Here is a 237,909-nt window from a genome sequence, read left to right as displayed (position 1 = left end):
AAAAAGAATAATATATGGTTCAGGTTAAAAAAAATATGATGCTTTGATATCAGAGAAATATTTTACTTATTAAAAGAAAAACTCATTTTTTCATATTTTGTCATAATATAATTATTTTTTAACTGTAAAAGGCTTCTTTTCATGACAAAACCGGTCATGTACTGTCCTGTTACATTCTGCCTTATATTTTATCCATCTCTTCTGAATTACTCAACAGACAAAAGCTTAGTTCAGTCTCTGTCTGTTTTTCACATGCACTTTCCTAATCTGTGAGATTGAGCCTCATCATGTTCAAACAGGGTCGACTGGATGTCAGACTCACGCCAGCTGTCCAGCACTGAACCACTGCACTCTCATGTGCTTCATTCTGCTCTTATTGACATATCACTCTCACTAAACATTCATCACGATTCCTGATACTTGCGTGAAATACTGATTGTCAAATCTGGCGGTTAATTAAAATGTACATATTTCACAAATGGCGAGGCAGTGGCGCAGTAGGTAGTGCTGTCGCCTTACAGCAAGAAGGTCGCTGGTTCGAACCTCGGCTCAGTTGGCGTTTCTGTGTGGAGTTTGCATGTTCTCCCTGCCTTCGCGTGGGTTTCCTCCGGGTGCTCTGGTTTCCCCCACAGTTCAAAGACATGCAGTACAGGTGAATTGGGTAGGCTAAATTGTCCGTAGTGTATGAGTGTGTGTGTGTGTGGATGTTTCCCAGAGATGGGTTGGGCTGGAAGGGCATCAGCTGCGTAAAAACTTGCTGGATAAGTTGGCGGTTCATTCTGCTGTGGCAATCCTGGATTAATAAAGGGACTAAGCCGACAAGAAAATGAATGAATGAATATTTCACAAATGCCTTAAAAAGAGAGGATCGTTAAACAATCCAAATAAAATATTAATAACTTGGTTTTGTTTTAAATACCTGCATGTTTCTCATACAAAGCACTTGCATTAAATGTATGTCAACATTAAAATGTAAACATTATAATAAAATGAAATAAAAAAAATCATATATATATATATATATATATATATATATATATATATATATATATATATATATATATATATAGTTGAAGTCAGAATTATTAGCCCCCCTGAATTATTAGACCCCTTGTTTATATATATAATCAATAAACACGGTGGCTCAGTGGTTAGCACTGTTGCCTCACAGCAAGAAGGTCACTGGTTTGAGGCTCGGCAGGGTCCGTTGTCATCTCTGTTTTAAATTTGAATGTTCTCCTTGTGTTGGTGTGTCACAGTCCAAAGACATGCTGTAGAGTTGAATTGAATAAATTGGCCATTGTGAATAAGTGTCTATGGGTGTTTCCCAGTACTGGGTGCAGCTGGAAGGGCATCCGCTGTGTAAAACATATTCTGGATAAGTTGCCGGTTCATTCTGCTGTGGTGACCCCTGATGAATAAAGAAACTATAAGCTGAAGGAAAATGAATGAATGGATGAATAAACTAAATCCGAATGACTTAAGATCATGAACCCTGGCCGTGCTTTTCAGTGGCAAATAATTAGTGGGCTTATATTTTTTCTTGATAAGTTATATTGGAAAAACATACATTTTGTCATTTTGATGCTAAATAACATTTTTCTGAAACCCCAAAAAAAGTTTATTTACGGGTCTAGAAAATATATTTCTTACAACTGAAATTGCATGAAAGTGTTGTATTTATTTAAAATACTATTTAAAATTCATTCATTCATTTTCCTTCGGCTTAGTCCCTTTATTAATCAGGGGTCACCACAATAAAATGAACCACCAACTTATTCATTCATGTTTTACACATCCATACACATAGAATAGGGCCAATTCAGTTGATTCAATTCACCTAGGCTATGGCACATGTCTTTGGACTGTACCCAGAGACTACCTACGCCAACAAAGGGAAAACATGCAAAATTCCACACAGAAATGCCAATGGACCTAGCCGGGACTCGAACCAGCCACCTTCTCAATAGTATCTGCATAGATAGATGCAGCCTTTATGATGTAAGCTGAGATTGCATCACTCAGCGATGCAATGTCAGACACAATGCACTCGAGTGACGAGTGACGTCACTGTGAGGGCTAGGGTAATATGTTTGTATTGTTAAAACACACAAAAAAAATAAAAATAAATAAATAAAAAAGGGTTAGGTGGGCCCATTAAAGCATTGGATGCAGCCCAGATTGCACTGCATCCAGACCACTCTACACCTTCTTGCTGTGAGGCAAGCTATGCTAACCCCTGAGCCACTGTGTCACCTTTAAAATGATTGCATTTTAAAATAGTGTCTGTGCAAAGTATAGTTTTTTTTTACATTGGATATTTCAGACATATTTCAGCGAATAGTTTTCACCACTTTTCGAAACACATTTAAAAAAAAAAAAAAAAAAAAAACATATCTCTTTTTTTTCAATACGCTTTTGTGGCCTTTATTTCCAGATCTGAGATTTCCATCAACCACATCCATAAACCCTCCAGCAAAGTTACTGTTTTCGCAACCGAGGGCTGAATTTGCGCTCGTGGTTTCATGGTTGGTTGGATTGGTGAGGGAATGAAGCAAAGGAGATGGAAAAAAATCCTCCTCCGTCCCCCTCGATGTGTTTTTGGTGTTACGTAATTCTGCCATCTGGAACGAGAGCTGACTGTGTTATGCTTTAAACATAAATCCTCAAGTGTTTGAACTTGAGAATGAGAATGCATATATGGCTCAGGTGACCTATTAGATTTATCCGCCTAGCTCTGCAATTGAACGTCAACAGGAGATTACGAACAGCTTTTATATTTAACGTTGTCAGATAGTCATGAGTCAGTAAAGCCATCTTAAAAACATTATTGAGTTTAAAACCACATCTTGAAGTAATATGATAAACCGAGCTGCAAGTAGCTATTTGTACATCCATATACTGTTACTAATAGGTTATTACCAGTCATATGAACTTAGATATGAGCTGACATTGAAGTTGAGCACTGTTTAATCCGTAACAGTATGACTGAATGATGTTGCAGTCTGTCAGGTCGAAAGATGATCTTAGCGGTAACATGAGGACATCTGCTGGTGCAGAGCTGAAACTTAATTCTCAAATTATATATAAACGTGTTTTTTAAACGTTTATATATTAAAGTACATACATGGTTGACGATGAATATAGGTTTTATGCATTTATTATTTTTTAATAATGTTAAATAACACCCACTAGTTTGTTTTTAGTTAATAAATTTAATCTAATTTTGTTTTATTTTGAGGGGATAGTGGGGAAAAAAATAGGACACTCTGTAGATGTTCCTATATTACTTTGTATGGTCTTGTTAAATATCAATAAAGATAAATAAATAAAAAATAGGGGCGACATGGTGGCGCACTTTTGCCTTACAGCAAGAAGCTGGTTTGAGTCCCGGGCCAGTAGGCATTTCTGTGTTGAATTTGCATGTTCTCCCAGTGTTTGCGTCAGTTTCCCCCTGGTGCTCTGGTTTCCCCTACATCGGTACAGGAGAACTGAATAAATGAAACTGCCATAGTGTATGAGTGTGTGTGGGTCTTTCCCAAAAGGGACTAAGTTGAAGCAAAATGAATGAATAAAATAAAATAAAATAAAATAAAATAAAATAAAATAAAATAAAATAAAATAAAATAAAATTAAATTAAACTAAATTAAATTAAATTAAATTAAATTAAATACATGCACTAAAATGGAAAAACAAAACATAGCAAAAAATTTGTCAGAATTATTTTGAACAGTAATCATTTAAATGACATATTAAAAGTTTTAAATTATTCTAAACATGCACAAGGAAATTTTTTGGGGGCTATATAACCTAATCTTGTTATAACCTACCGAATGACATTGTTGTCTGTAAAAAATGATTTAAAATGAAAAAAATTATAGTTATTGTTTTTTCTTCAGTTTAAAATGACATTAAACAGGACACATTGAAATGTACAATAATAGCAACTTACATTGTATTAATTATAAAATCTATAAAAAAATAAAATATTATTAAATGTTACAAAAAATCTATTAAATGTTGAAAATTACTATTAACCATTTATATATATATATATATATATATATATATATATATATATATATATATATATATATATATTTATCCAGCAAGTTTTTACGCAGCTGATGCCCTTCCAGCCGCAACCCATCTCTGGGAAACATCCACACACACATTCACACACACACTCATACGCTATGGACAATTTAGCCTACCCAATTCACCTGTACCGCACGTCTTTGGCCTGTGGGGGAAACCGCAGCACCCGGAGGAAACCCACGCGAAGGCAGGGAGAACATGCAAACTCCACACAGAAACGCCAACTGAGCCGAGGTTCGACCCAGCGACCTTCTTGCTGTGAGGCGACAGCACTACCTACAGCGTCACTGCCTCGCCTATAAAAACCTCATATTTCCCTCACAAGTCCAAAGGTATGTGGTACAGGTAAATTGGGTAAAAAAATTCTGTAGTGTATGTGTGTGAATATGTGTATACATGAGTGTATGGGTGTTTCCCAGTGATGGGTTGCAGCTGGAAGGGCATCCGCTGCAAAAACGTATGCTGGATAAGCTGGCGGTTCATTCCACTGTGGCGATTCCTGATTAATAAAGGGACTAAGCCGGAAAGAAAATGAATGAATGCATGAATGAATGTATTCAGGTTATAATTATAAACAATCGATATTCTAAATAGTTTTATAAAAGCTCTTTTCCCACACAACAGCAGCAACATTCATAATAATAATAATAATAAAAATTTAAAAATTTAAAATAATAATACTAATAATAGTTTTTAATTATTTATTCATTTTATGTTAGGCTTAGTTCCTTTAATAATCAGGGGTCGCCCCAGCGGAATAAATCACCTTTTATGATTATTACAATTATAACAATAATTGTTATTATTATTCATTCATTCATTTTCTTTTTGGCGTAGTCCCTTTGTTAATCAGGGGTTGCCAGACCAGAATGAACCGCTTATTATAATTTTTATAATAATAAATAAATAAATAAATAAATAAATAAATAAATAAATAAATAAATAAATAAATAAATAATAATAATAATAATAATAATAATAATAATAATAATAATAATTATTATTATTATTATTATTATTATCGTTATTATTATTATTATTATTATTATTATTATTATTATTATTATTATCATTATTATTATTATACACCTGGATTTTTCTTAATTATTCAAATAAAGGCATGCCATTTTATGTTTATGGTTTCCCAGTGTTGTGTTGCAGCTGGAAGGCCATCCGCTGCGTTAACTATGTGCTGCATAAGTTGGTGGTTCATTCCACTGTGGCGAGCTCTGATTACCAAGCCAAAAAGAAAATGAATGAATGAATGGATTTTCTATATCACTTTATATTAGGCAACTTGAACGAACATTTATGTTTTGCCTTTGGGCAAAATTTGTTAGACTGTCTGACCCCCAAAAAGGCCTTCTTTCACAAACTTTTACCTCAAAATGTCTTAGTTTGATCCTCAAGTTCAGTTTAGTCTGTTAGGCATCACTTAAAGTCACGAGCAACAAAAGACCAGTAGCCTATAAACCAGCAGAAAACATCTTTTAGTTCCGTTCCTGTAGGCTATTTCACATGTACAATGACTCATGATACATAGCGATTGGACTTTGCCCAGTTTTGGATGTTAATCATAAATAAATGATCATGTTTTGACAGTGTCGCTTTTTAACTCTAGAGGGTGCAAGAACACTGCTAATATGAGTCCACTTAAACGGCTTTAAGATTCAAGAAGATTATCAATGGATCTTTATATTACTTAAGCAACAATAAATCATATACTTACATAATACACACACTCAGCTCCACTTATCAACATACGACATAGTTCAATGCCAATCTCATATCAGTCCTATATTGAGATGTAGGAAACTACCCATCCCTGATTACTCCACAAAAGTGTAACAACATAGCCCCGCCTACCGTCGACGCTAATTGGTTATTCCATCCTTCTTGAGTTTCGGAAAAGCTTGTGATTGGCGTAATATGTTGTCAATCATTTCAGCTGGGAGTGTTTCGGATCCTGAGAGGAAGTGAATGATTCGCGTTTGCACTTGACGAGGGGAAATCATATTGTTGGGGGAAATTAAGCGTGTATCCACCTAAATTCCGCCGTTAAATGAGATTAAACTGGCGGACGTACATCTTTAGGCACGATATGGTTTAAAAGGATAACCGTTTTTGGAGTCAGACTTCGTTGCTTTGGATTAACTTGGAGGTGGAGGAGGACACACTTTGCTATTGTTCCAGCTTTCACACTAGTGTGTGTGTGTTTTTGTGTATGTGTGTGTTAAATTGCCTTTTGGCTTTATGGCTACGAATTTTGAACCCATTTATGGACTTTCAGAGGATGAAGTAAGTACTGTTTTTTCAAACCACACCACCTTTAAGACACAGACATGTCTTCCACCATATTAATACTGTATGTTTATCATTTTTTCATAACCCATGTTGTGTGTTCCAGTATGACAGATGAGAGGGATACATTTTATAAAGCCTAATGTAATTTCATTGTTATAAATATTACAAATAAGAGGTTAGTAATTGTATCAAGCTCATCAGTTTTGTTATTCCCACATTTCCCTAAATTCCAGTGTTAGGTAATCAAGAACTGTCAGTTTCATTAAGCATAATATAATAATTGAATTATTCAAGTATACATATCAAAGTTAGCAAGTTTTCGAAGTCAACACAGACTTTTGCTTCACACATTTACATAACATTCAATGTAAAATCAAGTGTTCTATCCAGTTAAACTGTTATCAAATCCCTTTTAATACAAGTTACAGTCTGGTAATGTGCTGATTTTTATGATGGCACACTAAACTTTGTGCTGTATTGTAATTGAAATGTTTTGTTTGTTATGTTATTTTCTTTAATTATTGACCATGACACTCCAATTGACGGATTTTTAGATGTGTTTGTTTCTCCCTTAGGAAAGGTAATGTATTTAAAGCACATTTATAGTTTTATAATTACCTCGAATAAGCCAAATAAGAATGCATTATCATGATTTATGTCTAGTGACCAGGTGAAACCAGCGTTGCAGTGTTTCTTGTGATATTACAGCAGATTACGTACTGAAGAAACCACAAAACCCATGTTGTTTATCATAACATTAAGAGCCCTGGTGTAACCCCTGAAAATTCAGGTCAGCTGTCTTGAGAGTGGCCTTAGGAAGCAGGTGTTTGTGAATCATTTGGATCTATGTTGGTGCCTTTTAAAAATATTAAGGAATTGCTGTTTATTTTAGCTGGCACACTGGATCTATCTTGTAGTTTTCAATGCTAATGGTGATATGGTTCAAGGCTGCAAATTGTTAGGTGTAAATATCAGTGCAGTTATGTTGGCTTTGACATTTGAGTCCAAAGGAGAGAGTTCTGAGTCATGTACAAGTGTACACATAAGTTGCCAGCCTCCTATTTAACTCTGCATCGCATTAAACATTGTTCATAGATGTAAACACGAGTGCAATTATGTTGGCTTTGATATTTGAGTCCAATGGAGAGGGAACTGAGTTATGTACAACTGTTCCTACAAGTTGACAGCCTCATATTTAACTCCGTATCGCATTAAACATTGTTCATTGATGAAGTCACGAGTACAGTTATGTTGATTTTGATATTTAAGTCCAAAGGAGAAACCTGAGTCATGTACTTAAAAATACAAGTCGTGAGTCTGTACGTACAAGTTGCAAGTCTACTATTTAAATCCTATCATTTTAAACGTTGACGTAAAATAGGCATGGGATGATAACCGTTTTTTAAGGTATATTGTGGTTTGGAAAAGTCAAGGTTTTAAAACAGTCAACATTTTCTGCTATACCGTTTCTAAGGTATGTGTAAGATTTTTTATTTACATTTTTTTTTTCAGCTTTTTAGGAAAGCAGTATCGCCAGCAGAAAAATACCCAAAGATGCTATTTTAAACTGTAAAGAAAATATTTTTTTAACTAATGAAGAAAGCAGTCTGACATGTTTGCTGCTCCAAAATATTTTAATGTTTCTCAAAAGAAAATATATTGTGTTCAAAGGGTAAAAAAGTTTTAGTTTTCTCAGCATGTCTGCGGGGTCTTAAAATGTCTTAAATTTCAAAAACTAAATGTAAGGCCTTAAAAAATTCACTGCAATATGTTGTTGTGGGTCTTAAATACATTTAATCATGTCAGAATTTTTACTAATTGTCCATGTAAAGCTATAGCCAATCAGTAAAACCAACAAATCTATCTAAAAAAAAAGAAAGTTTAACATTTATTGGCTATTTAGCAATATGGTTTAATTGTCTTCCTTACATCCTTAAATATTTGTTTAGAAGTTTTTCATGTTTTTATGCATACATTTATGTTGTGCATAAATGTTGTTCATTACAGCTTTTAAAACTTTAAGGCATTCTGATTGTCTTTAATTTAATATTGTTTATGCTACATTGCATTTGTGAAAAATATTCTGTTTTGATTTGATTTTCAGAAGACTTTTAGATTAGGCTCTCATTGTGAGTGTCGATTAAATAAATGACACTGTTTTTTTTTTTATATATAGCATTTTAAAATAATCTAGAAGTTAAAGGTGTAGTTTCCCTCAAAATAAATATCAACCTTGATTTAGACCTCAGAATTCTGAAAATATTTTATTGAACATGAGGAAACAAAATTACATTTTAAAAATTGTAATTTGTTTTGCATAAATTTTGTTAATTATAGCTTTTAAAACTATCTTTTAGAGCAGTAATCACAATACCGTGAAACAATGACATTTTTATCCAAGCTTATCATACTGTCACAATCTTATACCGGCCCATGCCTAATGTAAAAACGAGTACAGTTATGTTGGCTTTGATATTTAAGTCCAAAGGAAAGAGACCTGAGTCATGTACAAGTTGCAATCTGCATATTTAATTCTATATCGCATTCAAACCGCCAGTCAGCAATTTCTTGAAAGATGTGTGGCCTGGTGTGTACTGTAAATCGTACCAGGTTCTTAAAGTATGTGGAAAAGTACTAAAGTGCTTTTAGTCTAACCCCTGAAACTGTAATGTATGAATAGGCAAAGTTAATTAATAATTTTTTGTTGCACAGTGTTTTACTAGAGTCTTAATATGTTTAATGTAAACGAAGAAAGGAATGCTACTGGCTAAATGTTCATCGGCAGGTTAAACGGTGGATGATCAAAGTTATGCATTTGTTTAATGTTTGTTTTTAGATGTTAAACAGGAGGAGAAGGATTCAGCATCATTTGAGTTCACATTTGAGGAAGTTACTTAAAAGAAATTATTTACCCCAAACATGATTTAATTAAATTGATCATGAACTGAAAATTCACTGAGTTTCAGTTCATGTTGAATTCAGTATCTGTTTGTGTTACTGAAAGGCTACGCAGTCCACCTTTGGTATCTATATTTAAATGTAATATTATTAATTTTTATCTTCCATGAATATGGTTTATTTTAGTTTTCCTAAACAGCCTTTCTCACAATTGACTGCCAGTTTGTATTTAGATCTGGCTGACTACACTACCTGACAAAAGTCTTGTCGCCTATCCGAGTTTTAGGAACAACAAATAATAACTTGACTTCTAGTTGATCATTTGGTATCAGAAGTGGCTTGTATGAGAGGCAAAGGCCTCTAGATTATGCGTCTTTTACCAAAATAAAATATGATCATGCCTTGACTTTTAATTATTTAATTATGACAGTAAGGTCTGACTTTGCTTAGACAAAAGTCTTGTCACTTAACAGAAATAATGTACAGTATAAAGTAATCTGGAATGGCAAAGAAAGCGTTCCTGCAGGACTCCCAGAGTTCATCAAGTTTCTTTGGATTCATCTTCAATGCCTCCTGTATTTTACCCCAGACATGCTCAATAATGTTCATGTCTGGTGACTGGGCTGGCCAATGCTGGAACACCTTGATCTTTGCTTTCAGGAACTTTGTGGAGGCTGACGTATGAGAAAGAGCTAAGCATTTGCCCTCTCCTGTGCCCTAACTGTGGAATAATAGTATTTTTTTCAATTTATCCCAATGCTGATGAAAGCAATGCTGCATAAAAAAAACATACAAAGGAAACATTGAGATGAATATATAAAATATATAGGGTGCGCATACTTTGTCAAATAGGTTTATGGAGCATAAAAAAAGACATTGAGATTAAAAGTAATGTCTGATTTATTACTATAAATAATGATCAAAGTTTTTAATTTCCCTGTTTATTTGCTTTACTATTCACATTCTCTTATGTCACTCCATGGTTCTGCCATGGCAAAACAGTACGTGTTCATGTGTGCTCTCTTCAAAATCTTCACTTTAAATCTCCTAACAAGCTAAAAGATGTGCAGTGAAATGGAATTTGTGAAAGATGTAGATTTTATTCCATGATAGCATTTTGTCCCTCCTCTCGCACAGTCTAAGTACATAATATTCTTAATATTTTTGTCATATTAAGAATGAACTAGGCTTTTAAGCACTGGTAAACAGCGGTCTCAAGTCTACAACCTAGTTTTTAGATCTGTATATCTGAAGAATACTGCATTTCTGAAGTATTTTAATAAGTATTTAGCCATTGTTGGCTAAGACAAAAACCGCAGATAACTATAAAAGTGCTCGTGAGTGCTCGTATTTTGACCAGTCATTATGAAATTGACATGCTTAATTTGTTCCTGTTGATCAGAGTGTTTTAGGTCTAATATTTAATTTAGATTGGTTGAGCAGTGTTTTATAAAGGCTTTTCTGAATGAGCTATCGATCTGATTGTAAATTAATTATTTGAAACATGTTTAGTGTCATTGGCTCTTAAAGTTCATGTGAACTGGATGCTGCTGAGACTTTTATCTCACTATGTTGATGTACTTCCAACTGAAAATGGAGTATTAGTCTGAAATCGCATACTTCCTTACTATATGTACGTTAAAAACAGTATGTGTGCTGAATAGTAGCACTGCACGATATTGGAAAGATCTAATATTGCGATATTTTATTTTTCTTTGATAAATGTTGTGAAATAAATATTGAATCGCTAAATATTGCAAACAAGTTTCACAAGATGGTCTATTTGACAGTTTATCTTGAGTCTAACAGTATTTAAGTACGGAAATTAAATGATCACAATGCAAAAAAATGCTTTTCTTACTTTGCTTTTTCTTGTTTCTAGTCCAAATATCAAATATCAAAAAAAAATTTAAAAAATAAAAATATAGTTTTGTTTTCCCCTTCAAAAGAAATAAATCAAAATAAGGTGATTTTTTTTTTTCTTAAAACAAGCAACATTATCTGCCAATAGGATAAGTAAAGTAATCTTATATTTGTTTTGAAAAGTAGTTATTTGGATTAGAAACAAGGCTAAACTTGGGTGATCACGTATAAATTGTCAAACGCTATTAATCTTTGTTATACCTCCAAACATCATCATTTCTTGTGCCCAAATGTTTTAAACCCTCATGAAATGCTCAGTCACAGGGCTTAAAAACACATGCAACTGATAAACTGTCACTCTATCATGGTTAAAGTTTCTGACTAAACATTGCATATCTTGCGATGTGACTTGCGAATGCACACCATGCCATATCGATGCTGTGTAATGAAATATAGTGTAGCCCTACGAGTAGTATGTTGGAATTCATAGTATTCGAAACACAGTAGATAGAAATACCCAGATGACCCACTACTTTCGACAAGATTTTGTAGTGTGCATCTAGTCACACTACCCATCTAGGCTGGTATAAGATTCTGACTCTATGATAGCCTTGGATCAAAATTTCACGGTATGACGGTGTTGTTTACTGCTCTAAAATATGTTTTATTTTTAAATGTCTGGGTAAAAAACAATGACCATTTTCTCCCACATTAAATATGATACATTTTATTTTAAGTAACATTTATAATATTTTGGAACATAAACATGTCAGTACATGAACAGGAATCTGAGATAAGTTACGTGATAATGACAAATGGCGGATGTAGACCGTCTGAATTCCATTCATACCACTTGAATTCATACTATATAGAACATACTTTTCTATTGGCCGTGTTGTAAATTGATATGCAGAACCTACTCGAGTAGTAGAAAGTGATTTTGGATGTAGCCATTGAGTTGGTTCCATGGCTTTTTCATGTGCATTAGTCCCTAATAGCAAACTAACGGTAAGAAGGACAATTTTAATTACATTGATATACTGTAGAGTTGCTATGGAAGCCCCCAAGTAGAAGTCAACAGAAGAATCACTACTCCAAATGCGGAAGCAAATGTTTCGATTTAGATTAAAGATTACACAAAAATATATATATGTATAACATCCCGAATTTCACTTGGACCCCAACATGTCAGTGTTTATATATTTTCATTGTCTAGTAGTTATATTACTATAGTACACAGAATTAAAAATGGTCTTGTCTATTAGTAGATTATACAAGTGTTTTCCTCGCATTGAACCATCGTGTTGGAATGGAATCCCAAACTATTGCACAATACACACAGACGAATTGCAATGCTTCATTAGTATGCAACAAGCATCCTTCAAGTTGGCTGGGAGTCAGGCCTGTCAGCGGGTCTGTTTACCGCACAACTTTTTCTCAGTCCTGTGGGATCCCGTCACTCGCTCCCTGAGTTCCTGTCTTTGCAGGGCTTGAACGTGCCTTTCTACTCCTATAGACCTCAGTTCCCAGGGCAATGCATGTACACAGGAATGACAGGCTTTCCCTTAGGAACAGTCTGGCAATTCAGATAGACCTTTTATTGACAAAACACTTGTGGAATTTTAGAAGCCCATTTGTTTTGCTTCTGTTGAAATTTTATAATTGAATTTAATTGAATGATATTGAAGTGTGCCACCATCTATAAGGATTGCATAATGAACTGCTGGCAAATATTGTTGTTATATTAAACAGCTTTTTAAATGGTTGTAGTCAGTCCGTTTAAGAAAAAAAAAAAAGAAATGGTTTAAGTCTTTTGCACTCAAGATAAATTAAGTTAGTAGAATTAATTACTTGATTAATTAATTTATTTGTATTTGTTTAAATGGCTCTCGTTATGAATGTGCAGTTGAATTATTGGTTTACCTGATTCATTTGAAATTTTAAAATGCAGATTCATACAGAAATATTGCAAGTTATGTGTTGATTAGAGATGCACAGTTCTGCTGTGACTTTAGAAGTCATTTTTGTTAGCAAAATTGTTACTAGCGTGTCTAAAACATGAAACAAATATTAAATTAATATCTTTTTTGCTATTCAGGACAATAACAGCACTCATTTGATGTTTTCCTGCCGTTTTAATTGCGATATAAATACAATTTCACCAGATAGCTTAAATAGCTCTATTAGGATAGGCTTTGTTTATTCAGACTGATTTAGGATTATTCTGGGTTGATTTTAATTAAATTCAGGATTATTTCTGTAGCGCTTTTACAATGTAGATTGTGTCAAAGAAGCTTAACATAAAAGTTCTAGTAAAATGAAACCGCTCTAGTCCAGTTTTTAGAGTTGAAGTTCAGTTCAGTACGGTTTAATTTACACTTCTGATAGTCCAAACACTGAAGATTAAATCCATCGATGTACAGCTCTACAAGTCCCAAACCAAGCAAGCCAGTGGCGAGGAACAAACTTCACCAATTGACGTAAGTGAAGGAAAAACAAACCTCAAATCATGTTTAAAATATAATAAACAATTTAAAAATAGAGATAAATATGACAGAGCAAAGAAAAAAGTTGAAGCTGTGCTTAATGTTTTATTGGGAAGTCAAACAGTATTCAGGTACACAAATTTAATTATATGTACGATAACTGTATAGTCTTCATTGTATAAGTAGGTAAAATAAATCTTTATTAAAGTTACAATTGGGACAATTTCTTGTGCTCAAATGCACAGTCACGGGCGTTATAAACGCATACAAATGATAAACTTTCACTCTATGGTTAAATTCCACAAATCTCATGTTTCTGGAATCATGGCTCTTGCTCAAATATAAAAGCAACATATAAACTCTCAACATTACACATCCTGCAACATAACTATTGCAGATGTGCACATTGCAATGTTGATGCTGAAACGATATATTGTGCAGCCCTAGTTTATAATAAATACAATATATATTTAGGGGAAAAGTTCTGCCTTCAGAGAGCTTTTGAGTGGTCCTGCATCATGTTTGTGCCCAAAACTTTTTAAAAATAATCAAACTCAAACTCTAAAAGAAAAAAAAAGTCATTTATTCATTGTAATTTGTGGTGCAGGTGCATTAAAATTGTTTTTTGTTACTAATTAACACATTAAATTTGACAGCTTTAATATATTTAAGCAAAAATATGCATTAAATATATTATAAATAAAAATAATATTCTTATATGAAATGACTGGGATTCTACTGGGAATGTCTATATTAGGGGTGTCCAAATTTTTCCAGATGAAGGGCCAAAAACCAAATATCACTAAGAGCCGTGGGCTGAAACTTTACAAATGAATTGAAAGCATTACATTAAATTGTATTATTTAATGCCATATAAATTTAAATGATAACCTAAATATTGAATACAATAAAAACACAGTGGAGATCATTGCTGAATACACTAGTCAAGCAGAGTCTGCCTTTGCCTTCATTTGCTTTCTGATGTCTCTGCATTGTTTTCTATCTGTCAGGTGACAGTATGTACATTTAAAAAAAAAAAATCTAATTTATTTGCAACATTTCATTAGAACATTTAAAATATATATTTTTAGCTTGGCAATAAAACAAACAAACAAACAAACAAAAAAGGGGACATTAAATTAGAAATTACAGTCTCTAAATCATCCTTATAATTCTCCCTTACTTTTCAGATGGGATGGTGGGCCAAATCAAAGGTTACTGTGGGCCAACTTTGGCCCACGGACCCTAGTTTGGGCATCTCTGGTCTCGATAAAAAGAAAAGCTTACCTTTTAGATTAGCAGATTATTCTTGATGAATATCTTAGATAACATACTGAAATTATTACTCATGCATTCACCGCAAGAATGCGGAAGATTAGACTGTCAAAGAGTTCTTTCTAGGAATCACTAAATCACAGTGAAAATCTAATATAGGCTGTGGATGTGTTAAAATAAGTCTTCTTCACACTCAGAGAGGACACGCAAATGTACACTCCATTACGCACTTGCACTCACAGCATCATAAGCGTGGAATGTGATACAACGACATGCTGTCACATCATCTTCATTAAAAATCCATGAGCTATGCTTGCTGCTGAATCATGTTTTCTTGATCCGTGTGACACGCCGCTATGTTGAGATCCCAAAATGGAATTAGAAAACCTGAGGAACGTCACAGCACAGCCAAACGCAACAAAATCTACCGTTATTTTGTCAGATATAAAGTTTTTTTTAAATGTGTACATATTACTTTTATTTTTCACAAAGATCAATTAATAAAACAGTATACTTTAACTGTAATTTCTTTTTAGAATGCTACCAGATTATCAGAAACTGCATTTAAGGTTATTTAAAATTGAACGATGCTTCAGAATATCTGGTTTGTCATCCTTATTTGAAATTTTGTTTAATTTTGCTGTCAGTATTGAATGAATGTGCATGGTACTGTCTTTTTCTTACTGTCGCCAGGGTCAGTATTTTACTTTTTTATTTTTGTATTTATTTATTTTATTTTTTACTTTAAAGTAGGGTTGTAATGATAGTAGTATGCGGTACCAATCGATAATGAGATTTTAAAAACATCCATTTCCCGCTAACATTTAAGCACTGTTGGGCACGTTCTTAAACAGCGCTGATTTGCCATTGAGGTTACGTGCTCAACAGAAATGACTGTGATTGGCTGTGAAAGTTATCAGTTCACCAAACTCACAACTGTTTACTGGGTGTAAACTAGGGCTGGTCGATAAAATCGAGATCGATATTTATTGACCGAACACAGTTGTCAATAAAGATTATAAAAAGTTGGTATGAAGCGCTTTAGTTTTATTAAAATGTGGCTGCTGAGCGCGCGCCTTGGAAAGAATGCTAGTAAGCTTGGGGTGTGAGTGAAAATAAATGCCGTAAAGCAGGAGTGAGGAGATTGTAAACAAAAAAGGATGTAAGGATGTTGCCAGAGTGGCTTTTTGGCTTCTTTTCTTGTTCATCCCAGCCACTAGCTCCCCATCTGAATTTTTTTTTAGCATAACTTTACAATTTGTAATGTTCAGTATGTATTTGAATAATGATGGTTATTTCCTTTAGTTCCTTGGATCCTTTACTCAAAAGCTCAGATTTGATCATCATAGTTTGTTTTGTTTACAAAGTTTGAGGTTTACTGTATTATTATTATTGACACCTTACAGATGTTAATCTACCTTTACTATTGCACAGACTTTGTAACATTTTATTGATCAAGTTTAAAATTCTCTTTAGTCATTCATTTTCTTTTCAACTTAGTCCCTTTATTAATCTGGGGTCGCCACAGCGGAATGAACCCCCAACTTATCCAGCAGGTTTTTATTTTATTTATTTCCAAAAAAGAGCTATTTAAACCATCAGATGAAACTATTCATATCGGAGAAAAACAAATTATCGCAATGTCAGATTGTTCCAGCTCTAGTTTGCAGCAAACGCATTGTGTATTAAATGTCGTTCTGAACATGGGACGGTAATCCACCTCTATTCTTACGTTTGCATTGACTTGTATGCAATTTACCCATAAAAATACTAAATTCCCCATTTGGTTTGAACCCAGCTTAAAAGTCATTATCGCCCCCTGTTTGTTTGGCGTGCCCTTAACATGCATCAAAGTGTGTATTTGCATTTACATGTGGACTGAAATCCACAAAGACGAAAGCAGGGAAATCTGTTTAGAAAGATACCTGTGCATGTGTGGACAAACTCAGATGATAACCTCAGTTACAGAGTAGAACAAAACAATAGGCAGTAATTAAACTTTCTGAGCATAACAGCCACATGCTTACAGAAAGTCAGAGGCGCTGATGGTCAGATATGGGTTGTTTATCCCTTGTGATCATCACTTCATATCCCATGAAGTAATGGGATAAAGTATGTTGGCAAGGACTTTAGAGAGAGAGGTTTGGTTGAACTTGCAACCTTGTTATCAAACCATATCTTTAAACATTGGACCACTGCCACTGCTTTCAAATTTAGCTCTGAAGGAAGCATTTTGTTGCGCTCAAACTTCAAAAACACAACTAATCAAAAGTAGATTTTGCATGGATGCAATAAATTAATTTAAAAATGTCAAAAAAGTATGATTCAAATAATAATGCTATTCCCTTGAACTTACTGTTAGTTGCACCACGGTTGCCTATATTAAGCAGTACATTGGTTTTTAGCATTGTCCATAAAAAGGAATAATCATATTAGAATGATATCTTAAGAGACTCTGAAAACTGGTCTAATGTATGATGAAAGTGCTGCAAGTCAGGGTTGCATTCAAAATAATGAATTTATTTTTCAAATATATAAAGAATTAATCTATAAAAAAAAAAAAAAAAAAAAAAAATATATATATATATATATATATATATATATATATATATATATATATATATATATATATATATATATATATATATATGTATATATATATATATATGTATATATATATATATATATATATATATATATATATATATATATATATATATATATATATATGTATATATATATATGTATATGTATGTATATGTGTGTGTTTTACTTAAATATATACTTAATACTGCTAAGTCAGCTCACCGATTAGTCCTTTTGAAAGTAGTTTTGCACAACACTTCTAAAAAAATTTGACCCTTTAATTCTCCTCAACTTCCTCCGTTAACTTAAATCTAAGAAAGCAATTCCATGCAAATGTCAACGATGCCATTAAACTAATAAGATTTTCACTGAAACACAAAACACTTTCCAAGTTGTTTGTGTAGGATTGTATTTCACAGTTTTGTAAAAAAAAGAGTTTTTAAATATTTTATTTGACTTACCAACATCACACGAATGCCAATATCTCATCTGTAACATCCGCACCAGAGAGATTTTTCCTCATAAATGCTACAATGCATGTAAAATAAAATAAAAGGTGTTATTGTTCTGTAGAGAGCCAACTCTTATCGTTTTGATTAGCATTATTACTTTTGGTTGTGCGATTTAATTCATAGATTTTCTGCAAAGTATGTTGTGGTATACTGTAAACTCGCATACATTTCATTGTCACACCAATAACGCAGGTATATGTCCTGCTCATTTAAAATAAAATAAACTCATTTACAGATTAACAGTGTTAACAGTAGGGCTGGGTGATTAAAAATGGTATCGATCATATACAGAATTACTGACCAAACACCATTGTAAATAACAATTAGAAAAATAGTTTGGGTTTGAAGTTTCGGTATGAAGCACAATGTTTTATTAAATTGTGGCTGTTGAGCGCACCCCTTGGAAGGAATGCCAATAATTTTAGGATTATTTCCAATCGAAAAGAGCAGTTTGTTTGTGACGTGCTTGCATTATCCACGTACACCGAGTTGAAAAACAACATCTGAACGTTTCCTAATGCCATGAGCACCATGATTCATGTAACTAGAACTAACCAATCTGCTTCACACTTTGTATGGAATATACTGTACACATTGCGGTAATAATTGCAGACTAATTACCCCAGACACACACAAAGCACCCAATCACTGCAGTGCTTTTTTATTTTCTCCATAAGTAAAACGGGTATCAGAGCTGCAGCAATAGTTTGTTCAATTGTCATCCTGTGAGAAAATGGTTGATGGTCACCTAGTTTCAAGAGACACTAGGGGTGCAAGAGCACAAAGCGCGTTGAAAATGGTGAGGCAAACCACACGCTAGTACGTTTCACATGCTGTTAGATGCGATATGTGAACAGACTCGGATTAGTTTTTTTCCTTCACCACCTCGGGTCAGAATAACATGATTGACTAGCAAGGAGATTGTAAATAAAAAAGCATGTGTGAGGTGGTCAGAGTGGCTTTTTGGTTTCTTTTCTTGTGCATTTCAGCTCCCCATCTGAAAGATGTTTTAGCATAGGGTTAATGTAGTCGTTCAACTTCACTATTTGTAATGGTCAGTATGTATTTGAATAATGATGGTTGGTCCCTTTAATTTAAAGCTCATATTTGATTATCATAGTATGTTTTGTTTGCTGAGTTTGAGGTTAACTGTATCATTATTATTGACACCTTCCCGATGTTGATCTACTTTGTTTGCTTTGATTGTTCAGCATTTGCACTTTTCCATTGCACACACTTTGTAACGTTTTATCAAGTTTAAGAGTCTCTAACACACGTTTATTTTATTATAAGACAATAAGAGATGAGGTATTTTTGTTTGTTTTTTGTTTATGACTATATTAAAACTATTTGCTTTAGTAATGTTGGTCAATTAATATAAAGTGATTAAATAAAAAAAAAAATCCTAAATTAATTGTGAAAAAAAAAAATAGCAATAATTATCGATATCCAGGCCTGGATTAGCTAATCGGGAGGACCGGGAGAATTCCCGGTGGGCCGGTCCGTTTTTTTGGCCGCGAGGGCCGGTGTCCCTAGCTGCTTGCACTCTCAGCAGTCGCACTTTTTTCATTTTTTTGTTTATTTGACCATAGTCTCACTCTTTTATTCATTATTTTGCTGCAGTTCCGCGCTTTTTATTTATTTTCTCGCAGCCCCATGAGCAAAATGGAGCCTGCAGGTTAATGATGACGTAACTATTATTCAACCCCAAACAGCGGCACCTCAGTGAATATAAGAATTCGAATAATTAATATTAATGAATATTACATCTGCTCAATGAAAATCAGATGATTCACTACATTAATAAATCTGACATAAATTGATCAGAAATCTTGAAAGGGGAGAAAAAGATTAAGTAGTCAATAGACATGTTTTTAACAATAGCTCCATTGTGGTCCAGTGGTCAGCACGTTGCGTTGCCACACTGCAGGACCCGAGTTCGATCCTTACCTATCTAATTGAATTTTTTTTCTTTTTTTTCTTCATTTTTATTGTTGAGACATATAATACTGTTTGGGTTGTTGAACATTTCAACTTATAAAGCAGCTGTTTTCTTGAAAAATACATGATCGTGTCATTAGAAACTGAATTCGAAATGACGTTTTTTTAATATAGTCAGTCGTGGGCTGGTCTAAGGCTTGAAACTCAGGGCTGAAAAGGAGTCCCACTCCGGCCTTGCCGATATCAAATGATATGAAAGATTGTATTGTGAATTTTTTATTATTTTTTATTTTTTTGCTGTATCGCTCAGCCATAGTGTACAGTATACTGTTAACACATTTTCTCAGCGAATTCATGTTTCAGGTATTTGCTTCAAATGTCACATCCATAAAGCTGTAATTACTTTAAGAGATTTCTATGCTTGTTTGACTATCTGCCTAAATGTTAGATTATTTGACTAAAATTGTAATTCTGGTTGCTTATAGACCATTTAGAGGGATCTAAACAAAAACAATGGCCCCAACGCATTTCTTGTTTTACATGTTTAATTTCTATAGCTTCCGAGAATCCAAAAAGAGCCACATATTAATAAATAATGTTATGATAGTTGTTTTAACATTAAGTTAGGATTGAATTGCTTCTTATTACAGTTATGAAATAGTTTGACAACATGCAGGAAATGCTCATGGGCCAATGACATGACCACATTGAAATGGTCTATAAACATGATAGCACATGTTGATGTTTACGTAAGTCAATTAAATGTATCTCAAGTGATAAAATAGTTTTGGCCTGCTGGGCAGAATTCTGAGTTCACACTCACTGACGTTTCAGTGCTGTCACATGCAGGCTTCTCATATCCTCTTTGTTGTTGTGTAATTTGTCATACCTTTAGGGCCCCTGAAAACTGTATTACAAAATGAGCTCACAACCATTTACATGAAGCCCTTTCATTAAGTCACACTTAGCTGTGATGAAACCAGGTGCTTTTGATATGGAAATGCTTCCGCTAAGCTCAGCAGTCTTGATTATGCAACTGCTGATAGAAGCATCACACCAAAAGGTTTCGGAAATCTGTGCGTTTAACCTGGTCAGAAATGGTCCGTGTGTGTAATGTGAGAAATAAGAGGATGTTTTGAGAGCATGGTGGATCGATGAATATGTATTTGATGAGTACTTGGGAATCGCATTCATAGAATATCTCAGAATAGGAGAATGTGTAGATACTAGATATAAAAGTATATAATAAATAAATGCGCTACATAAATACACATTAAAAAATTACAGTATAGAATGGTATCCAATTCCAGTATCGTGCAACCCTAGCTCGTGGTAGGTATTGGGAAATTTAAAAACAGCTTGAGATAATCTGATTTAATTTTATTTTTGTGAAAGATTCTGTAATGAAATAAATGGATCAAAAAAATTTAGACATTTATAATGTAGGATTTCTGTTTCACTTGGATGCAGTTGCGGTTGTTTTACAATGTTAAAGAGGAGGTCGTATAATATTTTTAAAGTATCCTAATATTTTGCAGGAGTTCGATATAAGCAGTTTAAATACATCAATATATACAACAATGCAGTTTTCTCTAAATATGCATTTTATATTAGAATTATTTTGCAATTGTATGGATATTGTTTACTTGAATCATACTCTGAATTGAATCTCTATTTTGATTGGTCAGTTGGCTAAGGCCCAATCCCAATTCTACCCCTTAGCACTTCCCCTTACCCCTACTCCTCATTTTGCACATTCATGTGAAGGGGTAGGGGTGTCCCAATTCTCTTTAGCTTGAAGCTTAAGGGAAGGGGTAGATATCCCTTCGAATGGAGATTTTTCAGGACCTTACTCGAAACCAAGGGGTAAGAAAATTTCCCAGAATTCACCAGCCACAATGGCAGCATAGCTTCATCTGGAGGAAAGGAGATCCACAAATTTGTATTCGTTTAGTCATTATTACAAAATTTTACTACAAACAAGCACATATTTAACTACATTCATAACCACGTTTGTGGTTTACTGTCATGCTTTAAAAAATAAAATAAATAAAATGCTTAAATAAAAACTAAATTAAATTTGGCTATCTATAATACATAATAAATAACTCCTGTAGTAGAGCTGCACAATTCTGGCTAAAATGAGAATCGGGTTTTTTATTTTTATTTTTTTGCCTAAAATAAAGATCACAATTTTCTCACAATTCTGTAGATGTAAAACAAAGGTTAATATGAGGGGGCTATTATTATTGTTTTTTTCAAACATGTGGTAAATCATCAAAAGGCTTTGTGTAGCTGTACGGTTAAAATGCTAAATTTTGTATAGACAATGGAATGGTGGACTTGAACAGAATTTAGATTTGTCCTGGTCATTAATGCTGATGATTCTGATGTTAAATTATTGTGTTTGAGACATATGCTTACAATCTGTTATTTTCTGTCACTGACGTGATTTTTGTGAATACAGAAGACCGGGTGTGTATTTTTGCATTTCGGCGGGTTTTGGATACTTTTTGGGCTGGAATCAGTCAGCTGCATCTGGCAGCGGTTCACTTCCCGCGTGACTACCAAACGATCACTTTGTGCCACAAACTAAATGTTATTTACAACTGTATCACCTGTTATTCACAGCCCATGCAGTTTCTGTTTACTAAAGTAATTCATTCAGAGGCGCTTGCGCGCCCGTCCTCTCTGTGGTAACAGCTGATGGTCAGCTCACGTCACGTGTGATTTTGCAGTCGCAAATGCATCATTACATAAAGACAAATGACATTTTTGTGGTCAATTATATCGTATAAATACAGCATGTGACTTTCAACACCATTTGGAGGTGTTCACGTTGCTGAACAATGTATGTAAAACGATAGACTTGTGCGGCCACCTTTGCTTCTCTCCTGAACTTGAAAATAGGATTGACAGAATCGTAGAAATGCTGGATTAAGATCGTCTAGGGCACAGGTGTCAAACTCAGTTCCAAAAGGGCTGCAGCCCTGCACAGTTTAGTTCCAACCCTAATTAAACACCTGATCAAACTAATTGAGTCCTTCAGGCTTGTTTGAAACCTGTAAGTGTGTTGGAGCAGGGTTGGAACTAAACTGTGCAGGGCTTCGGCCCTCCAGGAATTGAATTTGACACCCCTGGTCTAGGGGGTCGAATCAAGATCGTGATCTTTTTACGATTAATTGTGCAGCTCTACTGTATAGCACTCCCACAACATTCTGACACTTGATTACACTTAAATCCCCTGTCAGGAAAGTCTAGTGGCTAGAAATGAGCTTTTTATATTGTCTGCTATAATGTTATGTTGTTTTTTTGTGTGTTTACATGGATGAATATGGCCATGGTATAAATGCACTGTACAGTTACAAGCTTATTGCCACATTATTATTGCCAAATACCAAAAAATAACACATCTGCAAAAACTACAGCAGTCGTGATCGTCTGGTCTCCTATGAAGCAAGAGCTCACGATGACATATGATTACGTGTGCTGGTGTTGTAGTGCTGTCCTATTTCTTAGGAGTAAATTTTCAAGGGGAAGGGGTATGGGGTACAAAAATAGAATTGGGATTGGGCCTAAGTCTGTATTGATTGGTCTGAACTGAAATGCTCATTACAAAGTTTTCATATTGTGTGTGTAAACGGTAATTATGCAGATGACTTACTTTTGGTTGTGTTGATGCAGATCGCCAGCAGACAAAAGATTAGAAAATGTAAGGTCTTGTTAAGGTGATTCAGAACCGACTCTTTTCTGTTGAGAGACACTTTTTTGCAGATGTAAAAACTGATATAAAATGTGATTATCTTTAAGACAGATGAAAATTTCAGAGGCATTACGCAGATGTGATCGCCACAACGTGAGGTCATATATTTATTTTTTAATATGCAATAATATCACACTCCGTGTGCAACAAACTTAACATCCCACTTTCACTAACTGTGTTGTCAAATACACTATGACATAATTAACTATCTTTGACTAGGCTATTTTTAGATGATAAAAGACAGGCCCTCAGCAATAAAGACCATTTAGGAAAGGTAAAATATGGGACATTTTTTTCATATTAAGTCGGGGAACCAAAAATAGAGCTGAAATATGAGACTGTCCTGGGAAAACCAGGACGTCTGGTCACCCTAAGCCTTGGTGAGCATGAGAGATTTCTTTCAGAAATGTTGCACATTAGCTTGTGAACTAGAAGATTCCTTAAAGCTAGATTGGGTTTAATTTGTTTTTCTTCAGAAATCCAAGCATTTACAATATTGGTGTACAAAGTCTGATGGTTTTACTCCAACTTTGTCCTGTGACTTGGCCTGTGCTTAAAATGATGGATTAAATAAAGGCAGTGATTAACTCTGAATCGTCAACATTTTATAACTAGCTCCTGGGAATTGCTGATGTTACGTGCTGTTGTTTTCAGACATTAGGGTCAATACTGGATTGCCTTCCCATTTGAAATACTCGAGCAGACCAAGGATTCCCAGTTGAGACCTGGTGATACTGTATATGGCTTGGAAATACCAAACCTGTCATTGAACTAATCGCTGGGTGTGCACAGGAAGCCAGTCAGAGCTTTAGCTTTCTAAGAGACTCAGAGTTTTAATCCTAATTATCCAGTTTGACAGCCACAGCCTGAGTAACACTTTCCTGCCATCTTACGTCGACATGAAATAAAATCAACTGCAGCCCTGAGACTTTATTATTATATAAGCCATGTATGATGTTTAAAAGGGTCATAGCGAAGCCATCCGTTCTTATTTATAGAATTGATGAATCGAGCCAGTAAAGGCTTGTTGACATAGTAAACAAAGCACTTTATTATGATTGCACGGGGTCTTTGCTAATGTTTACAGTCAACATGGAGTTTGTTGTGGCTGATGTAATAGTGGCGAAACATGTGAGCTGCTCGTACAATGATTGTAGGCTCTGAGCATGATCCATCAACCGCTGTGTTCTTGAGCAAGACATTTAAGGTCACGTTACTCCAGGCGGACCCATGCTGCTCTGGAGGAACATGCCATCTTAATGAGTAAGCAGTAATTAAGTGCTGACTAACTGGTATGTATAATAAGTTGAAGCAAATTTATTATCAATTTTTAAATGTTTTGAAAGAAGATTTTCATGCTCATCAAGACTCTGTTTAATTAATGTGCATTCAGTAAAAAAAAAGTAATGACGTGACCAAATATTGCACTATTAATTTACTATTTTATATTGTCATGCATTTTGTCTTTCGGATTAGACGTTAAACCAAGCGGCAACCTCCCGCTCTCCCTCAGGAAGCCAATACGGAAGTAACTAAAACTGCAATTCATCCGAAATTCCGCTAGTCCTGGCCTCTCCTGGCTCCAAAACAGAGCAAATTTCAATTGAGCCCACTGTTAGAATGGCCAACTTTACAGCAGAAAAAAAGGTGTTTACAGCCTGGTACAAAAAAAGATTTTGGTTAATACAGCTAATATTACCCTTCATGACAACTGTGAGGGGGGTGAATTTTTTTATAACTCATCTGTTTCCTTTATATTAAGTTATATTTAGTTTGCATAATTAAGGGCGTGGCCACTTGAGTGACAGCTAGGTCTCGTTGGTAGCCGTCACGTCACCTCAGCTGAATCCTGCAGATTAGCCACTGAACTCGGCTTATTTATCGTATTTCTGTGTTGTTTTATGTGGCTTTACACAGTCAACTGCCTTTTGGACTTGTTTCCTACAATTATTAGATGGCATGGCATGCTGAGTGAACTTAATTGTGCTCACAAACCATTCACGTGGCCTCCGTTTCCCATGTGAGTAAAGTTATATACTTATATACCATCTCTATACATGTATTTGTTTTATTTAAGATCATTTATCATTTTTATTTATATTTAGAGCTGTAATGCACTCCAGAATCTGACGGATTGATTAGCTGTAGGCTCTAGAAGATTCATCTGAAGTGTTGTCATACAGTGTTATGCTGTATTTCATCAATATTACATCAACATTAACTAACACAGACTATATCTGAAGTGTTTGTAAGTAATTCGCGTTTTCCTCCTGTTGAAAAACGTCATAAGAACAATGTTTAGTGGCTCAGTGTATTACTACAGTGTTTTTAAAAGTCTAAACACTTTATTGATATAGTGTACAACCAAGCACAAGTGGTCAGAATACTAACGAGTAACAGGTGATAAAGTATTAAGCGTTCTCCCAAAGTAAAGTGTGTCTGAATCAGGTCCAAGCAAACTGTCTGCAGGTGTCTGTAGCTCCGCTCACTCTCCGCCTCTTTGCCCTTGTTTGGTATCCCGCCGTGGGTGTGATGACGCGAAAACAAAATGGCGACGGTTGGCCGCGCCTACTTGTGGCTTCTTTTGCGCTCTTTAGAAACCTATGGGTGACGTCACGGATACTACGTCCATATATTTTACAGTCTATGCGTTAAACCGAGGTCCTGACTCTGTGGTCTTTAAAAATCCCAGGATGTCCTTCAAAAAAAGAGTAGGGGTTTCACCCTGGCATCATGGCCAATTTTGCCCACTGGCATCTGTCCATCATGGCCTCCTAACCCTCCCCATATCATAATTGGCTTCATCACTCTCTCCTCTCCACCAATCAGCTAGTGTGTGGTGTGTGGTCTGGTGCAAAATGGCTGCCGTCGCGTCATCCGGGTGGATGCTGCACACTGGTGGTGGATGAGGAGATTCCCCCCAATGTGTAAAGCACTTTGAGTGTCCAGAAAAGCGCTATATCGATGTAAGGAATTATTTTTAAATTGAATTTATCCCTGTGATAGCAAGATTGAATTTTCAGCAACCATTGTTCCAGGCTTAAAGCCCGTTCACTACTGGTATAACTGATCTCAAATCTCACGGTTCAGATCTCACTATGGTTTTGAGTTACGGATCAGACCATTTTTCGGATCAGCAAAAAATGACAAGTGTCAATTGCTATCCATTTATACAAAAATATTACTGCAAAAAACACTGTTTTTTTAAAAACAGAACTTAGAACCTGTAATTTTAATAAAAATAAAAATCAACCAGATGAATGAAAAGGAAAATATTTAATATGAAAAATGATCTTTGCTACTTTTGCTGATAATGCTAAATATAGAAATTTAATGTCTTGTACAACAGATCATATTTATTTTCAATGAATGATTCATCAATTCACACATAAAACTTTGTTTCATTATAGGTGGATCATTTTTGAAAACCTATTCAGTGACATAATTTTGACAGTTGTTTGTCGGCACCAATTGGTTAAACAATGTAATTGCTTCAACATTTACCAGCGTCAAGTTCCATTAAAGAGAGATTTTAATCTTCACCATAAACATCAGTGTTTATATCTGAACTATAAACTATTCTCCCAGTACTTCTGTGTTATTCTTTGTAACTAACTAAAAAAGTGTAAAAACTGAATCTCTCTCAGTCAAACGCAGATTTGAATGCAGCGCTTCGAAGGATTAATAAACATATGCAAATCATTGTCATTTATCATTCATGTTGCGCAGGTTTGAATTGAGATCACAGTCTTTTAATGTTTAATTGTGCAGCTTTACACTGAATGTATTAATGCAGGCTAAACAAACAGTGACAAAAATGCCTTTAATTAATAAACTAAGAAAGCATTTAGGTCTCACCACAACTTTTCCCGTGTGTTCCGAACTGTGGGTTGTGATCTGTGGGTTGTAATCTGCATGGATCACGGATCAACCGTGATTCATTCTACCGCTACCGTTCACACATATACTGTAAAGACACTATAAAGAATACAAAAGAATTCTAAAAATTGTCCTTTAAGTATAACAACAGCAGAGTTGACTTCACAACTGTAAATTTGTTGAGACGCTAACTTTTACGATTATTTTTTTTGCATGTGGATGCAGATACATTTTGTTTTCCTGCTTGGTGTCAATGGTTACTTCAACATCAGTTTGTTAATAATATTTCATTAAAAAAAACTAGTTTTGCAACTATGGAATTTATATTTAAATATAGTTGTTGGTAATTGAAGCCCTCTCACTTGGCTGTGTTAATAAAATACTAAATGACTAACTATTTTAAACTAGTATAAAGAAGATGCATGCATAAAATAAAATATCCCCCATTAGGGGATTTTTAATCACCAAATGATACAAATATTATAAATGTTAACATTAGCTGAACAGCTTACAGTGTAAGACTTGATCACCAGGCACATTCGCTCACACTGTTGTCATCAATCTGGCAACATGCGTGTATCAAATCATCGTTGCTTGTTGAAAAAAAATTCTCAACAATTTTTATTATAATTTGTACTGCAATACTTAGTTCAAGCACTAGATTTACTCCAACATACTGCTTACCTAATATTTCTAATGAGCATTGATTTATTCATCGAAAGTGATCCATAATGCTTTGTTAATATTATAAAAATATTACAAATTTTTTTATATAGATATTGCAAGTTTTTAGCACTTTCTTGTAGTTGTTAGCACTTTCTTGTAGGTCTTTCTTGTAGGCCCTTGTAGAAATTAATCATTTCTAAACCGAAATTGCAATTTAAAAGGATTTGATTTTCAAATCGCGAAAGCTGCAATTTATTTTGATGTGCTATCAAATATTACAAGCATATTGTTTTTGAAATTTCAGACAGTTTGTAAGCAGATTATCCTGAACAATGTAAAAAATGTAACAATGTAAATGGAAGGGTTTTAAATACTTTTGTTTTTATATAAGTTTTTATCTATAATTCGTTTAATTGAACTTAAAATACTGTAGTTATTTTCTTAATTTGTAATGACAACTGACAACTTTATTGGAAAAAAATGGCAACATTGTTCAAGAGGTTTTAAATAAACAGTAGCGTAGTATAGCATACTTTGGGATTATTCTTGGTCTTTCTATGATGCTGGTAAAAATATCATATCAAACCTGTAGCTCTTTAATGAAATGGTAGCGAACCACATTTTAAATCGTAATTTTGATAAGAGAATTAGCAATTAGATTTTTTTAGAATTGTGCAGCCATACTTTCTTGTGTCCTCTTATAGTCCCCAAACAGCAGCCTGGCTTTAATCAGCTGTACAGGTGAGTTATCATTTCTGCTAATGGGTCAAACCCGCCAATCACAACTGCCTGACCAAGTAATCACCTCAAGTGTTTTGAGTGTGCATAATTATGGAACGTGGAGGGCATAATTGTAACTCCGGGTCTCGCTTTGTGTGCTCTAGTATTTATTTGAAACACCATTATTAGAGGATAAAAGGGGTAGGCAGGGAAATAATCGTAATTACAAGCGGGGAACAAGTGCTCCGTCTCTGACCTGCTGTGCTGAATGTTATCTGACAGCTGAAGTTTGAGTCCAGTCTCAGTGGGGAAAGGTTTTATTGTTGAATTGTCTGAGTTCTTTTGGTCAATTATGATTTATTAAAGAAGTCTGACTGTGAAATGTGGAAAATATAAGCATTTGCGGTTCTTTCATGCCAGATGCTGTCTTCCTGAAGCCACTCGCAAGAAAGGAATATAAGTGATTTGTTATTGTTTTTTGTTTTTTTCAGTATTTAATTGTGAAATGAAAGCACTTGGCAGGTCTGCACTTCCAGATGAAATCTGTTGCGGTTTGAAATATGATTCCAGCATGAACCAAAGACAAACCAAAAAGTGGATATGATGTCATAAGATGGAAACGTACTGTAAAATGGAAAGAATGCTCATGCGTAACCCATATAATATCTTCTTTAATATATATGGTAGCATACTACAGTATGTTAGGTGTGCAATCCAACACAATGAAACAACACAATTGATAACACAAAACAGATCTAAAACATTAGGGATTAAGCCAAAAAAAGGTTGTATAACTTATCCACGATTTTACTTTCTCTTTCTCAGATTTCACTCCTCGGAGCATCTGGCATCATTTATCTCACTCAGGACATGTGTTAGGGCTTTTCTTACCGTAATGCACCTAAAACACGGATTGCTGTAAAACTCGTCAAATTCAGGGAAGCGGTTTCTCTCGTCAAACTACGGGGAAAGAGTTCAGCGAAATCATTTATCGAGTTGACCATTAGGACTGCATGATTAATCGAAAAAAGATCACGATCTCGATTCGACTCTACACTCGATCTATCTTATTCAGCTTTTCTACGATTCAGCCAATTATATTTTTAAGGTCAGGAGAGAAGCAAGGCAGTCGCACAAGTCTTCACAGCAACATTGACACCTTCAAATGGCGTTACAAGTGTCAAATGCTGTATTTATAAGATATAATTCACCCAGAAATGTCATTTCTGTCTTCATGTAATGATGTATTCGTGGCCGCGAAATCACACGTGCACGTGCATGCATGATGCCTACTTTAGTAAACACAACCTGCATAGGCTGTGAATAACAGGTAATAAAGTTGTAAATAGCGTTCAGTTTGTTGCACAGAGCGATCGTTTTGAGGGCTGTGCGGTAGGTTTGATTTGCATGTGTGTGTTTTTTCTCACAGTGACAGCAGCCATAAGCCGCACTCAGAAGTGAAAGTGAAACCTGTGCGCTCATCATTTAAATGATCACATCGCATTATAGAGTTATGGTTACGACAAACATTTGATATGTTTTTTCTTTCATGACGAACACAAAGTGTGCATGAACATAAATGTTTACTGTGTGTAACAACTCTAGTCTATGTATAATGTTGAAAATAATGCAAGAAGGAATCTGATAATGACAAAATTTGACCAGTGAAAGTGGTTTAATAATGTTATCAATAACAGATGACAAGCACATGTGTTAAACATATTGAATCTACTTTGTAATTATGAATAGTTGTATTCTGATGTCATCATTTTACTGTGAATTAGCAAACAGGAAATATTGAAGGTCTGTTCAAGTCCACCTTAATGACTATACAAAATTTAGCTTTTTAAGCAACAGTAGACCTACACACAGGCCTAATATTATTAGTGTTGCTTTACTATATGTTTGAGAATTAACAATAGAAAAGGCTTATCATATTACCCTTTATTTTACATTTACAGAATCATGAGAAAATCATGATCTTGATTTTAAACAAAAAAATAATCGTGATTCACATTTTTGCCAGAATCGTGCAGCCCTACCAGCCATACATGTAAAGAACAAATAATGTCCTTCAATTTGGTCACGTCTAGCAGCCGTTATCTTGAACCAATCCTCATCATTGTAAGCTGTTTGCTTTTTGTCTGTTTTATTACTCCGTTTGTTAGACATTTGATCCCATTTTTTATTTTTTTTTGCAGTCTAAAGCATGTCAAATGCACAAAGCGGCCAAGTCTTTGTTGTAATGTAACAAGTTTGGTGGTGAGATTAAGGGTAAGGATTTGATACTGTACGTGTTGTGTAGGATGAGGGAAGAGCTTATTATGTTCTAGTCGTCACTAGTTTCTCTTTATTTTCTTTTATTTTGCCTTTATAAGGCAAACGTCAAGTTTGACATCTAAGACTTTCAAAAGTATGTGAGATGCCCCAGGGGTTTATGTTGAAAACCGATTGGTATATTTATAATGCAAACAAACAACGTTTAATTTACTTTGAGATTTAATGGTTCAGTGCACTTTTTTCCAAAGGTAATAAAATGATGTTTTATGAAATGAAAAACTAATGTGTCTGAACTACCTTTCCTTAAATTGTTTAAAGTTTGAGTTTAGTCAGGTAAAAAAATAAAATAATACACTTACCGGCCACTTTATTAGGTACACCTTACTAGTACCGGGTTGGATCACCTTTTGCCTTCAGAACTGCCTCAATCCTTCGTGGTATAGATTCAGCAAGGTACTGGAAATATTCCTCAGAGATGATGGTCCATATTGACATGACAGCATTATGTAGTTGCTGCAGATTTGTCGTCTGCACATCCATGATGCGAATCTTCAGTTCCAGTTCCTTTTTTGGATCATTCTCTGTAAACACTAGAGATGGTTGTGCGTGAAAATCACAGTAGATCAGCAGTTTCTGAAATACTTAGACCTGCTTGTCTTGCACCAACAATCATGCAACGTTCAAAGTCACTTAAATCACCTTTCTTCCCCATTCTGATGCTCTGTTTGAACTGCAGTAGATCGTCTTGGCCATGTCTACATGCCTAAATGCATTGAGATGCTGCCATGTGATTGGCTGATTATAAATTTGCGTTAAAATTGCGTTTTTAAATATTTTATATATGTTATTGTTTTAAGGTTTTTTTTTCAGTCATAAATTAACCAATAATGGACACAAAATATTCATTGGATTTACTAAAAAAAATTAAGTGGTTGCAAACCATTTATATGGGTTACATTTAAACAAACAAAATAACCTTTGTAATTTAGCAAATATAAAGTGTTTGCAACCACTTTGTTTCTTTTTTTTAGTGTAGGGTTGAACAAGAAATTGACACGAAAATGACATTTGCGATTTAACAAAAGCTGTAATTGTGTTGCACATCATGTGACAAAAGTACGGTGACATAATTAGCAGTAAATCTCGTCCAAAGGCTAGAGGGCGCACTCTCTTGCTAGTTGCACAGAACAACCAAACATGCACATGAAGAAACCCAGGAAATTGCACTATATTGGAAATCCTTATAGTGTTTGTAAAATAAACAGAAGATTCAACTGCTTTCATTGATTCAGCAAGATTAATAAACACTACACCACGACACTATGGTCTTTCTAAGCTCTTATTTTAATTGTCCCAATAAGAAAGTGTATTAATGCAATGCCTTTGTCACAGCATAGAATGCTAATATGAAATACATCAGCAACATTTACTACAAAGAGCCGCAGTTCTCTGACAAGCTATGGAAATCACTGTCAAGATCGCAGAATGATATTTTGCAATTTGTTGATAGCATGATAATATTGCATGCAATATTTTGCGTAGTGAATTGTATGGCTCTTTGACTGTATGGTAGTAAACGCTGCTCCAACTGAATATTTACAGTTAAATACAGAGCTAACTTCACAGACAAATGCGGTTTATCTCCTTGAGCCATACTATTATGCTGAAATGCTTTAAAAATATATAATTACTATTACTAACCCATATAAAAGTTCTGAAATGGTTGAAAAATTCCCTTGATGGCAAATAGCAGTTTTCCTTAGAGAAGTCTAGTATTAGCATTTGATATTAAAAGCACAGATTGATCAGTTTGGGCCAACCGGTAGGATAATGTAAACACTCATAAATATTTTACTTTTATTTATTAGACAAGTTCTAAATCCAAGCTGCATTGGATGTAAAGTGGTATGTCCTACATTCAAGTCAGCAATCAATTGCAGTGCTACTTATTTCTCTGCTACTTTGGCAACTGTAGGCAATATACTAATCGGCCTATAGTTTTCTGAATTTGGTTGCTCACCAACTTTAAAAATTGGTGTCACTATGGCTAATTTCCAAGCATCTGGGTATATACCTTGTGTAATTGAAAGATTTATTAGATGGGTGATAGGGACAGCTATATCCCTGTATGTTTTTAAAAACACAGAATCTAATTCATAAGCATTTTTTTTTTGCCTTTGAAGTTCTAAGTGAGTCTATAGTGTTTAAAACCTCAGATTCTATTAAAACCTCATATCTTATCCAAACTGTATTTGGTTCCACCCAGCACCATTGTAAACCCTCCGGTTCTACTTGCCCCGCTCTGAGCAAAATTGAAACTGGCATCTCTGGTATGGGAGCTGGGTGCGTTAACAGGGATGCTAAAAACCACAGCTTGTCGTTTCAGTTCGTAGGGCACTTAAGGCAAGGGGAGTGAGATTTATTCACAGTTTCTAGATAAACACCCTAGTTCCTGTAGTTCCAGATAGGGCTGTGCAACATGACAAGCTGTACTGTATATTGTAAGGACAAAAAAAAGTTTCATATCATGCTCTATTTAATTTGTGATCTCTTAAAAATGTACATTGTTTATAGGAATACTTTTTCTTAATTTAAATGAGTGTTTTTTTTTAATGCCATTATGAGAATGCAGACAAAAACCTGAATAACAGCATTGTGAGAGTTGTAAGTACAGCATTTTATTTAGCACTATTTTTGTATATATATTTTGTTTATGTTGGAAGTTTTTGAAAAGTGTTTTATATTTTAATAATGTTTATTTTATATTTCTACTTTTGTAATCTAAAATTTGCTCTGTAGTTTTAAATAAAGTGAGAAATATGTTTAAATGCTGGATATGTTACATGTGGTCAATATATTGATTGATGTTATAGAAATAGTACTTTTATCATGAAATATACAGTACTTTGTAAAAGACACCACCAGGTTAGGGAGGCTAAGGCTTTAGCGCAAATCTATCTGTCTAAAACAGGGGTGCCCAAACCTTTTCTAAGTATAAATATACCAAACTGTATTACATTGTATGGTAACTTCCTAATTTTATAATATTAAAAAAAATACATAGAACAAGTACTTTAAATCTATCATATATAATGTGTGTGTGTGTGTGTGTGTGTGTGTATATATATATATATATATATATATATATATATAATATATTATAATGCACTATATATTATAATGTACTTTATAACTTTATACAATCAAACCATAAAGAGTCTCATTTATAACAAAATGAAATTGGATGTTCTTTTTTTTTTTTTTTTTTTTTTTACAAAACCAAAAGAATTCACTCAATGGTGTTTTTAGCAACATGCCACACTTATGTATCGGTCAACATCTTAAAAAAAGTGTTTTAGGGTTTCATGACCCTTTAAAAAGCTGATTAATGCACATTTAGTTGAAATATTTCATTTCAGATTTGCATTTTAATTTTTTTTGTAGCTCAGTAATAAAACAAACAAAGAAAGGGTTATGTCAAATTAGAAATGAACATCTCTGTTTGAGGGATTCGCCCCAACCTTCCCCATCATTTGTCCATCTCTTTTCTGATTGGTTGGCAGGCAAAATCAAAGGTTACCATGGGCCAACTTTGGCCTGCGGGCCCTAGTTTGGGCATCTCTGGTCTTAAAGGTATGGAGCAAGTGCAGTGTTATTGCATTTTGGTAAACTATACCTTTAAAATACAAACAGAAAATATGGGAAATATGTACACATTGTTCAGAATTAGAACATAATTACTTTTAGAATTAAAAGATTAGAATTAAAAGTGTGTTGATTGCTCTGGCAGCAATGAAGATCAATCCAACACAGAAACTCAGTATAATTCTCTAGCTTCTTTCATATGTCTTAAACAGTTAGACCCGAATAATCTTGCTAGAAGCTGTATTTTCTGGTTTTATTTTAATAAAGAGAACGAGAATATATCATGCCATTATCTCCTTACTAAAACAACAAACTTAACTGGGTGCCAAAGACTTTTGCACAGTTATCAGGATATGAGATTTTTGTCATATTGCCCAGTCGAGTACCAAAAATAAAACATCTTCTCCCATCTCATCCAAACTGTATGTGTTTTGTAATAATTAGGTCATAAATGCCAGGCATAATAAATACAAACTGTCACAGTGGTTGTTGTTGTTTGCCTCGACCTCACTAATGATGCATGTCTTGTGGTAATGCAGGCCGTCTGACATAAATAGAAAGGGAATTTCAATCAAATAGAGAGCAGAAAGTGGGTAAAGCGGGAGAAGAGGGCCTTTCTTACTCTCTATAGTGCGTCATTTCTGGGCTGGTGAGCTTCAAAAGCCGAGAGGGCGAATAAGATGCTCATTGTGTAATCGTGAGCTGCATGAATAGCTATTCAATGCCGGCCGAGGTGATGCTGGGGGCGGGATGCACTTATGCAAAGTGGGAGTCGTGAAATGGTGGTCGTATCAACTGCTGGAGAGCTTTTGAAGGCCAAACTAAGAAGTTTAGCTCACCTTTTATCATTCATAAGACAATAAACTGTGCAAAACAGCAGTGCGGTGGATCTAAAGGCCTTCGTTTAGAGCTCCCAGAAGGATTCATTTCTCACGGACACTTTAGCATTAAAACTGTTTCGTCTCAGCATCCATCAATAAGCACAAAAGCTTTCTTGGCTGGCACTACTTCCTAATTTCTATAAGATGCTACTTTTTCATTCTCTCGTGGACGAGAAGTGAGGTGAAATAAGGTTGATTTTTCTGTTTAAACCCATACTAATGTGCCCCTCTTATAACATTTTAAATATTTTTAATTTTGTTCCTGCTGTACATTTCGGTATGATTTTATGTCCAATTCCACTGTCAAAAGGTATCTAAAAGCGAACCTTGCCGTTCCACTTTTTGGGCACCCTTTGCAAAGGGTACCTAGCACAACAACATAGTAGCAAATGGCGGAGCAAGACGTGCAGCTGAACGCTATTGGTTTACAGAGAAACGTCACTCGTGCATACACAAGCAGAGAATGAAAACAAAGAAACCGACATTTTAAAATACACAGCCGAGACAATACATCGTGATGCTATATGCACATAATAACAAGCCATGGTTGACCTGTGCTCAGACAAACCTTGTTGTTGTCTTGAACAGCCACAAAGCAAAGAAGAACAAAATCTGTCATGTCCTGTTGTTGTTTTATGAGGCTGTCTAAAGTTGTGAGCAGTTTCACTTTCTCCAGGGAGCTTGCGATGGCTTGTGTGTGCGTGTCTATATTTAAAAGAACAAACTTCTTGAGCTGATTTTAATTATATGCGTAGGTCTTTTGAAGTGCTGCTGACATCCGAACCTTTCATAAACAGACAAACGCCAGAGTGAAGCGCGACAAAACAAAAGAGAAGCCGATAAACGAAGGAGTGAATGATTCTTTCACCAACCTAAAACATGAACAACCTGCCATGTTTATCTACTATCATCAACTTTTGGACTATTATGAACTCAGAATGATGGAATTACTCTCCAAACCACCACTAGTTTTATAATATCAATCTGAAGTTCACAACCTTTGGAAAGTATGTAAAACGATCAAAAAGTCTCAATTTTTTGCGATCCTGCAAATTTCTTTATTTAAATGCTGAATAATCGCAAAATATATACTGTAAATCTCATAAAACATCAGATTCCAAACCATATAATTAAATAATATTTATTTCAGTTTGCAATTAACCATTTGTAGACATTGTATATGCAGCACATGTGATGTATTTGAGTGTCTCTTGAAAAATAATGTCTCACCTGCCCTAGTGCCCCCTACAATCCTGACATTACATGAAAGTGGGTGAAAATTGTTTTGCAGCCTGTGCAGTAAGCAAATGCTGATGAAGTGCCAAGAGAGATTTATATGTGAAGTCAATGCAAAGATACGACTAGACATCCTGTGGTGCAAATCGAGTGAATGACACAGCATGAATTGGGCCTTTTTTACATTTGACATGCTTTAGACTACAAAAGAAAGTGGGAGCAAACTTATAACAAACGGAGTGATGGAACATACAGAAAAGCAAGCAGCTTACAATGATGGAGATTGGTTCAAGGATAACAGCCTCTGCACATCACCGAATTGAAGGACGTTATTTTTGCTGTACATGTATGACTGGTAGCCTTGTATGATGTGCATCAAATCAATAAATTATTCCGCTTAACTCTTTTCTCTGCCACTGATAAGAGAAAATGCTTCTCTGCCATTGACGAGTTTTACAACTCTTCCATTGACGAGTTTTCAATTCTCTTCCATTGACGAGTTTTACAACTCATCCTTGTTCTCATCCTTGTTCATTCCAACATCCTTGTTTTAAGTGTATTATGATAGGGGAAGCTCTAACACATAGCTGTCAAAGTCAATTCCTGGAGGGTTACAGCTCTTCACAGTTTTGCTCCAACCCTAATTAAACACAGCTGATCCAACTAATCAAGGTTTTCAAGATTCTTTTGGATCTTTAGGGTTGAAGCAAAACTGTGCAGAGCTTTGGCCCTCCAGGAATTGACTTTGACACCCCTGATTCAACGCATGTCCTGAGTGAGGTACATGATTTATTTATTTATTTATTTATTTTTTGATGACAATTTCATTTCTATGTGCACTTTTTCACGTAAAAGAATCTGTTACATTGCACACTACATGATAGATCTGAAAACAGATCTTTAAAAGTAGACTTTGAGATGAAAAGTATTGATTTATTCATGATGGTCTTGTTCTGTGTGTGTTGTTTTGCAGAACGAATCTCGTATTCTTCGCGTCAAGGTCATTGCTGGCATTGATCTTGCGAAGAAGGACATCATTGGTGCCAGGTAAGGAAGAACTGAATGAGGCTTTTCCGGAGACACTGCGCAGCACCACACCTGTTCAGTCTGTTCAGTCATTCATTAGCAAATGCAAATGTTGGAACCACTTGGATATTTGTGTGTGTGTGTGTGTGTGTGTGTGTGTGTGTGTGTGTTTCCTCTTTTAGTTAAATGCCACACCAACCGAGCTGCACTCTGTGAGGCTTTCTCTCAATTTAGACAATAGACTTATCCAAACAAATGATCTGTTTGCCTGGAAAGGAGCACAAAGGAAAAATGCTTGGCTGATCTGATTTGTGCAATGCTGCAAGTTCTATTTGTTTAACTTTGAAGTTGTCAGATCCTAAAGTCAGAGGTCAGAGAGTGCATACATTACTAACAACATCATTTAAGATGCAGAGAAGGTGTTTGATCGTATTGATGGTCCTGTCTTTTTTTTTTTTTTTTGGAGAAATTTGACATGGGTGAAAATTTTCTGCAGTGGATCAAAGTGCTGTATTCCAACCCATGCTCTGCTGTATTGACGAAATATTTTCCCATGCATAGGGTTACCAGGCAGGGTTCCCGGCTGTCTCTGCTTTTGTTTGCGATGGCTATAGAGGCTCTAGCTGAAGCAATCAGATCAGAAACATCCATTTCAGGTTTACAGAAAGGACGTAAACATCGTAAGATTGTGTTATATGCAGATTATGTATTCAAGGCTTGACAATAACACCCGCCTAACCCGCCAAATGCAGTTAGATTTCAGCTGTGGCAGGTTAGAGAGCCACTCTCACTAGAAACTTTGGCTGGTTGAAAATAATTTTTAAATTGCCAGTGCTGGCTCGTCACTAAAGTAGAATTTTAGTTTATCACTGTTGTCAATATGCAGGATACTGTGATCTTAGAATCAAGAAGCAGCATGACTGATAAGCATTTGCGTGAGCAAAAGAAAGCAGGTGAATACTAAATGGGAGGATGATCATGCGCACAGTAAGACACCGGCGATCCTCACTCACTGACTAGGGCTTTAGTGTTACGCGCACAACTGATGTGATGCTCGGGAATGCTTGAAAGCTCCCGTTTCACATTTCCTTGAATAACCTTGCCTGAAAACGCAAGTGGTTTGATCTGTTCTCTTTGAAACAGACTGGAAAAAAGTGATGCTCGTGCACCCACAATCCTGCTGCTTTCAAGAGCTTGAGACTTTTTGTAAGCAGCAGCGGTTGCCGCTTTCGCTTTAATCATTCTTTGAACAGATTATTAATATGTCTAAAGTTAACCGTGCGCTTAATCATCCTTTCATTTTCACACATGGAATGTTTTTCACGTGTTTTCTTTTGCTCACATTTATTTTTTAAATTATGGTTTAATTATAGTCCTTTACAATAACATTGCTTTAATAGGATACTAACTCTCTAATTTATATATAGTTAACAGGTGATTCGGGACCATTAGCCTGGATAGACTACTGTGTATAGTTTTAGATGCATGAGAATAATTTTTGTTAAATGTTTTTTTTTTTTTTTTTTAAACATTTTTGTTGAGTAAAAAGTGAATCTATACAGCTATATTTTGCTTGTTTTTACATATTATTTAAAATTTGTGGCAAGGAAATGATTGGTTTAGTGTGGCTAGAGAGAAAATTGGTAAATCCTTAGTGTTGAGTCTGAAAAAGTCATGTGAAATAAATTTAATTGCAATGCTAGTAGCGTTGGAAAACCACTAGCCACAGTGGCTGGTGATCAAAAAGGTTAATGTCAAGCCCTGGATGTATTGCAGTTTTTTAAAATCTAAACCTTTTAAATCTCTTCCTTTTAATTGATTTAATTAACCGCTTTTAACCTTTTCTGGTTATAAAATAAATTAACAAAATCTGAATCTATGCCGTTAGGTACTCTTATTTCCAAACCTAATACGGTGCCCTGTTTTTCTTTAAAGTGGTCACCTTTAGATTTTATTAATCTAGGAGTTTTTATATCTTTTAAGGAGATGTACAAATCTTATTTTGTTCCTTTATTTGATAAATCAATACAGTAAGATTTTGAACTACGTCGTTTTATGAATGCATCTGTTAAAGGAATAATTTAAAATTAATTAAAAATAAATGGTGTTAATCCAACTTACTCATTAGTTCAGTGGTTCTCAAACTTTTTTCACCAAGTACCACCTTAGAAAAAATTCGTCTCTCCAAGTACCACCTTACGACGCTATTTTTTAACCAGTATTAAAAATGGCGTCATAGGCCTAATTAAGCAGCTACAGGTGTGCACAGTTTAAAAACGATGCAGATTAATTCCTATTATTAAGAATATGTATTATTATCAGTCACTTTAAACATTTGAAATAGTCTGAATATTAACTGTGCTTGCAGATTAAAAAAAAAAAAGTTTTTGTTAAAATGTGCTTTTAAAAGTTCATTTAAAAATGGCGTTGTTCTTAAAAAGTAAAAAAAAAACTGCTGTACTTAAATCTAAAGTATTCATTGTAGCCTATTCATCAAAATGTTGCTTTTACCTTATAAATATAGGCTATATGTCACATTCCTACACTTTCAGACAAATCTTGAAATATATGTTAAATGTACATATGACAGGGTTCATACAGGCACAGCCTAATGAAAATCAATTCCAGCACCTATTTTTTTTTTTCAAGACTGACATGTATTGAAGACCTGAAAAGTATTCTCAGCAACCCATAAAACATTGCATAGGAACAGATACAAATGAAAAACATAAAAATAATATTTATTAATCATATATTAATAATATAATAAACCTGCACTAAATGCTTGTGAAATCTTTTTTTGTACTCAAGTAAAAATACTATTACACTGCTAAAATAACACAAATTTTAGTAAATAATACTAATATTAGGTAAAAGTACAAAGTACTCTTTTAAAAAGTACTAGTTGGTTACTTTTGAAAAAAAAAAAAAATCTGATTTTCATTATGAAATAACTTTTTTTTACGTGGAAACCTGATTGAATGGTTTAATTGCTTAAATCCCAAAGCTACATGTACAGAAAATTGCACTAACAAAGAAAGTATGGTCGATTTTTCCTTTCATGACAATTAATCTTTTTCAATAGCACTGGTAAAACTACCAAATAATCTTTAAGGCCAAAGAGACACTTTTTGCCCATTTTTTTAAACGATATTTACAAGCTTTGAAAGGTTTAATGGAAGTATATGGTAAAAAGATTTAATTTAGCCCTTTATTTACATATTTTACACTATTTTTCTTTACAATATGGCAAATTTGTTTCTTAAAAAGCTGTACATCACATGTAGATTTTATTTTACATTTAACCTAATCTAAAATAGAAACTTTAAAAAAAATACAAGTACACTGTCAGTAAAAAAAAAATTAATAAAACAAATGACTTTATTTTACTTGAGGTATTTGAAATGAAAACACTACATTAATCAAAGCAGTGCTTTAAGAGCCTTATTGTTAATTTTGATAAATAAACAGTAAGTAACAACGGATTGCTTTGACCTGTAATGCTTTAAGACAGATCAGAATACAGCTTAATGTATAAATCACACAAATACCTCATCCAAAAACATTTCCAGCATAATTATTTTGTCGTAAAGAAAAAAAATAAAAAATACACCTTTGCTAAAAGTAAGTTTCACTTCACAACACAGCCAAATAAGAAGACCATTAGCATTGTCATCGATCATGTATCAATCTATTTCTAAATACTTAATAACGTGAATACTTTTGACTAAATTTAGTCAAGGAGCAAAGATAAATAATGTCTACTTTAATAGTGGGGAGATCGCGATTGTATTCAATCTGAGCACACACGAGAGCACTTGCAGTTCATTTGAAAAAAAGCATATTTAAGAGCTCGCATATCTGTTTTAGCGATTTGCGTACATGAATGCGCTCTCGTGTTAAAATAAAGCACTCGCCACATTTGCAGAAATGAGTTATTGCGCAATACCTCCATTCCCGCGCCGCCATTCAGAATGTATTTAGAGGAGTGACAGGTCAGAGGCGAGTCGACTGGCTGTCGGAGAGCGAAACGTGTATGTAGATCATCAAAAAGGCAGGAAATATGTCCGCCGTTTAATTACTCTGCTAGACATCTCTATAGTGAAAACATCCGAGAAGCATTAATCCAACAAAACATTTGTTTTTAAGTTGTTTTTTCTGTCTCTGCAACACAGAAAGTATTTGTCCCGCCCTTACGTTTCACGCAACTAGACAAGGTCGACTGTGATTGGCCACTTTTCATGTCGGTCAAATCACGCTTCAGAATCAATTCTTAAACTTCGGGAAATGATTTATAACAGCTTATGACACATTGCACTAAAATAAACATTCTAAGCACAGCGTTGTGATCGTACGCTTCACAAAACAGCCAATGCTGATCACATCAATGTTATATTACGCATTAAAGGATTAAAAGTGTTAATTGTTTCTTTCATTATTCAGCGGTTCCTCCGCGTACCACTAGGAGGAAGCCCGCGTACCACTAGTGGTACGCGTACCACAGTTTGAGAACCACTGCATTAGTTGATTTTAGGAATCATGAAATTTCGTTAATATTGGTGTTGGCTTATGTAATTTCAGTAGTATGTTTTAAATGATTTGTATATTTAAATGGTTAATTATTCATATATATTTACCAATTAAAACAAATTTTAGGATAAGATGGTACAACAAAAATGCTACTTGATGTATGCTGAAAATAATTGAAGGTTTCCTTTTTGAAAAGTTGAACTGAGATATTATTGAATTTTTCAAATATTAAACTTGCTATTTTGAAGTAGGAAGACTGAAATGAGTAATTTCTTGTTCAATAGTATGTTTCAATTAAAAAAATACAACTTTAATTTCTTGCAATATTCCACAGGTATTTAAAAGCAGATTTTAAAAAAGGGGAATAAAATTAAAAAACAAAATGATACAATAAATACTATACATTTTATAATACAGCGTGGAAATTAGTATTGAACACGTTACTATTTTTCTCAGAAAACTTCTTTCTAAAGGAGAAATTTTCCCCAGATGTCGATAGGAACCAGAGAAATCTATATACGCAAAGAGAACAAATTAGTTTACTAATAGTTGTTTAATGAAATAAATGACACAATGATCTAAAACGCAGCCAAGTAAACTCTCAAATTCATTCAGAGAAAGAAAATCAAGCTGTAGAATGGCCCAACCAATCACCTGACTTGAATCCAATAGAACCTACAAAATAAAATTCAAATTTGAGACCCACAGAACCATCAAGATTTTTACACTGTTAAAGTCTGTGAAAAACTCGCACGTGAGCAACACATGTGACTTCATTCTCCATATGAGAGGCGTCTTTAAAGGTGCAGTAGGTGATTGTCTTCAGAAACATGTTTTGTTGTGCTGGTTGAAAGTCTCTTCACAGTTCAATAGTAATGATTACAATAAATTATCTAAATGTGTTTATGTAATTTTTATATTCTGGGTAAGGCATAAAAATAAAAATGTTCATCCAATTAAATATTGTCAGGCCGACATCTCCCATTATTCCAAAAAAATAGCTCAAACTGTCTGTCAGCAAATGTAGATTTGGATTCTGCGCATCTGTTCACGCAGATCCGCCATTCGCGCATGCCCGTCTGCGTGAGCGCCGCACGTTCACGAGACAATCACAGATGCTGTGAAATCAAATGCTGAATTGAAACTTTTGAAAATCCTGAATCAATATTGGAATTACTTTTGCAAGCTGGAGGAAGAATGACAACACCACAGCTGAAATATTACTGTTAGACTGATAATGTTCTGTTTTAAAACTATGTTAGTCATGCTAAGCTTATGTTAGATTGTGTTGTGTTATGAATGGCTAATATGCACAGATGCATTGTTCAGCTACTGTAGTCTGGGACCTTTGACAGCATCAATAATGAAGATTTTCAGTTTAACAACAAAACATCAGTAAAAAGCGCTATTCCGCCTAACCTACTTTACTGAGCTGAAGTTACTTTTATATTCACATTGCTTCATTTTTGAACAATTTCAGCCTTCCTATACTGTTTACCATAATACTCTGAAATAGCATGTACTGTAAGTGTGGCTTAGTAATAAATGTAATTCCTGCAAGCCGCCGGCCAAACACTAAGTAACTGGCGAGTGACATGAACTAGTAGGTTTTCTGTTGTGACGCGGTGCGCACGTTCGCGATTTCAGTAGGCCAGGCTTTGAATCACAGTCCATCCCTGCCGTCCAAAGATAATATGCTAAGCGGTTAGCATTTTGGCAGATCACCTACTGCACCTTTAAGCTGTCATCACAAAAAAGTCTTTTATATAAAGTATTAAATATATAACATATAATAAATATTGTTTCAAAGCAACTTTACAAAAGGTGCACATTATTGCATTACAATCAAAATCAGAAAAGTTAAAGTTATCAGTTACCATAACTTATTAGTTACTGCAAACTTTATTAGTTACTGTATATACTGCAAATGTTTTACAGCAAGCATGGTAAACTGCATTTTCATTCATGCATTTATTAGGCGATCATCACCAATATCAGTTTACATTTATTGCCCCTGATATGCTGAGCAGTGTAATTTGTCCATGGCTGTTGATTAGCTAGCTAATAAATAATGTGAAGGGTGAAGTCGAAAGCGATAGCTTGCATTTACAGCTTGTAAATTAGCAGACAAGGCTTGCCATTAAACTCTATGAAAAATCTGAAAGAATTATTTTTTGTTTTTATTTTACTAATTCCACTACTTTTATGTTTTTCAAATTTTCCAATCTAAAATTAAGGTAACTTTGACTTTCTCTTTGACGTTTCTATGACTTTCTAATTTTAAGCTAGTATTTTATTTAGTATCTGTTGTCCTTTTCAGAGTTGTGACTTGTTAGAGACCCAGCAGGGGCAGGTAACCTTTGATACCAAACCACTTTAATTCTTAGAAAGCTTAACAATTGACACCTAGTCACAAATTTCCAAGAGTTGAACTTCAACTTTAAAGTGAAGGTGCTTGGCCAGAACGTGTATACACCACTTAGATAAATAAGGCCTTATCTGCTCTGCCCCACTCTATTGCGTAATGGACTTATATTTGTTTTTACAGCTTAACAGGCTAGTTTATTTCCTTCCCTTTTTTCTGAGTTAGAATCACTTAATTTAGTTCAAGATAAAGAGGCAAAATCACTCATTAAGTTTTGATTTGTGATTTGCAGTTTTGTATATCTTCGAAATTTTCTGTGGACATTTAGTAGTATTATTTGTAGCTTACATGATTGGTCAAAAGTTTAAAGGAAAGTATGATTTGTAAAAAGGTTTTTTAAAGAATTTTAGGATAATGAAGACCACTTTTGTTTTATTAAGTTGCAGAACATTTGTAATATGAAATGTAAATGGATTTTAAAATATAATTATTCTAAAGAAGAACAAGTCTTGGGAAATTGCTGCAATATGTCCAATTTGATTTTGTGGAAACTGTTATAATCGATTTATTTATTATTAAATACGTTTTTATTTCATTTTTTTAATTGATTACATTTTAATATTTAATATTGTATTTAAATACATTTTTGTATTTTATTTTAATTCTATTTTGATTATTTATTTATTTTGATTTTAATTATTAGAAAGTTTAATTTTAAAAAAGTTCAAATTAAAGAAGTAATACATTTTTTATTAAATAATTTAATATTCAATATTTTAATTTAATCAAATGTTTGCATTTTATTTTTATTCTATTTTGTTTATTTATTTATTTTATTCTAATTATTAAAAGTTTAATGTTATATTTTATAAAGAAAAAAAATGTTTTTATTAAATTTGTAAGTTCTATACTTTTGTTTTTATTCTATTTGTTTATTTATTGATTTGTTTATATTTATTCATTTATTTTTGTTTTTTTTAATATTGGAAAGTGAAAAAAAAAAACTTTTTGACCCAAACCAAATGAGATTCAAATGTATGCAAATTCCATTTAAATCTCTTTCTCATGTCAGTGTTGCAGGAAAAATAAATGTTTAAATTATAATAATTCACTGTCTCAGGGGATATGAAAGAAAATTTTACCTAAGTTAACCTTAGCTAATAGTTTTCCAAACTACAAATGGGCTCGAAGCACAGTGTCTTTCAGAGAATCTATTAATTCAACTGCCATCTTCACAACACAACCAGGCAGCCTTTTCCCCACTATTTTCAATTAACCGTTTGCCATTGAAAATCTTGTGAGTGCACAATTGGGGGTTGATTTTGGAAACTAAGTCCAGTGTGAAAAAAAGACTTCTTCAAAAAGTCATCTTTGTCCCTTTAACTGATAAGAGCCACTTCCTTTTCATCAAATTGAGCAACATCATTTTCCGTTCACTTTCTATGTTTGTTTCCTCCTTAGCTTTCTACTGTCAACAACTTAAAAAGCCCTTAAAAATGTCAAAAAGATATTGAAAAAGCAAAGTACAAAAGCATTGACTGTGATGGAGTCTTTTGGAAAGAGCACAAAATATCATTGTGTGACCCTGATTACAAATGTGGAATTGATTTAATGCAACATTAATGAAGAAGTGAGTGATTTAGACACTATTACTGTTTTTATTTATATACTGTTTTTGTTTTTGCTGTTTCGCCAATGAAAATAGTTCTAGACTAAGCTGGAGCAGAACATTTGCAACACTAATGTTTTGTTCAGTCACGAATTTGTAATATAAAAAAATGTTTTTTTATTGATATTTACTCTCCCAAAGGATGCATTTGTTGATTAAAACTTTATATAAAACTGTTCAAAATGAAAATGAGTATTTACAATCTGTGGTTTCAATATTGCTGCTTTTAATGCCATATTTATTTATCCATGCCAAACCTAATCCAGCACAAAAGCACTCACTAAATGTCAATGATTCTCTTAGAAAAAAAAGATATATTTGTCAATATTGTACACTCGTATCAAACAATACGATTTCTACTGCTATTTTCTATGACTGGTTGCCTCATATTGCTTGGTCACTTTATTTTTTCTGATCTGGTTTGTAAAAACAATTCCACAAAAATAACTTTTGATAAATTTTGTAATAAATATAAATAAACATTGGACCACAGCAAAGTCTCCTCTCTCCTAAACGTATATGATTCCAAATCCCTCACTAAATGCAAATTTAACAGTGTTGCGTCTACAAAAGCGTCAAATACACCACATTAACAGTAAAAATGTTACGTTTGACCTCTTCCCAACAGAAAAAAACAGCAATACTGAAAAAGATCAGTATAAAATCTTCTGGTTTTTGTATCGAATCAAGGAAGAAATGAGGTTGGAATGGCTTGTGTTTGTGTTTTCTCTGTGATTTCTCTCTCTCTCCTGTGGTGTAGACGTCACTGCTCCTTCTGTTGTCACTGTGTTGATCTTTTGTAGACTTCAGCAAACCTGTCTACTCCAATCCAATCCCCTCTCTCTCTCTCTCTCTCTCTCTCTCTCTCTCTCTCTCTCTCTCTCTCTCTCTCTCTCTCTCTCTCTCTCTCTCTCTATATATATATATATATATATATATATATATATATATATATATATATATATATATATATATATATATATATATATATATATATATATATATATATATATATATATATATATCTGTATGTATGTATGTATCTATGTATGTATGTATGTATGTATGTATGTATGTATGTATGTATGTATCTATCTATCTATCTATCTATCTATCTATCTATCTATCTATCTATCTATCTATCTATCTATCTATCTATCTATCTATCTATCTATCTATCTATCTATCTATCTATCTATCTATCTATCTATCTATCTATCTATCTGTCTATCTATCTGTCTATCTATCTGTCTATCTATCTGTCTATCTATCTATCTATCTATCTATCTATCTATCTGTCTATCTGTCTATCTGTCTGTCTATCTGTCTGTCTGTCTATATATATATATCTATATTTACATCTATATATAACTATATATTCACATATTTACATATATTTATATATATATATATATATATATATATATATATATATATATATATATATATATATATATATATATATATATATATATATATATATACACACCCCTATTGACCAATATGATTTCTTCTGTTTGGTCACTTTTTTGTGCTTTTTTCTGATATGTTTGTTCCACAAAAATAACTTTTGAGATGTTATAATAAGTAATTAAGAGTTTAAATGTTAAAAAATAACATCTGACCACATAAATGTCTTCTCTTTGCTGAACGTATATGAACGTATTCTTGATGTTTTATAGTCTAAATGTTTGACCCTTGACATATTTAATAAGTTCTATTACCTATTTATTTTAGTATGATTTTACACTGTAAAAAAAAAAAATTGTTTTAGTTGAATCATATGAACTTTTCTAATCGTCTCAACTTGAATCAATCAAACTGATTAAAAATATTAAGTTGAACTTTTTACAATTTAAAATTACATTACCCCTCTTCCAATCACAACCATGGCATTAAAAGAGAAGGGAAAAAAAAACTCCACATATCTACGCATATACAGTACACACATTAAAAGTATATCACAAAAGTAATAAAAGACAAAACAAAAGTAAACTAATAATAATAAAATGTATATCATTCCAGACTTTCTGAGCTGACAGTGAGGGAAAAAAGTCTCCCATATTTGTTCAGTCCATACTCCATATGTTATCATTTAACATGAGAGGCTTGGCAACATCCAAAAAAACAAAAGAAATATGCAAAAGTGGTACATCTTAATAATAAAAGCTAACTACCTAACTAACTAACTAGCTGGTCATATAATCCTGAATCACAAAACCTTCCAGACGTGCAGCCCTACTCAATGAGGTCTTTTACATTCAAATATGCCTATATGGAGAGTCCTCAAAAACCACCATTATGAATGTTTGTGTGTGTGAGAGAGACTTTCGCCCGTTAGTATAGGAAGTTTGTGCATACCAATATCTTACCATTCTAATAGCCATTATGGGGATCTGATGTAATACGGACAGATTTGTTGATGGCATGAGTGTGTCTGGGTCTGGTGTGTTTGCTTGATGAGGATGAAGCTGCATCTGTGCTAATTAAAGCAGAAGACACGCAGCTGAGCAAATGGACGCCACAAGGCACCATCACAGATGTCTGAACGTGGAGGGAGGAGGCTCTGATAGGACAAAATCTGTAGACTCTCACATCTTCCTCACTTCTACTGTACTTTCTTTAACCTTGATGACCTCCTAGCTTACAGATTATTTTTTTATCCTATTTATTCATTAATAATCCTTAGCACAACAGCGGTTGTAGTTTGGTGGAGTACAGCTATGGGAAATGTTAAAAGACAGATTGAAAATATTCAAGATGTATTGTTTATTTGTTGCCACAACTTTCCCCGTTGTAGCAGTCAGAATGATTTTTGCTAAAAATAATATATATATATATATATATATATATATATATATATATATATATATATATATATATATATATATATATATATATATATAAATAATAAATCTTATTTTGACATATTTTGGAAAAATGCTTAGAAAATATCTAAAAATTCAACTGTACACTCTGTGACAATTTACCTGGCTACACTTTCTATATGTCCGAGGCTGTTTTTGCTCCATTGACTTCTACTATAAGGATATTATTTTGTTATATGTTCATATTTGTTTAAATTGTACATATCTAAATATAGACATATCTTATACATTTCAAATTTCAGGAAGCAGAAAATTACAATTGGTCAGAATATCATGTTTTCATGGCATATTTATGCAAAATAATTAATCTATAAAAACTTTTAAAATAAGAAAGAAATGCCATTTAATAATGTATGTAATGGCACGACATTCATTTTCTTTGTGATTTAAACCTGATATTAAACATGTTGCTTTAATTTGTTAGATTTGTTGTAATTTGTGGCAGTAATTTTGTTATTATTTATATAGTTATTTTTAGACTTAACAAGTGCTTGTTTGCCTATACTTGATCTAAGGCACTTAAAATAAGTGGTTCACAATGAATACAGTTGATAGGGAAAGTAAGAATCAAATTACTTTAGATTTCTAGTTTTTATTAAGTTGTTTTTTAAATGTATTTTGTTTAATATATTTATTTTTATTGTTTCAATGAATTTATTTTGTTTATTTAGATTAAAAATAAAGAACGAGCCTCCTCCATTCGGCCACTTTACTTTTTCTTTACTTTTACCCTTAACTTATTATTTATTACTCTTAACCAGTTATTTCCAAACACACGTCCTATACTTATGCCCCATATGGTGATGCATATGTATCCAAAACAAGTGGACAAATCTAAACCTAAATCTTGTTTTTTATTAAAACAAATATAAATATGCATATAATAAATAATACTGCTAATAATAATAACATTATACTAATGCATTGTCATTAATAAATTGAAAAAGGCCCCTGAGATGAGGCATGAAGGCAACTGTTTCATATTTATGTAGAGAACAATAATTTTTGTAATATTTTAATGCTTGCCAGTGACTTGCGACCCCCAATAACCTCTGTGGTGGTTATAAATGCAGAAACCTCACATGCAATGGCGCACACACATACACCAATAGACCGAAGTCTATTCACTTCATTTTTTTTATGAATGCGAGTGCTGTAAATGGGTCAGAAAGTTTAACCTGGTGTTATAATATCAATCTGCTGCATCTGACGCTATTGCTGTGTCTTTAATATAATGTAATTACCCCAGGGATCGCAACCCAATAGAACTATAAGCTACTATAGTAACTATATACTATTTTTGGTCTTCAGTAGGTTATGGATAAAATATAGTAATTCTTATGGTTTAATAAAAATAAATAGATTTTTTGAAATAATCAGGCGACCCCTCTTCATTGTCCCGCGACCCCTTGGGGGGTCCCTACCCCCTCTTTATGAACCACTGCTTTAGTTGAGTGAAATGAACTTTTCTAGTCACCTCAACTTACATTAATCAAACTGACTAAAACTATTAAGTTGAACGTTTTATAACTTAAAGCTTTTAGTTGAAAACTGACATATTAAAATATGTTGAAGTAACTTAAAAACAGCTCCAGTTTCCCCCACAGTTCAAAGACATTCTCTTTCAGTGAATTGAATAAACTAAATTGGCCTTAGTGTGTGAGTGTGAATGTGAGAGTGTATGGGTGTTTCCTAGTACTGGGTTGCGGCTAGAAGGCCACCCGATGTGTAAAACATATGCTGGAATAGTTGACGGTTCATTCTGCTGTGGTGACCCCTGATTAATAAGAGAAGGAACATAAATGACTGAAGTAACTTAAAATTTGTAAATAAATGTGAAAAAAATTGAATTTACAGATATTTTATTTTATAACTTTTATAACCAAGTAATGCACATTAAGACTATTTTATAATGTAGTATAGCAACTAAAAGAGGTTCCTCGACTTATTTGTTTCATTAATTTTAGTTGAATCCTCAAGCTTTCACTCTTTTTTGTGTGCTATCTAACTGCTAGCGACACACTTCACTTCAAACTGCAGGGTTCTTAACCTCATGTTATCTTTGACAGCAGATCGCTATCAGCCTTAAAAGTCCTTGAAAATGTCAATGAGGCTGCTGTTTTTTTTTGTTTTTTTTTTCCACAGTTGATAATCCTGTTGGCCTTTATTTCCCTGACTTCCATCAGTAGAGATCATTAAGTCGAGAGAGTTCTTTTTCTCAGAATCCCCCCTTTTGTTTCGGATTTCCCCTGAATCCCCTCTAATTTCAGCTTTTTGCACACAATCAAGTAGCCTACCGAACCAAGTCCACTGTGACAAAGTGGCCCTTCTCTATGGTAACTGTGCGCACTGTTAGTGTCCCCGTGACACCTGAGCGGCTCCGTGGCCTTTACCGCTGGAAAATGGGACAGTGATTTGGGAGTCTGGGGTTTCTCTAATGCAGGCCAACAGAATCAAGGATCCAAGAAATTCCAAAGCAGACATATTTTTCTGACTCTTGCCTTTAACTTCAGGCTATTTTCAGGATGATTTAGTCATTTTTGTCAGTTGTTTTACACATCTTTATATTTATGCATTTGACATTTACATCCTCACACATAAATGTGTCACTCATCGCCTGACATGAAAATGAAATTCCACCTTTTTTAGCCAGAGAATATCCGTCTATGTAGTGTTTATGAAGGCGAGACAGTCCAATCTCAGAAATGGCAAAGTGTTTTAGGCTAATCAAGAAAAGCTGAATCTTTGCATAAACATTCAATTAGAGACGATGGGAAATCCAGACACTGCAATTAAAAGCCAGAGAAGACCTGCACAACAGTCTAAAGGAAAGACCGGAAGGAAAATAAATGCCCCAGAAGCTGGTGAATGTAAAATGCTGAGTTTGTAGCAGCGACTTTTAGGCTAAAACCTAATTTACATACTTCAGCTAATTGCAGAAAGTGTGTGACGGTGTGAATGTATGCGCTGTCAGGAATAAATTAAGCTACAATGTCTGTTTACAGATACTGAAATGTCATGAATTTTTTTTTAAATGACATTTATATAATCGGTAGTGGAGGTGTACCTGGGCAGGATCATCTACCAGCTGGGTGGATCAGATACAGACGTTGAGGAAAAGCAAGAACCACTTTCACCCAGCTCAAGAACATCTGGGCTTCGAGAGAACTTACTTTGGCCACTAAGACCTTTCTGTTCAACTCCATTGTGAAGTCAGTATTGTTGTAGAGGGTCGAACCTGGAAGATAGAGGTGTGAACCTACACTAGTCTCACGGTTCGGTTCGGTTACGATTATCATGCCATCGATTCGGTTCAATTCGATATTTCGGTGCATCACGGTGCATTGACGATGCTTTTCATACACAGTTTTATATTTTCTTTACAGCAGCAGATCTTGTATTAAAATGTATGAATATATTTATATTTATATATTATTTGTAATACAATTTTGTCATTTAATACAAACAGCCAGATATATAAACTGTAACTTTAAACAAAACGAGCATTAAGCAAATAATATAAACAAATATAAATATCCAGCTCAATTTCTGATACTTGTCTAGTTCTCTTACACCTCTTTGATTGGTCACACCCTCAACAAAAACGGTTGCGATTGGCTCTTGCGCGCTGCGCTCTTCACAGATGAGTGACACTGAGTGGCAGGCAGCAGCGGCGATCTCACAGCTGATGTATGATAGACACGGTGGAGAAAACTCAGCAGACACGCGCTCGTTTCTTTATCCAGAAGTAACGCTGTAAAACAGCCGAGAGGAGAAGAAAAGCCACGCCAGCAGGTCGAATGGGCCACTGTGTGTGTATGTGTATGTGTGTGTGTGTGTGTGTGTGTGTGTGTGTGAGAGAGCGAGAGTGAGAGAAAGAGAGAGAGAGCGAAAGAGAGAGAGCGAAAGAGAGAAATGGAATACTTTCATTCTCTCGATCTCAGTGATCTCTTTTATTGTATATGTCAGTGAAAGACTGATCCAGCAAACACACACAGTGAAATTGTGCACAGTTTATAAGTTTTAAGTAGTTAGAGCGTTGTAAATACTAGCGATCGCCTCCCTCGTGACAGAGCGCATATAAGGTAAATGACATCAGTAATAACCGGTTATGATTATTACTGAACCGATATCGAATTGTCCGCGTCTGCATCGCGGTGCACCAAAGAAACGTTTAATTTTGACACCCCTACTGGAAGATAACTCAAACTACCACCTGGAGAATCCAGACATTCATCAACGCCTGGTAACAATTGACCTATGGTCAACCCCCAATAGAAGCAGAAAACGGTACACGTTTCACCATATGCCCAGCCTAATATTTTCACTTGCTGAAACCCTTGAATTCAACATTTGTTGTTGGCCTGAGTAACCAAAGGTTTAGCTATAGCAGCACGGCAATGTATATTGAGCCTGTGGAGCTCCCGACAAACAGTTTTGGTGGTAACAGGAGAGTTGAGGTGCGCATTTTATTCTGCAGTGAGTTGGGCAGCTGTGGTTTTATGTTTTTTGGATACAATCTGGGTTAGCACTTGGTCATCCCTTCCAGACAGCTTCCTCTTGATTCCAGAGTTACTCCCTTTGGATGTGGTTCATCCTTTTTTGATGGTATCCTGATATTTATATAATCAGTAGTGGTTGTGTACCTGGGCAGGATCATCGACCAGCAGGGTGGAACAGATACAGACGTTAGGGCAAAGTAAGAACAGCTTTCACCCAGCTCAAGTACATCTGCTTCGAGAGAACTTACTTTGACCACCATGACCTGTCTGGTCAACTCCATTATAATGGCACTCCATTATCCAAGCTGGAAATATGATCTTTTAAAGTAACCAGTCTGACGCGACGAACTCATCCAAGTCGTTATATTCTTTTCTTGTGTTTATTTGTTCTTCAAAGCAGGAACAATCCTTTTCTTTATATAACGATACAATATGGAACGACGGTCAAAAACTGTATCACTCCGTCTCTTCCTCTCTTTACAACTAGGATATGACGTGATCAGTCATCAATAAGCAAAGGCATAATTAAAGCATGCAGTAATAATTTAAACATTGTTTTGATTGTAGACAGTATAAATGCAATAAACAAATAACAATAACTATACATAATATTTTACAACTTGCATAATAGATATGGCTCTAACATTCCGGCCCCAAATTGTATAGGAGCGAGACTATATCAATTACCACTTATTCTTTACAGAGCCATAAGTACTGAGTTCCCTTTTTTTTGTCCTTTGCTTGTGGTTGCATTTATCATTCAAATAGTCTCTTCTAACAGACAAAGCTTAGTAATAGGTCTTTCTAATGTATTGGTTCTTGTTTGCACCACAACACGTCTGACTATCCCCTTTGAGTCTGGCTTAGTCTTTATGATCCTGCCCATCAACCATGAGTTTCTTGGTGCAGAGTGATCCACTATCAGGACCACATCTCCTATTTGCAAGTTCCTGTGGGCCTTAGACCATTTTTGACGTTCTTGCAATTGAGGCAAATATTCGGCAGTCCATCTGGTCCAAAACAGATCTGAGAGATACTGCACTTGCTTCCAGCGCCTGCGCGCATAAAGATCCTCTTTTCTGAATATGCCTGGTGGCAGCATTGCTTGCGTTTTTAACAACAATAAGTGGTTTGGTGTCAGCGCATCCAGATCATTTGGATCATCTGATGACTTTGTGATCGGTCTGTCATTTACAATGGCCTCCACTTCGCATAAGACTGTTTGAAGACCTTCATCGTCTAAGTTTTGCTGCTTTAACACAGAGTTAAGCACTTTCCGTACTGTACGAATTTGCCTTTCCCACACACCTCCGTGGTGGGATGCTGCAGGTGGGTTAAAGATCCAGTCAATGCCCTTTTTGCTCATTGCATCTTGTATTTTGTTCTGATTTAGAGCTGCCATTGCTTCTCGCAGTTCTTTATCTGCACTTATAAAGTTAGTTCCCTGATCTGAACGTATAACAGCAACCTGTCCTCTCCGACAGATAAAACGACGTAAGGCATTTATGCAAGAATCTGTGTCTAAAGAATGAGCTACTTCTATATGAATTGCTCGGACTGCAAGACATGTAAAAATAACGCCATATCTCTTAACCAGACTGCGGCCTCTTCTGATTTCCTAGGGTCCAAAAAAATCAATACCGACGTTGGTGAAGGGAGGCTTGTCCCCTACAACTCGATCCTCAGGCAAATCTGCCATCTTTTGTATTAGAGGCTTAGCATGCATCCGTCTGCATTTCGAGCATTGTGCTATGACTTTTCTAATTGCAGAATTTGATTTTGGAATCCAGTACTTTTGTCTCAATTTTGCCAACATATGGTTCCTACCACTATGTCCAAGCTCTTGATGTATGTGTTGAAGAATCAGAGTAGCAATGCGTAAGTCTTTAGACAAAATAACTGGATGCTTATTCTCTTCTGGCATTGCAGATTTATTTAATCTGCCTCCCACTCTCAAAACTCCATCCTGAAGCACTGGATCCAGCTTGTAAATAGGACTGTTCCTTTTAACTGGATGTTTATTCCTTAGCAAAGTTGTAATCTCCTCTGCAAACTTCTCTCTTTGAGCGAAACAAATTAATTCAGTCTCTGCTCTTTCTAACTCGTCCACAGTAAGAGCATCGCTCCACCAGTTTTCTTTGTAGTTTTGCATTTTTTGGATAAGCAAGATGTTGCGTTTACCCGGATTACTTTCCTTCTGATGAATTACATCTTTCAATTCCTTTCTTTTCTTTTGCTTGCACAGCAACACCTTTTTCAACCGCATAAACCAGGCTACTGCTCTTTTTAATTGATGCCACTTAGAGTAGTAGTCGATGAGTTGGTTAACAGCGTCCTTGCTCGTTTCCACGACTGCAGCATTGACTGAAGCACATTTTTTAACTTCAGTATCATCTTTATTGATTTTACCAATGTCAATTGGTCTTTCGGGCCATTCCTTTTCGTCTTTTAACAAGTAACTTGGTCCTTGTATCCAATTTTTACATCTGATGAATGCTTCTGCTTTCATGCCTCTGGAAGCATTGTCTGCAGGATTCAACTTTGAGTTTACGTACTTCCACTGATCTGCTGTTGTGCATTCTTGAATGACTGCTAAACGGTTAGCAACAAAAGTCTTAAATCGGGTGTTCTGATTCTCAATGTATTTCAACACAGTCATGCTATCTGTCCAAAACACTGATTTTTCCAAATTCAAGCACAGTTCTTGCTGCATCATTTTGTCGATTTTGACTGCCACAACCGCAGCCGTCAACTCCATTCTTGGAATTGTAATCTGTTTTAAAGGTGCCACCCTTGATTTAGCCATTAGAAAGGAACAGTGTCTTTCACCATTTTCATTCTTTATCATGATGTAAGTCACAGTACCATAACCTGCTTCACTCGCATCAGCAAAGTGATGCAGTTGAGCCATTTTTGTAGATCCAAAATTTACTGGTTTGATACATCTGGGCACTGCAAACTCAGAAAGCTGCTGTAAGTCCATAAGCCAATTGCTCCATTTTTGATTTTGATCATCATCTATTTCTTCATCCCAGCCTTTTTTATCTTTACATAGGTTCCTCAGTAGTTGTTTAGCTGGCAAGACGACAGGCGCTAAAAATCCAAGAGGGTCGTATATTGAGCTAACTACTGAGAGTATTCCTCGTCTAGTCGGTTGTTTTGATTGTATCTGTACTTTGAATGTGAACATGTCAGTTTTTCCGTGGACCACTGAACCCCTAGAGCTCTTTCCATTGGCAATATATTGTGATCCAAATCCAGGTCTTTGACTGCTTTAGCTCTGTCTTCAATGGGAATGCAAGACAAGACTGCTCTGCTGTTACTAATCCACTTTGTTAAGCGGAATCCACCACTAGAGCACAAGTTCCTGAGCTGCTCTGTTAAGACAATAGCATGATCCTCGGTAGGCACAGAGTTTAAGTAATCATCAACATAAAAGTTGTGCAATACTGTGTCTACTAGTTCTTGGGGAACGTTATGTCTGGCATCTTCCGCTGTTCTCTTGAGTGCATAGGATGCACAGCTCGGTGAAGATGTAGCTCCAAACAAATGTACAACCATCCTATACTCTACGAGGGGTTGTTCCAAATCACCCTCTGGCCACCATAAGAAGCGTAGAAGATCAGCATCCTTATCTGGAACTTTTACTCTGTAAAACATAGACTCTATGTCTGCCATAAGAGCCACTGGTTCTTGTCTGAACCTAATCAAAACTCCTAGCAGAGAGTTAGTAAGATCAGGTCCCTGTAGCAGTTGCTTGTTTAAGGAGGTTCCCTTATAAGCTGCATTGCAATCAAAGACTACACGAAACTTGTGTTTTTTAGGATGGTATATCCCATGATGGGGAATATACCATACTCTGCCATCATTTCGGTTCAGTTGCTCCTTTGGAACTTGGACTGCATAACCTCTTGTTATGATATCCTTCATGAACCCTTTATAATCCTCATGCAATTCTGGGTTCAAACTCAGCTTTCTTTTCAAACTACTAGCACGCTGCTCTGCAACACTGTGGTTGTTTGACATTTTTACTTGTTCGTCTTTCAATGGCAATCCAATGCAGTAGCATCCATCCACTAATTGTGTTGACTTTTCAACAAGCTTCATAAACTGCTTGTCTTCCTTTGACATCTCCGGTTTGTCTTCACTGCAGCGTTCAGAAAATTCTGTATTATACTGTTGCACCAACAGTTGCTCGATACTCTCAACTGAAATTCGATTGACCGCCATGGCCGATGGTCCTTCCTTACTACTACAACAGTGATCTGTTTCTTGGCTGAGTCCATTTACTATCCAACCCACTGCTGTTTTTAATGCATATGGACCATTTCCTTTACTATTAATGACTTCCCAAGGTTCCAGTGCCTTAGGAATGTTGGTTCCTATCAACAAACCAATGTCTGCATTAATAGTAGGAAGGCTCACTTTACTCAGATAAGGCCATTTCTCTATGAGCTCTTGCGATGGAATGTTTTCTTTCTTCACTGGAATACTTTTCTGTGTATAAACTCTAGGAAGATCTATAAACTTCTTTTCTTCTAATCCACAGACTTCCAAATCAGAAACAATGTAGCTATCAACAAGCTTCTCTTGTCCCATCGTTCGGAGCAGTATTTTTGTTTTTCTTCCTCTAACATTTAACTGCTTCATCAACGTGTCAGTGCAAAATGTAGCTGAGCTACCTGGATCCATAAAAGCATAAGTTTCTAGAATTTTCTCACTTTTTTTGGATTTGACTTTTACTGCTACGATTGCAAGAATAGACTCACCCTCTCCGGCCCCAGTACAACCACATGATTCCTTTTCGAGTGAGAACAGAGGAGCGGAAATGCACTTTTCCTCCGTGCTACCTTCTTTTCTTTGCTTGTGTACTTCGTCATTCTTTTTATCAATGTGGAGTATACTTGGGTGTCTCTGTGAACATTGTTGGCATATCATCCTTTTTCTACAGTCTTTGCTAAGATGACCCAAAGTCAGACAGCCAAAGCATAAGCCTTTTGCCTTTAAAAAGTCAATTCTTTCTTTGGAAGAGCATTCTACAAACTTCGCACAGGATTCAAGTGGGTGGTTCTTCTGACAAAACAAACATGGTTTCTCAAATGCACTGGCAGTTGCAACTGGGGTTCTTTTTACAGGAGAGTTGGTTGTTTCCTTTCCAAGAGGATTAATGGCTGTTGCAAAGCTGCTACCCTTTGGTGGAATTCTATTCTTAATTTTGATATCGAAAGATGTGCTCTTTCCCTTTCCTTCAACAGATGAGCTTTGAATTTCTCCATACAATGGGTCCGTAACTACCTTAGCTTCTCTGTCTATAAAGTCCACAAGGTCTGCAAATCTTGCTCTCCTTCCACGTATTTCTTGAATTTCAAAAGCTTTACCTCTCCATTTCTCTTTCATTTTGAAGGGAAGCTTTGAAATAATAACCCTGATATTTGTGGGATTATCCATTTCGTCCATGTATTCAAGATCTTCCATGACATTTCGACATCCAATAAGAAAAAGTGCAAATGTTTTCAGTGCCCTTCCATCCTCTGTTTTTATGTGAGACCAATTCAGCACCTTATCTATATAGGCACTAGCTATTTTCAGCTCGTCACCAAACTCCTTGTGCAACAGATCCCATGCTTTCTTGTAGCCTTTATTAGGCTCCATATGAACACAGCTACGTACAAGATCTTTGGCCTCTCCACCAGTGTACTGCTCCAAATAATACAATTTGTCTCTGGCATTCTCTGTTTTGACATCAATAGCATGTTCAAATGCCCTGACAAAAATTCTGTATTCCATCAAGTTTCCTGTGAATATTGGAATGTCTCTTTGGGGCAGATGTGACAAATTTTGCTGTTTAACAAACATTTCTGTAATGTCATTCTGTCGTTGCATCACTCTGTATAAATTACCTTCCAATTCCCCAGAACTTCTGTCTTTGTCAGGTTCTTTTTTGTTTTTAGTACTGTGGGTTCGCTGAGAAGGCTGTGATGTAATGTCTCTCTTACTCTGGCGTTCCTCCACAAGGGAAGAATCTTTTTGTTCATTTTTATGATGAATCTCTGTACTTTTCGATTGACATTCACTTTTATTTTCAATATCAAAGTCTTGTAATACTTTGAGCTTAGCAAAAGAAGCAGCGATTTCAGTATCCATCTCCAGCTGCTCTTGTTCTGCTTTCAATTTTGCCACTTCTTGTTCAATGAATTGTTTCTTTTTTAAAGCTGCAGCACGTGCTAATAATGCTGCATGTTCAGCTTCCTGTTTAAGGTGAGCGACAGAACTTGAACTGTGGCTGGATGCATTTGACTTTCGTCCAACAAGGGATCCATAATTCTTCTTGTGTCTTTTTGATGAAACAATTGAAACGCTGTCTTCAGGTCCAATGTTAAAAGCTTCTATCCCATCTTTGGTTGAAAGGATCCATTTTTGTGTCTGTTGCACAAACTCTTTAATGTATTCAGATTTCTGACAAAACCAATTATCATGATCAATTTTCCTTTCCTCCTCAGACAGGAGCTCTCCCAATTCTGTATTGAGGCAATTAAATTCTTTATTTAACTCTGAAAAGTTTTTCTGAAGTTTTTCCTCAACCTCATTCAAATTCTTGTCATCATCTTTCAAACTGTCTATTTCATTCATTAACTTGGTAATTTGGCCAAGTTTGGATCTTCTTTCCTTTATGAGATTTTGCAGCTTCAGATCAACCGCCTTCTGTGTTAGCTGAATTATTCTTTTTGGCCTGGCATCGGGGTTTTCCTCCGATTGTAAAGCGGTTGGCGCCACCCTGTGGCGAGAATCGGCACTGCAATGTGACGCATCATCATCTTCCATTTCGCTGATTCATCGAGCATTAACTTAAGCCCATAACAATAGAAAACAGACATAAAGTCTTTCCCACGACATGTAACATGTATCCAGAGAATTTTCAATCAGTAGGCCTACCTGGATAATATGTTCCAACTGACAGAATCACATGCCAGAACTTTTCAATGTCTCATATGCTCCGTGTGCGTCGTGCAATAATTAACGTGCATCCATGCGATCATTTGATCCTTTGAAGTTCACGATCCTCAATCAGACATCGTTAGCAAAAAAAAATAATACTTTCCGTAAGATCTCTTAAGCATTCGTTTCTTAGGAGCAAAGTTTTTGACTAGTTATAATGGCACTCCATTATCCAAGCTGGAAATATGATCTTTTAAAGTAACCAGTCTGACGCGACGAACTCATCCAAGTCGTTATATTCTTTTCTTGTGTTTATTTGTTCTTCAAAGCAGGAACAATCCTTTTCTTTATATAACGATACAATATGGAACGACGGTCAAAAACTGTATCACTCCGTCTCTTCCTCTCTTTACAACTAGGATATGACGTGATCAGTCATCAATAAGCAAAGGCATAATTAAAGCATGCAGTAATAATTTAAACATTGTTTTGATTGTAGACAGTATAAATGCAATAAACAAATAACAATAACTATACATAATATTTTACAACTTGCATAATAGATATGGCTCTAACATCCATCGTGAAGTCAGTATTGTTGTACAGGGTCGTAACCTTGAGGATAACCCAAACTACCACCTGAAGAATCCAGACAATTATCAACACTTAACACAGAAACGTCATTATGCCTTTAACAAGAAAACATAGATTTGGTTATCTGTAAATGTGACCTTATGTGGTGTTGCCCATATTGGCAAAAGTGTCTGCTATTGTCATATTCCTGAGTGAAAACAGCCACAGACACTTATGGAGAGTATAAGACACCTGGGATTCAGTCAAATCAGCAGTTCCTAGTCACAAGGCCTGTTGTTTTTGTACAACGCATTTGTTATTGGTTTTGAGCAAAGTGTTTGTTTTGAGTAAATTCAGTGAAATTCCGTTGAGTTCTTAAAAACGAGGACTAATGACATCATTTTTTCCTTGAACTACGTGTTTGTTGTCATGTGAAGTCATTGCGTTTTCTTGTTGTTCGTCAAGTCAGTGTAATCGCTTTCAGGTATAAAAAAAAGCACCAGTAAGCAAAAACAATATGACAAACAGACTTATAAGTTAAGACTATACAGTACACTGAAAAATAAAGTAATAGCTGCATACAGTTGGGGGAAATAAGTGTAGAACACGTCATGTTCTTTTCCTAGAAAGAATATTTCTAAAGGAGCTGTTGGCATGGAATTTAACCACAATTTGGTAAATGATTCTGTGGTGTGAAGTTCTGTGGGTCTCGTCTATCAAATCTGATCTTTAATTTATATTTTCTATTGGATTCAAGTCAGGTGATTGGCTGGGCCATTCTACAGCTTGATTTTCTTTCTCTGAAAGCATTTGCAAGTTTCCTTGGCTGTGTTTTGGATCATTGTCTTGCTGAAATGTTTACTCTGATTTCTTCTTTATCATCCTGCTAATGCAGATGTTGGACTGAAGCAGCTAATATTAATTTCCAATGAGGAAGGGCAGAGGGTTCCTGAAGAACTACTGAGAGATTTCAGCTGTTGTCTGGACTTTCACTGCCTTTCTACACCTCACTTTCTTCATGTGTTCAAATTTTTGGCCTGACATTTTATTTTATTATGCATAACTTAATTTGTAAAGGAAATAGTTTTGTTTTCTTTGGATATATGAATTTATTTGGTTGTTACCAACATCTAGGGAAAATCTAGGGAAAATTCAAGTCAGCAGCACCTTTAGAAGTATGTTTTCTGAGAAAATGATGTACTGTAGTGTTCAATACTTATTTTAAGGGATGTCCTGATTAGGATTTATGCAGCCAATACCAAGTACCTATTCTTTGTCTTGGTAATTGGCTGATACAGAGAACTGATTTTAATGCTTCGAGCTTTATAATGCGTCTAGCACATTTTCAATTAAGTCCGATACTTAAGTGGAGATCTTGCCTTACCTAAGAGAATAAATAAAGGATGCTGCTTATAATACCTTCAACACACCTCTTTTAACCATTGAGTGTGGACATGTCATGGCCAGAAGCTAATTGACACAAAATAATATAGCACAGATATAAAAATTGTAACATGGTAAATGCATATAATTTTTTACATTTACATGTATGTTTTTAACTGCAAAATTGTCCACAAATTTCTGGGAATTCTCGCCACAAAATCCGTCATTTTTATCGTGAGAAATCACAAAATAAACTATTAACGACTGTTTATTGCAATTAGTATATTACAGGAGGTTAAATAATTACCATTCAAACCCCTGCGATCGATTCATGAGATCAGCCGAATTGGCGAGTACCGTTCGAGTAACTAAATGTGATTATCGGCCGATAGCAATCTTTGGCCGATCAATTGGAGCATACAGTCGCTATAGTTTAATTCTTTGAGCCTTTTTAGTATAAATATATAACCAAGAGTTATATTATAAAACAGAGTCCACAACACATCAAAATGAGTCATTGAAAATGTTTATTAAGGCTCCATATCGAGAAATATATTGCAAAGGTTTCTCAAAGATCATGTGACACCTAAGATAAGAGTAATGATATTAAAAATTCAGCTTTGAATCGCAGGAATAAATTACACTTTATAATGTATTAGAATTTTAAAATTGTCTTCAGTTGTAAATTTTTCACAATGTTTTTTCATCTGGTAGTATATAAATACCTGGATAACTTAATAACTGAACAAAATAAAGTATATTCAGACATATATTCGATAAACTTAACCTTTAAACAAACATTAGAACAACACAGTTGTCCTTGTGGTGTCCTAATGATAGCTTAATGTTATTTGTACAGTCCTATGTTTATCTGAAGCTTCATGCTATAAAATGACTTTTACTGTCAGTCACAGCTTGTAAAAATATGATACAACTGAGATAGAGATTGTACGTACTTCTGACCAATTGTTTGCTTTTGTCACTCATTGTGTGTTTAATTGTTCCTGTTTGGTAAACTAACAAGTCTTTCTGTGCTAATCCTAATTTTTTTAATGACTTCCCTTCTTTGTCTCCCTCCCATTTCCTGGTCATTTTTTCCACCTTCGCCTCACTTAGTTTTTGCACTTAGTGAAATGCAGATGCTACTAAAAATAAAACCTTTTACTTGCATAAGTATTAGCATTACAGCATTGATGCTCATTGCCTTTGAATCAATTTTTGACAATTAAGCAAGGAGCCCTTCACACCATGCATTTTTGCAGTATTTTTCTGTTGTATTTCAATGTGAACATGTGTTTGATGGAAGAGTGACTGTTACACTTATGTCTCGTGTTTTTTAAAGTGTGAGTGCTGCATATTTTAGACAGCATGGAACGTTAAAAGATCTTCAGCCTTTACACGCAGTGCAGCTCATCACTGTCAGTTCCATAGCAGTAGACCAATCAGAAGAGCTCAGAGGCGGGGCAACCATTGCAAGGGCATGTTTACGTGTACTTTGTGGCTGTGTCCAGATACCCTCATGCTTTAGACTGTTTTTTTTTAATCATTCCAAACTGTTGCATCTCACGTTTTTAAAAGCAAAGACGTGAGACGCAACAATTCAAAAAAACAAAACACAGCATAAAGCACGAGGGTAAATTGTATCTAGAAGTAGTGCTGGACACAGTATCCTAAAGTAACTACCACAAAAATGTCTGTGACTTTTTTTTTCTTTCTTTTTTTTTTCTTTTTTTTAAATCTGACTTTTTGTGTACATTATATTTAGCCTTTGTTTTAGTTTTTTAATAAGCCGCTATTATGCGTTAAAAAAACGTAATATTTTGTTTTTGGAGGTCTCCAACAACAGGCTAATATGTATGCAAGGTCAAAAAACACTTTCAGTCTTATAATTTGCATTTATTTTTACTTAATTATCACAACGACTCTCATATGATTTGTTCAGCGATTAATTTGTTCCCAAACCCCTCCTTAGCACGATGCAAATCTGTGCTGATTAGACCGATGACCCAGTCTGTTGCGATTGGTCGACTGCGTTTAGTGCGAGACAGAGAGAAACTCCCACAGGTTTTGAATATTTTGAACTGCCCCTTTAAAGAGCCCATATTATACATGAAATAGGGTCATATCTTGGTTGTAAGGGTCTCCAACAACAGTTTAATATGCATGCAAGGTCAAAAAACACTTTCATGGTCTTATAATCTGCATTTATTTTAACCCAATTATTCCAGCGACTCCCGTATGAATCGTCCAGTGATTCATTTGTTCCCAAACCCCTCCTTAGCGCGAAGCTAATCTGCGCTGATTGGACCAATGACAGTCTGTCGCGATTGGTCGACTGCCCTCAGTCAGAGAGTAAAATGCACAACAGCTAATCAGCAATATAAAAGTAATCACAGTTCATACACGCTCGATAGTGTAGGCGTGGAGTTTAGCAGCCAGTGGGTCAATGTAAATACAGACTATGGACTTGAAAATACAGACGACTGACTATTTTATTGAGCAAAAACTCCAAAAGCAGTTGAGGAGATCTCCTAGCTTCTCACTCTGCTCTTTTCACAGACACACACACACACACACATATTGCACAAACACACACACGCACTTAACCCTGCTCCGAACGACAACGCGCGCACACACACACACACACACACACACACAAACACACACACACACACACACACACACACACACCTCCGGACGACAGCGCGCGCACACACAGACACACACACTACTCCTCGTCCACGGAGCTCCGTTAACGCAGCACGCGTCGCGTTTTTAACGTGACTTTGCACACGATAAGAGAATATAGCCAGTTAACCTGTACACGCGGTTACAAGTAACAAATCACAACTAAATACATTTGCAAGCTAGAGTCAACGAGGCAACTTTAATCGCACGTACTTACACTTGAGAAATGGAGGAAGAAAAATCCTGACGTCCATCAATAAGTTGCTCTTTACTGATCCTTCCTTTAACAAACTCTGATGAAGTATTCTTTGTAGCATGTAGCTTCCAGAAGTTTCCAGTAGTTTCCAACTGCTTGGTTATAATGCTGAGGTTTCATCTTTGGGTAGAGACTCAATATATCCATCTGCAGTGTGACTTCAATCGACCGCATGTTTGTGTGTGTGTGTGTTTGTGGGTGTGTGTTTGTGTGTGTGTCTGGGTTTCTGCGTCAGAGGGCGGGGCCTCAGGTTTGAAATCTCCCGGGTTTGCGCGTGCACGTGAATAACTTGGTTTCGTTCGTACGTCATGGCGAAACACCTAATGAATCGGTATCAAGGCGACTCGTTTGAAGCACTATGAGTCGACTCTTTTATAGATGAATCAACCGTTTTAAACACTGTATTCTTACAGATTTAAGCCTTAGCTGGATACTTCACTTCACTTAGAGCTGTGTTACACACTACATGGAGGGGAATTTTCAAAAACCCATAATATGGGCTCTTTAAATGTGGGTCTGGCTTTTATTATGGCCCGTTTCCATTGAGTGGGACGGTACTGTACGGTTCGGTTTAGTACGCTTTTATGGCCGTTTCCACTGTCAAGAGGGTTACCCAACCAAACCGTACTGTACCACTTTTTCAGCACTCTTTCAAAAGGGTACCAAACACAAGAAAGTGTACCAAAAGGTAGAGCTAGACGCCCAGCTGAACGCTATTGGTTTACAGAGATGCATCATTCACTTACGCAACAAGCCAGAATGAAAACATAAAACCCCGCCATGTTTAAAATACACACACAGCCGAGACATTACAGCGGAATTATATATACATATAATAACGAGCCATGGTCGATCCGGGCTCAAACAAACCTTGTTGTCGTCTTGATGAACAGCCACAAAGCCATGGAGTAAAGCAGAATCTACCCTGTGCCTCGTAGTTTTTTATGAGCCACTCTGAAGCGCAAGCGTTTTTTCGATTTCTTTTGTAGTTTTTTACGAGTCAGTCTGAAGCGTGAGCGTTTTCGATTTCTTGGTTGTGCTCGCCGCACGTCAATATCTGAAATAACAAACTTCTAGAGCTGATGATAATACTGTGCGCTTGATTATTGACGTGATTTAAAAAAAATTATTTCTTCAGCAAACGTGAACAAACTGCCTTGTTTTAATTTTTATCATCACCTTTTGGACTAATATGAACTGGGAATGATGGAATTACTCTCTAACAGAGGCTAAATGTGCTGCTGAAAACTACAGACACAGATGAAAGGTTTTCTCTGACTATGGGCTATATTTTGTGTTGTTTTGAACCTAATTAAGGCTGAAATGTCTGCTGTGTGTAGTTTTTCAGCAATTGGTAAAATATCTGAGACTGTAAGGGGCTTTATGTGTTAATATATTTATTTATTTATTTAATAATATTACAGATGTTACAGTAGGCTATTTTACACTGTGATTGATCTACAGTTATAATCAAATCCTGTTCATAGAAAAGTTAGTAATAACATTTATTAGTAACAGCAAACATTTATACACACAAGTATTTATGTGAGTAAAGCATCTGTTTTGTGAGAGGTGCTTTTAATATGATATGTGAGCGACCCGTAAAGCTTTATTGGAGACATTTCCTCGAGCAAGAATGATGCGACTGAAACATTGTCATACACCACGCCCACCAAAAGGGTACCCTTTATAGTGGAAACGCAAGCCTGATAAAGGTGACCCGTACCGACCCAAACCGTACCATACTGTACCAGTCAGTTTAAACAAGCTATTAATGTGGCACAACAGATCACTTTCTTTTGTGGTGAAGGGATTAAAAGGTTTAAGAGTACAAAAACATGCATCACACAATATCAGATGTTACATAACAAATTACGTGTGTGTTTGTGAATGGACTGGTGACCTACTAGCTTATCTACCTCAGTCAGAATTGTTCTTTGAGTGTTTGTGATGTGACAATTTTTATTACTTCAATATTTCATTGCCTTGCCATTCTAAGGTCTGTTTTATAGTATAGTATAATATTAATAATATATAATAATATATTATGTGTTTTTCATTTTTATAATGCATTTTTTTTCCTTCTAGTGATCCATACGTCAAACTCTCCCTGTATGTCGCTGATGAAAACCGCGAGCTTGCCTTAGTACAAACGAAAACCATCAAAAAGGTGAGTTTTACCTCTCAGCATTGTTATTTTTTTATTTTTTATTTTTTGGGAACAATGAGGTGTTATTTTAGGATGTCTGGATCTACTGAAGGCACATAAAGGGATGAGTTGAACAGGTGGTTTTTCGAGATACTAAAGCCTCTACCACTAGGAGGAGTGCTTTCATAGACCTGTGGATATTTCAGGCCTTGAATAATACGACAGAACACTTCATCATAAGTCTTGAGAATATAGAGCTTCGTCTATGCAAACTACTTAGTGTTTTATTTTCAGTACAGAAATGTTATTTGTTCATGAAATATTAATAATTATATACCATACATCGTTGTTAATGACATAAATAAAGAACTAAAAGAAAAAGAAAAGTAGAGTTTTTAAAATTAATGTTAGGTAAACTGATTTACAGCTCTGTAAAAAATTAAGGATCATTTTCTCTGGAGTTCTTGGGTTTATTAGGTGTGTTTTTTTTTAAAATTGTATATAACATATATTGTTTAGGGAATTACCATTGAACAGGACAAATGCTTTGTTTTTGATAATTTTTTCTTATTCACCAAATATTTACTTCAATCAAATGTCCAGTACTCTTCTGAAAATATATAAAATAATATATTGTGATGTTTAAAATGAACATAGACCATAAACATATCTGATATCATGGCACCTTTTTTTAGTTATTTTATGGGACAAAGAATTGTTTATTTATTTATTTATTTATTTATTTATTTATTTATTTATTTATTTATTTATTTATTTATTTATTTATTTTTATTATTATTATTATTATTATTATTATTATTATTATTTATTTATTTATTCCTATATTTATTTATTTTATTCATTACTAGATTTATGTATTAATTACTCCTCCTAGATTTTAATTATTTATTCCTAGATTTATTTGTTTATTTATTCATATATTTATTTATTTATTTATTAATTTATTTATTTATACATAGATTTATTTATTTATTCTTAGATTTATTTATTTATTCAAAGATTTATTTATAGATAAATTTTTTATTTATTCCTAGATTCATTTATTTATTTTTAAAAGATTTATTTATTTATTCCTAGATTTATTTATTTATTTAATTCTATATTTATTTATTTATTTATTTGTTCCTAGATTTATTTATTCATATATTTATTTATTTATTTATTTATTTATCTATCTATCTATTTATTCCTCGATTTATTTATTTATTCCTAAATTTATTTATTTATTCCTTTATTTATTTATTCATAGATTTATTTATTTATTCATATATTTATTTATTCATAGACCTATTTATTTATTTATTCATAGATTTATTTATTTAATTATTCATGGAATTATTTATTTATTTATTTATTTATTTATTTATTTATTCATAGATTTATACATTTTTTATTCCTTCATAGATTTATTTTGTTTGTTTATTTATTATTCCTTGAATTTTTGTATTTATTTACACATAGATTTTATTTACTCCTAGATTGTTCTATATTTATTTACTCCTGGATTTATTTGTTTAGATTATTTGAGTAAAATGTGCTTAACTAATTCAATAACGGTTTAATTTTAATTAAGTGTCTTTAAATTTTTCTAAACAAAACCTATATATATATATATATATATATATATATATATATATATATATATATATATATATATATATATATATATATAGGTATCATCAAGAGAAACTTTTTCAATTTTCAAATGGTCTCTTAATTTATATACTGTTATATAAATACACTTTATAATACTGTTAATAAATACTTTCAAGTTAAACATAAAAAAATTACATTTCAAAATTACACAAAATAGACAAAGCAATTGTAAAAATCTCAAACTAGTTCAAATAATAACAATTTTAAATAATATTGATTTTATATAAATAGCATCAATGAGGATCAAATAATACTGCCAGCATTTCATGGATTTAAAACATGGTTTTGTAAAACATAATTAGCATATATGTTTCTTTTGATTGTGAGGTAAATTATTATCCAGGCAGTTATTGGCGGGTTCATGACACTGACTCTTATAAAGTGCTTTTTCAAGAGGATCAGAGACCACAGAAAATGTGCACAGTGTATGTACAGTGACATTAATGGAGAGTTAAATTATACCTCTCTATTTATCTGCTTGTCCTTGGGATCCACGGAGGAGACAGTTCAGATAATGTCACCAGAAATTAGCAATTCAAATGAGCTGAGGTGTAACATTCACAGACCTCTTTAAAAGCAAAGTGCTACAGTAGCTTTGTTTTGATGCGGATGTCTTATAAACTTGGTGTAGCTAAATAAAAGTATACTTTTTACAAGTATAATGCTGGTATTTAGAAAATGAGTGTGCTATAATATTTGTTTATTTATTCATTTATTCATTTACTTTTGCATGTATAATGCTGGTGTTTATAATAATAATAATAGTAGTAGTAATAATAAAAATAACAACAACAACTATTATTATTGTTATTATTATTATTATTATTATTATTACTATTATTATTTATTTATTTATTTTTTATTGCATGTTTTCTGCTGGTATTTAAAAATGGATGTGCTATAATATAATAACATAATATTTTCTATTTAATTATTTAGTTATTTTATTTTTTGCTATAATGTTGGTATTTAGAAAACAGATGTGCTTTAATTGTGTATTTGCTATTATACAATACTGGTATTTAGAAAATGGATGTGTTGTAGTAATAATAATAATAATAATAATAATTATTATTATTATTATCATTATTATTATTATTATTATTGTTATTGTTATTATTATTATTGTTAATAATTAATTAATTTATTTTATTTATTTTTTTATAAATTTTTATTTTTGCTGAAAGACACTTTACTACAGTATATCATTTACTTTATAAAATAATCAATGACACAAAAAATTAAATGATTACATTTAGTGATACCTAGTGGTTTGAAGGATAGTGGCAAAGTAAAAATATTTTAAAATACAAATAATTAGCATCTTCAAAAATAGCCTTTTAATATAACTTTATCAAATGATAATTGTTTTAAATGTATTTAAGCAGATTGCTAAATGAACTGTTCTTACGCTAAATACAGTTTAATTTGTTGTTAATAATACAAAAAAGAGCTAAATAATTTTTAACAACTAATCTGTTTGCCATGATGACAGTAATACTTTTGTAGTTATTAACTAAGTTATTAACAAAGTTGATTTGGCAAGTTATTGCACAACAGTGGTTTGTTTTGTAGCCAATCAAGTAAAAAAAAAAAAGGATTTCTTAAGTGGACTAATAATATTGAGCATAAAAAATAGTTTTTAAGCATTTTTAAAACTGCTTTAATTGCAGCCAAACTAAAGGAAATAAGACTTTCTTTAAAAAAAGGAAATACTCTCTATTAGTAATTAATAATAATAATTTCAATAATAGTTCAAATGATTTTCTTTTCAAATATATTTCTTACTGTATAATGTATTTACTAATGTAATATAACTTTGTGTCATCAGTGTATAATATATCTTTTAATAAGTAATAATTGTAATTTAAACTACTTTCCTGTTTTCAGTATAATGCTAATGTATTTCTGATTTTTGATTTATTTACATTTTAACTGATTTCTTTAAGACCACAGAAATAAAAGCCTGAATGTAGTTCTATCTCAGGCAGATAAATTGAGCTACCAAGACGGTCAGCATTTGGGTCCATTGAGTGTCATTAAGTGAGTAATCAGTAAAGCCCTTACTCTGGAATCTCCTGTGCTGTGACTGCAGACTCTTCAGGTTATTAATAGCTGACAATGCACTGCTGTGTGGAACATAAGCCTCCTCATTCCCCAGGTCTCAGTGTTGACGGATGCTTTAGACGTACAGCTTTGATAGACAAGTCTGGAAACTCAATGGCCTGTGGCATGAAACAGCAGAACGGATGCCCTCATCCAGCAATGATATGCTTCCACCGGGCTTTCATTTAAAAGTGTAAATATGACTACCCTTAACACATTTCCGAATTTCTCAGTAGTGGATGTTGTCACAGTTGAGTAAACTTGTAGCGTAGTGAATGGAAGAGCACTATCATTTTTTTACAATTCTATTTGCTCAAATAATAAAAGAAAAACTCTACCATGGTGTTATCAAGACCATCAAAAAAAGGAAAGAATATGTGTGAGACTGATAACGCCAGTCAGAAGAGAGAAAAACGTCAAATTTACTGTCTGTCCCATATACACTGTATTACAAATGCCTCACACAAGCAGTAATTAGTTTTTTGTAATTTAATGCTGAGATGATTTAATACATACATAAATGCATGCAGCACAAATGTACTTGTGTTTTTTCTTTAAATCTAAAAATTCTAAACTTTAAAGGATTTAAGATGCTTATGATGACCGTTTATTACGCCAAAAAATAAATCCTTGAAATGGGTCCATTATGAGGTGTTTTCCATAAAGTTTCCATGAAGGTTCTTTCAAATTTAAAATCCAAATATTGTCATGGTTGCTCCACTAAATATTGATTCCTAATTTAAAGTTTAAGTGGCAGAATTTTGTTGTCTATAAATGATAAACTTGTCTGTCAGTATGTTTCCTCTTAAAAATGTGAATTAAATGTATGCGCAAAACTAGAATTTCGCATAAAAGACTGGCAAATAAAGCAGCGTTTCCATCCGGCTGCTTTGTCCGTTCGCACACATTTTTTTATCATCACATGATCTCTTGTAACAAAATCACATGACTTTTTTTTTTAATGTGCATTTTGGAATTTGTTCGGTTAAAGTGTTTCCAGCGTAGTTTATCTTATCCAATAAAAAGTTTATCCTACTCAGTTATGCAGATACGTTTTTCATGCGCATTTTCAACGTCTCAACTAGGATGCATGTCAATTCTAGAGAAGACGACAAAAAATTCTGAATGGACTTGGTTAAAAACTAAAATAAAAATCCCTTATATTATTCAATTAAAATTTTAAAGTAATTTCGTAAGACTTTTTACATTTAACTCAGTAACTTAAATTATACTGATAAAAAAATGGTAACATTTTATTGACCGTGAATGAGTTGAAAGTTCAGTTTATTATTGTTATTAAATTTGGTGCTTCCTTGTATTTTTATATTAGAATGGAGTATTATAAATTATATTATTATTAAATGAATATTGTTCATTTACATTAGGAAAAAATGGCATCAGCAGTTTATTGTATAAAACAAGAGTTACATGTTACTCAAGCACTTTTCTGAGTCAGTTTTTTTGTACAGTAGCTATATATGTTTTTCACTTATTGTTGTCATGAAGGTTATTGCTGTAAAGTTTAGGGGAAAAAAATGTAAACCCCCAATTTTTTTTTCGGGTGATGTTTATTTAATTTAAAAAAGTATTATATAATTGATTTATTATTTATTGTATTTGTTATTATTGTTATTATTATTAACATTATTATTATTATTAAATTTTATGTTTTATTTATTTTATTGATTTAAAAATATTATGAAATTTTTTTTATTTAATTTTGTATTTGTTAAAGTTCCCTCTTAAGTAGCCTTTTAATATGCTTTTTGAGTACACAAAATCATTTTTGCAAAAAATAAATAAATAAATAATATATATATATTATTATATTAACTATATATATATATATATATATATATATATATATATATATATATATATATATATATATATATATATATATATATATATATATATAGTTTTTTTTTTTTTTTTTGCAGACCGGAGAAATGAATGTGTTACCAGAAAATGCGCAAAATGTTTGAAAACCACAGCTCATAGCAAATGTGTCAACATCTATAAAACATATTATTCTCCATTATAATCCATTCTCGTTTTTTAAAGGTATTTTTATCCCTATGTGTGCTTAGCGTTTACATAAGCAGAGCTGGTGAGATTCCACTTTAAGCTTGCTTTACAATATGCAATTACCTATTATAAAACTCTGTGTAGACAATGACAAATTAGAGCTACGACAGGATTTTCTATTGGACAACTGTATGACCAGCATACATGGGGATGGCTTGTTTGGTGGCTGTTTGGCCGTGAATAAGAGGAAGTACGTCTTGTCTAGGTTAAGCTAAAGGTGTTGATTAGTTATCTTGGCTGGAACGTCAGAGATGCAGACTATGGAGAAAGTGGAAATGGAGGGAGATTATAGGATTGAGATATGAGTGTCATCGGCATAACAAGGCTAAGAGAAACCATGTGCTTTGATAACAGAGCCACAGATAATGTCCTGTGGGACTAGTTGTGGGAACGATAGTTGAAAATGCGATGTGTAATGAGCTTCCAGTCGACTCGGTTTGGTTGTAGGATGATAACCAGATGGGCATTTGACTGCCAGGCGCTGTGGGAATGTCAGGAAGGATCAAATCGGAGGAGAGCAAATGCCCTGGCCGCCATGACAGATTCCGTCTCTGTGAGGGGGGGAAAAGGGTTTCAGTTCACTGTGACTTGCTGACTTTGTATAATAGATGAGCAGAGACATACTATAGTGAATCAGAGTGGACAGGCTGGTTTTGCTGTTGGTGATATTCTGTGAATCAGTTCAGTCTGTCAGTTGATTCAAATGAGTTGCATATTTTATGTATATCTTGTTGTTCATCCCAGTTGTAAGAACAACAAATAATAACTTGACGTCTAGTTGATCATTTGGAAAAGTGGCAGAAGGTAGATTTTTCTGATGAATCATCTGTTGAGCTGTATCTCAATCAACACAAATACTGCAGAAGACCTATTGGAGCGCACTTGAACCCAAGATTCTCACAGATATCAGTCAAGTTTGGTGAAAGGAAAATCATGGTTTGGGGTTACATCATATACCACGCTTTTCCTGTTGTACACATTTGTTGCTCTGTAAAGTTCAGTTTCACATGAAAACTACTAATAGCATGTATTGTAATATAACTTTTGCAGCATGGGATGCGCCTCATTTTTTGATGTACATTCAAATCATTCATGTTTTAAAAGCGCGAAAGAGATCGCATGCTCCTGTGTGAATGCGCTCAGCCTCAGAGACGAGAGAAGCACACACATCTAAAGTCATCTTAAAGGTTCACGAAACCCTGGAGCACTTTTTTTGGAGATTTTAACAGATTTGTGTGTTGAGCATCAGTTAAGACAATGTTCGCACCCGTTAGCTGTAATTGTGAGGAAAACTGGATAATTTTGAGCTTTTGTCAGCTAATTTCAGCTTCCAGGTTTAAAATGATTTTTGGGGCAGGATAAAAATTTGCGATGTAGCGCAAAACTGCAAGTGCAAAGATGATGCGTCGGTTTCTCATTAGTATTCATAGCGGAGTTTTCTTATCCTATGAGAAGAGCCGGCTTCTTAATTATTAATGACTGCACGTGCTTTCTGAAGGCAAGGTAGGCCTGCCTGTGCCATGCTGTGAGATCTTACATTGATGATTGGGTGAGACCGCGTCCACGGACCCACGACACACAGTATTTAGCTGTTCATGTAGGGTCGTATGTGTTTGTATCCATGATCCACGGAGTTTGTTGCATGTTTTCCCTAATTAGGTTAATTATGCAAGTTAGGGTAATTAGGGTATAATTATTGTACAACAGGAGTTTATTCTGCAGACAATCAAAAAAATATATTTCTTAAGGGGGCTAATAATATTTTTCTTAAAATAGTTTTGAAAATATTTAAACCTGCTTTTATTCTGGCTAAAATAAAACAATAAGAGTTTCTCCAGAAGAAAAAATAATGTAGGAAATACTGTAAAAAATTCCTTGTACTGTTAAACATCATTTGTGAATAATAATAACAGGAGGCATAATCATTTTGACTTCAACTGTATATCATTTTGAATAATCGTGATTACAATTATGACCAAAATAATCGGGATTATGATTTTTCCCATAATCGAGCAGCCCTAATTTGTGCTGCCCGTTACATCACAAACCACAGGAGAGGGCAAATTTTTTTTGCAGGATAGCACTCCTTCTCATACTTCAGCCTGCTCATCAAGAATTGGCAAGTTCAGTCACCAGATACGGACATTATTGAGCATGTCTGAAGATTCCAAAGAATCTTGACAGACTCTGGAAGTCCTGCAAGAAAGCTTTCTTTGCCACTAAAGATGACTTTATTAATAAGTTATTTAAGTCATTGAAGAGATGTATGGATGTAGTCATCCAAGCACATGGGAGACATACTAGTCCTGTAATGAAAGTCCATGAAAAACTGTGTCACATTTTAAAATCCCTTCTGAAACAGTTTTTTTTTTTTCAGATACGTTTCAAAACTGTGCGTTTCACTTGTGAACCTTGACTTGTGTGTGATGCTAGTGCATTTTGTTATAATTGATGGCCTTAAGCTGTTTATATTGATGCAAGTGTGGTAATAAAAGATTTGGCCAACATGTAAGAGCAAATATATAATACTAAAAGGCGGACAAATCTTAAGATTCTGAAGTAGTTTCACTGTGCTTTCCTGTATAATTTACACCTGGGTGTGTTTTTACGCTTTAATAACCTGAAGTATTTTCACAAGCTTTGACACACTGTTCATAGACCAATAAATCAGACACATTTATTACACCCTGCATGTTTTTGTGTGCAAATCATATCAGCGTACACGTAAATGTATGTTTATGACCTGTCAATACATTCTTTTGTGTGAATATCATTTCATTTGAGATTCGGAATCAGTCATAGAACTGGAAAGCATTAGTAGTGTTACAATTTAGTTCAATGTTTTGCTCTCAATTTGCTGATAATGTAATGTTTATTAAAGTAAAAATCATCTCAGGTTGTTTGTACATTGTTAAATCAATTAGGCGTTCCTCTGGGGACATTTAAATGAACCTGTCAGTCAATCTGTCATGTTGACTTAAAGATTAACTTCTTTCTTCCACTTAAAAAGGATCAATAGCAGTCAAGGGCTGGTGCACTTTCTCTCTTTTGCTCTCGTTCTCTTTCTGTCTCTCAAACTTGCTTCATTGGCATGACTATATAAATACAATATTGCCAAAGCTTGAAATATAACAACAACGGACAGATACAGTTGATAAAAGAATAGAAGCAAAATATCATAACAATATAAACAGTGTTACAACTAAGAACATATGTGAACATTTCATATCACAGCGTTAACAAATAAACACGCCTGCTAATGTCACTGTGGTATAGACAGTAGCGAGACATACTGAGGTCATACACACAGTAATACATTATATACAGTGGGGGAAATATTTCCATCATCCTGCTAATGTAGATGTTGGACTGAAGCAGCTGATATTAATTTACAATGACAAAGGGCAAAGGGTTGCTAAAGAATACTGAGAGATTTCAGCTGCTGTCTGGGCTTTCTATAGCTCCCTTTCTTTATTTCAGTTCAATACTTTTTCCCCTGCATCATTTCATTTTATATCACATAACTTTATTTGTAATCTAATTAAATTTGTTTTCTTTTGATATATGATTTTCTGTGGTTGTTATCAACATCTGTTGAACGTTTTAAGTCAACAGCACCTTTAGAAATATGTTTTCTGAGAAAAATGGTGACGTCTTCAATACTTATTTCCCTCACTTTATACAGTATATATGTATTATGCACAGGTTTATCTGCTGTCTTTCAGGCTGTGGCATATCCACACATATCTCACAGCCACTGCTGCTGTTGTTCTCTAAGTTTATTTGTTCTTCTTCAGTCATGCTTATTAGATTTTATTTTATAATATTTGTAAGATTTTAGATGGATATGTTTGTTATTCATTTAAAATGATGTCTCTGAAGGAGAAAGTGCACTTCAGTCTCTCTCTCTCTCTCTCTCTCTCTCTCTCTCTCTCTCTCTCTTTCTCTCTGTCTTTCTCTCTCTCTCTAAATTCAATTCAATTCAATTCAATAATTGCTTTATTGGCATGACAAATGTTACAAATGTATTGCCGAAGCAGTTATAAACTTTACATAAAAAGTAACACATATAATAAAAAAAAAACATTACACACAGTAAATAGTAGTAAAAAGTAAAATAATAATAGTAAAAATAATAATAAAAGATGATATTTATATATAATAATTAAATAAAACTTTAACAATACATCATATTATTCAATATATCACATTAATATTCAATATATTATATTATTATTTAACTATATCATATTATCCATACAAATTAATACAAAAATAGATCAGAATAAACTACATTTAACAATCAACATTTTTAGATAAAACAGTAATAAACGATAATAATCAGTATATTTACAATGATTCATTTATAATCATCTACGTGTGTGTGTGTGTGTGTGTCTCTCTCTCTCTCTCTCTCTCTCTCTCTCCCCCCTCTCCATCTATTTATCTTTCTCTGTGTGCCACCATAAAATATTTTATTCATCCATAGTAAATATTAGCCAAAGTCACTGCTTCTAAATTCCCTTTGTGTTGTAAATCTCATCAAGATAACACCATGTTTGCTAAGATAGATGAAGGAAATAATCCACTCTTCACCGTCCAACAAAATCTGGATGCTTTTATATACTAACTTTCTTTCGTTTATTTTATTGAATTAATTGAGTAGGGGGGTTTCTTCATTCATAATTGAGTTGAGAAATGACATTCAAATGAATAGTAAAGAGCATGCATGTTTATACATTGGTAAAGAAGGTTGAAATGGAAAATCATAAAGAAAATTCTGAAAATAAAAGACTAGCATGGATCCAAGATATAAACATGGATATTCCAGTAGAGGACTGGAACACTGTTTGAATGCACCAACAAAAACTTTGAATTCCCGACTGAGATTTTGACAATATAATTGGGTAATGAGAACTTCTATTAGTCCTGTAAGATTAAATAAATCCAACCCTAATATGATCTTTGTTTTAAATATAATAAGGTAAATTTTTCCATTGTGTGTGGGAGTGTGAGGAGGTGCCAAAATTCTGGATGTGACTAGATAAATTTCTCAATTTTCTTCCAATCCAATATGTCCTTTTTTATGTATATTGAATAAGTACTGTATGAATACAGTAGGCATGGACCAGTACAAGATTCTTACGGTATTATAATCTTGGATAAATATAGCACAGTTTTACAGTGTTGTGATTACTGTTATAAAATCTGTTCTTTTTAAATGTCTGGATAAAAAACAACAACTTTTTTTCCAATTTGAACTTAATATATTTATTTTGAGAAACATTCAAAATATTTTGGAGCAGTAAACATGTCAGGCTAAATAATTCAAATGAATCATTGACTTCTGCTGTCTTCATTTGATTCGAAAACACGGATTTCCATACTATTTAAAATGGCATCATTGAATATCCTTTCTGCTGGAGATACTGTTGTCCTTAAAAACAGCAAAAATAAAAATAAAAAGCTTACATATACTGTAGAAGTGGTATAGCAAAAAATTCTGTGGTTTTAAAACCTTGACTTTTCCAAACCACGTCCCATGCCTAAAAGACAGTTGTGCTTTGTCTGCTAAAGAAAGAAAAAAAACTTGTTATATGTTTAATACAAGCAAGGCGTTGTATTGCTTTATGTTGGAAAAATCTCTTCATTGGACTTTGGTTGAAAAATAATAACATGTTTGGCTCTAGAAAAGTTCACATGTGTAAGATGAAAATAATCCTCTGAGTTTTGTAATATCTGGGAGGTGTTTTCGAAGTTGTGGGATGTGAATTGATGTTTGATTAGATTTTCTTTTATTTTTTACATTTTATTTATTTATTTATTTTTTTATGATTTTTTCCCCTAAACATGTCTGTGGTAAGTTTTGGGTATTGGGGTTTTGTTTATTATTGTAAAAACATAGACATTTTATACAAAAAAGGTAGATATATTAATTTGATGTAATTGGAATTTTTTGTTTTTATAAAATGTATTTGTATCATTAGTATACATTGCTTTTTAACATTGGCCTTTCAAAAAACATTCATGTGATTATGCAATTATATAATTACGTCATGATTTAATTCACTTCACTGTAATTTGTATTTTTTATTTTTACAAGCATTTAATGATTGTGTGTTTTGCTCTTTTTCAGACTCTTAATCCCAAATGGAACGAGGAATTCTATTTCAGAGTAAGTAGCTTTTTCCTTGGTTATTATTTACTTATTAATTAATTAATTTATTTATTATTATTTTTTATAATTATTATTATTGTGTCTCCCTAGATAAGCAAAGCCTGACTCATGAATTTAATAATGTCATGAAAACTAGATAAATTTTGTACATCAGTGATCCCCAACCTTTTTATCACTGTGGACCAGTCAACGCTTGACAGTTTTACTGTGACCCAGGAAGGGAGGGTGTATATGTAGATTGCTAGGCTACCATGAGCTGTTTTTTTTTTTCAGAGGATGACCAACTGACAAAACATTGCTGCAACTCTGATACAAGCTTTATTTATGGAGAAAATTGAAAAGCACTGCAGTGTTTGGGTGTTTTGTGTTCGTCTGAGTTCATTAGTCTTCCTGAAATGTGCATATTCTATACAAAGTATGAGGCCGATCGGTTAGTTCTTGTCACGTGACTCGCCGTGCGCTCACAGCATTCAGAAAACTCGAGATGTTTTCAAATGGGTGCCACGTGCGTGTCACTCCCAATATGGGTGCCTACATTGGAAATTGAAACAAACTTGCGCATGGAAAAGACGTGATATGTGAATGACCGCCGTCATTTGAGATCTACAGCAGTTGATCCTATTCTTGCACAGACATGCTGCGTTCACCTAATTTGTTGACAAATTGGTTGCGGATCTATTCCTTGGCAGTTTGTGGGTCCTTCACTGAGCCTTTTCCCCTTCACAAAGAAACTTTCCAAATACGTTTGTTTCTTACTCATTTTGCTGCTTGTGAGTTAAATTTTGGCACTCAAATGACTGAGATGTAACTGAGAGAATACAGTCATTTTTAAAAATAAGAAATTTTTCAAAATAATAGATATTTCAGAATTCGATAATGAATAAAAATGGAAATAATTAAGGATTTCTTGAACGGCCTGGTACCTATTGATTCGCGGTGTTGGGGACCACTGTTCTATATGAAGGATGTTTATGAGAGTTTTTCTTGACTCTGTCAAGAAATAATTTTTTTTTTCTGGAGTATGGTATCTCAGAAAGCTCATCTCTTATTATACCTCATCTTGGGCCACCGCTACAGTTGTAATAATCTATTATTAGAGGCTGCATGTAACTTGGTGTGACGTCGATGGCTCTTAATGTTGCTCCTATGTAAAGCGATCTAGTGAAAAATTGTGTTCTGGCACCACAAAGCTGCTTTAATTAGAAGTCCATTCAACATGGATGTGATTTATAGATGCTATTCTAAGTCCACAATAAAGAGCCCTCTATTCATTAGAGCACTGTTCTTGTTTTTGCACCAAAACCAGTTTTGGCACCTGATTCTGTAAACAGCCCTAACTATTAAAACAACTTTATATTGCACAAAGCAAATAGCTTTTGGTAGCTTGCATGTCACTGTGAATGTGTGTGTGTTCTTGTTTCAGCTTATTTACTGAATTTCTTTAACTTTGTCTTCTCGTTTATGTCCTGTCTACAGGTCTGCCCACAAAACCACAGGCTTCTTTTCGAGGTGTTTGACGAAAACCGCTTGGTAAGATTCATCTTTGTTTGACTGTTCCCGTTGGTTCGAGTTGTAGCAGGCATATTACTTGTACTATTTATGTTATTTGTCTTAAAGGGGCTATATGTAGGAATCCATAATCTTTCTTGTTAGCGAAACTTGTGGCCGTTTTTGAACTACAGACAGCAACTTAAAGCTTAGGTTTGCTTTTGTGCAATTTTATTTGCAAGAATCTAAAGGCCGGTGCACACTAGGGCGATTTTCGCTCACACTTATTGGCAATATTTAATGCCTGTGATTATACAAAGGGCACCAATGTAATCACACACCACAAAGCTATCATAAAAAAGTCTCTGACTTGTTTATTTGGTTTACTGTTTACTCATTGTTTACTTGGTTTACTTACTGATTTTCACATACTGTATAGTAAGGTTGTCACGATACTAGAAGTCGGTACCAATCAATGCTGAAATTTTGAAAACGCCCATTTCCCGCTAACATTTGAGCGATGTTGATTGTGTTTTTAAAGGGCACTGATTTGCCATTGTGTTCACATGCTCCACAGAAATGACTGTGATTGGTTGTGAACGTCATCAGTTCACCAAACTTACCACTGTTTACTGCGTGTAATCACATATACAGGGACACTGGAGCGTTTTAAAGCCGTGATTCATCAGCGGATCACTCAAATATCAGCTTATTTACAGACCAGCTGATCGACATGACTTTGAAACGCTTCAGTGTGCCTGTATCTGTGTTTACACTCAGTAAACAGCGGTGAGTTCGGTGAACTGATGACCTTCTCAGTCATTTCTGTTGAACAAGTGTAAGTCAATGGCAAATCAGGGCTGTTTAAGAACGCGCTCAACAGCGCTCTAATGTTAGCGGGAAATTGACGTTTTTAAAATCTCAGTATCGATTGGTACTGAATTCCAGTATCGTAACCCTACTGTATGGTATGTATGCGATTATGGATGCAGCCCATGTGAATGGTTTTAAAAACACTGTCTTTCTTCCTGTTTCTGTGTAACAAGGTAATGTCAGAAGGGCAAAGTTGCATAGTGCCATCTTTAGCACTTTTAAACATGACATCAAGACTTTAGTTTTTTTTTTTAAAAACACTTTCCAGCTCTACTTCAAAATCAAGTGAATTGCATTTTACAGTTCCTTACTACATACTCTGGCTACTCTAGCAATGTAATTTTAAGATTAAATTAAATTTTTCAGCAGTGTTGGCAGATTTTGAAATGCATGTGACAGATGTCATTTCCTTCGCTTCACTGTGATAGCCGTCAAATTGAACATTTCTTCAAATTTTCGACACTCAGCGCTTGCTTCTCTGCACGAAAAGGTCCCACAATCCTCATGCATATGTCAGCATGCATATAATACTGTCATAGAGAAGTTGAAGAGAGAAATGTTTAGATGCATTTGTAAATATGTGCTTCATGTTTTTCTCTTGCTAAAATAAATGCCAAAAACATGACAGCGGTGAGAAAACAGCAGTTAATAAAGCATCTAATCATAATAATGTGTATATGTTTGCATAAGCTATGCAACTCAAATGCATTTAGAAAGAAAAGTCCATTGTGAAATGACACTGTTTTGATAGTTTTTTTTTTAGGTTGAGTCAATATACTGAAGATCTGGCTAAGCGAGACTATGAAATAATCATGTTTCTTTGCATGACACATTGATGTTACAGTACAGAACAACCTTTTCAGCATGATCTTGAACAGTTAGTTAGTTATAAAGCACATTTAAAGCAGCAGTTGTTGACAGAAGTGCTGTACAGGTATCTGACATTCTAAAGTTTTAAATAGTTTACATTTTCTGTCTATAACTTTTTTTTCTACATTTTTAACGATTTTTGTAAATCACACAGTATTTAACTGTAATATTAACTGTATTTTAATGTAGGACAGCTATGCAGTATGTTAGTGTATTTTAAAGTTGCATTTTGAAAATGACTGTATTTTATACAATAGTTATACAATAGTGTAAATGCATATAGAGCAAGATAAACAATGCTGTAAATGTAAATACAGTACTCTTGCTGATTTTACCGTAAGTTACTGTCGAACTACTGCCGGTAATTTACTGTAGATTCAAATTAACAGTGTACTTCTAAAATGTTCTGTTTTTTTTTACTACTTATTACATTCTACTTACTACTTTTTACTACTTATTGTATTCTGTATTTTAGATTCTTATTATCTATATTTTAGGTTTTTTTAAGGTGACTAGTGGTTGTATAATCATTTCAATTTATATAATACTGTGTATGAAAAATAAAACGTCAATTTAAACAAAAAGAAGCTAAATAAAAATAACTGTGTGCCTAAAAGCATTGTCATAAACATTAACATAAACATACATTCAGTGCAAAAAAAAAAAAAAGTGCCTTAAAAAGTAATCTAATTATGCATCTCACAAAGTTTTGGAATAGAGCTTGTGTGTTCCACTTTTTTTTTTTTGTCTGAAAATAGCTTGCACCTCTCTAACGATCCCCAGAAAGAACCATTAGAACATTCTGAAAAATGACTTTTAAGCTCTAGTCATTGACATGCCACGGGAAGATACAACATTAAGTAGTGTATTAATTGTGTAACAATGTCAGAAAATTCTACTGTTATGCAACTAATGTCAGCTCTTAACCATTCATTAGTGTCCCCATGGCAACGATGCTCAGTTGCTTTGCTTGCTATGCTGTTACCTGCAGTACATTCTGCTGTGGTACAAAATCATTTGCTTTTTTAACGAAGAGATGATTTGAAAAGAAGCAGCTTAAAGCTCATTTAAGAAATCAGATTGATTACAGCATTGTTGGACCCAATTTACACAGTTTATCTTGCAGAGAGTTACAAACTGTGAACAAATTGGCTGATTTAGGCATAATGTTTCAAAAGATGGTCTATAGTTATTGCTATTGTGTGTTGCTCATAATGCAGCTGCATCTTATAAACCAGGAATTCTCAACTGGAGGCTTTAGATCTATTTGTATACACTACCTGACAAAAGTCTTGTCGCTTATCCAAGTTTTAGCAACACCAAATAATAACTTCTAGTTGATCATTTGGTGTCAGAAGTGGGTTATATGAAAGGCAAAGGCCTTTAGATTACGCTTATTTTTCCAAAATAAAATTTGATCATGCCTTGATTTTTAATTATTTAATTAGGACAGTAAGGTCTGACTTTGCTTAGAAAAAAAGTCTTGTCACTCAACAGAAATAATGTACAGTGTAGAATATAAAGTCATGGTACAGTGGAAAATAATTAATATAGTGTATGACTCCCATGAGCTTGGAGAACTGCATCCACACATCTCTGCAATGACTCAAATAACTTATTAATAAAGTCCATCTGGAATGGCAAATAAAGCGTTCTTGCAGGACTCCCAGAGTTCATCAAGGTTCTTTTGATTCACTCAGACATGCTTAATAATGTTAATGTATGGTGACTGGGCTGGCCAATCCTGGAGCTGCTTGACCTTCTTTGCTTTCAGAAACTTTGATGTAGAGGCTGAAGTATGAGAAGGAAAATCTACCTTCTGCCACTTTTCCAAATGATAAACTAGAAGTCGAGTTATTATTTGTTGCACTTACAACAAGGATTGACAACAAGACTTTTGTCAGGTAGTCTATACATAGACACCACTTTACTGCTGTTTCTTTTGGCTATTATACTTAAGCCGCTCTCCAAACTGGAAGTGAACTTTTAGATTGAGTCTGCAGTTTTACACATTTATGAAAATGTAGCATCTTGGAAAACTCCTTGATTGTTATTGAGAGTATAAGCTTTTGCTGGTATCGAATTTTCCTGTTGCAATCATTTGCTGAAGCTTTCATCATTTAACATATGGTATGATCCCGATATTGACCTACACAACAAAAGAAAGTTCACTTCAACAGCTATAATAAACCAAACATTCTGTAAGTTAAAAAATGTGTTTTGCACTTTATTGTATATACATTTTCAGAGTAAATAAACATTTTTTTTTATAAATTGCAAAAGAATGCAGCTGTACAATAAGTGACACTAAATTCTTCTTAGTAAACAGTAGTTAATGCATTGAAAACAACTGAAAAATAGCATGATTATGGTTGTACAAATTAAGCTAATTGATTTTATTAGTTATTAGTATGGCCAGACAGAATCTGTGGACATTTTTTCACTATTTCTGCAGAGAATTTTGTAAAAAAAAAAAAAAAAAATCTGCTGATTTATGCAGAATAGTTTCAGGAGTATCACAACTAAAAACATAATATATGAAATAAAAAAAGAATACATTTTTAACTTTTATTTAATGTTTACAATGCAAATACATCTAGATCGACTAAATTGATAAACAAAGTAAGTCTCTCATATAATATATCTACTAAATGTTTATTCAAGTAAAAGAATATAACTTTACAAACTGTATTGTAAATAAATCATATGAACGATTTAATACTACTATTATTATATCACAATAATGTTAGTGAAATTAATTTAAAAACTGAATTGCGCACATTTACACAAGTAAATAAATAGACTCAATGACTGGCTGTAAATCTGTGGGAGTCTGCAGATTTCTGCACTCGCAGATTCCCTGTTGGGCCTAGTTATTAGCTCCATTTAATATAATGAGTTATGAATTTTAACTTTAATGCACTATTAGGTGTTAACTAATAACTAGTAACTGCGCATCAGCGGTGAGGGCTACACGACTGCCCGAAGGCTGCACCGGAGCTTATGTGTGTGCTTGATTCAAGAATAAATCAGCCTTTAGAAATTAACGTCACCTAACGCACCATTCACACGGGGCTTCAGCATCAACGCTTGACTGAAGGTGTGTCTGAAGTTGGGGCTGACGCGATCGTCATAGCAGCGTCAGCCAATAAAATTCAGTCAGCAAAAGGCCACTGTCTGAGCTGGTGTATTTGCATACAGCAATCTGATTGGCTGACGCTTCAGTCGGCACTTGAAAAGTTGAGCTAGTCCCAATTTCTGCAAATTTTCCTCTGAAGCGGCGCCGACGGATCCACAATGCAGTTCGGCAACGACTGACGTCAACAATTCAAAGTGAATGGGAAGCTTTGACGCTGACGCCCCGTTTGAATGGGGCTTAAGGTTTTCATGCTTTTAGTTTCATTACAGTGACTTTAGTTAAATGAGCCAATGTTAAGAAATGGAACGTTATTGTATAAAGTTAAAGATCAAAAATCCTATAAAGTCTTTGAATTTAAAATGTTGTAACTTTGAATAATGTTAAAATGTTTGTTTGTCTTTTTAGTCTTCAGACATTTCGTTCAAGAAACCACTGCTAATATACAGCAATATAGCGAATAATCTTAAAAGCACTCTAAAAGCTAAAATAATTATTTACTGTGTTTGTGAGTGCTCACTATATTGATGTTTCATGTGTTCATTATCATGATATATTGGATTATTGAATATTGACATATCTAATTGATAGACATGCCGACTATTCCAAGATGGAAAGCATGTTGACATTTTTGGAGCACTCAAATGTGACAGCTGTTCATGTATGTCTTTGACTTGAACCTAAAAGGAAGGTGATATTCCTTGCCCAAGCTTTATTATATACTCATATATTCTTATGTAGACAGTTTTGCAGAAACACTGACTGCATTTTGTCGTTGATTATCTCAAGTACAGATGATGATTGTCAGTCATTGTAAGTAAGTATAGCTTTCGGTTTGGAGGCAGTGAACAGGAATGCTCTTATTGTGTTTGTGCACGAGTTGTTACAGTCCACAGGGAAAGGGTTGTTGTCTCTCGTGTGAGAAGGTTTTGGCTGAGATCCAATGCAGAGCTGAGCAGAATCTGAGGGTTTTCCTTATATGTCTGAGAGGGAGTGCACGTATGGTGTCCCGCTGGTTAGATACAGATATAATGAAGGATTTTCACGCTTTCTCGCGTACATGCTCTCTTGGTCTATTTTTGTCCTGTAGTTATCTCTTTAGTTTCTTCTCATTAGTACTCTACTCATTCCTATTGGCTGATTTCTTAGTTTCTCCGTTTCTTACAATCTTGCTTTTTCAGCAAGAGTGCCCATTTAAAAAAATACTATAGGATAAACACTGCTGTGTTTTTAAATCCTATTATAGTGAATTAATCTGTGGTAATTCTCTAATGCAACATATATTGTAATACAGTATAAACAAATTACCTATGTACAGTTGAAGTCAAAACTAGTCTAATATTTTCCAAATCATACCTGCCAACACTCCCGTTTTTCCCGGGAGTCTCTCGTATTTCAGACCCATCTCCCGCTCATCTCCCGTATTTTGCTATCTCCCGGAAAACTCCCGGAACTCTCTAATAATCTGTTATTAGAACTAAGTTATTAAAATTATTATGTTTAGAAATGTGTTGAAAAAAAAATATTTTTGTTAAACAGAAATTAGAAAAAAAATGTAGAGGGGGCTAATAATTCACGAAGGCTAATAATTCTGACCTCAACTGTATGTCATCGCACAATAGTGTTGTCATGAGTACTGCTTTCAGCTTTGAACTACTGTGAACTGACGGTTAATATTGCTGTTTCAGATTTTCATTATCATTAAAATCATGGTTTTAACTGTAAATCCCGTAACATTACCTAATTGCAATCGCAAAAGGCTGCTAAGTAAATGCATGTTTAGACATTATATAGTTAAAGTAAGTTGTATTCATTTCATTAAAGTGTGTCCTGCACACTATTGAGTATACGGAGTTAAAGATTCTAATCATAATATCAGTCAGACAAATCTCACAACCCATTTTTGGCTTTTAAAGCAGCTTTATGCAATATTATGAAAGATAAGGTAAACATGGATCCCTGTGAAGGAGTTTTCGAAGTGAAGGTTTAACAATAAACGCCTTGAATTATCTGTAGAAACACATTTTAGTTGATGTTTTTTCATTTTAAGATACAAATCTTAGTGCAATAAGTGTGTGAGACGTGTTTTTGAACATTTTAGGTAGTTTTAACAAAAATGTAATCATTTTTGTCACTTTAATCATACTACTCTCATACTCTATACTACAATACTATAGTTTACTGTAGTAAAAAAAATCTAGAGTATTATATTGTTAATACTACAGTATGAAGGAGCCTTCATTACCAAAGTATATACTGTATGCAGTATAATACATTTTACTGTATTATGGTTTAGTAGACTGAAGGATTTACTACAAATTACTATAGTATTTTTGCATGTGAGCGGCCTTGTCATTCCACATTCTTCTGTGCAATTTTTTTTTTGTATCTTTAAACCGCTTAACAGCTAGTTGTAATGAATTCACAGCATGGTGGTTCCCAAATTCCAGTGCTGATGAGTTCATATTTATTAGGTTCTGAACAAGAAGGAGATGTCACGGTGGCGCAGTGGGTAGCACAATCGCCTCACAGCAGGAAGGTCGCTGGTTTGAGCCCCGGCTGGGTTAGTTGGCATTTCTGTTTGGAGTGTGCATGTTCTTTCAGTGTTCGTGTTGGGTTTTCTCCAGGTGCTCCAGTTTCCCCAAGACGTGGCATAGGTGTATTGAATAAGCTAAATTGGCCGTAGTGTATGAGTGTCCAAGAGTGTTTCCCAGTGATGGGTTGCGGCTAGAAGGGCATCCGGTGAGTAAAACATATGCTGGATAAGTTTGTGGTTCATTCCGCTGTGGTGACCCCTGATTTTTAAAAGGGCTAAGCCGAAAAGAAAATGAATAAATGAATGAAGAAAATGGATTAAAAAAATGAACCAGGAAAAGATTTGACTTTTTATCATATCATATAACGTTAAAATCTTAAATTGTTTATTTGTTTTGGGGTTTTTATTGTATATTTATCAATGTAATGTTTTTTTGCAATGGAAATGGATATTGTTGCCAACATGGCATTAAATAAAACAAATATAATTTGCACAATTCTTCAAAGCAGTTTTTGTAGATTGCATTTATCTGAAAATTGCCGCCATGGAGAAACTCAACCACTCCAGAGACGTGTGGGTGAGCGAATGTGCTTTTTGAAAACCCAGCCAGGTCAAATCACCAGTTTGCCTTTATTCAATCCAATGTTTATACTATTTAGGTTATTAATGGTTTGGTTTTTAAGAAATGCATGCAAAATAAATGCTTTGGAAAGTCGTTGTTTTTGTAGGTTGCGCTGTGGAAGCCCTCTGTCGTAATTCCCAGAATGCTTGGCACTGTGAAACTAATGCTTACGGCATGATGTCTCCGTTCTTTGTCCGCAGCTCACCCACTGCAGGGCTTGTGTGCCCTCCAAAACAATGCCCCCTTTAGAAAGCGCCCACACTCTCACAATCAAGGCCTTTCTTTCAGTCGCAGTCTGTCTCGCTCACTCCATCCAATAAGATGCTGCACTGACTTCATGGTTTAGGGTAGGCTGGTGTTGCTGAAAAGACACAGTTCTAATGGTGTTGATGTGTACAAGAAGACTTATTTTATCATCTAATAGCTGAAAATCATATAAAAAGTCAGAATATCCACCTAAAATGTTCATTAAATTGTTTAACACTCATTGTCTAATTTAAATTGCATGGATGTTGTTGTTGGCTTTTATACATGCAGTATTTCATACTCCTTTGAATTAAGTTGCCTTTGCCCTCTATTTCTCCTTTGACAAATCAGGGTGTATGAAGTGTCTCATCGAATTTGAATACAGACAGTGTTGTATGCTCTCTCTGGATTTTAACATTGGCTTTAGCAAGTTGCTCAGGCTGTCAGCAGTCTGTGTCAAATGTGGTATTCTCATACCTGTGAGCAAAGGGTTTTAGATACTGATAAAAAGATTCTGATTTGGCAGATTGTGTTTGTGATAAAAAAAAATAAACACATGGGTTTTATTCAGCCCACACAGACTTTGTGAACAATGTATTATTTGCAGTAATAGCTGTATGTTATTAGTCTGATTTCCTGTCACTTTAAGGATTTCCCCCAATGAATAATTCGAGGTGGTTTTTAACCTGCACAAAGTTAAATTGCTTTGTTGACTTAGTTTAGGAGTGGTCTTGATTGTAGATTTTTTTTTCTTCAACTGCTCTCAAGACTTTGCCCCGGGCTGCATCCTGAATCATTGTTATTGTGTTGAAAGAGAGTGACTGTCTTGTGGTCTAAAACTTCCCTTAAGTGTTTTTCTTTAATGCAGACGGAACATTTCAGCCATGCCAACCCTTAAGAAGCTTGAGAAATATTGCATGTCTGTACAGAGGCCCCAACATAAAAAGCTGCAATGTTTTTCCAGCTTTTCCTGGATATTTCCTGCTAGAGAATGTCTGTAACGATAGTGGTAGACCTCTAATACCTCTTCTGTTTACCCATATATGTCTGATTGATGAAGTTCTTCGTGCTTTGATTTGTGTTTTATATGTATATAAGTATATAGGAATAAGTAAGACTAAATTCTTACTTTACCAGTTTGAGATGTGCACAGCACCTTGTCCCAACTTGGCTTGGCCCAGTGTGCCCTGTGTGTGGGATGAGCACGAAGAATTATGAGCTTGTGGAGAGTGTTTTCTGAGTCAGCTGTGATCCCTCTCTTTCTCATCCCACCCCAGGCGGTCTAGGTCCTTCTGACAGATCAGTAGCAGCTGAGAGAGTGCTGTTTGGGTCTATCCGAGAAGTGGGGGTGGGTGCCTACTGGATCACATGACTTCGGCCACCCTACCCTCACCTTTGCTTTCAAGAGCACCAGGCGTCCTTATCCAATCATGCCTGGAATGTAGCTTGCCACTTGGGCTATTTCTGCTGTTTGTCGCTATCAGACTGCAGCTTGAACAGTTTGACACATGGGGTAGTTTCTTTTTTTTTTTTTGATTTTCCTATCCCTGGTTCTTTCTAGCTTTTTCTTGCGCTCTCTCTCCTCTCTCTCTAAAGCTTGTGGGTTGAACTTTTAAGCTCCCTGGCAGAGCTTCACTGGTAGCTGTGAAACGAAACGCAGCCTCTGTCTGTGAGTAAGGGAAAGAGAGAGAAAGAGGGTGGATGAGCAAGACAGAGAGAGCAAGAGCAAAAGGGGAACAGACACACTAAACAGTGGGTGAGACAGATCCAGCAAAGGCTGGACAGAGACAGATCAGGGCGGACAGGAGAATGTCTCACCGGCTTCGGTTGTATTTTGGATCTGGTCGCAGTAACACTGCTCCAGAGTTGGAAGAGCTGAATGGGACAGTGGAGGAGGAAGGTGACATAAGCTACAACAGTACAGGAGCCATGGTGGTCCATGCACAACCACGTAACGGAGGACATGCAGAAAGTCCAGAACCAGGCACAGTTGTTGGTTCGGATGCCTCTCTAAAGCGAAGCTCTTCCATGTTCATCCCACAGCTCCAGGGTCAAGCTGAGTCACGGACAACCAAGAGCACCTCTGTTCAAATATCTCTTCAACGCACAACTGCCCCTCATGAAGATGCATTACCCTTTGATCCACCTCCAGCGTACCCCCAGGATCCAGCTCCACCATACACTGAACCTGGTGAAAGTTTGCCCTTACCTCCACCTCCAACCTACTACAAATCCTGCCAAAATGTGGAACAAACTCAAAAAGATACTGAACCTAAGAGGCAAGTCTTTTGTGTCCGGCCATGTGATGGTCAAAATGGTTATACCCATGGAAATCCTCAAGGGATCACTATTGGAGGTGTCTGTATTAGAAGAAGATCTGCAGATGGCTCGGATGTCCAGCAGTTCAGGATTATGCCATATAGCGAGGATGGGCACAATGGGCACAATTGGTCTGTCCAGCAATGCTCAGACAGAGGTCCTGGTGCACAAAGACTAATTTTTCAGCTCCAAAAGGACCAAGGACGGCAACCAAGCTCTACCTCTCAGCCTGACGTGAGTGATTTAGGCATCACAGGTTCTAAAGGTTCCCGCTTGGTGCGGTACCCCAGGATTCGACTTGAGCGGAGCACGTCACAGCCATTGCAGCCTAGAGGAGCTCCTTCACGCCTTGGATCAATGCCAAACCTTCATGCTCCTATCTCAGAAATGGAAACGGAGAGTGATTTTATTGAGAATGGTGCTCAAGGTTGCACTTTCAAAATTAGGAAGGAACAGAATTCCCAACAACCGAAGTTTAAGATTTATTTCAGCCAGGGCGGCGAGCACAGTCCCATCCTCGAAAGGAATATTAGCATTGGAAAGGCGCCTACCTGCAGCAATCCACAGGTACTGCTGAGTGTCTAAAGTTAAGTAATATTTAATCTGACCGTGAAGTGCATAGTTTTATTAACAAGCAGTTATTTAGTTGCTCAAACTATGCTGTAGGGTGTAGAAAGCTTTAAGTGTGTTTTAATAATTTGTAAGTGGCTGGAGAATAGGAAAAGCATATGAAAAAAATAGGTAGCTGGATTTTCAGTAGAAAGAGGAGGTGGGTTCAGAAATGACTTATTCACAACCCACATTCTGGGAAGTGAAAATTCCATGAAAATAGGGGCCAGGAGCAAGACGTAACCGCACTGTCTATGGTTTCCTAACAAGCATACAAACCCTTAAACTCAAGAAGTGGAAATGTATGGGGACTGGAAGCATTTTCAGACTGAACTTCATTCATAGTGGCCACTTGTCTTTTTCCCCCTCTCTTGAAGAGGAGCCTGTTCTATCTTTAGTCCCGTGTCAAGTGTTGTTGTTGGTTTTGAAAGCAGCCTTTCTCCTTTGGACTGGGTTACCGTTCATCTCTTGTGACAGCTGTTCTGTGGTGATTAAGGTCTAATATATGGTTACACATGCTGCTGTTCTTGGTATCTCAAAGCTTTTAATTTCCCAACCCTTAAGTGGTTCCAAACTTTTATGAATTTCTTTCATCAGAACTTTCTGATTTCTATTTCTTTCTAAACTATTCCTTTAAGCACTTATTTTTTCCTCATATATTTGCCACTTTTTGTCACTCCCTAGAAGTTGAGTTTTTTTACAGGCTTTGAAACTCCTTTCAGTGACTCAGAGTAGTGCTGAAAATCTGTAAGTGTGTGGGATTTGTCAATTTGTCACCAGTTGTTACTAGTACTAGAACTAGTATCTATCCTTTACAGAAGTTTAGGTTTGCGTTCGAAAGTTCTGGAATCTCTAAGACGTCCACATTTTAGAATATTCCAATGTCGAAATCAGCACTGTCACACGCATACCTTCAGCTTCTGTGGCAGCATATGTATTTCCAGTACCTGCTGAAAAGGCTTTACTGGAAATGAGTCAGTCAAGAAGCTAAATGTTCCAGCAGCAGAGTTCATCAACTGAAGTGAACCGCTCTCGCGCAGATCTGTTTACTTCATGCTGTCATGACTGCTCTTATGAACGCCTCAAGCAAGTCTTTGTTGATGCTGGATTATCTCTGAGGATAAGTCTTGTAATACATCATAACCTGTGGAGTTCTTGTTTACAAACAATACAGAATACAATACACTTCTGTTAATATTTGATTTTAACAAGATGATTAGCAGAAAACAATAGCTTTCACATAACCATATCACATTTCGGAGATCGTCCATTGCATCCATCCCCTTGTGGGAAGCATGGATTTCCAGTAGACTTGCCAGTGCTCTCAGATTAAAGGGGCACATTTTTTTTTTTGGAAATAGGCTCATTTTACAAGTCTCTTTGACATAAACAGTTGAGCTTTACCATGTTTGAGTTATTCGGCAATCTCCAGGTCTGGCAGGAGCGCTTTTAGCTTTGCTTAAAGATGTTGTTTCTAGGTTGATATAGCTGGGAAATACACTACCTGAAAATTGTTCTCAATCCCAGTTGTAAGAGTAAAGAATAATAACTTGTCTTCTAGTTGATCATTTGGAAAATTGGTAACAGTTATATTTTTTCAACACATAAACTGCAGAACACTTATTGGAACCTGGAAGGGCCCAAGATTCTTATAGAAATCCATCAAGTTTGGTGTAGGAAAAATCATGGTTTGGGGTTACATTCAGTATGGGGGCGTGCAAGAGCTGCAGAGTGGATGGCAACATTAAATGGCTGTGGTATCAAGACATTTGTGGCAAATTCTTTAGCAGGATAGCACTCCGTCTCATGCTTCAGCCTCCACATCGAAGTTCCTGAAAGCAAAGAAGGTCAAGGGGCTCCAGGATTGGCCAGCCAAGTCATCAGACATGAACATTGAGCATGTGTAGGGTAACATGGAGATGAATCCATAGAATCTTGGTAAACTCTGGGAGTCCTGCAGGAACACTTTCCTAGCCATTCCAGATGACTTTATTAGTAAGTTATTTGAGCCATTGCAAAGATGCATGGATGCAGTTGTCCCAGCTCATGGGAGCCATACACTATATTAATTCTTTTTCCACTGCACCATAACTTTATATTCTATACTGTACATTATTTCTGTTCAGTGAAAAGACTTTTGTCTAAGCAAAGTCAGACCTTACTGTCCTAATTAAATAATTAAACATCAAAGCATGATTTAATTTTGGTAAAATAAGCATAATCTAGCGGACTTTGCCTTTCATATAAGCCACTTATAAAATTAATGATCAACTCGAAGTAAAGTTATTATTTGTTGTTCCTAAAACTTATAATTCAATTGCAATGTAATAATCAAGGAACTTTGGTGCAGTATATCATAGCTGCTTGCAAAATTTGCCTTTATCCCCTAGCACACATGTAACTAAAGAAGAGAAACTCTACGAATTTTTAGGCACAATGCAAACAATCTTTTAGATTCAAAGATATATGCTAAGCTAAGCTTAAAGTGCTCCTGCCAGAACTGGAGATCAGCTGAATAGAATTAAAAATTGAACTGTTCCAAACAGTCTCACGGGTTTTAGTAAGCATGATGAGGGGATGTGGGGGCAAATCTTGCTCAAGTCTGCTGTGGCAGCTTTCTTCCAGAACTCAGGATTTAGTGGTTTAAAAAAAAACCTGTGCTAACAAGTAAGAAAAGAACAGTGAGAGAGTTTGAAATTGAGGATACATGAAAGAGTCAAGCTATGTCAGCATTTCCAATTGCTGTGGTACCTTGTTATTGTTGTCGGACTGGAGCACTGCACCTAAATATAAGGGGGCTCCAGACTTATTTTAGCTTACTTCCAGGTTTATTTTAGCATCTCTTCATGTTGCGGCTCAGTTGTCGGAAGTTTTTCCCCTCAAGTCCTATTTTCATAACCCCTGACCCTGACCTTTGCAGTCCAACTATGTGACCTCTGAAGCTTACAAAGTAATACGCTTCTTTTTTCTGTTTTCCTTCCTTTTGATCTGTTGTTTGGTTCAATTTGTTTGTGTCTCTTTTTAAACATGGCCTCTTGGTTCTAACTTCCCTGCTGTCTTGATTTCTGCTTGTTTTGAGTTTCTGTGCTTTTCGGCCTATTTAACGGCTTGAGTCGTCTGCTAACTCAGCTCCGTTCTGGACGATGACTAAGCAAATGCTTATTTTTAACACTCAGACCAATGTGTGGGAAAAAGTGCTTTCAAGGTCATATAAAGACATGATATCTTAATGCTCTCGAAGTCGCTGTGAAGTTTAAAGTGATCAGTTAAATCATTTTTACTTCTTCAGAGTATCACGTTTATTGCAGTAGGATAGGAAAATAGTTTCCTTAGCGACTAGAGCTTTTGCCAAGACACAAGGGATGCAAATCTTCAACAGCGTGACCTTTAAGACTCAAATCCCTGGTGGAGCTTTCTAGGTCATTCCTTCGTACCTTTTGGGTTAATGAATTTAGCTTCTGTTTGTGATTCACAATTGCTCTTGGTGGCTGTAACCCCATTTGACTCAACTCCTTAACATTTAATCAGAGTAATGTCTTAGACATGGTGTGTTTTCCATGATGAGGAGGGGATTGAAAATGTATTTGTGGTCCTGTTGTTCACTCACCATCAAAAATAGTGACTCGTACTTAACCTTTCCACAATAAAACGTTATTGACCATAAACTGTACCAATTCTTTTGTTTTGAGGCTAACTTTTACTTTTACGTCACTTTACTTCACTTTACCTTACTTTTATTTTACTTTAAATTTATTTTAGTATTTATTTTATTTTTATTTTGTTTGACTTTTTTCTTCATTTTAGTTTTTTTTTTTACTTTTGTTGTTTATTTTTTACTTTTTGTTTTACTTTAATTAATCTAAATTTGATTATGCTTTATTATGTTGTCATCTTTTTTTTAAATATTTTGACTTTAATTTTTATTTAGTTTTTCTTCATTTTATATCCATTTGTTAGTTTATTTTACTTATTTTTTTTACATTTATTTTACTTTTGTTTATTTTATTTCTTAAACTTTTATTTTACTTTATATTATTAATCTCAATTTTATTATACTTTATTATGATTTATAATTTTAAATTTACTTAAATGTGTACAGAAATTTATTTAGTTTTTTCTCAATTTTATTTATTTAACTTTTTATTTTTATTATTTTATTTTACTTTTATTTTGTATTTTTATTTTTACATTTATTTTTATTTTTACTTAGTTTTATTTATTGTACTTTTATGTTTATTTAGATTTTTTTTTTACTTTTATTGTACTTTATATTACAAATCTCAATTTTATTATATTTTATTACTTTTTATTTAAATATGTTTTACCTTTTGGTTTAGTTGTTAAACCAAAGTAAACCAATTTTTTATTTAATATTTAAAAAATCATTTTTACTTAATATTTAAAATAGTTTTAATGTTATTTTATTTATTTTTATTTGGTTGATTAATTTTTTGTTTTATTAATTATTATACTATATATTTTTTCTCTGTTCATTAATAGTTTTATATGTCAAATGATTTTCTGTTTGCTTGTTTAAGCTTACCAAAGAACTCAGATTAAACTCTTACTTTTGGAGTGTGTTCATTTCTAACGGCTCCGTTTGTATCGAACAATGTTATTCCAAATATAGTTCTTGTACTAACTTAATTCACAGTGTTGCATTAATGTCATCTTCAATATGAAGCATATTCATAACTACCGCATTCACTTATTCCGAGGCCTAAACCTTGTGCACCCCAGATTGGCTGTATGTACTCGTCCTTGTTGTCTTAATAAGTTTATTCCACACACAGGCTCACATTGGTCTTGATCGGCCCAAGAACGGTCATTTCAACAATGGTCAGGTAATCCACTGGTCAACCATGACCCAACTACCTGACAATCACAGCTGACAATCTCACAGTTTGGCTTTTTTTTTCGGAATTGGTGGATGGATTGAAGGCTTGTGATTGGCAGTAATACATTAATACACTCCTTCTGACTTTGACCCTCACTCATAGCCCATCTGCTGCTCCTCACTGGGTTGGTTGTCAGGTTTTTATTTTTCCCTATTTAAAGTGAAATTAACACTCCCCTTATTACTGTATTTCCAGCTTTTTCGCTCTCTTCCTTTATTTATACAGACACGTTCATTCATACTTCTTGGGTTATACAGGTGTGTGTGTGTGTGTTTATTATCCTCATCTTTGTGGTTTTTCCTTGCCAAGTCCTGCTGCTGATTTACATCCACATCTTCTCTCATTTATATGATTATTATTATCATAACTACCTCTTGCTCTCTCTCTTGTTTTTTTCTCTTTCATATCCAGACCAGAGATGACTTCCTGGGGCAGGTGGACGTGCCTCTTACACACTTACCGGTAAGCTTGTGTCAAGTACAGATAAAAGCTAAATTATTACTGCAGCTCTTTGTATTATTTTCAAGTATTTCTCATTTAACAGATCAAGGATATTTTCACAGTGTTTCCAATACATTTTCCCCCTAGAAAAAGTCTTATTTCTTTTTATTTGGCTGAAATAAAAGTAGTTTTTTAAATATATTTAAAGTTATTCCAAAGGTCAATATTAATATTATTTTAATATTGGGTATAGAACAAACGTCTGGTATACAATAACTTGCCTAGTTAACTTAATAACCTAGTTAAGTCTATAAATAGCACTTTAAAGGGGTGGTTCAGAGTGTATTTTTAAGGCTTGGTAGTGTTTATAAGATGCAAAGCAATGTTTGCTCATGCTTCATTTGTAAAAAATCACATTATTTTCCCGTATTTCTTACTTTGATTATATGCAGCTACTCAGCTAACATGAACACGACTGTCATATTTCCTAGTTCCATATTTCCTATATTTTGCCCATTTAAAGGGGGCCTATTATGCAAAAATCACATTTATAAGGGATTTTAACACAGTTCCGTTTCAACAAGGTGTGAATATAGTAGCTTCTAATGGTTAAAATTAATTAATTCTATTTTTTATAATCACACTTTATAACACTTTGATTGACATTCTCACTTTGTACTTGTCATCAGAGCAGGAAAGCCCCACCCATAAGTGACAATCTCTTCTTCATTAGAATAGACAGCGCTGAGCCAGAAGCAACCGTTTGCCATTAGTTTTTTCACACTGTATCTTTGATAGATATCTAAACCCTAATTTTTGGAACCCCTTTACTTAATGATTGTAAAGATAGATAGACAGATAGAAAAGAAAGATGGATGGATGGACAGATAGAAAGGAGGAATGGAAGCATATATTGATGGAAGGAGAGATAGATGGTTGGTTTGATGGATGGAAGGTTGGATGTAAGAAAGGAAGAGGAGACAGACAGATAGATGGTTGGATGGAAGGAAGGAAAGATGGATTGATGGATAAATGGATGAACGGAAAGAAGGAGAGATGGATGATGAAAAGAAAGAAACAGATTGATAGAAGGAAGGACATCTGACAGATGGATTGATGGATGAAAAGAAGGAAGGAAGGAGAGACGCTTGGATGAAAGGAAGGAAAGACAGACAGATAGATGGATTGATTGGTGGAAAGAAGGAAGGAAGGGAAGACAGATTGATGGCTGGATGGAAAGATAAATGATAGAAGAATGGATGGATGGATGGACTGAAGGACAGACAGATAGCTTTATTGATAAGTGGGTGGAAGATGGATGGATGGAAGGATCGTCGGAAAGATGGATGGATGGATAGAAGGGATTGATAGATTGGATGGATAGAAGGAAGGAGAGGACAAATGAATGGTTGGTTGGAAGAAAGGAAGGAAGGAGAGATAGATGGATGAAAGGAAGGAAAGACAGATGGATTGATGGGTGGAAGGAAGGAAGGAGAGACAGATGGATGAAAGGAAGGAAAGACAGATAGATGGATTGATGGGTGTAAAGAAGGAAGGAAGGAGAGACAGATGGATGGCTGGATGGGAAGGTAAATGATAAAAGAATGAAGAGATGGATGGATTGAAGGACAGACAGATCACTTTATTGATGAGTGGGTGGAAGATAGATGGCTGGAAGGATGGTTGGATGTATAGACAGACAGATAGCTTTACTGATGGATGGATGGATGGATGGATGGATGGATGGATTGATGTGTGGATAGATACAGTAGATGAAAGATAGATAGACAGACAGACAGAAAGAAAGATGTTTGTAGCTCCGCCTTCTTTTCAAAAGAGGGCTGGGGTTACAATCTCATTTGAATTTAATGCGACAGTCACCAAAACGGCACAATTTAAATTTAAACCCAAAGTGCCTATTTCAAAGAGTTATAAAATATTATTTGTGCTTTATTTTGAGCTGAAACTTCACATATACGCTCTAGGGACATCAGAGACTTATTTTACTTATTTTATCTTGTAAAAAGGGGCATAGTGAGTCCCCTTTAAACATAACACTGGTTGGGCTAATACTTTTGCCTTCAACTGTAGTAATATAGTTTGCTATTTTGGTTTCATTAGCAAACATAGCAGTGGGCTGAAAGAATAGAAGATGGAAGTTATTGAGAGTCACATGATGGTAATTAAGCCCAATGTTGGACTTCATATCCCTGTACGGAGTGGAAAGGGAATTGCTTGGAATGTAAACACACAGGCTGTTTCTGACAGGGGTATCCCAACTATAAAAAACACCCTGCCAAAAATGGGACACTCTTTCAGGGTGGCCCAGTTTAGCCTGTACCACTATGCTATACTGCGTAATAATGTTTGGTAAGTCCAGCGTTCTATTTATGTCCAAATATTTGATATGATGTCAAATAAGATTACAGTTGGTTCTATTTAGATTGTGTATTTTCTTCCACTACATAATTGTGGAATTTGTTTAGATCTATAGTTCCATTATTAGGATTATCCTTATTCATTTTAATGTTATATAGTAGAATGCAAAATTTACAATATTGATATTGTAATTCCTTTAAATGTTTCCCAATTGTTGGGTTACGAAAACATTTTTCAATGCATTTTATAATACTCTTATATAAGGTAAAATTCTTAATATATATTTTGATTGATGATATGATGACAGTACAAAATATTTACTAGTTAATTTGCCAGATTAAATTACTTAAAATGCTTAAAGTGCACTTTAAAAACTTAACTAGGTTAATAATGTTTACTAATAATGTTACTTTAAGTAAGCTTAACTTGGCAGTTTATTGGACAACAGTGGTTCTCTAGTAAATCCTAAAAAATAATCTTAAAGTGGCTAATAATATTGATCTTTATTTCTTTATTTTATTTTTTTGCTTAATTTTTAATAACTGCTTTTTTCCAGCTAAACTAAAAAAATATAGTCCTTTCTCGAGAAGAAAAAATATGGTAGGAAATACTGTAAAAATTTTCCTTCATCTGTTAAACAGCACTTGGGAAATATTTAAAAAAGAATTACAATTTCACAGGAGGGCAAATAGTTTTGCCTTTAACTAAATACGAGCATTTGATTTATTTATTTTATTTTTTTTATGTACATATTTTTAATTGAATATGTGAAGTATTGGTAAAAAATTGCATTCACCCCAAAAATCTGTAATCATATGTTAGTTTGTGATTAATTAAACAAAAGTCAATGACTACAGGCACTTTGAGGGTCTTAAACATATCAGCTATAAAAATAAAACAGTTGTGGACAAGTTCAGGAATGTTTGCTGAGGCTGTGGATTAATGATAATATTATGGAAAATAATGTTCAGTTTCTTTCACAGGCCTTTTATTTTGCATCGTAAGACCTTAGTGTGTCATCAGGAGCCAGAGGTATTAGTTTTGTTTTGCCTGTATGTGTTTTTTGACTCATTATGAGTCAAAAAAACACACACAGGCAAAACGAAGTTAATACCCGTGGCTTCTGACGACACACTGAGGTCTTACAATGCAAAACAAAAGGTCTGTTAATGTTTATTGTCATTTTATGAATCACCAAGTATTATCATTATTATTATCCCACTTAAGAATTAGTTTTGATTGGCTTCAGGACACACCACTGTTGTCCAATAACTTGCCTATTAACATTATTAACCAGGATAAGCCTTTACATTGCATGTTAAAGCTGAATACTACAAAATAACTAGTAAAATATTATGTATATAAAATATTATGTCTGTTTTAAGTTTAAAAATATATATTGTATGTTAATGTTTAATAAAATAATCTGTTACCCAGCACTTTTATATTCAAATAATTGCAATTTCACAGGATGGCTAATCGTTTTAGCTTGTCTTTGTTTTAAATGGCCTATATATTCTAAAATCTGTTTCTTAAACATTAAATGTTAGTAAAATGTTTAAAGATTACTAAACGAGTAACTTACTACATTCATGATTCTGCACAGCTTCTTATACCGTACCATATTGCTTCAAAATGATCCAAATGGCACTCTGTCTTAAAGAAGATAATGGTTGGCAAGCTTTGTGCTCTATAAAATAATGGCTTTTCAGTATGATATTTTGTTCCAATAAACGTTTGAGCAAGAGATAGTTTCCCCACAGCAGACTTTTAGGAAAAACATTTGGAATGGAAGAACTGTTGTTTTTGCTTAAACCGTTTCCAGTGGCTAAGTGCAGTTTCTTTGCTGGATTGCATATTTAGAGACACACACACACACACACACACACACACACACACACACACGCACACACAAAGTCTGGTCTGTTTTCCTTGTGGCCGCCTACATATCTACTCTTCACTGCTGCGTGGTTGCAGTCCAGACCACGCTCTCCTTTTCTGCCGTCTTGTATTGCTGATTATTTAAAAGTGGTTTCATATACTTGGGTCAGATGCGTTTAGTTTAGATGGATACAGTCAAAATGATTAGCCCTCCTTTGAATCCAAAAAAAAAAAAATTCTAAAAGATCACTTTCATATATTCATTCATGAAATAATAAAATGTTCAGTGCGGTGCAGTTTTTTTTTTACGCTACCTAAGCATCTATAACTTTTTTCATTTTAAGCATTATAAACTCTACACGAACTGTGAATGCAGACCAAAATATTCAACAACTGTTAGTGTTTTAGTTTGGGATGGTCATATTTGAGAAAATGCCTCTGACGTCGAGGGAGAGATGGACACCAGGGGGATATACACAGAGGCTAATAATTCAGGAGGGCAAGTAACTATTTGTTTCCTCTGACTCGTTTTCAGAACATAGACACAGTAGGGTGCTGTTTGCTGTTTTTGCACATTTCAATGTTTACGAATAGATTACATCAAAAAGAACACGTAATCATGACAAACCACATCAGTCTAAAGCTACAACCCTCAAGCAACCACTGTAGCTAGTTGTTTTTCAATGGGAAGCTTATAAAGAATGTATTTGCTAAATTTGTGCAAGTTGTACAGGAAATGCTTATTAGATATGGAGTAAATATCATTGTAATAACAAGACACACATGCATTCATTGCTGTACATCAGGGATTATTTTGAAAGAGTCCTCAGAAAAACATGCCATCAAACACATTTAGTCCCCCGACACAATAGTGTTGAATTATGGATGGTTATTTATTTGTTTATGTCACCATTTCATCCGCAGACATATTTTTTACATTGTTTACTATGTTACTTATGGTCGAAAAAGACGTCTTTGTAGTAAAAAGCAAGGCGATATCATAGTTTGTTACAAATAAAATCAGACCACGAACTGAATAAAAAGTCAAAGTTATAGTTACTAAAATCTAAACAAAGCAGTGGAGTGTTTTGACGTTCGATAAAGCCACCTTGCAGATTTGAGTCTGTCTGAATGTATTTTCACCTTCAGTTTAATCCAAGCTTGCCAAAAAGGAAAATGCCTCTAGTTTTCCTTCTGGGCCTCCAATCTTTCCTCACATAGTTTTGGTTTCGGGCACAAGCAGAGGTGCCAATTCCATCAATTTCCATCAGATCTCAGCCACTAATGACCGGCCGTGAATATCCAACCTGTGGGCAGTTTAAATGTAACGGGAGATCGGTGTTATGTAAGAAAGCTGGACGTCACCCAAGGGTTTACATCTCCCGTTCTCCACCTTCCAAAACCAAGCTGGAGCTGTTATATTTGAATGCGCTGAGATTAGCCCTTATTTAATGCATGTTTCTGCTGTTTTTGTTGATGTCTAGACTGAAGACCCTGCCATGGAGCGTCCATACACGTTTAAAGACTTTCTCCTGCGTCCAAGAAGGTCAGTGGTTGCAGACTTCACAACTGCTGTTCAGGAACATCGGAGGATATATTTGGTTGCAGTTTGATGTGCTGGTTTTGCTCTTTGACCTTTTTTGATAATTTGATACAATACAGCACATAAAAAATTTGACAGTCTATGCTTTCAGAACTAAATGTGCAACTCTCACACTAACACCAGTGAATCATTTTAATGTGGCGATTGTTACAAAGATTTTGAATGAACACTGACCGTATTTTGTTTACATTTATTTTTTACAATTTTTACAATAAATGTTTAAAGCAGTACATTACCCCTTCTCTACCACAACCATGGCATTGAAAGAAAGAAAAAAAAAAATAAAAGGGGTATATATATTCATATATGTCTACATATCTCACTGGTCACTTTATTAGGTGCACCTGTCCAACTGCTTGATGCAAATGTCTAATCTGCCAATCACATGGCAGCAACTCAATGCATTTAGGCATATAGACATGGTCAAGATGATCTGCTGCAGTTTAAACCGAGCATCAGATGGGTGAGAAAGGTGATTTAAATTACTTTGAACTTGGCATGGTTGTTGGTATTTAGTATTTCAGAAACTGCTGATCTACTGGGATTTTCACACACCACCATATCTAGGATTTACTGAGAATGGCCTGAAAAAGAGAAAATATCCAGTGAGCAGCAGTTCTGTGAGTGCAACCCCTGTTGATGCCAGAGGTCAAAGGAGAACGGCCAGACTGGTTTGAGCTGATAGAAAGACAACAGTAACTCAAACAACCGCTCGCAACAACTGAGGTATGCAGTAGAGCATCTCTAAATGCACAACACGTCCAACCTTGAGTCGGATGGGCTATAGCAGCAGAAGATCACAGCCTACCTAAGTGTTGTTGCTGGCCATGTCCATTACTTTATGACCACAGTGTACCCATCTCCTAATGGCTACTTCATACAGGAAAACGTATTGTAAGGCGCTAATCATCTCAGACTGATCTCTTGAACATGACAATGAGTTCACTGTACTCTAATGGCGTCCACAATCACCAAATCTCAATACAATAGAGCACCTTTGGGATGTGGTGGAACGAGACTAGAGATCATCATGGATGTGCAGCCGACAAATCTGCAACAACTGCGGGATGCTGTCATGTCCACATGGACTAAAATCTCTGAAGAATATTTCTAGAACCTTGTTGAATTTATGCTACGAAGAATTAAGTATTCTGAAGGCAAAAGTGGGTCCAAGTCGGTACTGGTGAGGTGTACCTAATAAAGTGGCCGGTGAATGTATTCACAAAAAGTAAATAAAGCAAATAAAAAAAGACAATATAAAAGTATTACAGACTGTATTTTAATATACTCATTGATGATGCCACTTTACTATATACTTAACTATAATAGAGTGATTCTAAATTTTTGTTTTCTTTTTTTTTGTTTTGTGTTTGTAAGTTAGATATTATGGCTCTCAAAAGATACAAATTTTTTCAAACCATTGTTTATTGTGCAATTCTGTTTAATATAAGTGGATAACTGTAGAATTCAGAAACGTGATATTGTAATTAGTGACACTATGGTGGTCATTAAGTGGAATTTTTCAACATTTTAATCATACAAAGAAGATACCTTTGTAATGACATACTGATAAGAGGCCATCAACACTGTTGACAGACTGACTTAAGCCACATTTATATGACAATGACCTTTCCTTTCTGTTTAAAAAAAAAAAACACGTCTGCATGACAGCATTTTCAGAATAATCCAAGTTTTTACAAATCTTTAAAAGGCCAAAAATGATGCATTACATATGCCAGGCCAGTATTTGGCGATGTGACCTTCTGTTTCTGCTTTTGATTGTAATTAGGGCTGCACAAAATATCGTTTAAGCATCAATATTGCAATGTGTGCATATGCAATAGTCAAACCGCTGTACAAGTCAAGATATAGTTGACCAGGTACAACACATGGGAATTTTGGAGTCCTTTCAGGTGAACCATAATAAAGTGAAAGTGAATTAATTGCATGTGTTTTTAGGCCTGTGTAATCATTTTAAGCGAGTTATGTGAAGCTGCTTTGACACAATCTACATTGTAAAAGCGCTATACAAATAAAGCTGAATTGAATTGAATTGAGTTTAAAGCATGTCGGCTGTACATTTGTGGACAAAGATTCATTCTATTTAATTGTTTGCACAATGAAGACTATACAGCTTTATCGTACATTTGAGTATTTTATTTCTGTTACTTTATACTGTTATGGGCTGCACAGTGGGTAGCACGTTCACCTCACAGCTAGAATTTTGCTGGTTCAAGCCTTGGCTGGGTCAGTTGGGATTTCTGTGTGGAGTTTGCATGTTCTCCCTGTCTTCATGTGGGTTTCCTCTGGGTGCTCCGTTTTCCCCCACAAATCCAAAGTCATGTGGTATAGGTGAATTTGGCATCCGCTGCATTAAACATATGCTGGATAAGTTGGCAGTTCATTCCGCTGTAGCGACCCCAGATTAATAAAGGGACTAAGCTGAAAATTTATAAATGAATGAATGAACACAACAATGGCTGTGTTGTTAAAACACATTTTTATGCTTTGTCCTTTAGTCATAAATCTCGGGTGAAAGGTTACCTGAGGCTCAAGATGGCCTACCTGCCAAAGAATGGAGGACATGAGGAGGAAAGCGGTGAAATGAGAGAGGAGGCTGAGGTGAAGTATATCCATCCACACACTCATTTTTTTTATTAATACCGTAGTTCATATTGTAAAATGTCTAATTTTGTAAATCAGATCTTAATATTGCTCTAAGAATGTTTTTAGAAGTAATATGTGTACATTCATTCAGGTTTACACACTAAATCATCAGCAAACTTAGAATAAATACTACACAACACTATAGTAATACACTACAAATAATCATTGGTTTGCCAAAAGCGTAATATTTAAAAATGTGTCCTTTCTTTCTACACTTTTTAAAAGCTTACTTTTAATTAAACTTTTTAATGTTGATTTTAAAAAATGATGTGTATAACAGAATAATACTTTTTTTTTTATAACAGAGATGCTTTAATTGTATGTTCGAATATTCATACTACAACATTTTCTGGGGTCATGAAATTTTGCTCCATAAATTTAGTCCAATAAATTATTAGATAAATAAAATTAATTTGAGACATGCTTAAACATCTTTTTTCTCTTGCCTTCAGTGATTTTAGTGTCTCTTTATCCCCTCAGACTACTGTACTTGGGTTTTTTTCCTTCAAAGTATGCCACTTTGGCTTGAACCGTTTTGACGGTCTGGCATTTCCTTCCTTTAACTTTCTAGCTTCCTGTTCTCTGACTTCATTTCCACTGTTCAGTTTTCAGCTGGATGTTTATTATTTTTCTTTCTGCTAGAGGAGAGTTTTCTGTCGTCGCAGCTGTGATACTAATCATAACACTTTAAAATTGATAAGAGGACAGCATTTTAGCAGTTGCATTTAAAATGCACATTTAAAGGGACAGTTCAAACTAAAAGTAAAATTCACTTCTTATTTGCACACCCTCAACTTGTTCCAAACCCATCTGAATAAGGATATTGTAAAGAATATTGGAAAATGTTAGCCATTGACATCTGTAATATATATTTTTTGTCAATGGCTACCCTTTTTCAGCATTACTCAAAATGTATTCATATTTTTCTGTTGTTTCCACAGCAAAAGAAAACTCACAAAGCTTTGGATCAACTTTTTCTTTAAAAGTTGTTCAGCAAATTTTCTTTTTTGCTACTATAAACCGTTTTGGAAATAAAATTTGAACTTTTGTTTTTGCCAGGTAGTATTGGGAAGGATTAGGGATGTGGAATAGGATCATGTATATGAATATGTTCTAAAGTCTCTAACTTTTTGTTGACCAGCCCTTACTTTCTTACTCCTATTCCTTTCAACTTGTATATCTCTTATTTTTTTCATGAATATGTAGGTTTTAAGTATTAATAAACAGCTAATATTTTAATTATAGACAAATAATAATACGCTATAAGTTAACAGTGAGTACTGGTTTTTACTCCTGTCCTAAAGTCTTTACTTTTTGACGATCTGCTCCCCCTTTTCTTTGTCTTATTCCTTTTAACTTGTATTTCTTACATTTTTTTATAAATATGTATATGAATACATACTTTTTAAGTATTATTAAACGACCAATAACCTAATAATAAGCCTATAATAACTTACTATATACTTACTTATAGTTAATAGTGATTAATGGTCCCTACTCCTAAAGTCTCAAACTTTTTGTCGACCAGCCCTTAGTTTTTTTACTCTTATTCCTTTCAACTTGTATTTCTCTCATTTTTTATTCAAGATATATTACAAATTTTTTAGGTATAGTTAGGGCTGTGCAATTAATCGAAAATTCGATTTCGATTATGACTTCTAACGATTATGAAAAACTATTAATCGAGATAAACGATTATTCCATTATTTACCGCCCCCTGTCCAGTTGTCCTCACTTGTTGCTCTTAAAAACACGAAAGACTGCATGCTTTTGTGTGTGCGGTGCGCAAACAGTCAGAAGCATGCGATCTACACTTGGTCTCATTCGCACATTGTGACGAGCAGAGAGCACACACATCTAAAGTAATTAATGTGAGCGCTTTAATGGTCAAATAGGTGTCAAAACGCAGTGTTTAGTGATTATTCATATTAACCCTCATTTAGTAATAAACAAACGAGTTGAGGAGGATCAAAAGACACGTGAAAGCGAAACCATTAAAGTGACAGAGCACAGCTGCCGCCTGTTTTATCATGATTAATAAAACAATGAGAAAATCCCTCTCTGCTCTTGACTGAAGACTTTTGTAGCTAAAGTTTTTTTCTTTTGGTGAAGATGCTAAAAGCACAGTTTGTTTCATATTTTTATTCTATTGTATTTATTTCACTTTCCTTTGCAGGGAGGAAAATAGTATATGCAGTTGAAGTGCGAATTATTAGCCCTCCTGAATATTAGCAACCTTTTCCCCCCAATTTCTGTTTAATGGAAAGAAGATATCTGAACCTAATAGTTTTAATCATTCATTTCTAATAACCAATTAATTTTATCTTTGCTATGATGACAGCTCATAATATTTTAGTAGATTTTTTTTTAAATACAAACATTCAAATTCAAAGTGTAATTCAAAAGCTTAATTACGGTAATTAGGCAAGTCATTATATAACAGTAGTTTCTTCTGCAGACAATCAAAAATATATATTGCCTAAAGGGGCTAATAATATTGACCTTAAAAGAGGTTTCAAAATATTTAAATTTGCTTTTATTCTAGCCAAAACAAATAAGGCTTTCTCCAGAAGAAAAAATATTAGAGGAAAAACTGTTATTCCTTGCTCTGTTAAACATCATTTGGGAAATATTTATTTTTTAAAAATTCTCAGGAGTACTAATAATTTTGACTTCAACTAATAACTCCCAACTCGTTTGGAATAATCGTGATTACAATTATGACCAAAACAATCGTGATTATGATTTTTCCCAAAATCAAGCAGCCCTAGGTATAGTTATAAATCCCTAAAATACAGTTAACAAGTTATTTATAACAGCTTGCAATTTATCTATTGGATATCTATAAGGCACAGTTATAAATAATTAACAAACTATTAACTTTTAATTAACAGGTCATTTGTAACTAATTAACTAACAGTTTATTAATGATCTATTAGCTAGTTATAAAGGATAGTTATTCTGAAGTGTTACCATTACTTTTTTATGATTATGTATCTGAATATGTCCTTTTTAAGTATTAATAAACAGCTAATGTCTTAATAATAGTCAAACAATAAGCCACTAGTTAACAATGAGTACAGTTCTTTACTCCTATACTAAAGTCTCTAGCGTTTTGATAACCAGCCCTTACTTTCTTACTCTTATTCCTTTTAACTTGTATTTCTCTATTTTTATGAATATGTATATGAATATGTATCTTTTAAATATTAATAAACAGCTAATATCTTAATAATAGGCAAGTAATAGGCCATTAGTTAATAGTGATTACTAGTCCCTACTCAATACTAAAGTCTCTAACTTTTTGAAGATCAGCTCCCCCATTTCTCACTCTTATTCCTTTCAACTTCTATTTCTTTTTATGAATATGGACTTTTTAAGTATTAATAAACAGCTAATATCTTAATAATAGGCAAATAATAAGCCACTAGTTATTAGTGAGTATTTGTCCCTACTCCTATACTAACGTCTCTAACTTTCCTTCGACCAGCCCTAACTTTCCTACTCTTTTTCCATTCCTTTCAACTAGTATTTTTCAAATTGTAATTTTTTTATGAATATGTATATTTTGAGAATAAATAAACAATATGGAAATTATTTTGACGACATGCTTCCCCAATTCTTACTCTTATTATGTCAACTTGTATTTCTCTCTTTTTTTTTTTAGGGTTGGGAAGTGACAGACTCCACAGATCCAGGATCTCAGAGACCTCAGCAGCTCCTGCCTCCTCTTCCTCCGGGCTGGGAAGAGAAAGTGGATAACCTGGGACGGACGTACTATGTGAACCACAACAACCGCACCACACAGTGGAAGAGGCCCAGCAGTGTGTATGTGACCCCATTCTCCATTCATCAAAAAGCATGACACATGAGCTAAATCTCCTATTTGTGATGTATAAAGCGGTTTCTCGTGGATTCATTCACCACAGGACATGTTAATGTTGAATTTATTATGATTTTTGGTCAACATTACCAGACTGATATGTGCCGAACTATGTATTTTGTTCTCCCCGTCTGTGCTTTAGGGATGTGGTTTCAGAAACGGAAAATGATAATCAATTGCGGCAGATTAACCAGGAAGCCCACAGAGTTTTCCGCTCTCGACGGCACATTAGCGAAGACCTGGAAAATGAGCAGCTGGACATCAGGGACATAGACGACGTTAGTATTTCAACTCTGAAGCCAGATAACATCATCATAATTAAATAAAGCAGAATATATATATATATATATATATATATATATATATATATATATATATATATATATATATATATATATATATATATATATTTATATATATTTATATATATATATATATTTATATATATATATATATATATATATATATATATATATATATATATATATATATTTGGTCACACTTTACAGTAATGTTTCACTAGTTAATGTAATAATTTACAACTAATAATGAACAATATGTGTACAGTATTTATTGATCATAATTCAACATTTACTAATGCATTTTTAAAATCCAAATTCATGCTGTGAAATTAGTGGAGTGTGAGTAAATATAAACAACTTTTTTCATTAACTTCCATTAAATTTATTAAAATTTTCATTAATATTTGTTTGTGTTCAGTGTTTGTTTATGTTATTAAGTACAGTGAATCTAGAAAGTATTTATAGGGCTTCACTTTTTCCACATTTTTTTATGTTACAGCCTTATTCCAAAATGGATCAATTTATATCCTCATAATTCTACACAAAATACCCCATAATGACAACATGAAATGTAAATGTCAATTAAAAAAAATATATATATAAAAAAAAAAAAAACTGAAAAATCACATGTACAGAAGTATTCACAGCCTTTGTGCAATACTTTGATGATGCACCTTTGGCAGCAATTACAGCCTCAAGTCTTTTTGAATATGATCCCACAACCTTGGCACATCTGTCTTTGGGATTTTTTACCCATTCCTCTTTGCAGTACCTCTCAAGCTCTATCAGGTTGGATGAGAACCGACGGTGTACAGTCATTTTCAGATCTCTCCAGAGATGTTCAATGAGATTTAGGTCTGGGCTCTGGCTGGGCCACTTAAGGACATTTACTGAGTTGTTGTGAAGGCACTCCAATGATATTTTGGCGGTGTGCTTTGGGTCATTGTCCTGCTGGAGGATGAACCGTTGCTCCAGTCTGAAGTCAAGAGCACTCTGGAGCAGGTTTTCATTCAGGGGTGTGTCTGTACACTGCTGCATTCATCTTTCCCTCTATCCTGACTAGTTTCCCAGTTCCTGCTGCTGAATAATATTCCCACAACATAATGCTGCCACCACAATGCTTCACTGTAGGTATGGTATTAGCCTGGTGATTAGCAGTGCCTGGTTTTCTCCAAACGTCTGGCATTCACTCCAAAGAGTTCAATTTTATTCTCCTCAGACAACAGAATGTTGTTTCTTATGGTCTGAGAGTCTTTCAGATGCCTTTTGGCAAATTCTAGGCAGGGAGTGGTTTCCGTCTGGCCACTCTACCATACAGGCCTGTTTGGTGGATTGCTGCACAGATGGTCGTCCCTCTTTTAAGATTCTCCTCTTCACAGAAGACCGCTGGAGCTCAGATTGAGTGACCATCGGATTTTTAATCCCCTCCCTGACCTCCCCCAGCTTAGATGGCTGGTCAGCTCTAGGAAGAGTCGTGTGGGTTCCAAACATCTTCCACTTATGGATGATGGAGGCCACTGTGCTCATTGGAAGTTTCAAAGCAGCAGACAATTTTTTCTATAACCTTCCCCAGCCAAGTGCCTCGAGACAATCTTGTCTCGGAGGTCTACAGACAATTCCTTTGTCTTCATGCTTGGTTTGTGCTTTGACATGCACCATCAACCCTGGGACCTTATATAGACAGATGCCTTTTCAAATCATGTCCAATCAACTGAATTTACCACAGAAGAACTCCAACAAAGGTGCTGAAACATCTCAAGAATGATCAGTAGAAACAGAATGTAGCTGAGCTCAATTTAAAGCTTCACGGCAAAAACTGTGAATACTTATGTTCATGTGATTTTTTCATGTTTTTTTATTTTTAATAAATTTTCACATTGTCATTATGGGCTTTTGTGTGTAGAATTTTGAAGCAATAAATTATTTTAATCCATTTTGGAATAAGGCTGTAACATAAAAAAATGTGGAAAAAGTGAAGCACTATGTATACCTTCTGAATGCACTGTATATTATCTAACTAACAAATACAAACTAAATACAACAATTTCTTATGATACAAGCAACATTCCCTCTTTTTCAGTCATGGGAGCCCATATCAGAGGAAGATCCGACTTTATTAACAGATGGTCTGAACCATTCTCTGTCGGGACCCTCCTCTCTGGCAATGCCCCTCTCCAGCACTCCAGACTTCTCAGATGAGATCAGCCTTAGATTGTCTCTCGCTCCAGACACCAACGGAGAAATCCCGGGACCCAGCTCTGCTGTGGTAAGACAAAACCGCTTGGTTATAGGAAACATTTCAATCTGTTAAATCCTCCATTATAACGTAACATTGCTGCATATGGGTCAAACAAGGCAGGTTATAAATGTACAAACCTTCACACACCAAGAGCCCCAAATCTATTCTTCGTTTAATTTTGGAGAACGAGACCATCCTCCATGTTCAGTTGTTGCCTGTATTTATTTTAATCTACATGAGGGCTTTAAAGGTGTCTGAAAGTTTAACCTGGTGCCATGAAATCAATTTGCTGCATCTCATCCTATTGCTGTGTCTTTAATCTAATGTAATGACCCCAGGGATTGCAATCCAATGGAAAATAGTTACCCTGTTTATTTATGTAACTATTAGCTATTTTTCTTTTTTGTAGGTTATGGATAAAATATGATAACTCTAATAGTTTAATCAAATGCATTCCATTTTAGGAGTCACCAAATGACATACATTTCAATAAAACTGAAGAGATACATTTTACAACAGCAGTTAGACGTATATTTTACAGCAAATTCCCTAAATGTAATTCTTAAAACTAATTACACGATTTCTTATGATAAAACTAGGCCACTAGAAAAAAATCTTAATCTTGTATAAGTCTAAAATTTTATTCTTTATGGTCTTAAAAGGGTCTTTAAAAGTCTTAAATTTGTGGACCCAATACAAACCACAGGAGAGGGCCATTTTTTCAGCAAGATAGCACTCCGTCTCAGCCTTCACATCAAAGCTCCTGAAAGCAAAGGCAAAGCAGGTCCAGGGGCCTCATGTATGAAGACTTGCATTGAATGCATACTAAAACATTGCGTACACACAAAGCTGTATATGTGCGTACGCAGTAAAAAATCAGATTCATGAAACACTGCGTAACTGGAATCCCACACATATTCTCTTTGTACATCCGAATTAATGTGAAACTGAGCGCACGTGCACGAGTGCAAAACCCCTCCCTGCCTCCTCCCCTAATTAATATGGTAATGACTCTACTTTGGCAAAACCAAACGAAAAAGCAATGGCAAAAGCAAGCAAAAAGAGAAACTTTGAACAGAATGTGAATCGGAGGTGCTCCTTTTGGAGGTAGACCAGAGAAAAACGGTGTTATTTGCAAGTTTGTCCTCCGGAATTACGTTAATAGCAAATGAAAAAAATAGAGGTGGAGAGTTTAGCTGACGCGGTTAACACATTGGGGTCTAAGCATCGCACTGTGAGTGAATTAAAAAAGAAATGGTTGGCTGTAAAGATGTAAAAATTTGTAGTGTCTATTTAGGCTAAGTGCAATTAGCACACCTCGTTGGAATGAGCTAGTTGAGTGATTCCCGCCCATCACCGTTTGATTGACAGAGACAACAGAACTAAAGAGCGCTGCAATCAGTAGCGTGAGTAGCGTAGCTCGTAAAGGGCATGGCAACATGTTTTGACACGTTCGATCATGAACTCGGTTCGAATCCAGCGTCTGATGAACTCATTCTTCTTTTTTCCCCCATCAAATATCAGATTTTGCCTACTCTTCATCTCGAGGAAGACAAGTAGGAATCATTAATAAGTGTGAATTATGTTAAGCACATTTGAGCATCACATATTATTTGCAAATTTATTGAATGGAAATGTTTCCGATTCACGTATGCAAATTCGTCTTCAGATGGCGCCTTCATAGCAACGTGCGTGCAGTCGATCACTCTGATTAGATAGGGAAAACCGGCGATTGCTGCATGGTATGGAAACCTTATATACCTGCTAGAAATGCAGATGACACACAAGAAACGCATGTACGCCAGACATGAAGTTGGCGTGGACCAACGCACATTCTCACGTCCATTTCATCGTAAGTTAATCCAAACGTGAGCGTGAAATCGGGCGTACGAAAAGTTTTTGTGCACGCGTTGATACGTGAGGCCCCAGGTCCTTCACAATTGGCCAGCCCAGTTACCAGACGAAGGTGGAGGCATTGAAGATTAATCCAAAGAATCTTGATGAACTCTGGGAGTCCTGCAAGAACGCTTTCTTCGCCATTCCAGATGACTTTATTAATAAGTGATTTGAGTCATTACAGAGATGTGTGGATGCAGTCCTCCAAGCTCATGGGAGTCAGACACAATATTCATTCCTTTTCCAATCCAGCATGACTTTATATTCTATACTGTATATTATTTCTTTAAAGTGACAAGACTTTTGTATAAACAAACTCAGACCTTACTGTCCTAATTAAATAATTAAAAATCAAGGCATGATCATCAGCGTAATCTAAAGGCCTTTGCCTTTCATATAAGCCATGTCTGATTCCAAATGATCAACTAGAAGTCAAGTTATTATTTGTTGTTCCTAAAACTTAGATAAGTGACAAAACTTTTGCCAGGTAGTGTATCTTGATTTGGGTTAAGCAGAAACAAATTGAGCACAAATAAACACTGTCATTTTTCGTGCTTGCGTAAAGTATGCCCTTAGTTTGACACAGACATCTAATCTTGAAATATTTGTATTATTATTTTTTAACAAAGACAATCTTAAAATGTAGTAGTTATGTAGTTTTTAATCCCAAGTAAGTCCATCATAACTGCTTTTAATCAACTTGCAGCTCATAAAATCTATCGTAGCTTTATGGTCGCAGAGTTCTTTCTGTCATTTGGCTGAAAGCTTGTGTTATAAAAGCTGAAGTTATACACTCAGGCTTTTTAAGACAGCACTGGCCTTGACTCAACAACAGATGCTGACTAAGACTTTTTCTGCCCCTCAAAAGAACAATACATTAGCTGGACGTTTCTAGACTAATGAAAATGTTAGACTTATTCAGAAGATTGAGGTGGGAAATTGGCATGTTTTTATTCCTCTTCAGCGTATTGAAATGGTGGTGAGTACATTTTGTCAAATCTAAAAGCTGACTCTGAAGTGCGCGCATACACGTGCAGCTCTGAATCAGTCAGTGAGTCACTGTGGAGGCAGCGCAGGGGTTCCACACACTCAGCTGGGAAACATTTCTCACTTTATGCCTTCTTTTACAATGTTTTTAAAATTCACTGCACTGTATGAATTGTGGATTTCACATCGATTATTAGTTAACGTTCTAATTTTTATTATATGCCTAATTATTATGCTAATTATTATGTGTCCTAGCCGGGTCTAAGCTAAAATTTTGCAGTCATGACAGCTGCCACATTAAGCAAATTAAACCGTGTGCAGTATATAGATATTCACGTGTATACTGTATGATGGTTGATTTAAATGACTTGCTGGTTTACCTGTATACCATTCAAAAGCTTAGCTAAGTCAAATCAGACCGCTTTGGACACAGCTGAACTTTGCATATGAATCTTTATAAACCGCTATGAAAAAATGTCTTTTTCTGGGTTTTTTTTAGGTGTGGGTTTGAGTAAATTGTTAATATTAGTTCTACTCTGAAAAGGTCTGACAAGGTCTGAAAAGGTCTGCCCCCCCCCCTCCCCCCCCAAATAAAGTTGGCATTTTATTCCTTAGAAAATGATGATTGATCAGAATAACAAATGTTTTAAAATCTAAGTAGTGATTTATAAACTCTTCTGAAATTAAATATTTAATATTCTATTGTCAAGAAAATTAATTTAAACATCTGAATGCATTGCACATTTTTTTAAATAATTTATTCCCCCTATTTTCTTTAAAAATATCTAAAACCGTTTAGAATCAGATTTTTAAAATCTGATAAAATGAATGGATTTATGGCTTTGTATCCAGTGCATTTTAATTTCAAATTTAAAAAAGAAATAAGGAATAAACATTTCTTAAAATAAATTATAATTTAGTTTTTTATTGCAGTTTCCAAATTTACAACCGCCAAACATAGGAATCCAGAAATTGAAGAAATAAAAAACAAATTAACACGAAAATTACAAGGACATCATAAGAACAATCAAATCGATAGATTTATAATTGTTTTGTATACGATCAAAATGCAATCAGATAATACTCTATACCAGTCTATACCTTTTCCCCCTAAACTACATACATATTTATGTATTATATGTTAACATATAGGACCTTAAATGTATTTTTATTAAATATTAAATAGGTACTGTTCTTCACACTATTTCCTTGTGTTTTTTTTCTCATAAAAAATACATAAGATAAACTAAATACAATTCACATCTTTCTTGATATTGTTCTTTCTATATTAAGTCCTAATGAATATGTTCTACCCATTTTCTCCATGTCTTATTAAACTCCTCAGTCTGTAAATGAAGATTCAGTGTTAACCTCTCCTCTTATAGATTTCATAGGTTTTTTCAAACCAGTCACTAATTTGAGAGTAAATATAACTTTAAATAAATATCATCTTAGGCTCCTCTCAAACCACCCCCCTCCCACCTTTCCTCTTAAAATCTTTGGGATTCATAATTTGCTTGAATTCAGGGCATGTTGTTTTTAAGAGCACCACTTAGAAAATGGCCACTCAGAAAGATGATCGACATGAACGCCTTTATTTATTTATAACTGCATCTAATGCCTTTTTATCTCTTTCTCTCCCTTCAGCAGAGTCATCTTTCCTCTCGGCTACGCTCCTCTAGTATGACTGATGGAGTCAGTGATCAAGCTCAACCTCCCACACCAACGGTACACCTGCTTTCCTCCTCCTCACCTCTCATTTACTCTGCATGTGGTGATTTTTTTTCTCCCCACTCAGTCCCAGTACATGCCATCGTTTCCCTCCTTTGACACCAAATCAGAAGCTTAACATCTTCCTCACACTTTTTCTGAAAGTCACCTGATTTTAGATTGTTTCTGTTCTGATTTGGGATCACAAAAAATACAAAAAGCCTGTTATTTCACTCATCCTCGGGTCATCCAAGATTTCACTTATCCTCAAGACATCCAAGTTTTTCTCTTTAGTATAGCATTAAAAGGGGTAGTTCACCCAAAAATGAAAATTTGCTCCATATTCACTCAACCTCAAGTTGTTTTAAAGCTTTATGAGTTTCATTTTTTTGTTGAAAACAAAAAAAGATATTTTGGGAAATGTTAAAAACCAGTAACCATTGACTTCCATAGTAGGAAAAAAAAAGCAAGGCAAGGCAAGTTTATTTATCTACCCTAGTTTTTCACGATTCTGCGATTGCTGAATTAAACGCAAAATCAATAAAAAGTTGCAAATTTTTGCGACCCTGCAAAATTCTTAATTAAATGCAAAATTATCGTAAAAAATTTAAATAATCTCATAAAACAACTAATTTCAAACCATATAATCAAATTATATTTATTTCAAGTTGCAATGAATTGTTTTACATGACTTGTAGACGTTGTATTTGAATGTCTCTTGAGTCACCTGCTCCCTCACAATAATAACATTACATGGAAAAGGGGGCGGGAGTCTTCAGCCTGTGCCGTAAGCAGACGCAGATGAAGCATAAGTAATTTACATGTGAAGTCATAGCAAAGATGGGATATAGACATATTGTGGCGCATATTGGGCGTTTTGTGCGTTTGACGAGCTTCAGACTGTAAAAGAAAGTTGGAGCAAACAGAGCATTGGAACAGACCGGTAGAGATGAGATTGGTGCAAGGATGATGGCCGCTGGACGTGATCGAATTAAAGGACATTATTTGTGTTTTACATGTATGGCTGGTATTATGATGTCAAATCAATAAATTATTTAGTTTACCTCTTTTCGTGCAATTAACGAGCGAAAACGCTTCCCTGCCATTGACTAGTTTTACGGCAATCTGTGTTTTAGGTGTATTTGCAATAGGGGAAGCCCTAACACATGTCCTATGTGTGACATGATGTCAGAGACTCCGGGGAGTGAAATCTGAAAGAAAGTACTGTAAGATCGTGGATAAAATTAAGAGTTATACAAACTTCCTTTGGCTTAATCCCTACCGTTTTAGATCTCGTCTTGACAAGAGACCAAAATAAGGAAGCTTTATTTTTATGATTCTTTATCATTGTTTCAGATTGCACACCTAACATAGTAGACTACCTAGTATAATAAATAATTAAATATATATATTACTTTTATTTTATTTTTATTTTTTATCGCAAAATTGTCCCCAAATTTCTGGGAATTACCACCACAAAGTCAGTCATTTTTAGTGAAAAAAAATTACCAGAAAAAACATGAAAAACTAGGGGGTCTGATTTATATAGCACATTTCATACACAATGGCAATTCAAAGTGCTTTACATAAACCAGAATAAAAGAAACAAATACTATGGAAGTAAATAGTTACAGGGCTTTCAACATTTTTCAACGAACTTCTTTCGTTTTCAGTGGATAAAAGGAAAGTCAAACAGGTTTGTAACAATTAAAAGATGAGTAAATGATGGCAGAATTTTCAGTTTTTGGTGAACTTTCCCTTTAATTTTGTAAATCCTGGTCCAGTAGGAATAGTTGGTAACACTTTAATGCTTATTAATTTCAATTTGGTCATTTCAAAAGTATTCAAATATGGAAAAGTAAATTTTATAGAGGAAAATTGTTTTATTTTTGTCATAAAACTGTATTTACATTGTAACTGACCATTTCTGATGACATCATCAATCCCTTTTGTTTTCCCTTTCAAATGAAGCTTTTAACATATCCCAACGTACAGTTTTTTTTAAATGGGGGTTTTGATAAACTTTCATGTTGACTTTATATCATGGACATGAGAAAATAATGGACACAATTATAAAATGACACATAATGTTTGGTCAGAAACGTATCACCTGTCTGTGTGCTCGTGTAGTTTTTGTCTGCGTGTGTCAAGCGATAACTCAGAGTGACTAATAGCGTATCATTAAGCCCCTAGAGTTGATTTATTGAAGCTGTAGTGGTGATTATGATGTCACTGGATGTGTAGATGTGTTTCCATGGTGACTGTGGGAGTTTTCTTAATGGATATTTTGACAGCGGCTCTTGTTCAGTAATGTTTGGGAAAATTGTGGTGCGCTCTATAATAGAGCTGCCTTGTAATCGATTACGTCGCTGCACAGGGGCTTTTCCATTTCTTAAAGAGACAGCCTGCCAAAATCATTTCGCACTTTTACAAGCAGCCATATTTGACTTTGTTTTATGCTTTAAGATGCATGGCTTTACAGTACATAGTGCGCTGTCTCTTTAAATGATCCGCCGAGAGCTGTTTTACTGCAGATAAGCCACATATGGTAAAATTAAATTAGCCATGTGGATGAGGTAACCGAGTGAACGGCTCCTGTTTGCATGAGGCAGACAGACACTGGATGTTCCACTGGAAGTTCAGCGCATCTTCGAAGCATTTGTGCTTCATTTAAACTGTAGAAGTGAGAATGTTGTGTTTTATTTTCAGAAAAATTTATGCTGAATTGTTTACGTGGTGCAGTCTGTCGACCCAGCAAAGAAAAAAGAGTAGAGAAGCATTTACAGGGTGTCTGCAGGGTCAATGATAAAATTTTAGGCCTTAAAAAGGTCTTAAATCCACTGAAATATATTGTTGTAGGTCTTTCAAACCAGTCTTCTTTTTCCAAAGTCTATGTACACTACCTGACAAAAGTCTTGTCGTCGATCCCAGTTGTAAGAGCAACAAGTAACTTCTAGTACAAAACCATTTGGAAAAGTGGCAGAAGGTAGATTTTTCTGATGAACTGCATTGCAGGATTGGCCAGCCCTGTCACCAGAGATGAACATTAAACACCTTAATCGAGCTATTACCGTCATGTAGGATTTTTCACCGCGTTTTGCGACAGGATAGTCCACACCAACACACAAGGCTGTTTGACACTTTTTGTAACTACCGAGTCAGTGCAGACTACAGACACCTGCATCCTGAAATACAGAGTTTTTTTCTTCCATTAAGCATGCGGTATGAGCTTCCATTACAACAACAGTCTTCCAGCAGTTTATAGTTGCATCCAGTATCTCGTTTGTCACGGGGGCATGCATGAAATGTTCCAGAATGAAAGTGAAAGTGCCAAACCGCCATAAAAGTCGACAAATTAAAATTGAAACTCCCAAAATGACATGAAACTCCGGAGAAAATGCAGATAACGTGGTGACGCGATGACATTAATCAAATTATGCGCTGTATCATGTAACATTCAAAAAGCAACTCATGTAAACACCTTAATCTTATTATTGTCTTAATTAGATTGATGCAAATCATTTGATTACTGATGTCCATGTAAACGTAACGAGTGATGATATATTATTATATTGAAGCATTGATATTGTAGAGGGCAGCACGGTGGTGCAGTGGGTAGCATAACCGCCTCACAGCACGAAGTTTGCTGGTTCGAGCTCTGGCTTGTTCAGTTGGCATTTCTGTGTGGAGTTTGCATGTTCTCCCACGTGTTTGCTTGGGTTTCCTCCAGGTGCTCTGGTTTCCCCCACAAGCCCAAAAAAATGTGCTAAAGGTAAATTGGGTAAGCTAAAATTGTCCATAGTGTATGTGTGTGAATGAGTGTGTATGGATGTTTTCAAGTGATGGGTTGCAGCTGGAAGGGTATCCGCTGTGTGAAACATATGGTGGACAAGTTGACGGTTCATTCCACTGTGGTGACCCCTGATTAATGAATGAATGAATGATATTATAGACTGTGGCTGTCATAAATCAAAGTCGCTTAAGCTCAACATCTCTGACTTGCAGAGCTGTGATATTAACTAAATGTTGTTGGCTATTTTTAAAAAGGGGGAGGGGCTACCGATACATCCAGACGTACGTTCATGCTTCAGTTGAAATGACATAACATTTTAAACAAAGCTGCGCATTTCAAGGCTCTTCTGTATTTTATTTTTGAAATGCATTTCAGACCTTAATTTCTTCAGGAAAAAGTGCCCTCACAATGACCGCTTTATATGCAGGTGCTGGTAGTGAGGTTTGTGGAAGGGTTAAGAGGTTGGGTTAGTCCCTGAGAGTGTTTTGGTGTCCATTTCATTATTGTATCATGGCATTTAGAGCAGCGCATACTGGGAATTTCCCAGATAAGATCTGGCAGCTTACACAGGAGAGCTCCGGTAACTCTGTGCTATGGATTAGGATCCGTTATTAAACCTTATAAAGGCATAAAGCAAAGGTGATGCGCGCTTGCAGTGGATTTACTTCTTGTTGGTCTAGTATGATTCATTTGTTTGTAGTGCTTTGTTTATACGAGCGCTAGATGCGCTGACAAGATTTTCAGGACAAATGAATCTGGAATAGGTCACCCATAAATGATGACTGTCATCATTTAATCAGCCTCGTTCATTCCAAACCAAGTTTCTGTCATGCAGGAGGAGATGCTTTAATGAATGCTCATGCTGCTCTTTTTCATGCTGAATGTAGTGACTAAAAAGGCTGTCAGGCTCAAAAAAGGGCAGACGTTTGCCATGATTTATATGCATCTTTTGTATATATGTTTATAAAAGGCAGAATTGGTTGAAGAGTTGTTGTTTTTTTGTTGTTGTTGGTTTTTGAAGGAACTTTTTTATGCTTACCAAGATTATTTTACTGTAGTTGAACCAGTCAACGTTCAAAAGAGTTAACTAAGGCTGTGATTATTTGGGCAAAATATATATCAAAGGTCTTAAACTATTATTTTTATTTTTTATTTGTTTGTTTATTTAACAAGGACAATACACTTGACATTGTTATACAAAGATAACCGATGTAGCGTGCATATAGCATAAAGCTAATTTGCAGCCCTCGTCCTTGATTAGGCTTTACATAAAAAAATAAAAAAACTATCAAGAATTAAACACAATACAACAAACGTACAATATATACAGAGCCACAAACATAAAATGCAAGTCAATCTGAATAAAGAGAAATGTAAACGTGACCAACCTAAAAGAAATATACATAATGTTAACAATGGTGTAAAAATTTCAACCATTCTTTCAGCTTTATAGAAAAAAAACTGGGAGTTCTGATTGTAAGTTCGTCAGGCATGGCATTCCATAGATGTGAACCTTTTACTGAAAAGGATGACTGACCCACTGCGGTTCTGCATCTGTGGATTCTAAAATCCCCACTTACTGCCCCTCTAGCCTTCGCCCCATCACTGCTGAATTTATCTACCAACTCACGGACTACTTTAGGGGAAAGACCATGTATACACTTAAACATGGTTTTTAAAAACGAAAACTTTAAAAAAGCATCAAAACCTAACAAGTTATATTTTTTAAGAATTTGAGAGTTGTGCCATTCTATTGGTTTCTGATCCATTACTTTGAAAGTTTGTTTGTAAAGAGACATTACAGGCCTGACAACTGACTGAGTTGCTATATTATTTTACTATAAAGTAATTTTTTCATGTTTTAAATGTTATTTATTGTTGTGTTTAAAGCTTTTATCATTACGCTACGTTGGTGTCTCAACAAGATTCAGAAATTATTTTAAATGCTGGATTAATGCACAATAAAGTTTTTATTACAACAGTTTTGGAAATAGTTTTATACCATTTTAAATATATCTTTTTTTTGCGCATGATGTATGTTATAAGTGCACATACATTGTTTACCTATAGTGTTTACATGGTCATAATACAGCAAGTAATACAACAAGCATTTAGATTGTGCTAGCTTTTGCAGCTGGACATTGCTTTACAATACCCTTGATGGGTGAACATTAGCCAGTGGGGGAGTGTCTTTTGTCTCTCCAGGTGTGAATTATTCATGACCGTTGTCACTATCACTCAGTATTCTGACCCAAAACAGACTTTACAAAATGTAAAGCATTGTAATGTTTTCTTTGAATGAGAGAACTAAATAATTTTTACGTAATTGTGAAGTAAATATTCTAGCCTACAAGACTGCTTACTCAAAAGTCTTATTCAGGCTCATTCAGTGTGTTTTTCGGACCTTATTTCAGCTGCAATTTTTTTCTCTAAAACCTACTAACCGCAAATAATATGTTTTTTTCAAGGCAAGAACATACATCTGTATTTCTCACATATTATCGTAGCACAGTTTGTGCTGAATCCAAAAAAACAAAAAAAAAACATGTTGGCCATCACTATGTAGCTGAAATAAGCACAAATGTCATGGCATGTCAACACATTTTAGGCACCCCACAATCACCTCAGACCCCAGAGGGTTAATCTTTTTTGAGATATTTTCCGCCAAGACCAAACACATAAACATTGTCCTATGCATCTCTATTGAGAGTTGTCATGACAGAACATTATTCTAAAATCCGGCAACCAAAGTCCATCAAAGTGGTTCAGTATTATTACCTTCAGAACTGCTCCCAAAAAGCATCTCACGTCTTCAAATGCCACTGCGCGTCCAATGCATTACGTCTTCTGAGGCAAAAGTCATTTATTATATAAGAAAAAAGGCCCAAAGTGGCTTCTCCTAAGCAGAAAATGATAATTTTTTACATATTTAGTGCTAGTTTATTAGGAAGTGATGATTTTAAACTTAAAGCTTTAACTCTAAGGTGCTTTATTTACATGCTGTTTGTGATATTCCAAATCTACTGTAGTAAAGCCTCTGGTTTCCAGCCTCTGTTTTAGTTCAAGCTTTTCCAATGCATTTTCAGAGCACTTGAAAACCTGAATATTAATCCTTCCACCGCAAAGATTTAAAGTGGAAGAATGTTTCTGAAGTGATACATCCTTTACATTTTTTGTAAAGAAAGAATCAGCTTAAATAGTGTCCTGTTGGGTGCCGTTTCTTCATCATGTCTGCTTTGTTCAGAAGAGGCCGATCGGCTGGTGGCCTGGATCTCTCTGGCTGTCAAGAGCTTCTGCAGATGAGGGATTTTGCAAATCTGCCTGATTTTTATTTTTTTTTTATGTGTGGGCGAGAGGTGGCATTTTCCCCACACTTCCTGTCCCTGTGTGCGAAGAGGCTGACATTTCGCACGAGTGGAAATGTTCAGTCATTGCTTGAGAGGACGGTTAATAGGATTTGAGACAAGAGTGTCTTTCATTACATCCGTAAGGAAAGCATTTAGGGAGAGAATTGACTGTTTTGGCGTTTGAAATGTGAAGCGTGTGCCAGTCAGATGTTAAGTCCAGGTGTTGTTTCCTCAGTGTTTTTGTAGGCTGTGAGTCAAGTGTGAGTCAGTTTGCTGAAGAAAGCGACTTATTTTGATGATTCTTGACAATTTTTTTTAGATCAGTCATCGTGAATGAAATGTATTCCAAGGACTGCCTTATGTACTTACGGAACAAAGTAGATGTTTATTTGATCAAAAATGCAGTAATTATGTTGTGATATTTTATTATAGTTTCAAATTGCTGTCTTTTTGGATATACAGTTGAAGTAAAAATTGTTTGCCCTCGTGTGATTTATTTATTTATTTATTTTTATTTTTCAAATATTTTCTAAATGATTTTTAACAGCAAGAAATTTTTCACAGCATTTTCTATAAAATTATGTTATTCTGGTGAAAGTCTTATTTGCTTTATTTTGGCTAGAATGAAACCTGTTTTTAATTTTTTAACCGTTTTAAGGTCAATATTTTTAACTCCCCAATTTGTCAATTGTCTTCTGAACAAACCATCGTTATGGCTTGCCTAATTAACCTAGCTAAGCCTTTAAATGTCACTTTAAGCTGTATAGAAGTGTCTTGGAAAACATCTAGTTAAATAGCATTTTCTGTCATCATGGCAAAGATAAAAGAAATCAGTTATTAGAAATGAGTTATTAAACCTGTTATGTTTAGAAATCTGTTAAGTCTACAGGGGGCTAATAATTGAGGAGGGATAATAATTCTGACTTCAACTGTACATTACTAACTGTACATTTATTTCTGTGAATTTTAACTTCCAATGCTCAAGTTTTCGGTCTCATATGGTGTTTCATAAATCATCTGATTTGCTGATTTAGTGCTTAATTAATATCAGTTATTATTGGTGCTTTTAATTATTGATATTAATTAGCATTTTTGAATGGTCACTGGAATAATAGGCTGTAGGAAATTCAGTTTTGCAATCACAGGAATGAATTATATTTCAAAAGGTATTAAAAAATGTAAATTTGTTTTTATTAAATAAAGCTGAAGTCAGAATTATAAGTCCTTTTTGTTCCCCAAATACTTCCCAAATGATGTTTAACAGGGCAAGAAATTTTTCACAGTATTTCCTATAATATTTTTTTTTCTTCTGGAGAAATTCTTATTTGTTTTATTTTGGCTAGAATAAAAGCAGTTTTTAATAAAAAAAAATAATAATAATTTAAGGTCAACATTATTAGCCTCTTTAAGCTATATATTTTTTTCGATTGTCTTCTGAACAAACCTGTTTGCCAGATTGCCACTACAGTAATTTGCATAATTAACTTAAATTAACCTAGTTAAGCCTTTAAATGTCACTTTAAGCTCAATACTAGTATTTTGAAAATATCTAATAAAATATTAAAATTATGTGCTGTCATTATGGCAAAAAAAAAGTCACTTATTAGAAATGAGATATTTTTAGAAATGTGTTGGAAAAAAATCTTCTTGCTGTTAAACAGAAATTGGAGAATAAAATATGCAGGGAGGCTAATAATTCAGGGGGGCTATTAATTATGACCTTTAATACTTCATAACATTACTGTATTTTTTCCATGAACTAAAGGAATTGTTCACACAAATTGGAAATTCTGTGCTGTTTTGTAATTATTTCAATACATTGTAATCATCCATTGATTATAAACTATCAATTTTTCTTTCTTTTTACACAAATAAGCACTTGGGCTTTTCTTGCACTCTCATATCTTTCTCTGATCAAATCTCAATTCTCAAATCAGTGATTTTATATTAAATGCACTTCCTGGACGTCATCCAATCACCCATTTGTTTCACCAATGTTTCCTTAAGGGGGTTGCTGTGTTTTTTCAGTGCACCACTCACAAAATCACCCCCTCCAGCTGTCAAAATCCACCTAAAATAATCAAATAAACCACCCTAAAATCACTTCCCCACCTACTGCCTGTTACACTTTCTGGCTGACCCTGTCCTTCCATTTGCCCTCATTTCCTTCTCCCACTGGCCCAAATCTGGGCAACTGCCCGTCCCATCTAAAAGCAGCTGTTATTGTCCAGCAGAGCTCCCAGACCCGACGAACAAGAGCACAAACCGTCACAGGCGTTGAGGACACCATGGTAAAGTCCACATGTTGTATTTCGTGCTCTCCTGTCTTATTGTTTCTTTTCCTTTTTTTCCCATCAAGTGGTTAATGATGTTATTTATTGTTATATAATATCAAATAATAATTTATTCTTATATACATTTATCTACTTTGAACATTCATAATTTGTTTGAATTAAGTCCATTAGGAGGTTAGCCAATAGGAGGAACTCTATTTTGAGGAAGGCATAGTATATTAATTCTAAAGCTATAAAAATAAATTATGTAATGTTATATTAATAACAAGTATATTAATTAATAAAAATAAAATGTATATTATTAACTTAATTTATTTAATACATTTATTTCTTTGTATGTGTTAATTGCTTATTTACTATGAGGTGGTTTATTATATTAACATTAGACATAATATAATTAGTTTTTAATATTAATTAATGTAAATAATTGTAATTTAAATATTTGCTATTTATTTTTTATTTATTTAAATAACACATTAAATCAAGAGCACTCCTATTATGAGGTGTTTTAATTTATTAATTATATTATTCATTACAATGTATATAATTAATTAATGTCAATATTTCTATTGCAAGTATTTACAATGATACTTATATAAATAATGTTTAATAAAGACCACTTTTTAAGTAATATATATGTTATAATGAGGTCATTGATAGATAAATTATATACATTTTCAATTAATAATAATTAATATTTTTACTATAATGATATTTAATTGTTGTTTTAATTATTATAAGCAGTTTCATTACACAATTTCTATTAGTAGCACTAGGAGGGTGGTACATTTAAATTCAGAAGATTATTTTGCTTTTCAATTCCTGCCTTTTTTTTTTTTTCTTTGTGCTTAAAATGACTATAAAATAAGACTGAGGATTTAGTTTACATCGCATCTTGTCCATCTCCACCGTACAAATCCCACTTACACATTAATCGGATGCATTTCAAATGTATTTGTAACATTATAGCACGTTATCTTGTGCGGAGTGTGATTTCTCTGTGTTGTGATTTTCACTGTCCTATTTTTGTGCTTGTGGAAAATGTGTCAGTATTCTAGTTTTGAGTGTACAGTTTTTCCCACACCCATCATATCGAATATTATATCAGATAACAATGCTTCACATAAAAATATGACCCCGGTATCACAGTCAGTTCTGCTACAATGAAAAGAAGAAAGACATATTTTAATATGACCCAGTTTTTCCTGCTCCTTTGCCCTCTGACTATACAAACTCATGTGTTGTTTTACTCTGTTTAGTCTCCTTCGGCCTCTTACGCCTTGACCACGCCAGGCCTTCCACCAGGCTGGGAGGAACGCAAAGACCCCAAGGGACGAACGTACTACGTTAATCATAACAACCGTAGCACCACATGGACAAGGCCCATTCTGCAGGTACAATGTAAAAAATGCTTCTTTTCATTCAATCGATTTGTGTTGCGACAGCATGGAGGAATTAAGGGTGCTTCACACTAGCACTTTCGGTCCTCACCTGGGTTAATTTGAGGTCAGAGTATGGTACGTTTAGCTAGTGTGAACGTTGCCTTCTGAACTCGGGCGTGCACCCTCGAACCGTGCTTGAGTCCACCTGAAAGTGGTTGTCTGGAGTAGGGTTCGTGCGAATTCTGGTACGGTTCACTTCTGATATGAATGCAATCGTACCAAATAACGGAAGTGAACTGCCAACTGTACAACAAACTTTAGTTTTCATAACATTCATTCATGTGTGTGTGTTATTTCCATTTGATTTTAGGAATATCTTGAAGGTAGGGTTTGGTTCGAGTTAAGCTTTTTTAGAGAAATATTGTCCCAGGTTACACTAAATATGTAGACTCAGAAATGTATCTTAAGAACAAGCTAATCCAGTGGTTTGTACATTTTTTTACAGTGTTTTCAAAGGTGCTCATGTTTCTTTTCTGCTGCATCTGTCTTGTTTTTGCCTTTGTCTGTTTTCATCAATGTTCTTAAGTACTCGTCTTGTCAGAGTGTCTGGATGTTATTTTGTTGTGCCAGAGATTGTGTTCTCCTTGTGTTTTTATTGCTACTCTGGGGTCCGTTCTTCGTACCTCGCTTAAATGATTTAAGATGATTTGGCAGATCCTAGATCCTCGATAACTGATTTCTCGCTAATTTGGTTCTTCAAACAAGTTCGTGAATCAGATTAGAATGTCCGGATAAACTGATCTGAGATCGCTGCGTGTGTTGTGAAGGACAGATCTATCGATCCTCGAAATCATGATCAGCAATGCAAGGATTGGCTGACGGCACAGCTGCGTTATGACATCATCTGATTAATATTCAATTATCCATGTGAGCAAAATTACGTCAAGTTAGCAGTAAACGTTTTTTTAAATATGACACGCAATAACCTTCCACATTTGTTGTGAGCTGCAGGCTTTACACTTTCATGTGTTAAGAGTATTGATCATGTATTTCAATGCATATCAATGTATTTAGTTCCACATTTAGAAAAGATTTTCTTTATTATAATAGCCGTTTTTTTTAATCGGTGTAAAGAATAACTGGTTGTTTACAAAAGCATTTTGATATTGGTAAAGGCGTCTGCAACTTTTCTGAAGCATCAAATCACCGCCATATTAACTATTAAAACATGTTCATGACTGCATAAATGTATTATTGCTTTTAAAAAAAGTCACATATTGTGCATTTCTATTATACACAATTTGTATGTACTAAGCGATCTAAAAAGTTCATATCAATAAGTTTTCTCTTTGCACCACCAGGTGACAGTCTTTGTTCTTTCATTTCGAGAGTGCAGATTGCATAAGTTTTATTAATATGTATAACTTTATTTATTTTATTAATAACTATAACTTTAAAATATTTACTCTTTTCCCAAGTGTATATAACTACTACTGTAAGAAAATATCAGAATTCGGTACATACTTTCTGTATTATATTTGCTTGAACTGAGACGATCTAATCCTGTTTATATAAATTGAACCTGCTCCCGATCAGGTTTGAGCTAGCAGAACTGTTGCTATGACAACAACTCTTGGATCAGCTTTGAAGAACGAAACAATCCTGGATCGTGTCAAATCGTCAATATCCAAATCCAGCTAACTGAGTAATCTGTAACCTGGTCCCTGTTGATCTGTATCTTATTTTCATCTTCTTAGTGCTGGTAAACCGTCTACTACTCAGAAGATTCCCTCTACATCTTTTTTTTTTTAATAACAGAACTTTGAACTGACCTCTAGTTTTTACCTTCTACTAGAGCCACTGTTATGCTGCAGTCACACTGGAGTTTGAGCAAGTGAAATTCTGTTTTTGGCGCGAAATGCAACTGAATAAAACAAGATGATGTGACATATTAGTATATTTAAAATTCTTGTACAGAGAGGTCACATTTTGATCTTCCATTTGTCTCAAGCAATCATTTGTGGCTAATTTGCAAGTTAGAGTTCGCATAGCTTGGACTTGTCTTGATCAAAACTTGTCGTATGAGCTTATGAATAGAAGTCAATGGGATGACAAGTGCAGTGTGACCGCAGCTTTATGCTATTTTAAATGCTGGTATAATGCTATTTTAAAGACGGATGAAGTGATCAGGTCTCTCTAAACTCCTCATACTCTGCTCTGATTGGCCAGATAATTCAGTCTTATTTGACTGGTCAAAAAACGCAAACATCTTTTTAAAACATCCAGTCCTCAGCTACAAATACAGGGTTAAATTAGAGGTTGTTTGCAAGAGCCAATGAAAACCAAAGACTGGCAAATTTTACATGGTTTTGTGCAGGGAGTAAGCCTTGAATTATCTATGACTTGTTTTAGGCAATTCAAAAACTATTTGAAAGGCAATGAAACAAGTACTTCTGTAGAGACAGAACAAATTGTAGTCATGTATATATCCAGACAGATGTCACCACAATCTAACTATGATAAGTTTAGTTACTGATCATTTTAATCAGTTTAATTGTTCACTTCCTACTATATTTTTAGTAATTCATATAGACAGTGACCGCATTTTTAACATATTGTTTATATTTTGAACATAATGACCTGTATCAGCAAAAAGTTTGAGTGATTTGATCATAAGTCAGCTGGAATGCATTTCCATCTCATTTTAACTATTGGTCAGAAACTTTATCATGACTTTTCACCTTTCCCCATGCTCTACATCACATTTGCGAGAACACTCTGTTTAGTGTAAGAGTATTATTAAAGGATGGATCGTCCAAAAGTGACAATTATCTCACCATTTACTAACCCTCAAGTGGTTTTAAACTTTTAATTTCTGTTAAACACAAAATAAGATTTTATGAAGAATGTTGAAAAGTTGATATTGACATATATAAGAGGAACATAACATTTTATGGAAGTCACTGGTTGCTGCTTTTCATCATTCTTGTGTTCAGCAGAAGAAAGAAACTCAAACAGGTTCATGACAAAGGTTTTGAGTGAACTATACCATGTCATGCAGCTTTATGAGCAAACCAAGTCTTGACTTTGAATTACTTGTTTTGATTTCTCTTACAGCAATGTTAATCAGCTGTCACTGAGTAGGTGTCCAATCGAAAACATTTTAGACTCCATTTACACTTGTACACAGCTTATTTCACCTTCTTATGTCAAATTGATACAAATGCATCAAAATGCCATCAGTGCCTCTGACACACTCCCTTCTGCACCCTTTCAACCCTTGAATGCAATCCATCTAGAGCCTGTGTATCCATGGACTGTTTTTTGTGATGTAGCTAGCTAACCCTTTTCTCTACCCAGCAGCACACTGAGGATGGAGCCAGCACCTCGGTTGCAGCAGTAGGGGGCGCTACAGCAGCTACACCCCCTGCTTCAACCCCTTCCACCTCCAGCGGCCATCTAAGCGAACCACAAGTGCGCAGACCCCGTAGCCTCAGTTCCCCTACCGTCACTCTCTCTTCCCCACTAGAGGTGAGAACATCCCCTTATTTCCACTACCCTCTGTACTTTTTGTTTGTCCGCCCACTAGAGTCCAGTCCATGTATCAACTGCCTGATTCACCTCAAAAGAGTATTGAGGGGTTAAAAACGCATTGAGAAAGTTTCTGGTATGAAAATTCATTCCTCCAGTCTTTAGTGATTCATCAGAAGTCAGTCTAAAGACAAAACATATGTGACTTTGATGCTGTGCCAAAATCGGAGGCTATAAGTCTGCAGAGCTTTTTGTTGATATATCATTTTGGGATTGGCACCACCTCTTTTTCAAAAGTAAACCATTAAATCATATTCTTAGTGATTGTATTTATGGCCTGTTGACTAAATTACTTAAAATACATTTACTTGTTGCAGTTGGTCCGATTTTCCTTGGAATGTTTAGCTCATCATGTTGTGATGTTGGGTTTGGACCCTTAATTGCTGCTTGCAGTTATATATACTTATATGTACCTTTGTAAATTAGTGCAAGTAGTTTTGTAAAATGCTTCATGGATGTTGTAGTTTTGTTTTTCATACCTTCACTTTGGGGGTTTATTTTGAGTAACATTTGTTATGTATTGAAACTCTGAGGAAAAAAGATCCCCTAGATAAACTTCTAAGGTAACAGTTGTTTTGGCAGCTCGAGTCTCAACTGAAGTGTCTTTGATGTCAATTGTCTGTTGCAGGACTGAGTTTCAGATTGTCATTCATGCAGTTGACATAGCCAGTTTTTTCAGTGTAATATAATCACCATATCCACACACAGAACGTGGTAATATGATATTAGAATTTCCTTCTTTTCACACCGCCGCTGGCTGCTTTTTAAGTATGAACACCTGAGGCAAATTATTATTCTAGGGCTTTGTATGATGCATGGATCAGTTTTAATTCAAGAGTCCAATGTCTCAAAAGCCAATTCAGTTGAGAGACTATTTCCTGACGCATCTGCTTCAGGCCTCCTTTAATACAAGCTAATTCAATTTACTTCGATTCACAGTAAAAGATTAAATAGTGCTGGTATTTCTGCTTAGTGCAGTTATCAATCAACTTGCTTTCTTAGGGCTGCCAGCAAGCTTATTTTTGTCACTGATGCATTTCTGCTTCAATATATAATTTATTTATATTACTTTAGATTTTTTTAGGATAGGTAGATAGATAGATAGATAGATAGATAGATAGATAGATAGATAGATAGATAGATAGATAGATAGATAGATAGGTTGATGGGTAGATAGATAGATAGGTTGATAGGTTGATGGGTTGATGGGTAGATAGGTAGTAGGTACGTACATACGTACTGTATATACACTAACCGGCCACTTTATTAGATACATCTGTCCAACTGCTTGTTAACGCAAATTTCTAATCAGCCAATCACATGACAGCAACTCATTGCATTTTGGCATGAAGACATGGTCAAGAAGATCTGCTGCAGTTCAAACAGAGCATCAGAATGGTGAAGAAATGTGATTTAAGTGACTTTGAATGTTGGTGCCAGACGGGCTGGTCTGAGTTTTTCAGAAAAATTATCTACTGAGATTTTCATGCACAACTATTTCTAGGGTTTACAGAGAATGGTCAGAAAAAGAGAAAATAAGCAGTGAGCGGCAGTTCTGTGGGCACAAATGTCTTGTTGATGGCAGAGAGAATGACCAGACTGGTTCCAGCTCATAGAAGGGCAACAGTAACTCAAATAACAACAGGAAACTGAGGCTACAATTTACACACGCTCACTAAAATTGCACCCATTAGTAACAATTGAGCGACGTGTCAACGTCACAGCCTACCCGAGTATTGTTGCTGACCATGTCCATCCCTTTGACCATGACCACAGTGTAACCATCTTCTGATGGCTACTTCCAGCAGAATAATGCCCCATGTCATAAAGTGTGAATTTCTTGAACATGGCAATGAGTTTACTGTGCTCAAATGGCCTCCACAGTCACCAGCTCTCAATCCAATAGAGCACCTTTGGGTTGTGGTGGTACAGGAGTTTGCAGCCGACAAAAGGAACTGCGTGATGCTTATTATGTCAATATGGACCGAAATCTTTGAGGAATATTTCCAGTTCCCTGTTGAATCCATGCCACAGGATTGAGGCAGCTCTGAAAGAAAAAGAGGGTCCAACCTGGTACTAGAAAGGTGTACCTGATAAAGTAGCCAGTGAGTGTATGTTGATACGTTTGTGGCAAACATTTTATAGGGAAAAAAAAACATTAAAATCACAAAAAATATTTAGTGAGTATGTTAAATTCAAGGCCAAAATAAATCTATATAATCCTCATTTAATAGCTTTTTTTCTATGGGGTTTGTTGACATTTTTAAAAATATATTGGTTCCCCCCAGTAAGGGATTTTGACAGCAAAAAAAGACTTTGCTTAAAGAGTAAAACCCTTTCAGGAGTTCTTCACTCTCTGTTTGTGATGTTGAAATCTTGCATCACAGTGTTGAATTGAGCAGCTGTTGTGTGTATCAAGTTTTAATTTACTCGTCAGCATTTGCGTGTTGATGAAGCGAGCAGGGCTGTTTTCTGCCCCCTCTTTGTGAATTCGTATCAGTTAACGCTACGTAAAACTCCGGTAAGGGCAGCTGTCCGTTTGCTTATCGTGACGCTCGCCAAAGTGTCATCATTGCCAAAAAGAAGTTTAACCTCTCAAACAGCCATGACTTCATAGTTTCCTTCTGTTCTATTGCTCTAAATCTGTGTCTTAAAGCTACCTCTTCCTTTGTTTTTATAGTGCATTGTTCTGGTTCTGTGTGCACCTTGCAGAACCCTTAAAAAACGGAAAAGTTTTATGCAACACTATCGATTACTTCATGAAAATGATATGGATGTATTCTGTCATGTTTTGTTTGTAAATCTAGCTGTGAAATATTATTAATGTTAGTGGGTATTACTTTGCACAAACAACTCTGGATTCTAGATTCTAGTATTGCATGCGTGTGTGCAGGTAGGTAGGTAGATGGATGGATAGATAGATGGCTAGGTGATGGATGGATGGACGGACGGATCGAGAGACAGATATTTTTAATTGCATAATAAAATTAGCACTGGGCAAAAATTAATCATAATTATTCACATTCAAAATATAAATGTTTGTTTTGACATAATATGACGTATATTTATTATATATAATACCTAGAAGCATGTTTTTGAAAAAATGTTTATTTGTATTTAGATCTAAAGTGTATATGTATTTGATACAAATTATTTATGCATTTAAATATCTGTGACAATTGTTTTGTATAGTTTTCATGTGTGTGTGTGTGTGTGTGTGTGTGTGTGTGTGTGTGTGTGTGTGTGTGTGTGTGTGCGTGTGCGTGTGCGTGTGCGTGTGCGTGTGTGTGTGTGTCTGTCTCTCTCTCTCTCTCTCACATTGACATATGTGTATATGGGATGTGATTAATCTTTGCCCAGCTCTAATTTAAATCTATTCATTAAGTGTATTTTTATTTGCACATTTATAAAGGTGTGTGTGTCTACTATATAAGAAATTATACATCATATGTCTTTATTCATATCTTTACATATGTATGTAAATATATTCTTATACATTTCTGTATCATATAATTTGTTGTTATATTGTATTTATATAATTTGATGAAAATATAGTTTGTATAATATATATAGAAATTTGTATAATTTTTTTGTGTTTATGTAACTATCATTGCCGATTTGTATATATTTAGAAAATTTAATATTTTGAAGTATTATTTTTAAATATGCATTATACAGATGAAGTCAGAATTATTCGCCCAGCTTTGAATAGTTTTTTTCTTTTTTAAATATTTCTTAAATGATGTTTAACAGAGCAAGGAAATTTTTAGAATATGTCAGGTAATATATTTTCTTCTGGAGAAAGTCTTATTTGTTTTATTTCGGCTAGAATAAAAGAAGTTTTTAATTTTAACACCATTTTATTAGCCCCTTTAAGCTATATTTTTTTCGATTAGTCTACAGAACAAACCATCATTATACGGTAACTTGCCTAATTACCCTAACCTGCCTAGTTAACCTAATTAACCTAGTTAAGCCTTTAAATGTCACTTTAAGCTGTATAGAAGTGTCTTGAAAAATATAGTCAAATATTATTTACTGTCATCATGGCAAAAATAAAATAAATCAGTTATTAAAAATGAGTTATTAAACCTGTTATGTTTAGAAATGTGTTGAAGAAATCTTCTCTCTGTTAAACAGAAATTGGGTAAAAAATAAACAGGGGGCTAATAATTTAGGAGGGCTAATAGTTCTGACTTCAACTGTATGTGTACATAATAATATAGAACATATAATCAGTGATGAATATATATATTTGTAATATTATGGAAATATTTTTCCATAATATTTTTTACTCATTTGTTTTTCTAAATTATATCATTTGTTTTATTTTATTTTAATATATATTATTTGTGAGGCTGTAAACTTGTGTAATTAAAATTTTAGCAGTTTAATTATTTTTATAGTTTTTTAGTGAATCGGAAATATTTTCAGTGGTAATCAACAACAGGCTCCTTATGCCACATAAAAGAAGTCATATATGTGATAATGGGCCTCAGAGAGAGCTGATGGCTTTGAAGAAACACTTTGCTAATGGAATAAACAATGGCTTTTGTGGCTAATCTGCAGATGTTGGGGAAGAAGTGTCTTCTGTTTGCTCTCTTAGCAATTATTGCTAATTACAGCATCACACTTCTGTATAAAAGAAAAACAAACCGTGTTGCTAAAAGAAAAGAAATAGATGGTACTTTCTGATGTGGTTCTGATTGTGGTTCTGCCATAGCAAAAGCTGAACATTTAAATGAAAATATATCAGCTCTTAAGCTTTGCAGACTGTCACAGAAGGTGATTTTCTTACTATATACTTACTATGTAAAGAAAAAAAGTAGTGAAATGAAAGTGGTGTCTTGTGTTTGATTTATACTGATTTATATACATTATATTAATTTATAGATTTTTTTATTATGTGTTCAAAGTGTTTATTGTATGTATACTATACATTACTGTAATTTAAATCAATTAATCTTTATTTCTATAGTGATTTTACAATGTAGATTGCCAAAGCAGCTTAATATGGAAGTTTTAGGAAATTGAAACTGTGTCAGTCCAGTTTTCAGAGTTGAATTTCAGAATTAATCATTTAATAATATAATATAATATAATATAATATAATATAATATAATATAACATAACATAATATAATATAATATAATATAATATAATATAATAATATAATAATATAATAAATTATACAATACAATAAAATAATATAATATGATATAAAATAATATAATATAAAATAATATAATTAATATAATAAAATAAAATAATATAATATAATATGATATAAAATAATATAATATAAAATAATATAATTAATATAATAAAATAAAATATAAAATAATATAATATAAAATAATATAATTACTATAATATAATGTTGCATAGTACAATCCAATTTTAATACTATTAAGACAATACGCTACTTAAGAGTCGACCATGTAAACAGAGATTTTTGATTATTTAATCAGATTAAGGTCATAATCCAACTAAAGAGAAATCGAATTAAGACGTGTACTATACCAATTTAATTATTGAAGTGCAGTACAGACACGCCTTAATCAAACTTTTACAATCACTTTGCTGCGTTGGTCCACACACACATACACGGCTGTTTGAGACTATTCTTTGCACCTACCGAGTTAGTTAAGACCACACACTGAGAAATGCTGAGGGGTTTTTCTCCATTCAGCATTCAAAAAGCAACTCATGTAAACACCTTAATCATATTATTGTCTTAATTAGATTAAGGCAAATGATTCGATTACTGGTGTCCATGTAAACGTAGTTATTGTTACACACGTTCCATGTGCTTAATGCAGTAATTACAGTTAATTATGCGTAATTACATGCAACCAACTCTAGACCTAACCCATACCCTAACACCAGTAAACAATCAAACTACTTGCTCTGCAAACAATTGTCTTTATGACAATGCATACAAATAATATAAAAATAAACAAGTTTGTCTGGAAACATACTGTAACAAGCTGTTTTTATAGCTGACAAATCAATGGAAGTAAATGAGACCGGAAGTCTTGAGCCATAAACGTTTGTCAAAAGAATGTCAACAGTAATACATGCAGTTAATTAATATTACTCAGTCATCAGACTAATAGTTACACTCTGAAACCACAGGCCATATGCTCATGCTCATTGAGCAAGGTCATACACAACACACAAAAAAAAAAGTCAAATGAATGAGGAGGCATGTGGACATAACACAATCTAAATTAATAATTTTAGCATGCCAAAGTCAAATTCATGCATATAAAATCTATTTTCCCAACTACAAAATTGTGACTAGTTAAAATGGCGAGTGGCTATTAATGTTGAAAAACTACTAGCCACAGTGACCGGTGTTTATGTAAACGTTTATGTCGAGGCCTGGTGAAGTTTATTAAACCCAAATATAGGCTGAAATGATCATGTTCATGTAAGCTGAGAAGTACAGTTGAAGTCAAAATTATTAGCCCCCATGTTTATTTTTCCCCAATTTTTGTTTAGCAGAGAGATTTTTTTCAACACATTTCTAAACATAATAATTTTAATAACTCATTTCTAATAACTGATTTATTTTATATTTGCCATGATGACAGTACATAATATTTGACAGGGCTCGAAATTAACTTTTTTACTTTAAATATTTAGGAGCACTAGGAAAAATTAAGGAGCACCAGAAAAAAATTAGGAGCACCCACCAAAAATGAATGAAAAAATGCAAACTGTATATTAAGGGATTTATTGTATTTGAAAACAACATCCATTAGGACTAACAAAAACCAGAAACAACTATCTAACTAATGCTGTGATGACTTAATATTTGTGCAATAATTTCTAAATGAATGTCTAATAAATATAAAATATTAAAGATGACGATGATGACAATAATACTAACAATGAATTACATTTCTCATGATCATGCTGCCCTGAATGTGTTTGAGTGTGAGTTATCGGCTTTATAAAGTCATACTGTTACTTTATGAAGAAAAAAAATATGGTTTGCATCAAACACAAATAAAAAATATTTATTTTGTACTATTGTTTTTATAAGCATGTCAATTTAATAAATACTATTTCTGCTACAAAACAACCGAAAGATTAAAATAAACCATTTAATTTAAGGCTGAAAGCTGCAAAGCAGTCATCAGTGATTAAATAGAAACAAAATATACATCTCAAGAAAGAATGTACAAAAGAAAAGACGAAAAGTCTCACTTTTAAAATGTTTAGGTTTTGGTTTGTGTCATTTTAATTCTCAGTCTTGTTATGAGCTGATCTTCATTTTTCTGTGTTTGTGGAAAAAAGCAGGCGAGTCAGCCGACCCGATATATGAGGGGGGCAGAGCAGGATTTTCCCGATGACCACTGGCGCAATACTGTTCTTTATTATAAGCCGCATCAGTTTAAACTCAGTAAAGGCGAGCTTCTTTAACGATGATGTGTACAGTATTAGATTTTACATTTAGTGGACATTTGGGCTGAACACAGTGAATGCAACGCATCAAAATTCTGTGTACTTTTTACAGGTCGCACTACAACCATTATATGCAGTCGCACAAATGCTCCCAAATATATTATGAGGTCGTATAGCTTAAATTTTGGGCGCATATGCGAGCAAAATGATCGCAATTTCAAGCCCTGTTTGACTAGATATTTTTAAGACACTTTTATACAGCTTAAAGTGACATTTAAAGGCTTAACTTGGTTAATTAGGTTAACTAGACAGGTTAGGGTAGTAAGGCAAGTTATTGTATAACGATGGTTTGTTCTGTTGACTATCAAAATGTATATATATATATATCTTAAAGGGGCTAATAATTTTGACCTTAAAATAATTTAAAAAAATTTGAAACTGCTTTTATTCTAGCTGAAATAAAACAAATAAGACTTTCTCTAGAAGAAAAAATATTATCAGACATACTGTGAAAATGTCCTTGCTCTGTGAAACATCATTTGGGAAATATTTAAAAAAAGAAAACAATATTCAAAGGGGGGCTAATAATTCTGACTTAAACTGTATATATAGAAGAATGAGGGATTTTGGTGGAGCACCCGCTTTAAAGTAATCTAAAAATAACCTTCTTAAAGTTATACGTCTTTGAATTTTGATTTTGTCATGAGGTTGAGAGCTGAGTCTTTGTAGTTTGTGTTCAGTGTTATTAACGCTCTGGGAGCACAGTCACACACTCCTTGTTCTCGTCACATTGTTTCTGCTAGTTTAGCTTTTAAGAAGAGAAGAATAAGCAGAATTCATACAGCAGACAACAGCTTATGTCTAATCACATGACAGCCGCTCCATTTTCCACATTTAAGTCTTGTTGAGGATCAGGTAAACATTTCACAAAGTTTTCAAAGTTTACAGAGGTTGCATTTATAAATGATCCGGGTCTCAAAGGGCCGTGTGCGTTTTAATTAAAGTGTGGAAAGAGAAACATTTGTTTTGAGAGAAAAGAAAACGAGTGAGCGGGAGAGAGGTGAAATGGAGGTGAAATCCTTTGAGTTGTGCGCTAATTAAAATTTTAGCAGGATTAAATAACAGCGTGGCGTCTCATTACAACTCTCTGCTCCTTCCAAATCTTTTACTTTATTTGACATTTCCAATTCGTAAGAGACTGTTTTACACAGAATTATAAGTAACAAGTCTTACTGTATGTGGCACAAGTATATTTTGGACAATAGCCAAAAAATGCCATTGATATTTTTTCCCCAATTTCTGTTTAACGAAGAGATTATTTTTTAACACATTTCTAAACATAATAATAATAGTTTTAATAACTTATTTCTAATAACTGATTTATTTTATCTTTGCTCTGATGACAGCACATAATATTGGACTAGATATTTTTCAAGACACTTCTATACAGCTTAAAGTGACATTTAAAGGCTTAACTAGGTTATCTATGTCCAGTGGTGGAAAGAGCACTGAAAAATCATACTTAAGTAAAAGTAAAATTACTTGCTTAAAAATGTAGTGCAAGTAGAGTAAAAGAATTTGCTGTAAATATTACTCAAAGTAAGAATAAAAAAGTAGACCTTTCAAAAGTACTCAAGAGTAGTGAGTATTACGCTGTAAAAACCTGATGCACTTACATTTAATTAGTGGATGTGTTTAAACGTAACATTCTGTAGTGCATTTAGTTATTGCCCAGCACACAACGTCATAAGATGTTAATATTAGGTTAGATTTAGGTCATGATGTTGGATGACCAAAATTCTAGCCAGCGTCTAAGGACAACGTTATTTTGATCTTGGTCTTGATCTTGAACGTTGATATTTGGTTGATTTTAGGTTGTGTTGGAAAGTGACCAAAATCCAACGTCGAGCCAACATATTAAATCATATTGATGTCAAAAACTGACATTTATTTGTCAGGTATGGCAACCAAAATCTAATGTCTGATAGACGTCATAGTGTTAACGTCCACACAACGTCAAGCTGTAACATTATTAGACGTTGATATTTGGTCGATTTTAAGTTGGATGTTGGACATTGATGTCGGCCTGATGTTGAGCTCTGACATCAAACCAATTTTCATTTCCAAGCAAAACACAACGTCCCCACATGGTTAAGGTACAACGTCATCCTTCACCTTCTTATCAGTGAAATGCATCTAAACAGTCTCTTTGTCAGGAGTGTCCAAACTCGGTTCTGGAGGGCCGTTGTTCTGGAGAGTTTATCTCCAACTCGCTTCAACACACCTGCCAGGAGGTTTCTAGTATATCTAGTAAGAGCTTTAATAGCCGGTTCAGGTGTGTTTGATTAGGGTTGGAGCTAAACTCTCAAGGACACCGGCCCTCCAGGACCGGGTTTGGACCCCCTGCTCTAAGTCAATGTGTGTAAAGAATTTGGACATCTTGGACACTTTTAATGCTTCCAAACAGTTTACTGCAATTATAAATCAGTCATTCATTATAATGCGATTTATCTTCTATGTGCAATTATAAAGTAGTCACTGCAGTTTGAAGGAAAGTAGTAGAGTAAAAGTATTAATACTGCACAAAAATGAAAAGAGAGAAATCATGCCATGAAGTCAAATTATGACTTAGAAAACAGAAACTACTTTGTAAAACATTGACATTAAGACGCACCAAGTCAAAATTATAACTTTGTTTATATTGTACTGATGATTTTCTAAGTCAAAATCATCATTTGTAAAGTGGAAATCACAACATAAAGTCAAAATTATGAACTAGCAGGTCAAAATTATGCGAAAGGCGAATTTTTATTAAGAAAAATTATTACTAGAAAAATAAGTCATTATTATGAGAAAGTCTAATCTTAATTTTGACTATCTCAGAGTTTTTGCTTGCTTAGTCTTAATTTTATTTTTACATTTTATATTGTAATTTCACCTTTTAAGGCTTAATTTTGTATTTCTTCTTACTTTTGTAGAAATCAATAGGTACAGATCCTGCTCCATGAAGGTCCAAATACATACAAACTTTATTAGTAGTGTGCATTACGAAGTACTTCATTTAGATATTTTAAAGGCAATTTTCACAGTATTTACATTTTTTTCAATGCTTTGATTCCTTATTTTCAAATAATTGTCCCTGCAGGGTTTAGTTCCAACTTGCCTCAACACACCTGCCTGGATGTTTTAAGCATACCAAGTAAGAGCTTGATTAGCTTGTTCAGGTGTGTTTGCTTAGGGTTGGAGGTAAAATCTGCAAGACACCGGCCCTCCAGGAACAAGTTTGGTGACCACTGTCCTATTGTAATGAACTATTAGAGCAGGGGTGCCCAAACTCGGTCCTAGAGGGCCAGTGACCTACAGAGTTTAGCTCCAACTTCAACACACCTGACAAAATGTTTCTAGTATACATATGAAGAGCTTGATTAGCTTCTTCAGGTGTGGTTGATTAAGGTTGGCGCTAAACTCTCCAGGATACCGGCCCTCTAGGACCGAGTTTGGTCACCCCTGATATAGTGTCCATAAATAAAAAAAAATGGACACTTATGACTGGTTTTGTGGTTCAGGGTCACAATTAATGACACAAAAAGTCATAATAATAGTGTAAGTCAATAATGGAGTCTAATAAACAGGAATTATTAACGTTGACCCTCGTTTCTGGTTGCAGGGAGCCAATAACGTCCCTATACGGCGAGCCGTAAAGGACACATTCTCCAACCCTCAGTCTCCACAGCCTTCGCCCTACAGCTCACCTAAAACCCAGCATAAAGCCAACCAGAGCTTCCTGCCACCGGGATGGGAAATGAGGATCGCACCCAACGGACGGCCGTTCTTCATCGACCACAACAGCAGAACCACCACATGGGTAAGAAACACTGCTCTACTGATGCACACGAATGATGTCATGTAATATATACACCTGTTTTAAAGGTACGGTTCCATATGTTTGCAGAACTTAAAGATCCAGTAAAGTTAAAATAAAGTTTTTTAAATGTTAGTTTCAGTATTTTAGTCTTCCATGATGTCTATTAGCTAGTGTCATTTAAAACAGTGGCAAAATTCTCATTTAGAAAATATAAAACTGATATAAATTTGTAAGGCTTGCAGTGTCACTTCCGTGTAATTTGATTAACGATTTGTTTCACGTCACCTCATACTTAAGTTTCTCATCAAATCTTGACCAATCAAATGCTCTCTAGTATCTGACATGCCCCGCCCCCTTCAAGAAGCTTCTCATTTGCTTTTCATTTGATGCGTTTGAGCTGAACCATTCACTGGCAGAGCTGTGATAAAACAATACGCTATTGGCTGTTTTTTTTTTATAAAGGGGAGGAGCTACTCTATATCCCACCCTCTCTTTGTTTGTTTTATTTGAGACTGTGAAACACTAAATAAAAATGCACATTTTAAAGCACTTCATGGCACCTTTATGAATAAAAAATCTATCTCAGCTTATGCTTTAAACTACATGTGGAATTCTACTGAAAGGGATTGTTTACCCAAAAAAGAACATTTGGCCTTTTTTTTCTTTTACTGATCCTCCACAAAAGAAGACATTTTAAAGAATGTTGTATACCAGCAGCCACTGACTTCCATAGGAAAAAAATACAATGGAAGACAATGACTATCAGTGTTTCTTTAAAAGAAATTATAAAGTAAAGTTCTTTTGTACTCCAAACGAATAAATAAACTTGTTTGTAAGGTAAGAATGGGGGAAAAAAGTTCATTTTTTGGGGTAAACCATCTCTATAATATGTTACTTTAATGTTATTAAAGGCAAACCATAAACTGATGTTACAAAATGTTCATAAAGATATCAAAACAATAATTGTGTAGGATAATCGTGTTTTACTTTGAATTTTCTTTATAGAAATTTGGTCATGGAGTCTAACACATAAAATAAGAAACAGCTTCTGTTCATGCAAAGAATTTACATTTTTGGTCTCTTTATGAACATTTTGATGAATCAATGCTTGGGTGAAGAAACCTTTAGTTGTTGGACTGGCATCTCTCAGATTGATTTCTAAGATGTATATATTAAACATTATTTGTGTTCAGAAGAAGTCTCGAAAGTGCTCTATATTTTGTGTGGCTGGAGCAAAGCAGCTCTTTATGTTTTGGAACTGAGCTACGGTGTTTCATTTGCTGACATAACTATGGTTTATGCGCAGCTGTGAACTCTGCTATCATCTATTTATATCCCATTAAGCATTTGTTTACTATGATACAAATACCATCCACAGTGTGACCTGTAGTTTGACTGCTCTGCTTTTTTCTCAAAACAGTCAGACAGCATCAACCTGCTGCTGCAGTGTTTAATTGTATTGTACTATATTATTCGAACTAAAAGAACAAACTCATATTATATTATATTAAATTAATTCATATTATATTGTTTTATGTTATATTATATAAATAGATTATATTAAATGTATTTTTATTATTTTATATTATATTAAATTAATTCATATTCTATTCTATATTTTATACTATATTATTTTTTATTATATTAATTATTTTATTTTATATATATATATATATATATATATATATATATATATATATATATATATATATATATATATATATATAAACATATATAACATATATTATTTTAGATCATAGTAAATGTTATATTATTTTTTATTATGGTATTTCTAATTATTTTATATATTTTATTTTTATATATTATATATCATATTATATTGTATTATTTTTATTATATTATAGTATATTTTTTATCATTTTATTTTATTTTACTTTGCATCAGCTACTTGGCCACGACAGCATTTGTCCTGTTGATTTCAATTTACCTGCATTAAGATTCATGCACGGTATTTGAGAAGCCCAGTCTTTCACAGATTCACACACAGACACGGTCTTGCTCACAATTGCACACTTCAGTGGTCCGTAACTGGAGGGAGGCCCTGACTGCTGTGTGTGCTTGTGCTTGTGTGTGTGAGAAACACTCAGAGTCAGTGCACCACCTGCTGTCTAACAGAGGTATTGCAGCTTCCCTCCAATGGCCTCATTTCTACAGCACAGACGCACCTTTGTCCATTTCTCATATCTGTTGCGTTCTCCTTAGAGCTTCTTTAATTCAGCAAGATTATGTTTTTCACTTCTTTGCTTGATTGAAAATAGTACAATTCGATTTTACAAATGACACCTTGATTAAATCAGCCTTTACTAACTGATGAGTGAACATGTTGACAACTTTGAAGTTAGCTTGACAGACGCAAGAATGGGCATGCTGTTAGCATGTTTCTGGTATGTTAGCATTATCTTAGTCTCAATTATCATGTTGCTAACATGTTTTTAACATGAATTAGCATGCTGTTAGCTAAATTTAACATTTGTATGTTACTAGCATGTTTAAAAATGAATTTGTTAAAAATGTTAGGAAAAGTTATCATTTTGCTAACATGTTTAATATGAATTAGCACATTGCTAAAAGTGTAAATCTTTCTAACATGAATTTACATGTGGCCAGTAGCCTATGTTTCTAGTATGAATAAGAATGTTTCCAAATTAAAATTTAAATGTTATGTTTCTAGAATCAATTAGCATGTTGCTAACATGTTTAAAGCATGATACGTGTATTTTTAGGAAAAGTTATCATATTTCTAACAAGTTTTTAACATGAATGAGCACAATGCTAGTATGTTTTCAACATGCATTATTTTTGACTCCTTAACAAAAGTCAGTGATAATTTTTCCAAGTCATTTTTTAAAGAAAACTGTAAGTTGAATAAAAGATAAAACTAGTTTAATGTTTCCTAACTGATGGGTATACATGTTGACAACTTTGATGTTAGCTTGACAGTACACATGCTGTTGTACTGTTCAGAGGACATCCTGGGCTTTCTAGTGATATGTCATTTGATTGGCTGGCATGCTATTAACCACTTCTTACACTACATCCAAAATGGCTGACATACAAAAAAGCACATTTAATGGGAAGGAGAGAGGCATGTAAAATTTAGCTTTTTAAATGTTTTTTTTTACTATTATTATTACATATATGTTTGTTTATTAAAGTGTCAGGAACAATATATTTAGCTTTCAAAGCTGCTAAATTGTTTATGTTTCAAAATATCATTTTTTAAATGTCCACAATAGTGAACACATGGACCATCTTAATGTTATTAATGACTGCATGTTGTAGGAGACAGAACTGAAGCAGAGAGGATTCTTTATAAGATAGTTGAGGGAGACTCTGATTTACAGTCTGACAATTAGAGAATTAGAGACAATTAGAGAATGACGATCAGTTTTAAATCACTTTTATGTTAAATTTGTTTTGGATTAACATCAGTTTTTTCTTTTTTCTTCTTTTTTTGAGGCTCTCTTTCAGACTAAACTGTTTCAGGAATCTTAATACAAAAGGAAAAAATGGCTTTTGTTTTGTTGTTGTTACATTAATATTGGATTATTATCCCTTTACAGCCATATCCTGTACAGTTTTGTTGGCGGCCGTTTCGAACTAAAATGGTCCTGTGGTCCACTGCATTGGACATGGTGTAAAATTAAAAATAAAAACAAAAAGTAAAAACTCTAAATTGTAGATTTTTTTTAATCAAAGGATGTTGGAAATCACAGAAAAAAAAAATTGGTTCTCAGGAGGATATTGTTAGGAAAAGTTATCATATGCTAACATGTTTTTAACATGAATTATCACAATGCTAATATGTAACATGTAGTAGCATGTGACCAGTATGTGTTGTGAATAAGCATGCTTCTAAAAAATAACGTAATGATCTTAGCATGTTGTTAGCATCCAATAGCCCTTTTTTAGAAAACTAGGTAGATGAAGGTTGGTTTAGGTTGAATGCTGTGTAAAATGTAATGTTTGAAAGTGTTCACCCCTTAATGCAAGTCAAATACACTTCAACACTTATTTTGTATGTTTATTTTAGTAAACTGTAGGTTGAATAAAAGATTGAACTAGAACTTCAGATTAGTTTGAAGGCTTGATGTGTGTTTGGTGGTTGTAGTTTTGTCAAGCCAAATTAATTGTTGCATAATCTCCTCACAGAAACATGAAAGAAGCACAATTATTCCATCAATAATTCCTTTTTGTCTGAACTGCATTTTGGCAGTGGACATTAGATGCAATTTACAGCTAAATGAGGGAAAAAAAACTTCTGGGAAAAGAACCTGAGTGTGTATCTCTTTCTTCCTCTGTCTTTTCAGGAGGATCCCCGCTTGAAGTATCCCGTTCACATGAGGACAAAAGCGTCTCTAGACCCGGGCGACCTCGGCCCACTTCCTGTGAGTATGAAAAGAGCAATATTACCCACAATCCCCAGCGCTTTCAACAGCCTCGCCTGACATGTGTCCTTGTTTGTGGCACGATCATGAAAGCCGCAGTCATATCACACGAGGATCACCAAACTAATTCAATCTGCAAAGCAAAAAAAAAAAAACAGGATTAAGTCTGACAATTGGAGTGGAAAACAGCCGTGACTAATGACACAACATTTGTTGGTTTCAAGGATGTCTTTGTTGATAATACAGCGTCTTCAAGCTGATAGTGATGTATCATTGATGCACAGAACAATGCTGCAATAATCTGATAGTCGATTAACTCATCTGTTTACCAATAATGCTGTGTAATCGAGAATTACACTAAGATTTGCTCTGATAAGCAGTGGATACGAGCCAAAAATCCACTTTGGAAAGTGTATACTTTGCCAGTTGGCTGGTAACATTGAGAAACTCCAACATAACATTCACAATAACAGTGACGAGCAAAATTTGAATCAGGCATGCAAAACATAAATAAAACAACATATTTATTTGTAATTTATCTTTATTTTTAAAATACATTATTATTTTCATGTTTTACAAACTTATGTTTTTATGTTTATTTTATTATAATTTTTGGATAGTTTTTATGATTTTATTGATTAAAAAATAAATTAAATTAATGTAGTGGCAAGATATTTTTAATGAAATTTAAAAGTACATTTGTAATATAGTTTATTTTTATAAATTAATATCAATATGTTTTACGAGTAAATATATATTTTAATGATACTGAAATCTCACATTGGTGAGGCTATTGATGTTTGTAAAATATATTTTTACACATTAAAATCAAAAGTAATGTTATAATGTATTATGATCCTGCATAATATATGACTTACAAAAAACAAAAAGCAAAAAAATATATATATTGTGTATAATTTGCTTAAAGTTATTAGTCTCTAATCAGAATTATTATCTTTAAAACAAAAATTATTCTTTTAAAATCATTACTTAACATACACTACCTGACAAAAGTCTTGTCGATCATAGTTGTAAGAGCAACAAATAATAACTTGACTTCTAGTCGATCATTTGGAAAAGTGGAAGAAACACTGCAGAAGACCTATTGGAACCTGCATAGACCCAAGATTCTCAGAGAAATCAGTCAAGTTTGGTGAAGGAAAAGTCATGGTTTGGGGTTACATTCAGTATGAGGGCGTACAAGAGGTCTACAGAGTGAATGGCAACATCAAGAGCCTGATGTATTAAGACATTTGTGCTGCCCATTACAATACAAACCACAGGAGAGGGACAATTCTTCTGCAGGATTACATTCCTTCTCATACTTCAGCTCCACATCAAAGTTCCTGAAAGCAAAAATGGTCAAGATGTTCCAGGATAGTCACCAGACATGAACATTATTCAGAATGTCTTGTGTAAGATGAAGTAGGAGGCATTGAAGATGAGTCCAAAGAATCTTGATGAACTCTGAGAGTCTTGCAAGAATGCTTTCTTTGCCATTTTAGATGATCATATTTTATTTTGGTAAAATAAGCGTAATCTAGAGGCCTTTGTCTTTTATACAGTATAAGTCACTTCTAATATCAAATGATCTGATTGTCAAGCTAATTATTGCACTTATATAGGGATATTTGAAATTGAACTATTTGTTTTAATAGTGGCACTAAAATAACACTGCTAAACATTCAAAGATAAAACTGTCCAAATGTTGATTTAATTATTTAAAAAGTTGGCTAGTGAGCACTTTATTTATTATTATTATTTTTAGGTGTGTCTGAAATAAGTTTGTTTCTTGACTCATCTTTCTGTAAGCAAGAGTTGATGCAACGTGCATCTTGCGTGATGAGATTGTGAAGCAATATTTAATTTTTTTCACCTAGGAGACTCTTGCAGTCGATGCCGGTGTTTGATAATCACACCTTCTCTTCTCAGATTTTCAAAAGGAAATGTGTGCCAGCAACTAACCAGCAAACAGGCTCTATATTTGTGCATATTGTCATGCTACATTAAAATAACATGGCACACAAATAAAATTAAAGTACATTAATATATGCAAAGTCGTGTTTAAAACATTGATCAAATTCTTATCCAGTATCTAAGGATATGGGGTTTTCACTTCAGGACTGCTGCTTTTTACATTTTTATATTTGTTGTGTATTTTCTGTTTAGCTTAAATGGAATTTAACAAAAAATACAATAAATGTTGTTGGTGTTGCTAAATGAAATAGACATGTTTGTTTAATTTATGTAATTTTATTATAATTAGTATATTTATTTTGCTGTATGTAAGATTTAGAATTAGTTATACTCTAATATTTTATGTCAGTGATACCCACCTAAAAAATGCAAACATTTCTATTTATTCTTGCTTCATTTAAATGATTAAACAATTATAAACAAACATATTTTTATTTAATTTTAATATATATATATATATAAACATTTACACATTTCTTTATTTAAATCTCAAATAAGTGAATGCGTCTAGTTCTGTCTCACGAGCTGCTGGTGTGTGTGTGTGTGTGATTTCTCTCTGGTCTTTCGGTGGCGTGGGGGACGTGGTGCGCTCTGCACTGATGCTGTATGTGGCAGAATCTTCCAGAGGAGGTCGGTCCTCTCTCTGCCTGCGTGTTCACCTGCCTGCCCACCAGCCTGACCCTCTCCACCTTCATCATCCTCATGGCTGGCATGAATGACTGTCTCTCTGTTTCCTTCTGTTTTACTCACGCTTTTACTCTTTATAGTCATCTTTGGCAGTCTGTTGTTCTGCTTTTCTTTTTTGCTCTGTTCTTGTTACCCCTTTCATCATTGAGTTCAACTGCCCACTTTTCTGGTGGACTTGGCTCCAGACATGATTTCCGCTTTATTTTCTCCAGAGGGATCTCTGCAAATTCTTTAGTAAAGGTTTTAAGCTGTTAACCAACCCACTGAAGCAATGCTTGCATTTTATTTTTTTGTTATTTCTCAGCTGATTTGCTGAATTTAAATAGTAATAAGAATTATAAAATAGGGGATTTCATATTAAACAAAACTGCACAAATGATCAATTATGGAACATTTGACATAAATATTTAATGAAACTCAGTGAAGAAAATATGGCAAACTCAAAAGTTTGTTGGATATATATATATATATATATATATATATATATATATATATATATATATATATATATATATATATATATATATATATATATAAATGCTACTAATATAAATGGCATGAGTTAAATTGTATTAGAATCATTTTTTTAACATTGAGTATATTGCTGAGAAATTTGCAATGAAATGGTATTTGGTTATGACCCACCAGATGAAATATAATCCAAGAATTCTTGACAGATTTTACTGTCATTGCTCAAGTTCCTAAGCATACACAGCAAGCATGTTTTTTCTGTAAACATAGACACTGAGCTTTCAATGAAAATCTAATAGACATATAAAAATAGTCCAAGAATAGACTAGTCATCAAATATACAGAAATGAATAACTTCACATGTGAAGTCTGTCTAAATCACCCATTAGTCTCTTTTTGCGCTATTTTTAGATGTCTTAGATTTTAACTGACAGCCCAAATTTAGCCTTGTTTTATCTTATGTTTAGATGTCTGTGAGACAACTTTTAGACTTTTTCAATGTTTTTTATATGTATATTAAGACGTTTTTTTAAATGTCTATAAGACGTCCTTTTTAGATGTCTATAAGACGTCCCTTTTAGATGTCTATAAGACGTCCCTTTTAGATGTCTATAAGACGTCCCTTTTAGATGTCTATAAGACGTCACTTTTAGATGTCTATGAGACTTCCCTTTAGATGCCTATGAGACCTCCTTTTTAGATGTCTATGAGACTTTCTTTTTAGATGCCTATGAGACTTTCTTTTTAGATGCCTATGAGACCTCCTTTTTAGATGTCTATGAGACTTCCTTTTAGATGTCAATGAAATGTCCCTTTTAGATGTCTATGAGACTTTCTTTTTAGATGCCTATGAGACGTCCCTTTTAGATGTCAATCAGATGTCTTTTTTAGATGTCTATGAGACCTTCTTTTAGATGTCTATGAGACATCCCTTTTAGATGTCAATCAGATGTCTATGCAAGATTTCTAGCTGGGTAACCTGAACTTTTGGTATTTTAATATGGTATTTTAACATCCAGAACCCTCTTATTGACCTGTATTTGTCCATTTTACTTTTTTAATTGGTTTATTCCTCCTCCATCTTCCCCTCTTTATGTTTCTCTCTGCACGTTTGTGTGGCTCATCATTTCCTCTGCATTCTCCACCCTTGTGCTTCATTCGATGCCAATTTTGGCTGATGCCCATTCAGCACGAGAGCCATGGTGTCTTCAGTGCTGGCTCACAGTCTCTGTCATGAACGAAGTCTAAGTCATGAACGAAGGTCTTGTCCCCTCTCCGGATCCCGTGTGTGGGTGGTAAAACAGCTTCCCTTGGTGTCGTGGGTTATGAGTTGATGTGTATCCCTGGCTGTGATTCATGTCAGGCCTGGCAGCTGCCTGTGATGTTGGTATTGACGTGGGTTTGCAGGGCTCCGAAGCAGAGCGAGTTTGTGTTTGTCAGAGCGAGAGTGAATTGACAAGATCTTTTCTGCATGTCAGTGGATCCCTGTTGTGGAAGCTCTCCCACACTGAACCGAGGACTCTTCATATCTCTCTGTTCCTTCCTCCCGTCATTTTATCCGTTGACAGTTGTGTTGATGTTGCAGTGGTGTGTCAGGTCCGGTGGACTGGTGTTAATGTCTCTCTTTCTCTTTTAATCTCCACAGCCTGGGTGGGAGGAACGAGTGCATGCTGATGGAAGAACCTTTTACATCGATCACAGTAAGGATGGACATATTTTGAAAGGAAAAGCAAAATGCATTTGTTTCTGAGTTAATAGCTCAATTTTCCTGATTTTTCATTCATTCATTTTCTTTTCGGGTTAGTCCATTTATTAATCTGGGGTCACCACAGCGGAATAAACCACAAACTTTTCCAGCATATGTTTTACGCAGCGGATGCCCTTCTAGCTGCAACCCATCTCTAGGAAACATCCATACACACTCATTCACACACATACTCGACGGACGATTTAGCTTACGCAATTCACCTGTATTGCATGTCTTTGGACTATGTGGGAAACCGGAGCACCCGGAGGAAACCCACGCGAATGTGGGGAGAACATGCAAATTCCACACAGAAATGCCAACTAACCCAGCCGTGACTCGAATCAGAGACCTTCTTGCTGTGAGGCGATAGTGCTAACCATTGAGCCACTGTATCGCCTCCTGTAATACATATTAGCTCTTAAATATTCTATTAAATCTTCCTGGCTTATGTTGTATGCAAACATTAAAGTAATTTGCATACATATGAGCTCTCAAGTTCCTATTTAGTGTCTGTACTGTAACTGTATGCTGTTCAGTGTGATCAATAGGTATTTAGATGTTTAAGGTAACAAGAGTTGTTAGATCGTTTTACTTCTGCCCTCAGTGTTCGTCTCTGTCACAGGTGTGTTCACACACTGCTGAATCTGCTGCTGCGATCAATACACACCTGTTCTGTTTGTCAGCGCCACACAGTCACAATTGACCTCTAGTGCTTGTCAGATTCAATAGCGTACACAGAGCTTTCCGTTGAAGCATCACTCTGTACTTTTGTTCAGATTGCTTTAAAATAAGCACATACTTTATACAGTATGCAGTTGCAGTCAGAAGTATTAGCCCTCCTGAATTATTAGCCCCCCTGTTTATGTTTCTCCCCACTTTCTGTTTAACAGATGGAATATGTTATCAACACATTTCTAAACATAATAGCTTTAATAACTGATTTTTTTTATCCTTGCCATGATGACAGTAAAAAAATATTTGACTAGATATTTTTAAGATACTGTTTTTCTGTTCAAAGTGACATTTAAAGGCGTAACTAGATTAAATAGGCCAGTTAGGGTAATTAGTTTGTTCAGTAGACAATCTGAAAAATACATATATAGCTTAAGGGGCTTATAATATTGATCTTAAATGGTTATTAAAACATTAAAACCAGCTTTATTCTAACTGAAAATAAAACAAATAAGAGATAGATAAATAAAAAATAATGTGATGAATTCCTTGCTTGGTTAAACATAATTTGGGAAGTAATTGAAAAAGAAAAAAACAATTCACAGGAGGGCTAATCATTTTGACTTCATCTGTATATGTATATGAGCTAATAAAGTTCCTCTTCTCCTTCTCAGACAACAAAAAAACACAGTGGGAAGACCCTCGTCTCCAGAGTCCTGCCATAACTGGACCCGTAAGTGTTTTTCTCTTATTTTGCAGTCACAATCTGTCTCTTTCTGTATATGTGAAAAATATGTCGACAAAAATAAATGGATAGATTTTTGCTTGCTATTAAATTAAGCTGAGAAAAAAACTACTTGAATTAAAATTAGCTTGTGAAATGTGTATTTTAATATAATAATATAGTACATTTGTAGTTTTTGCATCATTTGTTAAAAACCATTTTAACCCAACGTTTTATTTTTTAAAACCATTTTTCCTGAATTACAGTTACAGAAGTAATTTAATATTTTTTTAAAATCATAAATTAAATTAAAAGAACAATTAAATTAACTTAAATTAACATGAGCTTGTGAAATGTGTATTGTATTATAAAAATATAGTAAATTTGTAGTTTTTGCATTATTTTTAAATCATTTTTTTCTGAATTACAGTTGCAAAAGTTGTAGAGATGATTTTTATTTGAAATGTTTTTTTATTTGGACAAACATATATAAAAAATAAATAGCTAAGTTTTGCTTGCTAATTAATTTAGTTGAGAAAAAAATAAAACCACTTAATTTAAAATTAGTTTATGAAATGTGTATTTTATAATAATAATAATAATGTAAATTTGTAGTTTTTGCATTATTTAAAAAAAAAAAATTCTGAATTACGGTTGTAAAAGTAATGCCATGTTTTTTAATTACATTTTTTTAAGACAAATTAAATGACAAATCACCTCATTTTTAGTTGGTTTTGTTATTGTTTTGATCAGGGATGTGATTTTTCTATATAAATAAAGATTTCTGTATTATCCAAGCTTAATAGAGTGACTCCTGTAATTTGAAGTGGGCAGAGTGATAGCGACTTAAAATGGCAGCGGGGGGGCACAGTTGGTGCATAATCTCAAAGTTGCGGGGGTAAATGGGGTGAATGAGGGGCACTTTCAGATTGAAAGGGCCCTTTTTCGCTAAAGAAATAGTTTTTTTATCGCATTGGATTTGAGAGTCTACTAAATTACAGAAACAATTACAATCTGTGGAAACAAGAAGTGGTGCCATCTAGCGGTGGTGTGTGGCTCTGTCCTGAAACCCAGAAAATGTACAAAGTATAAACCTATTAAAGATTACTTTCATTGTGATCTTTTCAAAACTCCAGTGTGATTTTTGTTTATTTTGCTGATCCACTGATATGTTTAAAGTATTGATTATCTTTTTGTCTTCCGCTAGGCGGTGCCGTATTCAAGAGAATTCAAGCAGAAATACGACTACTTCAGGAAGAAGTTAAAGAAACCGGTAAGAAACGGTGACACAGTGAGCTCTTTCTGTCACATGCTGTATTCCTGGGCACACTAATTTATTCTGCGTCAGATCCTTGTCGAGGAGTGAAGAGCATTTTTGTTTTTTTCAGTGGGGTGTTAAGTTGTTCTTCACACCACAGAAATGCAGCCGTTTACTGCGCTGTGATTGATTCAGACATTCACTTTAAGCCGTTAGAGAGCTTCAGGTTATTATTTAGTCATTTTGAATATTTGATGATGTTCTCTTTGTGTCCCGCCTGCAGGCAGATATCCCCAACCGCTTTGAGATGAAGCTGCACAGGAATAACATCTTTGAGGAGTCCTACAGACGAATCATGTCCCTCAAGAGACCTGACAGCCTGAAGGCCCGTCTGTGGATTGAGTTTGAGTCAGAGAAGGGTCTGGATTATGGCGGTGTGGCCCGAGAATGGTTCTTCCTGCTCTCTAAGGAGATGTTCAACCCTTATTATGGGCTGTTCGAGTACTCGGCCACGTAAGTGTCTGCATGTTTGTGTTGTCCAGTTTCAACTTATTTAGCAAATGACTATCCGCCTCCACTAGTATACCGTAAAGGTGCTGTTTGTAAGTTTGTGACTCATCTAAATCATAGAAATACCATAAAATATGTTTGGAGAAATTTAAGAAACATGCTAAGTGAACATGCCTTCACTTTTCAAAACGATGCTGAAGTCAGGTATTCTACTTTAAAAATGTGTGTTACGTGCAGGAAAGTCTGTCTTTGTTTTGGTCTCTATATTCAGCCCACTGTAAGTTTACCAAATTATATTTCAGCACCCGGGTTGCCTTGGTGGAAAACCTCCGTATTTAATTTCAGTCTTGAACGCTGCTTCAATGTAGATGAATGCGACTTCTGCAGGACACTAACAGCATCCGAAATGAGACGCAGATTCAGAGTTCCACATTATGTTGTTTTTAATTAGCAAGTAATATAAATATTTAAAATGTAAACATTAGATGAGTAGTATCAATTGTAACACCATGTCCTAACAACCCGCAATGTAACAAGATACCAGTTTGACTGTCTGCACCAGATGCAACATGACAGAAACATTTAAATACTGCCATTCAGAAGCACAGAATAGTGCATTCACTGCACTCCAACCAAATAGTATTTTTAAAAATCTTATTAATTCATATTAAATCTCTTTAATCATTAGAAGTACATGCATGCTGAAGGAATATTTGTTGGTTTACACTGTCGCATTAAATTTCAAATATGTTTATTTTACTTTTAAGATCTGAAGTGAACTATCTGCTTCTGTTTTCAGTATGGAAATAAATGTTAAAAGGAACATTTTGCATAAAAAATACCCAGTCACATTGGGACTATTTGGCACTAAAAAAAGCATATAATTAATACCCGAGGTGATCATTGTCATAGTAGTTTATGCTGCTGTTCAGCCGCAAAATATATAAATCATTTCTTGAACATGGTAAAGATTCTATTTTTCACCTCACTCGCTTGTCGTTGTGTGCTGTTGCATGTAGTGTAAGCTCGCTAGTCAGGCACACTTGGTCATGTTACTGTCTTTAATCTGGCAACCTGTGTTTGCGTGGTTTCCTTGAAGAAGGGTTCGGGTGATGAAGTATTGAATTATGAGTGCAAAACCAAGTTCAACCACAAGGTCTTACCTTTAACTGCACCTTTAAGCTTTCATTCCAGAGGCTTTACTATCTATCTATGTCTGTCTGTCCGTCCGTCCGTCCATTTTTCTGCACCTTTATTCATGTCTTCATCCATGAGTTTATTTTGTACTCTTTCATTCATCTCTTCATCTATCCATTTATTTTTGTACCCTTTTATCCGTCCACCCATCTTATGTTTTTTTGTTCTGTGGAATGTTTGTTTGTTCTGTCATTCATTCTTTTGTTTGTTCTATTCTTTTTTTCTGTTATTCACTCATTAGTTTTCTCAGTCTGCCTCATTTTATGCGTTTAGCGTTCTACAAATCTGTCATTCTTTCATTTATTTGTCATCTATTTATCTATCCGTCCATCCATCAAGTATTTGTTCTATCAGTTTTTTGTTCTGCCGATCATTCTCATTTGTTCTATCGTATGTTTGTTCTGTTGTTTGTTCATTCATTCTATTTTTTATTTAAATCTGTGTCTGTCTCATTCTTCCATTTATCAGTCTGTCTGTCTTGTGGCTGTGGGTTTGGTCTAATTTCTATCTGTCTGTTAGTCCGTCCGTCTCTATATCTTTCCCTTTGTCTGCCATCCTCTTCATCCACCTTCCTCTGCCTGTCATTTTCCCCGGTGTGCTTTTAATTTTTCCTCAGTGTTGTTCTGCAAGCGTGAGAGCACTGACAGTGTTTGAGATCTGCTCTGTTATCTTGTTAAATCTCCCCCGCTGACACTCATTATTGGCCAGAGCAGCGCCAGCAGCAGCAGCAGCATCATCATCATTCATTCATTTACCGTCTCTCTTCTGTCTGTGCGCAGAGATAACTACACCCTTCAGATCAATCCCAACTCTGGCCTGTGTAATGAGGATCACCTCTCATACTTCAAGTTCATTGGTCGAGTGGCCGGCATGGCTGTTTATCATGGCAAACTCTTGGACGGTATGTTTTCATTTATATCTGTTGTCTATTTTTGAGTAGTATTCTGTTATTAGCTTCTGTTTTACATTTTTTGAGTTGTAATGTTTATGTTTTGTGTGTGTTTGCTGTTCAGGTTTCTTCATTCGACCGTTTTATAAGATGATGCTGGGCAAACAGATCACACTGAATGACATGGAGTCAGTGGTGCGTTAACACACACACACACACACACACACACACTAATTTAGGAACACTTATTGGTAAAGCAATGTCAAAGGTTTAAATTTTGCAAGTCACATAAAGTCTAACAGTTGAGTTTTACCATTTTTATCAACATGTTTTAGTCGATCTCTAGATCAGACGAAAACACTTTTAGCTTAGCTTAGCATAGATCATTGAATCTGATTAGACTGTTAACATCTTACTTGACAATTTCAAAAATAAAATCTTTCTATTTAAAGCTTGACTCTTCTGTAGTTACATCATGTACTAAGACCGATGGTAAAGCTGCTATTCTTTTGGTCAATATGGATAGGAACTATACTCTCATTCTGCTGTAACAATCAAATAACTAACCATGGCTGCAGCTGGCACAATGACTTTACATAGTGACTGAAAATAGCTAGGTAACGGTGCTGATGTTTGGACCGTAAAAGTGCTGAATCATTGCTACAGAATAGTCAAGCTTCAAATAGTAAAATTTGAGATCATGAATGAAATGCTAATGGTCTAATCCAATTTAATGATCTATGCCAGAGGTCACCAAACTTGTTCCTGAAGGGCCGGTGCCCTGCACATTTTAGCTCCAACCCCTAATCAAACACACCTGAACAGGCTAATCAAGGTCTTACTAGGTATACTTGAAACATCCAAGCAGGTTTGTTGAGGCAAGATGGAGCTAAACCCTGCAGGGACACCGGCCCTCCAGGACCAGGATTGGTGACCCCTGATCTATGCTAAGCTAAGCTAAAATTGCTCCTGCCATACCCGACGATAGACTTAATGGATTCAAAATTAGAAGTATTGACTGTTTAACTTTGGGGAAGTTGTAAAATGAGTCTATTTACAAATTATTTCTTCAAGAGAGACTTAACACTATTAACGCAATGAAAAAAAAACTTTTATGAAATGTTTAAATGTGTCTATTAGGATGAATTAATGCTTGTTATTTTCTGATTTGTGTTCACCATGTAGGACAGCGAATACTACAACTCCCTGAAGTGGATTCTGGAAAACGATCCCACAGAATTAGACTTACGGTTTTGTATTGATGAGGACAACTTTGGACAGGTAATATTAATCTAATGTTGTTAAATAGACAGTATTGGCCAAATGTGATGTGTGGACTACCTAAGAGTACTACATTCATATGTATCGCAGTTGTGCTTAAGGAGTGTGAAACATTTATATGTTCTCCCAATTCATTTGGATAATTTGTAATATTGCAAGAAAACATTATTACCATATGCTACCAATAAAATATTTGATTGTGCTCTGATTTCTCAGTGGGAATATTGGATGGACAGGACAAACACCAAAACAAAAATATAAAACAGTTTTTTTTCTTGCTAACAAGTAAAAAGACAGTAAAACATACAGTAGGTTAACAGAGGCCAAAATGTGTCAGCATTGTTTCATTCATTCATTTTCTTTTTGGCTTAGTCCCTTTGTTAATCTGGGGTTGCCACATCGGAATGAACCGCTAGCTTATCGAGCATATGTTTTACGCAGCGGATGCCCTTCCAGCTGCATCCCATCACTGAGAAACACCCATACACTTTCATACTCTACGGACAATTTAGCTTACCCAATTCACCTATCGCACATGTCTTTGGACTGTGGGAGAAACCGGAGCACCTGGAGGAAACTAACACGGGTAGAACATGCAAACTCCACACGGAAATGCCAACTGACCCAGCAAAGGCTCGAACAAGCGACCTTCTTGCTGAGAGGCTAATGTGCTACCCACTGCGCCACCGTGATGCCTTAAGTTAACTTATTAGTTTTTACAAATTTAAATGAATTGAACATTAAACAATTAAGTTGTCTCAAAAAACCCTCAAGGATTGTTTGGGATTGACACCCAGCATTGTTTTAATTAAGCATATTTAATTGGTAGCATATTTAATTTGTTTGCACTTTCACAGAACTATATTTACAACCAAAATTGGCTCATCTTTTATTTAACCCTTTAAATCACCATTTATTTACTTAAAGCTGCATTATATTCCACATACCGAAGGTAGATTATTAGTGTTGCATGACACATTATCATTTTTTAACAGTCTAAATATAATTACCTTATTTTAATATATTTTTCATTTTCTTTGGAATGTTTATGTGCAGAACTGTCTTAATGTATTTTACACAAAAATATTATTTTATTACTGTTATTATTTATTTATTTTTGCATGTGTTTGTTTTTGTATGGCTCTGTCGGGATAGGGTGGGTGTTCTTTGGTTGGTATTTGGTTACTAATGCATTATATATGCATCACATTTTTTTCTTAACGTTTTGAAACAATAAAAGTATTATTTTAAATAATTACCTCGAATAAAATGTAGCTTTTACACACATACTCAGTATACACATACAAAACAAACTGATAGCCATACCAACACACCCATGTAAATATAATGAAATTATCGGAGTTCTTTCTGTGCTCAAAAGCAGAACCTGTGAAAATGTGACACAAAATTACAAATTTTGCTTTGCCTATTAACAAAGAATGCCTGTTTTTTTTTTACTGAAATGGCTCTGAGAATAAATATAGTTTGTCCTGAAGGGCCTGCAATACTTTTTTTTATCTGGTATTAAATACTGTAGGTTACTGAAGTCTATCCCAGATCAGTCGAGATTATACTGTGATCAATTTGTACTTTGTGTATGTTTTTTTTTAAATATTGCCCAGTCCCATATTTTATGAACTGCACTGTAATCTAACTGTAGATTGCCTTTATTTGCTTGCTTATTGTCTGTTAATTTAACCAAGTTTAGCTTTATATTTAATATATTAGTTTATTTATTTTATATTCATAATTTTTTTACATTTAGAACAAAAATAAATATGTATATATAATGATTTAATCAAATGTATGTGTCATATAAACATACTGTGCAAAATTCCTCTTCAAACATCACTTTTAACCATTACTGTGTTTCTTTTTATTAGTTTTAAGCCATTTTAAATATTTCAGAATCTGCTATTGAGTACATGCATTTATTTTGACCATGCATTTTTATATTAATAGACATATCAGGTAGATTTGAAGCCAAGCGGATCAGACATGGTTGTAACCAACGACAACAAGAAGGAATACATCGAGTGAGTGTTTGTTTCTCTTGCTCCATATGCAAAACCCTACAAATGGTATACATTATGTTTTATTAACAATATCCTTTTGTGACTCTGTACAGTCTGGTGATTCAGTGGAGGTTTGTGAACAGGGTCCAGAAACAGATGAACGCCTTTTTGGAAGTACGTGATCAGTTAAACAGTTTCCTGTAGTTCTAGCTGTTGCCACTAGGTGGAGGCAGAAGTTTGATTAACAGTAATAACAGCATTCCAGTGTGATATAATGATCATGTCTTATATCTGCTCAACAGGGCTTCACTGAACTCATTCCCATCGACTTAATAAAGATTTTTGATGAAAACGAACTGGAGGTATTGGCTTCCCACATTATACTCTGCTGTTTTTATTTTTAAAAAATAATCCTTTATAGCTAACACACTTATCAAAGTGTCTCTGTTTTGTTGAATGAATCATTTCTTCACTCATGCATTTCTCTCTGAGCTGGTGTTTGCACAGGGAGTGAACATCACACTTAATTTCATCGTTGCAGCAGATAATAAATAGATAAAAGATAAAACCATATACTGTGGGCTCAGTCTGACAGCCAGTAGAGAGTCTGCTGTATTATTTATAATGCAGTGTATTTGCTGCATGATTTCAGCAGAGTGAAACTGTTTTTGGAATACCTGATTTATATACAACATTTTAAGTGTTTGACACGTGTGTTTGTTTGGTTATTGGGGGAAGGGCTGCCTTTTTGTTTGCGTGTTTGTTTTTTTGGGATTTTTTTGTTTGTTTTTTGTATTTGGTTTAGCTGTTTTGGGGGTTATTTTGTGGTGGGGTGGGGGTGTATTTTTGTGTGATTTGTTTGTGTTTTTACTTTTTAGGGAGTAGTTGTTTTTTATGGGAAAGATGTTTTGTTTTTTGTTTTTGCATTTTGTTTTTATGGAGTTGTTTTTTTGGGTGGGCTGTTTTGTTTAGTTTTTTCAGGAGGTTTTTTCTGTTGTTTATGTGTGTCTGTGTTTTTTAATGATTTTTTTTTTTTTTTTTTTTTATTGGGGCTTTGTGTTTTGGGCTTTATTTTCATTTTTTTAATGGTCAGACTGCCAGCATGTGTAAGCTCTTTAGTTATGTAGTAGTTTTAAAACCAAATTCACAAGAAGGGCATAACATTTGTACAGCACATTATTATTATTATTCATATTATTATTAGATTTGCTTGCCATCAATAGTTGAATGTTACAACTTCTGCGAATGGGGTGAATGTGCTAGCTCAAATTTAGGTATAGAAACACAAATTCATAAAGACTATTTAGTTTCTGTTCATTACTTTCCTAATGCATGACAATATAATATTTACTTTTAAGTTATTGACCGATTATTAAAATTTCTAAAAAAATAATTATAATATACAGTGCTCAGCTTTTATAAGTACACCCCCCACAAATCTCTCATTTAAAATAATATTATCTATAAGATGATTTACAATATTATATTTGTGCATATATATTATTCAGTCTAATACCAAATCTGGAGCTAATCTAACAAAATAACCTACGTTAAGGGTTAAAAAAGTAGCTCAAATTTGTATGTGAGGGAAAAATATTAAATAACATTTTAAAAAATAGCAAAAACCAAAAGAAACTAAAAATATATATAAACCTTTGTCGGAATGTGGGTTGTAATTTTGTTTTGTAATATTTTGCATGAATGTTCGGTGACTAAAATTATATTTTAATAAATATATCTGTTTAATAAATCTGTTTTGTTTAAATGCACCAAAATATATTACCCATATTCCCAAAAAATGGATACAAATATTAATTTTCAAAATGGGGTGTACTCATTTATGCTGAGCACTGTACATTCAGCATGGATGTAGGGAATATAGGGTGATCTAGAGGATGATGAGTGTAAAGTTAATATTAATGTGTGTAATATTGTCTGTTTCTCCAGCTGTTGATGTGTGGTCTGGGAGATGTGGATGTCAATGACTGGAGGCAACACACTGTCTATAAGAACGGCTACTGTCCAAATCACCCCGTCATCCAGTGGTTCTGGAAGGCAAGTACAAGCGTTAAAAATCTGTGTGTTTTGTATGCATCATAAGTTTAGACGCAATCATTCTGTATTAGTATGGTATTACGCATTTATAAAGAGACAGTTCACCCCAAAATAAATAATGTCACTGTTGACACCCTATAAATCGTTATAAACCTGTTTGAATTTCTTCTGAAAGACCCAAAAGAAGATATTTTTGGAAACTGGTAACCATTTACTTACATAGAAGGACTAAATATATTATCAGTCAATGGTTACAGGTTTCCAGCTTTCTTCAGAATATCTTTGGTTGTGTTTGACAGTAGAAAGAAACTGAATGGTTAAAAGGCAATGGTGAGGAAAATATAACAGAATTTTCATTTTTAGTAAACTCGCAAATTTTAGTTTTGTTCCTTCATTTTCTGATTTTTATGATTTATTTTATGCATCACAAACTGAAATGCATTGAGGATTACAAAAAATGTTTTTTTTCCTTAAGATTTGTATATAGCCAAATTCTCTACTTTTAATTTGAGGCATTGGAACATAATCCATTAGGTTTAAAAATGTTACATTTCAATTTTTCTATATTACATAATACATTTATAAACAACCACCAGTTGTTCATAAACAGCCAAAGTGCTTCATAAAGTCTAGATGAACTAAATAAATCATAAAAAAACAGTGTATCGTATTGAAAAACTCAACTCGTGAGACGTGATCTCAATCAAATGTATTCCAACTTATGCATGCGTGCGTGCGTGTGTGTGACCTCCAGCCCAGTGCACTGATCAAAGTCTGTTTGATGTGAGGCTCATCCAGTGTTTGCTGTGATGAAAGAGGCATTAGCAACTCCTTATCAGCGTCTGAAGCCTGAGCTGCTCTTTCCACATATATATATATATATATATATATATATATATATATATATATATATATATATATGCACATTTATATATGCAAAACATAAAACAGGATCTTTAAATCACACTCAATGTAGATCTTTTCTTAACATAAGATAGGTGTTGATCCAAAATTCCAACAAAATCTAACTTTTTCCAATCTTATCTTCATGAATTCAAGTCCTCTCTAATTAAAAATAGGGCATAAAAGTAGCAAAAATGATTCAGCGTTTTTTTTTTTTTTTTTTTCCTGAATTTTAGTTCACACTACTTGTTTGCGCTCCTGAATTGCTAGAATGTTCCACAATTTGAAATATTTAGGATTTGACACTTTTCTCCATATACACTACCTAACAAAAGTTAATCCCAGTTGTAAGAGCAACAAATACCTTCTAGTTGATCCCTTGGAAAAGTAGCAGAAGGTCGATTTTTCTGATGAATCACAAATACTGCAGAAGACCTATTGGAGCCTGCATGGACCTAAGATTCTCACAGTTTGGTGAAAGTTTGGTGAAGGAAAATTCATGGTTTGGGATTACATTCAGTGTTGGGGCATGTGAGATATCTGCAGAGTGGATGGCAACATTAACAGCCTGAGGTATCAAGACATTTGTGCTGCCATTACATTACAAACCACAGGAGAGGGCAAATTCTTCAGCAGGATAGCGCTGCTCCTCATATTTCAGCCTCCACATCAAAGTTCCTGAAAGAAAAAAGGTTAAGATGCTCCAGGATTGGCCAGCCCAGTCACCAGACATGAACATTACTGAGCATGTCTGGGGTAAGATGGAGGCATTGAAGATGATTCCAAAGAATCTTTATGAACTCTGGGAGTCCTGCAAGAACACTTTTGTCATTCCAGATGACTTTATTAATAAGTGATTTGAGTCATTGCAGAGATGTATGGATGCAGCCGTCCAAGCTCATGGGAGTCATACACAATATTAACACTAATACTAGAGGCCTATGTCTTTAATAGAAGCCACTTCTAATACCAAATGATCAACTACAAGTCAAGTTATTGTTTTTTGTTCCAAAAACTTGGGTAGGCGACAAGACATTTGTCAAGTAATATATATGTTAAGCTGCAATCTACATGGTAAAAGTGCTATAGAAGTAATAAATACATTTTACAATAGAATATGAAGGTTTTTATATTGACACTCGAGAATGTTTATCTAAATGCAGTGCATGTGTATTGTGGCTGTTTTGAGTACATTAAGTAGAAAGCTTTATGTCAATGATTTTTTTTATTGATGGTTATTTAAACGTGAATCTACTGTATGTATTTCTTCAAAAGTTCCAACACTGTTTTGTCTATGTAATAATTTTAAGCTCATTGACTGCTAGTTAGTGGTATAACTGTATTTCTCTTATGGTCTCCATTAGGCTGTGTTGTTAATGGATGCAGAAAAGCGCATCAGGCTTCTACAGTTTGTCACTGGAACATCCAGAGTGCCAATGAACGGCTTTGCTGAACTCTACGGTAAAACTCTACATACACTGCCACATATATGTATAGTAGATATGCCCTGGCTAATATGTCATATATTCCAGTTATTTTCAAACATCAAAAATGTTTTCAGATATTGTCAAAATCTCAATTCATTAATGATGTATGGTTTGTTAAGATACATCTGCTTGAAAATCCGGAATCTGAGGCTTAAAATAAAAGAGAAAATCCCCTTTAAAATTGTCTAAATGAAGTTGATAGCAAAGCATATTACTAACTAAAAATTAAGTTTCAGTATATTTACAATAGGAAATGAACAAAATATCTTCATTTATGGTCCAGGGTCACACCTGTGCTATATTGTTCATTTAAAACCCCCGAAATGTCAATATTGCGACAGAAAGCAAATTGTTAAACATATACTTTGTGGAGTGCCCTATTTTTAATGTTATCAGACAACAGTTTTTATCTGGAAAGACTTTAAATGAAATATTTTAACAGTGATTCCTTTTAAAATTGCACAACTTTTTTATCAAAAGCAAACCTTAAACTGTTTTACATTTTTATCTTTTATATTATTGTTCTTATTATTTGTGTATTTTACCTAATGTATTATTTATTGCTGTTGATGTCTTTTTATTGCAATCATTTTGTATTATTATTTGATAAAAGGTTGTAAATTTGATCTGGTTTTGCCATGAAATAGGCAGAGAAGCTGATATGGCAATAATTCAAATCTCTCTCTCTCTCTCTCTCTCAAATTGTTAATTTATAATATAATAACAGAAAAAAGCTCTATGTATACAAAAAACATGACTAATAAGTATATATCATTTATAACATGCATAAATATGTTCTAGTATATTGTGGAAAACTAAAATGATCATTCAGAAAACATCACTATTAGTACTGCAACTAGAGTCATTTCCCTTGGCAATATCATGAAGACGGTCTGTTTGTAGCATCTTGGTGTTCCCATTTGAGACCTATAGAACAAGTTTGCCCCTTTTCTAATTGGTTCTTGACAAGTCATGTGGTCTATTGCAGGTTCCAATGGGCCGCAGTTGTTTACTATTGAGCAGTGGGGAACTCCTGACAAACTCCCTCGGGCTCACACCTGGTAAGACCTGTAGGGTTTCAACACTTTATTCATGTAAACACATCATTATAGGTTATCTTAAACTCTCTGGGAGATTTTAATGTATTATATAGTATTAAAATAATTGTTTTTATTTGGCGCATTTACAAAGAGAATATTCTACTGTATTTAACAAAAACCTGTTGTGAGTTATCTTTCACTTTGTATTTTTAAAATAAGGTAAAAACTCAAGTTATTAAAAGAGCATTTGTAGTTGAAACAATAGATACTCTATCTTGTCGATATGATTTTAATTTGATCAGAAAAAAGTCAGAAAAAAGTTCAAATTTTTAGAAGTCAGAAAAAGTTCACATTTTTACAAGGTTGCCAGGCTTCTTGAAAGTACTTAAAAGTACTTAAATTTCAGACATATGGATTTAAGGCCTGGGACGTACTTAAAAATAGAGGTCCTTGACAGTGCTTGAATTAAATTTGAAATTAAATTTATTTATGATTTATTCAAGAACTGGACTCAATTGTCAAAAGCAGAATGTAAAAATGACATAAAATGCACATCTTAATGTTTCTGTAACTGCAGATGAATATAACCAGTATTGAATTCAACAAATTTTATTAAAGTTCTTTCAAAATTACTTTTTAAAACGGTTAAAAAATTATTTGCATGTGAATTAAGTGCAGTGAGGACTTTTATGGTGCTACATATGCTCGGATGTGAATTACAAAGGTTCTTGATTTAAAAATAAATGGTGCTTTAAAAGTAATTGAATCTGGTGAAAAAAGTTACATTTTTAGAAGTCAGAAATAAAGTTCACATTTTTAGAAGTCAGAAATAAAGTTCACATTTTTAGAAGTCAGAAATAAAGTTCACATTTTAGAAGTCAGAAATAAAGTTCCCATTTTTAGAAGTCAGAAATAAAGTTCACATTTTTAGAAGTCAGAAATAAAGTTCACATTTTAGAAGTCAGAAATAAAGTTCACATTTTAGAAGTCAGAAATAAAGTTCACATTTTAGAAGTCAGAAATAAAGTTCACATTTTAGAAGTCAGAAATAAAGTTCACATTTTTAGAAGTCAGAAATAAAGTTCACATTTTTAGAAGTCAGGAAAAAAAAATATTTTAGAAGTCAGGAAATAGCCAAAAGTTTTTGAAAAAGTGAACATTTTTAAAAGTCAGAAAAAAATTCACATTAAGAGGTCAGAAAAAGTCAAAAGATAAGTTAAAATTTTTAAGTCAGAAAAAAACATTCGGTAACACTTTATTTTGTGTTACTGCTCCTTCAACAGATATTAACTGACTATAAGAAACTTTGCATGTACATGTCAACCTAGGCTAACCCTAACCCCAACTTAACAGTCTACTTATAATTTAATGAGAATTAGTTGGCATGTATGCAATGTAACTTAATTCATTAAATGAACCATCAAAATAAAGTGTAATGCCTAGTTCAGACTGCGTGATTTTAGCCCCGATTTTGGCTCGCCGACAGGTTTTGAGAAATCGCCGACAAATGCCTGAAATCACAGGCAAATCGCTGCTCGTGCACGTGAGTGACAATCACACAGTATGAACTTTCAAAGACGCGATCTGAGAGAATCGCAGATGAGTCGCCGATGCCTGTGAGATATTTGGCATGCTAAATATCTGGAGCTGTCGGCGATTCAAATCATGCCGTGTGAATTGAGTTTTGACTGAAAATAACATCAGCCATCGCCTACAGCCAATGAGAGAGCAGCATTCACTTGTGTGTGTGTGTGTGTATACCTGCTGAAGGCTAGCGGGAGGCTGGGGGAGAAGTTAAAAGCGCTCTTTTTCGGTTTATTTGGACCCATGAAATGGAGGAAAAACTAGTGGAGGTTTAACAGGACTCAGGAGCAACTGTGTCTGTTTGACGTTTCATACAGAAAGAAATTAGTTTATTGTCAATGTTGAGGAGAAATGGCTAATTCCCTTTAAACCCAGGTGAGCAAACATGTACATGTTCAACCCCATTAAAGGCTTCTTTCTCATTATGTAGTTAATAACAAAAGATATACTACGTGTTTTTGGCTGTGAGACATAGTTTGGATGAAGTTGTCAGCGATTCTTCCTATAGTAAAGTCATACAATGTGAATGTCCCTGTCGCTGATCCATCTTGCAGTGTAAACAAAGCAGCGACGAAAAGCTAGCCCAGATAGTCATGCAGTGTGAAAACATCTGTGACACGACTACTTCGAAAATCATGCAGTCTGAAATTGGCAAAACCAACAGTTCACATTTTTAGAAGTCAGAAAAAATACTTACAAGAAGTCGGAAAGAAAAGTTAAAATTTTAGAAGTCATGAAATAGCCAAGTTTAAAAAAAAAAAAAAAAGTCACATTTTTAGAAGTCAGAATTTTTTTTTTTTTTCATTTTTAGAATCAGAAAGAGTTAAGTCAGAAAAGAAATTCACATTTTTAGATATCAGAAAAAAAAAACATTAGCGTTTTTAGAAGTCAGAAAAAAATATTTGCGTTTTTAGAAGTCAGAAAAAGAGTTAAGTTAGAAAAAAAAGTTTAAAAATTTTACTTTAATACGTTTAATACAAATTTTATAAATCAGAATTGTAAAATATTATATTTTAATTGTTAGATAAAAACCTTTTTTTTCTCACAATATTTCATTACAAATTGTACATACATAATACATTTCGTATTTGTTATTCCATGCTGGCTTTCACAGATTTACTACTGCTAATGCGCTGAATGCGTTTTTGAACAATTCCATTTTCTCCCCATTCAGCTTTAATCGCTTGGACCTCCCAATGTATGAAACGTTTGAAGACCTGCGAGAGAAGCTTCTGATGGCGGTGGAAAACGCTCAAGGCTTTGAGGGCGTCGACTAAAGAACCCCCCTCCCCTGTTTTATACACCTGATCTCCTAATGCAACCGACGAGCAAAGACATGTACAACACACACATATCTAAACTCACATACACACTCTCTCTTTCTCGAGTTGCCATTGTACAGCCAGATTGCAGCAGCCGCAGGTGTGTGTGATGTCAGCAGTATATGCATGTATCTGTCTAGCTGGAACGGCATTAGCTGTCAACCCTGTCAAACAAACAGTCCTGCAGTACGTCAAGATCTTTCCTGACAAAATCACAATCTTTCCTGACATGTTTTATTTTTAAATTCAGCTATGGATTCTAAACTCCAGTATTTGAAGCCCCCAGTGGGTGTGGCCTCAGAATGGGTGTGGCCTTGATCCAGCATTAAAAACCACCCTTTTTTGCATTACGTTCAGCAAAGTGGCAACAACGAACTCTTTTATCAGGTTTAACTAACACCAGATTACCTTAGGAATGACAGCCAGGATGAAGGTCCCAATCCTCATCCTCCCTTATCCCACAAAATACGCCAAGTTTCCTTCCTTCCTTGGTCGAGGATTATTTTTTTATCGTCTTTCGCAATGCCAAGAAGCAAGCAGTTGTTTTTAATAGTTTATTATTCTCGCTGTTATTATAATTATCTTACAGAGTAAACGGATATTTGTACCAACAATGTGGTTTACTATTTTAAACGACAACATTATCAGAAATGCATCAGTGGCCTGGCTATATTCAAAATTCATATCATCGTGGGTAAAAAAACAAAAAAGACAAAAAAAAAAAAAACATGATCGACATGATTATTGTATTGCTATGAAAACTGGCATGCACATGTATCTTGTGTTTCAATATGATTGCGTAGTAATTCTAAAGCTATTCTTCTCAGTTCAGAGCAAAGATCGGCAAAGTGGTTTTGACGGAGAGGGTTTTCTTCAATTGTAAAAGTATTGTTCTTATCTTTATTATGATTATACCTGTTCATAATGCTGTAAATGAGTTTTGTTTCTGGGAAAGAAGCGGTTGGACTCTTTTACTGTACGTGTTTGAAGTATTAAAGAACGACACAGAGTGAAGCTATCTTAAAAAAAGCGCTGTGATTCAACACTGCAAGTCTTGTAGACTTTCAGGTCGTAAACTTTCCTTCTTTCTGTCTTTCTTTCTTTCTTTGTTTCTTTTAACACCACTGTACCTAAAAGGGCACTTTATTGATCACACACTAGGGTCATAACACGTCTATTTGTGAACTTGAATGTGATTATCTTTTTTTTTTTCTTTTATAAGCACTCATTCACCTGGTGCAATATCTATTGTTTATAATCGGCCTGCTGCTAACATATCAGATTACAGCTCGTCCCTACAGCAAATCTGGAGTCACTCTGCTTCAGTATGAACCTGAAGTCATTTTGGTTCTTCAGTGTGAATTTGCAGTCACAATGAATCTAGAATCACTTATTGTTCATCAATGTGAAACTGGAGTCTCTCTGGTTCTTTAGTGTGAATCTAGAATCACTTTTTGTTCATCATTGTGAATCTAGAGCCTCTCTGGTTCTGCAGTGTACATCTCCAGTGACTTTAGTTCATCAGTGTGAATCTGGAGTCTCTTTGAGTCTTCAGTGTGAATCAATCTAGAATCACTTTGGTTCATCAATGTGAATCTGGAGTCTCTCTGGTTCTTTAACCAGGATCTAGAATCACTTTGTTTCATCAACTCAAATCCAGAGTCTTTGTTTTGTGTGTGTGTGTGTGCGTGCGTGCGTGCGTGTGTGTGCGCGTGTGTGTGTGTAAATTTACAATCACTTTGATTTATCATTGTAAATCTGGAGTCTCTGTTCATTTAGTGTGAATCTAGAATCACTTTTTTTTCATCAATGTGAACCTGGAGTCTCTGGTTTTTTAATCAGGATCTAGAATCACTTTGTTTCATCAACTTGAATCCGGAGTCTTTGGTTTTTTTAGTGTGAATCTAGAATCACTTTGGTTCATCATTGTGAATCTGGAGTCTCCAGTTCTTTAGTGTGAATCTAGAATCACATTGGTTCATCGTTGTGAATCTGGAGTCTCCAGTTCTTTAGTGTAAATCTAGAATCACTTTGGGTCATCATTGTGAATCTGGAGTCTTCATTTCTTTAGTGTGAATCTAGAGTCATTCTTTGTTCATCAATGTGAATCGGGAGTCTCTCTGGTTCTTTAATGGGGATCTAGAATCACTTTGGTTCATCAACTCGAATCTAGAGTCTCTAGTTCTTTAGTGTAAATCTATAATCACTTTGGTTCATCAATGTGAATCTGGAGTCTCACAGGTTCTTTATTGTGAATCTGGAGTCTCACAGGTTCTTTATTGTGAATCTAGAATCACTTTGGCTTATCGATGTGAATCCATAGTTGCTCTAGATTCAGAGGGACTTCAGATTCACACTAAAGAACCAGAGTGACTGGTTTTTCAATGCGAATCTAGAGTCACTCTGATTCTACTTTGTGAATCCAGAGTCGCTTTGATTCATCAATGTGAATCAAGATTTGCTCTGGTTTTTCAGTGTGAATTTGGAATCTGTAGGAACAATCTGTAGGACTTAAATCTTTTTTTCGTTTTTCTTTTCCTGACTTTTATCTGTACACCTCCCCACTCACACTTTTCGGGCCGCTGTGGCTCTGTAGGTTTGTGATAATATTATGATTATTGTTATTGTTATAAATTACCCTTCCTCTTTTGTAGAGACAGTTCTTTTTTATTGATGAGGAACATTTACTGTCTGGTTCCTGCTCAACACAAGATCTTGCGATTCGTATAACTTGGTTCAAAATAAACTGATAAATGGTATTTCAGTGTGGTGGTGTTTTACTCAATAGCCTCAATGTCATAAAATGGATGGAATGCAATTAGTGGCTCATTGTATTTTGAATTCTGTAAATTTAACCAAGATTATACATTTCCCCAAAGAACTATTCAAGGTTTGAAGTCTAAAATGACGATTGACATAAACAGTTCTGTCATTTACTGGACTGCCTAAAGCCAACAAAAAAAGCAAACACTTTTTTTTTTGTGTTATATCGTGTGGGTTTTCTTTTTCTTACAAATATACACCGCTACACCATATATTGATTCGACCTGTGTCAAAGTCAGCAGAGCTAACAGAGTGGAATCTGGCAACCATTCAGTCTTTTCAAATCTAGTTCAAGGATTTCAGTTCACTGAATTTTTTATACTTCCTATGCCTAAACATTGCAAGCCAAAAAATACAACAACATATAACTGTACGTTATAAAGACAAAAAAAAAAAACTGTCAGATTGGTAATTTATAAGTAATGTTTCTGATTTGTGGTCATACTATGAGGCTGTTAAATTCTTGTTTCTAATTGGCTGATGAACATTCTACAGTAATTTTCAGATAAATGCACAGCTAATGTAGTTTCAGGTAAGGATTGACTAAATAACAGCTTTGTGCTGTGGCCACTTCGGTGTGCATTATTTTATTATATTGACCATTATTTTATTATTGACCTGTGGTCAATTATTCCTTATAATTGTACAAAAAATGTTTCTTAATTATTTCTGATTTGATACCATAGACGTTGTTTTATAAAGGTATCATTTTAAATTATAATTTGTACAAGTTATAATTAAAATGATAAGTCAATTGAAAAGTAATCATTTATTTCTAAAAGCCAATTATGCTCAAAAGACTGTTATTATTCTTTATTTAAGAAACAATATTTTGAAAAATCATTACAATTGTAAATATTAATATATTTTATATGAAATGATTCTATAAATGATTACATTACTATTATGTGTAGGAACGGGAAGTCTTTGTGTGTGTTGCGTGCATGTGTTATGAAGATGCCAAAATAATGTAAATAAAGTTCTTGTGTATTTCATATAACAAATATTTTACACTAGTAACTTCATGTTATTTACGCTTAATTTTAGTTCTATTGTAAATATTTGTATATGCTGCTATATGTTATGCTGCAGGTTTGAAAATGTTTTTTTTTTTTCGACATTAAAAATTCAATAGAACTTTTTATAAAATTATTCTATAAATGATTATATTACAGTATGTGTAGGAACAGGAAGTCGTGTTTGTTTCTGTGAGAGAGAGATGGAGATGACAAAATAATGTAAATAATTTTTTCGTTTATGTCATGGTAAAATCTAGTAACTGCATGTTAATTACCCATTTTTTTATTAATATGCATTATACATACTCTCAGGTAACACCATACAGTTGTTTCTTAGCATCTTGTTTTTTATGAAGTGGGTTGTTAGCCCAATGCTCAACCCCCAACCTAGAATAATTTTAATTCTATTAAATTGTAAATAATGATTGTTTATGCTGCTATACATTTGTTTTAAAATATATACAATATTATTTCTGATGAATGCAGTAGTTCAGGTTACTTTATTGTTTCTGATTAGACATCATGTTGCGTGCGTGCATGTGTTATGGAAATGCCAATATAATGTAAACAATTAGCTTGTGTATTTCATATAACAAATATTTTATGCTAGTGACTACATGTTAATTATACATTTTTAAAACGAATATGCATTGTCATTTAGTTCTATTGTGAATAATATTTATATGCCACTATGTTGACTTGAGAGTGTTTTTCTTAGAACATTTTTATAAAATTGAACTTTTTATAAAATGATTATAAACATGATTATATTATTTTTATGTGCAGGAACAGTCTTTTTTTTTGTGTTATGGAGATGCCAAAAAAATGGAAACAGTTTTCTTGAGTATTTCATATTACAAATGTGTTACACTATTCACAGCATTTTAACTACACTTTTTAAATGAATATGCATTATATGTCATTTGATTTCTACACTGTAAAAAAAAAAAATGCTGGGTTCCACACAATTCCTTCACGTTGTACCAACACGAACTGATTAGGTAAATTGTTTTTACAAATAAGTTGATTGAACATAAAACAATTAAGTTGTCACCAAACAACCTTAGGAATTTTGTTGGTTCAACTTATTTTAAATAGGTCATTTGAACAAGCAGGAAAAAGTCATTATTTTACTGATATATTATAAATAATATTTGTATATGATGCTATACGTTGGTTTCAAAAACGTTTTTTAATTCTGACGAATGCAGTAGGACAGGTCCTGCGGTGAAGGAAACTCAGTTCATTCACACGTGCAATCGGACGGCTATCAGATCCAAGGACAAGCAAATAGAAGCGGCCGGCTGTCCTGGACACTTTATCAAGTGCTCTCTTTCTGCAATCACAAACAAGTCCAACTCCAAACTCACCCACATCAAACAGCTCTGGATTCAGAGAATGAGCCCAAACACTGCCGCAATCTAATCCAGGCCATAACTTCAACACAAACCGGTAACATATTTGTCAACACTTCTCAGAAAAAAAGGTTAACTTACTCTTTTGAGGATTTGAATGGAATCACTGCTGATTTTTTTGTCTTTTTTTTTTTGCACCCTTCTGAAATTTCAAGGCATAGAAACTTAATGAGTTGTGTTTAATCACTAATGCCATGTCTAAATGAAATTGTGTTTGATCTCAGGTGATCCGACCTTTATTTATATCTATAACTTTGGTCAATCAAATCTGACTTTTAGAGGAATTGTGCTTTTCAAATGTATTTTTTTTCTGAAGTTTTGAGTTCGTGACCTCGTCCTCTCTTCACTGCCGATCAATATTTCTGTAAGCTTATCGCAAAACTGTTTGACTAAACCCCCTCTTGGTACATATATGGAGGTTAAAGGAGAGCAGGTTGACCAGTCATGGCAAACTCTCCTCTGGACTAGACTTGTTTCTTGTTTTCTAGCAGACGGACGAGGTTATGAGAGCGTGTGAGTGTGCTGTGGAGAACAGAGTTTGTAGTTGGTGGATGGTCTGTTTTATGTTTCTTTTTTCAGTGATGAAAAAACATGAAGATCTGGCATATTTACTGAACTTGGTCTGTGGTAAGTCACCCGTTCACAAATAAACATGAGAATTTATGTTATTTTTAATTGTCAAAATATCTATCACATATTTGGGGAAAAAAGTCTATTAAATTTAATAAACAAAATTATTCTGAAATCTTTTTTTTATAGCTTTTTATGAGTTATACTTAAAATAAAATCCAGTATTTGTACAAGATTACATTGAGTTTATTAACCTCTATGATGGATTAAAAAACACCAAAAAAGTGATAGATATTAATGCTTTCATTTATTAGCATTGCATTAACAGAATTAAATTCATTTTTTTAAATGTCTATTTAGTTTTTAAAAATGATTTCAGTTTTACTTTTTATGCATTAATCTAAACAAAAAAACATGTTGTCTTGAGATAAAATACATAAAATATATTTTTAAATATATAATAATAATAATAATAAATACTAATAACTGCATGAAAGAAGTTTAAAAATTATTTTTAATAGTAACAATTAATACTAGTTAACAAATACTAGTTAATAAATACTTAAGTATTTATTAGGTTAATAAATTATTAAGAAAAATAAAAGCTTGTTTTACCTTTTAATTAAGAATTAAAGTTAAAGTTTATTATTATTATTATTATTAGTGTAGTTTGTTTTAGTACTAAAAACTGCATGAAAGCACTTTAAAATGATTTTTTGTTAATATTAACTTAGTTTTGAATTCATTTTTCATTAACTTATCATTAATTCATTAACTTAGTTAAATGAGAAAAGAATAAAAAAAAACTAAAAAAAACAAACTTTAATTCATTCATTTATTTTATTTTCGGCTTAGTCGAAGTATTAATCTGGGGTCGCCACAGCAGATTGAACCGCCAACTTATCCAGTAAATGTTTTACGCCGCGGATGCCCTTCCAGGTGCAACCCAGTACTGGGAAACACTCATACATCCTTGCATTCATACACATACACTACGGTCAATTTAGTTTATTCAATTCACCTATAGCACATGTCTTTGGACTGTGGGGGAAACCAGAGCACCCGGAAGAAACCCACGCGAACACGGGGAGAACATGCAAACTCCACACAGAAATGCCAACTAACCCAGCCGAGGCTTGAACCAGCGACCTTCAATCTGTGAGCTTGCAAGCTTTAATTTTATTTATTTTTCTTAATTCTTATTTAACTAAGTTAATGAGTTGTTATTTACTAACTAGTATTTATTAACTAAGTTACTATTAACTTCATACTATTTAACTTTCATCCAGTTATTAGCTTAGTCCCTTTATAAATCAGGGATCGCCACAGCAGAATGAACCGCCAACTTATCCAGCATATGTTTTATGCAGCGGATACCCTTCCAACTGCAACCCAACACTGGGAGGCATGCATACACTAAGGCCAATTTAGCTTACCCAATCCACCTGTACTGCATGTCTTTGAACTGTGGGGGAAACCGGAGCACCTGGAGGAAACCCACGAGAACACGCAAACTCCACACAGAAATGCCAACTGACCCAGCCAGGGCTCAACCAGTGACCTTCTTGCTGTGAGGCGATTGTGCTACCCACTGTGCCATTGTGATGCCCTTTTTTAGTACCTTTTAAGTTTTATTTTTTAAATATTAAAACTTTTGAGATATTAAAAAAAGATAATATTAAGATATTTTTTTAGTTAAAAAATGCAGAAAAGTAAACCATTATAGAATAAATTATATTTTTCTTATTTAAATGTCATTATTTTCACATAAATAGTGATCAGCATAACTGTTTTCAACAATGATAATAATAAATAAGTGATTTCTAGAGAATTATGTGACATTAAACAATACTATATTTTAAATTAGCAGTGTTTTTTTCTTATTATTAAACTCCATAATTTAGATTCCTATTGATAATATTTTTTGGAGGGTGTGGGGGGGTAAGATCATGGGTGATTGTATAAGCATTTCACTGCATATTTTACTGTGGATGTGACGTAGAATTTAAATTAGAAACTTATAAATTGGGACTAATCATTTTTTAATGCACCAAAAGAAACTTTGGTTATTTTAAACTATACAAATATTTAGCAATATTGATGTTTTAACTTCATTATTGATCAAACAAATGCAGATGTCTTTTTTTTTGTAGAAGTAGTAATAGTAAATCTGACCTAATTAAATATTTATGTAACATCAGTTTACACATTCCAGAGTCATACTGTATACATGTGGCTGACATTAAATATTCAATGTTAAAATCTGTGAGTGATCATGAAAGCATGTAAGCGACCTTGTTTAGCTCATTTTTCTGACCTATTTTGCAGTTTGATGTGAAGTTGAAAACGCCACAAACGTCAGCTTGAAGAGGCCATCTGCACGGTTCCCGTCATCTTGCACTCCTCTGAGCGACACGTAAACAGAAGACCAGAATCGATAACACTTGCACATGACAGCTGTGTGAACCTGCGGCTGGAACAGACAAGAGCGGAAAAATCAAGTCACAGTTTATAGGTTCATTCTGAGTTCAGTGAAAAAACGACATGTAATATATAAAATGTACAGCATCTATTTTCATTCTAATAGTACCAACTTTTTCAGATAATAGTATTCTTCCATTAAGTATTAGTAGTTGAATTAGTACATCGAATCCTAGATCTCATTCTTAAGATATTAGTATATATATTTTTTAAATGCAAGCATTTATTTACTAGATATTAGCCTAGTTTTTCTTATAAGAGGGGCCAGACAGAATCTGCTGACTTTTTTTTTTTTTGCTCTTTCTGCGGAAGATTTTGTAAAAAATCTGCGGATTTATGCGAAATTATTATCTATGAAATAAAATAGCTTTAAAATTTTATTTAATGTTTACAATGCAAATCCATCTAGCTCCACTTATTCAGTACACAAAGCAAGTCTATCATTTAATAAATATATACTAAAATACAAAAAATATTACTTTACAAACTGTATTGTAAATAAATCAAATTAACACTTTTATTCATTCATTCATTCATTTTCTTTTCGGCTTAGTCCCTTTATTAATCTGGGGTCGCCATAGCGGAATGAACCACTGAACGCTTTTATATTAGCCAATAATATTACTGAAATTAATTCAAAAACTTAAAATTTACACACATTTACACTAGTACATAAATAGACTCAATGATGAGCTAAAAATCTGTGGATTTCTGCATGTGCAGATTCTGTGTGGACCTACTTATAAGATATTAGTAATTGAGAAATGAACAATTCAGTTTTGTATGTATTCCAGATGTGGATTATTTTAAACATAGTAGTATTTAATCCTTACATACTAACACTTATTAGTTAGTCCTACCAGTTCTTATTACATACTAGTACTTATTTATTAGTTGTTCGCACTCATTTGTTTCATTCTAGACGGTCGCTGGTTCGAGCCCCGACTAGTCCAGTTGGCATTTCTGTGGGAAGTTTGCATGTTTCTTACAGGTGCTCTGGTTTCCCCCACAGTCCAAAAGCATGTGCTAATTGAATAAGCTAAATTGGCCGTAGTGTATGTGTGTGAATGTGAGAGTATGGGTGTTTCCCAGTACTGGGTTGCACCTGGAAGGGCATCCGCAAAACATATGCTGGATAAGTTGGTGGTTCATTCAGTGTGCGAACCCTGATAAAAAACAGGGACTAAGCAAAGGAAAATTAATGAATGAATACTAGATACTAATTTAAAAAATGTTAAAGGATTTTTTTATATATAGTTTTATATTTTTTAATTGAACTCTATTGTGGTCATTCAGACTAGTCAAATTGTTATACAAGTAAAATATTAGCAAGACAAAAAAAAATTTAATAGTAATGGTCACAAAAGGTACTGTCTAATAAATGAGTACTTGTAGCCTAGCAAATAAATGACTATTAGTATCTATAAAATAGATACTACTATTTAATTAATGCTTAATATTTTACACCTGGTCTGTAATATTTACTAGTCAGGAATTAATTTAACTAACAGAATTACTAAAATATACATTACAGTCAAAACTGAACAGTTAATCCCGAGAAACAGATTCCCACAGAAGTCAGTAAGATTTTGTTTTTACTAATAGATAGATAAAATAATTACTACTGTAAAAAGTACTGTAAAAAATCATGGTTGCTTTAAATTTTTAAGCCTAATTAAATTAACCTTATGAGTCCATTGAACTTAAATTGTGTTAAATAACTTCAGCTTGCGTAACTTATTAAATTAATTTAATCATGTTGAAACTTAATTTTATAAGTTGCAATGAATTAAAAATATATGCTGTCATGACTAATCATTTATTTTTTGTGTAGTCATCACTCAAATGCGGGTGTCAGTTATTATATAACAGTTATCAGTTATAATAGTTAATATTACAAAAAAGTTATTATATATTATAATAATTATAAGTAAAGTCATTTGCAGCTTAAAATAGATGTACTTTAGTTGATGAAGTAGCTGCAGGTTTTGGCGAAAACAGGGTCAAAAACGTAAATAAGCAAATGTTTAAAAGGCCTTATTTCGAGACAAAAATGTTGACAAAACTCACTTCTCTCGTGTGTTTCCAACCAGTGTGTTTGTCCTCCAGAGCTGTGGAGTGTGACAATGGTGTTTGTATCATCTGTCGTCAAACGCCATTATCACACTAAATAGCCACGGTGTGACCGCTCAACCTCCTCAGCCAATCAGCGCCAGAGAAACAGATGACGTCGCAACGGGCGGGATTTTACGGCGGGAATGTCAAACGCGCGTGGACTTCGTGACTTTTTAAACTTGAGTGTTTGATGAATTGGAGTCTGCTCAAAATACACAAGAAGTCCTCGCCTAGTGACCCAGTTGCTAGTATTAGAGTTGATAATGAGTTAAACAATTTCTTTGGATTGTAAGACATCAGAGAAGAATGACGCAGCTGTGTGAGGTAAACTACTTAATTCAAAATGGAGGCAAGGTTTAAGCTTTTTGAGCATATATAGTGGCATAAGATCGCTGATGTTGAGGATTTCAGTCACAAAGCTTTTTATGTAGTTTTTTTTTTTTAAATATTTTTTAAAATAGAAAGTGTGACTATTGCACCCATTTATGAACACATGAATATTATATATATAATTATATATATAATTATCGAAATATGGAAGAATAACAGAATAAATTTGATTGTTTTTTACTTTTCTCTCTCTCTCTCTCTCTCTCTCTCTCTCTCTCTCTCTCTCTCTCTCTCTCTCTCTATATATATATATATATATATATATATATATATATATATATATATATATATGTTGATCAGTATTATCAGTATGGCATCATAATGAAATAAAAAAAACTGCTCTAAGATTTATGTAAGAAAATATGACCAAATGTTCATGTTTGATTGTGTTGTTTGCTGTTTCTTTGTAATTAATTGTGCAATTTCTGAATGAAAATAATCTACATTTATTTTTTTCATCTTTAGCAAAGCTAGATTTCTAAAGCATTTTACGTTATTAACTACTTGTGAACAAAACAGCCAATACTCCATAATGAAAAACAATATTTATTATTATACAATATACCATTCAGACAAGCTCATTCAAAGTGGATTGTGGTTCAGTAAAGCCAAGAATCTAAAAACTTGAATCTTCAATCCAAACAACTAAGACTACAAATACTTAAAGATAAGACTATCTAGATAAGCAAAAAGTGGCTAACATCACAGTTTATTTGTGCGGTTCATTAGTATCAACAGGACAAATACATCGCTTTAAACGTGTGGGTTTATATATAGCAATGAGGCAGTAAGTCATTTGATCTTTGAAAGGATGCTGGAAACGTGAAGGTGGAAGGTTTGTCATTCTTACTGAGGCAAATAAACAGCTGTTTACTAGGGCAAGTGTACAAAATTTTCCATTGGATCATATTTACTACCTTATCATACACTGAAATAAAAGATTCATTGAATTTACTACATTTTTAAGGTAAATATTTAAATCCAGCCCAAATAAATTTTCCAACCAAACAAATTAAGATGAACTACTAAATTTAATTTGTTTGTTTACATTCAGCCCATTTAAATAGTTTTTTTCCAGTTCACCCTTTCCAAAGATTAACAGATAAACAATGAAAAGAAAAAAATAATAATAATTATGAATCTCTAAATACATTTGTCTAAAAAAATAATGATAATAAAGATTTGGCTCTGCATGTAAATTTTAGCAGCTGCTAACAATACATTTTTACATTTACAATAATGTTTTACTTTAATACCACTCATCAAGTAAATATCTATTTAAGCTGTAGTGGTTATTTTAAGTATTGTAGAAATGCGAACATACACAGCAGGGGGAATAAGTATTGAACTCGTCATGTTTTATTTCCTGGAAATAATATTTCTAAAGGAGCTGTTGACATGAAATTGAACCAGATTTTGGTAAAAATCCAAACAATACAAACATAAATTAAACAAAACAACAAAACAAATCTGAACAATGAGTTATGTTTAATAACAATGTTATAACACAAGGAGAAAATGCTGAACTACCTAAACGTATTTAATGCTGTCTATAAAAGACTTTTCTGGTGATGGAAGGTTAAAGATGCATCTCATATGAAGAATAAAGTCACATTAAGCGCTCAGGTGTGTTTTTCACAGACTTCAACAGTGTACATATCTTGATGGTTTTGTGGGTCTCGTCGATCAAGTCTGATCTTTAATTTGTATTTTCTATTGGATTCAGATCAGGTGATTGGCTGGGCCATTCTACAGCTTGATTTTCTTTCTCTGAAAAGTTTTCTTGGCTGTGTTTTGGGTTATTGTCTTGCTAAAATGTTCACCATGGTTTCATCTTCATCCTTCTGCTAATGTACTGTAGATGTTGGACTGAAGCAGCTAATATTAATTTAATGAGGAATGAGAAAGGGCAGAGGGTTGCTGAAGAACTACTGAGAGATTTCAGCTGCTGTCTAGGCTTTCACTGTCTTTCTACACCTTCCTTTCTTCATGTGTTCAATACTTTTTCCTTTGCATTTCATTTTATTATGCATAGCTTAATTTGTAAACTAATTCATTTTGATTTCTTTGCATATATGGATTTCTTCGGTTGTTACCAACATCTGGGCAAGTCACCAGCACCTTTAGAAATATGTTTTCTGAGAAAACTGGTGACGTGTTCAATACTTATTTTCACCAATGTAGCGCAAGAAAAAACATGAAACATTTCCAACCTTTTTTGTTGTTGTTGTTGCTTTGGCTTGTCTATAAAACAAAAATGCCTGTGGGCTAATAATAAAGAAGCAGATGGCAGCAACACTGGCAAAATTCAGAACTTTTCAAACAAACCAGAAAAAACACTGACTTTTACCCTCCATTATTCTCTCAATTTGAACAACCAACAAAACAAAAGATAGTCATTAACATTTAATATAAATTCTGTGAGCATCTACTCTTAAAAAACATTAAAAAAAACAAATACGCTCTTTTAAAATAGCACAAAAAAAAAAACTCTCAAGAAAGAAGTAAACTCCCTACTGTCCTTACAGATGAATGTCATCTTACATTTTAAGAAACAGCTCAGAAACATGTTTGTCCCTGAGCAAGACGTCATTATTACGGTCTTCAAACACCTATTAAGCTTACAAGAAAATGTTCAGGGTTTCTGTGCGATCAGGATTTGGCATTCAGAACGGGCCCAAAGGTTTTCTTCTTTGGCACAGGTTGTGTTTTTGGCTTTGGCGGGGCGACGGTCCGCTTGGGTTTGGGCTGGAGGGACACAAGGCCTAGTAACTCACAGTACCTGTTACATTGGTGAAGAGCTTTAAACTGATCGATGAAGGATGTCGCACAGTTTCCTCTGAATCCTTTATAGCTGCAACAATAAACAAAAAATCTATATCACTGCTTTCATAATAATCTCATCCTTTTTTGCAATGCACTCAAAACATATTTAACTATATTAACTATATAATTACATCTCACTACTTATTTAAAATGAGCTGCAAGACCATAATTCTTGGATCATAGAATCCAGCATTTTTACAGTGTACATAATATCACTTAAATACAACAAGGAATTAAATTAATGAAATAATTTTTAAATATTATAACTATTATTATTATTATTATATCTTTATTTAATTTTATTACACTTTTTTTTACATCATTTAAATGTAAGAACTTTTATTACCTATACTGTTAATGTATAACACATTACAATTTTTTATATATATATTTCACATACAAATATATGAAATGTACATAAAATTAATTTATAGATAGATAATAATGGTATTCAACTCATTACAGTAAAGTTCTTATATACTATAATAATAATAATAATAATATTCATTCATTCATTCATTCATTTTCTTGTTGCCTTAGTCCCTTTATTAATTCGGGGTCGCCACAGCGGAATGAACCGCCAAATTATCCAGTAAGTTTTTACGCAGCGGATGCCCTTCCAGCTGCAACCCATCTCTGGGAAATATCCACTCACACATTCACACACACTCATAGCCTACCCAATTCACCTGTACCGCATGTCTTTGGACTGTGGAGGAAACCCACACGAACGCAGGGAGAACATGCAAACTCCACACAGAAACGCCAACTGAGCCGAGGCTCGAACCTTGCGACCTTCTCGCTTTATATTTTTATTATTAGTTGTAGTAGTATTTTTAGGTTATATTTATATTCTTTTTAGCTACAACAATCCTGATCAATATTTCTGCTTTCATCACAACTTTACAATGTTTTATACATAATTGAATATCATGTAAATGAAAAAAGATATTTAAATAACAAAAAATGACTTTTACATTTTAAATATTTTATTAATAATTATATTAATTGCATGTAATGTGTGTCATAATTGGGTATTTAATTAACAAACATAGTAATAAATGAATAACAATATATATATATATATATATATATATATATATATATATATATATATATATATATATATATATATATATATATATATATATTATTTAAGTTATTGCATCATTGTGATATACATTGCTCAGCATATATGAGTACACCCCTCACAAATTTCTTGTTTAAATTATTATTTCCTGTAGGACGCTTTACAATTTTATATTTGTGCGTATACATTAGTTTAGTCCAGGGGTCACCAATCTCGGTCCTGGAGGGCCAGGGTCCCTGCAGGGTTTAGCTCCAGCTTGCCTCAACACACCTGCCTGGATGTTTCAAGTATACTTAGCAATACCTTGATTAGCTTGTTCAGGTGTGTTTGATTAGGGTTGGAGCTAAAATCTCCAGGACACCAGCCCTCCAGGAACAAGTTTGGTGACCACTGGTTTAGTCAGTAATGAAGCCAAATCTGGAGTTAATCTAACAAAACAACTTAATTTAGTGGTCCAAAAATTTGTAGCTTAAATTTATTAGTTAGGGGAAAATATTGAATAAAAAAAAAAATGTATCAAACAGAGTTAAAATTTTGTTGTTTGTAAATTGTTTGTTGCTTTTAAAATATTTCACTTGAGTTTAAATGTATTATCTTTTCATTTCTAAAGATGTTTGCTGACCAGACTACTATTTAATGCATATAACTCAGTGTTTCCTCTATGATTTTTTCCAGCTATATAAATACACAATACACTAATATGAGCATTTCTTGTGCGCTCTCTAATAATCGCTGCTAAAGTGCAATTTAGTGAGTTTATGTAACGAGAATGTCTCCAACTTTTATAAGACTTGCTAGGAATATTTCTGAATGTCTCCAATAGACCTACAGAGCGGCATTAATGCGTCCTGAAGTAAAACCGCTATAAACTCCAGCAAGAAAATGTCATAATATGAAGAGCTATAGACCTTTATCTATAAAGTATAATTATGGAAACTGTTCATCATAACTGAAAGCCACGTCGTGTTTGCTGGCCCCACGCATCACGCACCTGTCTGTCAGTCAGTCAGTCAGCATGTAACCTTTAAGGGTTAAACAAATAGCGAACAGCACCACTACGGTTACAGAAATGTTTGCGCTGTTATAATTGACTTACCTTTTAATACGTTTTGGTGCGATTATAACCCGCTATTTTAAAAAAACGACTGAATGTTTTAAATGAATTTTGGTGTGGCGCCCTGCCACAGAGGGATGAATGTAGCGGAAACCATGTAACGGTTTAATTAATCTGTTTTGTCCAAATACACAACACATATATTGCCTATATTCACTGAAAAATAAATAAAAATATGTTGTTTTTTTAAATGGGTTGTACTGAGCACTGTGATAATTCAATATACTAACTTGAACTTACCCTTTCTTACAGGTAGCAATTCCAACATCTGTCAGTTTCATGCCCACACCTGAAAAAAAGAGAAAGGATTATACACCACTCCTTGGTTTTAAATCTACACCTTTCTATATAACCCAGTTCATTGTTATTGTCACAATGTGCGAGTAATGTTAATGTTAAAGTCGTGATGTTTATAGTAATCTGGAGTTTTTACCCTGCATGTCTGTGACCAGCAGGTTGCCCTCAGTCTGTGTATAAACCCAGTGCTGAAAGGCACAGCATTTCTGCCCGGCCTCTGAGTCTCTACGCATCAGGTTGATCTCCTTCCCGTCCTTCACTGAGTACTTCACAAAATCTCCCAGCAGCTCCTCCTCCAGCGTGGCGTAAGGGATGTCGTTCGATGGCCGGTGAACCAGGTAAATAGGGATGATCCTGGATATTCAAGTACACATTTTTAATACATATTGGTTTCATTCATTTATTGTGTCTTTATACACGTCACGTATTGAAGTTTGTGAATGCTGAGGAATTCACTTTTTCATCTTTCAAAATGGTCAGTACAATTTGTGTGCTGGTTTTGGTGGTTTTTAAGGACAGACATTTGTATAATGACATGGATATGAGGTATTACAACATTGTTGTGGTTTATTAGGACAACCCCTTATGTCCTTGTAATTCAAAATGCTTACAAAACAGTTAATGGCATCTTTTCACATTCAAAGTTTGCCTAGAGTAAAGACATAAAGTACATTATGCCTATGGAGAGTCGTCATACACCTCCAAAGCAACCAACAAGTGTGTATGTATGTGTATGACTTATGTATTGTTTAAAATAATATTTCAACATGGAAACCTTGTTCAATTATATTGATAGTACTGATCTAGAAGCAGACGACAAATAACCCCTTTTATTTATTTATCTTTTTACATTTACTACATTATTTTTTATTAACTACACACATGTATTTTTGTGGTCATTTGTACTTGGTTGTAAAAAAAAAACAGAACTGTGTGTTACTCATTTTTGTATGTATTTGATGATTTATCTGCACAATATGTTAATAACTATATTTGCTAAAAAAAAAATCTTTCAAATATTTTTAGTATAGTAATATTCATGTATGCTAACAATGTGCTAACAATAATTAATACATGTTTAAAGGAGACATACTGGTGTATATCATTCTTGAAATTTAATAAAAGTCAATTCTCAACATTTAATTTCATTCATTTTCTTGAAGTTTAACATGTTCTCACATTATAATGACTCAAATCTATTATTGTTTGTATTATTATTGCTTGACCCTTAGCCTCTTCCATATCAACTATCCTTTTAAAGGGATAGTTCATACAAAAAAAACTATTTACACTCCCTCAAGTGGTCCCATAACCTTTTTGAACACTAAAGAAGAAATTTTGATGAAAGCTGAATATCTGTAACCATCGACTTCCATGGTAGAAAAAACAAATACTACAGAAGTCAATTGTTACAGGTTTAAAAAAACATTTTTCAAAATATTTTCTTTAACGTTTAACAGAAGAAAGAAACTCGTAGAGTGAGTAAATGATGTCAGAGTTTTAATTTTGTTTGAACTATCCCTTTAAGACTTGAACAGTGTTTTTGTACTCACTCTGGCAGGTCTCCAAACGATTCTGCAGATTTGGCCACACTATTGTACGCTTTAATATATTCCCTGGCCGTATTCTGCACATGACATTCCTGGATAATAAAGAAAAAAATCAATCATAATCAGTCACAAATTTCCCCAAGTTAATCTTTTAATTAAACATCTCCCTAATGTAGAGGTCAGTTCTCACCTCCACAGCCAGACTATAGTTCTTTTGAACAAGCTCCTCGTTATTTTTGGTCCCGTAGCTGATGGAGTTGTGGACTTTCAGGACACATGGGTGGCCGGGTCTGAATCGTGGCAGGTTGCCTTCTGTAAGAGTGGTCCTGAAAGCCTTTCTGTGCATGCCTTCACCAAAGTGGACCTTTTCTGTCAGGATGCTCGCAGGCTGATTCTTTCCAAAATACTGATCTGACAAAAAATCCTCCTTAAAGAGCAACGGACTGCACTGGATGTTCTCTTCATCCCCCTCCATAACTCTGGGCTCAGCTGAGAGATTGAAAAACATGATATCATAACCAATCATATACTGAAGTCATTAAAACATTTCAGATTTTCATTGTACTGTTTAGCCACTTGGCAAAACATCAAATTCTTAAGAGAGCATGCAATTTAAGGTCTGTTTACCTGGTTGATCGTGACTTGGAATGACTAGTTCCATCAGAACTGAAATGAGACATGTTTGACAGTTATATTAAAAATAATCAGCCATTATTTGATTGTCTTCTCATGCTTATAGATTTGTTGCCCCAAACACAATGGAGACCTAATACACAAATTTGACATAATACTGATTTATACTTTATTTTTATGGACCAAAGGTGCATTTAATTGTGAAAAAGTGACTTTACATACATATCTGTTTGAAATAAATGTTGTTCTTTTAATCATTCATCAAAGAATCTTGAAAAAGAAATAATGCCACAGCATGCCGTAATTTTTTTCTAGAAATCATTTTCAGAATTGATTGCAATACTGTTTCTTGAGTAACAAATGCACTCAGCAGGCACACAACGTCATAAGATGTAATGCCAGGTGACTAAAATTCAATCTCTAGGCAGCGTTAACATAATTTTGATGCCAATAATGACATCAAATGACGTTAATATTTGGTAAATTTTAGGTTGTGTTGGAAAGGGACCAAAATCCCAACGTCGAGCCAACATCTTAAACCAACTGATTTTCATTTCCAAACAAAATACACAAGTGGGGTACAACATTAATCTGATGTCATGTTGACATCCTGTGCCTGCTGGACAATTTCTGAAAGACTTTGTTTTAGCATTCACTTAATAAATAAATGTTTTGACAACAGTTTGTTTTAAATTTGTTTAAAGAATCAGTTAATTTCTTGCAATTTTAGATTTTTAGCCATTCCCCCAATTAAAACTTTTTTTAGAATTGTGAGTTAAAAAGTCACAATTGTGATAAAAATGTTAACCTGCAGTCACAAGAAAGCACAGAACTGTGAAATTAAAAAGTTTCTTTTACATTTGTTTGACTAATTCTGGCAGAAGTAAGCTTTTAGTGTAACATTAATAGTTCACAAAATAATGCATTTTGTTTTATATTGTATTTTTGATGCAATTTTCAATCAAGCAAATGTAAACTAAAACTTTAAAATAAATAAATATAGTTTAAATATAGATAAAAATATAAATAAATATAGCTTTTATTTATTTTATATAGGTTATTTTTTAGTATTGTTTGATAAATATAAACATTAAAAGAACAATTGAATTGATAGAAGTAGATACATTTATATAATGTTAACCTAACTGTGAAATTAAAAGTTTCATGTATTTACATTTGTTTTTCTAATTTTGGTAGAAATAAGCTTTCAGTGTAACATTAATATTTCACAAAATAAATACCTGTATTTTTACTGCAATTTGCAATTAAATAAATAAAGCGATTAAAAATAAATATAGTTGTGCTTATTGCTTTAAGATTCTTTCATGAATATAAACATTAAAAGAACAATTTATTTGAAAAAAATAATCATTTAAATATTTATTATAGTGACACGATGGATCAGAGGTTAGCACTGTCATCTCACAGCAAGTAGGTTGCTGGTTCGAGTCTCAGCTGGGTCAGTTGGCATTTCTGTGTGGAGTTTGCATGTTCTCCCCATGTCCGTGTGAGTTTCCTCCGGGTGCTCCGGTTTCCTGCACAGTCCAAAGACATGTGCTATAGGTGAATTGAATAGACTAAATTAGCCTTAGTAAACGAGTGTGTGTGGATGTTTCCCAGGACTGGGTTGCAGCTGGAAGGGCATCTGCTGTGTAAAACATATGCTGGACAAGTTGGTGGTTCATTCCACTTTGGCGACCCCTGATTAAAAAGGGACTAAGTCGAAGGACAATGAATGAATGATTATTTTTTATAAATAAGAATACTGACAATTTAAAAGTAAATAAACAAATGTAAAAAGTTAAATTCTTGTTTTTATTAAGTCTTTTAAAATAGTTTCTTTGCTGAAGCTTCAGAAATTGAGTGAAACTTCCTGCTGTAACTTTCTGCTTAGTCATGGAGTGCATTAGCAAATTAAAAGTTTCATTACAGCCTCTTTAATCAACTTAAACTCGGAAAGCAGCCCTCTGTGTCTTACCCTCAGATGTGAGATGGTACTCAGAGGTCGAAACAGAAATATTGGCAACGATCAGACTGCATTTGTAAAAGCCTAGATCTTTACTGCAAGCTTTTATAATGGTCAGTGTGAAGCGCCCATCTTCCTTTTCTCTGCGGGAAAAAAACAACAACTTTACAGAACATTGTATTGTACAGTAAATCAATATTTCTTCACATAACTGGGCATATACTTTCAGTTACTTAATCAAATGCCATGGCCTTAGAGACAACTTTTATACACTATAAATTCAGCTAAAGCTTTCAAAACAACTGAAAAGGGCCATTCTGGAAAGCAGAGACCTTTCTGAGAGCGTCTGAGGCATAGTCAGCATTTAGTAAAAATGAATCACACTGTTATGTAAAAGGTACATTTTGCTCCCACTCCAAGCCATGGCTGAATCACCAGAGCGCTGATGTTCAGTCAAGACTCTGCCAAAATATACAGCAGATTAGGACAAGGATAGAGTGCCACCAAGTGGAAAAAAAAGTCCTGTAGAATTTTGTTCCTTTAGCTAAACTCAATTTTAAACCAAGAGCCAGACGATAAAGTAAATAGATAAAGTAATGCAGGGGCTAATGGGGAAAATAGGTTTTTCTTACACTTTGTTTATCTCTGACAGAACTGCTGCCTCTTTAGTCCACTTAATGGTGGCTTCAGGTGGAATGGGGCTGAACTGGCACCAAAGCGAGATGTTTTGGGGGTCAGCAGGAACTGGATCAGCCTGGATCTCGGAGACTACACGTGGAACCACAACTACAAAAAAAAAAACATGAAACAGGTCATTTATAGACCCTTTATTACGATTAAATATTACTCTGCAACAAAATATTTTCTTACTTAAAGGTTTTTTGTTTTTTGTCCAAATATCAAAAAATTCCATCACAATCCCACCGCAATTCATAACTTTTTGATTTAGTGGCTAATTTTTATTAATTCTAACAATCTAATTCATACAATTTAGTATGATTTGCTTATTATCCAGTGACGGTTGGGTTTAGGGGTAGCGTTTAGTGCCACGCCTCCTTTTTTAAATCTTACATTTTCATATGACTTAACTCTCACGAATTTGTATGAATTAGCCACTAAACTGACAAAACGTAAAATACTTATGTTTTCTCGTGAGATCAGGCTGAGAAATTCCTAAATCAAGAAGCGTTTTCTAGCCCAGTAAAAATATTGTCGTTTTTCAGAAAAAGTTTCTCTTTCTCATTATTATTATAAGACTATTTGATGTAACCTTTTTTGTTTGTTTGTTTGCTGAGCTACAAAAAAAGCAAACTGAAGTTAAATGTTTCAATGAAATGTAAATAAATCTGAGTTTTTAAAACGTAAATACTGTCACTTGACAATAAATATATATTTTTTAGTTTGGAATTTACCCATGGCAACTATATTTACTTTTGGCCCACTAGCCTTAATAAAGTTTTGATTTTGGTCCTTTACAAGATAAAGTTTGGGCACCCCTGGTGTAGAATATTTTGAGTAGAAAGTATACCAGTTGGCAAGCCAGTTAAATCCACCTAAACTACAGTAAGATAGGAGGCCAGCTAAACAAGGTCACCAATTTTGTTAGCTCCATCTCTAATCAAACACAACTGAAACCAACAAACCAAGCAATCCCGAATGGTGAACATAACCATCATTTAAATTATTACCTAACAAAAGTATGAACAAAGAGGAATACTATAGGGCAGAGAAACTCTGGTCCTTGAGATCCACTTAACAAAAGACTTAAGATGCAAGCCTAATCAAACAAACAAGAATAAGTGTGTTTGATCAAAGTTGGAGCTTGAGGATCTTAAGTTGAGAATCTCTTCTTTAAAAAAATTGGAGAGATCTTTGTGCCCATGAAGGACCAATTAGAGGTTGCTATAAGAAGGGATATGATGTCATTCGGGATTGGGCCTTGGTCTTCAGGATTATAAGAAAACCTCCAAAGAAGTTTATTTTGAGTTGGACATTGGTACCAAGCCGGATACTAACTGAATTGCTTTTAAAGTTGAGCAGAAATTATTTTGAACAACCTTCTTTGGGAGTTGAATTCTTCTGCTTGACAACCTCACTATAAGCTCTCCGGGTCACATCTTCCCCATCTTTCCTTGCTTGGCGGAAAATGGCAGGCAGCTGTGGCCTTGTCCTTATCGGAACTGCTCTAGACAGGTCGTCTGCGATTCGCCTCCGTTTAATGTCATCATTCAGCATGCTGGGTAAACATGTGCTCAAAGAATCTGTGGTGCACGTCTTATTTTCCATCTTGGCTGTGTTAAAGGTGTCTGCTTTGAGTTTAATAGGGCTGGATTTCTGAGTGGCATTTACACCGGCTGGATCCATCTTGGCCATGCTGGGTTCTACTTTGGGTCTCACTGACATGACTTTCTGAGCGCTGTCTTTTTTAGTAATGTCCGTTTTGCCTGAAGGCTGGGCCACTGGTTTATTCAGACTGTTTGATGCCACTTTTAGTTCAAGGTTCTCAGCCTTGCCATTTACGTTCTTCTGTCTGCTTTCACTCCTTACATCAGTCGGTGCATCATTCTCGGGTTTTGGTGTCCCATGTTGCACATGCTTCTTTTTCTTCTTCCCTTGAGTTTTAGGAATGATCTTCTCTGTGATGACGATAGTTTCAATAACAGCAACTGGGCAATCTTCACAACCTGCTCCTTCATTTTTCACCTGAGATTGAGGCTGCGGATCTTGCTTTTTTGATGCTTGAATCCCATGTTGCTGCTTGTCATCTGGTTTCTCCTTATGTTTAGAGCGCATTTTACCATCTGAGGAAGTCTTAGAGGTCTTATGGGGCATATTGTCTGGTTTAGATTGTTTTTCACAGTTTGGCAAGGAAAAACGTCCAAAATGTTGGGATTCGTCCAAGTCTAGAGTCACATATGCAATGCGTTTGTCCTCAGACACCATAAAATGCTCTCCAGTGAGTAAAAGTAACTTAGAAAGTTCTTTGCCGATGTCACATGTATCACTGTACGCTGGTTTCCTACCAGAATCTGTGATGGAAGGATCATCCGAATCTCCAGAGGATGAAGATAAAGACTGGTCAGGACATGTATGAAAATTATCTTCAGAAGAATCGTCACTGCTGCTTGATTTTTTATTACTCTTAAGGTTTATCTTGTTAATAATCTTTTTATCAGGAAGATCTAGATCAGCCTGTGATCTGTCCTCTTTCAGAAAACTACGATGCAGGAAAGTATTTCCAGTACAAATTGGAGCAAACGGCATTATAAACTGTGGAATATTTTCTTCCACATATGGCTTTACTGTACAGTTTCCAATGTTAGAATGTAGAAATGATCCATTTCCTTCAGCATGTCCCGCCTTAGAAGACACGTGACTGTCCGATTGAGAGGGACATATGCAGAGATGCACATCAGAGCTGTGACACCTTTCTTCGTTGCTCACACAGCCAGTTAAATTCTTGTCTCTGGTGTAAGCTGAGCTACTCGGGGAAGTAAAAATGCTTTGACGTTCCTCCTCGAAGACCAACCCGAGTTGGGAAACTTTGCCTCCAGTAACTTCCACCAGCACATTTCCCTCCCGCTACACACAAAACAGAGAAAAAACTTTATATATAATAGAGAAGACCCAAATGGAATCAAATAATTTGAGTGAGACAACATATGAATTGAAAAATTAGCATCATTTAATAAGCAGCAATTTAGGAATATCCTCATCCAAACTGCATGGCTTTGTTTGTTTACATACCTCACTGACGCGATGGTCTGCCTAATGCAAAATCATTCTGCCTTCACGGTGCAGTCTAAACCCACATGCGGTTGGCAATGGGGAACCATCTCTATTATAGTGATCACAGTGACTGTGGAACGTAAGTGAACCAATCACAGCTCTCCCGCTGCCTCAGGGGTCGGTGGGATTGGAGAAGGTATCGTACAGTATGACTCTGAGTTTGTAAGCAAGGGTCATATTTCTGCCCTCAGCTGTGCTCGTGCCCCTCACCCTCTGCCTCTCCAGTTCCTCCTTTGCTCTCTGGTCTATTATCATCCACCACCCTCTATAATTAGTCTGCATTTCTGTTTATCAGTATTTTACTCTGCACCTCACATTTCCTCAGCAGCCACACCTGTCTGTCATCTACAAATGAGTGCGTCTGAGCCTTGCTTTATAGATGAATTTGTTAGGAATGGATAGCTAAATAACAACAAAACCTCCTTTTAGGAAGAAAATGTGTTAATTAAATTAAATTACAGGAAATTGTTTTAGTTGTTGAGATACAATTAGATTAAGGCAGTAAGGTAAATGTGTGTGCATATGGCAGAGAGACAGAAAGATCAAGAGAGAGAGAGCAAGAGAGGGAGTTGCGTGTACATTATGAAGTGATATTCCTGTATGGAATGATGAGGCTCTTCCAGCACACAGAGTGTCATAATAAATAATACTGAAAGTCACGATGAAAGTGTTCCACATATGTATGAGCTATTAAAGGAAATGTCAAAGGTGAACGTCTATTTAGGATGAGCTATTTTGTAACAATTACATGAGGGAGATCTTGCATTGTGTATTAGTCTTTGCATGTTTTACTCGAAGTAGTATTGCAGTAATTCCACGTTTTTGGACAATGATTTGAAATACATATAAATAATGATACCATTACTGAACGAGGTACCTTTTTGTAAAAGAGGGCAATACTCTGTAGTTATATTCTGATGTTAAAGTACAAAGCACAATATGAATTATTTCACTGCAGTTACAACCTTTAAAAGTAACCTTTAGTTTACCCCATAAATACCAGAGTCTGTCTGTTCTGATTGTATTTGAAACATGCTAGTCATCTCACCTTTGCACTCAAAAGCTTTCCAGAGATATCCAGACTTCCGTGTAGTTTGGCATTGAACTCATGAGTCAAAGATGCATTAAAAGTTTCCATCACTGCATTATTATCTGCTTTATGGGATTCGGGAGTCGACGTCTCCAACAAACTCATTTGGCTCTCCATTGTTGTGGTATCTTTGTCCATGTCTAAACAAGAAGCAAGTCTCTCTTTATCTCCTTGTTTAAAAACAGTTCCATTAGTGTTATCTGACTTGACTAGTCCTCTTTCCAAGGCTTGACCTGGTTCATCTGGTTGCATAAGGTTCAGGGACAGGCATGTCTGTTCATCGTTGTTTGCATTATCGGAACTTGTCCTTTGCTCCAAAATGTTGTCCTGGATTGCCATACCGAGCTTAGAACCAGTGCTAGCACTCTTGAAAGAGTCTTCTGGATAGGTGTTAACCGCTTGAAACCAATCTGAAAGTGCACTAGCCCAGCTGTCTGAGGATGACCACCTCTCAACAGGTGGAAATGTTAGCTCCCAGTCCTCAGCGTTGTGGTCAATTGAAATGTTCTCCCTCCAAGTGTAATCCGAAGCTTTTGTGTTGTCTGGATGGGTTGTGGGGGGGCTGGAAGAACACGAACGACCCCACTTGTCAAAAATAGCACCCTCATCTTCTTCACCTGCCAAGAACTGGCTTGGTTCCAGCCACAACTCGCTATCACCCTCAACATCACGTTCTGTTCCTGTGAACTTTAAGCAAGCATCATCGATCTCCTCAGAACAGTTCCCTAAATCTTCATTTGTGACAGGTGTTGGTGGAGAGATCACTTGCAAGAGATCGTTCTTATATTTTTCACCAATCTGGGGAGTATCTGGTATGGACTGGGAGAAAAGTGACTCAGAATGAATCACTGTTCCACTCAGATCATTGCTACAAACTGGTTGCAACTTACTGACGTCTAATGAGAACTTTGTATCAATCATTCCATCGATGGAATCATCAATTCTGTTGGATTCTGTTTCCTTTTCATCAAGGTCTGAATCTTGTACCTCTTTCGGATCTGTCTGGGTTAAAACGACAGTGCAAATCTCAACACTTGAAGAATCCAAGTCTTTATTTACAGGATGAATGATCTCACGGTCACTGACTGGCATGTCAGCTGCTTCCAAGAAATTGTTGTTCATCCCCAAAGACTCTAATAATGCAGAGGCATGCGGTAAGATGTTTGGAGTGTTTGCTTCATTCAAATCATCCAAAGAAAGAGAATGGCTAGTCTCTGGCTCTTCTATCTTTGGCGTTTCAGAGGTTGTGAAGTCACAACATGTCAAGTCCTCTGCAATGTCATGCATCACTGGGAAAGTTTCATAGGTAGTCACAGTTTCGAATGTTACAGTCTGAATCACCTCACAGTCACTGACTGGCACATCAGCTGTTTCCAAGAAATTTTTGTTCATCCCCAAAGAATCTAATAATGCAGAAGCATGCGGTGGGATGTTTGGAGTATTTGATTCATGCAAATCATCCAAAGAAAGAGGATGGCTAGTCTCCGGCTCTTCAATTGCAGAGGTTGTGAAGTCACAACATGTCAAGTCCTCTCCAACATCATGCATCATTAAAAGGGTTTCATAGGTAGTCACAGTTTTCAATGTTACAGTCTGAATCAGCTCACAGTCACTGACTGACACATCAGCTGTTTCAAAGATACTGTCATCCGTCTCCAAAGTATCTGATAAAGTGGAGGCTGTTGTTATTACGTTTGGAGTATCTGCTTTGTGCAGATCAGGCAAATATGACGGTTCATCAATCATTGGGTCTTTCATAATTGGTGTCTGAGAGGTTGTGACATCTGCAATGTCATGCATTTCTGGGAGAGTATTATGGCCATTCATCGCTTCCTCTGCTATAATAACACCTTCATGTATATCCTGGCAGGTCTGGGTGTGAAATTCAGAGGAGGTTTCCTCAATCTCACTGTTTGCTGTAGACAGTTGTTGGTCATGGCTTTGCACACTGCTGTTCAGGTCTTCATCATGACTTGATGCTTGACTTACCTCTTGTCCAATATTCTCAGAGAACACATATTGGTCAACAACAGTGTCCGCTCTGTTGGATTCTAATACCTTTACATTGTGGTCCGTAACATGCAGAAGATTCTGATCCATTTGAGTGAAAACAGTCTTAGAAATATCTGCATTTGGAGAAGCCAAGTCTTTATTTATAGACTGCACCATCTCGCTGTCATTTATGGGCACATCAGCTGTTTTCAAGACATTGTTGTTCTTCCCCAAAATACCCAATAATGTGGAGGCAGGTGTTAAGATGTTTAGACTGTCTGTTTCAGGCAAATCTGCCAAACACACTGAAATGTCAGTGCTTAGATAGTCTATGTTTAGTGTCTGAGAGGTTGTAAAGCTCTCACACATCACATCTTTCACATCATCATGCAATTCTGGTTGGGTTTTAGAAGTAGCTGCAGATTCCACTGTATCCCAGCAGGTCTGAACGGAGCACTCTGAGGTGGTTTTATCAGTGTCATTACTTGCAATTGAGAATGGTTGGTCAGGGCTTTGCTCACTATTCATTGCATCAGAGATAGCATCATTGGCCGTTTGGCTATACTCTATTCCAGTGCTCTCGGAGGAAGAACATTGGTGTAAATTGGTGTCTTGGCTCATTTCTTGTTGTCTGTTTTCTTTTAATAACAAAACTTCTGAACTCATTAAAGACCCAAAAGTCTCATCTTTATGGTTTAAATCAGTTTGTTTGTCATTTAGATTTCTCTCCATCACACTGTCCGTGCCTGCATGGTGAATTAGGTCAGGGTTCAGGTTTGTGCTGTTGTCGTTCTCCTTTACACCACTAATATCAAAGTCCCAATTATTACTTTTCTCATCATTTATAGTCATTTCAGTCAGTCTGGTGTGATCCATGTGCTGCGTTGAGACTAAACTACTCTCATTTTCTCCTTCATTGTGTTGACTATGCGTCTCCAATGTCTCGTCTTGGCATGGGACAGGCATTAATCCTGTGCTTTCTAAGGCTGTATTAGTGTGTGGATCAGGCATCGACCTTAAACTGTCGTCTGTCTGGTTGTCCAAGACATGAGTGGGCTCATTTTGCTCTATGGGCACTGAAGCGGGGGAAGAGTTGACAGCATCCGAGTCCAAGAACAGCAGATTGTCTGGGGCAGCCATGTCAACCCTCTTTGCTGTCATCTCCTCTCTCTGGAACACTGCATATACGTCACTGCAAGAGAGGAAATGGAAGTAAACAAGGAAAAATTAGACATGAAAATGAGAGATCTTTGTCATTTAAAAGCAAGATACTGACACTTCTATGGACTAGGCTGAGATAATGTAATACCATGCTGCAATCATTTGTCTTATACTATTAATACACCAATTTGACAGTGTATTTTTGGAATAGTATATAAAACAATCAATAAATTATATACATGAACAAAAGAAAATAATATTTTTAATAATTTAAGAATACAAACAATGAAAATGATATTTCAGAAAATTGTAATTAATATTTATTAACACTAAACATGCTATTTCACCAATTTAATATCAATAACATAACTTATTATTAATTAAGGGTTTCTGCAGGTTTCAAATTTAAGACTTTTTAAGACCCTTTTAAGATCAGTATGAATGACATTTTAGACATACAGGGTTTTAACACTAATGTTTATTTCTAATGGCCTGGTTGTGTCTATATATATATATATATATATATATATATATATATATATTTTTTTTTTTTTTTTTTTTTTTTTTTTGTATTTTTTTTTTTTTTGCTTGCCACAAAAAAAAACTAATTTAATTAAATTTCTTGGAGACATACACTATATTTAGCATTGAAAATTATATTGAACATTATTTTCAACTTAATATTACTTTCCTTTTTTTAATATGACAAGTTTAACATTGGTAAAATATATTTATCATGGAGGCACTTACATAAATAATAAAAAATAATATATATTTGTTGGTTTTTGATCACAATTGTGTATAACTTCTATTCAGCCTGAAGCATTTCTGTTGTAAATCCTTAAGTTTTGTGTCTATTTATAAATATTATGTCTAGTCCCCCTTACTTCTGTAAATAGTTTTTGTATGAATGGAAGATAACGTAAATTGATATATTGCTCTGTTATTATCATGAGGAACTGTGTAATTTTTGTTTCCTTTCCTTGATTTTATTAAGATGGATTGTTGGTGACTGTATGGATGTCAACCTGATTGGGTACTTGGACAGAGGAAAAGTAAGACCTGTTTAAAGATATTTAAGACCTACAACACAATAATCAGTGAATTTAAGACTTTTAAAGACCCCTTTAAGACTTTTTAACTTACAATTAGAATAATATTATTAATAATTTTTAAAAATTAACATATTTAAATATAATAAAAATAAATGCAATTATTCATTAGGTTTTTTCCATTACAAAAATCTACTGACTGACTGGTCAAATGATTTTCCATTTAGATTTGTATCAAGCCATGTGTGCGTAATTGCCGTACACGATTCTTCTTACGTCAAGCTGTCAGATGAATGTGACTCAGCCCTGTTTTTCCAACCCTCACCATTTCTTAAGCTACTCTTAAACTGTCATCATGCACTTTGGTCAGTAGCGAGACGTCATAAATTATTTTAGAGAGACATAAGGTGGAATAAGGACAATTATTACTTGCTTACGCCACCTGCGCCTATGACTCATTTCAAAGCAAAACATGCAAATAGAGAGCACCTAAGGGCAAACTTTAAAATGACATGTCTTATTAGTATATATTAAAAGCTCAACAGTGAGAATACAACATAATAGGTGCAATTAATAAAAATATAGATAGTACCTAAAATGGTTCAAATTAAATTAAGAGAACCTTACGAGACCCCATTACCTTCCAAAAATCACACTCTTCTTAAATTCTTACCATCAGTTCATGCATTCAGAACACAAACTGTCTGTCCTGACCAAGAAATTCCTATTAAAAAAAATAAAGCCCCAAACACAGAACACATACCTTTTTTTTTTACATCCAAAAGGGCATAAATACACAACGGTGATGTAGGTCTGGAGAATATGAGGTTCACATAAAGCTGACAGGTCTTGGGGGTTTGAGGGGAGGGTTTATTTTTAGTCAACATCCCCCTTAGTTCAAAGTGGGTTACCTGATAGCAGAGACATGTGCCATGCCGGACAATTTATCACTTCACGGCTATATTTGCCTGCCTTGCGATCGTCAGAGTTGACAAACATCGTGAAGAAGATCTCCGACGTGTTTTCTCATCGGCAAAGCCAGAATGAGATTATTGCCGTCAGGAACAGTGCAGGGGAATTTGACATTGAAAGGTATTTTAAGGCCAGTGTTTATCCAGCATTAGTGATGCTGAACGAGGAGAGGGGCTTTATAAATGAGAAATGTCTGAAGGTCCATTGGGAGGAAATGAGCTGCGAGTCTTGACGCAGAGGAAGAAGATTGCGTGGTTTGCACAAGTGAAAAGTTCTTTTCTTAGATATAGGCTGATGTACATGTCCTTATGCTCCTATTTATTTTAATGCTGTCTGTCTCACATTCTCTATTACATGTCTGTAATATGAGGTGGATTGCCTGACAGAGGCATTTGATTCGAGGAAACTTTTTGTCTTTACAATTGTGTCTTTAAATTATAACTGGGTTGTAATTTATTTATTTATTTTTTCAAATAAAGTAAATGTTAACCAAGTGTTAACTAAATATTAAATAAGATAAATGCCATTAAAACACAGACAGAAAGCATAAAAGCACATTTAATAAAGCTGTATTAATGTATTTACTAACTATCCGTGTATATGATAACATGATGCACTACATTAAATGACTAAAAACTATATAGATATTTATTAAATAACTAAAAGTTAACCTGATGTATTTAAATGATTAAAATTTGAGTCTGCACAATAAAATTTGTTTTCCCAAAAGGAAACAAGATCCAAGCTATTAAATGACTTATAAAACTAAAGTTGAGTTCGTCAAAGGTTTCAATGCTGTGTTTAATATCATCCCAGTTTACAGCCATGTCTCTGGATGCAACAAATTTACTAGACATGCTGGAACTTAAGGTTGGCACAGGTGGAGAAACCTTGCAGCTTTGCAGGCTGTTAAAATCACACTGAGGTTTCAGTCTGCAGAATGTGATTGAGCCCTGTGGGAACACAGTGTCTCCAATGCTTCAGACACAAACCACAGACAGCCTGAGTGTCCCGAGACTGGGTCAACAACAACGCGCACACACGCACACATGTTTGTTTTTGTGAAAAGTGGGTACATTAAATAGGTTTGCATTCATTTTATACTGTTCAAACCATATATTGTATTGCCCTCACCCTTTCCTACCCCTGAAACCATCACAGGAGACTTTACTCTGATTAAACTTATTCTGTATGATTTACAGTATAAGCTTTTTGAGAAATGAGGACGTCACCAATGTCCTCATATTTCCTCTCCTTTTTGTAATACCTGTGTCATACCCATGTCATTATACAGATTTGTGTCCTGATATGTCACAAAACTTTCTCTATTACATGTCTTACATATATATAATGAGTGAAAATCTTGTGAGCATCATGTTTATTTAATGTTTAACAGAATATTAATTAAATTTAAGGGAAAATGTTAATTAAACAAACAATTAATAGGTTGCATGTTATATTTGGATATTATTTACCATAACATAAGCCATGAAATTATAATTAACTGTAAATAAAACTTGAGAGATTATATTTTGATGGATTTTTATTACTATATAATATCAAGAACATCTGAGAAATGACAAATACTTTCCTTATATTCAGCGGGGAAAATAAGTATTAAAAACGTCTCTTTTTTTTTTCCTCAGAAAACATATTTCTAAAGGTGCCGTTGACTTGAAATTTTAGCCAGATGTTGGTGACAACCAAAGAAATCCACATATGCAAAGAAAACAAACCTAATTAGTTTACAAATTAATAAATGGAATGACACAGGGAAAAAGTATTGAACAAATTAAGAAAGGAAGGTGTAGAAAGGCAGTGAAAGCCCAGACAGCAGCTGATATCTCTCGGTAGTTCTTCAGCAACCCTCAGCCCTTCCTTATTTTAAATTAATATTAGCTGCTTCAGTCCAACATCTTCATTATTAGGATGATGAGGCAGAAACCAGAGTGGCCATTTCAGCAAGACAATGATCCAAAACACAGCCAAGGAAACTTTCAAATGCTTTCAGAGAAAGAAAATCAAGCTGTAGAATGGCCCAGCCATTCACCTGACTTGAATCCAATAGAAAATACAAATTAAAGTTCAGACTTGATGGATGAGACCCACAGTCTGTGTCTGTGAAAAACTCACACCTGAGCAATTGATGTGACTTATTATCCATATGAGAGGCGTCTTTAGGCTACCATCACCAGAAAAGCTTTGCTCCTTACGTCATGTCATTGTTATTACACACAATTCATTTTTACATTGTTCAGATATGTTTTGTTTTGTCTTATTTTTATATTTGTATTGTTTGGGTTTTTACCAAAATTTGGTTCAATTTCATCTCAACATCTCCTTTGAAAACATTATTCCCAGGAAAAAACACGACCTGTTCAATGCTTATTTCCTCCCGCTGTATATGTGTGCGTGTGGTAGTGTGTATATGTTTATTAATTCATTTCTATATCTAATCATTGTCTTAGCACAGATACTCCCATCTACAGGTGAAGTGGTTTGATCTTATTTTCCCATTGGACTTCTTTCAAATGTGATATTTGATCGCACACAGTCAAGCTGAAGAGTGTCTAATATAAACATTTGCATTAGTGAAGACTTTAATGAGCTTCATCATTTAATACTGTTTTTACTGATAGTGTGATAGGTAAAAGCACTGACACACATTTTGCACATGGACAGGATTGTAGCTCACCTTCAGTCCAGAGGAAAAACAGCTCACACTTACAGCTCATCTACAGATGACGACAGTGAATGATCTGAGCTTTTGGCACTGTAACAAAAACAGACAGACAATGTTACATCATTCAGTATGCGTGTGTGGTGTATTATTCTGCTAACGGCTCATGACAGCATTGTGTTGGAAAGAGGAACAGGTGCAGACAGGCTGAGGGTCTCAAACTCGGCATGATCATTCCTGTGTGTTTAACAAGCCATGTTAAAGTTTTGTGTGTCTGAGCAGTTGCTGGGCAGATATAATCTAGGCAAACTTTAAAAAGGTTTCTTAAAGCAATACATATTATAAAAACCTGATTTTTTAAATGCTTTAATCGCAACCCTTCATTGGAAATAGTGTATGTGCCCAGGGCTACATTTTTGCAAACTGAGAAATGTTTACCCTGGGCCCAATTATTTTCACTATAGGTGGCGATTTACAGTGCGATGATATTACTGCGCCATGTTTTCTCATATGTGCCATTTTTCATAAATCCACCAGAGGCAATCTCAGCATTCTTGTTGTCGTGCAAAATGGATCAGATTGTTATCGACAGATTTAAGTGACCCTAGGGACGCTGGAAGAAAATGTTATTATTCATTCTTTCCTATTCCTTAAGCTTTGTCCCTTATTTATCAGGGTTTGCCAAAGCAGAATGAACTGCCAACTATTCCAGCTTGTGTTTTAACTTCCAGCAACAACCTAGTACTGGGAAACACCCATACACTTTCACATTCACACACACGCTTATATAATAAGGCCAATTTTGTTTTACCCAATTCACCTAGTGCATGTCTTTGGACTGTGGGGGAAACCAAAGCACCCGGAGAAAACCCAAGCAAACACAGGGAGAACATGCAAACTCCACACAGAAATGCCTACTGACCCAGCCGGGACTTGAACCAGCAACCTTCTTGGTGTGAGGCAATAGTGCCAACCGCTGAGCCACTATGCCGCCCAAGAATGTAAATTATACATTCTAAAATCTGCATGTTTCCACCCACGGTGCCGCTACAGCAGTTCTGTTTACTCGCTATCCTGCTTTTTCCCTTTAAGAAATGCCATTTGAAAATTGACACTGCAAAATTTTATTTCTTACTATCCTGCCAGATTATTAGAACTTACTGTATAATTCTAAACACATTGATGCAAACCGAATATGGAACCTTAAAATTCTTCTAACTATTTTCCTGTTTTGGCTAATACATCAGAATCTCACACGTTTACAGAAATCTGTTGACTTCATGCTGGAAGATAAGATGGATGGCAGATTATGACATACGATCTGTTATTTGATGGACCGACAAAAGGTTCCAAAAGGCTCCACTCAGTGTTAGCTGGGTCAATACTATTCTCTCAAGCTCTTAAATTTATATCCAAAACAATATCACTTCATAATTTATGAAATTTTTTAAATTTTTCATTTTGAAAATGCTTGTTTATATGCTGTATGGCTAATTTGGCTAATGTTTCCAGTTTCCACTATAGAATAGTTTCCATCCACCTATTTTTATGCACATTTTGGAACATTGCATAAAAAAAAATGCTTAACAGAAACACCAAGATGCGTTTAAAAAAATAAGATAGAGTAGGATTAAAAATGTTTTTATCCAATAAGAAAATTATTTTCTTTAAGCATATTTATTGAATAAATTCCAGCATGCGCTTAACATTAATGGACAAACTAGCAGACTGACCACATTGTAAAACATATGAAATGTTGTTTTGGTCATTCTAAAATCCCACACCCAAAGTCTGTCGTCAAAGTGGTTCAGTTTTATTACCTTCAGGACTGTTTTGAACATCTTCTGAGATGCAAGTAATTTATTATAAAAGAAAAAAAGGCCCAGAGTGGATTCTCCCACTGCAGCAAATCTAAATTTTCTTTTGGATACTTGGCTATGGAAATAGTCTCATTACTTTAAACACATCGAAGAAAGGAGGACTGTCTCAATGGACAGTGTTTTTATGTAATTAATATGACAAAAAGTACACAAGTAGCAAACACATTGCCTTATTATTATAATTGTCATACATAAATGCAAATAATTGTTTTACACTTTCTGTAAAGATAAGAGAAATATATTATTTTATCCACTTACAGTTCAGAGGTTGTACTATCTTCCGTCTTTTCAACCTGTAAGTAATTAATTAACTTATTTCTGACGTTTTGTCTGTTTGAGATTCATTTGTTTTGTTGTTTCTGGAGTGTCAGAATAGCGTCAAAAGACTCCACCCTCTTTTGCAGCTCATTTGCATTTAAAGAGAAAAAAAACATGTTTTTGCTCAAACCCGGTGAAATAGTAGCAAGTTTGACAAACTACAATAAATAATGTGGATTATTTTGAGCTGAAACTTCACAGACAAATTCTGGACACACATTTATTTTACATCTAAAAAAAAGACGTATCATTTCCCCCTTTAATGTAAAAAAACAAACCCATTTATCATACATTGATAAAATACCAAATGTCATTTTTATCACAAAACAGTTATGCAACAACACAACACAACACAACACACACACACACACACACACACACACACACACACACACACACACACACACACACACACACACACACACACACACACACACACACACACACACACACACACACACACGTCTTCATAAACACTGATATGAGGACTTGGACGTCTTGTACTAAAGTGTTTTCTTGGAGCCTCAGCTTTAATGTCTTCGCAGTGACTTTAAAATAGCTTATAGTTTTATATGTGATGCTGTTTTGGAAACTCTGCTTTGTGATGGCAGCCTTAGATGGAAATAACGTACCATGGTACATTCGATATTTACTGTTGGTACACAATTACATTTTTAATGATGCATGGTGCATAGCCTGAAAACACAGCACTTATTCAGATGTTCTGTTCTAATTAAAGAATAATGTTGTTTTGTAAGTATCAGCACTGATGTTGGCTCTAGTGTTCTTATCAAAGTACAGAGTAGCTCTACATACTCAAAGCTCTTCAGACACACACGTGTTCGACAGTGTTAAGAACAGATTGTGCAGAGATTGAGTGCTTGCTTGTTATGTGAATAGCCTTTAAATTTGGATTGATTGAATTCAGGGTAATACATCTAAAAGCTTATAAATCTTTGGTTATTAAATGATTGAATAAATAAACATTAAATGTTAAAGCGGACTTATAATGTTCAAATAGACCATTTTAAAAAATTTTATTAATAAAAATTTTCAGTAAATAAAAAAAAACAGCTTAAATAATATATTTGTACACTCAGCAGTAAAGGTGCGAGAGCTGTCACTGGGGTGGTACCTTTTCAAAAGGTACAAATTTGTACCTTAAAGGTTTATATTAATACCTCAAGGGTACATATTAGTACCTAAAAAGTACACTGTAAAGTGTTCCTCTTAAAATTTTTAGGTACTAAAATTGTACTTTTGAGCTACCAATATGGACTCTTTGAGTACAATTGTGTACCTTTTAAAAAGGTACCTTTATTTCTGTGTCTCATAGTCATAATTTCAGCACCTATTTAGTAATAACCAAACAAAGAAACAGATGGTCTTCAGTCTATTTTATTTTTTGTTTGTTCATTTTTAAATGCGGAACTAAAATATGGATGACAAAGAATGATTATCCTGTTGTTAAGTTTGAAGTCACGCAAAGTGGTTTCTGGGTCCAATCGCTATATCAAACTGTATGGGGAGACTCATCAAATGGTAATAATAAACGTTTACAAAGTGATGTAATGCTTTTGAAAATCACGATTTGAAGTCAAAATTATTAGCCTCCCTGAATTTTTAGACCCCATGTTTATTTTCATTCATTCATTTTCTTTTCGGCTTAGTCCCTTTATAAATCCGGGGTCGCCACAGCGGGATGAACTGCCAACATTTCCAGCACGTTTTTATGTAGCGGATGCCCTTTCAGCCGCAAACCATCTCTGGGAAACATCCACTCACACTCATTCACACTTATACACTATGGATAATTTAGCCTACCCAATTCACCTGTACCACATTTCTTTGGACTGTGGGGGAAACCAGAGCATCTGGAGGAAACCCACACGAACGCAGGGAGAACATGCAAACTCCACACAGAAATGGCAACTGACCCAGCCGAGGCTCAAACCAGCAATCTTCTTGCTGTGAGGCGACAGCACTACCTACTGCCCCACTGCGTCACCCCAGTTTATTTTTTTCCCCAATTTCTGTTTAACAGAGAGAAGAATTTTTCAACACATTTCTAATCATAATAGTTTTAATAACTCTTTGACATTATGACAGTAAATAATATTTTACTAGATATTTTCAAGACACTTCTATACAGCTTAAATTGACATTTAAAGGCTTGACTAGGTTAATTAGGTTAACTAGGCAGGTTAGGGTAATTAGGCAAGTCATTTTATAATGATGGTTTGTTCTGTGGACAAAAAAAAATAGCTTAAAGGGGCTAATAATTTTGACCTTAAAATGGCTTTAAACTTTTTTTTAACTGCTTTTAAAAAATTTCAATTTTAAACTTGCTGAAATAAAACAATTAAGACTTTCTCCAGAAGAAAAAATAATTATCAGACATGCTATGAAAGTTCCCTTGCTCTGTTAAACATCACTTCAACTGTATATCCATGCCTAATACAATGGCCAAAAAGTGATATATTTTTTATAAATTGCTACAATTTTGGTATTTGTGAAGCAGCAAGTCCAGAGACTACTGTGTAAACTGATTTTATATAAAGTTCACTTTAATGTTTGATAAGACTAAAAAGTGGTCATAAACGTATATTTTCTCAATTCAAATGAGTAGCGGCTCAGACCCAGAATTAGTATTTCATGTGTCACCGATGTGTCACGACTTAACAAGCAGATTGGTAAACTAACTTATGATTATCAGTTAAATGATACTGTTTTTGATACTCCATAACAATAATAATAATATAAATTACTCAATATTTCCAGTGCTGGGTTGCGGCTGGAAAGGCATCCGCTGTGTAAAACATGCATGAAATGAATGAATGAATAAATGAATGAATGAATGAATGAATGAATGAATGAATGAATGAATGAATGAATGAATGAATGAAAATTGCTCAATGATAATTGGAAAAAAAATTGTTTCTCAAATACAATACTAAACAAAGTGAAAAAGTTATTTAATAATAACAAATTCATTTGCATTATTTAATATATATTTAACTATTTTCAGGCAGTTTTCACCTTTAAAGGACAAGACAGTGGAGATTACAGACAGTAAAATGTGAGGAGCAGAGAGAAGGGAAGGATCAGCAAAGGACCTTGAGCCAGGAATCTAACTTGGGTTGCCATGAGCACCTTAGTGCTACGTGTTGACGCTCTAATCACTAATGCACTATTAATCTTTGTACAGGCATTTACAATATTGCAAAAAAAATTATCGTTCTTAAAACGTTTTAATCCTATACAATAATACAATAATAAAATATATTAGAATATATTAAAATATATTCTAACATGGATAATAAACAATATTTTCTGAGGCCAAAGTCAGCCTACCATTTCTAAATTACCATATGATACTGAAGATTGAGATTCTGAAAATTCAGCTTTCCTTCACTGGAATAAATTACATTTCAGATATATTAAATTAAATTGATTAGTATTATTCAAAATAATGTTTTAATGTGATTTTTTCCAAATAAGCCCATTTTTTCATAAAACACTCACACACTGAAATCCTAAATCCCAAATCTCCGCAATCAGTCATCAAAATGAGCTTGTATGAGGGTTTAATTGTGTTGTTATTTCCAATCCAGACACATGCTCACAGATCTAGTCTTGTTCTGGCACTGTGAAGCATTCGTGAGCTGAGGTGAGTGGAGATATGGAAAACTTCCAGAGTGTCAGCTTTCCAAAGTCAGTTAAATATAACCTCACTAGTATGTGTTGTTGCATGGGGCGTCTGTTGCTACACCCTCGAAATCACTTTATACACAATATACGTGCAAGATAGGGGTTAAAGGAGGACGAGGAGGCCTTCAGCAGACTGACTTCATACCCACACCCCAAAAAAAGATACGCTTTAATGGAAACTCAAATGTTAAATTACTTACACAACATAATTTGAATTTAACATTGCATGCATACTTCACTCAGAACACACTTTTAATGAATATAATGCTAATGCACTTTTTAAAAACTAAAATCTAATTTTAAATATAGGATAAATACTTTGAGACTGAATGAAATGTTGTTTTTCATTCTTCATATAACAAATTACATTTCTAAATATTTTTCAAGGAAAACAAAATGCATTTCCAACCATACAATAGCATCTGCATGTAGATCTAAGTGTCAAAGTTAAATATATTATTAAATTATTTATTATTTTATGTTGTACAACTTTTTTTAAGTTATACAAATTTAACCTTAATGTTTTAAGTCAGTTTAATTGTTATGAGTTGTAAATAAATATATAATATAACCATATGGGAACATCAGCTAACATACTTTTGAGGGAAATATGTCAGTTTCACTATTAAAAGCCTTTCAGAGCTAAACTGTTACATGTAAAACATACTATAGTAAAAATGTATGCTAAAAAAAAGCCATTACGTGTGTGCACCAGCAGTGGGTAAGTGGACGTTGAGTTGAATATATCATATCTGTGAATGTACAGTAACAGCAAGAATGATCTCAAAAGCATGTATAAACACATTGGACAAAATGTTGACTAATAAAGTCAGCATGCAGTTATTAATTTTCTGTGGATAAGACCAGCTGCTAAGTGACAACAGCTCTGTTGTATTTCTGGTATTATGTTTGCTTAAGGCTAATGTCAAAAGTAGAGTGCCAGTAAAGCATACTTCAGTGTAGGAGTCATGTTAAGGTCATGTCCAAAAGTGGCAAGACACTTTGATGATTCACTCAAATGTTTATGAATCCTAATCATATTCCGAAGTCAGGTCGTTCTTTACTGTGCCCACAAGGTGGCGCTAACTTGCTACTTATCACGCATTTCAGGTAGAGATACGTCCTATACAACACATATGAAGTTATTGATATAAACACAATTAACAATACAATAACTTTACATCGTAATCGTGCTACGGGCGCTTCAAATCATAGTTCTTTGTATTACAATGCAGTGGTGTTCATCACTTGCTATTTATTTATCCAACATATCCATTTTCACATGGTAATCTGGCCTGAAACATGCCCAAGATATTGATTAAAAATGCTTTGATATTATAAAGAGGTTCTATATGCTAACAATAATAGGCTATATTATATATGCTAACAACAATAGGCTAATTAAACTAAACTGGCGATAATAAAACTTATTTGTAAAGCAATTTTACAACTGTAGTAAAATAAACAAACGGGGTCTAATTTGACTTTACTTTAAGGCTATATGTAGATATAAACAACCCGATTTACAAGGAAAAAAAGTTTCTTTTGAAAACTTACAGTGTCTGTGGACTAGAACCGCCTTATTCAGACCACACTGACTGGATATTTTTTCCCGCCTTTCTGTTGGCCGCGATCATGGCATTGGTATATACCATTATTGGGGCCTGGTGGGTTAAATTTACATTTATAACTTATTTTTATAATTTCCGGTACATATTGGTGAAATTTATTTTCCAGACCCCACACTAGGGCTGCACAATTCTGGCAAAAATGTGAATCACGATTTTTTTGCTTAAAATCAAGATCACGATTTTCTCAAGATTCTGTAAATGTAAAATAAAGGTTAATATGATTAGCCTATTAGTATTGCAAATTTTCAAACATATGGTAAAACAACAATATGTGTATTATATATATATATATATATATATATATATATATATATATATATATATATATATATATATATATATATATATATATATATTGGCCTATATGTGTAGGTTTACTGTTGCTTAAAATGCTAAATTTTGTATTTTCGTTATGATGGACTTGAACAGACTTTCAATGTCCTGTTTGTTAATTCACAGTAAAATTATGGCATTCAAATATAAATATTCATAATTATAAAGTTCATTTGTTTAAGACATGTGCTTGTCAACTGTAATTGACAACATTATTAGACCATTTGTTTTCACTGGTAAAATTAGAATTTTGTCATTATCAGCAGAGCCGGCCCAAGGCATAAGCGAACTAAGCGGCTGCTTAGGGCCCCCCCAGAGTGTTTGAAATTTCTGAGTGACTTTCGTTTTAGTTTTGTTGAGTTGTGAATTAGTGTTGGGACAAAATATATGCCTATTTATCGTGTTATTTCCGACCGCGATACATACTCTGGCTTCAACATTACATAGACTAGGGTTGTTATATTCACACAGTAAACATTTATTTTCATGCCCAACACTTTGTGTTCGCTGTGAAAGAAAAAACATATTAAATGTTTGTCGTAATCATAACTCTAAAATGCGATATGATCATTTAAATGATGTGCGCACAGGTTTCAGTTTCACTTCCGAGTGCGGCTCATGGCTACATATGTGTGTGAAAAAAACACACACATGCAAATCAAACCTCCCGCACGGCCCTCAAACTATCGCTATTTACAAACTGAATGCAATTTACAACTTCATTACCTGTTATTAACAGCCTATGCAGGTTGTGTTCACTAAAGTAGGCGTCAAACAGCTCACGGTCAGCTCACGTGTAATTTCGTAGCCACAAATACATCATTATATTAAGACAGAAATGACATTTCTGGGTGAATTACCTTATAAAAACAGTATGTGACACTTTTAACGCCATTTGAACATGTCAATGTTGCTGTGAAGACTTGTGCGAGTGCCTTGCTTCTCTCCTGACCTTAAAAATATAATTGGCTGAATAGTAGAAAAGCTCAATTAAGATCGTGTGTAGATCGAGATGGTTTTTTTTTTTCAATTAATCGTGCAGCCCCTACCCACACACATCTAGTTGGGAGTTTTGTGTGTGTGTTTGAAATGCTTCTTCAGAGGGATCAAGCATTAATTAGGGCAGTCAGACCCCTCTGTATTTCCCACCCTGTATATCTAATAGTAGTGTACACAATGGTTGAATTAGCAAAGCATACTTGGATTGCCAGTTGTTTTAATGAGCAGTATTCAATAAGAGTTTACTAAAATACAATAATAAAAACACTTACCAGAATTCTGCATCCCGCAATGCATTTAAATTGACCTGTAATTTCCAAAGAAAACTGTCAAAAGTTATCTCTTACGAAAATTAACCATACTACAAATAAAAAAATGCTTAATGAAGTTCAACTATAGTATTTATAGCAGGGGTCACCAACCCTGTTCCTGGAGAGTTACCTTCCTACACATTTCAGTTGCAACCCTGACCAAACACACCTGTTTGTAATTATCAAGTGCTGCTTTAGGTACTATTAATTGGTTCAGGTGTGTTTGATCAGGGTTGGGACTGAATTCTGCAGAAAGGTAGCTCTCCAGGAACAGGGTTGGTGACCCCTGATTTATAGAATAAAACTATGGTTATACAAGTTGTAATTAAAAATTATTTTTGGTACTGTAATTTAAAAATGCATTTCTTAAATATATGTATATGAATACTTGTTTTAGACTGCAAATTTTAAAGGCTTTTTAACACATTTCTGGTGGAATTATTTAGAAGTTATTTAATAGTTGATGCTTACCATTTGCTTCATATTAAAGTAGTGTATATACATTTATATTGCAAAAAGAGCATAACAGAGTTGCAGTAGGTTCATTTGAGTCTAAACTTGTCTTGCTGTTTAAAGTACTTCTGTAATTTGTTATTGTCCAACAGCTAATTGTCCTCTTGAAGGGTTGATTGGTCTCTTGATGTTAATTGTTCTCAAATGATTCATATGATACAGCTTTTCTGATTACAGCGACCACACCGTTTATAATGTGGACTCATGTTATGCATAGGCTATATAATGCATGCATGCTTCATATGTGTCAATATTTTTACGCCATCCACAGATTTTATACAGCGTTGTTTGGTAGCTTTCTGGTTGAGTGTCTAATGGGATGATAATTCACAATGATGGATTGTTAAATGACTCACTTCCCACAATTAAAACGTGTTGTCCTCAAACACACTTCAGTTGCTGACGTCTGCTTATTGTTATGAGCTCGTTTCATCTGTGATGCGTCATCATTACATTTATTTTCTGCATTATATTTCTGTCATACTTCCTTGTTGACCACTTTAACAGTTGACTACTTATTCAAGCCACACTTTTAAACCAGTGCAAACACCTAGCCCTTCCTAACACACACATACACACTCACGCACGCACTCAAAAAATTACTTTTGATCTCTGTTCAAACTATTTAAAATGATACGTTTTTTTGGACATTGGAATGTAATGGGTGGAACCAAGCATTTTTTACATTTCACACAAATAAACACACACGCATACACACACAGTTGAAGTCAGAATTATTAGGTTAATAAGGCAAGTTACTGTATAACGATGGTTTGTTCAGTAGACTATTGAAAAAATATATAAATATAAATATATAAAGGTGCAAAAAATGTTGACCCTAAAATGGTGTTTAAAAAAAAAATCAGACTTTCTCCAGAACAAAAAAAAAAATATTCAGACATACAGTGAAAATGTCCTGCTCTGTTAAAAATCATTTAGGAAATATGTAAAAAGAAAAAAAAAAATCAAAGGGCGGCTGATAATTCTGACTTCAACTGTATATATTTATATATATTGATATATATATTTATATACATTTATATATTATATTCATATATAGGTTTTTCGAAAGAAATAAAAAACGCAATGGTTGCGGGAGATTCGTCTGAAATACGGGATACTCCCTGGAAAAACAAGAGTGTTGGCAGGTATGCTTACCAGTTTAATGATTTGATCAGCTGTAGTTAGAAATCAGACTGTTATAATCTTCTAAGCGTAAGGGCTTATTATGCAGTTCTGTCGCCATCTTGTGGATAGAAAACATCAACTGCCTTTGGTCTACTCTATGGCAGAATAATGGCCGCCTCTTAGAAATTGTAAATATTTTAAAATAGGCACTATTTTTATAAACTAAACTTTATAAACTTTTTTATAAACTTTTATAAACTAAAAAAGTCAAAAGTACATTATGTTGTCTAACAGCAGTATTATTTATCAAACTGCAGTGTCTTTCTGCTTGTTGCTGACTGTATGTGGGCGGAGTAATACACAAAGGTGAAGGGTGAAGAGGCCTTTGTGTGATGTTACTGGCAAAATATTGCACAGCTATCAGCCAATCAGATTGAAGAACCAGACAGAACTGTTGTGTGTGTGTGTGTGTGTGTGTGCATATATATATATATTTATATATATATATATATATATATATATATATATAAATAGCTATGGAAAATTCCAAGAATCTGTGGATTTACTATTTTAAGTCCCTCCCACTTGGAGGTCCCCTAACCTACTTGCGCTGTAATCCCTCCCCCTTGGAGGTCTCAGAGGCTGCAGCGATACCTACTTGCTTGTTTTCGAGTGTGGTCCTGAAACCCCTTCCCCTTAGCCCTACGCCTTAAAGCTAAAGAAAATTGGGACACCCCTAACTCTTGATGTGAATGCTCAAAACGAGGGGTAGGGGTAAGGGGAATGGCTAATGGGCAGAATTGGGATTGGGCCTAACATTATTGAAAATGATATTTGGACAGGGTTTGCTATTGAAAATCCGGGGTATTTCACCAATTCCTCCATATTGATTTCTGCTATTCTCTTGTATAAAATAAAACATGTCTAAAAACTTTATTTCATGCAAAACAAACTGCTCTGAATGACATTTTGTCTTTTACATTTGGAAGAAATGGCATCAGTAGTTTATGGAAAATAATAAAAATGACATTTTACTACAACACAAAACTATAAATTATAAATCCCAAAAGTGAGAAATTTTGATTCATTTTTAAGTTGAATTCTTTCCATAGCTGTGTGTACACATGTATATAGTTGTTAAATATTGTATGTATATATGACAACATATACTATATTGAACTCGGCATGTAATAATTCAGCACTTGAATAAATCGTTTATTTTACACACTCTAAAAACAACACCAAAGCTGTCTAACAATGTTCACAGACAGTTATCTACAGTCATACAGAATGAAATGGGGGAATAAATTTATTGTATGTAAATCTTGCTCAAATTTATTTAAATCTGTTTATTAATCTTTTCCTCTGGCTTCCAGTTCTAAGGGAACGCAGCAGGACTTATCGTTTCGGCTGGAAGAGATACGTCTTTTCAATCAGCACAGTTAACACATATCCTATGAAGATGCTCAACACCAGGTGACCCAGAAACAGGTAGAACTGAGGGCAGAAAACAAGAGAGAAAAGAAGACGTTATTCACACTAACAATGATATTAGACTTTAAAATCCATTTACATTGTTACAAAGATATTCTAATCATTAAAAATATTCGTAAAAATGCATAATAATTTCCACAACAATATTAAGTAGCTGCTGTTAACACTCTTAATAATAAGAAAAGTTTCTATTTCAAATACAATACATATTTTTAAAGGCAGTTTTCTCAAAGTTAGCCATAAATCTCAGCAGCACTTACAGCAAACTTCACATTTTTATTGTATTTTACAGAGGGATTTGTTTGTTATGCATAATTTGCCTAATGTATGCAACATTTAATTCCACAAAATTAGATTTGTTTACAGTATTTTCTGAACTATGTACCAATAAAATAAGAGGCTTCCAAAATCCTCAAAATAAAAACCTATGACTGTAATAGGATAAAAAACAAGAATTTTGAACCTGTCTTCATCCAATGTTTAGATTTGTGTTCTAGAACGTATGTAAATTAGCATATATTAAATTAAATAATGTCTCATTTGCATATTTCTACAATTACATTTTAGAAAATGTAATACATTAGGAAATATAAAATAAGATTTGTAATATATAAACTGGGGAAAGTAGTATAGTGATAAATGTTAGTTATAACATATAATATATTGTGCACTGTCGTGCCATAAAATTCATTAAAAAATAGCTGACAGTCACTTTAAATAGCATGAATATTTAGTTTTTCTGTATTTCTGATCAAATAAATGCAGCATAATAGACTTTCAAAATACATAAAAAAATTAGTCCCGGGCAAAAATATTGTGATTAATCGCATTCAAAATAAAAGTTTGTTTCAACATTTATATATGTGTGTGTTTATTAAATATATTTATTATGTGTATGCAATACACACACATACATAAAAACAAAACTAAAACAATTTTTTTGACATTAAAATTTCTATATAATTTGCATCATATGCATATTTTATATCTTAATATAAATAAAAATCTTCTCAAATATATGCATTCATGTGTGTATTTATATATACATAATAAATACACATTGCACACACATATAGCAAGTCAAACAAACTTTTATTTTGGATGTGATTAATTTTTACCCAGCACTAGTTTTTTTTTATTTTAACAGTAGGTAAAATGTCCGGTATACAATGTCATGTAAAATGCAGTGCCCTCATTTGCATATATTTGAAGGGAATACTTACAAAGTTGAAGTCTGTGTAGTGCATGGTTATCTCCTGTTTGCCGTTGTACAGTATAATAATGATGGGATGGATCAGATAACAGGCAAAGCTGATGTTGGACAGAGGAGCCCAAAGGCTTAAAGACAGAAATGTGTCCACAAACCCTGTAAGAACAGATAATTGATTTCATGCCTTTCTACTGGTCCAGCAGAAACACAATTATGGTTAAATGTTATTTCAAGAAGTAAGCATGTAATAAGGTGTATAATATACTGTTTTGCCAAGAAGTTAACTAGAACTTTTATCTCAAATGTTTTTTTTATGTCAGCATTTCAGTACAAAGCTTTAATCTCACAATTCTGAGTTTCATTTATACATTCTCCTTCGGCTTAGTCCCTTATTTATCAGAGGTCGCCACAGCAGAACGAACTGCCAACTATTCCAGCATATGTTTTACGCAGCAGATGCCCTTCTTGGATTCACACGCTATATATACACCTAATATATATATACACACACACACACACACACACACACACACACACACACACACACACACACACACACACACACACACACACACACACACACACACACACACACACACACACACACACACACACACACACACACACACACACTAAATACTAAATATACTTATATATAACCCACTATACAGTATATACTCAATTCACCTATAGTGCATGTCTTTGGATTGTGGGGAAAACCGGACTACCCAGAGAAAACCTACACAAACATGCAAACTCCACACAGTGCTAACCACCAAGCCTCTTCATTTTTAGTTTATATCTTGTTATTTTAAACAGTTTTTCCTTACAATTTAGAGTTTTCATCTCATAATCCTGAATACATTTCACGATTCTAACTTTTTTCTTTGAATTCCAAGTTTGCATCTCTAAATTTAGACAATTTACCACAGAATTCTGAGTTTAGACTGCTTTTTTTAACCTTTTATTTCTTAGAATTTTACAGTTCTATTTTACTATTCTGACTCTTTTCCTTTGACTTTTAAATTAGCATTTTATAATTCTTACGATTTTACCTCAGAATACCAAGTTTACACTTTTTTAATACATTTTAACAGTTTATTTTTCTGAGTTTTTATTTTATTTTTGACCTTTTTTTCCTCGCAGTTTTTTTTTGTGCAATTTGACATGCTTATTTTTATAATTATTTTACGGTGCATTGTGTTCTGCAGACTGATTGGTTATAGACAATTGTCAATCAATCTTCTCCATGTCTCCTGTGTAGTACAGAAGTGTTCAGCTTCCCAATTTAACATTAATCAACGATCGCAAGGATGCAAAAAGGGTTGTAACTGTCCGCCGCAAGACCGTCATAAAGAGGGTCGCACAAAAAATGTGCCGCATTACGCAGCTCCATAAACATAGGTTTATATCAGAGTACGCACACCGGCGCTGCAAGTCAGCAGCTGTCTGGGGTGCCCAGCTACAACTGAGGACACGGTTCATATTTCTGCCGCGCCACAGAGCGCCATCTAAATATTTTTATTTTAAAGAACATGCGAATGTGCGCGTCCGATGTGTGTAACTTACATATGACTGTATCCACAATGTATAACATTATCCACACAAAAGTTAAAAAGGTTTATGAACCCTATGTAGACAGCGATGAATGTTTGCGCATGACAACAGGTTCTGATCTTTGGTTACATTTAATAATACTGGACTTATTTTTCTAAGAAAGTTTGAACTTTGAGAGTGTTTAAAGAAAAGAGAAAAGGCTGAAAATGTTCATGCCTGTCTGAGAAAAGTGTATTAAATGTGTAGTGAGGGGTTTTACAGCGCTAAAACATCTATATTTAAAAAATGAAGCGGACTACTTCATGACTTAAGCCTATCGTGGGTTATTTTTAGAATGTAACTCCTGTGAATAACGAGGGACGACTGTATTTTAATGTACTTTTTTCTTGTAATTCTACTCTTAGGATACTGTTTTATATATATGAATTCACATTTTGCAATTTGGACTTTTTCCTCAGAATATTATGCATACATTTCCCAATACCAACTTTTGGTAAACACTTTAGTTTAAGCTCCAATTCCTACTATTTGCTACTGGTTTATTACCTGCTAAAACATTGCCTGTTTACCTATAAAGTATGTTCTTATTCTACAGAACATACCTAATCCCACTTAACACCTTAACTCAGCTTCTACCTTGCTAACTATTAATATGCAGGAGTTTATTGACCTAAAAGCCATTGTTAATGGTATGTTAACTGCAAGAATTGTACCTTAAATTAAAGTGACTAACTATATATTTCAATTTTACATTTCTGATTTTTTTTGGAAATCTGAGTTAGAATTTGAGGGAAAGAGTCGGAATTATAAATTGTGAGTTTACGTTTCATAATTCTGACTTTATTTACATCTCACTTTGAACACAAACTCCCATATCTGACCATATGTTATCCAAATTTTAGTTTTTACCTCCATATCCTTCCTCACAGGCCAGGATGATCCAAATCAGAGCCAGAGCCCACAGTGATCGGTGGATCCCCTGATAAATGGCGTGTGGAATGGACAGATGGGGCGGGACGTCTCTCAGCACATAAGCCAATCCCACTAGCAGAGCCATGACTGACAGCGAGCAGAGCCAGCCAATCACTGCCTGCCACTGCCACGTAACAAAAACCATCCGTTACATGACCGTAAACTCAAAAAGTAGCTCAAGAAAAACATTAAAGACATTGCCTGGTGCTTTATGAGTGCCTCTTTCTTGGTTGTCATGTATATTCCAGCAAGAACACCCAGCAGATACGGCCCATATCTTGTGTAGGGTTTGTTGTAGTAATACTGAAAGTAGCTTTCGTATGCTCTGAAAACAAGTCAACCGGTACAGAATTTCAACAGTCTGAAATGCATCTGTCAAATTTGAGACTTTTACTTATGTGGGTCAGTGGATTTAAACGGGACCTGTTATGCAAAAAACACTTTAAATACAGTTGTGTGGCAACAGCAGTGTGAATATAGCCAGTTTTGGACCTCCCCCTAGTCTCCCAGGTTCAAAGATTAATAATTTAACAGTTTTAATCAAATAAATGAACTTATGTTTGTGTGCTTAACCTCTTAAAACCTTGCTCCATAACAACTGTGGCTTCGTGTGACTGATAACCAAGAAGATAATTTCTGACAACTTGTTATCAGTAAAATGTTACCATTCTTTCTTTTAGGCTGCACTGCCTTCTCCATCTAGCACGGATGGGAGGGTGCAGGCTCACTCTGTCTTGTGTGTTCTGTTATGTGTGTGCGTAACTTTTTTTGTGCAGATCATTTGTTCAGCCTGACAACTGATGATTCGGCTGATGAAGGATCTATCTTACTGGAGCCCCCCTGGGTGGGGCTGAAGAGAGATTACGATAAATATGGGGGGAAGAGGAAATGTGCTCTGCCACCTAGACCCTGTATGCTTTATCCATTTGATTCATTAAATTAATTTAAACTTATTTGAAGCCTCTGATCGATCTTCGAACCTAAGTCTTATTTCTCGGGCCATTATCAGGCCATTCACATCATTCGCGCGTATCGCGCCACAGGTGACATGTTCAATACTTGATTCCCCCACTGTATGTTTTTTTTTTTTTCAGATTTTTGTGCTAGAATTGAATGCAAATTAGAGCGCATTTAATGAAACAATACCCCTTTTGCATATTTAACATAACATTTTAGAAAATAAAAAAAAATGTTAGCAATTCATAATGAAATCAATAAGCTGGAGTTTGATGATAGTTTGATGATAATTATTGGTTCAATTTCTTTATCCTGTTCTCCTGGAGTGTCTTGCCTTAATAATAGGTCATAAAAAAATCGTACTAAAACTGCCTCAGTATTGCACTCCGCATCTGCTATAGAGGCTGTAATCATAGTGGTTCAGACATGCTGTGTGATCACATCGCATCAGTTTAATTTTGTAATTAAGAAATGATCTCTTACAGTGTGGTTGGCTGGTGCACAGGCAGATGCAGGAAACTGGTGATCAGGGCTCCTGTTACACTCGACAGCATTAAGAGAACAACTGACACCACCACAAGTGCACACTTGTTCCTGAAAATAAGCAAAAACGCGTAATAATAATATTGTATTCAAAATAGTTTTAAAAATAGACTTCCTGATTTGCTTTAAACGAACTATGATTTCTGATTATTTCTTATTTATGACTAACACTGTACTCTATTAGAGTGGTGTGAAAAGCTTTTATTACTGATACATTACCATGCAAAATTGTGGGGCTAGTTAAAATAAATAAATAGATCAAAATTAACTAAAATAAAAGATTATTTCTAATTAGAAAAGATGGAAATTCAATAATTAGTACCAATTTAATGTATTATTAATGAGTTAAAATTTAGATCTTAAAAGGCACCTATTTTACCCCTTTTACAAGATGTAGGATAAGACATTGGTGTCTCCAGAATGTGTCTGTAAAGTTTTAGCTCAAAACACCCAGCAGATCATTTATTATATAATGTAGAATCTGCCCATTCTGGTGCCTGATCACAATGTAGCTGTTTTTGTGGCCTGAGGCTTTAAGTGTAAATGGTTCTCCATGCCCACAGCATGACGTGCATGTCTGCTTTATTATTGAAGATTCTATCACTACAATATGACAGTGGACATACACACAGTCCAAACAGCTTTCAAAAGTGGATTTTCATCATAGGTGCCCTTTAAAAATCTTTTATTTTTCTTTTAATTTACTAAATATGACCAAGATGTGTTTCATTTTGTAAACATCACCCTGAAAATATCTACACTGTAAATAATTGCTGTAAAATGTACAGTATTACTGGAAATTTTGGTTGCCAGTAATATTGTAAAATGTACAAGTGCACCGTAAATCAATAATTACAATACTGCTGTAAAACTACAGCACAATTATAATTTTTAACTTACAGTGAGCTTGTAAATTTTACATTATTACTGGCAAAATGTACAAGCGCACAGTAAATTAACACTTACAACTTTGCTATAGAGTATCCAGCACAACTGTAATTATTAATGTACAATATGCTTGTAAATTTTACAGTATTACTGACTAAATTCACAGGCGCATTGCAAGATAATAATCATAACTGTGCTGTAGTTTTACAGCAGAATTGTAATGATTGATTTACGGTGCTGCATTTTACAGTATTACTAGCAACCAAAATTGACAGTAATACTGTAAAATGTACATCAATTATTTACAGTGTAGATATGTGCAGGGTGACGTTTCCAAAATGAAACACATCTGGATCATATTTACATCTTTTACAAAATTGACAACCACAATTAACAGTAATACTGTACATTTTACAGCATTTTCAGAGTGAGTTACATACTAGAAAATATAATTATTTAATTTATAATATACAATATGCAAATGGACTGAACTTACATTCTGTACAGGAATATCAGTAAAGGTGTTGTTGCGTAAAACTGGAAATCAATGGAAAGGTACCAAGTCCAGGGTGCACACTACAAAATAAAAACGTAAAAAATGTAATAATGCCATTCTTTAAATATGCTGCAATCAAACAAATCTTCTAATTAATCAAATTAGCCATACAATGTCAGTAATGGTGAGGAGGTTATTGATGAGGAGCAGGTTTGACCACCAGTATTTCTTACAGCTTAAGACCTGATCCTCCGCAAAGAACCAGAAAACTCCTCTCGGAACCACAGAGAAGAGGCTGATGACCAGGCACACAATGAAGAGGTGCAGAGGCTGAATCCTGCCAAGAATATCAGGAGATCATCAGAAAAATCAACCCTGAAAAAATCTTTGTGAAATCTGTAAAGATAAGAAAACAAACCGCTTGAATCGCTTGAAGAGGTAATTAACCACCAGACCGACACTAAGAGTGTTATCTGACCTCCGGATAGTGCCCAGCAAGGATTTGGCACTCAGAAGACCTCTGGCACAAACATACAAAACACTATCAATAGTAATACATTTTTTTACCATAACATAACCATTTAGGAACACATTAGTTCTGAAAAACAACTGATTTGTTTTAACATTACAAATTTTATTTGTCAGACAATAATTGGTTTATTCGTCACACTTTATTGGTCATTACAATGTTTCATTCATTTCATCGTGTATTTAAAATGAACTAATAATGAACAACACTTGTGCAGCATTTACTAATCATAGTTCCACATTTACTTATGCATTATTAAAATGCTTGTTACCATTAGTTAATGTACTGTGAGTTAAACTAACAATGAACAATTTTTTTTTCATGAACTAACAAACACAGACGAATAAATACTGTAATAAATGTATTGTACATTGTTTGTTAATGCTAGCAAATACATTAACTAATAGTAACTAATACAGTACAACCTTAATGTAAAGTGGTACCATTTTATCAAAAATATAAAATAGCAATAATGGAAAAATTGTGTATATTTTCCTCTATTTTAATTGGATGAATACTTTTACACAATTTGATGAACAATTAGTGTGGGCAAAAACTAATTAGCACATTTTTAAGTTGGGTAAGTAATAGATTATAAATTACTGACTACTACTGGAAAATTGTGATCTGATTTCATTACTTAATGTGAAAAGTAATCAGATTACTAATTACTTTACTTTGAAGTTACTTTTAAAACATAAAATATACCTATAAAAATACAGAATAAACAAACTGCAGCTCAGTAATTTAATATTCACTAATACAAATTACAATGGGTTGCTCTGAACAGCTTGACATATTCAAAAGGCTTTAAGAGATAATTCACCCAAAACTTAAAATTCTCTCACCATTTACTTGTTCCAAACATATTTGCCTTTTTTTTTACATAAAAGAAAACATTTAGAAGAAAACTGGATACCTGTAACCATTGACATCCGTAGTATAAAAAAGCACTGCAGTATTTGAATGTGTGTTTGTCTGAAGTTATTAGTCTACTGAAATGTGTATATTTCAAACAAAATATGAAGCTGATCAGTTTTCTGGAAAATGCAAGCAAACGCAATATGCTCTCCCAATATGTGCGTGCAAACTGCACACCTCCATTGGAAAAAACTTGTGCGCACAAAAGACGCGATATGTGAACGGCCCATAAGCAGCTAAGCTTCTGTTCACATTCACTCCCGCTCCAGCACAAAAATCCAATTTAGCCTGTTTAGGCTGAGTTGGAGCGCCGTGTTTTTGGGCAACAGTGTCCTCCTTGGTGACGAGTATTGTCATAAAATGCTTTCTATTCAAGTGCTGAAAGAAGTTGCTGGTCGAGTTAAAAGCAATCAAAAGTTCTTTAGAGACTGGACATAGTCTGCATTTCACAGCAATATTTTGGTTTTTACGCTCAATAAAATCAAAGTAATGTCTGTACTTCCACTTGAAGAAGCAACCACTCTCGACAGAAACCATTTCAGCTCGTGTTCTTCAGCAATTTAACAGTGCATGCGTAATAACTGATGGTGCAGCGGTAAACGAATAGGCATTTTCTTTTCTTATAAAAACAATATTTGTAAGACAAGTAACACAATTACATTGACTTTAGTTAAAATGTCATTTATTACATTACTGCGTTCCCCAAAAATGTAGTCAGAATACAGTAACATGTTGCTGTGGAACCCAACTCAACAATTATTTAATTTTCTTTATTTCATTAGTTTTTGTAAAATAAATGTTGCTTTATTTATTTTTTTATTTCAGTTTAATGTTGATGACCGATTAATGCCTCCTTCCATCAGAGAAAATTTGCTACTGAATTTCAAATAATTTTATTTTTTTTCCTACTTATATAGTTTAAATATAACAACAAGTAAAGGAAGTACTATGACCATTGAGCGATGTATAGATTAAAAAATCCTACTCCTTTTTTCTCATGGCTAAGAATTGGCTCTAATATGTTTTTCTATATGTTGGCCAAATATGAGCTGTTGTTTATGCACCCTTACCCCAGCACCAGAAAGGAGTCCACCGCTAAATACACAGGCCCACTGAAGGTCAAGACATACAGAGGATTGTTTTCCACCATCTCCTTCCACCTCTTTTCATTATCTACATCCAAAAAACAAAGCAAAAAATAAATCAGGGGAAGCTTTAACACAGACAAAACTTCACAATTACAGCAATGCACATATACAGGCTGGCTGAAAAAATAACTAGACATTAAAAATTGGTAATAAACTTTTCTAATAAAAAGTAATAAAATTTCAAATACTGCCTTTTGTAGGAGATCCCTGAATTAATGTTTGGTAAATATAAAATCCAACTTATTATGCTCTATTTAGAGATAAATATAGTGATTGAGAGAGGATTTATGGAGTTGTCATCCTGATTCCAGTGATATTAAAAGTTATGTAGCAATTAGGGATTTAAGATTAAGGATTAGAAATTACAGATCAGTTCACTTAAAAATTGAAGTAATATTATTAATCACTCACCTTCATGTTGTACCGGTTCCCTGAGACCTTTGATCTTAGGAACCCAAATAAAGATATTTTTGATGAAATGTGAGAGCTCTTTCATCGTCCATTGACAATAATGGTTGTATTTTATCAAAATCTGGGAATAGTATAAAAGAAAATCCTCAAAACAGACCATATGCCTTCAGTGGTTCATTCACTCTGTGAATAATTTTTAAACAAAATAAAAATAATGACTAAATTCAACTGTTTCTTCTCCTCTGTGTTAGTATAGGGTACATGTGCTTGGTTTCAAAAGGCAAAGCATACATCAGACAGAGCACAGTGCTATTAAATGTGCACAATATACTGACACTGAGGAGAAGAGACTGTTGGAAAAACTCACTATTTTTGTGTTGTGTCTGCTCATACTCATTGTTTCATAATGATCAGATTGATCAACTGAAGGAATATGGACCATTCTGAGAAAGTTTTTAGGTATTTTTATAAACTTTGAACATAGCTGTCTATGGAGGATGAAAGAGCTCTTGGATTTCATCTAAAATATACTATATATACAGTTGAAGTCAGAATTATTAGCCCACTGTTTATTTTTTCCCCCAATTTCTGTTTAACGGAGAGAAGATTTCACATTACTAATCATAATAGTTTTAATAACTCATTTCTAATAACTGATTTATTTTATCTTTGCCATGATGACAGCACATAATATTTTACTTGATTTTTTCAAGACACTTCTATACAGCTTAAAGTGACATTTAAAGGCTTAACTGGGATAACTAGGCAGGTTAGGGTAATTAGGCAAGACATTGTATAACAATGGTTTGCTCTGTAGACGATTGGAAAAAAATATAGGGGGCTAATTAAAGGGGCTAATACTTTTGACATAAAATGGTTATTAAAAAATGTAAAACGGCTTTTATTCTAGTCAAAATAAAACAAATAAGACTTTCTACAGAAAAAAAAATATTATCAGACATACTGTGAAAATTTCCTTGCTTGGTTAAATATTTTTTTTAAATAAATCAAAGGGGGGCTAATAATTATGACTTCAACTGTGTATAACTATCTATATTTACATAAATAATAAAATAATACTTTGTGTTTAGATGATTAATAAAGATATCTGTGGTTTGAAACAACATGAGTAATTAATGACGAAATTTATTTTTTGGGTAAACTAACTCTTTAAATATTGCCTAGTTACATTTCAACTATGGCTGCACAATATTGGAAAAAACTAAAAAAAATTTATATGTTTGCAATATACAGTTGAAGTCAGAATTATATTTTTTCCCCAATATCTGTTTAACAGAAAGAAGATTTTTTCAACACATTTATAAATATAAACGTTTTAATAACTCATTTCTAATAACTGAATTATTTTGTCTTTCCCATGAGGACAGTATATAACCTTTTTTTATATTATATTTTTTATTTTGACCTTAAAGCACAAAGCAATACAAGAAGCAACAACAACAACTATAAAGACAGAAAAGGCTAACAAAACAGAAAAAAAGACAAAAGACAGGAAAAAAAGATCGATTTTAAAACCATTGTTTTATCAGTTCCTCCAGTTTTAGACATAGGTTAACAATGTTACACATATATTTCTAGGCCGCATTTTCAGGCAATGCGGTGATCTTGCCAGTACATAAAACTTTACATTTTAAATTTCTAGATATGAAATATTAGAATGAAAATATTGCTTTACCCTTTGACTGCCTGCTCAACCAAAAGGTTAACCATGTTTTTACTGTTTTAAATAATGACTGTAAAAGTAATTTAAAGAATGACTGTTTTAAATAATGGTTTACACACACAGCATTGCTGGTTTAGAACAAAAACCAAACAAACATAATCATGCTGCACCACTACACTTGATTTTGGTTTTATTGTTGTTGTTTTTTTTTTTACAATAAAACCAAAATCATGTTAAATGAGAATCTGAAATATTTGATGTCATACTTTATACAAAAAAAGGTGATTGTTTTCAAAAATGTTTATTTTTATTTATTTTTTTAATAAATTGGTCTTACACTTTATATTTTCTGATTTTTCACAGTATATGTATTAATTCTGGTACTTTTACCATAGGCGACATATTAACCATTTGGTAGAGGTTGATATTTTAGAAATGATGGGATGTTTTGAAAAAAAATGCATTGAGTGTGTTAACTAGCAAAATAGCAAAATGGTTTTAAAAACTAAAAGTGCTTTTATTCTAGCTGAAAAAAACAAGACTTTCTTCAGAAGAAACAGTATTATGGGAAATGCTGTAAAAAAATCCCTTGCTCTGTTAAACATCATTTGGGAAATATTTGAAGAAAAAAAAATTCACAGAAGGGCGAATAATTTTGACTTCAACTGTACAGTATATATTGCAACATTAAGATAATTTCATAAGATGATTTAAATAACTTATAGGAAAGATTTTTGTAGGGAGTGTGTAGAGCGTATAAATAAATATATATGATCAAAGATACAAATAGACAGTACTAACAATGTAAGGTAATTAAACAATGTAATGGAATGTAAAATAACACTGTACCTGTATAATATTTAGTGTTAGGCAAAATACAATTAAACTTTGTCAAAGCTACACATTTGGCTAAAATGGCTTAAATTAACCTGAAATCTTACACAGTTGCATATCTTAAAAAATACTATTGTTTCTGTAGTCGTCCTGTAGTAGGGTTACACTTTGCTTGTGTTCTGAACTGTTTTGTAACTATAACCACAACTTAAAGGTGAAGATTCTGAGATTTGACTATTGCATATTCGCACATCGATGCCGAAACGATATATGGTGCAGCTCTATTTTCAACCACCCTGTATTTCAGTCTGAATGCCCTTGTTCTCACCCAGGTGGCTCCAGGCACTGAAGTGCACAGTGTGGCCTGAGATGATCCAGAACAGGCTGAGGATACGGATGCCATTCAGAGACGAATAACTCCTTCCAGAGCCTTCTGTATCCAGCAAACCCTGACTGCAGTTCTGCACTGAGAATCCCTGAAGCCATGATACCACAGCTGTGAAAACGCAAAATGAGAAGAGGAGGGGAGAAATGTGAGGAAAAGGCATGGAGAATGCAAAATAATCAATTATAACGGCTCAAATCAGAGAAGTCACATTTGCTATAAAATCTAAAATGAGTATCTGTATGTGTGTGTGTGTGCGAGTACTTGCTCTTTGAGAGGCTCTGCTGCTTGCTTTCTGCATTCTGAGTCTTTGTCTGTGTGGTGTCTAGGTCGGGACTGCATTCTTTATTCTGATTGGCTGAGCCATTAGTCAAGACAGTGCCGTATTGTTTTGAGTTGGAGGTTTGAGCTAATCCCACCACTGGCGCCACCTCTCTCATTTGCTTCCTTTTTATCAATGCCACAAAGATGGAAGCTATGAGAGGAAGAGCCAATAATGCACAGCACACAGACCTAAAACAAAAACCCAAAAACAAACATATTTACCCAGTAACATCATACATTTCATCTACATTTCATAAACTATTATTTACCTAGCAAACAAACTACCACCCGTCAATCACTTTTTCCGCAAGAGGTTGGTCGGTAAAAAAGGTGCACAACCAACAGTATTTGAGGTTTTCACTAAAATGACTAAGTACAAGTGTGAAAGTGAAAGACTGAAGCAGTGTACTGATGCTGTGACACGTTACCTGATAGATTCAAAAGACCAAAGAGTTGTTAGATAGAGACAAGATTAATTAAAAATCACCTTTAACAACTATAGTGAGACACGATCCAGCGGTACATCCTTGATAAACTTTCCGACGTGCACTGCTCTCTGGAGCTACGAGCGCATGACAGTGTGTGGCTGTGTGTGTGTGGTCACGTAATGTGCGTTTTAAGTGGAAGGAGGGCTGTTCAGAAATGCTAGGTAAAACACAATGTGGATGTGGATCTTTTTTTTTTAAATGCAATTTTAATACTAAGACGTATTAGTGTAAACGGGGCCTGAGTGTGTATTTTTCGTGAGTGGGTTTGCGACGGGGGCAGGGCGGAGGATCAGCGATGCCGGCTTAGCATCATGTTGTTTATTGACCATCGGCGTTGTCTTTTGACCATTGACCATCCTAGTAAATGTAGTCTCAAAGCATCTAACCAACTATACAGAATATTACAAGAAACCACACAAGGATGCATTTCCTAAACAACCACGTAACTCGCTGCTGAATTATCATAGTATGATGTACGTTTGGGAAAAGAATGATGTAGTGACGACTATTTCCCAAAACACATAGTTTCTCTGTCGCAGATTCATCGTTTGAACCATATTTGTTATAATGTAAAATGCCCATAATGATGCTCTAAACAGCGTGGAGTAACAACTTCTTTAGAGAGGAACCCTATAATTTCTTTGTGCAAATTATATTGTTTTACACGCACATTTTTTAAAAATCCAATATTAGTTTTGGTAAAAATATGCATTCGTTTTCCATATTTATTAAAATACATGTATAGTGCTTACAATTTAATTTTAATTATGTTCTAGAGAATTATAAAAAAGATGCAGCTCTAGCATTTGACAAAGGACAGCTTCCAGAATCTCTCCCAGTTCAGTGCTGGATTTAGCTAAAACTCCTCAAAGCAGGAGCAGCTCCAAACATAATAGACAAAGCTGTGGATTTTGAGTCACAACCTGTAAGTGTTTTTATCAACACAATCTCACGGCAATACGTAACTTTTTCATTTAGTGGCTAATTCGTATGAATTCGTACGATCTAATTCGTACAATTTAGTACGATTTGCTTATCCCCCAATGATGGTTGGGGTTAGGTGCCACGCCTTCTTTTTAAAATCGTACCATTTCGTACGACTGAACTCGTACGAATTCGTACGAATTAGCCCCTAAACTGGCAAAACGTAAAATACTTACGTTTTCTCGTGAGATCAGGCTGGTTTTTATTTGTTAAAATTTATCTGTTATATGCATAGAGTCTAGCGTTAACGGTATGTTGTAGCAAGGACGTAAACAATGAAAAATGCAGTTTGGCACCATTAACAATTTAGCTACAAATACATATTTATCTGTCAAAGCGCTGTAAACACCCACAGTCTTCACCAGAGCTGCAGTGTCTCTTTATGCGGCCGCTTTCCCTGCGTTCTACATCTCAAATAACAAACTCGCAAAATATATGCAAATTATTTTATTTTACTTACACATGCTTATTACCCGAATATATATAAAAAAACACTTGTCAGATTTTATTTTAGAGAGCAGGCATGAGATTCAGCTGTGTCCTTTTCATTTTCTGTCTGATTCAGGCTCAGACTGATGAGGCTAACAGTTTGACAATGACTGAGAGTATTTAAACAACAGCAAAGTGAGTGCTAATTGAGGCGAGGTGCTTTTCCTGGTGACATAGAGCCAATCCGCGAATCACAACACACTATGTTATCTGACCAATCAGAGCCTTTTAGGATATATCTCACTAGAAAACTTAATAGTTGTTTTCATATTAGCGGAGTAGCAGTATATAATTAAAGTAAGATATGAAAAAAACAGATTTTTTTACAAATGAAGCTCAAGCACACATTGCTTTGCATCCCATAAACACAACCAAGCCTTAAAAATACACTCTGGACCACCCCTTTAAAAGTATAGAATGTGTGTGATACTCACAGACAGACTATAGCAGACAGGTCTATATTGGGCGAATCACTGTGGCATTGAGTCATAAATATGCCCAATGTGGAATCCGGAATTAAAATGGAAGGCACAGAGGGAAGCAAAGACATTTGTTGCTTCTGAAACGCTTCTGCAGGCACAAACACACAAATGTAGACAGAATGCACTATGCAAATACTATGCACCATACTATACACTATGCACAGTATATTTATACATTTTGTAAACTGCATTTCAATAAATTACACAATGTTCAGTCATTTATCTAATGTAATGACAAACACATTTGCAAATGTGCATTTGCATCATTATTTCATTTAACTTAGGGGTTCCCAAACATTTCAGCCCACAACCCCCAACATAACAATGCCAGTGGCTTGTGACCCACATTATTCTTGGAGGTGAGTATACTGTAAATATAGAAACGTTGCACACACAATAGGCCTATATACAGTAAAAAGTGTAACAGTCTAACAACAAATATATCATTTTTTATAGTCATTAATTCATTTGTTTAATTCAATATTAACTTCACCTAATGAGACTGGTGGGCACAATATTTACAGCACATGTCTAATATTGGTTGCATTTTGGAGACCACAACTTGTTCAGTTGTTGTCTGTATTTATTTTTAATGTATTTGAGTGCCATAAAGGTGTCAAAGTTTAACCTGGTGCCATAATAATAATAATAATAATAATACCTTTTTTCATAGGCGCCTTTCAAAGCACTCAAGGGCACCTTACAGGATGTCACAGGCACATTATAAAAACAAGACAGAAGAGTAATAAACATAATGTTAAGAGTCCACCTGATGAATATCTAACTGTGGCAATTGTATCTGGATGCAGCCTTTATGATGCAAGCTGAGATTGCATCCCTCAACGATGCAATGTCAGACACAATGCACTCAATGGAGTGAGTGATGTCACTGTGACGGGTAGGGTTAGGGGTGGGGTTTGGTGAGCGCATTAAAAAGCATTGGATGCAGCTCAGATTGCACTGCACCAGGTCTGCATCCAGACCCCTCTCAACTGTGGTGCTATGCAGCTAAAAGCCCTGCCACCCAAATGATTTCATCTTAAAATTTGGAACTGATAACAGTTTAGCCGCAGAAGATCTCAGTGAGCACCGAGGAGTGTACCAGTGAAGAAGATCAGAGAGGTAATCAGGTGCAAGGCTGTGAAGAGCTTTGGAAGTTAATAAAATAATTTTATATTGTACATGATATAGAACAGGAAGCAAATGCAAGTGAAAGAGAATTGGAGTTGTGTGTTCAGAAGCACGCGAGCGGGTGACTAGCCTAGCTGCTGAGATCTGGATTATTGTAATACAATCAATCTACTGCAGCAGATAATTCTAATTATTTAATCAAATTTATTTGACTTTAGAAATCACCAAGCAAGCCCCTGACATTGTCCCGCGACCTCCACTTTGGGAACCACTGATTAAACTCACCATGAATAACTAATGTCTGCACTTCAGAATCTGTACAAGAGTCTGGAACGCAAACACCCACAAAATACTCCACCTTGTCCTGCAAAACAGAAAAATATCACCAGGGATCATTCTTTCATCTGAATTAAAGACTGTATTAAGTTGCTCATTTATATTCCAATATATGAAAATCAAGACTTAACACAACCTACTGACTACATGGTACTAGATACACTTATTGTTAAACGAAAAAAAAATGTACCTGTTTGAGAAAGACCTGGCAATACTGTCCTCTAAACCCCGGTCCCTCCACAGACAGACACTCTCTGAGAGATCCGGGACGATTCACATTTCCTCCTTCTACATCACTGCCTATCTTACCAAACGCATCATACACTACAAGAAGTGGATAAGAAATAACATAAAAAATGAAGGAAACTTATTTATTACATCTATTAAATTAAATGTCTCATTTATAGTATGTATGTCATTACATTAAAACAATACAATAATAGCATGACATATTATTACATAATAATATTTTAAATATTACATTAAAGAATCTACTAATGTAAATTGTTTTAATTGAAATTGTTGGAGAAGACAAAATAATTGCACCATGACTATTTTTATTATTTAAAATGTATTAAATACTTATAACTGTGTATAAAACCATACATTTAAAAACATTTGAATAAATGTTGGTAAATCACAAGTTCTTTAAAAAACATTTAAAAATGCACATTATATATATATATATATATATATATATATATATATATATATATATATATATATATATATATATATATATAATAAAATAATATCTACAAGATATGCTAAATGCTTTCCCAATGCAACATTAGTATTTTATTAAATAAATATGTAAATGACCCCCAACACTGTTAACAATCTGAAAAAGTCTGAAAACTTGAACCAAGTCACATATAGAACTATATCAAAAATATGCTGTCATTATTACTTACTTATAACAGCAAATTTGCTTGGAGTCTCCTTCTGTAATTCCATCAGGAACCCCATTGTGTCGTCCACGCATTTCAGTGACACATTCCGGGCACATGCGCCATTGGAAACGAACAGGTACATGAGAGTGACAGCACTCCATGTTAACTGTATCATCTTGTACAGTGTTTCATTTTCGCAGTTTCACTGGTTTAAATAACGTGAGAGCACGACACATGATGGGAGAAGAGGTGCACATGTGACCCGCTATACTCTCCCACCGTCCAAAATGAGCATGGAAATCATAATGACACGCTCGGATGCTCAAGTCTGTCCATCGTGCTCAAAATAAGCACAATCAGCCCTTCAGCACCGCAAGACCAGTGACTGAGCGTCTCGACCACACAAAGTTTGGTTTGTGAATCTGGTCTCTGATCTGACGAGGTTTATGCAATATCATATCAAGGCGTCAAAGTTGGAAAAACAAGCCTTCTTATCAGATACAGGGTTTATACAGGCACAGCCTAACGAAAATCAAGGACTTTTAAGCACTTTTTCCAGCATTTTTATTTTCAAAACTGACATGCAACATATGGAACACCTGAAATGTATTGTCAGCAACCCATAAAAACATTGCATAGGAATTTAGACAAATAAAAACATTAGTAATAATAGTATAATAATTAATTCATCATATATTGATAATTAATAATATAATCAACCTGCCCTAAATGTGCTTGTGAAATGTTTTTTTTTTTTGTACTCAAGTAAAAATAGCACTACACCGCAAAAAAAAAAAAAAAAAAGAAAAAAAATATATATTTTTTTTTTTTTTTTTTTACATTTTTGTAAATAACACTAATAATAGGTAAAAGTACAAAGTGTTCTTTTAAAAAAAACTATTCACAGTACTAGTTAGTTACTTTTGAAAAAAAAATCTATACAATTAAAAAAACACAAAGATACAAATATAGGAATAGCAAAGGAAGTTTGCTTGATAATTCCTTTCATTAATCTTTTTCAATAGCACTGGCAAAACTACCACATGCTCTATAAGGCCATAGAGACACTTGTCCATTTTTAAAACCATATTTTCAAGTTTTAATTAAAGTATATGATAAAAAGATTTAAATTAAGCCTTTTATTTACATATTCTACACTATTTTCCTTATTTGCTCATTCTTGTCTTTACAATATAACAAGTTTGTTTCTTGATCAGCTGTACATCACATGGACATTTTATTTTACACTTGATCTTAAACTGAAATAGTTTTACAAAAAAGACAAGTACACCATCGGGATAAAACAATAAAACTATTGACTTCGTTTCACTTGAGCTATTTGAAATATGACAACATTTCTCAAAGCAGAGCCTTATTGTTTATTTTGATAAATGTATGTTAACAGACTGCTTTGACCTGTAATGGCTGTACAATTTAGTGATGCTTTAAGACAGATCAGGATACAGCTATTATGTATAAATCACACAAATACCTCAGCAGAAACATGTCTAGCATAATTTTTTTTGTCACAAAGAAATAAAAAGTTTCACCTTTGCTAAAAGTATAAGTTTCACTTCACGATACAGCCAAATAAGAAGTCCGTCAGCATTGTCATCTGTCATGAGCTAATTCTAAATGCTTGATAGTTTTTGACTAAATTTAGTTAAGGAGCAAAGATAAAAAATGTCTACTTTAGCGAAGAGATCGCGACTATATAGCTATATATATATAGCTATATATATAGCTATAACAGTCTGAGTGCACACACGCGATGATGATGATGATGATGATGAGAGGACTTGTCGTTCGTTTTAAAAAGCTTAATTAGGAGCTCGCATATGTTTTTTCGATTAACGTACATGACTGCGCTCTCATGTTAAAATAAAGCACTCGCGACATTTGCAGAAATGAGTAATTGCGCACTACCTGCATTCCCGCGCCGACATTCAGACTGGAGAGTGACAGGTCAGAGGCGATCAAACTCGCTGTCGGGGAGAAGAGAGCAGCGTGTGTAGATCGTCGTCCGCGGTTCAATTAGGCCTACTCTTGCTAATAACATAGGCATCTCTATAGTGAAAACATCCGAAAAGCATTATTCCAACAAAACACTTGTTTTTCGGTTGTTGTTTTTCTGTCATTTTATTATTTTTTTTTTATTAATATACGAAAGTGATAATATACAATCACAGTATGTTAAAAAGAAATTGAAGAGACAAAAAGAGCAACAATTTTGGAAAATTTTTCTGTCACTTCTTCTGCACAGGTGGCGATTGTAATAACTTTAAGAGAAGCGCGGCTGCCTGAGCGTGCAAGTCCGATCATGAAAGAGTGGAAGTGCAAGTTCAAATATGCAGCCAGACTGTTGCATTTTATTTTTCCGGCGAGAAAACTGCATAGAAGTTCTCCTTTTACTTAAAGCACTTTTAAGCACTTTTCAACAAAAGCCAGTTTTCCAGGCCTTTCTAAACGCCAAATTCAGCATTTTAAGCACCTAATTGTGCGAACCTTGCAGATCAAGAGCGTCAATGTTTAAGAAAGCTGAAATATATAGGCTAGTTAAAGTTAAACACGCTGCAAAACGTAAAATTGAACGCTTTTAAAGCTTGAAGATAGATAGATAGATAGATAGATAGATAGATAGATAGATAGATAGATAGATAGATAGATAGATAGATAGATAGATAGATAGATAGATAGATAGATAGATAGATAGATAGCCTACTCATAAAGGTTAACGATGCTTCAACTACATATGGTTAGGCTTGCTAGCTAACTTAGTTTGCTTAACATGTTTGACTTACGTGTTTAGAAGTTGCTAACACATCAACTTCCGGCATGTTTGAAAGAGTAAGTTCACTCAAAAATGATAATCATATTTTCAATTACTTACCATCATGTCCTTCCAAACCGTTCAAACGTTCAATATCCATACATTCGTTCATTTCCAGAAAAAAAAATTAAGATATTTTGGTAAAATTTGAAAACGTAATGGTTCTGACTCATTCAGAGTCCAGAAAACGTGCGGTTCAATATCATTTTTAATCTAAGACATTTTGTGCGCAGATAAAACAAAAATAATGACTTTATTCAACAGTTTCTTCTTCACCTCGGTGTCTGGAAATTGGGCACGTTTACGGCACGGTAAACTCCAGCATGGCACGATCTACTAACGTTAAGTCGTTACCTTTCTAACGCGATACTGTTTACAACATATTAACTAGAATGTTTGAAGTGCTATCCAGGTCCATATTTAATTTAATACTTGTCAGCGAGTGTCTAAAGTTTTCATTGCTAGCAATAAGTTATTATCAGGTTGGTAACATTTTTATGGTGGCCGAGACAGCTCAAATGTGCTGCAAATAAAACATTAGAAAAACACTGAGATGAATCAACATCTCAATGCGACAATGCACGTACAGAAATGTGCTGCAACAAACACACAATGGAAATGGACCCGCAAGAGTGACAAACCCAGCCATTTGTCCTAAAAATCACATGAACATCTTTGGATCAGGGGCGGACTGGGACAAAAAAAATCTGACCTGGCACTGTAGCCACACCAGGCCACATTACCACACCGACACAGCCCCACCCACAGACACGCACATTCACTACTTATATTCGTGTATAGATGGTAAAACTATATAAGCAGTACCAAGTCTAATATGTATTTAAACATTTAATGTGACTGAAACAAAAACAACCCATTTATAGCAAAATTATACATTCATTTCATTTATTCCTTTTCTTTTCGGCTTAGTCCCTTTATTAATCTGGGCTCGCCACAGCGGAATGAACCACTAACTTATCAAGCATATGTTTTGGGAAACACCCATAAACACACTACAGACAATTTAGCCTACCAAATTTACCTATAGTGCATGTCTTTGGACTTGTAGGGGAAAGAGAAAAGAAGATGCAAACTCCACACGGAAACACCAATTGACCCAGCTGAGGCTCGAACAAGCAACCTTCTTGTGGTGAGACGACAGCGCTACCCACTGCGCCAATGCATTGCCCCCTTTCGAAAATATTTCTGTTATTTTTTGCATTCGGTAGAGTCTGATTTTTGAGCCTTTTTTTTTTTTTTTTTTTTTTGCTTTCTCTGAGTTTTTGGGCACTGCCTTTCCTTTTTTACGGTCCATCTCTGATAATTAGCTTGTGCTGCACTTACTGTTTGTTTGACATTCTTGCTAGATTTCGATTACGTCTGCGTAACCTCTGATTAGGTTGGCCCATCTTGAAACCAGCTGACCATTGTTGATTGGGCCAAATGCTTAACTTTTGTTATTATTATTACTATTATCTTTATCATCATCATCATATTCACATATTGCAAAAGATAAAAGCTGCTTGCATGTAAAAACAATACATACAATTTATTTATTTTTTTTAAGAAACTGACCGGCCCACATTTAAAAAATATCCGGCCCATTGGCCAATGCCAGATGGCCAATCCGCCCCTAGATATTTGTATCTGTTTGGAATGCAGCCAGTTCTGAAATTCCATCCAAAATATTTTATAACTTCACAGTGAAAAACAGATATTTTCTACAGTTTCAATATATTTCTTACAAAAGCTGCATGAATTGTTGGCCTAGTTAAAAAAGTTTCCATGTAAAAAATGATTAGATGGGTAAATGTCATTTAAAATTTTGAATGCTACTTCTTTAGCCTTTGGAAGAACCGGATGTGTTGAGTATCGTTCTCTTATTTTTCTTGCTTCTTCTTCATTGAAATCTTGTAGAACATATTTTCTCCTTAATTGTCATGGAAAGTATTGTTTTGACAATACATTTCTATGAAATGTAATGTCATTTGCCATTAAAAATTGTTTTGAATTTTTTTTTTTAATTCATTAACCTGAACATTGAACATCTAAAATGTAAGACAAATGAGTCAGATTTTTTTTTATTATGAATTCATAGACTGCAGATATCCAGTTTGTTAAAATGCAGTTTCAGGTTTTCAAGATGAAGAAATTCGAAACATCAAATTCAATATTCTTAAATTCAAAACAAGAAATTCAGATTAAATAAAAAAATATTATAATTCAAATGAACATAATTGAAATTCAGATTGTTTTGGCATATTTTAAGCTGCACAGACTTTTAATTCCTTGTAACCAGATCAAGAACAGTGGCTGTTGGACATTGCTTTCAAGCTGATTAAACAGGGCTAAGCGAGTGTGGCATTTCTCAGGTGCAGAAAAAAGCTCCAAACCTGCTAGATATTTCTGTTTATGTATCATTTATTAATGATAATGTTTTTTGCACAAACATAGAACAAGGTCTACCGAACATCAGCAAGACATTCTATAAAACAGAACAACCACCGTGAATGGCTTCTCTCATG

The 237,909-nt window shown here is 34.4% G+C and overlaps 4 protein-coding genes, 2 long non-coding RNA genes and 1 other non-coding gene across 74 annotated transcripts in view; 3 read left to right on the top strand and 4 right to left on the bottom strand.

Annotated features, from left to right (window-relative positions):
* Window positions 1–6,081: 6,081 nt before the first annotated feature.
* nedd4l (NEDD4 like E3 ubiquitin protein ligase) lies at window positions 6,082–172,308 on the top strand. 48 transcript variants are annotated; one of them, XM_073935853.1, is made up of 32 exons: window positions 6,082–6,397; window positions 38,008–38,081; window positions 67,939–68,020; window positions 80,007–80,045; window positions 81,525–81,578; window positions 97,541–97,591; window positions 98,057–98,107; window positions 103,831–103,892; window positions 106,469–106,571; window positions 110,284–110,444; window positions 110,642–110,777; window positions 112,882–113,067; window positions 117,574–117,651; window positions 127,008–127,064; window positions 128,327–128,461; window positions 131,813–131,980; window positions 143,124–143,321; window positions 147,653–147,730; window positions 152,511–152,565; window positions 153,959–154,017; window positions 155,216–155,281; window positions 155,550–155,779; window positions 157,753–157,874; window positions 157,987–158,057; window positions 159,048–159,143; window positions 161,106–161,179; window positions 161,272–161,332; window positions 161,461–161,520; window positions 163,106–163,213; window positions 165,481–165,577; window positions 166,592–166,664; window positions 169,402–172,308. In XM_073935853.1, exons 1-32 carry the CDS (start codon window positions 6,353–6,355, stop codon window positions 169,502–169,504), a joined length of 3,033 nt encoding a protein of 1,010 aa, XP_073791954.1. In that variant the 5' UTR covers window positions 6,082–6,352; the 3' UTR covers window positions 169,505–172,308. The 48 variants fall into 48 exon arrangements, with proteins under 48 accessions (XP_073791954.1, XP_073791953.1, XP_073791952.1 ...); XM_073935852.1 differs by having other exon boundaries at window positions 131,810–131,980; XM_073935851.1 differs by having other exon boundaries at window positions 127,005–127,064.
* On the bottom strand, window positions 146,799–180,385 carry LOC141379988 (uncharacterized). Of its 2 annotated transcripts, none has more exons than XR_012397174.1 (3): window positions 179,928–180,385; window positions 177,694–177,849; window positions 146,799–147,863 (listed from the first exon to the last, which is right to left on the bottom strand). It is a non-coding gene; the product is annotated as an uncharacterized lncRNA (long non-coding RNA). The 2 variants fall into 2 exon arrangements; XR_012397175.1 differs by lacking the exon at window positions 146,799–147,863 and adding an exon at window positions 174,888–174,948.
* On the top strand, window positions 175,243–177,948 carry LOC100536431 (uncharacterized). The gene is made up of 2 exons (XR_001797119.4): window positions 175,243–175,433; window positions 177,705–177,948. It is a non-coding gene; the product is annotated as an uncharacterized lncRNA (long non-coding RNA).
* Window positions 179,962–180,037, top strand: mir122 (microRNA 122). The gene has a single exon (NR_030058.1). It is a non-coding gene; the product is annotated as a microRNA 122 (primary transcript).
* Window positions 180,386–180,890: 505 nt separating the features above from the next.
* On the bottom strand, window positions 180,891–211,914 carry alpk2 (alpha-kinase 2). Of its 4 annotated transcripts, XM_073934773.1 has the most exons (13): window positions 211,869–211,914; window positions 211,719–211,753; window positions 202,590–202,667; window positions 194,676–197,901; window positions 191,896–193,420; window positions 190,471–190,624; window positions 189,851–189,981; window positions 187,867–187,905; window positions 187,430–187,728; window positions 187,243–187,331; window positions 185,826–186,043; window positions 185,633–185,681; window positions 180,891–183,216 (listed from the first exon to the last, which is right to left on the bottom strand). In XM_073934773.1, exons 4-13 carry the CDS (start codon window positions 197,868–197,870, stop codon window positions 183,015–183,017), a joined length of 5,901 nt encoding a protein of 1,966 aa, XP_073790874.1. In that variant the 5' UTR covers window positions 197,871–197,901; window positions 202,590–202,667; window positions 211,719–211,753; window positions 211,869–211,914; the 3' UTR covers window positions 180,891–183,014. The 4 variants fall into 4 exon arrangements, with proteins under 4 accessions (XP_073790874.1, XP_073790875.1, XP_073790876.1 ...); XM_073934774.1 differs by lacking the exons at window positions 211,719–211,753; window positions 211,869–211,914 and adding an exon at window positions 210,041–210,103; NM_001423781.1 differs by lacking the exons at window positions 202,590–202,667; window positions 211,719–211,753; window positions 211,869–211,914 and adding an exon at window positions 199,686–199,791 and having other exon boundaries at window positions 182,315–183,216.
* A 2,674-nt stretch (window positions 211,915–214,588) lies between these two features.
* Window positions 214,589–235,890, bottom strand: oacyl (O-acyltransferase like). Of its 13 annotated transcripts, none has more exons than XR_012397170.1 (17): window positions 235,445–235,890; window positions 234,481–234,539; window positions 232,576–232,606; window positions 231,852–231,985; window positions 231,611–231,689; window positions 230,147–230,282; window positions 227,696–227,940; window positions 227,371–227,538; window positions 224,036–224,138; window positions 221,934–222,035; window positions 221,749–221,852; window positions 221,516–221,595; window positions 220,072–220,182; window positions 218,833–218,956; window positions 218,569–218,755; window positions 216,116–216,258; window positions 214,589–214,895 (listed from the first exon to the last, which is right to left on the bottom strand). XR_012397170.1 is itself a non-coding variant. In XM_073935867.1 (17 exons), exons 1-17 carry the CDS (start codon window positions 235,494–235,496, stop codon window positions 214,797–214,799), a joined length of 2,019 nt encoding a protein of 672 aa, XP_073791968.1. In that variant the 5' UTR covers window positions 235,497–235,890; the 3' UTR covers window positions 214,589–214,796. The 13 variants fall into 13 exon arrangements, 8 of the variants coding, with proteins under 8 accessions (XP_073791968.1, XP_073791972.1, XP_073791973.1 ...); XM_073935867.1 differs by having other exon boundaries at window positions 221,687–221,852; XR_012397172.1 differs by lacking the exon at window positions 234,481–234,539.
* Window positions 235,891–237,787: 1,897 nt separating this feature from the next.
* znf532 (zinc finger protein 532) overlaps window positions 237,788–237,909 on the bottom strand; it is a 50,614-nt gene continuing 50,492 nt past the window's right edge. For all 5 annotated transcript variants that reach the window (XM_068215998.2, XM_073935833.1, XM_073935820.1 and 2 more), the window contains one exon: window positions 237,788–237,909. This exon is cut by the window's right edge and continues 4,027 nt beyond it. The gene's annotated coding sequence lies outside the window, so the exon portion shown is untranslated.

Source organism: Danio rerio, chromosome 21, assembly GCF_049306965.1.
Source record: "Danio rerio strain Tuebingen ecotype United States chromosome 21, GRCz12tu, whole genome shotgun sequence".
NCBI classification, from domain to species: Eukaryota; Metazoa; Chordata; class Actinopteri; order Cypriniformes; family Danionidae; genus Danio; species Danio rerio.
This window is presented reverse-complemented; position numbering and strand designations above follow the sequence as displayed.

What these genes read in the sequence shown, in the direction of transcription:
- oacyl (XM_073935867.1), bottom strand. Translation starts at nt 235,496, where the DNA reads ATGAACGAATGTATGGATATTGAACGTTTGAACGGTTTGGAAGGACAT. An exon ending in GACTCCTTTCTGGTGCTGGG is followed by an intron (nt 222,036 to 224,035) that starts GTAAGGGTGCAT and finishes TGTTTGTGCCAG; the next exon opens with AGGTCTTCTGAGTGCCAAAT. An exon ending in CTGTGAGGAAGGATATGGAG is followed by an intron (nt 216,259 to 218,568) that starts GTAAAAACTAAA and finishes CTGTTCTTACAG; the next exon opens with GGTTTGTGGACACATTTCTG.
- nedd4l (XM_021469018.3), top strand. Translation starts at nt 91,629, where the DNA reads ATGTCTCACCGGCTTCGGTTGTATTTTGGATCTGGTCGCAGTAACACT. An exon ending in GCGACCTCGGCCCACTTCCT is followed by an intron (nt 147,731 to 152,510) that starts GTGAGTATGAAA and finishes TAATCTCCACAG; the next exon opens with CCTGGGTGGGAGGAACGAGT. An exon ending in AACAAGAAGGAATACATCGA is followed by an intron (nt 161,180 to 161,271) that starts GTGAGTGTTTGT and finishes GACTCTGTACAG; the next exon opens with TCTGGTGATTCAGTGGAGGT.
- alpk2 (XM_073934773.1), bottom strand. Translation starts at nt 197,870, where the DNA reads ATGACAGCAAAGAGGGTTGACATGGCTGCCCCAGACAATCTGCTGTTC. An exon ending in ACTATAGTCTGGCTGTGGAG is followed by an intron (nt 187,332 to 187,429) that starts GTGAGAACTGAC and finishes TTTATTATCCAG; the next exon opens with GAATGTCATGTGCAGAATAC. An exon ending in ATTGCTACCTGTAAGAAAGG is followed by an intron (nt 183,217 to 185,632) that starts GTAAGTTCAAGT and finishes TTATTGTTGCAG; the next exon opens with CTATAAAGGATTCAGAGGAA.